Source organism: Trichomycterus rosablanca, chromosome 18, assembly GCF_030014385.1.
Source record: "Trichomycterus rosablanca isolate fTriRos1 chromosome 18, fTriRos1.hap1, whole genome shotgun sequence".
Classification (NCBI taxonomy): Eukaryota; Metazoa; Chordata; class Actinopteri; order Siluriformes; family Trichomycteridae; genus Trichomycterus; species Trichomycterus rosablanca.
Genome location: NC_086005.1, coordinates 23,297,201 through 23,515,235, shown reverse-complemented (window position 1 = coordinate 23,515,235; position 218,035 = coordinate 23,297,201). Strand labels below are relative to the sequence as shown.

General features: G+C 38.8%; 10 protein-coding genes across 16 annotated transcripts; 4 read left to right on the top strand and 6 right to left on the bottom strand.

Moving 5' to 3' along the window:
- Positions 1 to 21,006: 21,006 nt before the first annotated feature.
- On the bottom strand, positions 21,007 to 39,300 carry LOC134332425 (cortexin-3). Its single transcript, XM_063014070.1, has 2 exons — positions 39,060 to 39,300; positions 21,007 to 21,975 (listed from the first exon to the last, which is right to left on the bottom strand). Exons 1-2 carry the CDS (start codon positions 39,088 to 39,090, stop codon positions 21,641 to 21,643), a joined length of 366 nt encoding a protein of 121 aa, XP_062870140.1. The 5' UTR covers positions 39,091 to 39,300; the 3' UTR covers positions 21,007 to 21,640.
- An 11,552-nt stretch (positions 39,301 to 50,852) lies between these two features.
- Positions 50,853 to 62,604, bottom strand: prrc1 (proline-rich coiled-coil 1). The gene is made up of 9 exons (XM_063013570.1): positions 62,528 to 62,604; positions 61,320 to 61,432; positions 59,468 to 59,869; positions 59,126 to 59,271; positions 58,919 to 59,021; positions 58,649 to 58,812; positions 57,235 to 57,338; positions 55,573 to 55,675; positions 50,853 to 54,395 (listed from the first exon to the last, which is right to left on the bottom strand). Exons 2-9 carry the CDS (start codon positions 61,414 to 61,416, stop codon positions 54,186 to 54,188), a joined length of 1,329 nt encoding a protein of 442 aa, XP_062869640.1. The 5' UTR covers positions 61,417 to 61,432; positions 62,528 to 62,604; the 3' UTR covers positions 50,853 to 54,185.
- Positions 62,605 to 66,117: 3,513 nt separating this feature from the next.
- Positions 66,118 to 108,685, bottom strand: megf10 (multiple EGF-like-domains 10). The gene is made up of 25 exons (XM_063013569.1): positions 108,658 to 108,685; positions 97,252 to 97,379; positions 95,367 to 95,468; positions 94,405 to 94,505; positions 93,974 to 94,066; positions 85,195 to 85,441; positions 84,974 to 85,094; positions 84,586 to 84,722; positions 81,221 to 81,433; positions 79,344 to 79,518; positions 78,506 to 78,626; positions 77,963 to 78,126; positions 77,611 to 77,713; positions 75,916 to 76,062; positions 75,315 to 75,449; positions 74,721 to 74,849; positions 73,633 to 73,761; positions 72,249 to 72,377; positions 71,726 to 71,854; positions 71,380 to 71,607; positions 71,122 to 71,240; positions 70,378 to 70,501; positions 69,653 to 69,697; positions 67,555 to 67,764; positions 66,118 to 66,823 (listed from the first exon to the last, which is right to left on the bottom strand). The coding sequence occupies exons 2-25, from the start codon at positions 97,365 to 97,367 to the stop codon at positions 66,657 to 66,659; spliced, it is 3,384 nt and encodes a 1,127-aa protein (XP_062869639.1). The 5' UTR covers positions 97,368 to 97,379; positions 108,658 to 108,685; the 3' UTR covers positions 66,118 to 66,656.
- Positions 108,686 to 110,231: 1,546 nt separating this feature from the next.
- On the top strand, positions 110,232 to 112,445 carry c18h5orf63 (chromosome 18 C5orf63 homolog). 3 transcript variants are annotated; one of them, XM_063014285.1, is made up of 4 exons: positions 110,232 to 110,275; positions 110,996 to 111,105; positions 111,204 to 111,260; positions 111,981 to 112,445. In XM_063014285.1, the coding sequence occupies exons 2-4, from the start codon at positions 110,998 to 111,000 to the stop codon at positions 112,149 to 112,151; spliced, it is 336 nt and encodes a 111-aa protein (XP_062870355.1). In that variant the 5' UTR covers positions 110,232 to 110,275; positions 110,996 to 110,997; the 3' UTR covers positions 112,152 to 112,445. The 3 variants fall into 3 exon arrangements, with proteins under 3 accessions (XP_062870355.1, XP_062870354.1, XP_062870353.1); XM_063014284.1 differs by lacking the exon at positions 110,232 to 110,275 and adding an exon at positions 110,389 to 110,444; XM_063014283.1 differs by lacking the exon at positions 110,232 to 110,275 and having other exon boundaries at positions 110,586 to 111,105.
- Positions 112,446 to 114,583: 2,138 nt separating this feature from the next.
- LOC134332701 (E3 ubiquitin-protein ligase MARCHF3-like) lies at positions 114,584 to 138,912 on the top strand. 2 transcript variants are annotated; one of them, XM_063014451.1, is made up of 5 exons: positions 114,584 to 114,684; positions 131,058 to 131,344; positions 133,634 to 133,838; positions 135,849 to 136,058; positions 136,426 to 138,912. In XM_063014451.1, the coding sequence occupies exons 2-5, from the start codon at positions 131,100 to 131,102 to the stop codon at positions 136,582 to 136,584; spliced, it is 819 nt and encodes a 272-aa protein (XP_062870521.1). In that variant the 5' UTR covers positions 114,584 to 114,684; positions 131,058 to 131,099; the 3' UTR covers positions 136,585 to 138,912. The 2 variants fall into 2 exon arrangements, with proteins under 2 accessions (XP_062870521.1, XP_062870522.1); XM_063014452.1 differs by having other exon boundaries at positions 114,672 to 114,713.
- Positions 138,913 to 139,171: 259 nt separating this feature from the next.
- lmnb1 (lamin B1) lies at positions 139,172 to 162,554 on the bottom strand. 4 transcript variants are annotated; one of them, XM_063014105.1, is made up of 12 exons: positions 162,096 to 162,554; positions 147,366 to 147,522; positions 147,147 to 147,272; positions 145,795 to 145,965; positions 144,480 to 144,605; positions 143,823 to 143,936; positions 143,466 to 143,686; positions 142,798 to 143,023; positions 141,703 to 141,807; positions 141,497 to 141,616; positions 141,150 to 141,251; positions 139,172 to 140,225 (listed from the first exon to the last, which is right to left on the bottom strand). In XM_063014105.1, the coding sequence occupies exons 1-12, from the start codon at positions 162,464 to 162,466 to the stop codon at positions 140,181 to 140,183; spliced, it is 1,884 nt and encodes a 627-aa protein (XP_062870175.1). In that variant the 5' UTR covers positions 162,467 to 162,554; the 3' UTR covers positions 139,172 to 140,180. The 4 variants fall into 4 exon arrangements, with proteins under 4 accessions (XP_062870175.1, XP_062870176.1, XP_062870177.1 ...); XM_063014106.1 differs by having other exon boundaries at positions 139,172 to 140,222; XM_063014107.1 differs by lacking the exon at positions 143,823 to 143,936.
- A 3,553-nt stretch (positions 162,555 to 166,107) lies between these two features.
- On the top strand, positions 166,108 to 169,327 carry LOC134332936 (la-related protein 6-like). The gene is made up of 3 exons (XM_063014771.1): positions 166,108 to 166,148; positions 166,246 to 166,435; positions 168,028 to 169,327. The coding sequence occupies exons 1-3, from the start codon at positions 166,108 to 166,110 to the stop codon at positions 169,015 to 169,017; spliced, it is 1,221 nt and encodes a 406-aa protein (XP_062870841.1). The 3' UTR covers positions 169,018 to 169,327.
- A 1,667-nt stretch (positions 169,328 to 170,994) lies between these two features.
- phax (phosphorylated adaptor for RNA export) lies at positions 170,995 to 177,175 on the bottom strand. The gene is made up of 5 exons (XM_063013955.1): positions 177,080 to 177,175; positions 175,249 to 175,856; positions 174,465 to 174,585; positions 173,628 to 173,711; positions 170,995 to 173,347 (listed from the first exon to the last, which is right to left on the bottom strand). Exons 1-5 carry the CDS (start codon positions 177,173 to 177,175, stop codon positions 173,078 to 173,080), a joined length of 1,179 nt encoding a protein of 392 aa, XP_062870025.1. The 3' UTR covers positions 170,995 to 173,077.
- A 1,850-nt stretch (positions 177,176 to 179,025) lies between these two features.
- aldh7a1 (aldehyde dehydrogenase 7 family, member A1) lies at positions 179,026 to 188,625 on the top strand. The gene is made up of 18 exons (XM_063013769.1): positions 179,026 to 179,200; positions 181,865 to 181,918; positions 182,816 to 182,881; positions 183,377 to 183,457; positions 183,550 to 183,673; positions 183,766 to 183,898; positions 183,997 to 184,041; positions 184,671 to 184,748; positions 185,097 to 185,194; positions 185,286 to 185,327; positions 185,413 to 185,507; positions 185,896 to 185,980; positions 186,293 to 186,399; positions 186,756 to 186,872; positions 187,479 to 187,576; positions 187,689 to 187,762; positions 187,984 to 188,059; positions 188,234 to 188,625. The coding sequence occupies exons 1-18, from the start codon at positions 179,093 to 179,095 to the stop codon at positions 188,286 to 188,288; spliced, it is 1,536 nt and encodes a 511-aa protein (XP_062869839.1). The 5' UTR covers positions 179,026 to 179,092; the 3' UTR covers positions 188,289 to 188,625.
- An 874-nt stretch (positions 188,626 to 189,499) lies between these two features.
- Positions 189,500 to 206,236, bottom strand: LOC134332714 (GRAM domain-containing protein 2B-like). The gene is made up of 14 exons (XM_063014468.1): positions 206,034 to 206,236; positions 200,530 to 200,652; positions 198,508 to 198,595; positions 197,583 to 197,652; positions 197,293 to 197,396; positions 197,088 to 197,183; positions 195,753 to 195,824; positions 195,577 to 195,657; positions 195,213 to 195,324; positions 194,070 to 194,174; positions 193,055 to 193,142; positions 192,813 to 192,914; positions 191,337 to 191,421; positions 189,500 to 189,878 (listed from the first exon to the last, which is right to left on the bottom strand). The coding sequence occupies exons 1-14, from the start codon at positions 206,138 to 206,140 to the stop codon at positions 189,840 to 189,842; spliced, it is 1,272 nt and encodes a 423-aa protein (XP_062870538.1). The 5' UTR covers positions 206,141 to 206,236; the 3' UTR covers positions 189,500 to 189,839.
- Between the last annotated feature and the right edge of the window lie 11,799 nt (positions 206,237 to 218,035).

The window sequence follows — 218,035 nt, the reverse complement described above, 5'->3', positions numbered from 1 at the left end:
GCGTTCAGCTTAAGTTTGCGCCCTTGGCCTTCACGCACTGAAATTCCTCACGATTCATTGAATCATTTAATGATATTATGCACTGTAGAGGGAGAAATATGCAGATTCCTTCCAATCTTTCCTTGAGGTACATTGTTTTTAAACATTTCAATCATTTTCTCACACATCTGTTGACAATCTTTGCTTATTAAAGACTCAGCCTTTCCTGGATGCTGCTTTTGTACCAAACCATGATTACAATCACATGTTGACATCACCTGTTTGGAATCAGAATAATTAGAAAAATGTTGTTAATTTTTCTACACTTCACATTTAAAAACATTTCTACATTTATTGTATAATATATATTTTGACTATTTGTAGTTTTTGTAATTACTGTGGCTGAGCAGTCACAAAAGCATTTCACTGCCAGTTGTACTGTGTATGACTATGTGACAAATAAACCTTGATTTTGATTTTGATTCCAAACAGGTGATGTCAACATGTGATTGTAATCATGGTTTAGTACAAAAGCAGCATCCAGGAAAGGCTGAGTCTTTGATGAGCAAAGATGGCCAGAGGATCTCCAGTTTGTCAACAAATGTGTGAGAAAATTATTGAAATGTTAAAAAACAATGTACCTCAAGGAAAGATTGGAAGGAATCTGCATATTTCTCCCTCTACAGTGCATAATATCATTAAATGATTCAAGGAACTGGGAGGAATTTCAGTGCGTAAGGGCCAAGGGCGCAAGCTTAAGCTGAACGCCCGTGATCTTTGATCCCTCAGACGGCACTGCATCAATAACCGCCTGCAGTCCTGATCTGTCCCCAATAGAGAATGTGTGGAGAATTTTGAAACGAAAAATGCAACAACGACGACCCCGTACTGTTGCACATCTTAAGACGTGTTTGCAGGAAAAATGGGACAAAATAAAACCTGAAACACTAAATCGCTTGGTCTCTTCTGTGCCAACACGTCTTTTTAAGTGTGGTGAAAAGGAACGGCAACATTACAAAGTGGTGAATGCTTTACTGTCCCAACTTTTTTTGGAATGTGTTGCAGGCCTGAAATGCAGGAATGGATGTTTATTAGTACATTTAATGAATTTGGCCAGACAAAACATTAAATATATCAGGTTCATCCTGTCTGCAATTAAATAAAATAAATGTCTGTGTTTTCTTATTATTTGCGTTTTCCATGCTGTCCCAACTCTTTCTGATTTGGGGTTGTAATTGATCTTTTGTAGACTGAAAAGTGTGCACTGATTGCTGACTCACCTAATCATCTCTTTGTAACATAGTTGCCAAGTAAGAAAATATAAAAACACAGTCTAAATGTTTAGTTTATACTTCATTCTTGTATGATCACTGTGTGTTCTTCCAAAGATCTTTTTTAAGATTCGGTTCGAAAGGCTGATTCCAAGAGTCGACTCGTTCATGAACGAAACAACACTGACACGAATTAGGCACTCGAAGGGTGGAGACTACAGTCACGGAAATATGTGAATCAAGCGGCTGGTTATAAGAAATAGTTTGTATTTTTGAAAATTTTTCAGCCACATACCTCACCAGCTAACAATTCGCATCCTTTTTGGACTAGTTTTGTATTTATGTACTAAGCACTAGACCAGATAATCGCCTCTTCAAAGTAGGGACATAAGCATAATGTTTGCATGTCTCTCACGTCATTGTTAAAGTTAAACCCGGGTGTTCGAAGGTTTTACACGGGCTGTTCAAAACGTTTAGGAAGGAAGACACATCTTTCAGGGTATCATCTTACACATATTTCAGGGTATCTTACACATCTTTCAGGGTATCATCTTACACATCTTTCAGGGTATCATCTTACACATCTTTCAGGGTATCATCTTACACATATTTCAGGGTATCTTACACATCTTTCAGGGTATCATCTTACACATCTTTCAGGGTATCATCTTACACATATTTCAGGGTATCATCTTACACATATTTCAGGGTATCATCTTACACATATTTCAGGGTATCATCTTACACATCTTTCAGGGTATCATCTTACACATCTTTCAGGGTATCATCTTACACATCTTTCAGGGTATCATCTTACACATCTTTCAGGGTATCATCTTACACATATTTCAGGGTATCATCTTACACATATTTCAGGGTATCATCTTACACATATTTCAGGGTATCATCTTACACATCTTTCAGGGTATCATCTTACACATCTTTCAGGGTATCATCTTACACATCTTTCAGGGTATCATCTTACACATTTCAGGGTATTATCTTACACATATTTCAGGGTATCATCTTACACATATTTCAGGGTATCATCTTACACATATTTTAGGGTATCATCTTACACATATTTCAGGGTATCATCTTACACATATTTCAGGGTATCATCTTACACATATTTCAGGGTATCATCTTACACATATTTCAGGGTATCATCTTACACATATTTTAGGGTATCATCTTACACATATTTCAGGGTATCATCTTACACATATTTCAGGGTATCATGACTCTTTTGTCCATACCATGCAAATTTAAGATGCAGAGTCGATTCGTTTTCATCAGTTTCACGAATTGAGCAAACGACTCTTCTTGAAATCGTCTGCCAACGTGAGAACCGACCGAACTGAATGCAACCTGATTCTATTAAAATAAACAAATAGAATGGTTTTATTTCTTCGTATTAATATTTCATTATCATTTATCGAAATGTCGACTCCACATTTTAAAAAGAAATTCAACTTTTTCACCACAGCTTCTAACTACTGATGGGCATTTCGGCTCTTTTCGGTGAGTCATATTGATAAGCTCGGTTCAACTATAAGAGTCGGCTCCTAATTGTTAATTATTTATTTATTAGGATTTTAACGTCACGTTTTACACTTTTTGGTTACATTCATGACAGAAACGTAGTTACTCGTTACACAAGATTCATCAGTTCACAAGTTTAATGTCAAACACAGTCATGACAATCTCCAAGTCATTACTTGCATGTCTTTGGACTGTGGGAGGAAACCGGAGCTCCCGGAGGAAACCCACACAGACAGGGGGAGAACATGCAAACTCCACACAGAAAGGACCCGGACCACTACGCCCGGGGATCGAACCCAGGACCCTTTTGCTGTGAGGCAACAGTGCTACCCACCAAGCCACCATGGCTCTTTTGTCCATACTATGGACAAAATTGCTAAGTTTAGATGCAGAGTCGATTCATGTTTTTTCCAGTGTCGGGACTCGAGCAAACGACTCTTCTTGAAATCGACTGCCAACCTGAGATCCGACCGAACTGAACATCTTGGTTTTGTATGCGACCTGTTCCTATTAAATACAAATTTTTTTGTTTTTATTACTTCGTATACATATTTCATTATTATGTTTAGAAATGTCAACTCTGCATTTTAAAAAGAAATGTAACTTTCCATATATAAATGGCACTATGTCCATGGGATTAATGGGCAACCAAATCACCAACCTCTTTTTGAGCCTTATACTTGTAACTTGTTGTTGTGGCTACATGGAGCTTGATTTACATCATTTATGGCAATACTGTGCTGTACAGCAACAAAGCAGACAGTGTGGGTGCCAAACAACTTCATGGCACCGAAGACCTGGGTTCAAAACTCACCTTGGTCACAATCTTTGACGAGTTGATTAGCTTTCCTTGTGTTCATGTAAGTATTTTCCAGAATTTTGAGTATTTTTGAAAACTGCCAGGATTGTTCCAGCCAGTTAGTCATTCTGACCTGTAAGTCAGCTGTGCACTAAACACAGGAAAGAAGTTGCAATGTTATCGTTTAAAATCCAGGAAGTGTGTGCAATGGGGCAGACCTTTTCATGACCAGATTCTTTATTCTCACCTTACAGCATCTGGGATTCTTTACATTTTTGTACAATGAGAAATCCTTTGTTGAATTCCTTGTAAAACTTTCCATTTCAGTCCACTAAGACCATTTCCTGAAGTTCTTATCTGTTTGTTGTTTTTTTTACAATGTGACAAAAATATAATGGGTCATAGACAACGTCTTGCCATGATATAATGTCCAGTTGTCTTCTTTAGAAGGCCAGACAAGTTAAATGAGCTTGTAAAAATTTGACACCCTTAAATTAGTCATTTAAGTAATCACTCATTCACAGAACTAAAACTGCCATGACTACTATAACATACATGTCTCTTACAAGTAACGTTTTAACTTCAACTGTTCAACCGCTTCGGTGGTGCAGTGGTCTGATTGGATATGTCTAAGGAAGGGGGTTGGCCCAAGCTCTGCGACGGATTGGCACCCTATCCAGGGTTGCGCCCAAGCAGTTGATAAAGTGAAAATTAAAGTAAAAAATTTAGGATTACTAAACTTATTGTAATGCATTTAGAGTTAAAGAAACCAGACAGATTAACTCATTAACATCAAAAACAATCCAAATGCATGTTTACACCTTACATAATAATGGGTCTGTGTTTATAGTTAAACAGAAGACACATAGTACTTTGCTACATTTGTTTTAAGTGTTGTCATTCATGTTTATGGAGCAGCCGTATGCTGGTATTATTATATTTCACACTTCATTATGGCTTTCCCCAAAGAACCAAAGCATTATGCAGAGCTAGTATTATTGATAGTATTAGTGATTTTGAGGAAAGATAACTGTTTTAGTTAAAGCTAATTTAGACCCTTTTCCAAACCCAGAATCCAATCATATGTGTATTCATACAGTTAAACATGATTAATGGTCAAGTATAGAATTAAACCTCAATTTCTTAAAAGTCGAATTTGTAAGATTAAAATAGGTGTTTGGTATATGGAAACATTATTTATCACACCTACAGTGGATTTAGAAAGCTCATCTGGTCCTAAATTTACACTGCATTGTCAGGACAAAAGCCAAGTCATAAGGTATGAGAGGTTTTGTGGATCTCCAGGATCAAATTATGCCAAAGGCAATGATATAAAACAATATCAAAGGCTTTAAGTGTTTGCTGGACCACAGTGCTCTTAATAATATTGGAATGCAGGAAGCATGGCACAACCTTGAACCCTCCTAGAGCTGGATGTTTAGCCAAATTGGGCTTAACTGTTTGAATATGTATCGCTGCCCTGTTTGATCATTTATGTACTTATGCACTTATGTACCATTAACAATACTTACAAATATTTTAAACATTGTTAAGCATTTACTAACTGTCAAACTGTTCTGTTACAAGGAAACATTAAACCATGAAACTTTTACATTATTTTCCTACAACAGAATGTGATCAGCGGTTATCTCTTAATGCCATATTTATTTTTCTTTAGAAAATTAACAGAACCCAAGAATTTAATGTGACAGCCACTGAATAAAAGAAATAGCACATGAAGATCTAGAGAATCTAGAAATCACATTTTCAAACACAACTGACTGATAATTGCTTTGATGTTGTTGAGTTCCAAACAGTGGGTGTCTGAATGGCAGCTGCACCGCTAACAACACTCAAAACATAAAGTTATAATAAGAACAGCCATTGTCATTGTGAGTAATGTCAAACGTAGGTAGACAGCATCAGCAAAAAGAAGTAGTTTCAAGTCAAAGCTTACTCAATACAATAAGCAGCCCCATGAGCCAGTCTCAGCAAAAACTGTATTTTGTGAGCTTTTTAATGCTGAAATTCATGACAGGGCAAGGAGCAAAAAATCTGCACCTCTGAGCAATGGAAAAATTAATATCACCTGATGAATCAACATCCACTACATATTCATACATCTGGAAGGAGTTATGGTTGGAAGAACACCAGGGTGCCTTCCGACAGCGTTTCAGTACAGTTGGAGATCTATTAGGATATGAACACCATCTGGTGGAAATCGTTAGGTTCAACAACTGAATGGTCATACAGCAACAACAATTTAAGATGATTTTATGGGACCAGACATTCTTTGCCTAAGATGGTATATTCAGGAATGCTTTTGCCCCCATGCATACAGCCAAATTCAGGAATGGTTCGATAAACACCAGATAAGCAATCACCTTCCATGGATTTCCAATCACCGGGTTCAATCCATCCAATATAAATCTTACACCTGCCCACAAAAATACCAAAAAATTACAGAAAGGAGATGTATAAATAGCTACAGAGTGGACACACTTCTTGATTATTGACCTATAGATAAGGATGTACAGAGTTCCCTCAACGTGTCAGTCGTTCTGGTCAAAAGATTGCAACAACATTTTTAGTCCTGATAGGAAAAGGTTAAAGTGTATTGCAAAGTAGAAGAATGCTTTACTGTTTACAACAAAATGTTTGAGATTTTTATTGTAGCATTCTAAGAGGTTTTAGCAGTTTTAGGGGAAATGGTTCTACTCCTCTTTTACTTTTTATTAGTATCAAATCCCTGTAGGAATGACCATTCAGTACAGTCCGGGCACCTGGCTTAGCCTGTCTTTCTCACTTTCAACACATTTTCGGAAAGTCATTTTCACCTTCCAGTCAGTAATCACAGCTTGTTTCCACTAAGGCTGCAGCATCACACATACATGCCTGGACTTTAGTTTAGCCTTGTGTCACACTAAGAACTATTAACAACCAAACAAACCAAAACCCTAGTTTTTATATTACAGTCTATTATTGTCATGAACATTAGTGAAATAACTATATAAAACAAGGAACACAACCACAAAGTCAATAACCTCAAACATATGCGGATACTGTAAAATGGTTTGTATATTATTATTATTAGCTTTTTTAGAATGTTGGGCCAATTACTCCTTTGTAGAGAGCATATAAATCGTGCTTATGTCACAGGTTTAAGCAAGTGGACTGTCCCCTCCAGTTAAGAGTGTTTTTATTATGATTTGTTCATTTAACATTGAAATTTAATTTATTTCTAGTGACAATATAAGTCAGGGGTTCTCAACTTTTGACCAGTTACTCCATTTTAGGGGCTCATCATTTCCGTGACCCCGACCACAACCCTACCCTGTAGGCTTTGTTTTAAAATGCATTATTGTGGAAAAATAAATGCAGAATGTTAGCTAAAGAGTTTTAGCTACTTGCATTGCATGATGGTTGCTGACTGTGCCCAAAGAGGGCAGGGTAAAAGTTCAGCAGAGTTCAACTTTATGCAAATAAGTAAGGCTGCCACATTGAGTTTCCCCCTACCTATTCAGGTAAGGGCTTAACAAAATAGAAGACTTGATTTACCATAAGCAAACACAGACAAACGCACCACCAGCAGCAAGTACAGACAGAGGTGGTGCGGTGCCTTCTAGCAAAAGAGCCATTTTGTTAACCTGCAAGTGGGATGTGGTAAAAACTAACACATTATGTATGGGACAATGACTTTCTACCACTTTTCTCTTGGGTAGAAATGGCCAAAGTTACTTATTATTCATTCATGAAAGATGTTATTAGCTATTTAAAAAAACAGTCCTCTGTCGACCACTGGCATGTTTTTGCAACCGCTTTTCATCTTTGCTAATGACATGACTTTCATTACTTTTTTTCTAATAACATAATGACAATGTTCCAATGACATAATTTATCATATATAATAAATATATAAGAAATACTATGTAATATAAATATGTATATACTGTATAAGGATATTCTGTAATATCTGTAATATACTCTTTAATATAAAATATAAATACATACAAACCAGTCCTTCTTGATTCCTCCCATATATACAGTGTATCACAGAAGTGAGTACACCCCTCACATTTCTGCAGATATTTAAGTATATCTTTTCATGGGACAACACCGACAAAATGACACTTTGACACAATGAAAAGTAGTCTGTGTGCAGCTTATATAACAGTGTAAATTTATTCTTCCCTCAAAATAACTCAATATACAGCCATTAATGTCTAAACCACCGGCAACAAAAGTGAGTACACCCCTAAGAGACTACACCCCTAAATGTCCAAATTGAGCACTGCTTGTCATTTTCCCTCCAAAATGTCATGTGATTTGTTAGTGTTACTAGGTCTCAGGTGTGCATAGGGAGCAGGTGTGTTCAATTTAGTAGTTCAGCTCTCACACTCTCTCATACTGGTCACTGAAAGTTCCAACATGGCACCTCATGGCAAAGAACTCTCTGAGGATCTTAAAAGACGAATTGTTGCACTACATGAAGATGGCCAAGGCTTCAAGAAGATTGCCAACACCCTGAAACTGAGCTGCAGCACAGTGGCCAAGATCATCCAGCGTTTTAAAAGAGCAGGGTCCACTCAGAACAGACCTCGCGTTGGTCGTCCAAAGAAGCTGAGTGCACGTGCTCAGCGTCACATCCAACTGCTGTCTTTGAAAGATAGGCGCAGGAGTGCTGTCAGCATTGCTGCAGAGATTGAAAAGGTGGGGGGTCAGCCTGTCAGTGCTCAGACCATACGCCGCACACTACATCAAATTGGTCTGCATGGCTGTCACCCCAGAAGGAAGCCTCTTCTGAAGTCTCTACACAAGAAAGCCCTCAAACAGTTTGCTGAAGACATGTCAACAAAGGACATGGATTACTGGAACCATGTCCTATGGTCTGATGAGACCAAGATTAATTTGTTTGGTTCAGATGGTCTCAAGCATGTGTGGCGGCAATCAGGTGAGGAGTACAAAGATAAGTGTGTCATGCCTACAGTCAAGCATGGTGGTGGGAATGCCATGGTCTGGGGCTGCATGAGTGCAGCAGGTGTTGGGGAGTTACATTTCATTGAGGGACACATGAACTCCAATATGTACTGTGAAATACTGAAGCAGAGCATGATCCCCTCCCTCCGGAAACTGGGTCGCAGGGCAGTGTTCCAGCATGATAATGACCCCAAACACACCTCTAAGACGACCACTGCTTTATTGAAGAGGCTGAGGGTAAAGGTGATGGACTGGCCAAGCATGTCTCCAGACCTAAACCCAATAGAACATCTTTGGGGCATCCTCAAGCGGAAGGTGGAGGAGCGCAAAGTCTCGAATATCCGCCAGCTCCGTGATGCCATCATGGAGGAGTGGAAAAGCATTCCAGTGGCAACCTGTGAAGCTCTGGTAAACTCCATGCCCAGGAGAGTTAAGGCAGTTCTGGGAAATAATGGTGGCCACACAAAATATTGACACTTCAGGAACTTTCACTAAGGGGTGTACTCACTTTTGTTGCCGGTGGTTTAGACATTAATGGCTGTATATTGAGTTATTTTGAGGGAAGAATAAATTTACACTGTTATATAAGCTGCACACAGACTACTTTTCATTGTGTCAAAGTGTCATTTTGTCAGTGTTGTCCCATGAAAAGATATACTTAAATATCTGCAGAAATGTGAGGGGTGTACTCACTTTTGTGATACACTGTATATATATATATATATACAGTGTATCACGAAAGTAAGTACACCCCTCACATTTCTGCAAATATTTCATTATATCTTTTCATGGGACAACACTATAGACATGAAACTTGGATATAACTTAGAGTAGTCAGTGTACAGCTTGTATAGCAGTGTAGATTTACTGTCTTCTGAAAATAACTCAACACACAGCCATTAATGTCTAAATAGCTGGCAACATAAGTGAGTACACCCCACAGTGAACATGTCCAAATTGTGCCCAAATGTGTCGTTGTCCCTCCCTGGTGTCATGTGTCAAGGTCCCAGGTGTAAATGGGGAGCAGGGCTGTTAAATTTGGTGTTTTGGGTACAATTCTCTCATACTGGCCACTGGATATTCAACATGGCACCTCATGGCAAAGAACTCTCTGAGGATGTGAGAAATAGAATTGTTGCTCTCCACAAAGATGGCCTGGGCTATAAGAAGATTGCTAACACCCTGAAACTGAGCTACAGCATGGTGGCCAAGGTCATACAGCGGTTTTCCAGGACAGGTTCCACTCGGAACAGGCTTCGCCAGGGTCGACCAAAGAAGTTGAGTCCACGTGTTCGGCGTCATATCCAGAGGTTGGCTTTAAAAAATAGACACATGAGTGCTGCCAGCATTGCTGCAGAGGTTGAAGACGTGGGAGGTCAGCCTGTCAGTGCTCAGACCATACGCCGCACACTGCATCAACTCGGTCTGCATGGTCGTCATTTCAGAAGGAAGCTGACGCACAAGAAAGCCAGCAAACAGTTTGCTGAAGACAAGCAGTCCAAGAACATGGATTACTGGAATGCCCTGTGGTCTGACGAGACCAAGATAAACTTGTTTGGCTCAGATGGTGTCCAGCATGTGTGGCGGCGCCCTGGTGAGAAGTACCAAGACAACTGTATCTTGCCTACAGTCAAGCATGGTGGTGGTAGCATCATGGTCTTGGGCTGCATGAGTGTTGCTGGCACTGGGGAGCTGCGGTTCATTGAGGGAAACATGAATTCCAACATGTACTGTGACATTCTGAAACAGAGCATGATCCCCTCCCTTCGAAAACTGGGCCTCATGGCAGTTTTCCAACAGGATAACGACCCCAAACACAACCTCCAAGATGACAACTGCCTTGCTGAGGAAGCTGAAGGTAAAGGTGATGGACTAAACCCAATTGAGCACCTGTGGCGCATCCTCAAGTGGAAGGTGGAGGAGTTTAAGGTGTCTAACATCCACCAGCTCCGTGATGTCATCACGGAGGAGTGGAAGAGGATTCCAGTAGCAACCTGTGCAGCTCTGGTGAATTCCATGCCCAGGAGGGTTAAGGCAGTGATAATAATGGTGGTCACACAAAATATTGACACTTTAGGCACAATTTGGACATGTTCACTGTGGGGTGTACTCACTTATGTTGCCAGCTATTTAGACATTAATGGCTGTGTGTTGAGTTATTTTCAGAAGACAGTAAATCTACACTGCTATACAAGCTGTACACTGACTACTCTAAGTTATATCCAAGTTTCATGTCTATAGTGTTGTCCCATGAAAAGATATAATGAAATATTTGCAGAAATGTGAGGGGTGTACTCACTTTCGTGATACACTGTATATAGAGAGAGAGAGAGAGAGAGTGAGAGAGAGAGAGAGACCTTATACTGTATCCCATACACACTCACGCATACTCGCACACACACACCATCATACACACACACCATCATACACACACACACAAACACACACACACTTACAAATACTTTTTCCACACATACATATACACACTTTATATACTTGTTGTTCTAATTTGTTTCTGTTATTTTTTAAGGCTAATTACTAATGTTATTGAACATTCTTTAAATTAATATAAATGTTTATGTATGCAATTTTTTTTTTTTTCCCATTTATTATCTAGTTTGTAAATGCGCTTTGGCAATACAAATGTGAATATTTGTCATGCTAATAAAGCACTTTTGAATTGAATTGAAATTGAGAGAGAGAGAGAGAGAGAGAGAGAGAGAGAGAGAGAGAGAGAGCCACAATGTACTCCTCACGGACAATACATAGAGGGGAGGTTGCATACATATGACGCGTCCATGTGGCAATAACTTTACCAGATTAGCCACCATTCCATCTTAAAAGACGCATATCATTCTGGAGCTACATATCTACATACACACAGTCGGATGTGTGTTACTTGACGGATCATGTAACAAGAAGGACTGGCTTGTAATCAACTGTCCATTTTATCTCAAAGCTGTTTAATGGGCTTGAGGTCAGGGCTCTGTGCAGGCCACCAGATTTCCCGCAGACCTCTGACTCATCAAAGCATGTCTTAATGGTCTTTGGTTTGTGCAGGGTGGCGCAGTCATGCTAGGACGTCAAAGAAATCTACACACCCTGTTACAATGCCAGGTTTTGGGGATTTAAAAAACAAAAACAAAAAACTATAAATTTTAATCATATATTAATCAATTTATCAGCATGGCTCATCTTGACCCCGCAACCTTTGCTCACTCTTCCTTGCAAAAGCATCTACTATGCACAGTCCTCTTCAGGTCACCCCACAGATATTTACTTGGATTCAAGTCAGATTTAAAGCAGACAGTCCACCTTCTGCATGTTTTTGCAAGATAAGAGAAAACCAAAGTAAGGGTACCTAGGTTAGAGGAAATCCAAGCAGCTCCAAACATGCAAGAATACTCACAGCCAGTGACCCAATGCAAGGTTTGAACCCAGGTTCGCTGAGCCAGTTTGCTGTTCAGGATCCCTTCTACCAGCTGTGTCATCATGCCATCCTGTGGACATACAGCTAAAATGAAGAACCTAAATCATTGACTGTTGGATGATGCTTCCAGACAGACGAACTATGCTTTGTGTGATGTATAAAAGTATATTTTATTCTTGTCAGGTTCAGTGGGGAGTTTAGCGTGAAGGAACTTCAGTGGCCAGCACCTCAACCACATTAAATACATTTGTTTAATGTCAGGTTGCTCATGTAAAAACTCACCAGTACATGGGGCAATAAGAAAATGACTTCAAAATGGTCTAGCACAGAACAGTGGGCTAGGGTAATGGGCTAGCAGGTTATTTACGCTACAGGTTATTTACGTAGCACTGTCGCCTCACAGCAAGAAGGTCCTGGGTTCGATCCCTGGGTGGGGCGGTCCGGGTCCTTTCTGTGTGGAGTTTGCATGTTCTCCCCGTGTCTGCGTGGGTTTACTCTGGGAGCTCCAGTTTCCTCCCACAGTCCAAAAACATGCAAGTGAGGTAAATTGGAGACACTAAATTGTCCATGACTGTGTTCGATATATTCTTGTGAACTGATGAACCTTGTGTAAAGATAAACTACCATTTATTGTCATGAATGTAACCAAAAGTGTAAAACATGACGTTAAAATATTAATAAACAAACAAACAAATGCTACAGCATGGCAGACTGAAGAAGTTTACATAAAACAGAAACCATAACGTCACCTGCTCATGTTTCTCAGAAATGGCTTTGGTGGTAAACCATAACATTTTTAAAAGCCCTACCATTATACAACAAATTACCTATTAGAAACAATGACTCAAATGACAGTGGCCTAAGGTATTATCAAAATATGCTATATTTAATCTTTAACTAATTTATTGCACGGTAGCTAGCTAGGGGACTGGGTGCTGGACAGCGCACAGCAATCTGGGCCACGAGGAGCTTGGTTTCGATCTGTCTCTAAAAATATTGTCTTCCTATGGGTTTTCTCTGGGCACTCCAGTTTTCTTCCACCTCTCAAAAAAAAAAAAATACAAAAGGTGGATTGGCTTGACTAAAGTATCTATAGGTGTGAGAGGTTTGTAAATTTGTAAATCTGTGATGCCCTGAGATGGACTGGCACCCTGTCTAGGGTGCAACTAAGCCAGCATGACCCTGGGCAGGGTCAAACGGATAAAATGACCTAAATAATAGAAACAGCTTCTATGAAGTAATGGCTAATGCTTCAGTATTTGGTGGAATTACAAATGTATTTGGGTTTGAGTAATGTTAAGAGAATGCTACCTGACTGAATTACATAATACCAAATGTGGTTAAAGAGGAATAACAGCTTTGGGGTTGTTTGTGATTGTTACTGCTAGTACATTCTTAATATACCTTTATTATTATTGAATGAAGTTGGGAAATACTTATGCTGAGTTTTGCTGTATGGTTCAGTGAATGTTCTACTGCGGTCAGTCAATGGCCTGTTAAAGCTAACTGAGCATACAAGTTGTATTAATGTAGGAACTGCTGAAGAGTCATTTGTGCCACCTGAATGCCCTTTAACTACTCTTTAACTACATCTATGTTCTTCACTTCAGAGAGCACTGGCTCTTAGATGACTCTATGTTTAGAATATAGGCTATATATAAATGATCCAATTGGATTGGTCAACTAAATAATCAAGAGTGGTCATACTTGGATGCGTGTTATACAAAAGGTTGGAACAGCCTTGAAAGGAAGACGATGGAGCCACAAGTAGTAAAAATAAGAAGCTGTCTGGACAGCTATTAAAGCCAGTGAGGAACAAAACAATTAAAATAAGACAGAGGGTTTAATAATTTAAAACCTTTGTCCTACAGCTGCATGTTTGGATAACATTCCTGTAAATTTTCAGTTCTGTATAAAGTCAATGTAATTTCTGAAATTAGAACCGAATGCTTAATTAGTCATTACTTATCACATAAAAGGACATTAAAGGAAACCTCATCATACAACTATTTAAACAACATCTCTTTCCTTGACAACTTGTTTCTATTTTCTGGCAAAACAGCAGGACACAAGTAAACTTGTTACACTTTTTATCTCCTGCTATTTTTCTTCGCTCCAGATCAAAGTGTGTTCCTTTTTTCTGGGTCAGCTGGACATGCTAAATTACCAAAGACAGTGTAAACTGAGGGCTATGTGTCATATTTGTAGGTCTGGCTCTCAGATAAATTGACACACGGTGAAAAAACCAAGCATGCCCCGATGTCCTCTTTCTAAAAGTGAATCATAACTGTTAGCTGGCACTAGATTACTACAGACACTGAGGTAACATCAAATTACATAAGCTTTTGCAGTAGTAATTCTTTGATGTCACAAGTACATTTTAATTGAGAATTTCATTTACATAACACTTTAAAACCAAACATTTTAAATGTAAAAACTGATGTAAAAATTATGAATAAACATACTTAACTCACTAGCTTTGTGTAATGTCAGGATCTGTCTGTATTCCCATCAGTTGTTGGCAGGGAATCCCCCTGGTAGAGTTGGTCTCCCCTAATGTTCAATTTATGGCTACGTACTTGGAACTTATTACAATGGACATTGTCTCAAGGAACTTTACAGATTGCAGGATCAAAAACGTATAAAGAGCAAGCCCAGAGAGCCAGTGGCAAGGAGGGACTTTTTACAAGCAGGAAACCTTAAGAGGAACCAGACTCAAAATGAACCTTTTGAGATCTTGTTTGGGTGGCCTGGAGAATATTTGGTTAAATTGGTTATGTAAAATTTAATAATAATAAAGGTTATGACAAATAAAAACATTATTAAAGTAACTGACGTTCATCATCTGAGAGTGATAGTAAGTTTCTGGACAGGTCACATTCAGCAGTCCAGAAGGAGCAGCACTGTTGGCATGGAAGCCTCAAACGTATGCTCTTCAGCGTCAGGTGGTTTTAAAGTGTATACGTGTGAACGGCCTAGAAGGTGTAGTGAGGGTGCTGCATGACAGCAGGGTCATAGATACTTGGGTTCTGACCCACTGTGACCCTAAACAGGATGACGTTCTTGGTGAAGATGTATAGACATTTTAATAAATGTTTTACAAACTTTTCCTTTTTATGCTCTGTGGTAACATCGTGATGCACTCACAGTGCATGTTCCAGCACCTTTTAGAAGATTGTTTGTTAATTTTTAACCAACATGGCTCAAAAGCAATTGGTTTCACATGAAACAATGTTTTTTTTACTCATGACTTCAGTGACAGTGGCTGTAAGACAGATGTGTCTTCGATTTAAATATTATCCCATGACGTTAACTAGGGGCTCAGTGAAGGGGCTCATTGATAAATTCATTAAGGTTTTCACACACAGTGTAATTTTTTTGTTCAATCAGTGACTCCCCATCATGCTTCAGGTTTGCAAGTATCAACACAGGTGGTTCATCAGTGGTATGGGTGTTTAGTAAATGGGTTTTTTATTAACAGGATTTATGGCTGGGAGGTGGTGGTGATGCATCATTTGTCTAGTAAGAGTTACCTTGCTGGTCATAAGGCTAAACCCTGCATTACTGATGGTAGTGGAACAAAAAGACAATCAGAGACAATGTATATATTTTGCATATTTTATGAAAACCCACAACATTCCTAGAAACATCTCATTCATAAACCTTTTTTGGGGACAATCAAGTATGTGTTTTTTCTGTCCAAAATTACTCAATATTTGGGACCTCCCTGATACATTCTAATTTTTATTTGTCAAAAACTCTGTTTATATAACTCATTCAATTACTGTACTTTAATTTTGTATGGTTTTATCTAGTTTGCTTAATAGTTTTTATACTTTTTAATTCCAATTTACTGCTTGTATTTAATGAAGAGGGATTAATGTGGTTGGCTGAATATTTCACACACACGCACTTCTTTATGGCCACTTATTACTTAACGTCATGGCTGAGAAGACTTCAAGTGACAGGTTACAGTTCAAAATTGTTCACGTCAATATTTGTTTTTCAAACATGGATGGTATTTGGACACTAAATGTGACATTTGGTGCAAGCACAAGTCACAGCACTTCACCCCAGTGGGATGTTCTGGGACAAGCATTAAAACATTCAATTAGAGCCAGCAGGAGCATGGCACAGTCCCATGTTGAGGGGAAAAAAGCAGTCCAAGGAAAAACACTAGCAATAGTAAAAGCAGCTTAATATAAACAACTGAAACATAGTGAATCCTGTTATTTCAGTTAATTAATCAGATTTAAACTTGACCTTGCTTCCATTAGACCTTGATATTTGATTACTGGCATAACATCATTAATAATCCAAACTCCCTTTGACCGAAATTATACAAGCGTTTAGCTCATAAACTTACAATTTAGCAGGGAAGCAAGTTTCTAAATGATAAATTGCTGAAGGTGTTAATTTTGGTGTGCTTATATTCTCGGACTGAAAACAAGCCAGCTTTTTAAATGATCATATCATACTGACTTTGGTCCTTAAAATATTCATTACATATACTGCAATACAGCTTTTAACACTACAAGCAGAAACAGAGAACTAGTTAATTGTAAGTATAAACTATTTGATAACATATGGAGATTCAGTTTATTCATCCATCCACTTTAGAAGCTGCTTCATTCTGATTGGGATTGTTATTGGATAGATTCTTACCAGAAACTCTTGCTCAGGGGCCCAGCAGTAGCAACTTTCTAACAAGGAATCTAGAACCTTAGTCATTTAGCTAGCACTTCATTTTTCATTGGGGTATAAATACGATATAAATTAAGGCAGTGCTAGCTTAGTGGCTAAGGTTCTGGACTACTGATTTAAAGGTTGCTAGTTCAAGCTTACCACCGCTACTGTTGGGCCCCTGAGCAAAGCAGAGTTTCTGGCTAGAATCTATTTCACAACAATCCCAAACTGAACCAGCCACTGAACCAGTGATTGTTGTGGGATTGTCGTGAGACAGATTTTAACCAGATACTCAGGGACCCAACAGTAACGGTGGAAAGCTTGAAATAGCAACCTGCAAACCAGTAGTCCAGAATCTTAGCCACTAAGCTAGCACTATTTTATAATAACATATTAATACCCAGTTGAAACAGGAAGTTCTGGATGGCTGATTAGCATTTCTTAAACACCTTGGAAGACTTAATAAAGATATAAACGGGAACATAGAAATGAAGTGAAAATATAAATGGGAACGTGCATAAGTTACGTTTTGTTTATGTGCATTTTAGGGGTGCTAAATTGCTAACTGTGACACAAGGATTTATTTTTAAAAAAATAGTTGGAAAAATAAGTATTTATTTTCAATAAAGTTTAGATGTTTGAGGTTAAATTCCCATCTTAGAAGTCTTGACAGAATAAATTGCACCTCTCAGCCAAAATATACCGAAATTGTACCAGCCAGGTAAAGCAGATGAGGGCGCACTGAACCAGTATTAACACAGTGTGAGTTCTGTAAGAGGTAATGTTGTTTTCTACCGCCACCTAGTGGTGGGGATTTGGTGTTTTGCAAGGCGGTTAAAAGTATGCGGACAGCAAAACATTAGTTTATTGGACATTCAATTTTAAACCTATAACCATTAAGGTGAAGTTATTTTTCATATCACTGTTAGTGTTGTATAGAAAATGGTCAGCATTTTAAATAATATACAACACTGCTAATGTAAAGGCTCCATTCCACTGATGGTTTGATACAAGTGCAAATTTTCTATAGCATTAAATAGGCCACGTTTAGCCTAAACTAATCTGACAGCTTACTGAGGGAAGAAGCAATTGTGCCTCTGAATTCACATTTTTAACAGTTTGTCAGCAGATTTCATTGCTATACAGTGTGCAGAGAATGCTAATGAGTCCGAGTGAGAGTTTCTGCAGAGAATTTAAAGAGCACGCCAAATTTAGAACACACTCACACTCACACATACCTAGCATGTCAGATTTGGAGTGGCTGTCATTACACTGACCTGGGGGGATTATATATATATATTTATTTTGGTGCTATACTATTAATTATTTTCTACAAGATACCAGTTTCATGAATGACACATTAGCAGAATTTGCTTGCAATTGTTAACTTGGCTCAGTGAACTGCAAAACTGAGACATTTTTAAAGTTTGGATTATTAATTACAATCATGGTATGTTATGAGAAGGAGTTTAGGAAATTAGCACCCACTATATGGTCAAAAGTATATGGACACCTGACCAAGAGGTTGTTGGACATCCCAATTTAAAAACATAACAATTTTATGGGGCTAAAAAGTATCAGAACACAACAAATGATTAGCATTAGCATAATATAAGTGCTTTCTTGCAAAGCCTGAAAATAATATCATCTAAATGTCTACAAAAAGAAACAATTAGTAATAATAAGGTTTTTCTAAACAATACGAATGAATGATTCTTTCCTGGTTCAGTGGTTGCCCTTTCGTGGACAACTTTTGGTAGGTAGTAACCACTGCATGCCAGGAAGACCCCACAAGAGCTACTGTTTTGAAGATGTTCTGACCCAGACGTTTAGCCATCACAATTTAACCCTTGTTCAAAGATCTTTATGCTTGCTCATGTTTCCTGCTTCCAAAACATCACATTCAGGTGCCACTTTAAAAAAAATCATTTTGCAGAATGTTATTTTGAATAAATATAATTTTTTTTTACCATTGATCATTTCATCACTGTAGAGATACCTAAACATGGACGTTCACAGATGATTGCCATCCAATCAAAAAAGTCAAAGTAGAGCTTTAAAATATGCCCCCATGCACAAAGTGAATACCTTGGAAGAGTTCCAAAGAGCCCAGACATCAAGCAGATTCAACACTTTTTTGATAAAATTTGTGAATTACAACAACTAAAGGTTGGTGTCAGACCTCACATTAGCCACTGTTGTGAATCCAAGCAGTCATGTTTCCAACTCTAGTGACAAATCTTCTCAGATGAGTGGAGACTGTTGTTGCTAAAAAGAGGGGGAGGGGTCTAAACACCATATTTATCTGAATTTGTTTGGAATAAGATGTTTAACGTGCAAAGTTGAATGTAATCTTGGGTTGCCATGTAGGTTAATTTCACAACTGTAAGAAAAACAGGGCTCGTGATGTTTCTGAATTATTTTAATTTTTTTATTACTCTATTAGACAAATGAGACTGAACTACTGTGTCTGCGTCACCACTTTTCAGCTTTACCCAAATAAATCTGTAAGAATTCCTTACTTCTACCTCACTGACACAATGACTGTGTGTATTTAACAGTATCTAGGTCTTGTGGATTTGATTTCTGAATCAAATATGGTAGTTTTTCAATTTTCAATATTTGTGATACAACATACAGACATAATTTATGCACAAGCTTATTCACACAGAAGCAAAGCAAATCTTCACAGTGAATGCAGGTCAATCGACACCCAACAGCAGCAAACACATCTGCATTGAGCATTCCTGGCCAGTCCGTGTGCAACATTCGTGCTTTATTCTTAGTCTTAAACGTCCACATGTGGCTTTGTGCATGCAAACAGAGGAAGTCATCGGCGACTCTTCAACCCAACCACTGACATCCCAGCATTTCCTAAGTGCTCTCAGATTCTCATTTACGGTGGTGAGAACCCGACATTGAAGTGCAAAAGAAGAACATTTGGCAACCGCTTACCGTCTGGCTGACATGTGCAGTGATGCTGACGTGGACTGATTGGACCAAAAGGGCTAAAAATGAGAACTATTCTAGAATGGTTTAGCCCAACGATGGACACAAGACACATTTTGTTTTCACATTAAGCTCGGAGGAGGCACTGCTGATAAGTGGTCTTTCCTCATCATTTGCTTTTGGCAATTAACTTTCACAAAGCAAATCAGCTGTTATGGCTCCTCTGGCCGGTGCTTCGAATGGAAAGGCTGATAAAGCAAACCATGGCAGATTACATACTAAAATGGAACCAATAGATAATCAGTTTCTTGTGCTAATGTGGCAGTATATGCTGACTTTACGAGACATTCTCAGATCCCTGTTGTTTTCCCAAACACAAACAAGACGCATACCAAATGGCATTCAGCATACTACTCCTGTAGTATAAGAAATATTGGATCAATAAAAAAAACTCACTATTTTTGTGGCTTTGGTCCATCAAGCAAATTTTTATAATATCGTATTTGTAGTTATGACTTTGTTTTAGCTGAATTCACTTGCTAGACTGATGATAAGTGAACCTCTTAAATGTAAGGCAGTGAAAAAGAGTCCATACTCAACTCCACTCTGTAGAAACTTTCCATTAGGCAGGTGCTTAAAGTATAATCCCAAATCAGAAAAAGTTGGGACAGTATAGAAAATGCAGACAAAAGAAAAACGCACATTTTTCCTCACATTACCTGTAGACAGTATGAACCCAGGATAATTAGTGTTTTATCTGTCAACTTCTTTTAATTTGTTAATGTGCATCCATTCCTCCATTTCTGGCCTGCAACACATTTTAAAAAAGATGGGACAGGGGCAATTTAGGGCTAGAATTAAAGTTGAAAAAAAAAAAAAAAAACAGGTGATGTGAGCAGGTGATTGTAATCATGATTTGGGACAAAAGCAGTAGCCATAAAAGATTTTTCATCCAGCCTTCTCTCTCCTAGACACTTTAAATTCTTCAATTGTGTCTGTTAAATACCCGACCAGACTGGTGGGTATTGGTATTAGACAGCTGCGCAACCTGTGACCCCTCAAACTTTCGAAAATGTCACATATGTGGGAATCTTATCATATGCCAGAATTAAGTGGATTATAAGATCAAATCTTTTTAAAAAACTTAATCGGGAAAACTAAAAAACTTTCTCAGGAGGATTTGTATGAATATTTTAAGTAGTATACATTATATGTCATTTCCAACATTGCTGAAGTCTTGGACTTTGACATTGGGCTAGAAACAAGCCCTTGGTGGCATTCTCTAATTCTCAAATATTACAAATTAATTTTTACAAATAAATGATTATGTAATTATGTAAAACAACCTTTGTAACGTGTCAACATTTGCGTCATTAAGTAAACAGGCAGAATAAAGTCATAAGCACTGCACAAACACATCCTAATTAATGTGTATTTAAATAAGTTGTGGTTATAATAACAGTACATACCTTAAGGCTTGTTACTTTTACACCAAATACCAAAAGCGTTGACCAAAAGCATTAAGTATTCATGAAGTGCTTACAATGGCTTTTAAAATAAGATGCCATGATCTACTTGGCAGTTTACAACAGTGCAGGTATCATGGAATCAGTGGGAAGCGGTGAGAGAAGGGACATAGTTAAGGTTACCCTGTATGAGTGTTACCAGATTCGTAGCTAGAGGAGCACAAACCAGTCCATGCTGTTTTTGGAAGCACTCATAATCCCTGACTAAACACCCAATGTGTGGACACGTGTGTGATTCAACATTATCTAACACTACAAAATGAGTATTTGCTACCCCCCCAGTCCCAAGTTTGGCTTTTCTCTATTCATGCACCTAGTTTAACTTCTTTATTTCTGACTAGAGTGTTTCTAGTAATATGTGGAATATACATGTACCACACACAGATTGCCTGTACTCATCACTTACTGTAGGTTTGATGTGTTATTTATTTAGCTAGCTGTAATTTTCGGAAGCGTTTCTAGTGTCCTTGTGCCTCCTCTATGCCAGCGTGTAATCGAACTGGCCCTTCTCGAGGCCGTCGAGGCCGTCGGCCCAGGTGGAGGTGGGCATGCTGCGGTAGGGGTCCAGCAGGATGCGGAAGCAGCGCACGATCAGCATGCAGAGAAAGACGAAGAGGAAGATGACGAAGGCAAAGGTGGTCTTTTGCTCTAGCGTCATGGCGGCGACGGGCACGGGGCCGCCTGCCTGCACCGAGGATGTGAACGGCTCGGCCTCCATCAGCCACGAGAAGTGCAGAGGGTCGTCCCACAGCAGCCCCTCACCGCGCATCCTCACGGCACGCATACGGCCCGGCTCCTCCACATGGACCTCATCTACACGTACATACACAGACAGAGAGTAGTGAGAAAAGAAATAGTAATAAAATTATGTCTGCAACTAATAATTATATCGGCAATTGATTAACTTATTAATTATTTTCACATTGGCGCTCAGGTGGTGCAGCGGTAAAAACACTCTAGCACACCAGAGCTGACTTCTCAAACTTATCAATTCGAAACTCAGCTCTGCTACCAACAGTTATGAGGAATCCATCCGGCATCCAACCTGACAGACGAGCCAATAATTGTTTGTGTAGGTAGGCGCCCAGCCTGCCGGTAGCAGAGATGAGATTCGACCTTACGAGTTAGAGATTTCAGCTCTGGTATGCTAGCACCATTATAATCCCTTTGTAAGAAACACAAAGCTAATAACAGTGTCATATTTAAACAATATTTGGTTATATATATATATATTGTTTAGTTTTCATTAAAACAGCAACGACTCTACATCTGTAACATATGAGTAGGACCAGTGTGTAATATCGGTGCTACAGCAGTGCTGAGATAATCCATTAGCTAGCTCCGCTGGGCTTAGTGAAGTGCATCTGAAGGATGTGTCACAAATGCAGTGATAGAGAGAACGACACAGGAGAGAAAAACCTCATTGTGTCAAAACTGTCTAGAATTGCTAGTGCTAGATGTCAAGGTTTTGTTAGATATCTGAGTATCTTTGATTTGACTTGGTGGAGCGATGGTTACATGCAGTACCACGCCCTGCAGTCTGCTGTATGGAGTGTAAAAGCCCAAACAGTTCAGCTGTCATCTATAAACATGAAAGCATTTTAAAAGCATAAAGCCTGTGCAGTGTAGATGTTCAGTACTTGTTGCCAGGTGTCTATAAGAGCATAACTGAGCATCAAAACTGAACATATGGTATTCATTTGTCCTTTTGCAGAACTGCACTAGCTAATTGATAGCATTATTAACTCATATACAAGGAATGGGCAGTTTATAGCCAAGTGATTACGGGAGCATAGTATAATGTCAGATTATATTTGGCATTCAGGGTTGTACGGTGGCTCGGAGGGTAGCACTGTTCCCTCACAGCAAAAAGGACTTGGGTTTGGTTCCCAGGTGGAGGGTTCTGGGTCCTTTCTGTGTGAAGTTTGCATGTTCTCCCTGTGTCTGCGTGGGTTTCCTCCGGGAGCTCCGGTGTTCTCCCACAGTCCAGAGACGAGGTGAACTGGAGCCTATCCTAGCTTTTCAATGGGTGCAAGGCACACAGTAACACCCTGAACAGGGCACCAGTCCATCGCAGGGCAGACACACATACACACACACCTATTCACCTATAAGGCAAATCAGTGTCTCCAATTAACCGGACTGCATGTTTTTGGACTGTGGGAGGAAACCGGAGCTCCTGGAGGAAACCCATGCAGACACGGGGAGAACATGCAAACTCCGCACAGAAAGGACCCGGACCGCCACGTCTGGGAATCGAACCCAGGACCTTCTTGCTGTGAGGCGACAGTGCTACCCACTGAGCCACCGTGCCGCCCGCTGTGTGTTTTGTTTTGATGAATTTGATGTGTTGCCTGGGTCGTGGTAAAAATCATGGACAAAATGTGGGTCGCTTGAAAAAAAGTTTGAAAAACCCTGGGGTAGACGGCATCATTAATCCATCAGGTAGGTGAACTGTTTTGGCTCTCACGATGCCAAAGTTGGTAAAATACAAACAAAGTTACCAGAAACAATGGAGAAGTGAACCTGAACTAAAGCCCTGGATAGCACCTGCTACAGGGCAGGATTCTAAGGTGCACTGCACATTTTGTAACTCTGATATCAGGAAACTTTACCAGGAATTCAAAGATCGCTGGACATAGTTCTGCTGTTCGAAATTAGAATGACCAGTGATGCGTTGCTTATAAAGGTTAGCAAGTTTTTATGTGTTTGAGTAGTTACACTTCTTTCAATGCTTGCATAGAGTTGAGTATCCTATCATAAAAACTTCATACTTGCAAAAAACTGCAAATAAAAATAATTTAAATGTCCTTTATAATCTATAATTACTGATCAGCAGTTTATTATTAGGCCATGTTGGTTTAACCGGTTTAATATATTTGAAATGCTAAACCTTGGCTGTTTTTACACGTTTTGGCTGGAAACCACTGTGGCAATCTGGCAACCCTGATTACTAGGTGTGGCATGATAGCACAGCAGGTAGTGTTGGTGTCACAGCATCATTAACCCTGGTTCAACCCTTGTCTCTAGTTTTGTCTTTGTTTTGTCAGGAATGTTAAACAAGTGATTAATTTAAAAAGGTTTAAATTGCTAATCAGATTTTGATCATTAAGCAAAATAATCATAATTATCCTCTCAGTCATTAGCGTGCAGGCTTATATTTGCATAATGCAGAAGAGAACAAGAGCGGTTTGTGCAGTGAACTGCAGAGGCTTGTATAATAAATAGTAAAGAAACGCCCACAAAGACAGAATGTGTGAATAACTTCAAGTAAGATTTACTGTTGATCGTCAACATCTGAAGAAGATTTTGGATCAGCCGTTTTTTGGGTATTTGCCAAAGATAAACAGCAAATGTCTTTGTAAGGTCTACAGATAGAGAAGCACAGATCTGTGAGATAAAATTCAAGCACTAAACATCCCTCAAAGCTCAGTTCAGCTACCCGTAAGAAAAAAACACTACAAACTGACCTCTGAAAATACTACAGCCCAAGGTAGGTAAAAACCCAGTGTTCTTGGCCGCATATAGGACTGTACCTCTCAGCATAATGGTGCCCTTACAGATGTGCAAGTTACCCATGCTATTGGTACTAACACACCCCCATGCCATGACAGATGCTGGCTTTATCAAGATGGTCCTTTGAGTAACTTTGTTCCTTTTTGTAACAATTCGGTCTTTCAGCATAGAGCTTTCTCTGGATTTTATAAATCTTTTAATAATGTTGTAGATGTAGCTGTAGATGGTAAAAATTTTGAAATACTATAACCCAGCCATCTAGCTGTAAGCTCCCTTCTAAATCTTGGTATTTTCAGATTTTTGTTGACGTTCTGGTGAACCGGTGGTGAGAGCTTCCCCACATGGGTTTGTCTCAGTCGCACATCTGATGACCTTTGCACTTTTGAAGTGGGCGAATCAAATATTTGTCCATTTTCAAGGACCCAACGTAGGCTATGGATAGTTTGAAATTGATTTCTGTGATGTCACAAGAGATCTCCCGTCCCATCACATGAGAATATTTTTACTCTTGTAAATTAAATGCAACAAGACTTCCTCCAGACTCACTGAGGCCTCCTAGTGAGCCCCAACTCCCAATTGAGAACCACTGTAATAAGACACATTAAACAGGTAACACCAAACTAACAGTCAAATAAGGTGGATGTTCTATAATGTAATAAATATGCTTTTTAGCAGCTGGTCAGAACTGAATAGAAAATATTGAACCCTATTTAACCCTAACCCAACTCTAACCCTAGAAAGACATCTTGGTTAAAAATAGCTCTTCCCTGCAAAATCCTATTCTTTGGTGTCTGGATATTTTGTGTTTTGCCCTTCATAACCTGTCAGTCACTGCCAAGACACGACAAAAAAATCAACAACAACAAAAAAAACCTACAGAAGATATTTTAACAGGTTTTTTAGGGTCAAAGGAGACTCAGGAAACTAATAGTACCTTTGGCCTTCCACCTGATTGTTTATTCACAATCGGTATAATCAATCAAACCTAATTACTTTAGAATAAAGTAAATAAAGTGTGCAGCTTTTCAGCATGCAAACCTCGTCATCTAAAAGACTCTGCTTTCCAGAAGGTTCTTTCCCCTAAAATTGATTAGCACCACAGGTGTACCTACTCAATAATTAACCTCTTTACTACCCCCCCCCCCCCCCCCCCCCAAATCCCTCCCCTGCTACGAATGATGCTGAAAACACACCCCACCTGCTACAGATATAAAACACTTCTTCTACAAACCCAATTCCAAATAAGTTGGGACAGTGGGAAAATGTTAATAAGAACAGACAGCAATGATTTGCAAATCCTTCTTGACCTGTATTCAATTTTAAACAATATAAAGACATTTAAAGATATTTAATGTTTTGATTAACTAATTTTATCGTTTCTTGACATACATGTTTGCCCTTGTATTACAACCCCAAATCAGAAAAAGTTGGGACTTGAATCATTTAATGATATTATGCAATGTAGAGGGAGAAATATGCAAATCCATTCCAATCTCAGCCTTTCCTGGATGCTGCTTTTGTACCAAACCATGATTACAATCACCTGTTGACATCACCTGTTTGGAATCACATCATTCTTTAGTTTTTCCACCTCATTACTAGCCCTAAATTGCCCAGTCCCAACTTTTTTTGGAATGTGTTGCAGGCCTGAAATGCAGGAATGGATGTTTATTAATGAATGAAATGAAGTTGAGCAGACAAAACATGAAATATCTCAGGTTCAAACTGTCTGCAATTAATAAAAGTCAAAGTAAATGTAAGGAACACTGCATTTTTATTTTATTTGCATTTTCCATACTGTCCCAACTTTTTCTGATTTGGGGTTGTACATAAACCTAAAATATATGCAGTTCCACGGGACCATGGAACACATTAACAGTTTTCCCATACAATCCTTATGGGGAAAAATACCTTGAAACTCAATGCCTTTTAAACTCAACGCCACTCCCAGAACCAACTGACGTCGAGTTTCAAGGTACGACTGTATTTACCAATCTGATATTGATTCTTCAAGTTGTCATATATAAGAAGGCAGCTGGGAGTCTTATTACAAACTGCCAATACAAACTAATACAGTGCAACAAAAAGGACAAACAAAAGCAATCTATAAATATGATCTTAATTCATTCTGTTTTTAAAAACTCTTTCCTTTTTAAATTAGGAATTCTCATACAGGCAGCTTACACAGTATATACAGGCAGTTAATATACTGCAGCTCACTATTTAATATAAGTTTATCTTCAAAATGATGACATAAACACTATTTTTTCTCTCAAAATCACAGGCACATGTTGAGTCAGAGCAAAATCGGCTTAGTTCTCAGTTTGTAACAGCTTAGCTTTAAAAGACTGAACAGGGATTGGTAGGTACAACCTAAAATAGGGCACAATATTGATTCATATTTACAACTGTGCAGCACCAAAATGTTAAAATGATCTATATACAGTATAATCTTTATAGTACACAATGCCAAGGCAGGATTCATTCAAATATGCTGTGAATCTCATCAAACACTATTTAAAAGACCAAAATAAAACAGAAGGCACTGAACTGATACCTTTCAGTAAGATCAATACTTATTTAATGTGTCGGAGCCCCATAAAGAGCTCGCAGCTCAGTGGATTACGTTTTCTTTGCAGAAATGGTAGGCGGACGCAGAGCCTGCTGCATTGCTTGGGTGCTCGTATGGAATATGAGAGAAACAGAGAGATGAGCTAGTTGTCTAGCAGTTCGGTGCAATGACAGGCGTGCTTAATTCTGATGCTTCATTACTGTGGGGCATGGCACAGTACATGGCATGTGGCTCTGCCTGCCAAGGCTATGCAAATTAGACGGTGTTACAGTGAGTACATTTCCATGTGGCATTTATTTACCCAAATCCTACTCACAGTATACCATAAAGAATAACAGTAAACACATTTTCTATTGCTGCCTATCAAACACTATACGGGCAAATGTTTCTGGACACCTGATTGGACATCCCATTTCATAAACAAATGGTATTGAGTGACCTCTGTTTATTTATTTATTTGCATTTTTCCTCCAGTTTTCCATTCAATCTAGTCATATCCAATTACCCGATTGCATTACACTTCCCCTTTACTGATGTTGACCTCCACTCCTGACTGAGGTGAGCCATGACTAGCACCTGCGTCCTCCGACACGTGTGCAGTAGCCGACTGCATCTTTTCACCTGCGTAAGGTGAGTTCATATGTGGATCAGCTTTGTGTATGGAGAGTCACACCCTGTTCATGTCTTTATAGACCTTGCTTTGTGCACAGGGGCACAGTCATGCTGGGACAGGAAAGAGCCTTCCCTAAACTGTTGCTGCAAAGTTGGAAGCATATAATATACTTTTGTCAGGGGTTGCACTGGTGTGCCAGATGGTGGGAAGCTCACCAGTAGGGGGCTGGACCCATTTGCAGGGAAGGAACGTGCTTATGCAATAACAAAAGTGAACTTATTAAGCGGATGAGAGGTAAACTCCACCAACCTCTCACCGTGGTAGGCCACGAAGACAGAATAAGAGAAATCAGAGAGCGCTAGGTGGAACCATAACCATGGTCAGTACCCCAGCTACTCAATCCACCAGGATACCAACACACAGTCGTGGTCCCAGTGCTTCTCTTCTATTCTAATCAGAAAACAAAAGTAAAAAGCGCGAGGGAGTCGATTAGGGAATCGACTCCGAATCGATTCGTGCGAAACGACTCCGAACCAAGAGTCGATTCAGCAGCGGAATCGCTTGCGCAGAAAAGGACTTCCTAAATGCGGAAGTGAACGCTAAACGCGTTCGTATTTTAGAGCGTTAACAAAACCGCTGGCTTAAGAATAGAGTTAGGAAGTAAGGAGGAACGCACACCGGCCAACTACCTTACCGACTGAGTATGTCTCAGCACTGATCGCGTGGCTAAGGATCTCTTAAATAGAGCGCGATCAGGTGCTGCCAATTAGCGCAGATTGGCGCTGCCGCAGCTCCTGGGATTTGCAGTTCCTTTTGGACTACAACGAGTCGACCTGCGCTTCCGACTACGTGTGGAAATGGCCGCAGGTAATCGACCCGTTACAGAGCCCCCTCTTCTAGGGACGGCTCCTGACGTTCCAAGTCCTGCCGCTTGGTTGCGGCGAAACTCCCGAATAAGTTCTGGGTCCAGAATGTGGCGGGCTGGAACCCAGGACCGTTCTTCAGGGCCATATCCCTCCCAGTCAACCAAGTACTGGGTGCTATGTCTGACTAGACGCATGTTGAGGATACGCTTTACTGTGTAAGCTGGGGCACCCTCAACCATTCGTGGTGGGGGGGGATTGGAGGTGGGGGGGGCATTCCAGGGGCTGCATAGCACCGGCTTTAGACGTGAAACATGAAAAGTGGGGTTAATCTTCATTGTCCGGGGTAATTGGAGGGTGTAGGCCACTGGGTTGACCCTACGAACTACCTTGAAGGGCCCCACATATTTAGGGCCTAGCTTCTTTGACTCCAGGGAGAGAGGAAGGTCTTTGGAGGACAACCAGACTCTCTGCCCCGGGCGAAAAGAAGGACCCACGCGTCTTCTGCGGTTGGCTACGGCTGTTCTGGAAGCAGTGGTGGCCCGAAGAATGTTTTGGGCCTTTCGCCAGACTCTTTTGCAACGCTGCACAAAGCGTTGTGCCGATGGGACACCAACATCTGCCTCCTGCTCCGGAAACATGGGTGGACTAAACCCAAACTGGCACTCGAATGGCGACATGCCAATGGAGGAGTGCCACAGAGTGTTGTGGGCGTATTCCGCCCAGAATAATTGGTTTGCCCACGCTGTAGGGTTGGTGGAGATTAGGCATCGGAGGGTACGTGTTAGGTCTTGATTGACCCTCTCCGTCTGTCCATTGGACTGAGGATGGAAGCCTGAAGAAAGGCTAACGGAGGCCCCTAAGAGCCGGCAAAAGGCCTTCCAGAATTGGCTAGTAAACTGGGGTCCCCGGTCCGACACCAGATCACTAGGTAAGCCATGTACCCGAACCACCTCTTTCAGAACAATCTCGGCGGTACCCCTGGCCGAAGGGAGTTTGGGCAGGGCGATAAACTTGCATGCTTTAGAAAACCTGTCCACTATGACCAAGACTACCGTGTTGCCCTGTGAAGGGGGCAACCCGGTTACAAAGTCAAGTGACAGGTGAGACCAGGGACGTGATGGGATAGGGAGGGGATGCAAGAGGCCAGCTGGACGTGTTCTAGGCTCCTTATTGCGGGAGCAAGTTTCACATGCCCCCACATATTCCCGCACGTCCCTTTCCATGGAGGACCACCAAAATCGCCTACGCAAAAACTCTTGTGTTCGGTGGGCACCTGGGTGGCCTGCAAAAGGGGAGGAGTGCCCCCACTGCAGTACTCGTCCCCGGACCGACGCTGGGACATAGAGTTTCCCTGGGGGGGCATTACCAGGATCCGGCTCCTGCCGCTGAGCCTCTCGTATTGCCTCTTCCAGCCCCCATCGGAGAGGGGCGAGGATACGGGATCCTGGAATGATAGGCTCACTTGAAGGGGAAGAGTGTGGAGGTTCCCACTGTCTGGAAAGGGCGTCTGGTTTAGTGTTCTTCGACCCCGGGCGATATGAAAGGATAAAATTAAAGCGGCCGAAGAACAGAGCCCATCTGGCCTGGCGGGGGTTAAGCCGTTTGGCCTGCTGGATATAGGCTAGGTTCTTATGATCGGTCCAGACCAAAAAAGGGTGTTTGGAACCCTCCAGCCAGTGCCTCCATTCCTCTAACGCGAGCTTAATAGCTAACAATTCCTTATTCCCAACATCATAATTCCTCTCGGCTGGGGTGAGGCGACGAGAGAAATAAGCGCAGGGGTGCAAAACTTTCTTGAGACCTGCGCGTTGGGATAGGATCGCCCCAACACCTACATCAGAGGCATCAACCTCCACAATGAAAGGGGCCTCTGGGTCAGGTAGAGTTAGTACAGGGGCAGTTACGAGGCGGTTCTTTATTTCATTGAAGGCCTCCTGTGCCTCAGGCGTCCACCGAAACTTACCTGCCTCCTTCCTGGTAAGAGCAGTAAGGGGAGCGGCCATGCCGCTAAAGTTTCGGATAAACCGCCTAAAAAAGTTTGCAAACCCCAGGAAGCGCTGGACCAGCTTGACCGAAGTGGGCGAGGGCCATTCACTAATGGACTCGGTCTTTGCAGGATCTATCTGTAATTGGTCTTGGGACACCACAAACCCAAGAAAAGTCACTGAGGAGTTATGGAACTCTGACTTCTCAAGCTTGACATAGAGTTGGTTGTCCAGAAGCCACTGTAGGACCCGTCTTACATGAGTCACATGTTCCTCTAGGGTTCTACTATAAATTAAAATATCGTCCAAATAGACGAACACATATTGCCCCAATGCCTCCCGAAGTACTTCATTAATGAGTCTCTGGAAGACAGCCGGGGCGTTAACAAGCCCGAATGGCATCACTCGATACTCATAGTGCCCCGATGGTGTAATAAAGGCTGTCTTCCATTCATCCCCCGAGCGAATCCGAACAAGATTATAGGCATTGCGCAGATCCAACTTGGTGAAGATGGAGGCCTTTTGCAATGATTCAAATGCTGAATTCATGAGCGGCAGGGGGTGGCGATCTCTAATAGTTAAGCTGTTGAGACCCCGGTAGTCGATGCAGGGGCGCAGGGAACCATCCTTCTTTTCAACAAAGAAAAACCCAGCCCCGGCTGGAGAAGAGGAAGGACGAATGTGTCCTGAGACTAGGGAAGTCTGGATGTACTCATCCATCGCTTTCTGCTCGGGGGCTGATAGCGAGAACAACCTGCCTCGAGGAGGGGTCATACCAGGGAGCAGGTTAATCGTGCAGTCGAAAGGACGATGGGGTGGAAGAGATAATGCCCTGTGTTTGCTAAACACCAACCTAAGGTCATGGTACTCCGGGGGAACAGTCGTTAAGTCAACCATCTCTGAGGGCCCTTCGGGTGTGAGTGGAACTGTTGGGTTCCCCCTAAGACATGTCCTTTGACAAATGGGGGCCCAAATAGAGATCTCACAAGTTCCCCAATCGATCCTGGGGTTGTGTTGCTGAAGCCACGGGAAACCCAGGATCAAGGGTAAATCTGGAGCCTGAGTGAGGAGAAAGGAAATTTCCTCAACATGGTTCCCCAGACTCATGATTAAAGGTTGGGTCATGTGAGTGACTGCTCCAGACCCTAGCAGTCGGCCATCAATACTGGTTACAGGGCGTGGTGCAATGAGGGAGGTCTTGGGGATACCCAGGGTCTTAGCCAAAGATCTGTCCATGAAATTACCTGCTGAGCCGGAGTCAATAAACGCCTGCAGGCTTTTTTTTTGCTGGGCACCCCAATGAATGGTGACCTCATGAAACATCCCTGAGGAGTGGGGAGCTAATATTGGGTCCGTCACAGGTCCCCTTCCCTGGGGCGGACCTGACCTTTTAACGCTGGATCTTGGCTGGGGTTATGGACACCCGCTTTCTTATTGCCAAGCTTGCGTGACCTCCTCCAGGGGTCAGAGCGCCGACAGGGGTATGGAAGGCTTGTGCCACCAACCTGCATGGCTTCCTCTTGCTCCTCTAAGGGGTGAGGAGTTTGTGAAAATGCCAGAGGAGAGGGCCTGGGAGGGCTGTCAACCCACCTTCGTTGCCACTGGGCTTTGGCCCGACGGCCACGCTCACGCTCCTGGAGTCGGTTGTCCAGCCGCACCGTCAATTCATATAATTCCTCGAGGGAGGTGGGTGGGTCCCTGGTTACTAGCTCGTCCTTGAGCTGTTCAGAGAGTCCCTCCTGGTAGGCTGCTATTAAAGCCTCCGAATTCCACCCACTCTGGGCAGCGAGCGTGCGGAACTCAACCGCATAGTCTGCCACAGAACGCTGACCCTGTCTAATGCGGAGGAGTCGACTGGCCGAGTCTCGGCCAACCATGGGGCAGTCAAAAGTTTGCCGTAACTCCTCAGTAAAGCGATCAACCGAGGAGCATAGATCGGGTCGGTTCTCCCAAATAGCCGTAGCCCATATCAGGGCCCGTCCAGACAGGAGGGCAATTATGTGGGCGACCTTTGATCGTTCGGTGGGATAACGCGATGGTTGAAGCTCAAACGCCAGTGAACATTGCAGAAGAAAACCTCTACATCTACCCATTTCTCCACTGAAACGCTCAGGAGCGGGTAATTGAGGTTCCGGGAGGGAGTGCCGAATTTCAGGCCCCTGGGACTCACGGGTAGGAGAAGTCGTTGAGGGCTCTGGGGCCTCAGCTCCAGCCCGTTGCCCTGCAGTGAGTATTTGCAACTGTGCAAGGACTTCATGCAGTACCTGCTCATGCTGCCCGATGAGGGCTCCTTGCCTCTCAATGGCACATTTAATTCTTTCCAGATCCGCTGGGTCCATTTGTGGCTGAGACATTCTGTCAGGGGTTGCACTGGTGTGCCAGATGGTGGGAAGCTCACCAGTAGGGGGCTGGACCCATTTGCAGGGAAGGAACGTGCTTATGCAATAACAAAAGTGAACTTATTAAGCGGATGAGAGGTAAACTCCACCAACCTCTCACCGTGGTAGGCCACGAAGACAGAATAAGAGAAATCAGAGAGCGCTAGGTGGAACCATAACCATGGTCAGTACCCCAGCTACTCAATCCACCAGGATACCAACACACAGTCGTGGTCCCAGTGCTTCTCTTCTATTCTAATCAGAAAACAAAAGTAAAAAGCGCGAGGGAGTCGATTAGGGAATCGACTCCGAATCGATTCGTGCGAAACGACTCCGAACCAAGAGTCGATTCAGCAGCGGAATCGCTTGCGCAGAAAAGGACTTCCTAAATGCGGAAGTGAACGCTAAACGCGTTCGTATTTTAGAGCGTTAACAAAACCGCTGGCTTAAGAATAGAGTTAGGAAGTAAGGAGGAACGCACACCGGCCAACTACCTTACCGACTGAGTATGTCTCAGCACTGATCGCGTGGCTAAGGATCTCTTAAATAGAGCGCGATCAGGTGCTGCCAATTAGCGCAGATTGGCGCTGCCGCAGCTCCTGGGATTTGCAGTTCCTTTTGGACTACAACGAGTCGACCTGCGCTTCCGACTACGTGTGGAAATGGCCGCAGGTAATCGACCCGTTACAACTTTACAGTATATACTTGATTTATTACTTGATTAGCAATTGCTGTGGCTGAAAAGCATGAATTAAATAATTAGAAGTGGTGTCCCAATACTTCTGTCCATATGTGTATCTAATAAGAATAATGTAAAATGTATTTTCTAGACTTTAGTCAATTTTTCTTCTCTAAGTATGCGGGAGAAATAATTCCAGATTAAATTCTCATTTCAAATGTGCTTTGATAAGACAGAACGGTTATTAATTAGTAAACAGTGAGCAGCCAATTTAAGCTTTTACCCACTGATAAATGTTCAGTAATGCAGAAATGTGTCTCAGTAAATGAGAATTTTACTTATTCATGACTATTTAAAATGCACTGCTGTGGTACAAAGCCTCAGCTACTGGAGCGTGTCAAGGTCAAGATCAGTCAAATCAAAAGTCATCGCAAGTGATGTGATTCCTCTTTAGCCAGAAAAGAAAGACTGACATTTTGAAAGCGAAGCAACTTACGGACCTGGTTTGCAACACACTTACTTACTCATGGTTAACAGATAAAAGTGCAGATATTAAAATATAATGTAGCTAATTAAACAAAAAAAAATCTGCAAATGTTTGTTATTCTCGCCTTGTGCCCAGCGTTTGTGACTCCCATTCCAATCCAGACCAAGGTTAGGCAAATTGTAAAAATTAACAAATAAATTGTGATACTTTTATTTATGACTAGGATCGAATAAATTGAAGCCACAACACACAGAATCCGTTGGGAGTTTTCCAAACTCAGTTACCTGAGTCATCTTGGACATCTCGACTAACTGACTGCTAACTGAATTGCCATAGGATTGATAGTGTAACAGATCTTTCTGTGGTGTTGTGTGCTGACAATGTTTAATGTTAGTGTTATGTTTATGTATCGAGTACATTTTGTCTCTTTGGGGATCCCATAATCAAAGGAAAAGTGTGCTTCTCCACACACATGATCATCTCTGCGTAGTCTGCGCTGCGCCTCAAAAGAACAAACCAGTAAATGTACAGTTTATTTCTTACTTAATAAACTCAGCAAACTCTAAAGATGCTTGGTTACACTAGAAACACAAACCTTAAATTTTAAATTTCACAGCAAATTGCATATTACACGGGAAACGGTTCATTTCACGGTCTGTGAATTAGATAGGGCCTTAATTATAATGTGTGTTGTGCTTATTCTAGAATCCTGTTAATCAAAAAGCTAGCAATAAAAAAGATGTGTTTGATTCTTAGGATGACAAACACTAAATTACTCGTAAGAAAAAAGGAAGACATCATGCCAAATTTAAACAAATGTTGAAACTAATAATGCCCTCTGGGTAAATACAGAATGTTGCTACAGTGTTGCACTTGTGCCAACGTGCCATGTGGTTCTCCTATATTCAAACAAAACAAAGAAAACCTGGCTTTGTGTGAAAAAATTATTACCTAATCAATTAACCAAATGTAATTAATTACATTTAATTAATAATTGGGTCAAATAAGACGGATACACCCAAGCTTAAATTAAAACCAGCCCTTCAAATCATTACATCTGAGCATGAATTAAATAGACAACATCACAAAGGCTGGAAAAAGGCTATAAAAAAAAAAAAAAAGCTTTAAAAAGCAGTACAGATTGAAACAGAAAATATAAAAGAGAAGGTTAATAACATTTATCAGTCTACAAGGGTTACAAAGCTATTTATATATAAAGACTCTGACAGAACATTAAGAGCCATTATATCCTAACGTCAAAAAAAAAACCTTGAGCAGTGGTTAATCTTCCCAGAAGTGTCCGGCCTATCAAGATTCCTCCAAAAACCCATAAATAACATATTCAAAAAGTCATAAAAGAACTCGCCTCACTACCAGTACTGTTCTGTAGACACTATAAATCAATCAATCTGTGGTCATAACCAACAAAAAATTCTAACAATTTAAATTTTGTTTCAGTAAGGCGGATACACAAACCTTTATGGGCTGAAAGTGCAAAACAGTGTCAGTGCATTTGCCTAATGAAATATGCTCTAAAATTTAGATTATATAAACCTATAGATATTATCATATACATTAACTGAAAAGTACATCTATTTAGTACAAACATTTATTGATTATTTTATAAGCTTTGTGGGTATACAATTACTAAATGTAGCCTATTATGTCACCCTGTACCCACTAGCCGAAGGGGACCCTATAGGACCTATAGTGCAAACAGAATAAAGAGGCCAGTAAGTTGAAACAGTATTGCTGCACCTAATATACTTGTACCAGAACACCACACACTGGCATGTCACCACATTAGTGTCACCTCAGTGCTGGAATGGTCCACCACACAAACATCCTCTGGACAGTGGCAATCCCTTTCTAGTAATTAATGGGGTACAGGGGGTGCCAGAGTGTACAGAACAACAAGTGGGCTACAAACAGTAACTGTACACCAACAGAGTGAATCTGTATTATAGGTATAGCTTGTAAAATAATCATGAATGTATGTAGTAGATAGGTGTACCTAATAATGTGCTCCATGAGTGCATGAGCTCAGCAAAATTGCCTGTAATGAACACACACAGTGTTGCACCATCTTTAATGCCTTCTGTGTTGTAAAAGGTGATTATTATTGTTAATTACAGTCTAAATTCAAACTGCACAGATGTCCCTCCCTGCAGCATTATAGACAGATCAGAAAAGGAAGAATTCTGTAAATCCCATACAGGGAAAGCACACAGACAAGAGACAAGGTCGGACTTTTAAACGCCTTCGATTATTATGAGTGACACAAGAGCTTATACAGATACAGACCAATATAGCTATGGTAGGTTTAACATTTAGTAAAAGGAAGTAGGACAGAACAAGTTGTTAAAAACAGGGACAGAACCAGATTCGACCGGCATTGTAGTTAGCTAGAACTGCAAAGGGATGTATACACCGATCAGCCATAACATTAAAACCACCTCCTTGTTTCTACGCACATTGTCCATTTTATCAGCTCCACTTACCATATAGAAGCACTTTGTAGTTCTACAATAACTGACTGTAGTCCATCTGTTTTTCTACATACTTTTTTAGCCCCCTTTCATGCTGTTCTTCAATAGTCAGGACTCTCCCAGGACCACTACAGAGTAGGTATTATTTAGGTGGTGGATGATTCTCAGCACAGCAGTGACACTGACATGGTGGTGGTGTGTTAGTGTGTGTTGTGCTGGTATGAGTGGATCAGACACAGCAATGCTGATGGAGTTTTTAAACACCTCATTGTCACTGCAGTGCTGAGAATCATCCACCACCTAAATAATACCTGACCATTGAAAAACAAGGTGAAAGCAGGCCAAAAAGGTATGTAGAGAAATAGATGAACTACATTCATTAATTGTAGAACTACAAAGTGCTTCTATATGGTAAGTGGAGCTGATAAGATGGACAGTGAGTGTAGAAACAAGGAGGTGGTTTTAATGTTATGGCTGATCAGTGTATGTTGTATGGTTTGCACAGCGTAACGGGTCAAAAAGTCAGAGCACCATAAGTATATGGATACTTAAAATATCTAACAATTATGAAAGTAAAACAGACACACGTAAAGATTAGCAAATTATTAGCATAATCTGGAATAGCAGAAAATAATACAGGCAACAGGTATGAATTAAAGACAAGTATTTATATCAAAACATAATTAAAATGTACTCATCTTTCCAGATCACAAAATGCAACTTTGGTAAATAATAATGATGCATAATCTGCATGTGTGTCATGTCTTATAAGGTTGGCACATAATCTGCAGCTGGTGATGGATTACTCAAATTTGCATTGCTAGACTAGGTAATGTTAAAGCTATTAACAACATTTATAAGCTTTATAAGCTCAACACATGCACTGTCATATTGTTCAGTGCATACTGAGAAGTCAAGATATGGTAAAATAAACTAATTTTATGCACAAATTCCAGTTTATTAGACAGTCTGATGCAGTACAGAGTACTAATGCACACCATGCTGTCAACATAGTCTGTATAATTTGCAGAATTAGTGCACTGGGTATGTCAAAATAACATTTCTAACCAACTTTAGTCATTATAAGAGAAACACAGACAGTGATTTATTGTGAATGAATCTATGTATGTAAAACAAACAGCAACATATGCAGTGACTGTTAATGCTGTGAACTGACAAGGTAAAACGTCATATTAACTACTTGACTGATGTAGTACATGGTTGCTCCAGGCTGTGCATACATGACAATACTAGATATATGTGAGAAAATAAAGCATGAAGCATGAACCGAACTGCTGCACAAATGCATTGTTGCAAATCCCAGAATGCAACTTAAGATGACATAGATACAAGGACGGATTAAGGATGGTCTGGGCCCCTGGGCAAAGAGTTCAAGTCAAGAGAAGTCGTGATCAAGGGCCCTCTAATGGTATGCCCTGCTCTTCTCTAGGGCCCCCTGGTAGGGGCTCTCATAACCAGGGCCCTCTAAAAATATGCCCCCCTCTTTCCTAAGACCCCTAATAGCCAGAAGTCAAAGTCAGAGCAGTGCCACAACGCCTCATCCATTTTCATAAGGGGCCCAAAAGCATGGCTAGGGCCCAAAAGCATGGCTAGGGGCCCCAAAAGCATGGCTAGGGCCCCCAAGAGGCCCTGGGGTCAAAGTCCCTAATAGTCAGAGGATCCTTAAAATGGAGGGCCCTCGGAAATAAAAATATATTGTATCATAAATGTTGATAGGCATCGCAAAATGTTTTGGGCCAGGGCCCCCCCCCCCGGGGACCCCTGACCTCAAGGGCCCCTGGGCGCTGGCCCCACTGGCCCGGTCAGTAATCCAGCCATGCATAGATAATACTATTAGCTGGATTTGATTTGACTCCTGCATTGTGTGGAACTGGATAATTACGGCCTGAAAATAATCTGCAACTGGTGACGGGTTCATTTATAGTACTGCATTATTGCACTAGTCAAAGCGCGTGCTTAAACCAGGACCGAGCGCGTGCCCAAACCAGGACCGAGCGCGTGCCCAAACCAGGACTGAGCGCGTGCACTAATCCTGATACTTTGGTTTCTTCTGTGGCAATAACATGATAACATAATTACAATTATTATCTGTCATTATATCTATCCAGTTAGCATTCAGTACATTCATCCTCTGGCTGCACATACTGCAGTAACCTTGCGCTTCACTCAACAAGTGTAAATAACAGGTGAAAGTCAGGCAGTATTGACGAAGACACCATGACCCCAATATCAGTCTGTAACATTTAATAACATGGCTGTACAAGCTGTAAAGAGAACATTATTACTGGTACCTTTGTCTCCCCGCGGGAATGTGGGCTCCATTTCCAGAGTTACAGTGGAAACCAGAAGGTTTTGCCCATTCTACCGTCACCTCGCTCCTCCAGTTCCGCCGCACGGACACCAAACGAGGCGACAGACAAGCCGAAAAACACACCCACCCCACAATGACGGGGAAAAGAAACAAAACTGCCCTTCTGGAGGTCCACCGGCAGGACCGTGTGGTGTGCGAGTGAAGTGAGCGTGTAAACCGACTTTGAGTCGAGTTCGTGTGAGTCGAGTTAGCGTGAATCGAATGTTCGAGTCTGAATCGAGTGCGTGACTCGAGTGCGGATGTGAGTTGTGAGAGCGCGTGAGTCGATTACGCGTGACATGAGTCGAGTGAGCCAGAACTGCTGAATGAAAAGGGGGATTGCAAAGGGGCGAGAATGAACCCCAAAACAGGTTTTCTGGTCCTAAATCAACACTCAGAGCGGCACTGTGGCTCCAGTGGCGTAATTAGGAGCTCATGGGCCCCAGTGCAAAAAAAATTTGGGCCCCCTCAACAAATGTCATATATATATATATATACAGTATATACAGTGTATCACAAAAGTGAGTACACCCCTCACATTTCTGCAAATATTTCATTATATCTTTTCATGGGACAACACTATAGACATGAAACTTGGATATAACTTAGAGTAGTCAGTGTACAGCTTGTATAGCAGTGTAGATTTACTGTCTTCTGAAAATAACTCAACACACAGCCATTAATGTCTAAATAGCTGGCAACATAAGTGAGTACACCCCACAGTGAACATGTCCAAATTGTGCCCAAATGTGTCGTTGTCCCTCCCTGGTGTCATGTGTCAAGGTCCCAGGTGTAAATGGGGAGCAGGGCTGGTAAATTTGGTGTTTTGGGTACAATTCTCTCATACTGGCCACTGGATATTCAACATGGCACCTCATGGCAAATAACTCTCTGAGGATGTGAGAAATAGAATTGTTGCTCTCCACAAAGATGGCCTGGGCTATAAGAAGATTGCTAACACCCTGAAACTGAGCTACAGCGTGGTGGCCAAGGTCATACAGCGGTTTTCCAGGACAGGTTCCACTCGGAACAGGCTTCGCCAGGGTCGATCAAAGAAGTTGAGTCCACGTGTTCGGCGTCATATCCAGAGGTTGGCTTTAAAAAATAGACACATGAGTGCTGCCAGCATTGCTGCAGAGGTTGAAGACGTGGGAGGTCAGCCTGTCAGTGCTCAGACCATACGCCGCACACTGCATCAACTCGGTCTGCATGGTCGTCATCCCAGAAGGAAGCTGACGCACAAGAAAGCCCGCAAACAGTTTGCTGAAGACAAGCAGTCCAAGAACATGGATTACTGGAATGCCCTGTGGTCTGACGAGACCAAGATAAACTTGTTTGGCTCAGATGGTGTCCAGCATGTGTGGCGGCGCCCTGGTGAGAAGTACCAAGACAACTGTATCTTGCCTACAGTCAAGCATGGTGGTGGTAGCATCATGGTCTTGGGCTGCATGAGTGTTGCTGGCACTGGGGAGCTGCAGTTCATTGAGGGAAACATGAATTCCAACATGTACTGTGACATTCTGAAACAGAGCATGATACCCTCCCTTCGAAAACTGGGCCTCATGGCAGTTTTCCAACAGGATAACAACCCCAAACACAACCTCCAAGATGACAACTGCCTTGCTGAGGAAGCTGAAGGTAAAGGTGATGGACTAAACCCAATTTAGCACCTGTGGCGCATCCTCAAGTGGAAGGTGGAGGAGTTCAAGGTGTCTAACATCCACCAGCTCCGTGATGTCATCATGGAGGAGTGGAAGAGGATTCCAGTAGCAACCTGTGCAGCTCTGGTGAATTCCATGCCCAGGAGGGTTAAGGCAGTGCTGGATAATAATGGTGGTCACACAAAATATTGACACTTTGGGCACAATTTGGACATGTTCACTGTGGGGTGTACTCACTTATGTTGCCAGCCATTTAGACATTAATGGCTGTGTGTTGAGTTATTTTCAGAAGACAGTAAATCTACACTGCTATACAAGCTGTACACTGACTACTCTAAGTTATATCCAAGTTTCATGTCTATAGTGTTGTCCCATGAAAAGATATAATAAAATATTTGCAGAAATGTGAGGGGTGTACTCACTTCTGTGATACACTGTATATATGCATAATACGTGCAGCCGGGAAGGGGTGGCAGTGAGGTGGGTGGTTGAGTTCATGTTGTGGAGCCCCCCCCGTGCCATGGGCCCGAGTGCACCTGCCCCCCTGCACCCCCTGTAGTTACGCCACTGCGTAGCTCGGTGGGTAGCACTGTGGTCTCACAGCAAGAAGGTCCTGGGTTCAATTCCCAGGTCTGGGTATTTTCCTTTGTGGAGTTTGCATGTTCTCCCCGTATCTGCATGGGTTTCCTCCCACAGTCCAAAGATATGCAAAGGGGGATGGCCTGGTAATTTCATGGGCCTTAAATAACTACTTATACCAAGAGATGCCCCTGCCTATACTCGTTGAAACAGCTTCCAGAATTACTCTCTTTATTTGAACAATGAGGTTAGTACTCCAAGGAATATTGTCTTCCCTGTGCTGCTATTGAAGAAAACTAGGTCTTTGATGGTCTACCTGGTATTACTAATTTTGTAATACATGTTAGGAAATCAGAGTGCCGCAGCACAGCGTCATGGGCCTAGGGACCTGGGTTTGATCCTTGTTTTCAATTATAATTATGTTTATGTGGAGACAAGTCACCTCAAAAAACCTCACAATAATGGTAATGCTTTCTGAAAGTTACATTTTTAAAAGGTCCCATGGGTACCATGCAAGTGATCAGGATGGAGTGGTTACTGAAGATAATGACATGTAAATAGATGTTGGGACGTAGTAAATGTATAATAGGTACTGAAAAGGAGAAAATTTTTGGATGCATTTAAGGGCCCGGAGTAGACAGGATACCCTTAAAGACCACAGGCTCCCCCCTGCAGCCCCTGTTGGGCCCTTAAGCAAGGCACTTAAACTTTTCGTCTTCCAAAGAAGCTATAAGAAGCTGGGGTATTCAAATAAAGAATTTCATAATTCTGTAAATTTATATATGACAGACAAAGGCATTCCATCTGCCCTAGATTACCCTTATACTTTTATTTCTAAAAACTGTTATGTCCCAATCCTGACCATGTTCTTGATAAGCTGATAAAATATTTTACCCTGAAGCACCCTCCAAACCATTCTCTGAACGACTAGAGCACTGCTGGGAGCTCTTTGAAGCAAAGATGATGTGTTATCAGATAGAGTCTGTCAGACACGGGCTTCCTTACTTGTTCTCCTTCAGAGTTTCATCAGAAGCAGGTGGTTTTTAGTGTAAGGAAGCAGGTGGTATTCATCCATGCATACCGCCAATAATTATATCTCTGCCCCCTCTATGCAGGCATGGAGACCTGATAGATAATCAGCATGATGTAGCCAAAAATGTAAATAATTTTGTTGGAAGTTGATGGTGAACTGACTGTGCGACCTGTTAGAATACATTTAACTCCACACAGGCTCAAAACATTATTTACCATCTGTCTAAGATCAGGAAAAACGACCTTGATTTTTCAACCTAATTACTAAAAAATCTCATAATAATATTGAACAACTACATTCTGTTGCTATATAAACATGAATCCATGCAATAATGCTCTAAAAATCTAGTTGCCTCATCAGAAAAGTTAAGGCTGTTACTGCAGCAAAGGATCTGTTCTGTTTATAGTGTATTCCTGCACTGTTTCAGTATTCCTAAGATAGGCTTCTAATAGCAATAGTCAGTACTTAAAAGGCCTGCTTCTCAATTAATTGCTAAGGAGGTTTTTTTATGAGACCATGATTTAGTGGCAATTTCGTCTGGTTCGGTTTAGACTCTTTGGAACTCTTTTTGCCCTCTCCCATTTGTCTTCAAGATATCAGACATCTAAAATGCTGCTCGGTTTCTTAGTTTTATTTCAGCCTAACTTTTATCTCTCACTCCCACTTTAGAATAGAACACATGATGAAGTGCCCCAAATCAAGGAGTTCCTCCACAGTGTTGCCTACTGAGTAGCTGGTGTTCATGTTAAATTATTAAAACTACGGTATATCAGAGAATCCCGGAGGTATGCGATAAATGAATGGTGTCTATACCAGGTGTTCTAAACATCAGTCCTAAAGGCCCACTGCAGAGTTTTAATCTTTTTTACCCCAAACACACCTAATAGCTTGCAAGTCTAATCAAATCTGTTGGGAATGGGTAACTGGGAGTTAGGAAAGTTAAAATGCATAACCTGTTTGTTTTGCAGCATTTAGGAAGAACTATTTGCATTTTGGATTAATATTTCTGGGCACATTCTTTCTCCCTGTGCGGTGATTTGAACTATAATAATTAATTTATAATGAGTTTGCTGTGCTAGGGTAATCTGTGAGGAGATAAAGTGTCATATTTAATCTAATGAGCAAAAGTTGTTTGATTCACATGAGTGAGTTCTTATAAGCCCAACAATCAAATATGATATAATTAATATTTGTATGACAATTATTATATATAAATATATATATATATATATATATATATATATATATATTAGTCATTTAAAAAGGATTGTGTAATCTATTGATCACTAGCAATATTCATTAGTTAATAGTCAGCAGTCAATAATCATTACTTTAATCATTTAATTATTTTTACACAACACAACTACACCTTCCAGTTCTGCCCAATTCAGCAGCATATCTATATATTCTGTGCTGTGTTAGAAAACCAAGAACTCAAGGAATAGAATAATTTACAATCATGTTCTACACAGCAATCATCGAGTCCATCCTCACATCATCCATAACCATCTGGTTTGGTTCATCCACATCACAAGAACAAGACAAACTCTAGCATATAATCAGGACAGCAGAGAGGATCATTGGATGTAGTCTGCCAACACTTCAAGACAATTAACAACAACAGAGTGCTGAAGCATGCCGGCAAAATTACAGCAGACCCTTCTCATCCTGGACATCACCTTTTCTAAACACTTCCATCTGGCAGAAGATTCAGGGCAATCAAAACAAACACAACCAGACATGCTAACAGCTTTTCCCCCAGAGCTGTAGCACTTCTTAACTTCAGTTGTTCTCTTGGTTAAATACTTGTAGGTGAATAATATAGAATTTATTTTATACAGATGCTAGCTATGGGTGTGGCTGAAACACCTGAACTTTGTCTGGGAAAAGGCACTAAGGAATAGTAAAGAGTCATGTTTGTTTAAAGGTGTTACCGCCCTACAGGAGCTCAGTACATCAGGTCATGTAAGTACAGTATATCCGTTTCCCTCTGCTGCCAGTGGACAGATCGTATCTGCAGCAAATAGCTGTGACCCTCTGTCTCCTCTACAAGAGTTTAAAGCCTGAAGCGCAGCCCTGAGATCAGCATCAACATCAGCTTATCCTCCTCAGCCACTGACAAGAAAAAAGAAATGGGGGTGAAAGAGCGCAAGCAAGCATGAAAGAAAGTTATACCCCATTAATGGAAACACACAGGCGGACGCACCGAAGTGTAACTCCTGTCAGGCAATTCTTACAAAAGGGTTCATGCTTACCCCAGGATTTAGTCCTGATGAGATGTTCACACTGGCTGCATTTAATTACATGACCTTTTAATAATCACCCCACGGATGAGTCATGTTCCAGTGGGATAGGCTTAACAAAATATCAGTATATACTACCAAAAGTATATATTTTTCTTATGACTGTGACACAATCAGGCATTTTATTAACATGCTTATATTTTTCTTAAATAAAAAATAATTGAAGAGGAAAAGTGGAATCTATTTACTACCAATAAAAATTGCAATGCAAAAATAATGAAAACTCAAACGATTTTGAGCAAGGATGAGGGTGTTACAATTAGGGTGTTAAAAGCTGATAATTTCCTTGATATAACTGATTTTATATTTCTGCGGCTTAAACAGCCAAACTCAATAATTAGGAGGGGTGTCTACATACTTTTGGCTATAAAGTGCATGTCCTTGTACATTGCTTTATTTATGTGTTCTTTGATGATGTGTAATACCACAGATCCATTAGGGACTTCAAAACAAGTAAAATGACTTTGACTTGGATCCTTTTGGTAACTCCTGGAGCCAGTAGAGAGATGCCAGGACCGGGGTGAAGTGGTCCCTCTTTTTTGTGCCTGGGAACAGGTGTGCCACTGTGGTGGTTGGTTGCATGGATGAATGGTTGGTTGGTTGGATGGATCACTTTATTAATGTGTAATATCCTGTCACAAAGGTAGGACTTAAATCAGCTCAGCAGTGTCCTATATCCAATTATAGTCAGTATTGAAAGAAGCTGTGAGGTCCAGCAAGGCCAGAATCACACAATTTCTTTTTTAACAGCAAGCAGCAGGTTATTAGTCACCTTAGGGAAGCTGACATTGTACTGTACTGTGGAAAGGTTTGAATCCAGCTTAAAAATTTTCAGCACAATTTCTGTACTTTAGAGAGGAATGGTAGTTTTGGAATTGGTTATTAAGAGTAGCAGTGTTGAGATTATGCTTTTGCTTTTTGAGTAGGGGCTGCACAGCAGTAGACTTTAAATGAGGGAACAGTGCCAGAACATAGGCAGGCATTTATTATGAACGATAAATGAGATATGGGAACTGGGATTTATTATGTCAGGAAGATTTTACTGGCAGGGTTTGTGAGTTTCATGTGAAATATTTTGCAAAAAGAAAATAAAGATTGGTTCCAAAAGCTGCCCAAGCACCCCAAATGTAGCGGAGGTCATTGCCAGAGGGTGCAGAGGGTGTCATTCAATTAGATTTTCACAATTTTGCCAATTAAAACTGCAAAAAATCCTCAAAATCCACCCACTAAGGTAACAAACTGGACAAACTGAGCAGAATGAATAGTACTGAATTAAACTCTGAGTTTATTGCAGTGTCTGGATATAACATCTGCAAATTAGCTTTTAACGACAGGCAGGCAGCCCATTAAAATCTAATAGCATACCTGCAGACTTTATTTCCAACACTGTGGCCGGGAGCTAGCCCTAGAACACCTGGTTTTAAGAGGAGCAACGGAATTAAGGATGGATGAACAGGTGGAGTCAAATATGGTTGCTTCAAATTATGTTCATATAAAATATCAGAATGGGTACAAAATGTGATTTTTAAGCACAGAAGTCACTCGAACTTACTCAAAAATCTGTATAAAGTTTACACAGAATGAGTGATAGTTCTGTGGGCAGAAAAGCATTGTTGATAAAAGAGTTCAGAGAAGAATGGTGGGCTTACCACATTTCTACCACAGGAGTCTACCACATTTCTTTTTGGGGTATTAACAGGGCTTATTACGTGTTTTCTATTTATACAAGTGTACATTACATAAAAAATGGTCATTGTAAACAACATTTAAAAAAATAAGTCATGTAATAAATAGTAAATTATTTTTAAAAAGGCCTTCCTTGCCTCCTCTGAAGGATCACCATTGATAAGCTGTCCCTACTATAATATTATCTTCTTTAGCCTTGTTGCTAATCCAGTCCAAAACCAAAGAAGAAGCCTGGAACATCAAACATTGACTTATCTGAAGGAATATAACATCTCAACCTTTAGTTAAAATTCACCATAAGCAAGCTGCCCAAATGTGGAGGGGGTCATTCAATTATATATTTCAGTTTTGTCAATAAAAACTGCAACAAAAAAAAAGCCTCACAACCCACTAGGGTAACAAACACATTGACTTATCTGAAGGAATATAAAAAAACAATCTTTAGTTAAAATACACCATAAGTAAGTATTACATTTATAGTTGTACTTACAAGGTTATAAAAATCAATGTATGTACATCAAAAATCAGATGACCTTGAGGCTGGCATTTGTCCTTTAGGGTTCAATAATGGAAGTTAAGCTCTCTCTCTTACTGTGTTGTGTAAAAGACTAAAAGGAAAGGCAAGCTCTGCACTATGTTGGTGATAATTCCAACAGCCTCTCTACAGTCACCAGCAAGCAATTTTATACAGGCTGGGAATCGTGTGGGTTTAGCATTTCAGGAAAAAAAAAACTTATATTGGCAATATTTTCTGAAGCCAGAGAGAGAGATAAAATCTGATTTATATTTGATATTCTACAGATAAAAAAGCAATGTGTGCTGTTGTAACAGTGGGAGCAGGGAAAGTCTGTGAGCAGGGACCCACCCTCCTGCAACAATCTGTGCTCAGAATAAATACAAATGCTGCAACTTTCTGCTCTCAGACACTCAGGTTTAAATTCACGGCAAGGAACGCAAATGCAAAAAGGAACAAGTGACAAAGTTTCAATAAGGTCAAATAGTGAGTATCTGAATACCAGGTGAATCAATTCTAAAAACTACAAAATATTTAATGTTTTAAAGGTAATTGTCTCAAAAGTCATGGCATAGACAAATTGAATCAGCATCGAGGAACAATGGCTACAAAATAAAGCTCACTGACAGGGGTAGACTGGCCAAGAAAAGAGACATTTACCCTACAACACCTTAAGTCCCTGAATTTAAGAACCAGACAGGGAAAAACAGGCAGGGGCAAAAAAAAAAAACAACAACCACACAATTCTTGAACTATACACAAGACCAGGGAGCCAGGGGACAGGAGGTGCAGCAAGTAATGTTTGATAAGATGCAGAGAATGCACTTTTCCATCAATCTGCACCTCTACTGAAGTGGCGATTTCTCTAAGATTGCAAGGGAACCTCAGCTTGTCAAAAAAAAAATGTCAAAAATTAAATTGTCAAATATGTACAGTTGTGTTAACATTTCATTGACTACAAATGCGTTAGAACACGTTCATCTCAAAGACGAGTTCGTTCAGAATCAGCTACTTATCACAAATCGACTGACTCGATTTTGTTAACTCCTGTAGCGTCAATGCATTTGCCCGTAGAAGCTGAGCGTCTATTCACTTCAATAGGACTGCAGGGAAAGGTTTTTTTCATTGCTTTGAAACTCGCCGGTCATTGGATAAATGCCACGATTTTGTCCCGCCCCCTGACACTGAGCGTCTCTGGGGGTGAATGGAGCTGGGTCTGGACGCGGAGCTTCTACAAGATGATTAGAGGATCAGTCGAAAGGCTGAATCCCGTTTTGATTGACAGCTATTTTGAGATCTACACCTTCACTTAATCACTGGGAGCTTCAGTCCCATCGCGGATTTTGCGAGTGAAGTCGAAAGACAAACTGCAACCCATTTCAAGCCATTTTCTTGAAAAGGAACGGAGGGCAGAATTTATGTACTGTATAAATAAATTGACAAATTTTATGATGTAAGCCGACAATGAGCTTCCCCTCTTTGAAAGACCAGCAGCCACCACTGCTCTACAGCCACTGCCAGCCAGCATGGGCATGTTACTCTTACTTTATATTAGCAACAGTAAATATTGATTATGTGTGCACCCGCTGTAAATTCCTGTATATAACAGAATAATCTGTGATTTTAAAGGAATTTTAAAATTTAACATGCAGCATTTTTGGCCTTGTGGTAGAATCACACTGGTAGAGCAGATAACCCTTGTGGTGGTGTGTTGTTTCTTTTCTCATGTATAGCTGAGCTAGTAGGTTCTGAAAGTTCCTGTCTTATTTCTGAAGGCTGGAAATTCACAGACAGCCAGAGCAGACTGTCACTTCTGCGCTATCCCTGTTCTATCTACTTTTCCCGTTGTGGGTTGAGGATATTTTTGTCTTTCATTTGTTACTTTGTTTCTATTCATTTAACATTAAAATACCTTTTATTTTGTGATTATCATTTTTTTATATTAGTGGATTTGTAGCCACAGTATTATTCTACCTTGATTTAACCTTTTGAACTTTTTGCAGGTGGGTGGATTTACCTGGCTCTTCAATACCAAGGCTTGTCCAGCCAGTTACAATTCCAACAGAAAGGAAGAAGAAATTCTTCCCAGAAGAATGGAGCCTGTTATGTTTAATATTGACTGTAAGCTAATTTTAAAACCTATAAATTTGGGCCAACATTTATTTTCTGAGATAAGTGTTCACAATTAGTTTATTACTGATTCTCACATTAATATGCAATATGGTTCTTTATAGGTATTTTCTATTTGAGTGATGCAGAATTAATCTCCCTACAGGTGTAAAGTAAAATAGCAATATTATTAAATAATAATAATAATCATACAAAGACAATGCGCTTAATAGCCCTTAGTAAACTAAGCAGCCTTGTGTAATACCAGTAGTAGTAATAAACGAGTCGTAAATGAACATATGCATACATTTTGTTATTGATTTCAGTTCTTACTATTGCTATGGAGAAGAAAACTGTCTCACAATGTCGCAGTATAGTTGGAACATCAATTAGAATCTGCCGCATAAGTTTCATTCAGATACACAACAGAAGAACCATGCCATGGGCTGCATTCTTTCTTTTTGTCTAAGGGAAACACTGGCTGAAGAGACTGCAGTGTATTAGTGCGTATGTGTATGTGTGTGTACCACCTCCTGAGCCTGTTTCCATGGCAATGTTAAGCACAGGTCCACCATTCAGAACTCATGGTCACTAATCCTCCTCTAAAGTAATCCCTTAATATTTTATTCACATCTGCATAGGTTTGTCCACAGCCGTTCTAATGTACTCTGAGAATTGGTTGAAATAAATTGAAAAGATTTAAGGTGACACCACATTTACAGCCTCTGTAATGTACAGTCGATGAAGAAGTAGGTACATGCCACCTTCAGTTCTATCGAACAGCATGAGGTGGGCCCAAGCATCCCATGTGTTTGTGGTGATACCCTATGGTTGCCTATCACTAAACCTGATCCACCTTGGTCTCATCAGTCTGAAGGATATCGTTCCTGAACATTTGTGGTTTGTTCTGATGCAGTTTTGCAAACCGAGGTCATGCTACTAGATTTTTTGGAGAGAAAGCTAGCCAGCCTTCCATGAAAGTCAAACTCAGTCATTTTCTAACTGAGCTGTTGTGAACATGTTTAATCTGCTTACAGAGGCATGTACAGTAGGTCATATAATGTAGCTTTTGGATTTCTCTTTACATCTGAGCATTAAATTGTCGTTGGAATGACTAAACATTGGACTGAATTAGGTGGGACGCCCACTTCTAGAAAGACTGCCAACCGGAAATGGTTTCATTGTTAAAACAGCCTCAAATAGAGGCTATAATTGTCTGTTAATCAGCTGTGGACATACTACTTAGTAACTAAGATGTGCTTCAAAATCAAGTATATAACATTAAAGAATAAAGTATATGTTTTCAACTTTGTGGACACAATTTTGAGATAGCCCCTTTCCCAAAGCAAGGTCCAATAATTCACCATTTTCTGGAAAGCTTGAAAAGTTGTTATAGCTGAAAAGGGGAAGGGGAGACTTGGTATTAATGCCCAAGGTTTTAGAATGTCGTGTCTGAGAGACAGAGAGAGCTTATAGTCCGGATTTAGCGCCATCTGATGTCCACCTTTTTGGACGCTCAAAGAAGCTTTAAGGGGAAAAAGACTTTCATGTGATGATTTGAAAGCAGCAACGCAACCAAAAACATTTTTTGCTGATGGCATTAAAAAAATTGGGTACGACACTTGGAATAATGCATGGGAAGATGGCTATGTAATGTAGGTGATGTAATTTGTTTTTGAAATTCTTTATAAATAGTTAAAAAAATTCAGAAACTTTTTTGAAGAACCCTCGTATATAGTCATGGAAATGTCTTAAAAAATCTGGACATATTTGACACTGGCACTACAAGACACCAACCTCTAAATCTGCATGCAAAATAAATAAATAAATAAATAGACCACACAATACATGAATATCAAAAACGACTTTACTCCTCCTCTGGCAATAGGCACCTTAAGAAAGTACAGTTCATGTAGGTTTAAAGCGTAACATCCAAATGCGCTTCAGTAATACAAAAACATGATAAAGGCAGTGTATGATTTTTACTTTCAGATCTCATTTCTAACATCATGTATCTTATAGTTGATGCCTTTATCATTTTGACCTTGATGAACAAAACTACACATTTTACACTGTGTTTAGGTAAATCTCAGTGGTCATGCACAGCGTTTTCTGTATCGCTCTGAGACTTAGAACCTAGTTCAGTTGCCTTTTTTAATATTACTAGAAAACTTCAAAAACACCGATTTGCTTGACTGAATGGCTTAATAAAGTTTACAATGAGAATGTGTGGACTGTTTTTAAGCACTGTTAAGCAGTATGTTTAGAGATGATTTAGAAACTAATCTGGCTTTGTTACTACAGCAAAAACCGGGACAACAGATCTTTACAAAATGTGACATTGATCAATGTGTCGTTCTGTTAGTTTGAATATAGTTTGTGCACATTAATCTGTCCACATTTTAAGCAAAAGTTACAAAATAAAAAGATTCAGTGTTGTTTACAAAACATAATAAAATCCAATAAATGTTACAGCGCTGAGTAAGATCTCGAAAAGCTCTTAATCTTTGTTATAAAAGTGCAATGTATCATTTTTTAAAAACACAACTGAATCAGTACAGTGAATATAAAGTAAGTCTACACACCACTGTTATAATGCCAGGTTTTTGTGATGTAAAAAAATCAACTCAAGGTAAATCATTTCAAATTTAGTTCCAATATCATTTTAAATAATAGTTCCAAATATCAGTCAATTTTGGCACAAAACCTTCAGTCCTTTGCTAAAAAGCTGAGCAAAAAGAGGAATTTCACCTTTCTGCATGACAACAGCCCAAAGCATACCTCCACAACAACAAAAGAATGACTATACCAAAGGAGTATCAAAGTTTTGGAATGGCCTAGCCAGATCTTCGAATTTAATCCGAATTTAATCTGTAGGGTGACCTGAAGAGGGCTGTACTTAGTAGATGCCCTTGTAATATAATAGATTTGGAGCACTTTTGCTAGGAAGAGTGGGCAAAGATTGCCAAGTCAAAATGCCATACTAACAGACTTCTCCTCAAAAAGACTGAATGCTGGCATACAATCCAAAAGTGCTTCAACAAAGTATTAGTTTAAAAGTGTACATATTTATGCAACCACATTATTGTAGGTTTCTTATTCTTACCCCCCACCCCAAAGATTTGATTTTCAATTGAATTGTACAGATCATAGATCAATTGAAGGTGATCAATTTGAAATGATGCAGCTTGGTCTCATTTTTCACACATCACACAAACCTGGCATTGTCACAGCAGTGTATAGACTTTTTTCCAATGTACATGTCCTTTGGTATTAGAATACCACATATTCACTCTATTTACACTGCACAGATTTTGCTTTCAAAAGCCCAAGGCAATCATGAATCAAATCACAAATAACAACCACATTAAAGGTGGACAGACTGTATGACAATGCACACTTCAATACAAACAGTAAAGATCATTACTCAAATCTATGCATTGGAACCCCTCAAAAAGCAAAGATTGGCTTATACAATTCAAACAAAGTTTGTTCTGTTCCCACCAGTTATCATATTGTGTATGTATCTCAACATAATACAAGGCTCATTATTTCTGTAATACATTTACATTTGCATTTTTACTTTATCTTGTTGTTTGAGCCCATTTTACTATTAACAATACAGCTAAATAGGTCAATTATATCATTAAATATTGATGTATGAGCTTCTTTATGCTTAAGTAAAATAGTTTTTTTAAAGAATCGTTCCTTGTGCTAGCCCAAAATAAGTAATAACTAGCTGACCGGCTAACCACTTTTAACCAGAAAGTATGTTAGCCCTTGTCTGTTAGAGGTAGAATTGAGAGAGATTTCGATATAAAAGTAACATATTATTTTAGCATGTCATTTCAGTTTATCCTTTAATTGTGATTGATTTATGACTTTGTCAGATCAAGATCAACATATCAGAAATCTCTTTTCTGTCTTCTATTATTAGCCAATCTTCTAAAAAATATTTTTCAGAATACCAGTAATAATTAACAAGAACTGTGACGCATTTCTGCCATGTTTGATAGCATATAAGTACAGATACAGAATACAGCCAAATGTATGTGTGCAGCCCTAATTATAGTTTGTGTGTATAAAATCAGGTACAGAGGAACCTCGATTTAACAGACCTTCATTTAACAGACAAAATTTGGCTGGTCTGATTGTTTAAAATTCCCATGAGAAGCGCACCAAGACCAGTAATTCAGTAATTGTCCGCTAGCCATCGCACGTCTCTGTTTACATGAGTGATAGGCTTTATTTTGTCAGGAGTTTTGCTTTGTTTTCACCTTTTCTGTGTTTTATGCTTATTTTTTGCATTAAATCACACTGCTCCAGTAGCCACCAGCAGTGACTCGGAGTAATAGATACTTGAGTCCCCACTATACGACCACGTCAAAAAAAAAAAAAAAAACATCTCCACCACCACACAAGGTAAGTGACATTTCTCCCTAGTAGTTCAGTACATCAATTTTAATATGTATTTACAGGTTTTACATTATATATTTACATATCTATTTACGTTGTTCATTTTAATGTTTATTATATGTGCATGTTTAGCACTTTTGTGGACCTTAGTGCTGTGTTTTCATATATTTTCACACCCCCTGAAAAAAAAACCTAGACGTTATAGACAATCGCATTTACGGACCAGTGCTCCCTTCTTTTAGTCTGTTAAATCGAGGTTCCTCTGTAATGGTCGGTGGACAGTGTAATATTCACATACTTTTCGACATATGGTGTATCATATGGGTAACGTTACACATATATAGCAATTAAATAAATAATTACAGCTCATAATGCCTGTATTATTATAGGATATTTGCTCTATTGTTGGTTTGAGGTTGTATTTTGTTCCTTTTCCAAAACTGGTACATACTGTACATACTTAATATGGTTCACTAGCAGTAGCCTAAATGGCTGCAAATCAAACCTGTTAAGGTTTAAGGTCCAAACAATTCTAGTACAATAATTTATGCTTTTGTGCACTTTAAAGCAAGTTCTGGCCAAGTAACTGAACTCCAGGCTGTACGCACCTACCTTTCAGTCATCAATAAAACCAGACTTTTAAAACCCATGATATAAAACATGTAAAAACATTCTGCATTGATTTTTCCCTTGCAGGACGAACGGTTGCTACTGGCTGACTGGACTGGATTCATGCTCTAAGGGCTAAGCGGGCACTCAAGTTGTCCTATACTGTCCTGGGAGGCAGCTGCCGTTTGTACGTGCCAGCCAGAGCTTTGGCTGCGCTGTAAATCATCTGTCTGCGGGACATGCCGGTGAAGGCCAGGTGCCAGTCTGTTCGGCTGACGTTGGGCATGTTCCTCTCCAGTACCTCACCTACGGTCACCAGCAAGCCAGACCAGCGCAGGCTGTAATCCGGAGGAGTGAGAGACTGAGCCTGCAGAACAGAATCATATGGTTAGAGAGCTAAGTAGTATCCAATAATAAGTAGTATCCAATAAATTGTCAGATACAGATTTTTTCTTTTTATAGGCACAAATTTCCACACAGAGACTGGAGTCGGCTATAGCTAGGGCGGAAGTTACTCCATATTAATGCCACTGGTTTTGGAATGGGATTCCCAAAAAATGCATGGTCAGGTGTCCACATTTTGCAGTATTAAACCTGTTTTTTTTATCTTAATAAAGATTTCTTTATTAAGATTTACTTTTATCAAATTAACAACAACAGATTAACAATAAACTGAATTAACAATAGAGACTGTGAAAAACAAACCAACCCAATAAAATAAGGGGGGGGAAGGCTCTCTCTTCTACGCTGGAGTAATACAGCATTCCTTAACAATATTAGGGACAGACGACCAAGTTTTATAAAAGATATGTAGACCCCCCACCTTCCTGCCCCAACCTGTAAGCCGGTATCTTTTTGTTTCAAACTCTAATATGCTCTGTATAGTTTGTTCCTGTTCACCTTCACTGTCTACAGGATCTAAACGCTTGCAGTTACAAAGTGTTTTTTAATATTTGCTTCGCTGACAGTTTGGCAGGTATACTTTTAATCACAGGATATGAAGCAAGACTACAAGACATTTTAAATGAATGATACGATTCTAATTAATAAGGCAGGACTGAGGCTGTCAGGGACAGAGCTGCAGCCAACATCACAAGCCTGTTACATATACAGTGTGTGTGTGTGAGTGTGTGTGTGTGAGAGAACTACTTTTGTTATTTTGCTATTTTTAAAGAATATTACAAATGAATAAATCTAAAATGTTCCATAAGAAACTCCTAAGTGATTTATGAACAATAAAGGCTTGCAAGTCTTTTAGAGAGACCGTCATAATTTGCTAAGAGCAAAAGCTGTCAGTGAGCACTTTTGACTTTTATAACATATATCTGGCAACCCTGATTATAGAAAAAAAAGATTTTAAAATACAGTAATGCTTTTAACAAGATAAAATGAGTTACCCTGCATCAAATGGTTCATCAGCAATATTAAATCCCCCTCATACCAGTTTATGGTTTCAAAACCAGTATCTTTATTAAAATGTCTGAGCTTAATGTAATTATTTGTAGATTTTTTGTAGGTTTGGGTGTAAAAGTACTGCTGCTCACCTGCTGTACGTGTTCCAGAGCTATGGGTGTAGCCTGTGTAAACGTCTCGATATGGATCCCAAAGGCAGGGTCATCCAGAATCAAACAGCCGATGTCAAACCACCTAGTGGAAAGCATCAAGTTAGACCATGGGAGCCAGAGCATCAATACCGAAGGCAAACTGGGGGCTGAGGAGTAAAGTTATCTGGAACCACTGGAAACATTAGCTTTTATAAAATAAGACTAAAATTAACATTCCTCAACATATTAACAAATGTCTTTTAGTTGTCAGAATAGAGAAGTTTAAAAAGGAATTCAAAAATTCATCAACAGCCATATTTCCAATAAAAAGTCACATCAGTAAAGTGTTTACAAAGGCTGTGTTCCAAATCACAGACTCCTGTAATACATAGTACACAAAATTCCAATCGCTGCAACCACCTTCCTTACTATTCATTTCACACTGTGTAGTTTAGAACACAGCAATCACTGTGTTCGACTTTTACGTCAATAAAAGCACTCATGTGGTTTTGAACACAGCCTGTACTGATACTGATGCTGTATATTTTCCTACTCTTTTGTCTTTAATCTTCCCAAATATGCCCACGTCATCCCTAATCTTAACCAGCTGCACTGGCTAACAGTAACTTCCCATATTATGTACACAATATTGCTTATTTAGTTTGAAGCCATATCTCAACAAGAGTATATGTGTTACATGTGTGTTTTCTCAGTACTGTGATTAAACCAAAAGGCCAAACAAATGCCAGTAGGTGAATTGGTCTATCTAAAATAAGCCTTAATGTGAAAGTATGTGCTGGACTGACAGTCCTCTGTGCAGGTTGTATTCCTGTACTGTGCACCAAGGTCAGAAAACAAACCCGGGCTTATTTCCAGCTGTGCAATTCTACAAATTATGAACGCATCCTAAAACTAATACTTTATGTTCAATGTTATTTATTTGCTAGACGAATTTACTAATCTACCTTGCATTTAGGCCAAAAGAGAAATGGTGTAGCGTTTCTTTTTTAATGAACCCCAGTCTCTGGGAAAATTTAAATGTAATAAATGTGCCCATACTATACATTAACAATAAATGCAGGGGTGTCTAATTTAAGCAGCATAGCTTAGCAGAAACAAGCACATCCCAATCTGTACGGAGCCATTCCATCAGCATAAAGCTTCTGCTGTTTAGAGATAATAAAGGGCAAATTGGGTGCAATCAGAGTGGCCTTGCTTCCTGCATCTCATGAAAATACCACCCACGGATTCAAGACATGCGTTAGTATTCCCTCCTACAAAAGACAGCAACAGCAGACACTTCTACAACTTACTGCTGCATCCACCAGCATAATATGCTGTCAGATTATTAAAAAAAATCAGTTGTTTTTAAACTAAAGCTTTAAGAGAGACAGTTTGTCAAGTAATTATGAACATGACACCTGCAAAATCATAAACGTCATCACAAGCAATAATTCATTTTCCGTGAGGATGGCAGGTAATTTGGCTTAGGATCACCTTGAAAGATCACACCCCACATGGTAAATGAATTATTGTGCACACAGTAAAAGCAACAGGAGGTCCACCATCACAAGCTAGGATGAATGTACAGAACAAAACAAAAGACTAGACTGTAAGCATGCTCTCTCTGTAGGGGAGTGTGGAAGATTTGAGCATGCTTACTTATCTGGGAAGAGCTCGGCTATAAAGTTCTCCACAGAGACCACAGGCTGTTTCTCGTGGATTATGGCAGTACGACGCAGACTGTCGATGCGTTCCTGGGCGCCCTGCAGAAATGAAAAGATACATCAATACGACTACAGCACTTTTATTTTTTACAACCACTCAGTTATAGAGCGACACAAACAATGAACTCAGCACGGAGACACTGTTTTGCTCTTGTAAAATATTCTGCAAGTAATAATACAAGTTGGCCAACAATATAAGCTGATCTTAGGGTTCATTTTATTTTCAGATTAAGATTTTAATGTCATGTTATGATATTAAAGTTCAATTAAAACAAACAATGCATCACAAAATTAAAATAAATAATAAAGCAGCCGCTCAGGTGGCGCAGCGGTAAAAAGAAACGTGCTGCAACCAGGGCTGGATTCTGAGAAGCGTGGTATCGAATCCAGCCTTGCTTTACCGGTTCGAAGCCGAGTGGCTATATGAGCAACGATTGGCCGGTTGCTCATGTGGGGGGTGGGACAAAGAACCGGATGTGGGTCTCTCTCTGTCAGAATGCGATTGCGTTCTCTGCCGGGTGATTTGGAGGCGCTTACACAGAGATGGGAGAGGGTGCCCTTAGGGTGTGTCTCTCCGCATGCAACGCTAGGTGGCGCCAACTCATCAATGTGTGGGTGGCAAAGATGCATCTGGCTGCTGCTCGTGTTTCGGAGGGGATACGGGTTAGCTTCAATCACCTCCGTCAGGGCAGGGTTCGGCATAGACAGAGAGGAAGCACGATGCTAATTGAACAATTGGATGCGCTAAAAAGGGGAGAAAAAGGGGTAAAAAATTAAAACTAAATAAATAAATAAATAAATAATAAAAATGGTGGCAATTTGGTCCTGCTGTGGTTCACAAGATATAACGTAAAGCTTCCACAAAGGGGCGTTCGTGTACAAATACATTTTGTGTTTATGTGCCTGTTAAAATTAGTTTATTTATTTATTATTATTTTTCTCTGTGACCCATTTTTTTGGCTTGGTTTGAAAAACCCTGAATTAGTGTATTGGTGATTGGCTGAAATTAGGCAGATAAAGTTACTTATATATTTATAAACATATATATTTTGCTACACCAGGTTATAAAGTACTGGTAGACTGTTTGTAATTGTAAATAAAACCCCTGTGTATTGCTGTGCACACTTTTTTTCCTATTGTAAATATTGCACCCCTTCCACTGTATAGCACCTTTCTTAATTACTGTATAAAGATGTCACTGCACTCGTTAGGACTCGGTTTCATCTGTTTTCTTTTAATGTTACAGCCTGACCCTAGACGGGACATAACAGAGCACTTGTGTTTGTGTGGTCCTTATATTCAAGTTGCTGGTCTGGGTAGATTTTGCACATTATGTTAAAACAACCCACCTTAAGTCCAGCTGCATAGCCAACTGGCTGAGGAGCAATGTTGGATTGGCTTGCTTCACCAGTCACCATTGCCAGGCCAAACACCTCCTGAAAGGCATCACGCACTGCTCCTACTTTCACTTCCTTATCAGACGTCACCACAATGTCCACGTCACCTCCAGACTCTGTGACACCAAATCAATTTTATTGAACATATTACAGTGGCTTCCCATCAAACATCATTTCATTTTACTAAAAAAATCTTAATTTTATAAAATGAACAGTACTAACTGATGTATGGAGCCATTCCAGGATCTAACGTAGTGATCATGGACTCCACAGAGTGCTTTGTCTTGTCCAGGACTGTTTTCACCATGGGGTTGCCAGCAACACCCTAAATTAGACATAAGTTAGATGTCAGATATCCACCGAGACATTATAAACAAACTAATTGATTTTAAAATGTGTTTTAGATCCATTTTAGGTATCACATGTTACCTTGATGAAGCCCCATATTCCTCCTCCAGAGGCGGCAACCTGGACAGAACTGGGATCCTCATGTTCCTCTGGGAAAGTAATGGGGGAGCCCACAGCCAAACCACCTGACATCACTGGCTGCTGCATCATTGGGTTGGAAACTACACCTAAATATAATAAAACAATATGAGACAAACAGAGATAACTTATAACTTGTAATTTGTATTATCTTGGGGGTCTAAACATGAAACTCTTTACTAATAACTATTTAACGTAGCTAGACATCTACTGTCATTTCTTTGGTCAAGTACTTATATCAGGTATGACTTCTCATCTAGTACTGTACACAAGTAAACAACCTACCTGGCATGGGTGGAGGACTGGAGAAGCTGGGCATAAGTGGAGTCTGTGGGGTGCGTCCGGCATGCCCACGTGTGATGTCATACCCTGCACTAACATTAAAGCTAGTGGTGGGTGGTCCCATGGGTGGGGGAGCTAGCACCGGGCCTAGAGGAGGCTGACCAGCGGGGAAAGTGTAAGCTACGTGAGGGCTGCTGTAAGGTAAGCCTCCGGTCAAAGGAGCAGGGGCTGGCGAGGCTGTAGATAAAGGCTGCATGGGGCTCAGGGTGAACGGAGGAGGTGCGGAGGACTGGATGGGAGGTAGGGTGGAGGTCACTGCTGTGGGTGGTGCTGGTGTGGAAAAGCTCTCAGGGGCAAAGTTGGTGACGTTGGTACTGCTAGGAAGGTTCATTGGACGAGAGACACCTAAAAAGAGCATAAAATGTGTTTTTTTTTTATGTGGCTATTTATTTTAAAAATGTGTCTACAATCAAGACAGCTTGTAAAAAAATCCTTTCGTGGTACCATTTTTTATTATGATGTTTTTCTATGTGCAATTTTAAACTTGGCTAAATAACCAACAAACTGTTTTTATGCTCTCTTGCTAGAATTCTAATAAATGTCTTGCTTTTTAAAAAAAAAAAGCCACAATGCAGGACTACCCCGGCAAGGATGCCAATCCATCACAGGGCTTCGATCAACCCCACCCCATAGACATAGCCAATCAAGTCTGTGTGAACGGCCGGCCAGCCAGCAGCATCGCTGAAAGTGGTGGGCTGATATAATAGACCACTGTGCCACACAAACAATATAAAATAAGTTATTAGAAATAATGGCCTCTCTACTAAATGAAGTACATCATGTTAAAATAAATATCAGCAACATGTCTTGCTGCAAGAGTCAAAGGCCCATGAAGTTGCCTGGGAGTATCAAGATTTATGGGCACCCGGGATGACATTGTGGGTTTAAACAATGCTGTGACTTTGACTTTACACTTTATAACAAGCTGGGAAAACTGCCCAAAGCTACAATTATTCCTACGACAGTTCGCTGATACGAAGGTCTCCTGAAAGTCAGTCAAATTATTAAAGGGTGTATATTCACAAACAAGCCCCTGACCAAACACAGCCTTCTTTGCAGATCGGCTCAGATCTGCTCCCCTGCAGAGCTTCTATAGCTGCTGGACATCTATTACTCAGTGAGAGATAACATCATTGCTTAAGAAGGCATTAGAGAGTACAATCCAAGCAACTAGCTGTAACAAAGTTAGAGGCAATAAGAGTAATTCAGGGTGATTTGGGTTTCGTCGATTGACCAAAACAGTGCCAGATAGTCGAATTAAAAAGAATTGGTGGAGTTCAAACTTTTAAGAAATGCTTTTGTAACCCTTTCAAATCATGATACACCTTCACTTGTGAAGATCTGACTTGGATCCGATGTTCTTTAAATACAACAGGGTGCAGAAACACAACTGATCATCCCACTGACCACTGACTGAAAACACTTGACTCTAATTTTACTTACAGATTAACAGCTAATCCATGTGGTTTACATACATTTGCTATTCACAGATATGCAAGACTGGATCATTTCCTTTAATAAACAAAATGATCAAGTATAATAATCTTGTCTCATTGGTGTAATTGGGTTCTTTTGATCTACTTTAAGGAATTCTGTAAAACTCTGATGATGGTGTAGGGCAAATCTATGTATACATATAAAACACGTAAAGAGTTCACAAACTTTTACATTTATTGCTGTCAGAGCACAACGGATTACATTTAATTAAAGCAGACACGTAGTTGGATATTTACTGCAATCTTGCCCGCTATATCTCAGTTTATTTTGCTTGAGAAACGTTCTACCCAGGTCTTACCCATGGTGAGAGGAGGGGGACTGATGGCAGATGCAGCATTGGGGGGAGGTGGAGGAGTGCTGGGTGGAGTCGTCTCTATTCCACTCTCTTCCATCATTTTCCCTCACTTTTGCCTGTGGTGGTGGGGGAAACACAGTTCCTTTATTTTTTACTCGACATGACACAGAGACACTTGGCAGACACTGACTTATTGAAACATGCATGCTGACTGGTCCTCAACATAATCATCATCATGTAATTACATGCACCCACATCAAACTGTATTATGTAGTACAGTATATGTTATGTTTGGATGTTGGGTCAACATCCCAGTATCATTTCTGAGAAGGATGCCCAGTACATGTTGGCAGGATCACTGTTTATGAGAACTCCCTATCCAGTTACTAAATTCACAGAATATCTGATTAAAGAATATCTGATTCTTTAAATGATGATGCAAACTGGGTCAGCTTTTAAATAGACAACCAACCGTCGTTAGTTGATAGTTAACAAATAATAAACAAGCTTGAATTAAATGCCACTTTTGAAGATTGTTCTTTATCTCATTAACAATCAAGAGTCAACATCCAATCTCCTTACTCTTCAATGCCCAAATGTCAGTTTCTGTATTTCTTCACACTGCCTCCCTGCAGACAGGAGCTATCAGACAACTTTTTCAGCCACGTCTTCGGTTTTTCATCCGATTAAAAGACTAAGATAAGTTCTCTAGAACAGACAGACTGTTATACAGTCCAGAGTTTAATTATTGCTTCTCTAAAATGCCTATTTCATTGTGCATTTAAGAAACTGTAATATCAAGGCTATGTCTCCATAATCTCCACATTCCCTACACAGAGATGCTACACGTAGCGCGAGGTGATGGTTTTTTTTACCCTATATAGTGCACTACATGTTAACTTAAAAGCTGTTTGGGACTCGACCGCTCTTCCATTGAGCTAGCAGTTAACCTCACTATACAGCTTTCAGGCACATTCTAAAATACAAACCAGGTCAGAAAATAAAATATAACTGTATGACCGGGCATGGTTTAAAACATTAAGGTTTTGGCAATATTATGCCGAGCAAATCAGCAGCTGATACTGAACATAACTGATATACTTAGTTGAGTTACTCATTAACAGCGACCTAATTCCCAGTACTTGAGTAAAACAAACAGCAAAACAAGCAGTGTTTGACATGCAAAGCACTATAAATGATGCTTCTCTTACCTGACCGTCGTATTTTTGTGTTATACGTCGGAAAATGCTAAATTACATCCAGTGAAGTCCACACAACTCGATTATTACTGTCGAAAATGGCCGCGTCCGAATGACGTCAAAATCCTGCCACGTCTGTAGTAACTGTGGGCGGAGCGACCAGAGAGGGAGCGTGGATGGCCTCGTTTAAAATACAGCTGAGGCCCTACATAGTGCACTACTATTACTGTCTAAATCAGTACTACTTAATAAAGCAATAAGCCACGAGAAACCGTGCGTTAACTCCGCTTCGCGTCGTGCCAAAACAGCCTTCCCCGTGATAAAATCATAGCAGTAACGCACGGTCTCGAGTGGCTTACTGCTTTTATAAAACGGCGGTCAACATAAAATATAATAAAATACAACAATGTTTAATTTATAAATGTTTTCATTCACAAAAACACTTAGAAAAAGCATTCTTCCGCGAAATCAGGTAGTCCGTTAACAGTGTTGCTAGGCAACATGAGGGCGAACATAACATTCGCAATAAACATTCCTCCACAAATACTATTACACTATTTCTTGAACGAAACACCCGCTTAATGATTAGGATTACTGTTTATATTCATCTGGACATTTCCATGTATAGTACATGACTTAAAATAGTGTTCAACCATGTTTGTACTTTTCTTCTCAGCGGCGTATTAATATGGAAAGATGTGAGGTGGTCATAGGTGTGCAACCTTGTCATAGGGGATTTTACAACGGCTTCGAACGCGGCTCAGCCAATCAGATAAATCTGATTGGCTGAGCCGTGTTCGAAGCCGTTGTAAAATCCCCGATAAACGCACACCTAGGACCACCTCACATCATTCCATATTAATACGCCACTGAATGGAAAAAGTAAAAGTTATTTTCGCCCTCATGTTGCCTAGCAACACTGTTAATCGGACTACCTTGCGTCGCGGAAGAATGCTTTATTGCAAGTTTATACACAATAAATACATTTATGATTAAAAATGGTTGTATTTATTGTATTTTATGTTGACCGCCGTTTTATAAAAGCAATAAGCCACTCGAGACCGTACGTTACTGTTAAGATTTTAGCACGGGGAAAGAAGTTTTAGGCACTCCGCTTCGCGTCGTGCCGAAAACGTCATCCCCGTGCTAAAATCACAGTAACGCACGGCCTCTCGTGGCTTATTGCTTTATTCTTCCACGTACGAGCGCAACAGCCGTCTGCAGTGTTCTTGCCCGAATCGTTTTTGGTTTCTTTGTGCGTGGTTGCGCACTCATTTTCACAAACAGTGTAGTTTACAAAAGGGAAAATGCAAAAATGTCGCAAACTTCGCTGTGTTTTGTTGTGGTACCGTCACGTTGTTATGTTGTTAAAATCCTAACAGACATCAGTACGTTGGTAGGCATTGGAAGATTGTAAGTTTTTGAATACTTTGCTTTGCACAAACAGAAATAGGGGCAATATGGAAATAATAGTGTAAACTATATGTACGTAAAGGACGGACGCACCTTACGCACTTTGCGCACCCTACGGAGCATGCGTAGTGAGGCTCCTATTCTGTCTGCACATGCGTAGTGAGGCTCATATTCCGTGTTTGTGTTTTGGTGAATGAGAGCTCTTTTCTTTTGACTTTGTGCTTAAAAATGTTAACAGAAAAGCATCTATTTTTATTTTAAATTAACAAGGACACGTATTAAAAATATTTAATAATAATATTTAATAATAATTCGGTCACTATTAATTAATACAACTGTATGCAAACTTTTGACTGTAACAGTATGTGGTCACCACTGATGAGCTACCATGGTTGGGCCCTGTCTCATTTGTCACACTAAATGTACTTGTGCCATAATTGTTAAATCAACAATCATAACCCATAGCATGACAACATGTGGTTTAGTTGACACATTTTATTGCAAAACCAAATTCAACATACATTTCATAAAGGCTACTTAAAAAACAAGATAACGTGAGAAAAGTGGTAGTATAAGGCAAATATTGTAGAAGAAGTAGAAAAAAGAATGACAATTGTGCAATTTCTTTTTTTGGAAAATAAAGATATATACATTGAAACACTTATATTCATCCTGGTCAGTTAATACAAGTATGTACTGGCATTAAAACTGGTAATTACTGTGGAAAGTTCAAAAGTGTTCTGCAAAATGTAGTAGAGGCCATTTGAGCCCTACTGGGAAATGGGGTCACTGAAAGGAGAAATAAAGGAGAAAATAAAACATAGTTAACAGGAAGCATACTACAACTTTCTGCATGTTGCATTATCAATTACATTATCAAACTTTAGAACACAGAAATCAATGTACATGAATTAAGTGTATTTACAAAACAAAATGTTCTAGCAAATTCTTCTAAGAAATGTAACAGCTATATACAATTATACAAATGTACCATCTGGCTTGGAGTAGTTAAGACCGGAGGCTGCGGTTGTCTTCGCTGCGAACGCCTAATAATCTGAATACTACACATTTAAAGGTTATGTGTTATATGTATTAGACAACATTGAAATATTTAGGCTGATTACATTTCCACCTTAATGCAAAAGTCCAGCTTGAGCATTATTGCTCCAGAGCAGTGGTATTTAGATGTGTTTGATGTTTTTCCGAACTATTTTATTTTTGTATTGTTTTAACAGGTATAAAACCTTCTTTCTTCTTTTATTTTTCTTTATTTCTGAAGTTATTTTAATTATTTAAATACTGTATATTGCTGTAAAACACTCCAAGCTGCATTATTTGTATTATTATTATTATTATTATTATTAATAATAATTATTATTACAGTTAGTAGATAGCTGGAATTATTGTCAGTTAAAAGTCTGACCTAGAGCAAATATTAATTCTGTATTATTTTATTTTATTTCATTTTTAATTATTAGAAACTGCCTTTTATTTGCAGAAAGTATAAAACACTCTTCCAACAGTTTAAATACCGCTGCTCTGGTGTAGACTGAGTTAGCAAAATTACACTAAGCTACTAGGTTATCGACTAGGGTGGCACAGAAGTGCAGCAGGTATTGTGGATGCCACATATCAACCTGGGTCCTTTAAACTTGTGTTTAATCTTTGCCTCTAGTCACTGAATGTGAGGAACTGGATTACCCTGGTACTTTGGTCTCCCAACTCTCAAAAACATTGTAAAATGTGGATTGTCTATAGTAATTTTTTTCTAGGTGTAAGTGTGTGGTACTCAGTGATGGCTAAATGTACCCACACCCAATGTTCCTAGGTGACTCTGAAGCAACCAGGATCAGGATTAGGCAGATGGTAAAAAAGTAAAATATGAATAACTGTATGGATCCGTTATTATAAATAATAATACTGTACTATGTGTCTGTAAAATGTTTAAACTACACAAGTATAGTAATTGTAGCTGTAAATATGTTACTATGATTGGGATTGTACCTTATAGCATTAGTGTTAGTGAGTGTACACCCAAGACCTTTTAGAATATGACTGAAGAATGTTTGTCTAAATAAATATAGATACACTACTATAGTTAAAAACAGCACAATTATGGCACTTTGTCCTTTGGTTAAATTTAGTACTGATGAAACATTAAAACACTGAACGACAACTAAAATGTACGTAAAATATCAGTGGTGATGCATGGCAACGCAGATAACAACCTCTCAATACAGATCGTAGTAACTTTAACTATAAAAAAGGAAATTACACACATACACACACACACACGCGCGCGCGCAAAACAACTCAGACATTTCAGCCTCGTCTGCAATCTCTAATACTGAACAGGTCTCCGAACATTTTAATACAAAAATAAATTGAGGTTTGCTCTGTATTGCTCTGTATTTCTGAGTGATATGATTCACTGATGGAATGATTAAGTTGATCTGCTATATATAAAATGCCACCTTCTGTACACAAGTTCATCCATGTTTTATCTAAAGGTCTGTAAATTGTTTGCTTTTGTAAAAACAAATGATTAAAAATGGTTATCATGACATTAAAAACTATATGAAAGTAAAAATACAAAAACAACTCATTATAAAAATGGTTATCCTGATATGAAGATATGCAGATCCAAACAACCAGGGAACTTGGGAGGAACCACAGAAAGTATGTCCATGGCAGTGGGAATGGGTATTTAGTTCATTCCTTTAGGAGCTCATTCATTTTCAAGCTCTTTCTTGGGGGATGGGGTGATGTCCCGTGTGGGCAGCAGGTCATAATGACATGGGATGTGGCTGTTCTTTGGTAGATCGTACAGGTCCTGGCCGAACGGTCCTTTATTGTTGTTGTTGGTAGGTGTGTAGACTGAACTGACGGTCGGCTCTGGAGAAAAAGATCAACACGCATATTATTAGTGAATGACAAGTGACTCCATGTCTATTCAATAGAGAAAATTAATCTATTTTTTGACAGTTTGGTATATTAAAACCACATATACAACAGACTTCTAAAATTGTAAGCAGGGGCCTAAAATTTTGAACAAATCACATTTATTTTACAAATTATTAGAAGGTCACAGAAACAGATTTTCTACGCTTACTGTATATATTTATTCATACTTTTTGCTGTAATGTTTACATTTAGCTTGCACATTTTTATAATTAAGTCTCCCGCCCTGCCTTTAAGCTGGATACTCAACGTTAGCTGGCTAGCTTATTTTTTCTGCATTGTTTGTGTGACAGGCCAACCTGCTGTATAGTTCAACAGACGCTACCTATTACAGTATCATGCCCACCTGCCATGCCATTATTGACCCTGGGGGAAGGAGGGCATTGAGTTGCATAATAATTATAAATAAAACCCTGCAAATTATTGTCTATTTTGTGCTGTTTTTGTACAGAAAACAGAAAAAATCATTATAGTTGTTGTTTTTGTGTTATTAATTTTACTAAATTCATAATTTTATTTACCGGCAGTTGACAGTTAAATTAATGTTATCAGCAATAATAATATATAATATATAATAATATGTTAATGTTCTTTATGTTACATTACCTAGCTGTTTACATTAGCTAGTTAGCATGCTAATGTGTTTGCTTATCTGAGCCACTTACCGATTTCGTAAACGTTTTTGCTGGTTGGACTGGAATCAGACTGTATCTCCGCATACGGAGGTTCTCTCTGTGTAGGCGACTTCATCTCCACATAGCCACACTCAGTGTTTTTGGGCATCAGGAGAGGGGGGTCTTTAATTGTGGCATAGGGGTTCTCTGAGCTGGTCAGAGAGCAAGAGCTGGCATGGTAGGGCACACCTTTCACCAGGTCTGGACAAGTAAAAAGCAGTACAGCGGATAATGAGAAAGTTTCAGCGAAATAATAAAAATGACAAAAAATGAAACCAAGCCAATAACAATCTTGAGATTCAGAAGGGTGCCAGCACTGCAATAGCTTAAGAACAAAAAGTAGAACTGTGGGCCTCTCTTTATATTGCTCTAGTCACATCACAGTGGGTGTTGGACTTTGGTACCTCAATTCTGTGCTAACTGTACTGTGCCAAATGTATATACTGACACACATGTACAGTGTATCACAAAAGTGAGTACACCCCTCACATTTCTGCAAATATTTTATTATATCTTTTCATGGGACAACACTATAGAAATAAAACTTGGATATAACTTAGAGTAGTCAGTGTACAACTTGTATAGCAGTGTAGATTTACTGTCTTCTGAAAATAACTCAACACGCAGCCATTAATGTCTAAATGGCTGGCAACATAAGTGAGTACACCCCACAGTTAACATGTCCAAATTGTGCCCAAAGTGTCAATATTTTGTGTGACCACCATTATTATCCAGCACTGCCTTAACCCTCCTGGGCATGGAATTCACCAGAGCTGCACAGGTTGCTACTGGAATCCTCTTCCACTCCTCCATGATGACATCACGGAGCTGGTGGATGTTAGACACCTTGAACTCCTCCACCTTCCACTTGAGGATGCCCCACAGGTGCTCAATTGGGTTTAGTCCATCACCTTTACCTTCAGCTTCCTCAGCAAGGCAGTTGTCATCTTGGAGGTTGTGTTTGGGGTCGTTATCCTGTTGGAAAACTGCCATGAGTTGAGCCAGTTTTCGAAGGAAGGGGATCATGCTCTGTTTCAGAATGTCACAGCACATGTTGGAATTCATGTTTCCCTCAATGAACTGCAGCTCCCCAGTGCCAGCAACACTCATGCAGCCCAAGACCATGATGCTACCACCACCATGCTTGACTGTAGGCAAGATACAGTTGTCTTGGTACTTCTCACCAGGGCGCCGCCACACATGCTGGACACCATCTGAGCCAAACAAGTTTATCTTGGTCTCGTCAGACCACAGGGCATTCCAGTAATCCATGTTCTTGGACTGCTTGTCTTCAGCAAACTGTTTGCGGGCTTTCTTGTGCGTCAGCTTCCTTCTGGGATGACGACCATGCAGACCGAGTTGATGCAGTGTGCAGCGTATGGTCTGAGCACTGACAGGCTGACCTCCCACGTCTTCAACCTCTGCAGCAATGCTGGCAGCACTCATGTGTCTATTTTTTAAAGCCAACCTCTGGATATGACGCCGAACACGTGGACTCAACTTCTTTGGTCGACCCTGGCGAAGCCTGTTCCGAGTGGAACCTGTCCTGGAAAACCGCTGTATGACCTTGGCCACCATGCTGTAGCTCAGTTTCAGGGTGTTAGCAATCTTCTTATAGCCCAGGCCATGTTTGTGGAGAGCAACAATTCTATTTCTCACATCCTCAGAGAGTTCTTTGCCATGAGGTGCCATGTTGAATATCCAGTGGCCAGTATAAGAGAATTGTACCCAAAACACCAAATTTAACAGCCCTGCTCCCCATTTACACCTGGGACCTTGACACATGACACCAGGGAGGGACAACGACACATTTGGGCACAATTTGGACATGTTCACTGTGGGGTGTACTCACTTATGTTGCCAGCTATTTAGACATTAATGGCTGTGTGTTGAGTTATTTTCAGAAGACAGTAAATCTACACTGCTATACAAGTTGTACACTGACTACTCTAAGTTATATCCAAGTTTCATGTCTATAGTGTTGTCCCATGAAAAGATATAATCAAATATTTGCAAAAATCTGAGGGGTGTACTCACTTTTGTGATACACTGTATATATAAATTTTTTGCAAGTATTTGCATTGCTTACCTCTAAGAGATTTTCCCAAATAACGTCTGTCAATTCCATAAGCTCCTAAATAAATAAAAGACACATTTATTTACTTTTTTTATTTTTGGGTGCCCAAATCCCCAAACAAATTTTTGCATAACAGAACATTTAAATGAAAAAAGAGACTATCACTGCATGGATGTGAGAGGCTAAATTGTAACATTAAATACTTTCAAATCGTTAAACAAAACATGGATTTATACAAAGTGAGAATAAGTAAAAACATCCACATTCACAAACACTCATATCACCCTTGGATATTTAAGCTAATTTATCTCATGAAATACAGACAGGCTTGCACATGACGCATTTACCGCGTCATTTCAAACAGTTCATCTCATTGGAGGCGCTTTGAAAAGGTCAGCGGCCCAATAGCGAGCCCAAGGCAGCAAAAGTGCATGGATGCCACCACCTAGGGAAGCACAACTGCAAGCTAAGCAGCACCGCCACACTCCATAGGAAACAACAGCACAGCCAGCGCAAAAGTGATTGCGCCCTTAGTCTAGTGTTTGGCTCCCGCCTTTGTTCTGCCTCTTTTAGACATGACTTTCTCTCTTTGCAGTCTGTCTGTGTGACTTTTGGAAAATCTTGTAGAAGATGACTCAGCACTTTCCTTCAAATCTCTTTGATTCCTGAGCATTAGCTTTATTCATTATCTAAGGTAAAGAAAATCATTGTAGTCTTTGTCAAAGCTCACTACCCACCAAGCTCATTAAAGCAGTTGCCTTGTTTCCAGTCAGCCGGCAGGGTTCCAGTGTGATCCCTCAGTGACGGCCGCTTTCTCTGTTCCACATTCTTCAGGTTAACAAACAACTGGTTGTTCTTTGTCTAACATGAAAATTGATAGAAAGTGAATACATCTACAAACATGATAATAATGTTGTAGCAATTTAAACACAATTACACTTATATACCTAAATAATAGAACAGTTATTTGATATTGCACCTGTCTGGAAATAATATGAATTTCATACATACTTTTTTAATACATTTTACCCCCTTTCTCTCCCAATTTAGTGCAGCCATTATGCTGCTGGGGACCCTGATGGTGTCCAAGGAGGGTGTATATTCACCTCCCACTCCCTATGATGTGCAGTCCACCAATCCCTTCTGAGGTCGGCTTCGAATACAGACAGCCACGCCCCAATCCCTGCGCTTCTCCACTTTCCTTACTCAGCATCGATAACCCCACCCCTTAGTCTGGTCTTTCCCACCCAGCAGACTGGAGGCCAATTCTGCCTGCTAGAGGGCACCCAGCCGACCAATAACCTAGAATTTCAACAAACCTTTTACTATTCACAAGATTCATATTCTTAAATAAGCCTTATTTCTATTTATGATTTATCTTTTATGATGAAAAGTTGGCACCAAATTACACTAAATTAGGCAATATTTTATTTTTTCTTCAATATATATATTTTTTCTTCATTTAGAGTGAATGGACCTACCTTTCCGTAAGGCAGGTTGTTGACACGAGTTGGGCTAGTACACTGTGCCAAAGTGTGATAGCTGGGATTGGAGAAGTAGTTACTGTTAGGAGGACCCTCGTTTGTGTGGGGCATTGAATCTAAAAAAAGTGTTAAGTGGTAAAAGTTGAGATAAATGAGTCAAACAAGCAGCACACACACACCAACACCTACACTACACCAAGTTATGGCACACAGCATTATTCAGATGTCACCTGCAGCTTGAGTCAGAGTACTAACCTGTAATGGTGTAGTCTGCGTTAACCCGCATGGCAGGGGTGTATGTGACGGAGGGCATTGCGGGCTCCTTGCCCTTTAGCTTTTTTCGGTAGATGATGAAAAGGAGCAGGAGGAAGAGCACCATCAGAACCAGAACTATGATTCCTGCGATGGCACCAACCTGATAGGAATCGATTGGCACAGCTGCGCTGGTCAGACTATTAAGGTTGCCCACGATGATTACGCCAGCTGAACAGAGGATAAGAATAAACATCAGACATACTGGTAGACATTTCTCTGAACACTTTGGCTCAGTTACTCCCTTATAGTTAGATTTGGAGAAAAATGCTCACGCCACGGTTTCTACCTTGGTCACAGCGGGCACCTTTCCAGCCCGGGTTGCAGTAGCATGTCCCTGTCACGTGATCACAGGTGGAGTTATTAAGGCAGTCACACATCTGCCTGCAACCGAAGCCGTATGTCCCGGGCAAGCATTCTATAAGCACAAACAGAGACTTCTGGTTAATTTGTTATCCTCTTTCATCACTCCAGGATTATGAAGGAAAAAATTCAATCAAGTCAGACTAAGGGTGTCCAAACTTTTCTTATTAAGGGCCACACGATAAAGGTTATCTGACGGTTGAACTGACAGGCTAGCTGCCAGTTGTTTTACTATTTCTATTTATAACAGACATTATTCATTATTAGGGACCTTTTCATTTTGGGTGCACCTTTATTGTGACTACTAAGCTCTAATTAAGGGGTTAATTTCTGTAAATTAAAATGGCAAACTTGTGTTGCACGCTGTAGTTTGGACACCCCTATTTAAAACCAAACACTATTGGCTCTATTACTATATAATTCCAGGCCATTCCATGTAATTCACTCACTTTGTTCACAATGTCGTCCCATGAAGCCTCTGCGGCAGGTACACTGCCCGGAGATGTGGTCACAGTCGGCACCGTTCTGACACTGACAGGTCTCGGAACAGTCTTTACCATAGAAACCTAACGGACAGCCTGCAGTGCACACACATCCACTTCGGTTATAAGTATTGAGAATACAGATCACATACAGATGCCAACCAATTGGTTTGAAACAACAGAACCAAATACAAACAACAAGTAAAGCAACTTGGCGTAATAACTGCTCTTTACTGAATAACTGTGCTAAATTAATTAATAATTTCAAAAAATGACACAAGAAATGATAAATGTCTGAATGTAATACACTATAATAACTGTGAGGGATCTTCAAAAAGTTTCCGCACCTTTATATTTTGGTTGGAAACGGTGAGGGTGGGAGGAGTAGTAATCGGTCATGTCTGAGACACTGAGAGATTCTTATAGTCTGGATTTAGCGCCATATGATTTCCACCTTTTTGGATGCTCAAAGAAGCTTTAATAAAAAGATGATTTTCATGTGATGATGATGTGAAAGCAGCGGCGCATCAGTGGCTACGCTCTAAAGCACAAATATTTTTTGCTGATGACATTAAAAAGTTGAAAGTTGAAGTTTTTGAAATTCTTAATAAATAGAGTAAAAAAAGTGCGAAAACTTTTTGAAGAACACTCGTACTAATACATTCTATATGGCATGGACATTTTTTGTGTTTTTTTTCCAAGCTTAAATGCATTTTAGGAGTGGACAACATACCTGCAATACACAAAAATCATGCCTAAAGAGGTATTTCAGATAATTCTGAATGGGTTAAATTTCATTCCCAACCAATACAAAAGCTACCAAGTGATCTAAAGAGTCATGTTGAGCGTAGTGCTATCAATCTTGTTAGGTCGTTTGGAGCAGGCTGTCATGTTGATGGATATACTGCTGTAAATAAGGCTTCAAAAATAAGCTTTCACCCTCAAGACATGTCTGACCTGCTTGTGCTTTTTTTGCCACTTGAATTGGATTGTGGATGAAAATCCATAACCTACAGCTGTTCACATTCCTAAAAACCATTTTATATACATATATTATATTTCCACTCACTGGCCACTTTATTAGAAACACCATACTAATACTGGGTAAGACCTGCCTGAATTTTTGTGGCTCTGATTTTACAGGGTGTTGGAAACAAGTCACTCAAATCATATTATTAGTGTAAACTGTTTTACCTCTATCTGTCCTAAAATTGTGTTAGAGAATATTAGGAATGCAAGCTGCATTTTATAATATTAATAACCTGTTAATAATAATCATTTATAATTGTATGAAATCACATTTAGCGTAGTTATTTGGTAATAAGAAGCTATTTTGAGTTTGTGTACTCACGCTGTGTGCAGTAAAGGCCGGTCCATCCGGGTGTACATTTGCACTCTCCATCGTAAGCACTGCAGTAGGCTCCGTTATGACAGTTGCATGTGTGAATGCAGTTCGGACCCCAGTGACCAGGAGGGCATGCTACAAGACCAAACACATCACATACAGTTATAACAGTGAAAAGCTGGACACTGGACCACAGTCACCACATGTGTGCAGTAGCCGACCGCTTCTTTTCACCTCAACCAGGTGGGTTCATATGGAGATCCGTATCATGCACGGAGAGTCACGCACTGATCTCCATTATCCCCTGTTGTGCAGGCACCATAGACCAGTCAGCAGAGGTCATAATTGCAGCAGTTTTCAGGAATCCCCCCATCCCTCCCTCCTCCATACGAGTCAATTACTGTCTGTATAGGTGCCCGCCCAGTCGGCTGATAGCAGAACTGAGGTTTGAACATGCAATTTCGAAATGTCAGCACTGGTGGCCTACTGTGTTTTACCGCTGTGCCACCAAAGCACCCTCATGTCTTTATAGTTTTTAAAGAGAAATAAAATGGACAAAAATAAAACTAAGACAGGAGAAAAAAGTTCTGCATGCTTGTCTGCTGTGGCCTGGGGTGGTGGGGGCCCATGTTATATCATTTTATGGGGCCCACAATCCCTAACAATGCCCCTTAATACATTAATACATATGTTGAATACGTTTGGTTGATTTTTTTGGTTCCAGCCAGCAGGGGGCTCCAAAGATCTTCTAATTAACTCTTAACAAACCGCTGACCTGCTTCATTTGGTACTATAGTATTAACGTTGTAAATTTATTGATGTATAATTATTTAGGCTCATATTGACAGGCTCAGATCAATAAAATCATATAAGCAGGTTGTGAGCAGGCCCCAGGGGCCATTCCTGATCATGCCTGTCCGAAAATATTATGTTAAAATGATCATTTAATTTAGCTCTCCGTCACTGTGTCCCAATTCGAGTGTGCATGGGATGGGGGGTAGGGGGGCAGTCTGCCAGGTCAAGGCAGGCAAATTTTATACACGAAATACAAAAACAATAAATTCACATTTATTAAAATAATAATTAATACTCACGCTGTGAGCAGTCACTCCCAATCCAGCCTGGGTAACACTGGCACGAGCCATCAATAGGGTTACATGTGCCATTATTGGTGCAGGTGCATGTCGAGGCACAGTTCTTTCCAAACCTGCCGTTAGGACACACTGTGTGGACACAAAAAAAATTAACAATCACTATTTTGATATGGTGTGTTATGCAATAAAGAAATAAATTCTGTTGTCTGTTTTAAAAGTCCTACATTATATAGTGAGATTTTTTTAGTGAGAGGGCAATGGTAGCTCAGTGGTTAAAGTACTGGACTAGTAATCAGAATAGCTTGCATTGTATTTGGTCATAACTGTAAGTCGCTTTGGATAAAAACATATATGTAAATGTACTACACTTGCAGGTTTGAATCTCAGCGGTGCTACCGTCCAGTGAGGTGTCTACACAGACATGATTGGCTACGTCTAAGGACAAAGCCCTGTGATAGGTTTTCCTTTGTCATGAATTGTGTATTTATTTATTATTATGGCAGTAAAAGTAGTTTTATAGTTGTTATCATAGTTATAAGCCAGCCTGATATCACACAAATGGGTTTATTCTTATTTTCATAAGCTCATTCTCACCTTCATTGCAGAGCGCTCCTTTAAAACCAGAAAGACAGTCACACTGGCCTGTGACGTGATGACAGGGGCCGTTACTGTGGACGCACTGTGGGCACGCCTGACTGCAGCGGTGCCCAAAGTACCCAGGAGAGCAAACTGTAGGGATAACAAGACAACATGAGCACAGCAGTTAACACTAGTACAGTTGGACTCACTGAGTTTGGATCTCAGCTCCGCTACCCGTCGACTGGGCATCCTCTAGCAGGCACAATTGGCAGTGCCTAGAGCAGACAAAATTGGCCACTAGTTTGTTGGGTAGGAAAACACCAGACTAAAAATGGGGTGGAGTCTTTGATGCTGTGTAAGTAGTAGCCCAAGGCGCCTGTACAGAAGTGGAGAGACTGGCCTACATGCAAATCAACCGAAGTATGGGCGAATAGAAGGGCTCAGGTAAATATACCCTCCTCTGACGCGATTAAGAAGTCCCCAATAGCAGAAGACAATTTGGCTATGCTAAATTGGGGGAAAAAATAACAACACTAAAACAGTTGGGGTAAAAATGGGGTAAATATCTAAACATGGCACTCATCAGCAACTTTAGCAAACTAGCCAGAATACTTACTCCGTTGGCATGTGGTTCCTCTGAAGCCGGGGGCACACTCACAGGTTCCTTCATCAGGTGAACAGGATGCTCCGTTCTTGCAGTTACAGAGCACTGAGCAGTTTGGCCCCCAGAGACCCTCAGCACAAACGCTGTCACAGTGGATCCCTGACATGAACAAATACACCAACACAAAAACATTTTATGAGCTGTATTTCAAGTGGGCATAAGTGGACATAGTGGGGATGAAATACTAACTAACTTAGTTATGCAAAAGCTGTGAGTGGGCACTTAGGTGGCACATCTGTTAAAAAAGGGGGTCAAACATCAGTGGTGCTATTGGCCAATAAGGTGTCTGCATGGACATGATTGGCTAATGTCCAAGAAGGGCATGAATGGCCAAAAAAGCCTAGCCATTAGGAGGCACACTTGTTGCTTCAGGAAGGGTATCGGTATAATGGTGTAAAAACTGTGCCAAATCTGGTATGCAGACTACATCCGCTTTGGCAACCCATATAACAATGGAAAAGTTGTGAATATTTGTCAGGGTTTCCTCATAACCAAGTTTTATTTCCCTTATTCAATACTAATTGTTTAAACTCTTGGGTTTCCTGCCTTTCGCCCAATGAATCAAACCCATCATGACCCTGACCAGGATAAAGTAGTGGTAAAGTAGTAGTAAAGCAGACAATGAATGAATAAAAAACTGAGTTGCATGAGTTGGCATGTGGCCATTCCATAGTTATTTACCTGCAGTCAGTTGGACAAAACTGTGTTACTGATTAAATTTAGTACTAGCAATGAGTAAAAATCAAATTTTTGTCAACTTGACATCGAAATACTGAGATTTTTGACCCTCGGTGAATAAAATTCATCCTCATAATTACATGGAGGACAATCAAAACTCAAATTCGTAAAGAACTGACCAAGTGGAGATATGACATGACTAAATGATTATATCTTTGTTTTTGTGTTTCTCAGACTTTTTCCCATCAGGCTGTGTGGCAATAAGCAGTATTGTGATGGATCTCTGTGCCAAGACATGGGACAAAGACCTCTTTGAGGACCTGTGAGTGTTGCTAGGCAATGAGGAAAAGCTTGCTACAAACTCAAGATAAGTAGCTCTGAAGAAATGCGGCGAATTTAAAGGGCCGGCGCAACACACAACATGATCAATATGCTGCCTGCGTAGAGGACGTCCAGTAATGAAAGGTGGCACAATGGGAAAAAAGTAGGAGGGGTGAGGAGGAGGGAGTGGACTAAAGGAGATGGAAAGAAATTAGCACAGAGGGGAGCAGAAAAGGAGGAGCGAAGAGGAGAATGCTTGTATTTTTTAGACCAATCTAAAAATCCCTCTCTATTTATGGCAGCAATCAACAAGGAGATTAAAACTGACTTGCTTCTGCTGTATGAAGCAAGCCTCTTTATGAATCTGCAGCTCAATGCCTTAGGAGGAGGGCACTAACTGTGACATCCGTATGCATGACCTCGGACCAAGACCTAATGTTGCTGCCAATGATCCCTGCCATTAGATCTAATAGATATATAGACATAGATATATAGCCTATATTGTGTAAGTAAAAAGATGCTATCCCACTACCATTGAGATCCTGAGGGACAGATATGTGGACCAGAATGATCCAGTATGGCTACCCCTAAATATGCACAGGTAACAGCAGCTCAATAAGGTGTAACAATAGCACAGATAGAGCTCACCTGTCCAGCCTGCAAGACAGCGGCAGTGGCCAGTGGCATGGTCGCACCCATCAGCATGACTGCAGTCACATCGTTCCTGACACTCCACACCATACGTTCCATCCTGAAAACATCACACAACACCTCTTACATGTAAAGCTACATAATTTCTTTAACATGTAATACTAATTATTGAGTTCAGAAGTGAGCCTCACCCATTACTAAAACATATATAGAATCAATTCTATAAAACATATTATACGTATGCAATTAAAAGTGAGTCAACAAGATTACTATACATGCAAATGGCATCCATTAGGTGGAATGGCCCATAATCTATTAAATAATGTATGTAGTAGCTGTGTATACCCACCTGGCAGTGCTGGTCACATCGTTCTCCTCTCCAACCTGGAGCACACGTGCACTGGCCATTCAGGGCATTACATGCTCCACCGTTCCCACACAAGCAGGTGAGGTTACAGCCCAGTCCCCATGTACCACTCGGGCAGTTTATAGAGCAGTGTACTCCATGCCAGCCTGGGTTAAACGAAACATATGTTTTTAGAGTTTAATAACATTTACAGGGCACACAGGTGGCACAGCTGTAACTTTTACTAGCCCACTACCACTGGGATCCAAAGGCTTAAATTCCAAGCAGGTCAGATTTTTTGTACAGATATGTCTTGGGATATAACAGAAGCCTTAAGATGGATTTGTGTTGCAACACTGCACCCACTGCACTGCATTCTGGGAAAACCGTACCCATCACAATCCTGGTCAGGATACCCCCACCCACCACAAGCTGAGCCACAATATATAACACTTATCAAAACAATCTGCTATAATGTTTGTCTAATGACCATAAACCTCATTTCTGCAAAAGCAAATAACTGCCAAAAAAATCTGATGTATTTACCTGCTTTGCATGTGCAGGATCCATCCACAGGAGAACAAGTAGCGCCATTCTTACAGGTACAAACAGAAGAGCAGTTCACTCCATAAGTCCCTGCAGGACACTTTACAGCACAATCGACACCCTAAACAATAATTAGTTATTCAATTAGCAAACAAATACACACATTAAATACAGTAAGAGAAAAGAAGAATTTAACCACTATTGTTTTTTCTACTGAACATACAGCCAGTTCACACATGCACCTCAAATGTACACTTATAAAATTAAATATTAACTACAAAGTATGTATTTATAGGATTAAATATTGATGTTTAAAGAACATAATGGTAAAATATTTAGACACCACAAATTATTAACACAAATTAGCACCACCCGGGTGCTTAAAAAGAGCATTTTGAGGTCAGGCACTGATGATTGACGAGAAGGCCTGGCTCATGATCGACCTTTCAGTGCATGGCAAAGTTCAATAACGTTGAGGTCAGGGCTCTGTGCAGGCCACCAAGGTTTCTTTTCACAAAACAACTCTGTACAACAAATTTGGAGGCTTATTATTTATTTCCTATAATTAAATTGTATGCACCTCTTGGTAGATGGGCTGTGATACAACAATATTGTAACACAAAATGAAATAGTTTTTACCACTGAGGACAGAATTTTAATTAAGAACTTGTATTGTAATTAAGAACTTGAACTTGCTGGGCGCCTACATGAACAATGATTGGCTGTTGTTCATACAGAATTCATTAGTTAGTAGAGTAGAGTAGAATTCATTGGCCTTACAGAATACTTACAAAAAATATTTTACCAAACACTAAAGAAATAAAAAACGGTTGATTACCTTAAAACCTGGAGCGCAGATACACTCTCCTGTTACACTGTGGCAGTCTGCACCGTTCTGGCACCGGCAAACTTGCTGGCATTCCTCGCCATAGAAGCCAGGGGGACAGGTTTCATTACAGTAGATACCTGACCAACCAGGCTGGCATGAGCACTCACCTGATACAGGGTGGCAGCTAGAAAAAGAAAGAGATTAATTATCGTCTACCTTCTTGTTTTAATTTGTATAATATTGACGTTTGATCATCACAGATGGCTGAACCTAAAACTGAACTTGTTCTGCATATAAAAACACATTAATTAATGTTATGAAATGAGATCTTAAGCTTGCGTGTTAAAATCTCAGCGAGTTAAAATCTCAGCTGTGCTATTGACCTGACCAGGCGTCCAACAGACACAGCCTCCGCTGTTTGTTTGAGGTGCCTCAACACATGTCGGGATGATGGGGGTATGGGAAGGTCTACCGGCGGCAAGAATATTGCGATAGAAATATGGAAACTAGATTGAGGAGGAAATTGGTGGAATAACCCATAAAAAGGAACAGATTTTTAACAAAAAGCCCATTTTGTTTTTTAAATGTATGTCATTTTGTGAGGAATATTTATTTTTGATAATTTAAAAGGTTGTTTTTTAATCTTATTTTCCCAAAAGGACACTACACATCTCTTAATGTGTCATGAATGTTTTCTAGTAGGTGGAGCTGATGATTTTAAACTAAAAGGCGGGAAGGATTTATAGGGCATGCTGCTGTTGGTGAGCTTGTTGGTTTGGGCAGTAGTTCATCCACCCAGTACCTGTTGGTGGGCAGCTGGCTGCACCTCTATTGAAACAGCAGCTCTATTGACCGAGCGTGTGACAGCTGTCCTAACACACAACACATGGTAGCATTCAGCTGTGCTCGCCAGTCTCACACAACACCATAAACACAATAGCAAACTGTGAGTGTGTGTGTGTCCAGTAACTGTCGTTAAAACATTAACACTGACCCTTCAGAACATGTCTTAACAGCCCTTTTTGTTTAACTTTATCTTACTTCGACAAGCCCTAAGTATTTGTTCCATGATTAAATAATTGATTTATTTATAATTAGTTACTGCTTTAATTTAGTCAGACGCCATTCTGGAAACACCGAGTGCAAGACGGGAACACAAGACAGGGTGGCAGTCTGACTCGTGGTATTCTATGCACATCCATATCCTCACTCCTGGTAATAATTTAAAGTAACCAATCCACCTACAGGCATATTTCTGGAATATTCAATAGAGGCTCATGGAAACAGAAGGAATATTCCAAATTCATACAGTAACTAAAGTCAGGGATTTAACACTGTTCTCAGGATCTATATGATCCTGAAGCTGTGTTGCGCCCACACTACTGCCTGCACCACCATGCCACACCTTCAGTCTTAGATACATTTTGAAAATACAGAATACAGTTACATTTTGGGGGACATCATGTCCTTGTAGGTGCTCGGCCAGCCAATAGCAGAGCTAAGATTTGAACTTCTGAATTAAAAATGTTACCACTGGGGCGCTAGCATGTGTTTCTGCTGCACCACCCGGGAACTTGCACTTGTTTTAAAGTGTGCTGTCAAACTAACTTTAAGTATATGTGCACAGAAAAAACTCTTATCTAAATTTGTATCTAAATTTGACTTCAATTGTATGTTCTTTTTTCACTGAATTGTAAGAGAAAACAATAATAAATGATTTGATATAAATCATATTTTATATCATATTTGATATAAATCCATATATAAGCTAAATCTTCACCTACACAAATAGATTTCAGTACAGAAATCCTCATAACCCCCCTCTTTTCACCTTTCATTTTTTGTACAAGCAGATAAATGGAATAGTTGAGTCCTGTCTGTCTTACCTTCTGGTGTTTGAACCATGGCATGGGCATGTTTTGTCACACTTGGAGCCATAAATGCCCTCTGGGCAGATCCGGGTCTCGCACATCTCGCCCGTATAGCCTGGCTCGCACAGACACGCGCCGCTGATGTGGTAGCACTTGGCTCCGTTTTCACAGCGACACGTCTGCCGGCACTTTACACCGTACTTGCCAATAGGACACTGGTCCTGGCACCTGAAGAGACACAGACACACCCATCCGTCACAATGCTAGCATATTATATATGCTTGTTTAAGTAAATTATGGGATTATAGTCTATTTTCTTAGAGAGTATTAGACTGAGTATTAAAAGTTATGCACACTGTGAGTTAATAAGGGGCCTTCTGTAACTTTGCCCAAAACATTGCCAAATGTTGATCAACTTTTTTTTTTACTGCTAGATGCAACAATGACGTCAGTTTGAATTTCAGCTCAACAGCAGCAGACGACAATATTGTAACATAAAATAAAATAGTAGAGGACAGAATTTTAATTAAGAACTTAAACATTAGGCATTAAGCTGCTCTTCATAGACCGTATGGCACTTAGTTAGACTCCATTGTAGGCTGGCGTAAAGAAATGCATACTTATATCTCCTAAACATTGCTCTACCAGGCCCCTACATAGCTGAAGCTGTTAAAGACTCCTTCTCTTCTCCAAACATTCCCTATTCCACTAGGGAATTACACTGATATGGAAGGGCAGCCCAGCGATATAGGGCATGCTGGTCTTTTGAAAAATGAGTGTGTCAAGCTGGAGAAATTAATTTCATGTCATTTGGACATGCCTATCTTTCCATTATCTGTGCAGATGGGCTCAGGCTACACTGTTCCCAAAGCTGGTGTTTGGCAAAATGGATTGGAACACATGGCCACTGTCCAGGAGCGCAGTGATTCCCACTGATTTAAGTTCCATGCAGAATGCTGCATATTTTTATGACAGGCGTCTCCTACAGAGCAGAATATACTATTAAAATACCATAACAACATCCACCATAAAGAGGTCTCTTATATCAACACTCATTGTGTAACACTAGTTTAGTTCTGACACAGGTGCAGTCTGCAGCACACAGACGTCCATCTTTTTAAAAGTGAAAGTCTGTCTCTGTTGCTTTAACAACCACATGTCTCTCCTTAAAACAGCTTGTTGACTATTTTCCAGCCCGTAGGGTGTGGTGGTACGGGGCTTGGAGTTGGTCGGAAGCTCCGTATGACGTCTGTTTAAGCCAAAGCACTTATTAACTCATAAAAACGCATTTGTAGCGCTATTCCTGTCATTCCCTGGCATGCTTAAGTATATGGTGCGTACACTGATGCTGGTAATTATGGGTGCAGTGTTTGGTTCCCATTGGTCTTATTTCTACAACAGGCCCCAATTTCTGCTTCTACACAACTCAGTCTAGACTTATTAGCCACAAAATTGTAATGATGCCACCTACAGCATACTTCTGCCTTTTCACCAGCTTTTAAACTAGCTAATTATTTAGCATAAATCCAAATATTTATACAAAATTATTTCCAATACACAATTTGCTTACATTCACATAACGTTTGGTCAGTCAACACATTGGAAATCTTTTCTTCGTACTTTTGACAGTTAAATAAAGGTTTAAGAGAATGAACAAAGATTCTAGTTTTTACTGCATTTTATACAACTACAATTTCGCTGGGAAATTGAGATTGCATATTATTGTGGTCAGAAAATGTAGACAGTGTTAAAAAAAAACACCTATGCTGGAATGTTCACTGCTTTGCTGATAATGATCACAACCCAGTGTCTCGGAGCAAGATCCCTTACCCTTCGATTGCTTAAATAAAGACAGATCCTCAGAGGTTCCAGCAAATAAAAGTCTATCTATCTAGTAAGAACTTAAACTAAATCAAAAATAGATTAGACCTAAGCGGACAACTGTTTGCATCGAGTGTCTGCTTTGAATTAAAATGATGTACTGATACGGACAGCCGTGCTTCCACTGATCTCCAGTTAAGGAAAACAAATGGGTACCAATATGGTCACAAAATACAATGAAAATACATAGCAGAAAGTCTTTATGTAGCTTTAGCAACAGCAACAGAGCAACAAGCTCAGAGTTCCCACCAAATAAAAAGTCAGTTCTCTAGCTGCTGTCTCATATCTAACCATAAGGACTAACCTAAACCAAAATAAGTGCTCCTAACAATAGCAACACATGGGAAATCGTCAGTAATTACACCTCACGAGGACCAATATGGTTTCACTGTATACACTTGCCACTCAGAAATGGGAATAAGTATGTACATGTGACTGCTGAAGTCTTACCTACCTACTGCTGTGATTTTTCTAAACTACACCACATCAGTGGCAGATTCATTCAGAGACTGTGGCTACAATAGTGTTCCCTTTATGTCAGGAAAGTTTTTTAAAAAGAAACCACTGTCTGGTAAAAAATGGAACTGTCTTTGTTTTCCTCTAAGTGTCAAGACTGTGGTACAAACCCATACAGGACAGACTTGGTGGCTACAGAGCTAGATGATGCTTACTTGAAAGCATTTTTGTACTACAGTACAAAAGAGATTTGGACCTAAAATAAATAACTGTACAGAATTATATGAACATGTTGTGACATTAAAACACACATTACAATAAGAACTTTGCCTGTTCTTTCAAGCATTTTTTTTTCCTACAGCATGTATTAGGTACAGTTCAATTCACAGGTCAATTACCATATGACCTTGCTGCAAGGTTTGTCTGTATTTTATTATTGATCCTGCATCCATAAGAATCAATAAGATACTGTAACTGACCTGTTCATTCAGCTATACTAATGAGCAATCAGCTAATTCCACTAGATAATAAATTTACATCATGACTTTTATGGCAAGTTAAATCCAGCCAGTGCAGTAATAAAGGGTAATAAAGCTTAAAGAGAAATCCATCACACTATGATGAAATAAATGAACTGTAAGTTATTAAACTTAGAAATGAATGGTTTCTATATACAGTGGCACCTTGAAACTCGACATCCCCTAAACTTGAAATCTTTGAAACTTGACACCCTTAATCGAGAAATTTGTACCCTTAAACTCGACGTGTGCGAATGACTGAAACTGTATTTCAGTGTTTTTATATTATATTTGTGTTATTGTCAGTGTATAAGTGTCAAAAACAACCCCATTATTTTACATTAGCCAAAAATATATGCAGTTCCACTGGACCATGGACCGCATTAACAGGTTTCTCATACATTCTTATGGGAAATAAAACCTTGAAACTCAACGTCTTTTAAACTCGATGCCTCTTCCAGAACCAATTGACGTTGAGTTACAAGGTACCACTGTGATGGTATGAATATGATTTTTGAGTCTCACCTCTCCCCGGTGTAGCCTGGACTGCAGATACACTCGCCCAAGGTGGAGGAGCAGGTTCCTCCATTGTGACACTGGCACTCCTGGAGACAATTCCTGCCGAATCGACCTTCAGGACATGGCTGTCCACACACAGTCCCCTATGCAAACAAACAAGCATCACACACACACAATGTATTTATAATTTATATTAAAACAATTCATTTCCAGCAGTCAGAACTGAAATTCATCAAATTTAAATAAAATGAATAAATATGATCCAATTATTAATATTGTTATTAAAGTAAGGCAGGTTGTAAAAAATATCCCTAATTATAATCACATTAATTCTGAAATGTCTTCAAATGTCTGTCAAATGTCTTCATTAATTTAGCATAATATGTGTGAATACCATCCAGCCAGCAGGACAGGAGCACTCTCCAGTGATGTGGTGGCACACTCCACCATTCTGGCAGGGACATCGCTCCTCACACTGCTGCCCGTGTTTGCCCGGAGGACACAAATCCTCACAACTGCACGGCAAACAGCCACAAACAAATCATTTAAAAAAGCCCTACTGTATCTGATTATTAATATACAGCTGTTCTCTATTTGCTCATATATGTGACTCACAATGCTCCAGTGTAGCCCGGACTGCATGTGCACTCTCCCGTGATGTGGTGACAGATGGCATTATTCTGGCACTGGCACTTCTGCTGGCAGTCGTTGCCATAGGTTCCCGCCTCACACTTTTCCTCACAGCGCCATCCACGGTAGCCGGTCGTGCAGATGCAGGCGCCCGTGATGGGGTTGCACAGGGCGCCGTTTTTACATTGACACCGGTTACTGCAATGAGGACCCCAGTGGGTGCTGTCGCATGCTGTGTGGAGAGAAAACACACTCATTCAGTTTATTTTCCCACAGTGTGTTTTTACTTTGACTTTTATTTCATAGCAGACAGTATGAACACAAGATATTTTATGTTTTGTCTGCTCAACTTCATTTAATTTGTTAATATACCTCCATTCCTGCATTTCAGGCCTGCAACACATTCCAAAACAAGCTGAGATGGAGGCAATTTAGGGCTAGTAATGAAGTAAAAATTAAATAATTATGTGATTTCAAACAGGTAATGTTAACAGGTGATTGTAATCATGGTTTGGTACAGAAGCGGTATCCTTGAAGGGTCTCTGAGAAACAAAGATGGGTAGAGGATCCCTCTACAATGAATAATATCATTAAACGGTTCAAAGAATCTGGAGGAATTTCAGTGTGTAAAGGGCAAAGGAGCAAGCCAAGGCTGAACACCCATGATCTCTGATCCCTCAGATATCACTGCATCAAGATCTGTCATTCATCAATAGCTGATATAACCTCATGGGTGAGGGATTACTTTGGCAAACCTTGGTCAAGCACTACAATACAGAGTTACATTCACAAATGCCACTTAAAACTTTATTGTCCAGAAAAAAAGATTTATGTTAACCATGTCCAGAAGCGGCGTCCAGTTCTCTGGGCTCTGAGGCATCTGTGATGGATCATTACACGGTGGAAACATGTATGGTATTTCAGGTCGTTTGATAGGATGAATGTTTATCTGTTGTTGCACTGGGAAGCTACAAGCATAAAATCCCAAAATCCTAATCCACTCAACCTAATCAACAAAAAAACAATATCAGCGGACAAAGTACTATTTTAGTCATTTTGGTCTCACCACTAAATAACCAATATCACAGGACCACTGCGCCAAACTGATTTTATCAGCCCAGATTTAGATCTGTAATCCATGGCAGAGGTGAGGTTTCCCCTCATAAGTACACAGGACATACCCAAATACCCCAACCACATGTTTATCCTGGACCCACTTTCATCTGTCAAAATAAACTTGCTTCTCCATGAAAACCAGAAAATTAAAACAAGATAATAATGGATTGGTAGTGCTTCATTACGGTTCTGAGGTTTTAGGTTAAGAGGCTGCATGTTTGAGCTATTAAGAGCACTGTGGGGCCAATAAACAAATCTGATCATAGAGTTCACAAAGCAAGTTGACGTTAAAGCCAGCTTTGAGTGAAAGCGTTTCAAATGTTGAAGTGGAAAAGAGGTTGCCAAGCATTTTAAACTTAAGCTAGGTGGGCAGTGGATATAGTGTATAGGTTTGTATTTGGTAGTGTGTGATATTATGAATGTGTTATGTGTTCAAGTCTGCCCCACTAATAAAGCTTAAATAAAGAGCCATCCAGCCTGTAATAAGCACAGCGCATTTAGCAGTGTTAAAATGCTGATTACACACGTTCCAATTAAATAAGCCAAGATGATGATGAGAGGATGCTTATGTGCACCACAAAATACAAGCTGAAGAGGCAAACCCAGGCATTGACGTCTTGACGCGTAGTCATGGATTTAACACACGCAGTGATGTAACTAGCCACTCTGAGGTTAAATGACCTCAAAACCCTGCTTTTTTTTCTCCCGGTTCTCACAGTTGTTGTTTTCCATACCCTGATCCTCAGTTTTGTTTTATGGGCCGAGTTAAACTTGGAAGTGTTGCTGAGAAAAGTTAGCAGCTGTTCCGTTTCTGCGCTGTTAACAGAGCAATAAACTTTGTGAGCTGTTTAAGGATGATGATTTTTCACATTTTAAAGAATTTAAAATGTTTTATAAAAGACACTTGTAGGTGTTTGTAATTATTGCATTTGGACTGGAGAGCCACGTAAGAGCTGAAAATGGATATATAAAATAGTTTTAAATGAGAAGTGATTACTAATATTGTACATAGACATGGAAACAGTTTCCTGTTCCAGCATGACTGTGTACAAAGCAAAATCCTTTATCACAGTCATTATATGTCATTATATGTCATATAACAATAAAAAGTAGAATATAATACAGGCACTGAATGTTTTTGTCAACATATCAACCAGCTCTAGAATTGGCAAATGTTTCATCAGTACAAAACAATTAAACTGATCCGACAGTAAATATATCCAGTCTGTGTGAATCTTGGAAATATTAAAATCGATAGATACTGATGGGGAAAATGTCTAATGAAAACCATGAGGACAAATCCCATTAAGAAGTGATCAAAAGGTGCCCCGTTGGCCCCGCTACCGCACCAGCACTGATATTCGAAACTCCCCAAGTTCAAGTACCAGCTCTGCTAATGGTCAGCTGGGCGCCCCCTAGCAGGCACACTTGGCAGTGCCTTCAGCAGTCAAAAATGGGACAAATAAAGTCTGCTGGGTGGGAAAAGACCGGACTAAAAAATGGGTGCAAGGACCCTGGTTAGCAGTCCGAGGTGCCTGTACAGAAAGTGGAGCAGCGCGGAGATCAATGCGTGGCTCTCCGTGCATGAATATTGGTCTTATGCGCAAATTCACCAAAGTATGGGCAAATAAGCGCCAGGAGCGTGTGTCAGGCAAATATACCCTCCTCGTATTAACTGACATCAATTACTGCAGTGAGGTCACAAGCTATGAGATAAAAATTAAAATTAAATAAAAATACATAGAATAATTATTCAACTATTTCATTGCAGACAGTATGAGCCCAAGATATTTCATGTTTTTATTTCATTTGTTAATCTACATCTATTCCTGCATTTAATTTCTGACGTGCTTTCAAACAGGTGATGCCAAGGGAGAAAATCCATAAATAAAATAGCAAAAAAAGAAGTGATTAGAATAACATCAGCACTAATCATCTTCGATATCACCCTAATCATCTTCATATAAACAGAGCCATGGTGTGTCTTAAGCCTTGTCTAAAATACTGGGCGCCAAGCAGAAATCAACCCTGGACATGGCGATAATTATTCTTAGGGAAATTACACATACAGTAATCCCTCCTCGATCGCGGGGGTTGCGTTCCAGAACCCTCCGCGAAAGGTGAAAATCTGTGAAGTAAAAACATGTGTTTATATGGTTATTTTCATAACCCGATTCCATCGGCTTTAGCATTTAGCATCTTGTCATTAAAACCAATGGATTGAGGTAGCACAGCATGCTAACGTCAATATAACATCTCTCTTCATGTAACGTTTACGGTTACATTTCCTGACTCGAACTTAAATAAAAACACTCGGTACAAGTTTATACAAGTTAAAAATCTGTAATATTTTATTTACGTTTGAAAAGAACTCCATTCGTTTGTCCGTACCTTCAGCCATGTTTATTTTTCTGCGAGAGAGGAGCACCTGACCCGCAATGAATTCTGGGATTGTCTTGATCACTAAGGAAATGTCGGATGCACACTCATTTTTCAGTGAAAATAACGTTGAAACGTTAAGAAGTGAGGATATTAAGGCATCTAGGATTTGGAACAGCCTCCTAATCGGGAGCGCGCACAGGATGACGTAAAATGCGTCTATGTAGAGAGAGAGCTAGCTTTTCAAACACACCCCTTGTCTGCAGAAATCCGCGAACCAGTTGCACCATTGCAAATAAAATCCGCGATAGAGTGAAGCTGCAAAAGTCGAAGCGCGATATAGCGAGGGATTACTGTAATACATTCAATTTACAATAGCTTGTTCCCCTACTGGTGGATTTGAACCTACATCTAGAGAACCCCTATATCTCCTGCAACATATGCTGCCCCTAGTCAATATATGAAAATGACCATAGAACTAACATATTTCCTGAGAATACACAGGACCCATTTGCAGCACTGTTGCTGGGCAAAAACCGACATTAGTGCTTTTTGGTCCTGGTGAAAAGTCGAATGAGTTTCCGCAAGGCATAATCACAGCACCTCGGAAGGGTCTGCGCCGACAAGACCTTCTCTTATTGAGAAAGCTTTGTGTATAAAACCTGACCTAGTTAAAACAGTGGACCTGGAGGCCTCACCATGCTTTATTCTGCACATTACCGGCCCCCATTGTCCCGCTGAATAAGAGACTCAATGCCCTGTAGAGGAAAGGAACAGAGTAAACTGCAGGACTTCAAAATACATCTTTGCTTAGTGTGTGTTTCCACTAAAATGGTATAACACAAGCCAACATTCTATTTACTGAAGGATCTTGCATCTTGCACAAACAAACATTCACTCTAAAGGGCAATTTTTAGTATCTCCAATTAACCTGACTGCATGTCTTTGGACTGTGGGAGGAAGACGGAGTAGCCAAAGGAAACCCACACAGACACAGGGAGAAACTCCAAACTCCACACAAAAAGGACCCACTTTACCTGGGATTTAAACCCAGGACCATTTTCTCCCTTTTTCTCCCAATTTTCGCTGCTGGTGGTCCGGATTGCATTTGAAGAGGGTGTATTTACCTGTATTTTCCCGTGCTTCAGTAGATTCGCACATGAGGCTCATCCATTTCTTACACAGCGTTTGAAGACCCCATCCACTTAGTCCGGTCTTTTCTCACCCAGCAGACTCAGTGGTCAGTTGTGCCCGCTAGATGGCGCCCATCCGACCGGTAGCAGAGCCGAGATTCAAATCTCAGTGCTGGTGTGCTAGCAGAATACCCACTGTGTCAATTTTACCAGACCATGTGAACCCTATGGCGCAGACATTTCTTTTTCTAATGATGTTCCAATTATTCAGGATAATAATGACTCCATACATACTGTTTAGGAGTGGATCGAGAAGCAATAGAATGAAGTCAAGCATCTTTTTACCAGATTCAGACATCACTGAGGCCTTATGGGACATTACGGACCACAAATGTTGACCACAAAAGTCACACCTTAAAGAGCATGAGTAATTATCCCACTATGAATCATTCAGCAACAGTGAATAAATATAGTAGGTCTCCCAAACTTTACCTAGCGTACAAATCCAGCGAGTTTTACAGGTTTGGTATTACATTTATGTTCTTAAAAAATGCTTAATGCAGCCAACAGTACAGCTATCATAAACAGATTAGAAATGTAAAGTCAGCATTGATTTATACATTTTCAGCAGCCTCTTGAAGAACTTAACAAGGTTTTACTTCTAGCCAACACGTAATTGTTGACGCTGAAACACAAACCTGAACGACAGCTGCGCTGAGCATTAGTGTCAAGGCCTGCCTTTAATATTCTCCTCCTTTTTAGGATGTAATTGTAGAAGTGTTATTGCAGCTCCAGCCATTAATCCATCATCACAGCGTAAAACAACGTGGCTCGGATTTGTTCGACCTGAGAGCGGCACATTAATTCAAAGTGCCACTTTTATTTGAAGGGTAAAAGTGTTAAAGACAGCATGTGCTGGAGTCTTTTTCACTGTTGTTACCAGATGCCCCCAGATCAGATTATCACAAGCACTGATGCCTGAGGTGATTTCCTGCATTTCTTTACCATCGCTCTCCTCCTCTTTAACCCTTTGTTGTGAGGAAAGCTATTCATTTTTCATTTCTTGAATCTAATAAAACCCAGGGACACATTGTTAGGGTTCTTTGACCTGTAAAGTGAGAGGCTCAGAGCGTCATTTAGAGGAAATGAATGGCAGTATCTGCTTCACCAGACCTTCTTTCAAAGAGGGAACCAGAGGAGGCCATAAGGAATCGGTCAACAAGCTGCTAAAACTGCTAGCCTGACAAATAATGCATTCTAAAAAAAGATACAGAAACACAATAGTTTTGGGAGAGAAGTAACCTAATCCCATGTTATACTGAGAATACAATACAATTACAGGACAGTAAAAGACCAGCCTTGCCTTCAAGTTGCTTCACTGTTTTTGTATTTGCACAATTAGTGTCAGTGAGCTTTATGTATTTTTAAAAGCAGACTGGTGAAAGCGTTCCTCTAATTATTTCTCTTTCTTTCTAATTTACAGTATGTAAACACTGCTGGATTGCCAACTCAGTTGCAGAAAGAAACTAGCTAGTAGTTAACTCTGGTGCATCTTGCTTGATATGAATGTTTTTTGTAAACAGATGTTGGAAAATTAAGATAAAAACTAAGCTAAACTTTGCTTAGGTAACAATTACAGCCACTCAGGTTTGAGCTAATTGGTCTTGATTGATCTTTCAACCTATTTCATCTTTTGTGTATGTGCAGCTTCTATAAATGGCATGCGGCATATTTACATGTACATCATATGGCATTTAGCAGACGCTTTTATCCAAAGCGACTTACAGTACTGTGACTGTATATTGTCTAAGCAATTGAGGGTTAAGGGCCTTGCTCATGGGCCCAACAGTGGCAACCTAGGGCATTTCCCTTTACTAAAAATCTTCACTAATAATTGAAGTCTAATGGCAGTTCCCTTATTACAAGGATGATCTAGGGCAGGTGGAATGCCTTTATTTACACACCTTTATGTAGGAATCCCAACTGTTTAGAAATCTGTTGCTGGCCAGAAATGCAGAAATAGTTGTATATTAACAAATAAAATTAAGTTTTACTTTGTAAGTTGCACTTACAATTTTTAATTAACAATTAAGATTCCCAATTTCAAACATCATACTTCAATTACATTCCTACAGAGATTTCAGATCCTCTAAAGTAATCAGCCGTGCCTTTGAATCACGACTTACAATTTTTAATTAACAATTAAGATTCCCAATTTCAAACATCATACTTCAATTACATTCCTACAGATATTTCAGATCCTCTAAAGTAATCAGCCGTGCCTTTGAATCACGACTCCACTGTAAGCTCCGCACACAAACGTATCACAAAGTATCAAGTTAGCAACTCCTTTCATGTGGGCAACTACTCCATTACTCCATTACTTTCTAACAATGAAACCAGACTAGACAAGCCTGTTTAAATCCCGAGGGACTGAGCGAGAGTGCAGATATAACAATGACCTTTTTATTGGGATCATGAAACGTTAGACGAACAAAAGGCCGAGCAGCTAAAGAGCATCATGACTCTACAGTCAACACACCTGGTCGTGTGGTCACGAGATCAAGCCGGTGTTCACAGAGTGTATGACTGAATAAACACCGAAGCTGAAGATCAGATGAGTGTTTGCTCATTCCAGTAGGGTAAAAACATCAAAGCTTAGTTGTCTGTTCTTTCAATTAAAGTGAATTCCAACATCACTTCAGGTTATACAGACTTAGTTGTAAAAGTTACGTATCAAATCAAATCACTTTTACTGTCACATCACATTAACACAGGTGTGAAAGGTGAGTGAAAATCTTGTGCTAATAGTCCCTCACAGTTGTAATACGCATCAAATACAAAACACACATTTACTTACATACACAATATATACAGGTAAAGCTATACATGTACAGAATAATTTTATGTAGTGTTTTAACATGTCCAGGTAGAGCTACAGCGCCACTGCTAACTATGTCAGATCTTACAATTCCTAAATGTATAAAAAAGAGAAAAAATTTATCTAACATAGGAATCCTCATCTTTTCCCAAGCTAATCTCTATTTAATACCTACAGCATATGTGTAATCATTTGCTGTACGGGTACTAAGATGGTAATGTTAAGATGGTTATGTTTAAATGCACTTATAATGTCATATTATGGGACTATTTTTCTTTCAAGAACACTTAATAAATACTGTTTCGTTCCACTGTCTCAAAGTTGATTCAGTAAGATATCCTTTCTGTGGATGGCTGAAATGGTGAAATGGTTTGCACATTTTGTAACTGTTATTTATGAGCCTCAGATACCGTTATTAGGTTTCTATTATAAGTGCTTTAGATACAGTAATTTTGCTACTGTATTCTGAGTTTTATATTTATGGCCTAAAACATAAAACGATGCATGACAACAACACTATCAAATTAGAAATAATAATTATAATAATAATGAATGCATGTATGTATACTAATAGACAAAAAATTTTAAAAATAGGTGGGTTTACAAAGACTGTGGCAAAGTTCAAGCATCATTTGGCCAGTTGCAAACATTGGGTATTTGGCCATCCCTTTTTTCTATATGTGTTCTAAACATTAAAAAGTTTTAGGTCAAAATGTCTTTGTGACTAAATGGGAGAAATGGACACAATATGACACAGTGAATGATGCCTAAGGTTTGACTGATGTATTTGTATTTTGATAAGGGATACCTGTAACCATGACTGTTATGTTTTTGTTTTTCAATTTCTGTTTGCAACATATGTAACAAATTTTCTCTGTGACGGAATACATATCTCAAATATGTATCTTTTGCTCTATGTATGTATGTATGTAAAAATTTCAAGTTTCAAAAAAAAAAAAAAAAGTTTTAGGTCACCAAAGTTTATCCAAAAGTTGATATTAATCAGTAATAAGACAGTAATAAAGGTAAATGCTAAGGTAAATCTTAATATGTAACTAAAGTAACTAGATATCACATGATTCAGTCATACGTAAACAGAACAGAACAGTGTTTAAAGACCTCCCTTCATTTTATCAGGAACAGCCAAGACCTTTGGCGTCAGTCTGGTTTCTATCTTTTGTGTGCTGTTTTTTTGCCTGTGTGTGTGCGTGTGGGCGCGCAGAGATAAACGGACAGCTCCAGCTGTAGGACTTACCGCTGGAACAGTTGGCTCCTCCCCAGCCGGGTTCACACTGACAGGTGTTGGGGGCAACACAGCGGCCGTGCATGCATTTCTCAGCACAGTGCGCTGAAAAAGGGGTGGGTGGAAGAGGCAGAAAGAGAAAACAAGGGAAAGTTAGGTCAGATTTCATTCTTACAGACAGAGCCAAAGTGAAGATGAGCTAGTGGGAAAAACAAACATCAAACAAACGACAAAATACCACATGTTGATCTGCTGAACAGAGCAGCTACCAGGCTAATACAGAGCAGACTAGGCATCAAAACAAAGATGTTTGGAGTTGAAAAATAGTGACATCCTTGGTTTGGGCACAGAAGTGGCATTCATAGAGACACAAGTTTAAGGTCTTTAGGAATTTAAGCTGAAGAAAGATATGAACGACTGGAGTGAGAAACTTTTATACTTACGAACACACATTTCATTGCTCTCATAGAAACCAGGGCAGCACTGGGACTTGCGGCGATACATGGTCTTGTTTCCTCTCCTGTATGCCGTCTTGTAGCTGACCCTGAATGCAAAATTTGACAGAAAGATGAGAAAATGAGATGGTAATTGGAACACACAACAAGAAATTGGGCGAATTTCTTGTTGTTTGTGATTAACTGGCTAACTGATGTGCCTCACTAATCATTTACTTTTAAAAACTGCTATATGTGGAAGCCCCAGGATATTAGCTGTTTGTTTCTGATATACATAGATGACATTTTTTACAGATAGTAATGCTCACGCAAATATTAACTGAAGCTCTTGACCTATGCCCGTATGCACTGCACTGCTGCTACATGACCGTTTGATTGGATAATTACATGAATGAGCAGGTTTACTGGTGCTTCCAACTGCCAATGAGTGTGTTTTGTACTTCTGTACTTCATGTAAAATGATATAAACATACAGGTTTCCCAACAGTATCTAAAGTATCCAAAGAAAAATGGCATAAATAGAGACTTCAGTAATGAAATCCCAAATCTGTGCTAAAAGCAAGTATATTAGGAGTCAGCCAGCTAGCTTGCTATTTGGGATGGTCAGTTCACATAGGGTCATTTCAAAATTGGATAATCAGTAACTTAACATAGAAATCCATTCATTCATTCATTGTCTGTTTTACCATTGCTTTATCCTATTCAGGGTCGCGGTGGGTCTAATTCACTGAGCAAAAGTACAGGTAACCAGTCCATCACAGGGCAAACACACCCTCATATTTAGGGGGACTTTAAGTATCTCCAATTAGCTTGACTGCATGTCTTTGAACTGTAGGAGGAAACCGGCGCACCCAGAGGACACCCACCAAGCCACCGTGCCACCCTCGACAAAGAAATAATACAAACAAAATGCACTACTGTAAAATACTGGAAAGAATGGAGATTCTCACCTGTGGCGTGTACACTTGAACCATGTGAGAATATCAGTGCAGCTTGTATAGTAGACCTGATCGAATGGGTGTGCATACGACTCCTGGATGGTAACCGAATAACTGTAGTGGGTACACACAAAACACACATTCACATTACACATTACACATTAACAGTCTGTGACTTGTTTATACAGATCATGTGTGGTCCATTAACTCCAGCACAAGTGGCTGATGAGAGCACATGCACTTATAACCGTATTTTAATAAGAGGCCAGGGTTATGGTATTTATGTCAAATGAGAAAGGATTACCGTCAAGTTCTCGGTCACTGTGCATGGGTGGCCTCTAAAGAAAGCTACTGCTGATTCATGTGATTATCACACATGATAGTGATTTAATGCTGGCAAAACCTAGACCACTGAGGTAATATTTCTATTAGAATGCTTGGGCACTGCCCCACTAGCTGTCCCACCCAAAAAATAAATGAAATAAACTAAACTTCCTTGGGACTACATACAATATTTCTCCTCAAAACGTGAACAGCTGTAACACTTCTACAAATCTACAACCAATCTACAATTTCCTGAAAAGTTTGCATATTTTCCATAATACAAATTGATTGTACACATACTGACCATAAACTAACAAGATAAAAAAACAAGGAAAAAAAAGAAAAGTGAATAATGGAGACATGTTTGGGGGACAATCTTGCTCTGCACATTATCATTAAGGAACTGGACTACTGATCAAAAGATCAAGGGTTTTGGCAAGTAATTAATGCGTAAATGTAAACTCGTACACAATTGTCCAAACAGAATCAAATGCAGCAATACTGTATATCTACGATTCAAACACTGATGTGCTCTTTTTATATTCATTATTTGACATGGACATCCACTTGTCCTGCAAGTATTTGCTTATTTATACAACAGTGGTGACTATGTGGCAGTAAGGTAACCTAAACGGTCCAGGCTGAGCCAGGTCACACTTACACTTTGTCACTGCAAGCGCCGCTCCCAAGCCTCCCTTTTCACTGGTACTTAGAAAACTGCAGCTGTTCCGACACGTTACTTGGTGAAAGTAATCTAGCTGGGAAACCAGGCTTTATCTTAGTTCTTTCCAATCTGCTTTAATGGATCCCCCAGACATTTCTTAATTTGGCCAGGGAAATACTCTGCCTACTAAGACTTGGTTACATTGAGGACTGTGATGTGAGTGTATGTTTCTAAAGGTGTGACCAGGTACTCCACAGATGAGATGTTTGATATGAGGTCAGTTTAAAAGCTTATCTACTGTTCAATTTCAAGAAGAAGCATTTTAATAGAAATCACACAGTGTAAACTTAATTTCAACCCAATTAATAAAAGGTTAAGAACCACTGGTCTAGCTCATGGTGAGTCAGTGGTATTAAGTTTTATGTAACGTATAAAAATCTAAATTCTGATTTATTTTCACCTCTAAAAGATGACTGTGTATCTCTGTACTGCATCAGTAAAATGTACAATGATTTACCAACCAATAAGAACAGTAACGAATAGCCAACAGATTTTTTTGTCGTTGTTTATACTTATTTCCAGTGATAGCTCAGTGGTTAAGGTACTGGACTAGTAAACAGAAGGTTGCCGGTTCAAACCCCGCCACCACCAAGTTGCTACTGTTGGGTCCCTGAGCAGGGCCCTTAACCCTCAGTTGCTCATTGTGTGTAAGTTGCTTTGGATAAAAGCGTCTGCTAAATGCTGAAAATGTAAATGTAAATTTCCCACGATCACATTGGTTATATTAATTATTTTGACGAGCCAGCATCTGTGTACATACAGGTGAGATTTCTGAGAACACAGATTTCTAAGAAATATGGTAATACATCTGTAATTTACGACCAGAAAAACTGGGTCTCTATGGGTTACCTTTCCCAGTGGCTGCAGACGTTGGGGTCTTCAAGGTTCAATGATGACGTCACTTCCATGAGGCAGCATGACAGACCCAGTAGCACACAGACACCTCGCCACAGGAGGAGCATCATTATGGAAAATACCTAAAACAGTAAAATATGTAAAATTTTGGTTTTAGTTTTGTATTTGGTTGCAGTCTAAATCTGTACTTGTACTTCTTTAAGCAAACTATCAGCATTGTACATTAGACACTGGATTAGAAATTCAAGAGCTCAAGAGATGTCTTTAAAGTAAACAAAATTACCCACCAATTTGACTGTCAGCAGATAAGATGCCCTCAATCTTATTTCAACCTTTTCCTAGAGTGACATTTACTGGGGTCTTTATGTAAAATTGATTTTGGGGTTTAAAATTCAATTAAGCTGCCTTATTTTAGGGGTTAAGTGAAGGCAGGTCCTTTCAAACCCCTGGGTCATGGGGAGTATACAATATTTTAAGACTACACAACAGTTAAGACAATGAGCCAGACAGCCAATATTGGATAAACTTGGACATGAATATCTAAGGTCTACAGACAGGTGTTTTACTGTAGTCTCTGTCCCGTACAGATCAGTTATGGGAATGATCTGGAAAGTACAAGTAACAATGAGCAGGTCTGTTGTTGTTGTGCTGCTTTGTTGTTGTATTACATTGCAAACACATAAATGGAGAAAGATATTTACATGGAGAATATATGTTTTTCACATTGTCCTAGGCTGTTTAGGTAAAAAGAAAATAAGTAGTCAATCTGATTGTCTGGGCTTCTTAATGTACTTGTTTTGCTCTCAGTGAAGAATACAAGTCTTCAGTCCTTACTGAAAGACAAAAACATCTGATCTGTATCTATTTAATCTGGAGTTTGTACTTAAAAAAAATGCTCTCATAATATTCCCTCAAATTTGTCCATCAATCACATTTTGCTTAGTTATAAACAAGCTAAAGACATCTCATTGCTACTCCTGGAAAATTTTCAGGCCAACCATTTTGACAGATTTAGGGATGTTTCCTTCTGTTGGGGATAATGGCTCTCAATGTAGTTCAGTGGAGTCCTTGAGCCTTAAACATGGCTTTTGATTTCAAGAACTTTTTTCAGTGTTCCTGTAGAATGTTACTGCATTCATGAAAAGGTTGAAGATGGGCTAGGTTCAACATATTCTAGAATTTTAGTAGCTAAATTGTCATACAAATTAAATTTGGTAATATGGTTGATTTAGTAACCAAAGAGGCAATGTTTGCAAAAGTAATGGGTTGAATAATGTATTTCTGGAATAATATTCCTGTAATCATGCTTTACAAATTATGCTGTTTTGTGCAATGCCATGTTTTGTTTTATTATCTAAAATTATTCAGTGTGACATGTACAATAATAAAATGAATTGCTTTTTCACAGCTCTGATGCAAAAACACGCAGCTGCATGCAACATTGGGGCATGCAATCTATCTTCCTCATCTAGTGAATGACTGTATTAGTGCTATGCTAATTACAATATCGAAACCAGGTCGTTCTTTCCTGCTGAGCAGATCCCTGCTGTTGGACTGACAGAGCTTAAACAAAAACATCTACCATCAACAGTCACGTCACATCTCAGCCAGCAATGCTGGGTAAAAAAACAGCCTATGTGGGATAAAATGTTGGAAAGCTTGTAAAGCGAATATATTTCCATTATAACGTTAATCTCACCTCAGTATTTATATTACTAGCCAATATGTAATTCATTCATTATTATCCAACAGGTCAGGAGCATATCACTGAAACACTGAGAACAACCTGGACAGGGCACCAGTTCATCACAGAGAGCTAAATGATACCAACACCACCTGCTGTGCCAGCCATTTCTAATTAGCTTAGGAGATAGTACTGTAAGTGTCAAACATAATGAAACACATTCAAAATATTAAGTGCTTTTTAATGTATTTTATCTAGGGTTAGGTGTGGACATATTCCTTTTAAACTGATGCTCAACAGAAGCTCAGCCAAATACAAGTATATGTTACCATTAAAAAAAAAAATTATAATCATAAGACAGTAAAATAAATTAGTTAATTAACATGCAATAGTCACTGAACTGAATAAGAATCAACTGTTTCAATGCTGTTCGTTTCTACTTACTGTATTACAACCAAAACACAATACGAGTCTTTCTTTAAGTTTTCATTACGATAAACCCCTGCAGCAGTTGAGTTTCCCCAGGTCTGGAGCTTCTCGTTACAATAGAATCAGCACCATTTGACAGCGTACAGCTTTAAGTTAACCCGCACAGACTGGTAAAAGAGGGTAAAAGTGTGGGACCGGGCTGCTTTCATCAGTGTGAATAGGAGCAGCAGCGCTCGTCCCGCTCTGGTTTCACGTAACTGTCTGGACACAGCTGCAGCAGCAAAGCCCTGAACAACTGGGCAAAGGGGGGTCACAAAAACAAGGGTGCTGCTGTGGTGTCTGGAAAGGTTCGTACACGCTGGAGCCTGGAGAAGGGGGATTTGGGGACTTTGATACACAAAACTGAATCCCATAAGCAACCCAATGACCGGTTGTAAGCCCAGACTGAAGCACTTCAAGCTGAAGACGGTCGACAGATGGGGCAACCCTACACACAAGGGCTCCACTTTGGTGAACAGCAGTGTTGAATGTTAAATGTTCTCTGGATTTAGAGATTAAAAACACAAGCGTATTATATTTTAATTTCAGAAAATGGCCCTACTAAGTGAAACTAATTGTTAAAATTTTTATTATTAAGATGTAGCCAGATTAATCTCTCTGTCAGTATAAAGTATCGCAGTTAGGATCGATAAAATTTCTGAGCTCCTGTATGCACAACACGGGTTTCCAATGATGTTTCCAGTGAAGTAGGGGACTGTCAAGGCCATTCCAAAAGTTTTGGCTTGTGTGGCTTAGTGAATTCGACCACTTTCCAGCTTCAGTTTCTTGACCAACAGTTTCGCTGCTAAGTAAGTATTGTTAAGGAAAAACAAAATCACCTGAATATTAGTTTTATGCTGTTTAAGTACAGAGATAAGCAACATGTCTGTCATTAAGCTGTTGTAAAGCTGATGTAACTACACAAAAAACAACAGTTAGCACAGAATGGAGGTTCCAAACTCCAACACCCAATGTGATAATGGCTAGAGCAGTATAAACGGAGGGCCATAATATCTGTTACTTGATCTTCAGCTATTCCACTGCTGTAAGAACCCACATTCATGCAATAAATTCTTACAATCCAGTCAACTATAATCTTTATTTCCATTTATCATCTCGCCTTATTTTTCCCTGACAGTATCAATTAGCTTCACTTCATATGATCAATTAGATGTTTCAGGAAGCCAATGGTTATTGAGTGCTAGAACTATGTTAAGAAAGAAAGTCAGATTGTTTATTACACTGTTGAAATTCTTGACACAAAGAACTTGTCAAATAAGTTCTAATAAGTTAAATAAGGTTAACTTAGTTAAATAGGTTCTACGACTTATCGTCTATAGAGACAATAATGTCCAGGTTTTTGTATAAACTATAAAAACAAATATAATGTACTGTAACTGTGCATAAACAGAAACTATTCTTTCAAAAAGATATAGTTCATCTATTTTTACTTAAAAACAAGTTGCTCTAACTTTTGCATAACCGCTACTGCAGTAAGCAACACTGCAATACCCACTCACATCTGTTAAAAAGTTCAACACATGCAACTGGAATTACTGAAGAACTTTGATACGAAGCCCAGGGACAAGTTCAGTCCAACCAACACAACCTCTCAACCAGTGCTGTGTTATAATCAGGACCAAATAAGAGTCAGAATTAAAGAAAAAAGACAGAACCCAGGTCTATAATTCTGTCCTGTGGTGAGAGTGGTAGTAGCAGTAAAAGTAAGAGCAGTAGGTTGGGATAACAGTGCTTAAACAAACACAGCTGACAGACAGAGAAAGTCTTTAAATTCACCTGCTGCATTTATCTGTATTACACACAACACACAGGGTCAAGTATCTTGAACCCATATAATGCAAATTCTTCACTCTGTAGTCATCAGACGTGGTTCTAACAGTTCTGGTACACTTCTCTCCTTTCCCTCCTCTCCCTGCTCACTGCTGCTGGGCTGTAGTTTTTTTACATGGTGTGTTTGGGTTTGATTGTGACAAATTAAACGTCTTCACTTAATTAAAGCTTGTATCTGGTTAAACACAATTCAAATGACATACAGCAGTCATGTACATTGTGAATCCAGTAAAGCTGTCATCTAGGAAGGCAAAAGAGATCCCAGAAAACAACATACATAACAACAGATGTCTCTTCTCACATCAAGAGGACTTAGGGAAACCCTTTAGCCTGCAGTCTGCCTGTCTGACATTTCTTTTTTAAATCCTGGATGATGCCCAAATCTTTTGAGATAATTTTATGTGGACGGATGTATCAAATGTAAGAACTTTTTGGTTAAGGGTCTTACTAAACATGGATAAAGTGAGGTGAGGTGTAACTGGGTTAAGTAGCAAAACAGTGATTCAAAATACAAAAGCAAGTCTGCGTCCGACTTAAAAGTAACAGAATTGAAGTTTTGAAGTGTCCTAGACTTGTGGAAAGACCTAAAATGAGGCGTTTATGCCTGAAAACCTGAAAACCTGGAAAACGTATCTGCAATATGCAAATTCATGGGCTCAGTGGGTAAGATTCGCTGAGTAAAAGGCAGGAAACACACTGGACAGGTCGCCAGCCCATCACAGAGCAAACAAACACATTATTTGGTAGCACCAATTTTTCACACAGAAAGGTCCACGACCGCTCCACCTGGGAATCAAACCCAGAACGTTCTTGCTCTGAGGCGACAGGGCTACCCATCGAGCCACCGTGCCAACCCTTAAACATCAATGTGAAAGACTTATATCAAATTATAGAGTGATCACTTCCAGTCTGTGCTGCTAAAGCAATCAGATACTTAGCAAGGGTGTTATGTAAAGGCATGGGTCCAGCCCATCAGTTTTCGCCTAACCAAGAGAGCAGTTGAAAACACTTGTGTCTGTTCAATGCCCATTCAAAAATGAGCTCTGGGGCACAATCATGTCAGCGCAGTGCTCAGAGCGGCCAATGAAAATGCACATAGGCCTACGCCAAGATGTTTATTAAATTAGCTAGCCGTAGTCATCACAGTTCTGTTTGCCACCACTAATAGCAAGGCAATATGATGAATCAAGTCAACAATTTAATACAAGTTAAATTTTTAATTAAAAAATAAACTAAAAATAAATGTATTAATGTTTGGTGAACTTCAACAAAAAAGTTATCGACAAGGTTTCCCAGATGAAAGATCTTACATCTTCAATAATGATATTATTGATACTGCCCATATAAGGTTTATTGTGCCTTACCAGGCTTTCTGTGACAGAGATACCACTGTATCTCTCAGGTGGAAATTTCTAGAAATCAGATGTACTTAGTGAATTTGATACACAGTACACTGTAACAGCACTCCTCTAATGATCTGCAATATATAAATCTCTAAATTTCTATGGCCATATCTAGTCCAAACTGCTTATGGTAAAGAAGCAACTGCTTAATATTTGTTCTGCTTGGTGAGAACAGAAGCAGGTGCCCATGCCCGAAAAAAAATTCTGTCCTGACATAATTAGTTTTCAAGTCACAGGCTGCTTGCTGTCTGGTCTTTTCAGAACATGTAGGCAGTAATGGAGGGGCACTTTAGGGGCAAAGCCACTCAGGGGGCTAATTAAAAACTACAGCCTGCTGCATTAAACCACTCGTTCAGTGAAATATCCTCAGTTCTCTTTTTATATGGACAGGTGGTGCCTCAGGCGTGCATCTTAAGATTGGATTCTTTCCTGGTGCCATCAGATGCTTCTTTTTGACCTTTGGGTTTGCAACCAGCAGATAAATGAGGGATCTTCTGCACTTTTATATTTCTGTTGGAAAATCCAAACGGTGAGGGTGGGAGGAGTAGTAACTGATCGTGTCTGAGAGACTGAGAGACGCTTATAGTCCGGATTTAGCACCATCTAATTTACACCGTTTTGGATGCTCAAAGAAGCTTTAAGGGGAAGAAGATTTTCATGTGGTGATGATGTGAAAGCAGCGGTGCATCAGTGGCTACGAGCTCAACCAAAAACATTATTTGCTGATGGCATTAAAATGGTATGACGCTGGGAAAAATACATCGCAAAGGAAGGTGACTGTGTAGAAAAGTGATGTACAATATTTGACAACCTGACCATACTTCAAACACCTGACCTCAGCAACTCATTACAAATATGTTTTGTCAATGTAACACGCTGGGGGTTTCTGTTTTAGCACTAAAATAAATCTTGAATTTCATTCCCTTGTGTTTAATCAATTTACCAAATGTTAAGTCTTGCAGACGTCGTCTTAGCCCCAGACTGGAAGATTCCAGACGAGTGTAAGCTGGAGACAGCATTTGGCCTGACCTAAGTAGGTCTGAAAATAAGCGTTGTGTCTACTAGACTAATACGGCATGTTTCCTACCCTTAAGTGCACTAGGAGAGCGTGGAGAGGAAATATGGGATTACCCGATTCACTTAAGAATGGCTTGTGATTCAAACACAAGGACAGACGTGAGGGCTTGCATCATCTCAAGTGATGAGTGAACATAAGTGATGCTTATAATAAAATAAATGGTAGGGAGAGTGAGAAATCTTTCACTGTAAATATTTGACTGTCTAACACTTAATTAAAGTACATTTATTTTATTAAAATTACTAAAAAACCACACAGACACCAAAAGAATATGTCCACACAGAACTGAACCTGGTTGCTCACCCAGGGAATCAAACTCAGGCCCTTCTTGCTGCCCACTGTGACATCCAACAATATTCACACATAATTACAAATGTAACAGCTTAATTTTACATCTGTCAGTTGTAAGTGCTGATAATACTGATGTTGTCTGGGAGCAACAACTGCTCAGCCATGATCGTTAGACAGTAAAACTCTTAAAAGTCTGCCAGGGTCAATGAGTGCCTCTGAAAGCTGCATGGCATTGACCAATTCACCAAGCCATCTGGTAAATACTGCAATGTGTGCCTGTCAGTCAAAAAACATCTCTCTTTGGCTTTTCCTGCAAGTCTGCCCTCCTGAAGTAAAACAACTGCAAATTCAGTTTATTTTCAGATCCAAAACTGTGTGAATAAAGCAAAAGCTCTATGACTGGATATATATCACATTCCACACAACTCAACAGGGATCACAGCTGTTCCTAGTCAGTCAATACGGGCACACAACTGCCCCAAGTTTTTCTTTTTTGTCTGTTGGCCTGGGTGGTTTCCTAATAAAAAGAACTGTGTAAAATTATTCACGGAACCTGTTTACCTTCTCCGACGGAGCCTGTGTGTCCGTTAACTTGCATATCTTTACTGTAGAATACCAGTTTTAAATCAAGAAACAAACAAAACCAAACCGTTCGCCATGGCCTGGCGTATTTTTATCTTCCACAAAGCGGAAAACTGAAGCTCAATGATGACAAGCCCTTTAATTATACCAGGGAATAATGCTGTTTTTATTGCTACCAGCTGGAGCAGCCTGCCACTCCCATAAACAAAGAACACAGCAAAATAATATAAACAGGATAGATTTTTATCTTCCGCAAGTGTTTTATTCATTCGTTCACTTTTACAGAACTGCACAACATGGAAATGCCACCTTGAAACCACCTGGCCAAAATCAATCAATCACGAGGAATCATGAACTCATGCATTTCATGACTTACACACATATAGGTACCTCTGTTACACTAAGCATCTGCAAGGTAAGCTTAAGGAGTGTCAATAAACACTTGGTCAATAAACACCTCTTGTTCTACACAAGGGTGGCTTGGTGGGTAGCACCATCGCCCAACAGCAAGAAGGTCCTGGGTTTAATTCCCAGGTGAATTAGAAGTCAAGTTCACCTAGGTGTGAGTGTGTTTGCCCTGTGATGGACTGGCGACCTGTCCGGGGTGTTTCTTGCTTTTCGCCCAGTGGATCGGACCCACCACGACCCCAATAAGACAAAGTGGTGGTAATACAGACAATGAATTGTACACATAAGGCATATTGTTTGTTCTTATCTTTTAATCTACAGTGTGTGTTCAGGAATTCATTATTCTAAGCATCTATCCATTCAACATAACCATCCATTTATTTATCATTTATCTATCTACACAACCCTCATTTTATCCATTTATCATCATCAATCACAATCAATCCTTCCACTTTTCTGTCCATTCATTCATCCATTAATCCAGCCATTGATCATCCATTCAGCCATATAAATTTAGATATTAAACTAGAGATTTGCCAAACATTGTTTCCATCCATATCACCCACCCAATCTCAGACTTAGAAATCTACAAATCTCCATGCAAATATATTCATCTATTTATGCATCCCTCCAACCATCCATTCACACATCCATCCTGTTTATCTCAGACATAAACCTTAACATAACTGGACTCCAAATCTGCCAAGCTATTCCTCACAAAGAGCTCAACACATCCTTAACTGCAGCTGTTTCAGAGCAGACATACGTAAAATCCAAGATGACCTGAGAGGACAAAGCAAGCTGATTAAAGATCACAGTGATTGTTAATGTAAGGATGTGCTGCCAAACTGTGTAGTACACTCGTTTAAGAATGCTTGGTTAGAAAATTGGTAAGTGCATTTAATTAGTCAACACTTAGCATGCTTTAAATCATAAGTTACTTACGGATTTACTTTAATTTACCCTTAAGTGCACAAAATGTAAACAAAGCATTGCTACATTGCTGTTTTTTCTTTCTCTTACTCTTACTCTTAAAAGAGCATGATGTGTAATCAAACAGCATGAGCTTTGGCCTGTGCACAGACAGTATGCTGGTCCATTCAAAACAATTCACATGACTGTGAACTGCACACAGGGACAAAGCGTACCGCAGCAGTGTCTTCTATTCTAGTGCCAAGCCCTGAGGACACTGTCCTAAATGAAAATAGCTTTGCCATAGATGTCTGAATGCTTCGGTTCATTTCAGTGATGTGTAACGTGTTCTATCTGTTAAGCCATCACTAAAACTTCAGTGTTTTAGAACCCACAGCAAAGAGCAGAAGTGTAAATCAGCATCATGAAATATATCTACCTCTTATTAAAATACACTGCTTGCTAAGAAAATTTATTAATTAACCTTTTTCTATCTTACGGCCAGCCCCACTGGCCCGGACCAAAATGTTGGCTGGCCTGTGGGTGGAACTCTCTACATATTTATCCACAGGCCACTGCTGCTGGCCCATACCATTGACATCTACGAAAGTGATTATTCAATCACCTATATGTAATCCAAGATCTATTTTGACCATTGACATCTACGAAAGTGATTATTCAATCACCTATATGTAATCCAAGATCTATTTTGTGGAATTTACTGTTCACCAATGGTCAACTCTATTTTAATAACCATGAATGCAGTTTGTTCATAACATGTAAACAGTTTGGTGACGACCTTTTCTCTATGCACAAATCAATGTCGATTAATACATGATTGGTGTGGAAGAAATTTGGTATAAATGAACCAGAAGACCCAACCTCAACCCTACTGAACACCTATAGGATGAATTGGAACAACAGACACACTTTGAAATCTCATGAAGAGCCCTGCCATAAAGATTGAGTCTGTTGTAACTGCAAATAAGGAGGAGCAACTCCATATTAATGGCCATGGCTTCGAAAAGGGATGTTACGCTCATGGTCAGGTGTCAACATACTTTTGGCCATACAGTGTGTATATGAAAGCTTCAAAGTTCAGGACCTTCACAGAGGTTCATTGGGTCTATTAAATGACATTACATTTTACTCCTAGGTTATTATCAGCAACCCCCACCATCACCAAACAAAAACATTTGGAGGCTCACAATTATGACCATTTTTACCATGGTATTAACCATCATTGACAGCTCACTCGCGAACCTTCACAAATCAGCCCTGATTGTGCACAGTATTAATCTAACCAAAAGGTTGACAGATACACACTTTGCTGCCTTGTTTACAGAAGGTTTAGACTAAGAATTTAAAGCACTGTGATAAAAAAGGTGTTGTTACACCTACTGTAATGCCAGTGCACCAAAAACCATATAGCATTTCTTTTTGGAAGCTTCATCACAGCAGAAAGTCAAAATGCAGTAAATTCTGCAATACTCATAACTTATATGTAAACAGGAGAACATGCAAACTCACATTCTACCTTGGAACTGAAGCACTGTTGCTTCCCAGCACCTTCTTATCCTTCTAGCCCTGACTATGTTAATTAAACACACTTAATTACCTGTATTGGTGCTATAAGTATTAATAGTATGATTAATTTCATTTGCTTTTGATAGACCCTGTTACACAAGAATGAATTGCAGTGTTAATTTTCAGTTGTTTTTGCTAAGTCTGTAAAAGCTGCTTTTTATCTTCTTCTTCTTGTACCTCAGCTTTTGTCCCGTTTTTCGGTTACGGGGTCGGCATTTCCGACTTCTTCCTGTTAGGGGTCGCCGGCAGGACTTGGCACAGTTTTTTATGCCGGATGCCCTTCCTGACACAACCCTCCATATTTATCCGGGCTTGGGACAGGCACTACAATGCACTGGTCTGTGCATCCCAGCGGCTAGGTATCTATGGGACAATTCAGTGTCTTCAATTAGACTAGCGGCATGTATTTGGACTGTGGGAGGAAACCGGAGCACCCGGAGGAAACCCACACAGACACGGGGAGAACATGCAAACTCCGCACAGAAAGGACCCGGACCGTCCCACCTGGGGATCGAACCCAGGACCTTCTCGCTGTGAGGCGACAGTGCTACCCAGTTAGCCACCGTGCCGCCCGTAAAAGCTGCTTTTTATACTTAATTCTAAACTATTCTTAAGGAAAATCTTGTTTGTAAACATAAATAAACTGCTATTAAAGAGGTGTTGCAGTATTGGCTAGTCTGTCCAGAAGATTTTACTTTTCTTTGAGGTTGTCTTTACTAATTTTAATGTGTGAAGAGGGAACTGTGAAAAATATACAAATGTAAACAACTTTATCAGGACTGTATCAGGGGTTTAAAACATGGACACAACCATCCAAGGTCTTGCCTACATTCAATCCTTACAGTGTCTGTGTTTTATCATTCAGTTACTGGCTATTATATTTACAAATTGTCTTATTTATATGATTTATTAATTCAAACAGCTTCCATAAGGTGAAGAAACAACAAACTTTTTAAAATATGTGCTAAATATTTTTAACAACTGGGTTTAATTTTGTAAATAAGCATTATAATTATAAATGAACTCAAAATCTGGCTTTTGATATTTATGACTTAATACTGCTAAAATGACGAAAAATGAAGCATTTTACTTTGAAAAAATAAAAAATAAAAATAATAAGTTTAGACCCCACTTACCAGTTCTTCCAACCTATGAGACACTACTTGACAGCTCTAACTCATAGATCCAAACTGTCACAAAGCTCCCACGGATCAAAGTTTCCTCGAATAACGCTCAACAAACACGAAACTTTTTTTGTATATATATCCACAAATGTCCACCAATGTAATATCACCTTATAAAATCTGTAAAACAATAAAAGCTGAAAGTGTTTAGCAGAAGTGAAACAGATACAGTTCAGGCAGCATCCTCAGACTGAATGAACTAAGTGGGTGAGAGTGAGAGCAGGCAGTGAAAGTTCCTTCATTGTTCAGGTCTGCTCAGTTCATTAACATAGCATTACAGAGACACTTTACCCGGCCAAACAATGTAAACAAGAACATTTTAAATGCACATCAAGTCCATACTTTACATAAAACAAGTTCTGTATAACCTGCGACTTAAATACGATTTAAATTCTGTCGCACAAATAAATAAACAAAGCGAACGCTTGAGTAGACTATTTAGCATGATGTTGAATATAATCGAAAAATGGGGCTATATTACTTAACAAATGTATTTCCTATGAATAAACTTACACTCTGTATTAAAAATATAAACATGCAAAAAATTCACTTTTTAAAGTAACCGACTTTATATCGACATCTGCGCGTTTGTCATAATAGTGGTATAGTAAACAAAAGTAATGGCGCCGCCTAGTGTTCAACCAATCGAACAACCTCATTGGGTAGATAGATAGATAGATAGATAGATAGATAGATAGATAGATAGATAGATAGATAGATAGATAGATAGATAGATAGATAGATAGATAGATAGATAGATAGATAGATAGATAGATAGATAGATAGATAGATAGATAGATAGATAGATAGATAGATAGCTTTATTAATCCCAAAGGGAAAATCAGTTATTACAGCAGCTCCAGTTACATTAAAGCAAAAAGTATTAAAGTACAAAGAATTAAAGAACACAAGTAATGTTGTACACACTATGTAATTGAATAAATAGAAAATAGATGTGTTTATCTGAAAACTTGAACGAGTTTGCATGTTCTCCTTCTCATGGAGTTCCTCCAAATCCGGAGACATGGCTACAAGGCTTATGAATTGCCCTATAATGTGTGTGTGTGTGTGTGTGTGTGTGTGTGTGTGTGTGTGTGTGTGTGTGTGTGTTGAGAATAAATGTGCAGAGTTAAACAGATTCTCTCTTTGCCTGCAATCTCCTTCATCCAATATATCACAAAGACAGGGGGATTAACATTGTCTTGGATTAACATTATCTGTAGTTATGTTAAAAGTATGTTAAAGTAACATTTAAAACATTTAAAAATGTTTTTGGGTTTGTTCTTTAACTTGTATTAAATGTCTTGAGAATATTAAGAAAACTGACAAAATACTGACAAAATAACGTTGAAGGAACGTTCTAATAAAACATTCACACAACCAAAATGGAACGTTTGGGGAACGTTCTCAGAACGTAATTTTGTTAGCTGGGATGTCAGTTTGAACACAGCTGCTGTACTGCGCATGTGCAGAGTTATGACGGTAGATGGCGATATTTACCGAATAATTTAAGCAATGTTACCACGTGAGTCCCTGATCAAACCGGGAATAAAAATACACTAATATTTAGGTGATTTAAAACATTTCTGGCTTAGTCGAAAAAATCTAAGACAAATTACCGTTTATAAATACGGTTCAATTTATTTTACTGCATGAGCTTTTATTATGATTAACAAACGTTAGTTTCACAGGAAGTGCTCTCGTGTTCGCTTCCTGCTCGGATACCATAATCATAACAAGTACAGTTATTCCAAATGACTTGCATAATATGTTTGTAAATGTGTTCTGTATTTTTCTTTGTCTAATCGTACTAACTTATATTTACTGTACATTTTAATTCACTTTAAAGCATGCTATTAGTGTAGTATTTAATGTAGGATAACTTCACAGCATGTACAGTTGCATGCAAAGTGTAACTGTATATACTCTTTTATTTTTAGAAGTCTCAGAACTAGGTTAACTCTTCAGGCTTTATTTCAAGAATCAATCATTGTTATTAGGAACTGGCAGATGGTGACAGTTCCAGAGTATAAATGATGTGACTCTTTAAACCTTGTGCTAACACTTGGGCTTCTCTAAGCAACTAACTGAGAATCTGAAAATGATAAGTGATGCCTACAAAAGCACCTGTCTAGGGAAGGCTACAAGAGGATGAAGTGTCTCCAGCTCATACTGTCCACTGTCATTACAGTAAAATGACACTTAATAAAAATGTGGAGCTTCTTTTTGGTTGTTTATGTTTTGTCCAGCCCTGTTAATCAGCATAAAATTACTCTAATACACTTTACAGGCATGTTCACACAGCTTCCAAAGCTCCATCATCACATGAAGTATCACATTAGGTTCATTCGGAGCTTCTGTTCACAGAGACCCTTACCTGTTTTAACTCTCTTCACCAAGGTAAATATACCTGACTAAGAAACTTGTGATTTTATTGTGATATCTGTTTTACATGCCATAAAAAATAAGCTGATTTTTAATTTATTTGTTTTTGACAGGATCCATGTCCTTTATGTGACGAAGCCAAAGAAGTGCTTGAACCGTATAAACACAGAGTAAGACCATTTGAACAATTTGAATCAGTTGAATGTACCACATGTACAATCGTATGTGATTAACCAAGCATCACACCCATGTTATTAAACATAACATCCTCAAGTTTGGGCATTAATTTGAGTTAGTAGCCTTTCCTGCTACAGTGGCCTGTACTCCAATGGAAAAAAAAACATTCAGCAGATTTTGGTATAGAGTATTAGTGAGGTCAAGCACTAATTTCAAAGTTGACAATCCAGTTCATCCTAAATGTGTTTGATGGGATTATGGCCAGGGCTTCATGAAAGCCAGATAATTTTTTTCTACATTAAGTTATTCAAGGGCTTGATTGAGATTGCTTTCCTTTACTTAGTGAACTGTGATTTTTTTTCCAGTTTATTACTCTGTAGTGAGCAATGCACCTGAGGACAATAGTTTTTTCCAGCCCCGTGCTTCAGCACTTGGCAGTCCAATGCTGTAAGCTGGTATGGCCTAAGGTTTTACAGCTAGGCAGCCATTGCATTCCAGTGCAGTGCGTTTTGATTACCTTGCAATACCTGACATACTGACTAATCACTAAACTTAAGTTATGGAAATTATGTCTACACATGACATCATATGCCTGGTGGCAATGGGTGTGGCTAACAGAATACTTATCCACATACTACTGGTCATGATGAGTACATTTGCTGTTTATACTATTCATTATCCAATTTTTTAATAATGTGGTTGCACTTGTTTAGTTTGTGTTACAGGAGGTTGACATTACTCTTCCTGAAAACATTGTGTGGTATGACAGATACAAGTATGACATCCCGGTGTTTCATCTGAATGGACAGTTTTTGATGATGCATCGAGTGAACACAAAGATCTTGGAAAAGCAGCTGTCCAAATCAGAGAAAGAACCTGTATAATTATGCACACATTTAATGTTAACCTGTAACATAGCTCAGAGTTAAGTGCAGCTTCACGATTTTGGGTTTTATGCTCATTGTACAGATCTATTTAAAGTCTTTAGTTTACATTTGATTATATGGTATTAGGTATTATTATAAGGTGAAGTCAGTGCTAAACAGCAAACCTGTTTTCTCTGTATCTGCATGTCTATGTTTTTCCCACCTTCCAGAAACATGCAGTGCACAAATGTATTTGTCTAATACAACATATTGGAAACATAAACCATTAACTATTAAATGTGCCTAAAGTTCTGCGACTGCCACAGTTGTTTATTTTTACTCTGTTACATTGAACAAACGAGCAGTAGCCATATTTCTGTTCGCTGTAGATAATGGGTTACTTAAAAAATAAATTAAAAATAGATTCTAGGGCTGGGCGGTATGATGGTACAATCAGTATATCGTCTTTGATTTCTCATACGGTGTGAATTTTTCATATACCGCCATATCGTAACAGAGTTCATTTTAACAGCTGTAAACTTCAAAAGGCAGCAAATCATATAATATTGTTCGCCGCTGAAAGCACTATGGAGCGCCTTGCAGATTAAGTAGTTAGCCAGTTAGCATTAACATGACAGTGTTAACAGAGGAGAGAGGTTTCCTCAATATGGTGAAAAAAATAAACAAAAACAGATGGAGGATGAAGAGAGGAAGACGAAATATGCACCTGAAGAACCTGCCAAAGAAATGAGGCATGTCGGCAGTTTAGAACTAAAATAAAGCAATAAGCCACGAGAGGCCGTACGTTACTGTGATTTTAGCACGGGGATGACGTCTAAAACTTCTTTCCCCGTGCTAAAATCATATCAGTAATGTACGGTCTCGAGTGGCTTATTGCTTTTATAAAACGGCGGTCAACATAAAATATAATAAATACAACAATGTTTCATTCATAAATGTATTTATTGTGTATAAACTTACAATAAAGCATTCTTCCGCGACGCAAAATAGTTCGATTAACAGTGTTGCTAGGCAACATGGCGAAAATAACATAATTTTTTTCTATTCAGTGGCGTATTAATATGGAATGATGTGAGGTGGTCATAGGTGTGCGTTTATCGGGGATTTTACGACGGCTTCCAGAGTGGTAGAGAGAACAGAGTGGCGACACTCCCATAGGGAACCGTTGGAAAGGGGGCGGGACATATTTTCTGTGCAGCTTCCGGGTTGTGGAGCTCTGTATAGTTCCAAATGTCCCATAGAGCCTCATTCATTTCCACTACTTATCAAAAATTTTTAGCTGTTTGTTGCTTTGTTTTAAAAAAAATATGAATTTAATGTCATTAATATACTTAATACTGTTATTGTTTAGCATTTGCTCAGCACTAAATGTTACATGTTTATCTTAATTAATAGGTATAACTGAATTTAGCTTAGTCAGTTAAGCTTAATTAATGACACTAGAGTCTTTTCACCTAAAATTGATTAATTAAAAGTTGATTAATCAAGAGTCTTGTTACAGAAATGACAATAAAACATCAGAGCCATAATAAATCATGCTACTTTTACTTTCATACTTAAGTACATTTGAAGGTAAATTTAGTTTAGTACTTTAGTGGAGGTATTTTTACTTTTACTACTACTTTTACTGGAGTAATATGTTACCTTGGATATCTCTACTTCAACTCAGCTACATGGTTTGTGTACCTTGTCCACCACATACATTAGACAAAATGAACTAGTGCATATTAATTATGAATTAATTCATGTATTACATGTAGAAATACATTATTACTTACTCATGATATAGATGAATGAATGCTATGTCATGTACCTGCACTATAATGTTAAAGGTGCGGTAGTGTGTTTATGAATCTGTTCATTTAGTGCAGGTAAACCTTATGAATCAGCCACATGGCTTAGTGTTTAACCAAAATGATTATTATTATGAATCCTCAGGAAAGTGAAGGGAGATTAGTTTATGTACAAAACAAAACATAAAAAACTGTTTAAACTACTTAATGATATCGCATTATGTAATGTATGCTAATATAATGTACTGTGTGTTAACAAGAACGACCTATTAAGTCATTATAAACATCAATTCTCCACTTCATATACCAAATTGACATTAAAGCAGATGCAGTAAATGTAAAGGCAGGTGAAAATACCCAGAAATTGTACAAATGTTTATTATTTACTGTTTAATATTTCATTTACTGCTGCCTGTCCCATATGAGAACATGACAGCGCCGGGTTTGTTTGGAACTATTGGAGGGTTACATGAACCACGTGACCGCGTAGCGGCGAGATCAAGGAGTGTCGCAACTCTCTCTATCTACGGCTCTGACGGCTTCGAACGCGGCTCAGCCAATCAGATTTTAGGACCGGAACTATCCGTTTTATAACACTAAATATTGGACGGTTTGTCGATCCATGGCTGTTGCAAACAACGACATTATGAACGCAGTAACAATCCACATATGAAAGGACATAATTCCTCTTCAGAGAAAGAAGCTTTTAGAGCAATAATTGAAACACTGGATTCCAGGTATGTCTTACAGGGCGAAAATACTTCAGGTTAGTTGCTAAACCAACGTTATAAGCGAACTGGAAGCGGAGATATTTAAAGTTGTCCTGTTTGTTCGTTAAAGGGAGTGCTAAGGGTAATTGTACAATACTTAAATATTAAATAAACAACAAAAATTGTATTTATTGCAACTGTTTCATGCATGCTGATTCCATCATATACTGTGTCAATTTGTGGGGCCAAGCAAAGCTTATAATACTCAAAACCTTGATTATATACATGATGAAATTAAAACTTTTTATATTCTATGTACTTATTACAGTAGAATCAGCCACACACATATAAAAAGTCCCAGTCATACAAAAAAAAACACATACCGTGAAACCGTCAGAATCTTAAAAAATACCGTGATACAAATGTTTGGTTATACCGCCCAGCCCTAACAGAATCTATGGGTGTTTAAACCGTGCATTACCCGTATGGCGATCCACGGAATGTGTAGCACATAGACAGTGTGGGCGGGGTGTGAACTGTATCTCCTGCGAGCTGTCACTTTCCGAGCCACCCATTGGTGGACGCTATGTCTAGCACGCATCTGATTGGCTGTGTGAAGAGAACATACGAAATGTGGAAGTGGCAGCTTTATACAGGCATGTAGCGAACAGCTGAGCATGAACAGGATGCCAGTCTGCTCGGTGGTACGGTATACACACACACATCAATCTGCTGCTGTACGGTCTGTGTTTCTGGATAAAACAACACTGGCATCAATGAGGTTTTGAACCCTGATCACACAGTCATTGAGGTAGGTCATGGCGTTTGATATATGGTGCTGTTTGATATATGATTTTGTTTTTAACCACCTTTGTCTATGTCAGCTTGTGGCATTGATTGCTTTGTGAATAGGTATTTTGAAGGGTACCTTGCAGAAATGAATCTTATAGAAATCTTAATATTTGTATCAATGTTGCATTACCATATATTAATCTGATCATTCTAAATAAGATCTTTACATTGAATAAGCCACTTCACATGTTATCTAGTATTCTAGTATGAACCATGTTGGGTATGTGGGCATAACATAAATATATTTTAAAATGTCAATCAATGTTGCATTGAAAAACCATTAAGTATTCGAATAGCACATTTGCTGCTTTCAGCTGCTGAAACATTTCCTTATTTCCTCAATTACTTGTTACCACCAAGAGAACTAGAGGGTCCCCAAATGCCCAAACCATAAACCACACTTCAGAGAGAAGTGAAACTATAAGAGATCTTATTGCATAATGAATGTGCAGGCAGACATTCTTTACATACAACAGATGGACAAAATAAGGGAAACAAACCTATAACAATGTAAGATGCACCTGTGTGTGAGACCACTAGTTAACATGCTTCTATTTTGCAGTTTCCTCTAATTGAATACAATGGGTTTTTTTATTTCAAATCATATAATCAGCATAACAATTTGAGTTTAAAATACAAACAGACACACTTTACACACACAGATGGACAAAATAAGGAAAACCCATAACAATGTAATAGAAGTACACCAGTGAAAATATATAGTGGGAGCCAGAAGTCTGATCATTAGTGAATATGCTTCTATTCTGCAGTTTCCTCTAATTGAATACAATGTTTTTTTATTTTATATTGTATAATCAACATAACAATTTAGGTGTAAACTACAACCAGACACACTTTACACACACAGATGGACAAAATAAGGGAAACCTATGACAATATAATAGAGGTGCACCAGTCAAAATATATAATTGGAGCCAGATGTGTGAAACCACTAGGGAACATGCTTCTATTTTGCATTTTTCTCTAATGCATTAAATATAAATCTTTGAAAATACACACGTTTAAAATTTTCTTAGTATTTGGCAATACCCAAAAGCATGTAAGCAGACTTGTGAAATGTACCATGTCAGTCCTTTGTACAAAAAGTCAGATACATCTGCAGCCTTTGATAAAGATTTAACGTTTTACTTAAGTCATTGTGCTGAAATATTTCTTTTTTAAAAAACATTGCATTTAATTGGAGAAATATGCAAAATATACACATTTTAGTATTTTTTCCCTTGTTAGGTTTGATTATTGCAAGTAGGATGGAAATATCTGGTAATAACTGTTAAAACAATGTAATTACAGGAAATGTGTCACAAGATTGACAAAACATCATCTGAAATACTCAAAGCCAAGCTTGTCTATTTACATTCCTCCTGCTAATCACATTAAAGACATACACTCAACAGCATTTCACTCCACCATAATCATTACTGCTTACAATTGTACTGTGAACAATACAGGCTTTCTTGTCAAATGTTTAGCATCTTATAGAAAAACCCTGTTGTAATAGTTTACCTAGAACCACTACAGCCAAAAGTCTACCAGTGCATCTTTAGTATCAGGACATGGAATGCATTATCCTGAGAACAGCTTCAAACCCTGTGTAATGTTGTTGTAACATTGTAATGAATGGTTTGTGGTGTGATGTTGGATCATTTGAAGGCATGGTGTACCATTAGTCAAGCAGAGAGGCTTTCAGTTCTGATTGGCTATGCCTGAGACAAGGGGCTGTAGTTTAAGCCTTGTGATGGATTTTCCTGTGAAACCAGGCCTGCCACGACCCTGACCAGTATGGATTGGTTGATGAAAATGGAAATAAAATAATTGTGAATTAAATTAAAAGATTGATGGCAGTTTTACTATATATTTGGACAGGATATTTGGATGTTGGGTGTCTACAGTCTTTTAGGCATCTAGTCTAATTGGACTTGAATATGACATCATTGCCCTGAAAGTGAAGGGGGAGGTAATAGACTTTTAAATACACTTAAGAACACTGGGCAATATTTAATTCCAGTACTATCTTGGCTGTAATGATATATATGATATATATATCATATATCCTATATGATTCTGTGTAATGGAATATCTCATCAGCAAAATATAGTTAACATTGCACGGCTTGCATAGGCAGTCATTTGATTTGGACCAGGGTTATATAAAGAATGTCAGACGTATACAGAAACCTTAATAGATAAGTTATTTTGTCTTGGCAGACATTAAATCTTCAGTACTAGGTAATAAAAACTACTAAAACTTTTATATTACTTGGTGAAATTCTCTGTGTCCATGTGGGTTTCCTTTCTGGTGTTTCTGGGTACTTTCTTCCAATAAGTTCAAAGACATGCAGTCAGACCACTTAGAGCTATTAAAAATTGCATTTCAGCCAATAAATCTGTGGTAAAACAGACAATGAATGAAATAAAATAACTAACGAAATAAAATGACAAGCGTTGTACAAGCTTGTTCTTAGTCTGACTAAAATCCTGTTATGAAGTCTGATTGAGCAATTCCTTAACCAAGAGCAATTGTACAATAAACTGTACTCATCTTTCCAAACACCTCTTCCTGTTTTTATCTTCTCTATTTCACTAGCATGTGTTTTACAGTGGGGCCAAAAAGTATTTAGTCAGCCACTGATTGTGCAAGTTCTCCTACTTAGAAAGATGAGAGAGGTCTGTAATTTTCATCATAGGTACACTTCAACTATGAGAGACAAAATGAGAAAAAAAAAGTCCAGGAAATCACATTGTAGGATTTTTAAAGAATTTATTTGTAAATTATGGTGGAAAATAAGTATTTGGTCAATAACAAAAGTTCAACTCAATACTTTGTAACATAACCTTTGTTGGCAATGACGGAGGTCAAACGTTTCCTGTAAGTCTTCACCAGGTTTGCACACACTGTAGCTGGTATTTTGGCCCATTCCTCCATGCAGATCTCCTCTAGAACAGTGATGTTTTGGGGCTGTCGCTGGGCAACACGGACTTTCAACTCCCTCCACAAATTTTCTATGGGGTTGAGGTCTGGAGACTGGCTAGGCCACTCCAGGACCTTGAAATGCTTTTTACGGAGCCACTCCTTCGTTGCCCGAGCGGTGTGTTTGGGATCATTGTCATGCTGGAAGACCCAGCCACGTTCCATCTTCAATGCTCTCACTGATGGAAGGAGGTTTTGGCTTAAAATCTCACGATACATGGCCCCGTTCATTATTCCCTTAACACGGATCAGTCGTCCTGTCCCCTTTGCAGAAAAACAGCCCCAAAGCATGATGTTTCCACCCCCATGCTTCACAGTAGGTATGGTGTTCTTGGGATGCAACTCAGCATTCTTCTTCCTCCAAACACGACGAGTTGAGTTTTTACCAAAAAGTTCCATTTTGGTTTCATCTGACCACATGATATTCTCCCAATCCTCTTCTGGATCATCCATATGCTCTCTGGCAAACTTCAGACGGGCCTGGACATGTACTGGCTTAAGCAGGGGGACACGCCTGGCACTGCAGGATTTGAGTCCCTCTCGGTGTAATGTGTTACTGATGGTAGCCTTTGTTACTTTGGTCCCAGCTTTCTGCAGGTCATTCATCAGGTCCCTCCGTGTAGTTCTGGGATTTTTGCTCACCGTTCTCATGATCATTTTGACCCCACGGGATGAGATCTTGCATGGGGCCCCAGATCGAGGGAGATTATCAATGGTCTGGTATTTCTTCCATTTTCTTACAATTGCTCCCACAGTTGATTTATTCACACCAACCTGCTTGCCTATTGTACTGTAGATTCACTCTTCCCAGCCTGGTGCAGGTCTACAATTTTCTTCCTGGTGTCCTTCGACAGCTCTTTGGTCTTGGCCATGGTTGAGTTTGGAGTCTGACTGTTTGAGGCTGTGGACAGGTGTCTTTTATACAGATAACGAGGTCAAACAGGTGCCATTAATACAGGTAACGAGTGGAGGACAGAAGAGCTTCTTAAAGAAGAAGTTACAGGTCTGTGAGAGCAGAAATCTTGCTTGTTTGTGGGTGACCGAATACCTATTTTCCACCATAATTTACAAATAATTTCTTTAAAAATCCTACAATGTGATTTCCTGGATTTTTTTTTCTCATTTTGTCTCTCATAGTTGAAGTGAACCTATGATGAAAATTTCAGACCTCTCTCATCATTCTAAGTAGGAGAACCTGCACAATCAGTGGCTGACTAAATACTTTTTGGCCCCACTGTATGTACCTGAATTGGTGGAAAAACAACACACCCCAAGCGTAGCGCATCCCGAAGTAACACTGACACTGATTGAATAGGAAGACTGTACACGTTTTCTGTACAGACTGTTGTCATGGATTGAGAATGATTAGAGCAGAGCTTCGTGTGGAACAGCTCGTCATACATAATCATAGGCTTGCTGTGAGATTGATGTGTCAGTAGGCACTGCTGTTTCGGAAGGATTGAGCGCTGTGGCTACAAAGAGCTGAGCGCTACTCAATACTAAGGTTGTTCTGGGGTCCAGGAGTATTTGAAATTTTCAAGGTCATGGATCTAGAATAGGGAGATAGGACTAATTTTAAACTAATCAATTATAAGCTATTTATAACAAATATTTCAGAGTAAAGGCGCTTGGGTGGTGCAGAGGTAAATTACGTTAGCCCACTACCACTGGGATCCAGGACTTAAATCCACAGCAGTGCTATTGGCCAGTTGGGCGTCTACATACAGGCATGATTGGCTATATCTGACGGGGGTGGCCACCTTGGGGATGAATTGGAAAATGTTCATTGCAAATCTGACCTTTTCCTCCAATCAATATCAATTTGGGCTCGTTCCCTCCAAAGACACTCCTTCCCACACACACTCCAAATTTTTGTGGAAAGCTTTACTGAAAACTACAGGCTGTGTTCAGCTGAAAGAGAACTCCATATGGATGTTTGTTTTGGGTTGGGATGTCCAACAAGCTAACAGTCAAGTGCCCAAATACTTTTGGGTACTATTTTGGTTTACTATTAAGACTAGTATTTTGTGGTTTGGTTTGCTGTATGTGCTTTTCACACACTCATGCTCATATTTATCTGGTCAACCAGGCAACAGAGCTGAAACTCCACCCACATTCATTTAAAACTACAAAGAAAATGTAAAAACCAGTCACTAAGAAGCCCCACCCTAATCTGGAGGACTTTTTTGACCAACTGAGGTGAATTTATGAACAGTATACATGCTTCAAGCACTTAACTAAAGTGTAATTGCCGCAAAATAAAACAAAATAAAAATCAAGTCAGCATCATGTACAGTTATATACAGAATAAGGATCAGAATAAATTTTCATACACAAGGAATTTAACCTGGTGTGAAGTTGGTGGCTGTCAAAAATAACTCAAATAAAGAAAAACATTCTATATATAAAAAAAAAAATACAAAATATATACAAAACTGCAGTGTTAAAAATAAAAAATGTGTGATATTTTAATAATTGTGGTCCGTATAAGGTATTTAATCTGGGCGATGTTCGTATGACTGATTGCAGTTGGGAAACAACTAACGTTGTGGTAAGAGGTTTTGGTCCAAACAGACCTAAGCCTCTCACCAGAGGAAGGTGTTTTAAAAAGAATATGTCCAGGGTATAAGGAGTCAGGCTTGATCCCTCAACAGAGTGAATGATGCTTTTGCTGTGTTTTCTTGGCGATAGAGGTGATGTTGTGTCCCACTTGAGGTCTTGGGTAATGAATTGGTTTATACCTCAGTGGATCATAGGCCAGTATCAGTTGGCCAGAAGACCAGATAGGTTTAAGATTAGATTAAGATTTAAACTTTTTTGTTTGACGGTTAGCCGTTGAAGTTCCTTTTAATTGGTTAAGAAGTGTTTTTCAGAAATTTCAGAAATAAAACAAAGGCTACTACCACATTTTGACCTAGGCGTTTGACCTAGCCGAATATTATCTTACATTGGGTGTGGTTTTCAATTTGCAAGGTTTTATGTTAATTTTTTAATGACATTGTTTGCCTATGATCAATGCAAAATGAATTATTGTTAGGGTCAGTTTAAACATGCTTTTCCATTTGTTGTTGTGCCAGATCAGGATGATCTGCTATGGCGACCCTATAAACGGGTCAAATTAAGTTGTGTTAATGTGTTCTGCGTTGATTAAGCTGCGTTAGAATGTTTATCTGTTTATTCATTGTGTGTTTTACCACCGCTTTATTCTTGTCACGGTCACAATAGGTCTGATTCATTGAGTGAAAGGTAGGAAACACCCCAAACAGGTTGCCAGTCCATCACAGGGCACACACACACACACACACTTAGGGCAATGTAGTAGCTCCAATTGATTTGACTGCATGTCTTTGGGCCTGTTGGAGGAAACCGGGGCATCCGAAGGAATAATTTGAAAACTCCATACAGAAGGGTTGAACCCAGGACCTTTTTGCTACCCACTGCATCACTGTGCCCACGTATCTGGAACAGTTTTACTGAAACAAACAAAGCCAGTCAGTCAATCTAGTGTAAATCTAGTTTTAAATACATTAAAAACTTAATTAAAACAAATATTTATTTAGATATTTTTTCTTTTTCAATGCTTAAGTTTGACCTTTGCATTTACAATTGAGGGTTAAGGGCCTTGCCCAACAGTGGCAACTTGGCTATGGTGGGGCTTGAATCAGCAACCTTATGATTACTAGTCCAGTACCTTAACCGTTAAGCTACCACTGCCATCGTGAAAACCAATACTTGACAAGAACGTCTGCTATCCCTATGCATACACGACTTTTGCTGTTGACAGTCATGTGGTCAAATCCTGAATGCCCTTGAAGTGATGCCCTTGAGACTGTATGAAGAAATGAAATTAGCTGTAGAATAAATGATTGGCATTAGAATGTGAGCTTTTTAACAATGTAACAATGTATGAATACTGCATATGCAATCATGTCCTTCAAGCTGTACTGCTTGAATTTCCTGTTCGTTGGGGAAATTGCATCACTATGGAGGTGTATTACTAACTGTAAATTGCCTAAATAAGGATGCTTCCTTGTTTAAAGTTTAAAAAGGAAATTACCAGAATAACCTCAGGGATGTTAAAATATCGTAAATAAAAATAAAACATGACATTTTTTACTTTATGAGTGTTTATGTGGTTTTGGTGATGCATGCATATTGTTAGACAGCTGGTCTCAAGCCAGTTTAATCTACTGATGACAGCGTAAAGAGATTTATGAATAAATCAGCTTTCTGCTCTGGAAAGGGGATTACTAGTTATTTTGAAAGACGGCCCATTTTCTAATTCTCAAGACAAAATTCACAGTTGTATGTGTGTTTGATCAAATGCTCTTAAGTTTGACTTTATTTATTCAAATTTTTTTTTTTTGCTTTGTCCGTTTTTTTTTCCACTTTGTGCAGTGTATTGCTCCTTTATGTACACTCATGTACGCTCACCTAGCACTTTTTAAGTATCTTATTTAATACTTAATACAGTGGCACCTTAAAACTCAACGTCAATTGGTTCTGGGACTGGCGTTGAGTTTTAAAGGTGTTGAGTTTCAAGGTATTTTTTTCCCATAAGGATGTATGGAATTGCATATATTTTAGGCTAATGTAAAATAATGGGGTTGTTTTGACACTTATACACTGACAATAACACAAATATAATATAAACACACATCGAGTTTAAGAGTACAAATTTCTCTTTGCTGTATGCTTTGGGTTGTTGTTGTGTTGAAAGTTAAACTGTTGCTCTAGTCCAAATTTATGTGAAGTTTAGACTATGTTTTAGACTAAGTGTCTGAATACTTTCTGACTCGATTATTCCTGTGCTGCATTTACAATAAATAAAGTGTTTAACGTGGAACTAAATTAGGAAGTAGGCTTTAATTGGCTCCTTAGGGCGACATGTACCATATTTAGTAAGGTCTGGCTTACAGACACTTCACATTTGGTGTAAGAACTATGTCCTCTGGAATGTTTTTGTTTTCACTTGACATGATGATTGAACTCATAGGAAGGGCCTCAATGGTACCACTGGCTTGGTTCCCAGTCTACTGTCCACTCCCAGTTCCTCTTTATTCAGGAAATCTGCCTAACCTGTAGAGATTGAGGACAACCTAACAGCTGCTATATGTTAGCTCATATCAACAAGCTTTAGCAGCAGCTTTGAGGCTATAAATGGCCAACGTTTACCACATCATAAGCGTCTTGGTAGCTGGCTGTACTTATGATGCCATTTTTAAAATAAATATTGAACAAAAGTTGAGTTTTATCTGTAAAATTCATGCTCAGTTATCATCAGGCAGGATACGACCTGGCATATCATGTGTCGACCTGCATTCATCTACACAGTTATACGCAGAGCGAGCATTTAATTCTAGTTTACCTGAAGGTCAGAGACATAATAAGATCATAAAAAGAAATGAAAGTAGACAGATGCTCCTGGGCTTTGGTGCTTAGCTGTCTGCTGTCTTTAAATCCGGCCCCGATTTGGGAAGCCATTAGGGCTAATTTGTTAAAGGGAAGGGTACTGAAAGCAGCAATGAGAGCTGGGCTGAGGTTATTAAACTTGGTTAGTGAGGTTGTGGAAATGGACTGTCTCGGGGTGGGGGTGCGGCTATTTTTAAGCCCCTCTGCTCCCTTTCCCACACTGCTCAGGGGCCAGGAATGTGAGAGGGAGATTTTAGACTAAAGGCTAAAGACAATTGGGTGTAATTCTTCAGCTCAGAATATTTGGGCGTATTTTTAGAACCAAGAGGAAACCCACAATCAAGGAAAGAGAACAATGCTAATGTGAAGCTCCTCACATACAGTAAGCAGTACCATGGCACCTAAGTTTTCCTTTATGTATCTATTCCTGCCATCTGTCTGTTAGTTCCAGGTGGCACCAAACTCATGGGTCAATAAGAAAATAAAAATAAAAGGATCTTGCTGTAAAACGAAATTTATCCTCGTACTTTGGCATTTCCTATAGACACAAATGCTTGTGTGCTGCTTAGATTATTTAGATTTAAATTATATTATATTTAGATTTATTTATTTGTATTTTTTTTAATCTCCTGTTCACAGGGCCTGGGACGGCCACAAAGATGTTTTTTCTGATCATAAATTTCAATATCGGCTGTGGAATGTAAAGAAAACATTTGCAAATATTTCTAAACTGAAAATCCCATGGCACAAATCATATGGCAGCGAAATCTTGTTGGCATTTCGTTGGCAAATCATATTCTGTATCATGAATTTTGATTTAGCTGTGCACACAATGACACCTACATTTTCAACAGTTATTTGTACTTAAAAAGCTATTTTTTATCGACTGATCAGTTATGAGTTGCGAGAACAACAACCAATTTAAAAAAGCTCAGACAACTAACAAGAAGTAATGAGTTATTAGGACTGTAATATACTTTTCACACTGAAATAAACTGAAATGTGTGGTATATTATGTCTTAAATAAAGGTTTGTAGAAGATTAATTAATTAAATAATTAATTTTTACTTGTTTTTAGTATCCATTTCTTTTTAGATCTACTTAAAATATTCAAACAGTATTTTTTACAGACTTCAAGCTCATGATATATAAAAAATATTGGGATACATGATAAATATTTTTAAAGTTTCTCTCCTTATTTCAAATTTCCTACTGCATTTGCTCTGTTGCTTACTCCACCCCCACATTGACTGAGAAGAGTTGTCGGCTGTTTTTTTTTTTACTTTATTTTACATTATGTAAAAATAAACCCTTGAAGTTAGTACTTTAAGAAAACCCAGTCCCTCCAGTCATGTTGCTTTATCTTATGAGACAGTGTATTAGGGTGTATGATCTTAGCCTCAGCCACAATTACACTAATTGGCCACTTAGAAACAGGCCTGCTTTTATTTTCTTATCTGAATATCAAAATAATGGCACTTTTTGTTGGTTGTTTTTGACTGACTAGCTCTTACATACTTGCTGAGTGGTCACAGGAAATGAATTTGTGATATTAATCAAAGGATGCTATCTAGTTCCATTGATTTATGCCTAACACTGTTTTCAGAAAAGTTGGGTAAAAGTTTTGTATTTTGCAGTAATAACAAAATTCTGGTATTTATTAATTCTAGTGAACCTTTAATCAAGTGGAAAAGTATGAAATAATGACTTAATGTTTTGGCTGACCAGTCAGATTGAATTTTGTAAATATTTAAATATAATAATTAATATAATATATTTAATTCTGGCAACAAATTTTCTCAACATTCGAGACAGGAGTACAACTTATAGAATATTTAAGATAAATAAGTGATAAATATAGCCGAATGAGCTTTAGCGTATTTCGGAAAACCAGTGTCACTTAACACAGTCCGTCGCTGCATCTAATATTGCAACCTGAAGCTCTGTTACACAAAATAAAAGCCATAAATCTACCAACTTTTGTGATTGTGCTACCAATTTTTCTGATTTTTAATCATAATGTCCTCGAAACATGCATCATCTGCATTCAGAATGCCAAAGTATTCCCTTGCTTGTCCGATTTTAAGAGATAAACCCAGAGAGCTAGCAGATGAAAGCGTGAAGCTTGGTGTGTATCAGTTCTGTGCGATGAGCTGCTCTCAGTTGTTTAACAGCTGTGACAGGCATGCAGTTCTGGCATCACAACAAGTTCCTGACAGTGGGTGCAATTCATGCTGACAGCACCTCTCACACCCACTCACACTCACACACTCGCGAACGCATTCAACCTTGCCGTTTGTAACTGTCGTGACACCACAACTAAAGTAAAAAGTGCTGTTCAGTCCTTTCAGGAATCATTTGAACGTTTAAAACACTATAAAGAAGCATGTCAATTTTTTGGCTTTTTTGTCATCTGAATATATTGAACCTGAATTATCTAGCCTAAATACTATTTGAAATTATATGCTTGCAAACATTTAAGTAAAACTTTTTGATTAAAACTTTTTTTCAGAAGAACAGGTACATCATGGTACACTGTCAGAAACAGGGATAGCCTAAATATCTGTAATGGGTTTCTTTAATACATATTTTCAGATGGGAAAATGTGTGTATTATGTACATATAAAAAGTCTAAGGTACAATAATAAAAACACTCCTGGGCAAAAAAATGGCCCAAACTCAAAGAGTCCAGTTTTGAACCATATAGAAATATTTGGTCTCACATATTTGGTCTCACAAACACAAATTATCCAGCCATAAAAATTGAGTGGAACAACATCAACTCTTTTTTCTGTAAGAAGCTATTTGCCAGTGTGCTCATTTAAACATTTAAGGAAATAAAAATGAAAGCCTATCCCATCCTAAATGACTTTATTTGTTTAATTGCTCGTTTTACTCGCTAATTTCCTGACAAATTTTTTGCTGTTGTGGTTGTTAAAAGCTTAAGATCTTCCATTTTTGTGTTTGGCTCTAAGAGTGCAAAATATAATAAAATATTAGAGGTACAAAATCTGAACCCTTGGGCGTATCAACCCAGCAGTGAGCATGGCTACATTTTAGTACTTCCGTTTCTAAAAGTGTAGAGCGGGTGCCGAGGCATCATATTGCCACTACATGGAGACAATCCAAAGACCTTTCAACTACTTTCACTTCCACTACAACTACTACTAGTACAACTACTACTACTACTACTATTACTATTACTACTAATACTACTAATACAATAAAACTACTACTAGTACTACTACTATTACTACTAATACTACTAATACAATAAAACTACTACTAATAAAACCTGAAACACTAAATCGCTTGGTATCTTCGGTGGCAAAACGTCTTTTAAGTGTGGTGAAAAGGAATGCCGACCTTACAAAGTGGTAAATGCTTTACTGTCCCAACTGTTTTTGGAATGTGTTTCAGGTCTGAAATGCAGGAATAAATGTTTATTAACAAATGAAATGAAGTTGAGCAGACAAAACATGAAATATCTCAGGTTCATCCTGTCTGCAATCAAATAAAAGTCAAAGTCAATGTAAGAAACTCTGTGTTTTTGTTTTATTTGAATTTTCCATACTGTCCCAACTTTTTTCTGATTTGGGGTTGTATTAATAATAATAATTTAGGCTTGCCTTGCATTCAACGCCAAATCATGTCTATGTGGACCTTGCAAAATCTTGCTAAAACAGGAAATAGATTTTCCCAAATTGTTGCCATAGATGTGTTAAATAACAGTAGCTCCTCTGGCATTGATGAGTACTGGCTGCCCAACAAACTTTCTGTAGTTTGTGGTTTGTCCCTTATTCGGCCACTGTTGGTCAGTACTGGCCAAACTATATCATTTACTAGCAATTGAGGGTTAAGGGCCTTGCTCAGGAGCCCAGCAGTGGCATCTTCTTGATGGTGGGGCTTGAACTGACTACCTTCTAATTACTAGTCCAGCATCTTAACCACTGCCCGAATTGTATCAAAGTCACTTAAGTCTGTATGCTGCCCATATCAACACGTGTACTATGAATGACCACCATCAGCCCAACATTTAATATAAATCTGACCATGACTTGCACAGTTGTTATGAAATTGTAAAACTGCAAAATTTTTTAAGAGGATTGTGGTTCCTAATATCTTGACCCATCAGTGTATGTAGTCTTGAGTAGATTTTTATTTTAAAAGGAGAGACATTAAGAGAAAATCCATTTGGCGGTCTGCCCATTTCTCTGGAAACAATAGTGAATGAACCTAACAATTAACAGAGCCTGGGTTGTACAATAAGTGGGTCTGATTGGAGAAGGTCACTGCTCTTCACAATGCCCGAGTGGTTCATGTTGCACTGTCAGCGTTTCTGTGTGTGTGGGTGTGAGAGTATTGCGATAGACCAAGTGGGTGTATGAGTGTAAGTGTGAATGCATGGTGGAGCGGTTCAAGGGCATGAAGCTTCAACTGAACTCTCCCAGCTTATCATCAGCTGAGCATCTTATCAGAGTCGGACAGTCTGTGAAACTCGTTTATCGTTTGTAAATCATCTGTCAGCTTTTCATTAATTGTAGCTTTACATTCTCTTACAGCCAGTCCTCCTGGTTATCTAACTATTATTACACCATTATTATTATAATGGTATTAATAACTACCTCCTAGTCATCTTACTATTATTACAACTTTATTATTATAATGTTATTAATAACTGTTATTATTATTATTATTAACAGTAGTAGTAGTATGTATGCCTAGCTATTCCTATTCTTCTTCTTATTATTATTATTATTACACATTGTACCTAGCTATGTCTATTCTTCTTCTTATTATTATTATTGTTATTAATATTACTACAAATAACTAGCTATTTCCATTCTTATACTTCTTATTGTTATTATTATTATTATACATACGTAGCTATGTCTATTCTTATGCTTTTTATTATTATTATTGTTATTAATATTAATATAAATAACTAGCTGTTTCCATTCTTATACTTCTTATTGTTATTATTATTATTATACATACGTAGCTATGTCTATTCTTATGCTTTTTATTATTATTATTGTTATTAATATTAATATAAATAACTAGCTGTTTCCATTCTTATACTTATTATTGTTATTATTATTATTATACATACCTAGCCATTCCCATTCTTCTTCTTTTTTTTCCTTCGTATTATTATTAATATTACTATAAAAAGAATGCCGTTATTTGTCATATATACATATACAGACATACAGTACAATGAAGTCCTTACTTCGCATATCCCAGCTTGTTTTGGAAGCTGTGGTCAGAGCGCAGGGTCAGCCATTGTACGGCGTCCTGGAGCAGAGAGGGTTAAGAGAGAGGCCCAACAGTGGCTGCATGGCAGAGCTGGGATTTGAACTCTCAACCCTTCAGTTGATAGCCCAAAGCTCTACCCACTAGAGCTTCTTCTTATTATTATTATTATTATTATTATTATTATACATACCTAGCTATTCCCATTCTTATTTTTATTCTTATTAATATTATTATTTTATTATTATCAATATTATTACTATTATTATTACAGGTGTATTACTATGTATATAGACCTATGTATATTACTATGTACTGTATATAGACCATATATGTAAGTAGTTATAGTTATAATATTATCTATCTATTCTATCTATCTTACCTGTGAGTTCTGGTGTTAAACACTAAACTGTTTTCATGGTAGTTTTATTGAAATAACTGGATAATCAAACCCATTCACTTCATTTGGTATTTTATTATTTAATTTAATTGATTTTGCTGTTCGATTAAGGAGCTTTTTACTGCCTGTGCTGTTAGTGCCTAATAACCTTTATTAGGCTTAATAAAAAAAAACATCTCCTCCACCACACAAGGTAAATAAAAGTCCCCCCCCCAGTAGTACAGTACATTAATTTTAATATTTATTTACAGGTTTTACATTACATATGTACATATCTATTTCTGTTGTTTATTTAACTTTTGTGGACCTTAGTGCTGTATTTTCGGATATTTTCACACTCGCTGGAAAAAACCTCGCTGTTCCAGACAATCGCATTTTACACACCAGTGCTCCCCCCTTTTAGTCCGTTAAATCACTGTATTTATATCCACGCCTGACACATACAGAGCATCGTGCAGGCCGTAAATCAACATAAACTAATGCAAGCGCCTGGTTTGTCACATGATCATGTCATTATCAAATAAGAACTGTGACTTTTTCAGTGGGATGAAAGATTGCTCTGTATGGATTATTGACTTTTGTTTGTATGGTGTGTACGTGGTGGGGGAAGCAAGTGAAGCATGGGGTTTGTGTTAGGATTGCTCTGTATGGTATATTCACGTCTGTTTGTATGGTGTGGGAAGAACTGTGGTGAAGCATGGGGTCTGTGTTGACCCTCTGTAGTCTGATGTGATCATGTAACAATGCTGCTTACTGACTGAGTGTTGAGCTCATTCTCTCGCACTGATTCGGGAATTAAAAGAGACGCCTTTTGCCTTCTATATTTGTCTGCGGCCACAATAGAGACTCTGTTATTGCACTGGCTATAAGTAAAATGTGGTGATCCTGTTTAATTTGTGTAACTGAGTGAATTTTTACTTTAATTAATAAGACCATTATCTAATTTCCGCAGCTACAAGACGTTCATGGTTCGTATAGATGGCGTTCTACAATGTCTAACATATAGAAACAAGGACAAAGGGGTGTTATGGTGTAATGGACGTCTTTATTCTACTCATGCCCTGGAAACATTCTAACAATTACTTTAAAGTTAAAAATATATTATGTGTAACTTTTATGATACAAAATAGTCCCACCTGTGACTATTTACATTTGATAACAATGCATATCTGCACTTTACAATGTTTAGAATTGATATAGACACACACCAATATATTTATATATATATATAAGCTTGTTTATTTTATTTTTATTACCCACCCCCCCACACACACATTTTATCCTCTCTATTCTCTCCTTTTGTCTTATGTTTGTGGATGCTGAAAAATTATTCAGTGGATGCTTTTCTTACAGCACTGTACAGAGACCTAACCAGTCATACAGTTATCACCAATAAATAAAATCTTAATTTAATCTATTAACCATAAACATTTAATAACAAACAGCTGTGTTTCTCCTGTTAATGATCTGTATAACTGTCTCCTTTATGTAGATGACAAATCTATAAGCACGCTGGCATCGTTCTCGTGCTGCCATGACGACCAGCTGTTGCAGCCAATTTCCTGAGGTGTTAATGGAGCATTCTGACACTGCGCTTCTGAGAAACTCTAATGGTCATGAGTCTGCACCCATTGGAAACCTGGACTTTTCTGAACCCTCCCTTCCAGGAAAAGCTATGGACATTGAAGCTAATCAAGGCATCGAGGAGACACAGTACTACAAGCAATTGTCAACTAAGGATGGGTCACTCATAAGCAATATAGCATTCTCCAAACAGAGGTACGGAGCCACATTGGGAGAACCCAAGTATAGACACGTATACATACACTAAATGGCCAAAAGTATGTGGGCAACCCTGCTAATTTTGTGTCCAGATGTTTTAGCCACACCCATTGCTAACAGGTCTGCAATGATCAATTATACAATACATACAATATATAGTTTTATTTCTTCGCCTCTTTGTGTCAACAGTTTCATCCTGTGAACAGAGCAGTATTCATAAAAATGTGGTTTGTTGAGTTTTTGAAGGAACGCCACTGGCCTGCTCAGAACCCTGACGTCAACCCAACATTAAACACCTTTGGGATGAATTCAGATGGCTGTTGTGAGCCAAGTCCAACAGCACTGCCTGGATGATAAAATCCTGTAAAAGGAATATGAATGACCATGGTTTTGGAATAGGATGTCCAGCAAGCCCATGGTCTGGTGTTTACATACTTTTGTCTATATACACACAGTAAAATGATTATAGTTTGTAGAATATATAGTTAAACACTAGGCAAACATTGTTTTAATATACTGTTTTATATGCGTTCTTATAGACCAGGGGTGCCCAATACGTTGATCGCGATCTATCAGTCGATCGCACAGCGCACGCTGGTAGATCGTGCCTCATTCAAAAAGATCAACATGATTGACATAAAATGTGGCCACTGTTTCTTTCATTTGCGGCTCAGCCATCCTAAAGCACCACTAATCTAGAAAGTTTTCATTCATCAGTAGCCAGTTTGTGCCATTTTTGCATTTTTCCTTTTGTAACCTACACTGTGAAGATGAGTGCGCAACCAAGCACAAAGAAACCAAAAACCGTTTGATTTGGGCAAGAACACTGAAAAGATGGCTGTTTTGTTCATGCGTGGAAGAAGCTGATGGAGAATGTTCAGATCTCATGTTACACACAGACATTTTAAACCCTACAATCTGACATTCATTGGAAAAATATCTAAACATAAAATGTGCCACATATTTGTCACATTACCGTAAGTCGCTTTGGATAAAAGCGTCTGCTAAATGCCAAAAATTTAAATGTAGGAAAGACTACATCTTTAACAAATGGGTCAAATATTAATCAATGATTATCCTACAGTTTTATGAAAGCCCGTTCCCCTGAGGCATACTGGTTATTAAAGTGGCTGTAAGCATTACTAACATGCTTACAGCAAAGTTTCAAAAAGCATGTCTGAAAAAAGCAATTATGTTCACTATTTTTAAACAGAATAGTCATTTAGTATCTCTAGCTCCAGGGAGCTCACACCCTCAAAGCCCCGAGGTATCTGACAGCAGAAACCCAACAAATGTCCTCTCAGTGTCTATTTTTGGTTCTTTGATTAACATGTGCTCTTTCTGGTGCACGATGCTACTCTGTATGTCAGAGTGCAGGCTCGGACGTCTGGACCCTTACCAGGCTCAATTAAAGTGCTTTACAGGGGCGTCAGCTGCCACAGCTGAGAGGGGCTAGTGGTAGCGTCCGGACAGCACTGACCCCTAATGCACCGAGTCTGGACTGGCATGGGGCTGTGAAGAAGTCACACTGCCTTGCCGGGGGACACACCCTGGTGTCTGTGCAGCTGTGAAAATGCCTAAGAAGTTTGTCAGTCTGCAAGTTCTTTATTCACATGTTATTATTACACTGCTATGCATAATACCAGTGTATTAAACATAGATTTGGGCTGTTTATAACATTTTTCATGGCAGATTCCCTCAAGCTGTGTTGAATTGAATGGAGAGCATCTGTGAACTGTGAATCTTTAGGTCTCTCTACAGATATTCAATGTGGTTCCAGCCCTAGCTTTGCCTGGGCTACTTAAGAACATTTAGAGATGTTCCATGAGGCCCCTCCAATGTTGTTTTGGCTGTATGCTTTGGGTCAGATTCCCAGGCAGATTCCCTCAAGCTGTGTTGAATTGGATGAAGAGCATCTGTGAACTGCTATATTCAGGTCTCTACACAGATAGTCAATGTGGCTCCAGTCTTCGCTTTGCCTGGACTACTTAAGGACATTTAGAGACATTCCATGAGGCCACTCCAATGTTGTTTTGGCTGTATGCTTCGGGTTAAATTGGATGGAGAGCATCTGTGAACTGCTATCTTCAGGTCTCTCCACAGATATTCAGTGTGGTTCCAGTCTGGGCTTTGCCTGGGCTACTTGAGGACATTTAGAGACGTTTCATTAGGCCACTCAACTTCTCTTTGAACTGATTGCAGGATGGATCAAGTCTTTATTTTTTACAAAACTTAAGGTATTAATCTGTGTATATTAACGTATTTATGTATCCTGTTTTCCTTCAGCACTCTGGCAGATCGGCCCATGTGTAGAATCTGTCATGACGGAGGGGGGCAGGAGGAGCTACTCTCTCCTTGCGAGTGTGCAGGGACTCTGGGTACCATCCACCGCAGCTGTTTGGAACACTGGCTCTCAGCCTCCAGCACCAGCTTCTGCGAACTCTGCCACTTCCAGTTCAGTGTTCAGCGTAAAGCACGACCACTCCTGGAGGTATGCTAACCATAGTAACACCTTAGCAGGGGTTATGTCTTGTGGTTATTGTGAGGACGTAACATCTGTTAGTGATGGATAAAGTGTAGCTGTTCAAGTGAGCTTGGAGAGAACAGGATTCATCAATTCCATCACTTCCATTGCTCTGATCAAATCAAATGTTTTCCATTCTCAAAGGCCAAACGTAGGCTACAGGTAGTTTAAAATAGACTTATTTGACTTCACGTGAAATCTCCCATATGCTGATAGCCTATTGATTTTCCCATCCCATCATTAAATGTAACAGGACCCTCTTTAGGCCCCCTGGTTGAGAACCAATGTACCAGGACACAAGTGAGAGCTGCACTGGCCCATCCAAAAGGAAAATTCTATTAAAAAATATTATATTTATTAAGGTCAAGTAGTAGATTCTTGCTTTTGTTTGTTTTATTCTATTCCAATGACACATTAGCAGCCCACATAAAAAGTTTCCTTTCAAAAATCTGTAAATGATAAAACCACCCACAAGCACATTTCCAGAGTAATGAATCGCCCAACGTCTTCATTAACATCCTTGCACTAAAGATTTCAGAGGTAAGATGAAGCTTTTCCGGTCTGAACATTTAATGGGCTCATTAAGTTTCCATTTTCATTTTTGTTTGGTAGAAGGAATTTTCTAGTGGGCAGAAATTAAATAAAAAGGCCAACTATAATACCTCCCTACTGTAAGTCTGTGTCGGGTTACCGGATTGTATAATTGCAATGCAGCAGGGTTTTGCTCAGCCCATTTGATAAGCATCCGCTATCTAATCTGCCCATTTTACATGGTGCTAATTACACCCCAGTATCAATAAGCAACATGATTTTTTTCCCATTAATATTGCAGAGGGATTAAGAATCCTCTCCCTTTCACGGCCGCTCAGGTGGCGCAGCGGTAAAGTACGCTAGCTCACCAGAGTTGGGGTTTCGAATACATCGTATCGAACCTCAGCTCTGCCTTTCCGACTAGGACGGCAGTATGAACAACGATCGGCTGTTGTCCAGGGTTAGAGGGTAAGAAAGTCGGATCATAGGTCCTCATAACTGGTGCGACTGCGGCCCCTGCTGGCTGACTGATGGCGTCTGCACAGGGCTGAGGAATAATGCTGATGGGGGTGTGGCCCTCCATGCACAGTGCCTGTCAAGTGTATGAACTCGACTCGTGCAGGTGAAAAATGCACTATCTGTACTGACTGTGCGTACCGGAGGGGGCGTATGTCAGTTGAGAGGCGTCCTCAGTCAGCGGTGAAGGGTCGAATCAGTATAGAGGACGTGTTCAGGGTAATTGGACACGACTAGACTGGGCAATAAAAATTGAAAATTGAAAAAAAAACAAAAAAAAAACAGATTCCTCTCCCTTTATTATTTGTGCCGTGTACCAGTTCTGTATGTAAAGTTCTATGCAGGTGTATTTATGTATATTTTTTACCTAACATACACCTACTGCCATCACAATAGCTATCATATTTTGGCCCTTGTCGAACTCGCTCAAATCCTTATGCTTGCCCATTTTTCCTGCTTCTAACATCAACTTTGAGGATAAAATGTTCACTTGCTGCCTAATATATCCCACCCACTAACAGGTGCCATGATGAAGAGATAATCAGTGTTATTCGCTTCACCTGTCAGTGGTCATAATGTTATGCCTGGTCGATGTATATTCTCCTACATGATTGTTTCTTGTGTCAGTCTTTTATCTACCAGGGTTTCTGACTCAAAAATTGGGACAGGTATTTAATCAGTCATTTATTGGAAATTAGTCATAAAATAATAATACTGATATTTTAAGGGTAAATTTACTCTCTTTTCTATTGATTGTTACGCAATATAACATAACTGTAAAATAAGTAAATTGTTTTGATCAAATCCAATCATGTATTACTCAAGTAGATCATCCTGTTTCGACACAAGTCGATTAATTGGGAACATTATATTCTTTTGTTTCATCAACAAATATACTTACATTGTTTATACCGTCTCACCTTCTTGTAGTGGCTGCGTAACCCTGGGCTGCGTCAGGAAAAGAGAACACTTTTTGGAGACATGGTGTGTTTCCTGTTGATCACACCACTGGCCACCATCTCGGGCTGGCTGTGTCTGCGGGGCGCTGTGGATCACCTGCAATTTTCTAGCAGACTGGAAGCTGTGGGTTTGATCGCTCTCACTGTGGCTCTCTTTACCATTTACCTCTTCTGGACCCTGGTTAGTATATATAAAGTATTAAATAAAATAATATTTGTTAAAGGATTTTAGTCAATCATGTGACATTTATTTGTAATTTAACTGGTGTTTATCTGACCAATGGTGCAGACTGTAAAATGGACTAGTTCATTTATTAACTAATTAAGTTAAAAAACAGTTTTAGTGCCACACTTTTATCAACATTCAGTAAAATTGTATTTCTTCTTCAGCTGTATAGTCCCTTTAATTGTGGGCACTTCTAGAATTTGGTTTGTGCCTTTCCAGACTACATCCTATCAAGTCATTTCATATTTTAACGCCAGAGTTTTCCAAAGCAATCTGTGAATCTGTACAGTCCTAACCTCGTTTTCATTTCTGTCCATTACAGGTGTCGCTCAGGTACCACTGCCGTCTCTACAACGAGTGGCGACAGACCAATCAGAGGGTGGTGCTCCTGCTTCCCAAGTCCCACAGCGAATCCATAGGAAATCAGTCAGTGGCAGGCTTGCTGAGTGCCAAACGGCCGTCTAAAGAGACCATAGTCTGACTTGATGACTTTTGATGCCATGTGGATTCTTTTAAAAAGGATTGCCCTGAGAAGACTTGCTGCCTGAAAGGAACGTCCAAGGACGACGAGGAGCAAGCTGGAAATGCATGGTGACTTTTGAGTGACTGGTGGAACACCAGTGACACCCTAATGAGGAAAAGAGCTGCTGTTTTGACGTTTGAAGAAAAACAGCTGGCTGTAATCTTGCTTTTCCATGTTAGCAAGTTGCTAACAGTTCAGTATGCTAATACATTGTGCTAATGAGGGAAATATGAGAATCAGTATAAACTAGGACTACATATTTTCCAGCCATTGACATGTTATTAGTAAAATGTGTTTTTTGTAGTTGGACTTCTATTTCTTTTGTTTTTTTCATCTTTGGAGATATGATGGATCGTTTGTATTATAATTTATTCATTCATCTTTATTTCGGTCAGGATTGCAGGAGCAATGAGGAACAGAGCTGCTGTTTTCACGTTTAAAGAAAAGCAGCTGGCTGTAATCTTGCTTTTACATGTTAGCAAGTTGCTAACAGTTCAGTAAGCTAATACATCGTGCTAATGAGGGAAAATGAGGATCAGTAAAACATTTACTTTTACGGCATTTAGCAGATGCTTTTATCCAAAGCGACTTACAACGTGCAGTCTTAGCAATTGAGGATTAGGGGCCTTGCTCAAGGGCCCAACAGTGGCAACCTGGTGGTGGTCGGGCTTGAACCAGCAAGATTTTTGATTACTAGTCCAGTATCTTAACCACTAGACTACAAGTGAAAACTAGGACTAAATATTTTCCAGAGATATGATGGATTATTTGTATTATAATTTATTTATTCATCTTTATTTCGGGCAGGGTTGCAAGAGCGTCCTGGCAGGTAAAGTTGAAAATTTACCCCGTGTAGGGTATCACACTCACAGTTCACACTCACTCACTCAAACCTAGAGTAGCAAATTTTGGACAACTGGGTTATCTCTGGGTACTCATGTTACTCCCACACATAATAAGGATTAAACTCAAGTCCTTGAAGACCCACACTTGCTTCTCCACTGTGCCTCCCTGGATATGGAATATCTAAGAACATTTTTTGCTGTTCGATTCATTCTGCATTTTCCTCAAATGCCATCAATGCCAGTTGTACCACATCTGGTGTAACTTCTGTGGCCAAACCAGAGAGCCTGAAGAGTGCTAGCGTTTTCTTTTTGTACACATATGCTTACAGATAAGCAAGATCGGCTTAGTATTACTCTGATCTGTAGCAGAGCTACAACGATGTCTGTATTTCACATGAAAGCAGTGCTGATTATCTTCTCTTGGAATAATAGCCATGCCTAATTATGACATCACTGAGAACAGCCATGCATAATTATGACATCACTAAGAATAGCCATGCATAATTATGACATCACAGAGACTCAAAACTCACTAGACAATGAGGTGAATGATTTGTTGTGCCACTCAGGACTTTAAAATTATTATTTTTTTATCGTGTTTGATTAAGTGCTACCAAGAGAAAAATAGGTTTTTTTTAAATAATTGATGCTTCTGGCCTGCTATGCATCAGACTGCATTCTCATACTAAGCTTCATGATGTCTGATTCTGCTTTTTCTCCTCACTGTGCTCTTACTGGATTTTAAATATGCTACCAGTTGAAGTATTCTGGTTTTACTCACTTGACCTCTGTACATATTTCAATTCAGCTTGGGAAGATAAAGGTCATAATGGTAAAGGTCCAGTTTTCCACCAGACTATAAGAGGACGTTGACTGCTGTTTTGTACTCGTCATAAAAATGCAACTGTTTCTACATGACAAATTTGACGAGGACTCAATCATTGTTCATATCATGGGGGATTTTTACATATGTGCTGTAATATTGCCAATAAAATATTAAGGTCATAAGGTTTTCAAGGTCATATGAGGTATTTAGGTCACATTAAAATAACACAAACATTGAGGCAATTATTCTGGCTTTAATATCTTAAATGGTAAGTTCACTGGTGCAAAAACCATCAGCACTGGTCTACAGAGATGTGAGGAAAGTGTGATGTCAAATAAGTCACCAAATTTTTTTACAAGTGCATGAACACGATTGGCAAACAACACCAAGAGAATGATGCAAGCCTGAATACTTGACCCATAATGTTTGTGTGTTATTTTAATACGACCTGATCTATATGATAAAACATTTCTATCCTGATAGAAGTGATTTAAAGATGACAGTGCATGAGGTGTCACTGAATGTTTGACAAATATGACAATTATGTAAATCCAATGTTACGGCATTTGCAGTCACCATTTGTACCAATTTGTACCTTTATCAATCCCAAATGAAGTAGTAGTATCTTTAAACAAATGACATGTTCCAGTTTTCTAGGACAGTTCATCTATACTTACACTTTCACTGACTACAATTTCGATGCATTTTGTTAAGCAGGTTTGAATGAATCAGTTGGTACAGTGGTTGGTTTACACTCACTGACCTGCTGCTACTAAATTAACAAGTAGAACAAAGCAAATAATCAGAGACTTGATCGTAAGCAAAAACAAAAACCAAAGAAAAAAAAACCTGCACAAGCAGACTGAAAGAATACATCAAAATTTATTTAGCTTTTCAAACTGTAAAGATTACAGCAAAATAAGCATGCAAGTCATGTGACAAACAACCCACAATTCTAATAAAGGTTAAAATGAAATGACAACATAGGTATAAGACTATTAGAGTTAGATGAGATGGACGACATGGCGTAAAACTATAAATGCTCCATCCAAGGCAGGTTCTCACGAGAGGTAATTAGTTATGTGACACTATTGCACGCGGTCGCATTAGTGTCTCGTCACAATGTGTCAGACAGGCTGTAACCTATCCGTAGACTGCTTACATAGAACTGCTGGTGAAGTACAGAAGTGAAGTGCAGAGCTTTATATCGGCTTCCACACCACGATGGCTCAAACTGGTCAGACGTTTGCGAGGAGATGCCCAGTGTATATAAAAGTGAAGAAACTGGCACTGAATAGAGTGAATCATCAAGTGTGTAAAGAAAACAGTGAAAAGCTTACAATCCTAACAGCCTAAGAAAAGTTTCTTCCCTCACTGTTAAAACAACAGCGTCGGAAGTGAATTCTAAAACGCTCGATACGCTTGCTTGCGTGAGTCTACATTCCTTTATATGCAACAATCACTTCAGCTAAAAACTAGAAACTTATTATAAAAGTATAACTTTCCTATCAAAGAGGCTTTTAAAATAGTATATTAAAAATAAAATACACAAAAAGGTAAAATCACAGCACCTGGAGGACTGGATGATTTTGCTAAAGAAAAAGCTGCCTGCTAGTCACCGAGCACTCACTCTCACAACAGAATCCTCCACTCATCACGAGATTTTGGTTTGTAGAAAGCAAAATGTTACGAAATAAAAATGTACCAAAAAAAAAAAAGGGTTTACAATCCTTTAAAACTAAACACGGGGTGGTGGGGGAGGAAACACTTCACTCGGTTTATAATACAGAAGGGATACAAAAATAGTTCTGAGGTGGTTGTAGAGTTGGCAGCGGAAACTGGTTGTAGTGGAAGAGCAAAAGTAAGATTCAGTGTCGTCGTGCTCACATGATCGAGCAGCCTCGCTTCTCAGCTCGTGGTTCTCCCTGCTGAAACATGAGCTTAAAGTCAGCACGATACATGGGTATAAATTCCCACAGACACAAAATATAAGCAAACACATATTTAATATTAAAATATAAATCACAAATAATACATGCAACTGACAACATTTACAGAGCCACTAATAAGAAAAAAATATAAATGAATCATCAAATATTAGGGTATTATAGATAAGTATGTGGCCACAGACGCACTGAAATCTTAGAAGAAGCAGCTGTTTATGAAGGTCACAGATTTTAAATTTGTGGGTAGTTTACAAATCTGTGGGTACAGTTTTGCTAAATTGAGGGTACAGTTTACAAATCCATGGGTAAGAGAACAGATTACTAAACCGTGGGTACAGATTTTGCTCTTAACATATTTTTTTCACGTTAATGACCCCTAAGGGGCTCCGTAACATTTTAATAAATGGCTAATCAGACTCCTTTGCTGCTCTGAATACAGAAATAAATATACAGTATGAATCAATGAATCCTGTCAGTTGCTCCCAGTAGGGGCGCCACATTGGACCATTCGTCAGATTATTTAATTTGGCACACTGTTTATCCCGGACACAGCCGTCCTATTTATTCGGGTTTGAAACTGGTAATAAGTGTACTGTGCCTTGTGTATTTGTGAGTCTAGCCTAGGATACAAACTCACAAAACCATCTGAAATTGTTTGATACCTTGGTGTCATCCTGGATTCCTCAGTTTATTTAAGAACTAGAAATACAAACTAATCTCGCATAGAAGTGTCCGTTTTGAAAACTAAATAAAAATATAAATAAAATTACATTTTTAGGACATATTTTTGTTCAAGGACACTCGTTCTTACTGTTGTTCACTTGCCCTAGAGTAAGGAAATGTGTAATTAGAAAGAACTTCTGCAAGTTTCTGAGAATAAGAGTGCCTCCTAGGTCATGAGCTCACCTGCCGAAGGAAGTGTGCCTCCTCAACAACCTCCACTCCCTCATCATCCTCTTCCTCCATCACTGTGGCAGTCTTGAACACTGTAGTCCTCACAGCCACCTCCTGCAAACGAGAGTAGTACAGTTAAGCAAATAAATTGGGAATGCTGCCACCTGCTGACCACTGATGGAACAGCAGTTTACAAACCATGCCGTTTTACTGATGCGACGACCTTATATCAGTGGTTCTCAACCTTGTCATTTGAGCCATAATACTGGCTGCAAACAGGTATTAATACACTGGGGAAAATAGGCCAATACCATAGACACCATAGTAAAATTGGCCCATAGCACAGAACAAGTCCTCACCTCTCCTTCTGCGTTGGTCAACACAACTTTTACATTCTCCCCAGTTCCCCAAGAGCTCTGGTTCTTCCAGATAAGGTCAGATGGAGGGCTGGCGCTTACGCCTGCATTGGATGCCCAGATCTGAAAATCACATCAATTAAATCCATTAAAATTTAATTTTTTTGTAACGATTTATTTCACATGGTGAACTTACCACCAGTACTTACAGTGACTTTCTGTCCAGCCTTCAGGACATATTTGGGGGTGAACTTGTAGGTAGCCGATGTGTCTCCGATCATTCTGGTCATCTCAAAGCCGACCATTGGCTGGTCCTAAAAACAGATTATTATTTATTTATTAACATCATTAAACATAAGTTCGGAGCAATTCCTAAAAGAACATTAAACCCACAAACCCTGCAAAGAATAACTTAGTCTGTATCATGGTCAGGATGCCACTTACTAAAATGTAAACAAAGCACAGCTGCTACTGTAGTCGTTTTCTCTGCATAATAGTTTCACTTCTTCAACTGGATAGAAAAAACCACCACCACGCCCATTTATCACCCGCTGTTGCTAGTTTCAGTGAACTTGCTTCCTATGGGGGGGGGTATTTTTGGCTGTAGTGGTTTTTTTGGCCACATTATGTACTCTTTAGACCGTCTTCATTATCTGAATGAAGTGCAATTTCATTTTAAATAAAGAAAGTAAACACCCTGTCCCGAATAAAAGCGTCTGGGTTTGCAATTCTTTCACACCTTTGCACTTTTAAACTTAGATCACTACATTTGTTACCAAATTGTGTAGTTAAAAAAGGACTTAAGGGGCTAACTACGCAATTTGGTGACCAAAATGTAGTGATCTAAGTTTAAAAGTGCAAAGGTGTGAAAGAACTGCAAACCCAGACGCTTTTACTCACCGAGCCACCGTGCCACCCATTGTTATAATACTCATTATCCTTACTTTTAACAATAATAATTATAATTTACTACTTATTATTATTTTTGACATTTATTATTTACTCATGTTTATTATAATAATTTACTCAGTTATAATAAACTCATCCTTACTGTTAACAGTAATTATAATAATTTACTTATTATTATAATTGAAATTTTTACTCATTTTATTACAATAATTCAAAACAATAGAAATATCTGAAGATTAAATTTAACTATAGGATTCAGAACAATTTTTCCATCAACTCCTTAAAATAGGGGTGTGTGTGTGTGTGTCGTAGGCCACTCCACGTAAAGGTGGCACTACAATGCCAACACGAACCAAACGCCAAAAAAACCCTCATGTCCCTTGAACACCACTGACCTGATCTGAGGTGTTGTGCAGCCGGATAAACTTTCCATCCACGTCCAGCTCGTCGATGCAGACGTTGCCGGTGGCGGAGGCCGAGTGGGCGATGCTGACACTGCTGCTGGCCTCAGATTCTTCTACGTCCACACGCTTCCTCTTGCCACGTGTGGTCCGGACGCTGCGACTGGACGAGGCCCGGGACACGGTCACGCGGGACGACGGGCTGGGGGACAGCTTCAGCCTGAATAAAAGAGCACAATGGGAAGACAACAGAGATTAAGGGTTGTGCACGTGATGAGTATTACTCCAATTTCTATTGTATTCCTGATCATATTAAAGTTGGGTAAAATTAAGCTCGTCAGGGAGGGCATCCAGGGGAAAAAAAATTTGCCAAAATCAAATATACAGACGAATGAGCCACTGTGGCGCCCCCTAATGGGAGCAGCTGAAAAGATTTCATTCATTCATTTATTCAATCACGTGTTCTTTTGGAACACAGTTGAAGTAGCAGACAAGTAATAAGAAGGTTGTTGGTTCAAGCCCCACCACCACTACTGTTGGGCCCCTAAACAAGGCCCTGAACTGCTTGCACTGTACACCGTCACAACACTAAGTGGATAAAAGCATCTGCTAAATACTGTAAATGTAAACACAAATTCCTACAACAGTTCTAAAGGTCTTACCTCTCCTCCTCGCCCTCCAGCAGCTTCCTGTAGGCACTGATCTCCATATCCAGGGCCAGTTTGACATCCAGAAGTTGTTCGTACTCGTCCAGCTGCTGCTGCATCTTGGCTCGGATCTCAGCAATCTCGCGCTCTTTATCGGCCAGCATCTTGCGGCTGAGGTCTTTCTCCTGAGCGAGAGCGGCCTCTAGGTCACTGATCCGATCCTGCCAGCCTCGAGCCTGTTTGACCAGATACGCCAACCATAAAAATTTATCATTTATTAAAAACCATTTGCTACAAATAACATACAGCCTAAGTTTAAACACATATCCTGATTTCTTTTTTTATTTTGTTTTTTTCCTATCTGCCAGCTACCTCATGTGTCCATCTGCACTGTTCCTGTCCTGTCTGCTCTTCCATTTCTGACCTCTTGTTTACCTGCTCCCATTTGTTCCATCCTACAGTCTCAGCAGTATCTGGCTCTGCTTCCTGTTTAGTACAGTAAACTACACTGCTGAAGCACGTTACACCATTGTGTCAATTGTCAAGGAGCAAGTTTACAAATATAAAACATAATTGATGGAACTATTGCCCAAGTTCGAGACTCACCCCTACCCACCCTCAGAGCACATGCACCAGCTATGTGTAAAAATTGAGAGAGAGCTGCCATTCTAAACCAGGGGAAAAAGGTGTTATATATTTATATTATTTAAAATGTAAGCTGAGCTATTTCATGTGTTCCGGAAACACAGATGCTTCTAAGGTTTTTTTTTTCTGTTTATTTATGTGTTTTTCTCCCATTTTCTTCCGATTTTAGCGTAGTCAATTTGTCTTCCACTGCTGGGAATCCCCGATTGCATTCGTACGTTGCTTTCACCACATTACACAATCCTAACTATTTAAACTGATTTACTTTATTAGCCATCGATTCCTCTGAACAGACTTTTTTCATGCAAGTTAGACACGTTAAACACAAAGAACAATCATCCAATCAAAAAGTAGGACCGCAATGGTAACGGTAGACACACGTACCTCCTTCTGCAAACTGGCCAGCTGAGCTGCCAGACTCTCGACTCTCATAGAAGACTCCTTCAGCTCCTCACGCGCCATGCTGGCTGAACTGCTGTTCATCTCTGAGGACAGGCGAATGTTCTCCACCTGAAACGGACGCACGAATGAATGTGACCAGCTTGTGGGTGAAAAGGAGAGTGAACACAGAAACACCAAAGAGGAACTAAAAAAGCACAAGGAAGTGTAACCCCGGCACTGCAGATGCTTAGAACGAGGTGTCAAAACGACAGAAAGTCCTTATTTAGAAATGTATAGCTGCAAGCTTGCATAACTCAGACTTGTTAAATAAATTCTAACCAGTATGTGCACTGTTCTTTATGGATGTGTATCTAAATTACAAAACTGTATATCAGTTTTATAAAAAAAAGTAGCTTCATTGTATGACACACATGGTAAACATGAATGTTCAAATAAATTACTGCAATCAAACTTCTTTTTTACAGTCATTTCCCATAAACAATATTTACTGGTTAATAGTCAGATTAAAAATCATTTAGGGGCATTTACAGTCTAACAAACTGTGGGGCAATCGTGACTTAGGACAAGATTTGTTGACACTTGGCCCTTAAATTGTTCCTCAAGATTCAGTAACACACTGGCTTCATATTTAATTTAATAAACAAGGTCCCATTGCTGCTCCAAAACTGCTGACACACACATCTGGACAATTAGAGGAAAACTTTAAAACTTTAAAGTTTAGACTAAACAGCCAAACCTCCCCATCACATGACTCCTGAAGTCATGAGATAGATTGGCGCCCTGCTTTGCGCCTGGTGTTTTGGTCAGTAGGTGAAAGGTGTAATATTTTTTTGCTTATTTGATTTTTTTTACACCACTTTATACACTTGTGTTATTTATGGCATGATCGGTGTTATGTTCGAGTAATATTTTTTTCTTGTTTCCATTTGTCCATTTATATGGTCAATAGGTAAAATAAAATAAAAACAGAGTTTTGTTAATTTAAAACTGTTTTAAACAGTCACTGTAACAGCTGCATAAATCATTGTTGAATCTTCTGTGTTTAAGATAAATTCTTTATATGAACTATTTTTGCATTCAAATATTCAAATTTTACAAATTCCTATACAAGGAGCCCAGAATGCAGTTCCATCAAAAAAAAGATTTTCGATCTCATGAAGTGGCTTTTTTTTACTGTAAGGAAGAACTGACGTCAATAATGACATTCAATAATGGGGCCAAAAAATAACAATAAGCTAAGCTACTGGGTCACTTCTAATACCTCCATTAGTTTGCATGAAAGTAAATGGCTCTGTACCTTAGCTATGTAGGTCTGCTCCATCTCTTCCTTGTAGAGTTTAATCTGGTCGTCGTGCTGCTGTCTCATATCAGTCAGGGCCTGAGCCAGTTTGAATTCGTACTCCTGCTGATGACCAGAGTCCACCTGCACCATCCGGGTCTCGTGTCTACGCCGAGTATCCTTGATCTCCTGGCAAGAAAGCAGAGTGGGAAAGGTTTAACAAAGTGTTAGTACATTTATTGATGGACATTAATATAGCATATTGTTGCATATCTATGTATAATATCAGTGTTGCATATCTATGTATAATATCAGTTAATGATAACAGAAACACTGATTAAGTAAAGTGGGTAGACAGGGATTTATGTTCATAGGATTGACCAAAGAGCCAAAAAAACATGGGAGCAAATATACTGTAGTCATATTCCCCAAGACCATCACTCACCATCAGTTTTTTGTTATACTTTTCAGTAGGGAGCTGTTAGAATAAATAATTAATTTTTCTAATCAAGTACCTTATGATTAGATATTTATTAATGCTAAAGAGCACATTTAAAGGCAGTGATTAATTTATTTAAAGTGTTAAAGACTGCTTAATGCTGCGCTTAGGGATACATAATGGAACCCAATGTCAACTGCATGTGTGCCATAATCATCAAAAACCATAAGTAATTACTTCATTTTAGAACCAGCTGGGTGTGGATGTTAGAATTCACACTAGGTGAGGTGCAAATTACAGAGTAACACCTCAGTGATTTTTACATTGATCCACCTTTAGCATGTGTGATTACCACAAACCAGAATATCATTACGTTTCACTAAACATGCGATGCTGGCCAAGAATGAACACCCCCACCCGACACCTGTGATGCCACTGGTTTCCTCTTTCAGTCAGTCCTCTTTCCCACATGCAGCCGTGACGGGCACAAGTGAGGCGTTCCTTCAAGCACTTGTGCAGGCACCTTGACCAGACAGTAGATGCCACTGCTGCATAGGCACTACATCCTTTGTCTGTAGAGTGCTTGAGAAGGTACTCACACTAGTTGACAGCTTTGAACACTTAAATAATTAATTAATTAAAGATCATTCACAACTTAAATCTCCAAATCTGCACCAAAATTTATGTTTATAGTATATAGAGAGCTGTTTATATACGTAGACCAAGCAGGAATCTACACAGCATTTGGCTTTGTCTTTGGGATGATGGATTGGTGTTATGGCCAGGGTAGTCCTGCCTTACCTATAAAGTAGTTAAAAAGTAATGTCACTCAGCTCACACAGCTGTTACTCTTGGTTATGTTTACATTTGCTGCAAGACCACACTGACATCAACAACTCAAATCTCAGAACCTAGACCAACTGTCACTTACCTCTTCAAACATGTTCTTTCTGAACTCGAGGTCCTCCATCAGGCTCTGGCAGCGGTTCTCTAGATCCACTCTCAGCAGAGTCTCGTCACCCAGTTGCTTCTTTGCTGAGGCCAAACCTGCCTCGAACTGCAACATGGGCAGACATTATGATCTGTTTGGGGTAATACTTTGTATAACTTTAAACAGCCAGATTAAAGCATTAATGAACAAGGTGTATACCTCCTTGAGCTGGGCCTGCATGTCGGCCAGTGTCACTTCTAGGGTTTTCTTCTCAGAAAGAGCAGTAGCGAGACTGGCCTCCTTATTGTTCAGAAGCGCCTCCACGTCCTTCAGTCTGGCCTGGCAACTAGCCAGGTCAGAATCTTTCCTAGCATAGCTACAAACACAAACGGAGGTCATCATTAGATTTTTAATATGAGTCGACAGTGGGGTAATGTTTACAGCTGAAATGTTTTTAACAGTTTACTACAATTTAACATGTAGTGCTTTGGTAATGCACATCACTGTGTTGGTGTTTAAGAGAGCTAAGAATGATGGGGCATAGATGACCTGAGGCCTTAAACAAAACATCTGATGAAAAGGAATGAGGCGTGACCCACCAAAAACCCTTTCATCAGGGGGACACACCAGGCCTATCAGTCTAGTTTCTTTTTGTAGACTTAAAAGGGAGGAGCGCTCAATCACACATGTAATCACCCAATCCTTATAACATAATTACATTCAGTCAAGAGCTTCTGATTACTACCAACAAAAGAAAACTAAGGAGCAAGTTAAGGAACTGTCAAAAGTACAATAATCAATTTAGAATGTCAAGAACAGATAAACAAACAGCAGCGCTGTCCTATTCATGCCTTTTCCCTCTCTAAATATTATACATCAAACTATTAAACTTCCGAGTTGGAGTAATGGGATTGGATATCGTTTGTATAAATTCCTCGTTTTGATTTCAAAATTTAAAAAAGGTTAAATGTTTAAATACCAATAATATCCTTATTTTTTTAAGTGTTAACTAAGCATTCACAAAGTCAACAGGCTAAAATGACCTCATGTTTATTATAGTTCTTCAAATTTATTAAAAGTATGAAAAATGCCTGCAACCAAATAAACTAAGTAATTACATAAAACATCATAAAACAGGGTGAGTTAAATATATATAAAAAAAATCTGCACATCAGTCTTTTCTGGCCATTTTGTTGTTGCGTTTTATAAAGTGAAGCCACACTTTTGACCATTTATGTCTTAAGGTTAGCCATGCAAGCCAGCTCTGGCCTGCTATTATAGATAGATAGATACTTTAATTTCCTTTGGGATCGATAAAGATGCCATGTTGATGGGTGACATGGTAATGTAGACAGGTCCTGGCAGAAATGTATGTACATCATTGAAGGTAGATATCCTTCTTAACAATAATAAAGCATTATAGCATTTAGGAACTACTAGCAGAACAGAAATTTTATTTGTACCCAGTACTTACTGTCTCGTATTCGGTTCTAAACTGAAACTGAGGTTCGGTTCCCAACACTGGTGAGGTGCATGAAGACTTGCAAGTTAGTTCGGTACATCAGTGAAGAAGTGAACAACGTTACAGGAGTGAAGGAATGCAAAGCCTGGCCAACTTGCTAATCTACCAAAGTATGGGTGAATAAGGGGTCATGGACTGTGCAGCGGAGACTAACTGGCTATGCTAAATTAGAAGGAGAGGGAGAAAATGCACAAATAAAACATAAAAAATATTCAATACTAGCGCAGCGTCACATTTCAGCTATGAGAATGCGTCTTCTCCCAACGGCTGAGTTAAGGCTAGTACAATTCAACTAGTTTAGTATACCATAAAGCTGTTTTGGTTCTGTAAATAATCCCACTTCACTCACAGTGCAGCTCTAAAGGGCTTGTCCAGAAAAACAGCCAGCAATCCAGCTAGCTTTTCTCTCTGGGACCACTGCTTGTGATTAGAACACAGGACCCGACTGCTATGGCGTGTGCGCTTTTCTACTGAAGATTTAGTTCTGCACTTCATTTCCTGGTGTTTATTTAAAAAAAAAAAAGCTTCACTATCAAGACTTCATGCTTTAGACGGGCTGCACCAACATTCCTTATGTACTAGATACGTTATAGCTCTTCGGGGACGCAGGCTTATGAACTTTGGTGTGGTGACATTGCCATTAAGGGGATTGTGGTAAGTAACACCACATTGTGTGGATGCACGCAGCTCAGGGGATTCTGATGAGTTATTAGACATTATTCGGAAATATTATTATAAACACTGATATTCTACTGCAACAAGCTGCAATTTCATTCACTGCCATGTGAACACAACCCAAGTATCTCTGAAGTAAGGGGCCAACCACAAATACCAGGACATCCACGAGGCTGTACTTGTTGAAGACAAGATGTGAATGAAAAGAATTCCAGCAATGCGGTACCTTAATGTTGACAGGAAGTGAGATAGTAAGCCATCTTCAAAAGGCCCAATAAAAAGAAATATTTCTCTTTGGCCAAAAAACACGAATGGAGACATGTTTAACATAAACAAAGGGGTATGTGTGCACCAAGAAACAGCTGTGCACCTGCTTGATTGTCCAGCTAGTCAAGTAGCAGAATCACAATGCTTATGCCAAGTTCACACTACATGACTTTCAAAGTGTTCAGATCACTACAGCTCACACTATGCAACTTGAGCTCTTGTAATCAGGAGTGCTTGTGGTCTTCACACTACACGATTACTTGGCGATAGGGGATCACACACTACACGATATTTCACCAGGAGGCATCTGTCTGGTCTCCCAAACTATATTTTGTCACGAAAACACACGCAATAAGTGTCGAGGGGTTTAATGATGCCACGTCCAAAAATGCACGTCAACAAGAAGTGAGCGATCAAAGTCGGTTGTGCACCGATATGCAACGTAAAAGCAAGGAAGAAAAATAAAAGAAACTGGGCGACGCAGTGGATTTGGTTACACGGCCTGCAGCGATTCCCTGTTCTGCAGAGTTGGAGGTAAATACATATTTTTTTGCAATGCAACATTGGGACTATGGTTTGGCATGGATGATAAGTCACAAATCTTGTAAAGCTTGTTTGCGCTGATGTATTCTGATAGAAACTATATTGTGCCCCTCCCCCACACATTTACAACTTCTGCTCCGGGTTTCTCCTCACCCCGTATCTTGCATTCTCATTGACTGGAGTTCGACACCTGATCAAAAGACTTTAAACACTACAGGACTCTGGGTCAGCAACAGGTCCAGATATTTGGCATGCTAGATATTTTTGGAGTCTGCTTTGGATCAAGTTGTTGAACAGTTCACACATGAGTTGGCGCATCTAGCATCTAGTGTAGTGTGAACTAGGCACTAGCATTCACACACTAACTTACAATTTAACGAAAAACAAAACTAAGCAGAAACACCACCTCAATGTATTTTATTTTATTTAAGCATTCTCTCCCAATTTAGTGGAGCCAATCAGTCTTCCACTGTTGGGAAGCCCGACCCTGATGACTGGACAACTAACTGAATCAGCAGTGTTTATGCAATTGTACAACACGTCCTTACGTTACGAAAGGCAGAAAAGACAGAAAGGCAGGCAACACAAACACAAACATTAAAGTCTACATTTTAATGATGCTGTAAGTATCCAGATTCTTGTGCCCACTCCTACCATAAATTCAAATAATATCCAAAATCAAACATAATTTATTTATACAAAGCTTGAAAACACATTTGAAATGGCTTAACAGACAAGAAGTGCAAATTCCATAAATGTTTTTACTAAGTCACATGTTGCATAACATCGTCATATGTTCGAGATAATCTGTTTTGGTATGAAGAGACCCAGCCGAGTGTAATTTGCACATGGAATGTACTGAAATCATGAGCTGACCAGTTTCTCCCAACAGCATTTTGGCTTAACACGAGTTACAAAACATGTGAACAGTGCAGTTATAAAAGTACTTTATAAATACAGTACAGTCGCTACGTGGTAGAGCGATTTGAGTGGTCTCACCAACATTTGACCACGAACATTAACTCAGCAAATCTTTCCATGGCAAATGCATACTGGCTTTATAACCTGGACAAAGGGACACTTCTCAGGAGTAGGGCAACCAGCTGTTCCTATACAAACGTCCTGCAGCTGCCATGTCATTCAAACATCTACAGGCTGTTATAACTTGACTTAAGGAGCAAAAAGGCCTTTACCAGTAATGTATAAAAAACCTATCATGTAAACCAATGGCTCACATTAACTTAATCTGTTGTTTAGTTATCTGGTCAGGAACTTCCTGCAACAACCTTTTTTCCCCAAACAAACTCCAGATGAATGAGATTTTCAGAGCTCATCCAGTCCCAGGCACATACACACGCCTTCTGCTAAGAAAACAGCTACCCACGCACAAAGCCACATGTTAGAAATAAAGAGAGTCTGTTCCACTAACTTAGGAACAGGTGGTTAAAAGTGTGCTTTCTGCTGTAGTCAATCAACTGACTTTCCATCGTACAGCATTTCGTATAATAGCAGTATAAAAACCACCACAGGCAGAAAGGGTATGAATTGAAGGAAAATACAATTAAGAAAGCTAAAATGCATAGCCATCATTTTTAGAATTCTTTTAGGAACGGTGGAATTTCCTGCACTGGGTCCAACAGTAATACTTCGATTACAAATGTGGACGTTACTCATATACTTGAGCCAGGTTAAATGTTTTATATAATATAAAAACTTACACCAATTGTGTGATGAATAGTGCAAAGCAAGCTCGAGAAACAGACACTTAAACCAAGAGGTATTTTTATTATCTCAAACTAACCAGACAGTATGTCTTTGGACTGTAGAAGGAAACTGCAGCACCTGTAGGAAACCCACAGACATGGGAAGAACATGCAAACTCCACACAGAAAGGATCCAGATCGCTCCACCTGGGAATCAAACCCAGGACCTTCTTGCTGTGAGTGCTACCTACTTAGCCACCACAGTTAATGGTATTAATAATTAATTCCATAGAGCATCAGTAAATTACTACAACCAAAATAACTCTGGATCTGGAACTCATTCCTCTCAGGCTTCTTAGAACCTTGATGCTACTAAGAACTGGCCAGCATGCACCAGTTTTTATTGGAACCAAGGGTGCATCATTAAGAGAGGGCGTTTCACATGCATCATGGAAGTAAACAGTAGTAACTTCATATCCAGTGCTACTTTCCAGTTTCTTTTCACGAAATAAAAGCCACATAATTGCTGCATTTCCTCCACAGACCACTATATGCTCTTCGACCATGTCGCCATTGATGCTTTCTCTTTTCTCTTTCACCCGACATGCCCACAGAGATGCTGAAAATTCTACTATTATTTGGTTCCAGCTGAAAACAAACATTCCAGGTTCTGAACCCTTTTACTTTTGGTAAAAACGTGCCAAAAGATTCACATTATGTGCACGGCGGCTACCAGAGGATGCATGGTTCCTGCATGTTGCCCCTTTGATAAACTATATACTACCCTACTAAACAGCATGCCAGTATACCAATTACTAATTAGACATACTATTCATAGGGCTCTTTTGATGTTTGCAATCTTTATTTCTTCTTCTGTAAAGTCTTCTGTACTGTTTCTCTGTAACAGTAATAAGTACACTACACAGCCTCCACAATCACATACCCTTATATTTTATCTCTCTGCCCAAATAAAAAATAAAAAATAATAAAAAATAAATAAAAATAAATAAATAAATAAAATAAAAAAAAAAGCCCACAACTATAGGAAACACCACTTTGTTCAAGACTTTATGGTGACGGAATGGAATTTGTTGCATCAGCAGATTAGACAAGACCCTCAGCTGTCCAAATATGGGACTTACAAAAGCTTACAAAAATCTAAATAAGTCTAAAATAAACATGATGTAATATCACCCAGTGCAACCTAACCCTACCCAAACAACCAACAAACTGGTGACAAACTGGGCAGCATGAGGCTTCTATTAAACTATTAACATGAAAAGTCAGGAGACTTAGACACTGCACAAGACCTCTCTATCAGGTTACCATATCTGTTAAACAAATTACTAGTAAGGTACTGGACTTGTGACTGTAGACTGAAAATGGGTGGAGAAAGCAGCATGTGTCTTTAATGACTGACTGAAGTGCCTTTTTTATGACTAATGGTCGGTCACTGAACTTAGACTACACATTACCAAACAACTTGATTGTATCCCACAAATTAAGCCATATATAGTTGATATATTGATTTACATTGAAATTGCTGTACTGCTTGAGCAAAAGAAGGGAACTGATATTGAGAACGTACAACAATACAATGCTAGTTGGGTTGGATCAAAACGGAACCATGTTCTTGCCACAAATAATGCCAGAGTTCAATTGGGACCAGAGCAAGACCACCTCTTTTCAAGGGTCTTGATGTGGTCGTTTTGGGTCCGTATCCATGATTACTGTTTTCACACCCAACCAAAAGAATCGCACCAAACGAGACAAACAAATTCAGGTGTAAAAAAAAAATAAGAAAATAAAAAAATTAGAAAACTATTGTTCAGTATTGCCATCTCATAAACATAAGTACAAGATTAGTCTTTAAGAGACAGAGGCTGAGAAAGTCTGAATATTGTGGTTCATTAATGGGGCATCAATGCTGGATTGTGTACACACAAAAAGCTCATCTAAACCTTGGCTTCTGTATGTACTTGACATTTATTGTGCAGGTATGTTGCCATATAGGGGACATAGAGGACAATTCCATTATTCCTATTACTTTCATTAATCAAAGTATAAAAACTAATAATTAATAGCAAAACTATTAAACTATCTACAAAAATATATAAACTGGTAAGTACTTTTTCGCACACCAGTCTAGTACAAGTCTTCGCTGAGGGAAGCTAATTTACACTGGTGCTCTGTCTGTATAGCCTAGACAGGAAGTTGGAAAAGGAAGAGAGACCAAACCCTAAGAAAAAAAATACTACACTCCTATGTAATGAGAAATAGCATTCAACACATTCCAGCCTTCTCCAGCCATGTGATCTTGGAAATGACCTTGACAAATTACATGGTTGCAACACAGTCTTGGTAAAAACTACAAACTAAAAACTACATCCACAGATTTACACTTTAAGTGGCAACAAGGGCAAAAATCGTGTGGCAAGTCTACAAGCCACATATATTTAAATGTTGTCTACATCATGCTTGACCTGGGCCTTCATTTAAACTGCCACAAGGTTAAAGGTACCTCCCCTTCCTCGCTGGAGGCAAAGGTGTGGTGCTTGGAAAAAGGTCCAGTCTTTAGCGTGTATGACACCCAAGTGCTAAACATCACACTAATTTAACACAGAATAATAACCGAGGTTTAACTGACCTGCACGTTCATACAATATGATTAGACAATCCATGCTTCAGGATGCCTTTTTTTCCATGAGCTTAGGACACGTGCTAAGAAGCAAGATGTACACTTTGTTTCATTGAACACCTTTACAGTCCAAGACGTCGAACACATTTTAGTGAGTCGCAACTTCATAATGATAATGAACGCAAGCCGAGGTGCAAAAGAAGTTTGGGGACCGCTGATGTACACACAAATCTGAATCTGTGCTAACAAAGCATGCTGTTTTCAACTAAGCTCACTTAGATTTTGACTTCTTACTAGGGATGTTAACGAATAGCCATCAAAAAGTTGTTCAATTAACGTTGTCGGGTTGTGCATACGGCAGTGGACTCACAATCAAGAATTAGAAATGACTTGATAAATCATAAAGGAGGGAATTTAGGATATGATTTATTTTAAACAGAAGGTTGCCGGTTCAAGCCCCACCACCACCAAGTTGCCACTGTTGGGTCCCTGAGCAGGGCCCTTAACCCTCAATTGCTCATTGTGTAAGTCGCTTTGGATAAAAGCGTCTGCTAAATGCTGAAAATGTAAAATGTAAATGTAAATTTAAAGTAAAGGAGGGAACCATTGAAATACATGTTGAGAAAAAATTTGAAGTCACTTTATTCCCAAAGGTGCATGCATGTGTACGTGCATGGATTGATGAATAGATAACAGAGTTATAACGTTCGAAAATTCTATTTTAGTATACAATTTTTAGCTGCTGATATTTAATAAAATATTTTTGTATTAATAGGTAATGGTGGTATTTTTTTCATGTTATCATATTGCTTAATGTGGAACATGCTGACTGGAGATGATTAATTCAAACCAACACTTAATTCAATGAATTAAGACAAAAGTAAAAAGTGTTTTGAAATCTGCCACAACAGAACTTGAGGCCAACTAACAAACTCCTTATAGCTTCTTACCTAAGGATTCCTTTTTAAAATGAGACCAAATCATGTTCTTCCTCTAATAACAAACCATCAGTTTACTTGGAAGTGTTGATGTTTTAAGTAAATGTATTAAAATGTAAATAAATAAACCACACCATTATATGCTCATTATTTGTGATAAAATCAAACGTCTCTATAAGAATGAAAATGAAACCCACATTAAATGGCAAAAAAGAATGTTATCAAACAAGTTGCTCAAGATGTTAAAGGAACCAAGTTATTTTGTAGTTAAATTTATGTTTTACATGAGTAAACAAAGGCTAACTGATAAGACGAAGAACAATGACGCTGGAAAGCAATATCTCACCACATAGTAATGTAAGTAAACAGTGTAGATCATGCTCATAGGTTATGTTTTTGATAAAGCAGAAATCTCCAAGCTGCTGAATATCCTTATTTTACTTGTACTTTATATTAACTTATAAAAGTTTTTTCTTTCACAAGGTTACCAGTTCAAGCCCCACCGCCACCAAGTTGCCACTGTTGGGTCCCTGAGCAAGGCCCTTAACCCTCAATTGCTTGGATTGTATTTGGTCATAATTCTATGTCACTTTGAATAAAAGCATCTGCCAAATACCACAAATTTAAATGTAAATTGCTAAACAAACACAACCCCTTGTTTTAATGTTGCGGGGGCACCTATTAATGCAGTTGATTTATTTGAATATAATAACAGGTACTGCATTACTGTTAGAGTTTTTATTGACCCCATCAATACTAAAATAATAAAGCTCTGTATTTATAGCATGCAGATATGGCTTTAAATTGCATTTAAATGGGGGCAATATGTTAGTGATATTTATACTAAAAAGTGCAGTAGCTTGGTAACATATGGTATAAAAATTTAATTTAAATGTAGCTTCTGGCGAATATACTGATGAGAAAACAAGACGGGACAGAAAGTCCCATTCTGCCCCCACCCCTGCCTCAGGGAAACCAGTATCCCCCAAGGGCGTTTGGGGGACTTACTGTTAGGCTAAACGGACTGCTTGAAGCTTTTAGAAAGGATTTAAATGTCATATATATTTAAATAACTAACTTAACTGCAACCATTCACTGTATTCCATACAGTCCTCTGAGCACCTCAGTTTTCTTTCCACAAAGCTCAACTTTAATAACTGTGTATAGCATTATAGAGAGGAGAGAGAGAACGCCTTTGTGTGTCATTTATACATATACAGATGTACAGTACAACAAAATTCTCTTTTTGCATATCCCAGCTTGTTTGGAAGCTGGGGTCAGAGTGCAGGGTCAGCCATCGTATGGCACCCTGGAGCAGAGAGGGTTATGGGCATAACAGTGGCCGCATGGCCGAGCTGGGATTTGAACTATACTAAACTAAAGTGCACTATACTATACTGTATTATAATATATTAAACTAATCTACACTACTGTGCACTATAATATATTATACTAATCTACACTACACTAATGTGAACCATACTATATTGTACTAATCTACACTACTGTGCACTACACTATATTATACTAATCTACACTACACTAAAGTGAACCATACTATATTATACTAATCTACACTACACTAATGTGCACTATACTAATCTACACTACACTAATGTGCACTATACTATATTTTACTAATCTACACTACACTAATGTGCACTATACTATATTATTCTACACTATATTATACTAATCTACACTATATTATACTAATCTATACCACACTATATTATACTAATCTACACTACACTAATGTGCACTATACTATATTATACTAATCTACACTACACTAATGTGCACTATACTATATTATACTAATCTACACTACACTAATGTGCACTATACTATATTATTCTACACTATATTATACTAATCTACACTATATTATACTAATCTATACCACACTATATTATACTAATCTACACTACACTAATGTGCACTATACTATATTATACTAATCTACACTACACTAATGTGCACTATACTATATTATTCTACACTATATTATACTAATCTACACTATATTATACTAATCTATACCACACTATATTATACTAATCTACACTACACTAATGTGCACTATACTATATTATACTAATCTACACTACACTAATGTGCACTATACTATATTATTCTACACTATATTATACTAATCTACACTATATTATACTAATCTATACCACACTATATTATACTAATCTACACTACACTAATGTGCACTATACTATATTATACTAATCTACACTAATGTGCACTATACTATATTATTCTATACTATATTATACTAATCTACACTATATTATACTAATCTATACCACACTATATTATACTAATCTACACTACACTAATGTGCACTATACTAATCTACACTACACTAATGTGCACTATACTATATTTTACTAATCTACACTACACTAATGTGCACTATACTATATTATTCTACACTATATTATACTAATCTATACCACACTATATTATACTAATCTATACCACACTATATTATACTAATCTACACAACACTATTATATTATACTAATCTACACTACACTAATGTGCACTATGCTATATTATATTATACTAATCTACACTACACTGTATTATATTATACTAATCTACACTACACTAATGTGCACTATACTATATTATACTAATCTACACAACACTATTATATTATACTAATCTACACTACACTAATGTGCACTATGCTATATTATATTATACTAATCTACACTACACTGTATTATATTATACTAATCTACACTACACTAATGTGCACTATACTATATTATACTAATCTACACAACACTATTATATTATACTAATCTACACTACACTAATGTGCACTATGCTATATTATACTAATCTACACTACACTGTATTATATTATACTAATCTACACTACACTATTGTGCACTACACTATATTATACTAATCTACACTACAGCAATGTGCACTACACTATATTATACTAATCTACACTATATTATATTATACTAATCTACACTACATTAATGTGCACTATACCATATTATACTAATCTACACTATTATACTAATCTACACTACACTATATTATATTATACTAATCTACACTACACTATACCATATTATACTAATCTACACTATATTATACTAATCTACACTACACTAATGTGCACTACACTATTATATTATACTAATCTACACTACATTATATTATACTAATCTACACTACACTATATTATATTATACTAATCTACACTACACTATACTATATTATACTAATCTACACTATATTATACTAATCTATACCACACTATATTATACTAATCTACACTACACTAATGTGCACTATACTAATCTACACTACACTAATGTGCACTATACTATATTTTACTAATCTACACTACACTAATGTGCACTATACTATATTATTCTACACTATATTATACTAATCTATACCACACTATATTATACTAATCTATACCACACTATATTATACTAATCTACACAACACTATTATATTATACTAATCTACACTACACTAATGTGCACTATGCTATATTATATTATACTAATCTACACTACACTGTATTATATTATACTAATCTACACTACACTAATGTGCACTATACTATATTATACTAATCTACACAACACTATTATATTATACTAATCTACACTACACTAATGTGCACTATGCTATATTATATTATACTAATCTACACTACACTGTATTATATTATACTAATCTACACTACACTAATGTGCACTATACTATATTATACTAATCTACACAACACTATTATATTATACTAATCTACACTACACTAATGTGCACTATGCTATATTATACTAATCTACACTACACTGTATTATATTATACTAATCTACACTACACTATTGTGCACTACACTATATTATACTAATCTACACTACAGCAATGTGCACTACACTATATTATACTAATCTACACTATATTATATTATACTAATCTACACTACATTAATGTGCACTATACCATATTATACTAATCTACACTATTATACTAATCTACACTACACTATATTATATTATACTAATCTACACTACACTATACCATATTATACTAATCTACACTATATTATACTAATCTACACTACACTAATGTGCACTACACTATTATATTATACTAATCTACACTACATTATATTATACTAATCTACACTACACTATATTATATTATACTAATCTACACTACACTATACTATATTATACTAATCTACACTATATTATACTAATCTATACCACACTATATTATACTAATCTACACTACACTAATGTGCACTATACTAATCTACACTACACTAATGTGCACTATACTATATTTTACTAATCTACACTACACTAATGTGCACTATACTATATTATTCTACACTATATTATACTAATCTATACCACACTATATTATACTAATCTATACCACACTATATTATACTAATCTACACAACACTATTATATTATACTAATCTACACTACACTAATGTGCACTATGCTATATTATATTATACTAATCTACACTACACTGTATTATATTATACTAATCTACACTACACTAATGTGCACTATACTATATTATACTAATCTACACAACACTATTATATTATACTAATCTACACTACACTAATGTGCACTATGCTATATTATATTATACTAATCTACACTACACTGTATTATATTATACTAATCTACACTACACTAATGTGCACTATACTATATTATACTAATCTACACAACACTATTATATTATACTAATCTACACTACACTAATGTGCACTATGCTATATTATACTAATCTACACTACACTGTATTATATTATACTAATCTACACTACACTATTGTGCACTACACTATATTATACTAATCTACACTACAGCAATGTGCACTACACTATATTATACTAATCTACACTATATTATATTATACTAATCTACACTACATTAATGTGCACTATACCATATTATACTAATCTACACTATTATACTAATCTACACTACACTATATTATATTATACTAATCTACACTACACTATACCATATTATACTAATCTACACTATATTATACTAATCTACACTACACTAATGTGCACTACACTATTATATTATACTAATCTACACTACATTATATTATACTAATCTACACTACACTATATTATATTATACTAATCTACACTACACTATACTATATTATACTAATCTACACTATATTATACTAATCTATACCACACTATATTATACTAATCTACACTACACTAATGTGCACTATACTAATCTACACTACACTAATGTGCACTATACTATATTTTACTAATCTACACTACACTAATGTGCACTATACTATATTATTCTACACTATATTATACTAATCTATACCACACTATATTATACTAATCTATACCACACTATATTATACTAATCTACACAACACTATTATATTATACTAATCTACACTACACTAATGTGCACTATGCTATATTATATTATACTAATCTACACTACACTGTATTATATTATACTAATCTACACTACACTAATGTGCACTATACTATATTATACTAATCTACACAACACTATTATATTATACTAATCTACACTACACTAATGTGCACTATGCTATATTATATTATACTAATCTACACTACACTGTATTATATTATACTAATCTACACTACACTAATGTGCACTATACTATATTATACTAATCTACACAACACTATTATATTATACTAATCTACACTACACTAATGTGCACTATGCTATATTATACTAATCTACACTACACTATTATATTATACTAATCTACACTACACTATTGTGCACTACACTATATTATACTAATCTACACTACAGCAATGTGCACTACACTATATTATACTAATCTACACTATATTATATTATACTAATCTACACTACATTAATGTGCACTATACCATATTATACTAATCTACACTATTATACTAATCTACACTACACTATATTATATTATACTAATCTACACTACACTATACCATATTATACTAATCTACACTATATTATACTAATCTACACTACACTAATGTGCACTACACTATTATATTATACTAATCTACACTACATTATATTATACTAATCTACACTACACTATATTATATTATACTAATCTACACTACACTATATTATATTATACTAATCTACACTACACTATATTATATTATACTAATCTACACTACACTATATTATATTATACTAATCTACACTACACTAATGTGTATGAGAGAAAGAAAGTCACTATATAAACCAAGTGTCTATAAATTACAAATACAGCTGCAGGGGAGAGATTTTAATATAATACGCTTAAGTTAGGTTTAGAACAAATGCAACTGTATGGATTACTGTTGCTAATAATAACAGTGTTCCGCACAACGCTTCAGTTTTGTTTTGTTTATTTGGCTGATCAAACTGAATTAATTAGAGCTTAAATACATGTAAGACAATACTCTGGAGATACTGTGTAGTTGTGAAAAGTGCGGTGAATCAGAACCCCGTTAGACACAATTGGCGGGCCATTTTAAAACCTGCTGGCAACAAACATGAAGATAAATGAATCCACTGAAGCAAACTAACTATATACAGACACGCGGATATACAGACAGGTGACACTCACTTCTGCAGCAGCTGTTCGTGCTCAGTCTGAAGTTTTCCCAGCTCGATCTGCAGCCTGGCCCGCTCTTTAGCGGTATCATCCAGAGAGCGCCGCGCGTCCGCCAGCTCGGTCTCATACAGCGACCTGAGGCCGGTCAGCTCCCGGCTCCTCACCTCCTCTCTATCGGACAGCTGCAGGTGCAGCACGCTGTTCTCCGACTCCAAACTGCGCACTTTATCGATATAAACAGCGAGCCGGTCGTTGAGGTGCTTCAGCTCCTCTTTCTCCTGCAGCCGGCTGATTCTGGTGGGGCTTAACGGTGTGCCGCTACCGCCGGTGCTGGCGCGGCTGCTCATTCTCTGACCCGCCGGTGTGGAAGTCGCTGTCGCCATTGTTAAAGTGGAACTGAAATGTAAACGAGTCCTTGAGTTTGAGCAGATAAAACGCTGAGAGTCTCACAATGTAAATATGCTGAACAGGCTTTGTAGTAGCAACACGCTGTAAAACGACCTGGTTAAATATAGTAGTCCTTAAATAAGGCCTTAAATAAATTATCTTTCATTAAAAAATACGCGGTTACTTTAAAATCCGTCCCGCATTAAAAAATAACTCCCGGAACAGAACAAATCCAAACAATGAATAAAACACAACACAAAAGCCTCTAATCTCACACTAACCGCTCACTTCGTGCTCCAACCGAATGAAAGAATGGGCTTGACTAATATGGCCGTTTATCGGGATGAGACCCTCACGTGACCCTCAGGGACCAATCACTAGTGGCGACGCAGCCGGGCGTTTTCAACTGAGCGTCCGAAACAAAATTCAAATAAAGTCGAATGCGGGCAGTAATGCGCAAATAATGCGCAACCACGCACACGTGCTGCTGAAAGCACAGGGTTTATTGTCATACATTTGCATTTTTCTTTCTAAAACAGACCCACCCTCTTTTACATTCATACGTTACTACAGTCTACACTACACTCATGTGCACTATACCGTACTATACTACACTCATGTGCACTATACCGTACTATACTACATTCATGTGCACTATACCGTACTATACTACACTCATGTGCACTATACCGTACTATACTACACTCATGTGCACTATACGATATTATATTATACTAATCTACACTACACTAATATGCACCATACTGTACTACACTACACTCATGTGCACTATACCGTACTATACTACACTCATGTGCACTATACCGTACTATATCACACTCATGTGCACTATACCGTACTATACTACACTCATGTGCACTATACCGTACTATACTACATTCATGTGCACTATACCGTACTATACTACACTCATGTGCACTATACCGTACTATACTACACTCATGTGCACTATACGATATTATATTATACTAATCTACACTACACTAATATGCACCATACTGTACTACACTACACTCATGTGCACTATACCGTACTATACTACACTCATGTGCACTATACCGTACTATATCACACTCATGTGCACTATACCGTACTATACTACACTCATGTGCACTATACCGTACTATACTACATTCATGTGCACTATACCGTACTATACTACACTCATGTGCACTATACCGTACTATACTACATTCATGTGCACTATACTATACTACACTCATGTGCACTATACGATATTATATTATACTAATCTACACTACACTAATATGCACCATACTGTACTACACTACACTCATGTGCACTATACCGTACTATACTACACTCATGTGCACTATACCGTACTATACTACACTCATGTGCACTATACTATACCACACTCATGTGCACCATACCGTACTATACTACACTCATGTGCACTATACCGTACTATACTACACTCATGTGCACTGTACTATACTACACTCATGTGCACTATACCGACTGTTCCTGCCTTGCACCCATTGTTTTCAGGTGGTGTCAGAGCAGCTGCGACTGCATCTGTCAGGATGAAGCGGTCAGTGAAAATGAATGAATGAACAAATTCTTGGGTTTCTTTGTTGAATATAGTAGTCATACAACCTGTTTGTAATGCAACATGTTTGCATTGCGATGTGGTCACACGAAACGCCACACCAATGTAAATGTACTAATTATCACTGCCAAACTATCAAATTCAACCGCTTTTGTTAAATACTTACTTTGTAAAATACAACCATGTGTATGTGTGGCTCAACAAATCAGTCAATCATTTACAGAAACACAGTGTCCTCTCCATAAATATTTTAACAATGCATGTGACTATCATGTCTGCTTATCTAAAGCATTGTAAAAATTTGAATTCTTTATGGATTTTTGAATATAAAATACATATACTGTATAACAAAACAACAACAAAACAAAACATTTTTTCATGTATTCATTAGGAAAGAATAAACCCTAGAAATGGTATTGGTCCATCATAGGGCAGCAAACACCAACCAACTACTTAAAAAACACATTTCTTGGTTTGTTTGAATCTTGGTCTAGACTTTTGCACTTAACTGTAGATACCACAGTGGGCGAATCTTTACAGCACTGCTTCACTGATTCAGGGCCACATTCCTAACATTCCAGTTTCACATGTGGACCAAATCTGAACCCAATCCACTGAGTCTATTCTGCTGAGTTCAGTTTAAGAGAAACACACATGCATTTGGCAATAAATACCACTGACACCGGCACTGAATGGAAGACTTGATTACTCAGAACACATCAATAAGGGAAGTTTAAAACTAATGATTAAATAAACTAAGTAAATAAACATGTGTTTAAGAAATTATACTCTAAAACAATGGTGACATCAGATTTTCTTCATTTTAATCAGAAAGGTGACAATTTGCTAGCATAATCATTCATTTATCTTTAGTAACCACTTCATTCTAATCAGGGTTTGGCTCCACCCAAACACTGAGTGCTAGGCAGAAATACACCACTCACAGGGTGCAAATCTATTTACTCTATATGGTGAAAAGTTTGTGGACACCTGACCAATCCCAAAGATATTTAATGGGAATGAGGTCAGAGTTTTATTCAGGCTACTGGAGTTCATTCATACCAAATTATAAACCTTATAAAATCCTAGTAGGAGTGTCCAGATATTTTGGGCCATATTGTGTTTTTCTTAGTGGATATAAACACCCTTCATTAAAAGCCCCTTTGGGTCTGTTTTTTTTGTCTGGAACTGGGGCTTTAGTGAAGGTAGAGGTAATTATGAACAGTTCTAGATATCAGTCATTTTGGCACAAAACCTTCAGACCTCTGCTAAAAAGCTGAAGATGAGGAGAAATCTCACTTTTTATCATGACAATGACCCAAAGCATACCTCAATATCAACAAAAGAATTGCTTCATCAGAAGAAAATCAACGTTTTGAAATGGCCCAGCCAGAGCTTAGACCTGAATCCAATTGAAAATGGAACTGTCAGCCTTCCGATCACTAGCCCAAAGTCCTTAACACTGAGCCACCACTGCTCTACAGATGAAAATGCTAATGTACCATTTAGAATTAGAATTTTTTTAGACTTCTAGCATCTGGCTATAAAAATGGATTTTGGCACATGGTCCGAGTGGCTTTGATCCAGGTGCTTTAGTTACCATCAGCCATCCCAAAACAGGACCAAAAATGGACTGACTAGTCTAAGTGGACTGAATAGTCTAAAGGAGTGAGTAGGTAGAGGTTCTTGTGTTGTTGGTAAGCGTAGGTGTGTAGTACAGTTTAAAAATATACCTATAATACCTGAAAGTGTATTCCAGTGGTCACGAACTATTGCTATTTTTGTCTCAAAAGGTGTTCAGAAGTTTTTAAGAGGCTCTTGTGATGCCGGTGAGTGGGGGCATCCTCAAATGAAAAACAGCAGTATTACCATAAACGTTATTGATTGGTTAGAGCTTTATGACATTTAGGCTGTGTGGGTGTATTCAGTGGATTTATAATGCCGAAGAGGAACAATCCAGGCAGTTCAAGCTACTCGAGCTCTGACGAATATAATCACACATCGACTGTCATTTACAGGCACTGAACACTGAACTACCCGGCAATGAGAGCTGAAGACACAATGAAGAGCATTACCACTGAATAGTAAGATTGATTATGTGTGATTTGTTATTATTATTAATTGTTATTATTATTTTCACTGTTACTTATTGTACAATCTGCTTTTTGTTGCCCTTCTCAGCAAGTACGGCGAAGACCTAGACCTTGACAGCTGGACGCCTCCGGATGCTGATCTCATAAAGAAGATGGTCTCTCAGATTGAATACTACTTGTCTGATGAGAATTTGGCTAAGGATGCTTTTCTTTTGAAGCATGTGAGGAGAAATAAGATGGGTTACATCAATATCAAGTTGCTGACATCTTTTAAAAAGGTAATGAAATCTTCTTATTGTTCCGGAATTGAAATTAATGTTGGTCCTTGAGACAATATGATATTGAATTTGGGATAAATCATGTACATATTTTTTTTGCAAAAAAATTATGCCCAATAACAATAGTGAAACACGATCAAAAAATGGTATAGTACCAGTATGGCACTGAAATGAACCATGTTTTATTTATTTACATTTTTAATGTATCTTTTTTGGGAGGGGGTGTTCAAATAATGGATTCTGATATTCATTTATGTATTCATTTTCACTAACTGCTCCATCCCGGTCAAGGTCAGGGGGGGTTCAGCATAAATCTAGTAGATAATGAATTAAGTCAACAGCTATAATCGGAAATACCCCTAACCCCCCCCCAAAGAAATTAGAGTTTAAAACTATAATCTGTTCTGCAGAGCTACATTTGCTTTAAATTATGTCGATGTTCCACTAAGTACTGAGGCTGGGGGTTGAATACCAGTGTAAATCCTATTCATTTAAATTAGTCTGGTTCCTCTCAAGGTTTCTTCCTGTAATTCTAAGGGTGTTTCTTGCCACTGTCGCCCGTGGCTTGTTCAACGGAGGTTTTTGGTCTGTCGGTCCTGGATTCTGTGAAGTTGCTTTGAGACAATGTCTATTGTAAAAAGCACTATACAAATAAATTTGACTTTACTTGACTTATTATGAAATAATACCTTATAACGAAAGGGGGGTTAAATATTTCCAATTTCAACTATAATATATGTGGACACAACGTTTGTGTGATACAGCCACACCTGTTGTAAATAACCTGGCATGTTTGCACCCAAAATACTCACTAAGGAATTTATTACAAACTGGACTGATTATTGAAGAACTTCAATTGCTTGTTTATTGTTTGCTAGTTATAACTTTTAGTTTAATTTAATTTTGTGTATGTATGATTGTGTAAATCCTAATAATTTAAATTATTCTCCAGGCCACTCAAAGAGGATGGAGGTCCTAACTGAATCTGGCTCCTCTCAAGGTTTTTTTCTGTAGTTTTAATGGAGTTTTTCCCCTGCCACTGTCGCCCTTGGCTTGCTCAACAGAGATTTTTGGACTGTCGGTCCTGGATTTTGTGAAGCTGCTTGTAAAAAGCACTATGTTCCAGTATGACTCACAAGTGGGTTCCAAAAAGACATGGTTAGACAAGTTTGGTGTAAAGGAATTTCAGTGACTGGCCTTCCTTGCAAGTCAGGGCTTCTCCTGCTCTTCTGACCAAATTCCTTTCAAGGACATTTATGAAATGTTGTGGAATGCCTTCCGAAAAGAGTGGAGGCTGATATTGCTGCAACTGAGGGGTGGGGCGTGTCAACTTCATTTTAATGGCCGTAATTTTGATATAGGATCTGCAGCAGTTTACGATCACGTGTCCACATAATTTTGACAACGTAGTGTAAATGCGATTTAGCTTCTTTAAAGGTGTTTCGTGCTAAATTATAAAGGTAAAGTAATATCTGGCTCCATCTATCAGTGGAGAAGTAAGATTGCAAATCCTATCAAATCTTTACATCTATTTTATTACTTTATTTACTCTGTGGTATGTGCCATAACATCTTGTTCATACCTGTTTCTAGATTAAACACATGACCAAAGACTGGCGGGTAACAGCCTACGCCTTGCGCTACTCTTTAAAACTGGAGGTTAATGAAGAAGGAACCAAAGTGCGCAGACTGAACCCAGTACCTGAGTCAGTCCTCTTTCATGTAGCAAGCAAACTGCTACTGGTCTGGAACGTGCCAGATACAAATCAGACAGAGGACATGTCACCTCGCAAGAGCACCATGGAGGCTGCTTTAGCAATTCTGGAGCCATTTGGGACCATCGCTATGGCTCGGGTCAACCGTCCAGGCAGAGAGCTTCCGCCAGAGCTTCAGAAATACAGCTACAGATACCCTGAACTGTTCACTGAGGAAAGTGTGTTGGTCGAATATGAGGATCTGGAAGGAGCTGGACGTGCTTACCACCAACTCTCCCAATCTGATGGTAACATGAGGGTGCTTCTGGTGGGAAAGCCTTCAAAGAAGAAGCCTACCAAGGTGGGGTCAGAGGACAGAAGTAATGAAAAATCGATCTCCATCTTAAACCGGCGCATGTCACAGTTGCAGGCTTGTGGTGACGACTCTTCAGCATGCAGCTCCTCCGAGTCTGAATTTACCTCCTCGTTGCCGCTCGTCAACGTTCGTCAATTTTCCTCCGCTCAGGTATGCAGCCCTTCGAGTAGCCCACGTTCCTGCCCCAGATTGGCCTGTTCACCCTTACCAGGCCGTCGGATGTCACCGCTCTTAGCCTCAGAAATCTGGGGGAGCCCAGACACCAGTCCTGAGCTGCGACGGCGCAACCTCGACCGTTCATCAGACCGGCCGCAAAGGCGCAAATTGGCTTCCAAGCCCAAACTAAAGTCAGCTTTAGAGGAGACTAAGCTTAATAAGATCGTTCCAAAAGGGACCCTGAATGGAGAGACGCTGCCGCAGGGAGTGCTGCGTCTACCGTATGGTCCGGATGGGAGTAAAGGTTTTCAGGTCATCATAGCTAGAAGGCGACTTTGTTGTTCTTTACACAAATAAATGACTTAAATTAGCAGTTTGATAAATGTGCTATGGATCATTTTGTCATGCTGATTTGCCAGCATTGTTGTCATGTGTAGAAGATGTTAAATGAAGGTTATTTATTTAATGTATTTATTTACTGTATTTCTCCCAATTTTCCCAGTCTTCCACTGTGTGTTGTAGATTATTGGTGACATTTCTATGCCTACATAAAAAGGGCTAATTTAAAAATACATGTCATTTTTTTGTTTTATAGTTATTAGTCTGTGGTTTCTTTATCTTGGCTCATTAGTTCTTGTAATTATTTTATTTATATTCACTGCTTTGACATGATGATTGTGCTATTTAAATAAAGTTGACTTCATTCATTCGTGTCTGTTTTACCACCACTTTATCCTGGTCAGGGTCACAGTGGGTCTGAGTCATTGGGCAAAAGGTAGGACACACCCCAGATTGGTCGCCAGTCGATCACATGGCACACACACCTTCACCCGCAGAGTAATTTTTCGTAGCTCCAGTGGCCTGATTGCACATCTTTGGACTTGTGGAAGGAAACCAGAGCATCTGAAAGAAAACCCACACAGACTTAAGAAAACCATGTAAATTTCACACAGAAAGGACCCTGGCCACCCAACTGGGGAACCAAACCCAGTACCTTCTTGCTGTGAGGTGACAGCGTTACCCACTGCATCATTTGTTTTAAATGTAGGCTGTCCACCCACCAATACCAAACAATATTCAATGCTCTGCTACTAATCATAGCCTATTAAAAAGCCATGATGGGTGAATTTAACTCACCTCTAATCACAGTCTGTAAGGAGTTTACAGGTTTTATGTTAGGTTTCCTCAAGTGTATGGTGCCCTGAAATGGACCGTCACCATGTCTAGGGTTTGTTCCTGCCTTGGCTGCAGTGTATGCAGGAGGTGATAAACCCACTAAAATTACCCATTAACCCATAAACCTTTAAAAATTATTAAACTGATGGTTTTAAAGGTGTGATGTGTTTGTTTAACGTTTAATAAAACATGGTAAGAAATGTCCTAAAAGTGTAAGCTCTGCATATTTTTCTGGTATCTTTGATCTTTGCACTTTTGTGGTGGGCAAACCAAATATGTGTCCGTTCTCAAAAATACAGTGTAGGCTATAGGCAATTTAAAATAGATCTAGACATTACAAGAAATCGCCCGTATGTCAATAGCCTATTGATTTTCCTGTCCCATCACGTGTGGTTCTTTTGTACTCTTCTTACTGAATGCAACAGGACCCCTTCTAGGCCTCCCCCTTTAGGCTCATGGCCCCAAGGTTGAGAACCACTGGTGTAGAAAGTAATGTTGGTGGTGTTTTACTGTGGATGTTTCTTAAGAACTATGGTCAGTTTGAGTTTTAGATGGTCAATAGGAGCTTTCCTAACAGCTTCATTTTATTAATACTTGGCACAACCCTCAGTGCTTCAAAAGCCTTGACATTTTCTAACTGTGGATTATAGATGATGGAGAAGCTGGCATAATAATTTGTCGGGAAAAAAACTCATTGTTCATTCGAGAGGTTCTCTCATTCTACAGGCTGAAAAGCTTCGAGAGCCTGTCATAACACTCAAATGTTTAACACTTATTTTTATACTGCGTTAAAAATCCACAATTAAACATTTTTCTCTTCATTCTAAATAAAGCGAGAGAACTAAACATCCCTGAGCTAAACTTGGATGAATCGTGATTTAGAGAGGACAGTGAGTCAGTTTTAGCACAAAAGACAGGAAACTATCAATTATATCACTAAGGCGCATGACATTTTGTGACATCAGCAGGCAGGCATGTGGTCGTGACAATACATAAAGAGACCAGACGATGTACAGACAGAGCTTTTAAACTTAAATATACATTATATGACCAAATGTTTACCCAAACCCAATGCTAACAGCTGAAAAGATAAATGAAATTATATAAAATTGAGAGACAATTAATGTCACACTTAAAAAAAAACAAACAAACAAAAGCTTAAGATGTATTTTAAATGGTTATATCTTTATTTAACAATTGGTGATTAAAACCATTTTACAACCCCAAATCAGAAAAGTGAAAAAGTTGGGACCCTATTACTACCTCAATACTAGCCTTAAATTGCCCCAGTCCCAATTTTTTTGGGGATGTGTTGATCAGACAAAACATGAAATATCTTGGGTTCACACCATCTGCAATGAAATAAAAGTCACCACATTTTTTGTTTGCAACTGCCATACTGTCCCAACTTTTCTGATTTGAGGTTGTACATTTATCAACACACTCCTTAATACAAATTGACTGCTAAGGTAATCTGAATGTGATTCAGAAATGAACAATGTCGTAGTAGAGAATAAGTGCATGAACAAGTATCAATATTAGCTTGTATGATTTTAAGACACTTATAAGATTCCTGTTATGTAATACAAACTCTTCATCAAAGCTCATTTCTTGGTAACAAACCAACTCATCATTCTGTCCTGTAAGAGCGAGCTGTTTTTACAACACAGCATTTAAGCATTTATTGAAATCTGTAGATCATAAACGGTGACACTGATTCAACCTATTACTAACCTCACATGTACAGCGTTTTAACAAGAACAGATATATGAACTTAGTGGCCAAACAAGTGAATCCTTGAAATTGGCTTCTCAAAATAATATAAAGCATAGAGCAATCATCACTTCTGTGTTAGGTACATAGACTTAAACTCCTGTGCAAATGCACTTTGACTTAGCAATTTACATTTTATTTAGCAGGTTTGAATTAAAAGGAAATAACATCTGACTGCTTTTAATAATTAAAAATGATAAAACAGCAGCTTTAAAAATAATTTACCCTTAAATACATTTCTTTTTTGAGAAACAGACAAAACCAGACAAATTAGGTCAATGTTTCATGAACTGAGGTGCAGAACTCAACTTGCACAACTGGATGCAATGGTTTATTTAAGTAAACAATGCATCACAGGGTTAGGTTGCCTGCCTCACCTATACCTATCTCACAGTCATTCACAGTCCCTAACACTAGGGCAGACTGAAAAAAAAAAAAAACTAAGTTAAAATCTAGTACAATTCCCAGGCAAACTTTTGTAAATGGAACCATTGTTTAAGATGCCCTGGCCATTTAAGGTCAATGAATTAATACTAATGGACAAAGGAAACAGCTTTAGCCATTCAAGAGAAACAAGAACAAAGCCCACAAGAGAGGGACTCTAAAATAAATAAACTGCTGGATGCTTGTGCAGAGAACAATATTCTTTAATATACAAATAAACTCATTTATGAACCAAATGCTGTTTAGTAGTGAGACAATGTTCAGTCAAATAAACAAAACCATTTAACTGACCCTCTATTTAACCAGGAATTGTACTCGATTAAAATCCAATGAATTACAGTCAGTCTACACTACATATCAAATGTTTCTGGGCAATGATGTTGGTCAAGAAAGCCTCAATTGATGCAATTGATGTTCCAGTTCATTCCAAAGCTGTTCAGTAGGGCTACGGTCAGGGCTCTGTGTAGGCCACTGGAACGTTTTTAAACTAAGCTTTTCTTCATGTCTTTCTATATAGACCTAGCATTGTTCACAGGCTCACAGTCATGCTGACTGTCGGGGCAATGTTGGAAGCGTATCATTTTCTTTATAGAACTGAGTTATTACACTTGTTAGCAATTGTTGTGGCTGAAACAATGATTAGAAGGAGTGTCCCAATACTTCTGTCCATAGGGTGTACAAGATTTAATGTACTTTGTATTAGACCAGTTTTAAAATGATCTACAATTTGAGCCACAGTAGCTTTTCTGTTGATCCATGCCTTCATGTCCTCTGGAAACAATAATTATTTATCCAGGAATTGTACTAAATTGAAACCCAGTATATGACCAGCCTGTCTGTCTGTCTAGCCCACCTGGTATATTGCTGTATAAGTGCCAATTAGACGATTAAAGAGCAACTAATACATACTTACATTATTAAAAAATTATTCAGTGTCACCCAAGTCCAAAAAACATCCCTAAACAAAACAGTAGATTCATTCTCGCTGTCCTTACAGTCACTCAAACACACAAAGCAGCATGAATCAAAAGACCTCGAGGTCATTCGAATTGTAAACTACGGCAGTGTCCTCTGTACCCAGAGCGGGTTCCGGCTGGTCCTCACCGGCCTCCTCGAGCAACTCCAGAGCGTTATTGGTGTCGCTGGCAAAGGTTTCTCGTGAGTTCTCGTCATGCTCCTGCAGGTTCAAAGTGGTGATCGCTTGTTTCATCTTCTTAGCCACTATGTGCCTCCGTCGCTTATTGGCGGCCTTTTTGCTGTTACACTCTTTCTGGTTCTCTTCAAGGAATATTTCCTAAGAAACAGAAAAATCCAACAGAAGTTACTTAAACAATTCTATTTACGTTTATTATTATTATTAAGTGCCATCAAGTGGATTCAGGTATGCACAAGGTAGATGTGTATCTATGTAATATCTTATTTAACGTATTTATATTAGTGTTGTTTAATGAGCTATAATAACCTCTTTATGAAGCTTCCTTTGCAAATATCCAAAGACACGTGTAATTAATGTTAAAAAACTAACAATTATTACACACATGGTCTTTATTATGTGATCAGTGTTGCTTATGTACCTTGACCTGCTTACGAGAAATACTAGGAGTGTTCTTCAGCAAATTTAAATAAACACCACCAGGGGTCCTCCTTCTACTACCATCCTGCAAAACAAACTCATTTAACCAAACTTTTAAAGATAAAGCAAACTTAAACAATACTTTTATACATTTAAAAAACTAAAATGAAGTTAAAAAAATTAAGACCGTTTATTGAACTTCATTTTATATCCTTAATTTTGCTATATTAATACTTTACAATGAGCATTCATTTGTATTAGTGGCAACGTTCAGTGGATTTGCAGTTTGCAACTTAAATCTGTTCTACCAACTCGTGATACACCAAATACTTTTTAAAATAATCTGTACTTTGCAAAAGGGCTGCACGGCGGCATGGTGGGTAGCACTGTCGCCTCACAGCAAGAAGGTCCTGGGTTCTATTCCCAGGTGGAGCGGTCTGGTTCCTTTCTGTTCAGAGTTTGAATGTCCTCCCCGTGTTTGTGTGGGTTTCCTCCGGGAGCTCCGGTTTCCTCCCACAGTCCAAAGACATGCAAATGAGAAATGAGAAAATAAAAACTGCCCTTATATATGTGTGTGTGTGTGTGTGTGTGTAAAGGTGTAAATGTGTTGTTGTGTCTGCCCTACGATAGACAGGCGTCCTGTCCAGGGTGTTTTGGTGTGCCTCGCACCCATAGAGAGCTGGGATAGGCTGCAGCACCCACCCCCACAACCCTGATTAAAACCTTACTACAACCTTACTACATATATCTGCACTTGTCAGTTGTTTAACTTTCAACAAATAGCTTGAGAAACCAACACCAAGTAAAACTTGAATTTATTCCAACATTTACTCCTTACCACAGTGTAAAGACCTCCATTCTGTTCAATAGCTGCAGTCTCTGACAGAAGCTCTAGTGCTTTCTTTGAGCCAATCACCTTCACAACTCGCTCTATTAAGTCCTTTTTTGGCTCCATTAACCTTTCAAGTAGAACAAGAAACATGTTTATTACATATTGCAACAGAGAAGAGTAAAATATACTATAACACTATACAGAAGTACTGGACATACGGTTCCAGTGTTGCAGAACAACAACAAATTGCACTGCAAATAAAATTCTAATTTGTTTAGTGAAGTCTATGAGCAAGAAGTTAGTTAACTGTTTTGCTATGGTGGCCTAAAAGTTGGTCCTCACAATAATACACAGCTAATCAAAAAATGCAAAAAAACAAAACACATTTTCTACATTATTGCAGTCTATCAACTTAAATAAATAAATAGAACACAACCATACTAGAAATGATTTAATGAAAATATAACAATGATTAGTTTGTTGTGTTGTGTTTCATCGCCATTATAAGCTCTATATTTAGAGCCACCTCTATGGCGTGCCATTTGTATGTTTTTTCAGAACACTTTAACTACACGAGAGATTAGTTTGTATACAGGCAATTAGCTTACCTTGCTACCTAAAACTCGGACATGCAAGAAAGCTAACAAAAGACCTTTAAATGTACAAAGGTGTGTGAAATAAATCACAGTTAAAATGCTAAGTGACCAACACAGAATCATCCCACCTTGACTGGGCCTGGACACTATTGATAAATCTATCAATTTCAGAATTTATCAGCCACTTTTCTTACCTGTGAGCTATTTCATCGATCACTTTGTCTTCGGGGTCATCCGGAGTAACCTCAAACCGCCCCTGGTAGTCCATTTCAGCTCTTGGACCCAGCCGTTCCTTAACCGACCTCTTTCTCTTCAGGTGCCCGTCGCCGTTTTCTTCCTCTGACTTTTGCTGCATACACTCGTCTAGCTGCCCATCCAGAATGGCCTCCATGCCCTGCTCTTGCTTCTCCTTTTCTATCAGTTTTCTTGCAAGAACGTAGTTGTAGGTCTCACTCTGGCGGCTGTCCATGCTCACGCTTCCCTCCATTCCCAGGATGCCGAGCTCAGCTGCGACGGCTTCTTGGCTCTGTTCCTGCACCACGGCACCCCAGACGTTGTTCACTTTACGGCACGGAGGCCCCGCCGCAGTAGCAGAGCCTCTGAAAGCTGTGGGAGGCACGGGTACTGGAGCGTTGGAGCACTTCTGACGCTTTCTCCTCCATGTTGCAGCCTCTTCCTCCGAGTCCGAGTCGCTTTCACTGGAGTCTCTAGTAATGGAGCTACGGTAACTGGTGACAGCTGGGGTGGTCTGTGGATGCCTGCTCTGGAAAGACTGAGTTGAAAAGGCTGCTGCAGGGGCCGTCTAAAGAGAAGTGCAAACAAATATAAAAATGTTAAATATTTTTCTTAATACCTGGGAATGCTAGTGTCAGTGTTACATCCAATGTATGGAAGCACCAATTGTAAATTCTCCTACTGATTTAGATAACGATAGTAACTCATCACTTACTGATGTTTAAATAAAAATCTTTATTTATTTATTTTTGCCTCATTTTAACTTTATAATTATTATATTTTGATACAGCAAAACCTGCAAATCATGCATGAATCACTTTTACTGGTCTACATTAAAGCTGAATCGTTTCTAAACTTAAATAAAAACACAACAAAAAACCCACCAAACTTAATACGGCTTAATAAACCAAAACCACATCAATAAAAGCCTTGATCACAACTACTGTGAAAGTGCAAAGCCGTCCTAAAATTATTGAGTTGCTTCCTTGTTTGATTGACAGCGAAGAACCATCATCATGGGCTGCTCTTAGACACACTGTTGAGAAAAGGATCCACGGTCAGAGCATCTCAGAAAACACAACACATCGTACATAGAAATGGATGGGCTAAAGAAGAAGACCCCTGATCCAAAAAAGGCATATGACCCTAAAGTGGGCACAGGTTAACTGATCTTTTTGCTGTGTCATGTAGATGGTAAAGTCATGATGCCATGTACCGCTCTTGTGTCAACAGTTCAGGCTGCTGATGGTGTAAGTATGTGGGAACAGTCATGTCACAGAGCCATCTTAAGCTGGCTGGGTGAAGATGAGCTTTAATTGCCTCTCCAGTCACTAGATGTAAATCGAATATACAGCATACAAGGGATGTAACAGAACTGGAGATAAGCATCATGAATGTGCAACAATTACGTACTGCAATCATGAGAACAAGGAATGATGCTCGCAAGGCCTTGCTACAAAGAAATGTGTAGTGTTCCTAATAAAGTGGCCACTGAGTGAACATAAAGTTAAAGGTTAATTCAACGTAAAGGTAAAATGGGAGGCTGTGCCTGTGCGGAATACAGTTATTAGAATACATGAATTAGTTATTAGTTATACAGCTATTATTTATCAAATGCTGGCTGTAATTCACACGCATGCAGCTTATAAATACTAATGTAAATAAATTATAGAGCTATTAGCAGTTAGCAAACCACAAAGCCAAGCTAACGCACTGTTGTGCTAACATGCTAACGAGCTCAACAATAAACCCCAGTCTTGTAAAACACTAAACGAATGTTAATGTTCTTACTTGCTGTCGGTTATCCGAAGCCATGACAGCTTCTGAATCTGAGCCGCTTATCTCTCCATCCTCCAAATCCTCCATAGCGTTATTGTGACCCGCCATTTCTCTCAACACAAAAAGTTCTACGTAAAAGAGAAACTCACGCCGGGAGCGTCGCGTCTGATTGGTTACATTTTCACAGCGACTCTTCTGATTGGACAGAAAACCGACTGGAACAAAACTTCACCTGCTGGGCGGATCTTACCACACGTGATCAGGGACGCTGCGGCGCAGAAGCAGGCTGGTCAAGTGCAGCCTATTTTATTTTTATTTTTTATTGTTATTACTACTTACATTTAGTATTATTACCGTCATAGTTAATTGCTGTTACTATTTGCACTGTTATTGTTCGTTTTAATATATCTGTAACTATTTTTAATTAAGCGGTGTAAAATCCGCTGTGGCACCGCAAAAATGTATGCGATATTCCACAACTACTGTCATGTAATACCAATTTAACTCACTTGAAGGCGCTGTTTTCCCTTAAGGTTTCTGTTTGGTTACAGCAAGAACAATTCAATAACGTGACAGATGTTTGTCGTTGTTTTAGAATGTATTAATTATTACGTTGCATGAATTAGAATTTTATCATTTAAAAAAAATCGTATGTAAACACTAATCTTCGGAGTTTTATTTCTGTACTGACGAATTCACATTCACCATTTAACACACCTACATTCAAGCATAAGGCAAATAAAATGGTGTTATAAATAATTATAATAATATTAATAATAATAATCGTAAAGTTAACCACTAAAGATTACTGACTGACTCGTTAAACTAAAATAGTTCACGATTATGTATATTAAGAAAATAAAATTAGCAGAGGATGGTTTCGATCCATCGACCTCTGGGTTATGGGCCCAGCACGCTTCCGCTGCGCCACTCTGCTCTTCGGTTTACTTTAATGTTCTACCAATCTAAAACCTTATAAATATTCTTTTTATCCCGCAACACTAGGCTACCAATAGCCTAAGAAGCCTAAATATTGTGTTTAATTACAACAAATAGATTTGTAAGCCACAAATATATATATTTATTCAATCTACATGGTTTACATGAGTTCTATACGGCTTTTACTAAGTAATAATAAGTAAAATCAGCTGGACAAAGAGGAAGCCTAATTAACTTTGTGTCCCCTAAAAAGGTGGCTGTTTTTTTTTGTGTGATATTTCTTACGCAGCCTTGTAGAGCTTCTTCGGGTAAATAAATAACGTGTTGTTGGTGAACAGGTCGGTTTTTACATTCGACTCTTTAATTCGGCTCTTTAATTCCACTCTTTTAAGTAAAGTTGGGAGCCGACTCCCGAATCTGTTTTTTTTTTTTCTTTATTATAAATGAACTAGTTGAATAAGAAATAGTTTGCGTCAAGAATATAATTTAAATTAATAAACATATATTAGTATACATAGTATATGTTTTTCATACTGCATGTATGAATTAGGATTAGATTGTGCAGGTTGCATTTAGGTAGAAATCTTTGTATTTATTTATTTATTTATTTATAACTATTTGAAATAATTACAAATTACTGTAGTTTGTATCATAGTTTGCTCATGTCAATCTACGATAATGTAATACTCTTGGCTACAATACACTTTCAGGATTGTATACATTTTATTTTTCTTTTTTTTTCTATTTTTTTAACTAAACATATGTTATTTTTACATTGCAGTTATATTATGTTTTATTATGTACAATCTTAATACGAACATTTTATAACAGGCATAATTTAATAAATGATATTTTGTTAATTAGGAAATATAAATTGAATCAGCTTCACAAAAAGAGTCGACTCCTCGCTTTTCAAACGGCTCTTGGGGGAGAGTCCTTTTAGGCCAATGATGAGTACTAGAGTCACGCATGCGCACTATCAATCAGATATCTCCAATCATGCAGCGTACGCTAGCCTGTGGTGTCCTCCGGTACTTTACTCATAAGAATAAGCTGTGCTCTCTGACTATTCGTTCAGCTGCAGCCATGTCTACTCTTCTCATTAACCAACCGAAGTACGCCTGGCTCAAAGAATTAGGTCTGAGTGAGGAAAACGACGGTGTTTACAACGGAACCTGGGGAGGAAAAGGAGAGGTAAGACGGGAGGATTAACGTTAGCACATGTGACAACTGCTAAATATAAAAGCATCCAGGCTGAAGGGCTACAGACTGTAGAGGCCCAACCGGCCCTGTCATCCTGCAAATCAGTTCGTTTTCGCTCATTGATGTGGAAGATTTGATCTGGAGCAATGCAATGCAAACATGCCAGGTCGATCATTGATTCTTGGTACAGTGTATCACAAAAGTGAGTACACCCCTCACATTTCTGCAAATATTTCATTATATCTTTTCATGGGACAACACTATAGACATGAAACTTGGATATAACTTAGAGTAGTCAGTGTACAACTTGTATAGCAGTGTAGATTTACTGTCTTCTGAAAATAACTCAACACACAGCCATTAATGTCTAAATGGCTGGCAACATAAGTGAGTACACCCCACAGTGAACATGTCCAAATTGTGCCCAAAGTGTCAATATTTTGTGTGACCACCATTATTATCCAGCACTGCCTTAACCCTCCTGGGCATGGAATTCACCAGAGCTGCACAGGTTGCTACTGGAATCCTCTTCCACTCCTCCATGATGACATCACGGAGCTGGTGGATGTTAGACACCTTGAACTCCTCCACCTTCCACTTGAGGATGCGCCACAGGTGCTCAATTGGGTTTAGTCCATCACCTTTACCTTCAGCTTCCTCAGCAAGGCAGTTGTCATCTTGGAGGTTGTGTTTGGGGTCGTTATGCTGTTGGAAAACTGCCATGAGGCCCAGTTTTCTAAGGGAGGGGATCATGCTCTGTTTCAGAATGTCACAGTACATGTTGGAATTCATGTTTCCCTCAATGAACCGCAGCTCCCCAGTGCCAGCAACACTCATGCAGCCCAAGACCATGATGCTACCACCACCATGCTTGACTGTAGGCAAGATACAGTTGTCTTGGTACTTCTCACCAGGGCGCCGCCACACATGCTGGACACCATCTGAGCCAAACAAGTTTATCTTGGTCTCGTCAGACCACAGGGCATTCCAGTAATCCATGTTCTTGGACTGCTTGTTTGCAGCAAACTGTTTGCGGGCTTTCTTGTGCGTCAGCTTCCTTCTGGGATGACGACCATGCAGACCGAGTTGATGCAGTGTGCGGCGTATGGTCTGAGCACTGACAGGCTGACCTCCCACGTCTTCAACCTCTGCAGCAATGCTGGCAGCACTCATGTGTCTATTTTTTAAAGCCAACCTCTGGATATGACGCCGAACACGTGGACTCGACTTCTTTGGTCGACCCTGGCGAAGCCTGTTCCGAGTGGAACCTGTCCTGGAAAACCGCTGTATGACCTTGGCCACCATGCTGTAGCTCAGTTTCAGGGTGTTAGCAATCTTCTTATAGCCCAGGCCATCTTGGTGGAGAGCAACAATTCTATTTCTCACATCCTCAGAGAGTTCTTTGCCATGAGGTGCCATGTTGAATATCCAGTGGCCAGTATGAGAGAATTGTACCCAAAACACCAAATTTAACAGCCCTGCTCCCCATTTACACCTGGGACCTTGACACATGACACCAGGGAGGGACAACGACACATTTGGGCACAATTTGGACATGTTCACTGTGGGGTGTACTCACTTATGTTGCCAGCTATTTAGACATTAATGGCTGTGTGTTGAGTTATTTTCAGAGTACAGTAAATCTACACTGCTATACAAGCTGTACACTGACTACTCTAAGTTATATCCAAGTTTCATGTCTATAGTGTTGTCCCATGAAAAGATATAATGAAATATTTGCAGAAATGTGAGGGGTGTACTCACTTTTGTGATACACTGTAACTGTTCCAACATTTTGCAAACTTGACAGAACTGCAGCTTAACCAGTTTGACCCCGTTGCTCAGCCCAGTGACTGAATAACTGTAAAATCGTGTTTGATTCAGTGTATACTAATACAAGTTAGAAAATACATTTTAAACCATTATGAATGTATTATAACACATTTCATATGTCTAATATAACTGGTCTTATGAACAATGTCATTCTCTTTAAGTATGCTCACTATATGACCACATGTAGTAAGTGGACACTTGACCATAAGCTCACTGGACATTCCATTTTATTGGCGATTATGGGTTTTATTATGATGTTGACCCTCCTTTGCAACTCTTAAAGTCTCCACCATGTATTCAAGAAGATTTTGGAGTACATCTGTGGAAATTTGTGGCCATTTGGTCAAAAGAGTATGTGTAGGAGTGCTTTGGCTCACCACCATGAAGAATTTAAGCCCTCCAGTTCAAGGCAGACCCTTTCCTAAACTGTTAATACAATGTTAAAAGCTTCTAATTTATTTGAAATAATTGTTTTATAAACATGTGATCAACAAAAAAGAGGGGTGTCTGTAGTGTATTAAAAGTGCTGTTAAAACCTAAAAACGTTATTGTATTGCAGCTTTATGTCAATGTAGTTCAAACACTGGCTATAATTTTCATTTATTTAATTATTTTTACTAACTCATTTATTTAATTATTTTTACTAACTATTCTGGCCAGGATTGTAATGGATCTGAACTGGGCAGTATTGACAAACTTCATTGTCACTTAAGCAATAGAACAGACTCAGTGACAATGAAGTGTGTCCGTATTGTACTGGAAATAAATATTTTGTACAATATAACATCCTTTTCATGTCTAATTATTACTTTTTGTTTGTAGGTGGTCACGTCATACTGCCCTGCCAACAATGAACCTATTGCCAAAGTTCGACAGGTAACTTCTGATCTGATTACAAACATCACTTTGTAGAATTTGAGTTCCTGGGTAATTTAGAATCAGTGAATGTGCAACTACAGAATAGACAGAGTAGTTCCTAGTGACATTCATGCACTTAAAAATTTACCACCATCATAGTGACAATTCCTTATCCAAAAAATAGATTTGGAAATATTTTGCAATTTTGGCGTTCCATTGTCCCAGCTGGGATATATCCAATTTTTCTTATGCACTCTGGCAACCCCTGGCTAACACACTGCTAAGTTACTGATTTTGAACAGGTATGGAGGAGGATCATTCTGTCCTCTGAATCGTTTTGCTTATCATGCTGGTGCCTCAACCAGACAATAGGAGTCGCTGTTGCAGTAGCAGGGATGTGAATCCCTGTCCAGTTTGTAGCCTATAGTTCATTACAAACATCCAAATCACAAATTGGGATGCAGTTAATAAATCAAAGCTTTCCTGGTAACATTAGTGTAGTTATTATAAGACGATAAACAGACTTCTACCTTTATAATGAAGTATGATATCCAAAATATTCACATCGGTTTTGTTTAAAAAAGTTTATTCTATTAAGGTTGAATCTCTGAAAGCGGTTGGGAGCTGAACTAGATGGTGTGGACTGTGGGCTGTTTCAAATCGATATTCCTTTTCTGTACAGACTATATCTGTGCTCTTTATTGAAAATCAAGCATAAGCTGTTTACAAATATACCTACAAATACTTTGTGTGTACACCTTTTTGCTGTCATTCCATCCTAGTTGACAGGTCATCTTCAAGTGGGGTCATTTTCTGCTTGGAATACATAAACTGATGGGTAAATGTGTACAGAACTCTGACGAGACAAATGCTAATCTTAGTACAATATTAATATATTCATTCTTTTTACTGTAGGCTACCATGGCTGAATATGAAGAAACTGTACAAAAAGCACGGGAAGCATGGAAAGTGTGGGCAGATGTAAGTACTGAAGTTATTAAAAGAATGAAACCACACTACAAAGAAAGCTGATTTGTTAATATTTAATAACATATAATTGACATTTACTGAAAATAAAAATGAGTTTTATTATGAATAGGAGGTTGGTAAGAGGAAGGCTATGTGGTAAGCATCTCAAAATGCATCAGACCACTCAAATGTTCAGACAGACAGGCTACGCAAGTCAAAGAACACATGAGTTTTTACACCTGTCATCCAACAACAGAAACATGAGGCTACAGTGTGCACAGGTTTACTGAATCTTTTATCTGTGGCAGATGTGTTTTTGTTTTTTTAGATTATGTCTTAGCATTCAGACAATAACAAGGGCCCCTAACTTTCACTTAGTTGAATTGTATTCAGTCACAATTGTAAGTCAATTTAGATAAAAGCGTTTGCTAATGCCATAAATGTTTATAGCTTTTTCTTGGCACCATTGTTGAAAGTCCTGCACAAAAAACGTACCGTTTTCTCCAGATCCCGGCTCCAAAGAGAGGGGAGATTGTCAGACAGATTGGAGATGCTCTGAGGAAGAAGATCAAAGTTCTTGGCAGCTTGGTATACTTTGTTTCAAAACTATTTAATAATAATGAAATATTAAATATTTGTTCTGTTTTGCATGACGCACTGTATGTGTGCATTTTAATCAGGTGTCTCTGGAGATGGGGAAGATCTATGTGGAGGGTGTCGGTGAGGTGCAGGAGTATGTTGACGTGTGCGACTACGCCGTTGGACTTTCCCGCATGATCGGTGGTCCAGTTCTGCCATCTGAAAGTATGTGTTTTTTTCAGATGAATCTACGGATCTACGAATGATAAAAGGCGACTAAAAAGTACAGTTGTAGCAGAGTTGTATTTTGGTTTCAGGACCAGGCCATGCCCTGATCGAGCAGTGGAACCCGGTGGGTCTGGTGGGCATCATCACCGCCTTTAACTTCCCCGTAGCAGTGTATGGCTGGAACAATGCTATTGCTCTGATCTGTGGCAACGTCTGCCTCTGGTGAGACTACAATTCAAAGCTCGTCTTAATATTTACATATCAATAAGTAGGTCTAAAATAAGGCGGTAAAACACCACTTTATTTTATTTTTTTTACAGGAAAGGAGCTCCGACTACACCTCTTACCAGTGTAGCAGTAACAAAGTAAGTGTGTCTGAAAATATTATTCATCAGTCTGGGTGAGAATTGAAGCTTTTTTTTTAAGTTAACATTTAAATGATTCTGCACCCATTAGGGTCTGCAAAGACAATGCCACGGTAATGACACGGTAGTGCGTGTTGCACTGCTGCACCTGATATATGATATATGACTATATCAGGTGCAGCAGTGTTGTTGGGACCTCACTGTCAGTTTTAGAAGCTTTATAATTTTGGAATATAGGAGCCTTATTAGAAGTGGGTTTGCACCATAGGGTGCACCCAATATTGTAAATGTGCTGTTTGTTATGAGACCATGCAAAGTCTTATTAATGTAAAGGAAAAGGGTGCTGAGGATAGAGCTGCTAGGCAGGAGGAGTGGAGGACGGCCAAAAAGCAGCCAACAGAAGACGTAGATGTCCACTCATACCATTGCAGATCTCAGCCCATGTCATTATACATCCCATTAAAGTATTCTGTTAGCTTCTGATACGTCCATTATTTGATGTCTATGAAACTCTGCAACTATTGGCCATAAGTACTGTTACTGGCATATAGCAAAATAGAACTCATGTATCCAGCTGTACTTGTAATTAAATTTTACAACAAACTTGAGCTTCTTTCTCATACATGCAGGATCGTCGCTGAGGTACTGGAGCAGAACAACCTTCCTGGTGCCATCTGCTCTATGACATGTGGCGGAGCCGACATTGGGTAAGTGAAGTGTGTAGCATGTATGTAGCTTAAGATGTACACTATATGGTCAAAATTATTGGGACACCCCTAGTGGGTAGAGCTTTGGGCTATCAATCAGAAAATTGTCAGTTTAAATCCAGGCCTTGTTATGCAGCCTCTGTTGGGCTCTTGAGCAAGGTCCCTAACCCTGTATGCTCCAGGGGCACTGTACAATGCCTGACCCTGCGCTCTGACCCCAGCTTCCAAATAAGAATGGGAAATGTGGAAAAAGAATTTTATTGTACTGTACACGTGTGCACATATATTTTGTTAATTATTTGAGGTTCAGGCTTTGGGTTTAGGTCTTGTTTTGTGGTCTGTCTGTAGGACGGCGCTTGCTAAAGACGAGCATGTCGAACTTGTGTCCTTCACTGGAAGCACTCATGTGGGCAAGCAGGTGGCTATGATGGTGCAGGAAAGATTTGGTAAGATTTGGTTCTGCTCTGCTTCCATATCTGCTTAAGCTTGTGTGGCAGTATGTATGAAGGTATTAACTGTATCTGCTTTATTAAAAAGGTCGCCAGTTGCTGGAGCTGGGCGGGAACAACGCAATCATTGGTGAGTTGCTGTTTGGAAGTGTTACACACCGCCCTGCTATATGCATATTAATGGTAGTTACATTTTTTTTTTTTTTTTCATTTAGTGTTTGAGGATGCAGACTTAAACCTGGTAGTACCCTCGGCTCTCTTTGCCTCAGTGGGAACGGCAGGCCAGCGGTGTACCACGACCAGGAGACTTGTAAGTAAAGCAATTAATACTATCCATTTAATTTATTATTATTATTTATTATTACTATTATTATAGGCACTTTTTTCTTACAAGATTAGGAAGCCTCTTACATTAAAATGATTGATTGCCACTGTGGTTTTGGGAACACTCAAAGCTCTAGATATTGTTTTATATTCTTACCCTGATCTATGCCTTTCCACAACTGGAGCGCCACAGCAAAGGGTCTGATTACTTTTATGAATAAGATGGCTACATTTTATTTTGTAATTAACTTTTAATAAAGTATTCAAGAGAATTAAGGGGGGCGAGTACTTTCTGAATCCACTGTACATTAAAGTATGAGTATATACTGTAGATTCCTGTTAACCTATACTGCTTTTTCCTCTGTGATTAATAGATGCTGCATGAGAGTGTTCATGATGAGGTAGTGAAAAGGCTGGCCAAGGCCTACAAGCAAGTTCGCATTGGTGACCCCTGGGATCGTAAGTTTATTTTAGTACAAGCAGCTGTTTATACTAGATGCACATTTTATGACAAAATATATGTTGACATGTGATAATGAGCTTTTTGGACATTTCATTCAAAAATTATGGCCACATGTGGATAATGTAATTCCTCAAAATTGCCTTACCAGTTATGACACTCTCCAATGTGGGAATTAGTGCCCTTTAGTCAAAAAGCAATTCCTAAGCAGTGTGTGTTTATATATATGTATAGTATAGATTTAATGTACTTATCGTAAACTAATGAATCAAATTCATATTCACAATATTTGGTTTGTTTGTTATTAACAGCTAGCACCCTGTACGGTCCTCTTCACACCAAGCAAGCTGTTGAACAATACCTGGCAGCTGTAGAGAAGGCTAAGCAGCAGGGCGGCACACTTGTTTGTGGTGGGAAGGTACGATGCAATACCTTTAACAGTATGGGGCTTATCATTCAACTTATCGATTTAATTTTTGAACAAAGCATGAAAAACTTAAATGGAGATTTTTTTATAATTATGCTATTAATCACCTACTGTTAGAAAGGCAGATTTTTTGAGAAAAAAATACACACGAGGATGGACAGGATTAGGACTTAGTTAATTAGAGGGCAAGTGCAGTTTGAGAGGCTAGATTGGGATGGTTTGGGCATGTGCAGATGAGGGATGAGCATTCTGTCAGGAGAAGGTGAGGGATGTCGGGGTTGTTTTGAAAAAGAAAAATAACAATAATATGACAGATGCTTAATTTTTATTTCTTAATATGTCCACAGGTGATGGATCGCCCGGGTAACTATGTCGAGCCTACCATCTTTACCGGCCTGCCACACGATGCCCCCATTGTTCACACAGAAACCTTTGTACCCATTCTATATGTGATCAAATTTAAGGTAAACCCCTTTCCTCTATTTTTTTCCTTTTCTACCTACAATGTTTTAAATTTCCATAGGATTTAGGTGCCCATTCATTTAAAAAAGCATTAGTAAGATATGCTGGAGGAGGACAGGCTTCTAAGCAATATTTCAATTCATCCCAAGAGGTCAGGACTCTGTACAGGCCGTCTTGAGTTCGTCCACACCAAACTCTACAGACCAGCAGGCCACAGTCATGCTGAAAGCATATATATTTTATGTCATTGATGTTATTCTATTCTGTTAGCAATGGGTGTGGCTAAAACACCTAAAGTCAATACAATGTTGTATATTATATATTTAAATAAACACATTTCGGCCCATAATAACGAAAGGACCAAATACTTTTATTAGCTCGGTTGTATCCATCGGGATTAAAAAAATAGCATTTGGAGCTACTGAGCTAACATAACCCATCTAGCTCACCCCACTCCCTCAAGTCACTACAGAGAATAAAAGAACCTGAACCCTGTACTAACAGCATGCAGAAATAAGATCAGAAAATTACCGTTCCTCTGTTTTCGCAGCCAAACACTAGCTGATGAGTGTGCTCTTGTGTCTGATTTACCCATGTTTTACCCTTAGACGGAGGAGGAGGCCTTCGCCTGGAACAATGAAGTCAAGCAGGGTCTTTCCAGCAGCATCTTCACTAAGGACATGGGCAGGGTGTTCCGCTGGCTGGGGTCAGTAAAAATCTAAGAAAAGAAAGTCGCTGGTGATGTGGAAAGTTGCATGTTGTCACGTTCTTGTTGAAATGGTTGTTACAGTCTAAGAAAAGGTTTGTTTTCTCCACAGACCTAAAGGCTCGGACTGTGGCATTGTTAATGTCAACATTCCAACCAGTGGAGCAGAGATCGGAGGAGCTTTTGGTGGGTACAGCTTGCTTTTTTGCATTTATTTTAACCATGTCTTTAAATAAACCATGTATTTGTTAACTGTGATATTAATGGTAAAGTCAAGTAACAGCCCCCTCATCTACACAGTTATAATCCTGCATATGAGCAATTAAAAATACTGAATACATCTGAAATGCATGTTACTATATTGGTTTCTAGCAAATCCAAATGCTCATGTACATATTTGTGTGTAGGTGGTGAGAAGCACACTGGAGGTGGACGTGAGTCCGGCAGTGACTCGTGGAAGCAGTACATGAGGAGGTCCACATGGTACATACAAACACACACTTCACACTTAAAATGTTCATTTTAATACTTCATACTCAGTTTCACCTCTATAAAAACGATGTCTACCATTAAAATCTAATGTAATTGAGTGAGAATGGTTGTTTACACATGGAAAGCATTTTATTATTATTTAATGTCTTTTTCCCTCTCATTTAGCACCATCAATTACAGCAAGGATCTTCCCTTGGCACAAGGAATCAAGTTTGAGTGAACTGAAGCTTAACACTACATTTGTCATCCTTCATCAGCTAGCCCAGCGTAAACTCCCCCAGATGAAAGCAAATACGTACTGCAATCATTCTAACTCTGTGTTTAGTTAGATTTGTTTTCTGCTTAGTTTGATTTTTTTGTACATTTGATATTGTTGGTTTTGGTATTAAAACGGTTCTTAGATTTGATCTAGAAATATCCAGTGTTACATGTAAGGTTAAAAAAACAAAAGCACTTACAGAATAATAGTGTGTACTGATTTTCTATGCACTTTATCAATGTCACCTTGAAGTGCTTTGTACAAATAAATCATGCCTTTATTTTTGAAGGAAATTCTAAAATGCAAGTTGTGTGGTTATTTGTGTATAATTTTTATGTGTAATTAGAGATTATAATATACACAGACTAGGCATAACATTATGACCACTGACAGGTGAAGTGAATAACACTGATTATCTCTTCATCATGGCACCTGTTAATTGCAGCTCTTGTGGGGTGTTCCCAGTCTGCAGTGGTCAGTATCTATCGTGGGGAGTGAAACCTGGCCTGTGTGGTCCGATCCAACAGACGAGCTACTGTAGCTCAAATTGCTGAAGATGTTAATGCTGGTTCTGATAGAAAGGGACCAACACAATATTAGGAATAATGTTATGCCTGATCAGTGTATTTTAGTCATTATATGGATTTGCTGACAACTATTTTTTTGCCAGAACATGTGAGAGGCAAAATAAAACCTTGCTTGCGTTCAGAGTGCACTTAACATCCTTCCTGTCACAAGAGGTCCACTCGGCACTTAAAAGATTCATCTCTTATCCCTTGTACTAGAGCTGAGCTACATGATATTATCTACACAATATACACATACAAAGATTTTTATCATATTCTCTATGAACTTAATGTGTGTTCTTTATTTTATCTGATTCATTTTACAAAACGTCCTAACTTTTCTGGACATAGGGTAAGTTGCTGAAGACCCAACATTTTTCCAGTACACAATTTACATTCTAAATATTAGCACACCCAACAACTACGTGCTTGCACACACACAATCACCAAGTTTTTTTTGGATATAAAAGAACTAGCAACTGAAATCCAGGACCAGGTTTTAAGATGAGTTACTACTGAAAAGTAGTGGTACACAGATACAGAAGAGATTCACATTTAAACAACTTACCTGTTTAATTACTCTCACAAAACACTCCACACACTTGATCACACTATAAATATTTTATTGACAATTCTAAGATATAACAATTATTTTTTTTCAGAGCAGAATTTACTCATTTCTTTTCTTTCCCTGAAATGTTAGAAACGTACAAGAAGCCGAGTCCTTGGGACTCATTTAAACATTCTCTCACTAGCCTGAAGCTTATTAATTCTTCTACAGTACTAAAACATAAAGCTTGTTCTCTTTCTCCCTCAGATGAAATGCCTTTGATTCAGGTAAAAACGTTGTACGGCCCTGAGTAGAGAGAAAGAGCGTGTTGCTATTGCACAGTTAAGAATCCGCTTGTTCTGGATGGATGCTACTTTAACGAAGGCGTAGCTTCCGTCATCTCCCTTCCAGCAACTTTCGGAGGTTTTTCTGAATCTGTAAAGAAGCGGTGCAGAAGATGCTTAGAAACCACTGTGCAACCACTATTGAATTAATTTATTTACATTATCAAATTAAACTTTATTCTGAAATTACGTTTTTGAACGCTTTAAAAACTCTATTATGCCAAAAAAAAGTCAATACATGATAAAACCACATTAAACGTTTTTTTTTGTGGCCCAGTTTGGTGATAGCCAATTTCCCCTTTGCACTCTAGCAACCCCTGCTCCTTGCACCACCACCGTGTCGGATTCTTACAGAGATTCTTGCACATATAAACTATCATGCTAGCGTTTGTGCATCAGTGTGGCCTCCCCATGTAGCCCCCTTACTCCCTCAGGTGCCACCAACTGTCTGTTGAGCTCTAGACCAGATCAATGGTGCCACTGAGACTTTGACTTGCACTGCTGTGCCAATACGGTATAACAATTTAATATAAGCAAGTTTATTTCCCATTTTTAAGTGCTATCTTGACTGGATGTTTTGGTAGTTGGGTTGCCATGTGTGTTTGTTTTTGCACATCAAAAGTGTGTGTCTGGCCGCTCAGGTGGCGCAGCGGTAAAAAGAAACGCGCTGCAACCAGGGCTGGATTCTGAGAAGCGTGGTATCGAATCCAGCCTTGCTTTACCGGTTCGAAGCCGAGTGGCTATATGAGCAACGATTGGCCGGTTGCTCATGTGGGGGGTGGGACAAAGAACCGGATGTGGGTCTCTCTCTGTCAGAATGCGATTGCGTTCTCTGCCGGCTGATTGGAGGCGCTTACACAGAGATGGGAGAGGGTGCCCTTAGGGTGTGTCTCTCCGCATGCAACGCTAGGTGGCGCCAAACTCGTCAATGTGTGGGTGGCAAAGATGCATCTGGCTGCTGCTCGTGTTTCGGAGGGGATACGGGTTAGCTTCAATCACCTCCGTCAGGGCAGGGTTCGGCATAGACAGAGAGGAAGCACGATGCTAATTGAACAATTGGATGCGCTAAAAGGGGAGAAAAAGGGGTAAAAAAAAAAAAAAAAAAAAGTGTCTGTAATTTTATGATGTACCTCGTACCTCCCTTTTACAGCCGAATTACAGAACACAGAAGGAAAAGCTGGTTCATCTTACAGTCATTCAAGCAAGAGATCAGTTTGTGAATTATTTACTAGGAACTCTAGAACTCGTTTGTAATTCGTAACACAAATGTGCAGAAGCTAAGTAAGCTGACTCCTAAGAAGTAAACTGCTTACAGAGCATTATCTAGCTGCCGGTATGTATTCGACAGTAAATAAAGCAAGGAAAAAAAACCCCCAAAAAAAACATTTCCTCTCCTACACTATACCATTTAAAAAAAAGAATGACAACTACATTGTGACATAATACCTTCCTGTTACAGCAGAATTACAGAAAACAAAAGGAAAACTGGTTCATCTTGGTTTGTGAATTATTTCCTACTCTCGAGCCATCATCTGAACAGTGCACTTACTTTTTCTAATTTGAACAGGTTTGAGGACAGCTCTCCGTAGATCTCGGCATTGGCTGCTGCTTGGGATCGATGAAAAATTGCATTTCTGAGAAGAGAAAGCAATGCTATTAGCCAGATCTATTAAGTCTAGAGAAGGTTGTTAAACATTATAGGTCTAAGAGCGGGTGGGAATGAAGACTGGGTTCGGTTCCCAGGTTAAGCGGTTTGGGTCCTTTCTGTGTGGAGTTTGCATGTTCTCCCTGTGTCTGTATGGGTTTCCTACAGGAGCTCCGGTTTCCTCCCACAGTCCAAATACATGTAAGTGAGGTCAATTAGAGATTTGGAAAATTGTCTATTATGGTGTTAAGAAAAATGACTTTAAAATCCTAATAAACAAATGAACACCTCCAATATTTCAAGTTTTAGATTAGATAGGTTACTAAATTTAGTTACTATCGACGTTGTTGTCTTTGTGTTACAGATTAAAACTCTTTGTGAGCCAAACAATGTGGAAGAGCTGAGGGATTTAGAACGTGTTTGGGCTTGGCCGTTCCTGATTTAGGTGTAGCTGAAAGCTTGCTTTGCAACAGCATTCCCCAAACATGATCTCGTTACTAAAGCTCTACCTAATTCACAGTCGTGAAAATCACGTCATGGACCGTGAAATGAGCCTTTTGCACTATGAGGCGGTCCTAGTGTAACCGAGTGTCTTTAGAGTTTGCTGAGTTTAATAAGCAAGAAATAAACTGAAGCATAATACTTTACTGGCTTGTTCTTTTAAGGCGCAGCACAGACTACACAGAGATGATCACGTGTGTAGAGAAGCACACTTTTCCTTTGATTATGAAATCCACAAAGGGACAAAATGCACTCAATGCAATGTATGTAAACACATACATCAAACATTGTCAGCACACTACAGCACAGAAAAGTCTGTTACACTAAAAATCCTATGGCAATTCAGTCAGCAATCGATTAGTGTCCAAAATGTCCAAGATGTCGAAGTCTAAAGCAGCTAAAAATACAACTCGAGTAACTGAGTTTGGGAAAACTCCCAACCAATTCTGTGGACGCAAGGGGGGTGGGGGGTTTGTCAAAACACGGATGAGTATTTTCGTCTTTAAGACCGTCGCTGGATGTTCTAGGTTTATTAAGGTAAGCTGTGCTTGTAGCTTCCATTTATTCTATCATTCAATTTATGAGTGTAATTTAATGACTGCCTTGAAATGTGGCACTTTTCCACTCATCACAGTTCACAACTGTACCCATCTGAATAGGGAAAATCTGACAGTTTAAATACGTATTTTGACGATAAATTGAACAATAGAAGGAAATCTGTCCTCCTCTCAGTCTTAAACAGTGCTACATAAAACAAAACCTAGCAGATAAAGATCAGACCAAGCAAAAACACAGAATCAGCAACGTTTAAAAGCAACATGCTGTGCTTTTTTCCGGTCATTGTCCCCCTATTTTAAGTCGAACCCGTCCGAAACTTACTCGAGCGAATTTTCTCCCATGGAGCCGAAAGAGTTCAGGCGCTGCTCGAGGGCCAGGATCTTAAAAGCCATGTAGCACGAGGACAAGACGAGGACACACACCCTGCCGAGACACAAGGGAGTGAAACCAAGAGTGAAAACTTGTAGCTATACTACAATAACGCAGAACTTGTCATGACTAGTAGGAGCAGATGAGCAAGTCGGTCAGATTCAATTATGCAAAATGTCACAGCAGTTACTTACAAGAACAGATAGATGAGGAGAAGAGTGTTGAGAGACGGATGGAGCGATCGCTCCTGCTGACTGGCATCTGATACTGCTTTAGCCGAACCTAAAGAGGAAAACATACGACAGTGAGAAGTTGTTTGCTACAGGATTGCCATGTCCAGTCTTCTGAACAGGTTATGCTATTCTCATCAGGGTCATGGTGGGTTCAATTCATTGGGTGAAAGGCAGTTAACACCCTGGACATGTCGCCAGTCCATTACAGTACCTCCAATTAACCTGACTGCATGTTTTTGGACTTGTGGGAGGAAACCAGGACACAGGGAGAACAGGCAAACTTCAGACAGAAAGGACTCTAAACATCCTTTGGGGGAAATCAAACCCAGGCCGTTCCTGCTGTGAGGCAACAGTGCTACCCTTATCCTAAATTAATAAATCCTTAAGAACTTAATCATTTACATGTGCGGCATTTAGTAGACACTTTTATCCAAAGCGACTTACAGTTATGACTGAATATAATTTAGGTTTAAGGGCCCTGCTCAGGGGCCCACCAGTGGTACTGTGGCTTGAACCAGCAACCTTCTGATTACTAGTCCAGAACTTTAAATGCTAAGCTACCACTGTCCCAAGAAATTACAGCACTCAATATTTTCAAGGCGTCTCCCATCTAGGTACTGACTGAGCCCAACCCTGCTTAGTTTCTGACATCGGATGAGATTTGACTGAACCCCCCCCCAATTAAATGTTGCAAGCATTTAATTTAGTTTAACTCATTTTAACACACGTTCGCAACATGTGGTTAAAATAAAACACCCAAATACCGTAATCAGGGGTGCAATATGGTATAGTTTCTGTCTTCCATGAGATCCAAACTGTAACTGTCACGGTTAAAAAACAGAGCTAAGATGTTTTGGTAACACACTCTGACTTCTGCTTGGCTGGAAAATAGCCTGCAGCTATAAGCCTACTGGGAATTTGCAGGTAACACAACGACATATAAAGAGCTTGTTTGGAATGTAATTTTCTCTCATACCGTTGTGATGTTTTGTGCCGGCGGTCTGCATGTGAATATCGGCGTGGACGGCCATCTCTCCGCTCTTCATCGCATCCATGAAGTTCTCTGTGAGCGGAGGGAACTCTGAGAAGAACATGAGGAAAAAATGGTTACATAACATTGATGTACTTTATGTAATAGTGATTAGGGACGCTGCTTTCAAAATAGGCTCCTAAGGGTATTGGGACCTTTATTCCATTGACTACCAGTCCAGTAACAAACACAGTTTTAGTACTTGCGCAGGGGGAAAAGGTCCAAATGTTTGTACTTTTATTGTATAAATATTAAATTGATATTTGCTTGATAAGGATAATCCACTATTTGAACCTTATTCAAATACCACAAGAGTTAAAATGAACACACAGCATAAATCAGCAGCCTGTTAACAAATAAAAAAGCCAAAACCAAAGCTTGCCAACAAAAGACAGCTCTTAAAGTATGTTCATACCCTCAGTTTTTGGCAACGGGAGGGGCGACACAAAAGTTGAACAAAGTTTATCTTTGTGCAAATTAGGATTGAAGCAATGTGGCGACCTGAAGGAATTGAGCATTAAGCAGAGATCCATCTAGGAATCAAACCCAGGACCTTCTCGATGTGAGGTGACAGTGCTACCCACCGATAGGAAGTATTTTATCATAATTGATTTTAATGAATTATTTACATCAGCCTAAAATATATGCAGTTCCACTGGACCATGGAACACATTAACAGGTTTCCCATACAATCCTTTTTGGAAAAATTACCTTAAAACTCGATGTCTTTATCTCGATGTCACAGAACTAAGTGGCATCGAGTTTCAGGGTACCACTGTTTATGTTCTACACAGATGTGCTTTTAAAGTTAGACAGTGGTAGCCTAGTGGGTAGAGCTTTGGGCTATCAATCTGAAGATTGTCAGTTCTACTCCAGGCTCTGCTATTCAGCCACTGTTGGGCTCTTGCCCAAGGTCCTTAACCTAGTCTGCTCCAGGGGTGGTGTACAATGGCTGACCCTGTGCTCTGACCCCAGCTTCCAAAACAAGGGATATGCAGAAAAAGAATTACATTGTACTGAACTCGTGTATATGTATATAGGACAAATAAAGGCATTCATTCATTCATCAAAGGACATGAGGATACACACCGGTCATCTTTTCATAGTCTGGAGTTTGGGAGCCTGAGCTGCTGCTTTCCAGCATGTCCTGCCTTCTCTGACGCACAACCCTGTCCAGATCTGAGAAATCAGCTGAAAAGTCCTACACACACACACATACATACACACACACACACACACACACCTGCTTATACATGTTCAATGTCATCACGGGTCAAACAGACAATGAGCTAGTCTTTTACGTGGTAGAAAGCATACAAACACTGACATCATCAGAACCTGCACATGCGCTGTTATTGTACCGTGTGGCTTTGTTCTTGAATTCACATGGAAAATGTACTAGAGGGACGGAAATGAGGCAGTGTATGCACGGCACAGGCAAATCAGCACTAACCAGAGGAAGCGATGAAGGGCAGTCCCCTCGAAAGCTGTTCTCTGCTGATGATGTGATAGGTGTGCTGCCTGCATTCTCTCTCTGTAACAGGGAAAAAATACAAACTAATAATCATGTCACAAGCACATATAAAAGAGAAACACTATAACATAAATAAAGAAATACCTTATACTTACATGTAAATGAGCACAGACTGAAAGTAGAAACTTGTATGTGGTGTCCCGGGACAGGAATGACACAAATACATGCTGTACAAACAAGCAAGGAAGAGAAAAAATATAATTATAGTCACAGATAAATAAATAATAGATGGATAAATACTTTATTTATCCAGAGGGAAATTATTGGCCTCCAGTATTTGAACAAGGAAAAGAAAAGAAACTAAAACAAATACAAATAAAGTAAGTAAGGTGTAGTGAATGTACAACCGGCATAGATACAATACACTGTATGCAAAAAAGTATGTGCAAATTGTGCATCTGGTACAATAATAATAATAGGAGGTATAAATATATACAATGTTTTGGTTATGGGTACAAGTATATACAATAGGACCAATAATATACATGTATATACTGTATGTAGGCATATATAGGGATAAATACTAAATATAAAACATATCAGATATAGGTATGAATGAGTATAACAGTGCAGACAATAATAATATATGTAGATAATAATAATATACATTATAACCGATATATACTTATAGGTATGAATATAAAAATGTAGGGCATTCGGCCAGTTTATGTTTTATAGTGATGGGTGTCTGACAATCTTCACATAGTGTGGGGTCTTTCCTTCATATTACATGGAGGTGTGCCAGTCTGGAATGGCCTATTTTACATCTAGTGTAGGGTTACTTGATCTATGAGTTTTCCACAGTGTATTTTTGGTTTGTTCCTGACGTTGGGGTGTATCATGTATGGTTTGTTTATTTGTGTGTTCCATTGAAGTTGCCATTTATTTCTGAAGTAGTTGTTTATGAGGGGTTTGGTGTCCATTGGTGGTATTTTAACAGTAATTTAATAATAATTAAGAGAACCCTATACCCACAACTAGATTTTAGCCCAGATATGAGTCTCTTTCTTTAAATCAAAAATTTTTTACACTTCTAAATCTGTGCCTGTTTGGAAACCGTGCAGAAGAAAAAAAGTGTCTCTATAAATGTGTAAGGTTTTGGAAATCTTTTGGACTTTGCCCTGTTGGTGTAATAAAATGATCTCCCACGGGTTTAATCATGTTGTAACCCAACTTTAGGTTAACCAGACTATCAGTAGATTTTAAAACCAGCAATACTATTTAGGGGTTGAATAACTTAACAAAATATCCTATTACTGTAAAATACTACATTATTCATTTGCATAAAAAATCCAGTGTTGATATTTCAGATTGGAACTGTAAGTCACACTGGATGAAAGCACCTGCTAAATTATGTTCACGTAAACACACTTACGTAAACTCAGAGGTTTACAGGAGGTAACTGGGTGGCACACATAAGGGACACTCACCCTCTCAGTTGCAGTTGTGATAACGAGCGCATTTGGCACCAATAGGGCAGTTTTTGTCTTCTTTATAAATGTAACAGACAAAACAGGGATGACGATCTGTAATGGGAAAGATTATTCATGTGTTAAATAAGTTTTCTTTAATTTCAGATTAATCTGGAATTTACACTTCTGCATAAGATAGAGATTAAAAAAACATTGGTAGTACCTTGGTATCTCTGCCAAACACTTTGGAATGGAAACAAATCCAGTTATCAGAGACAAAAAGCCTCCCCTGATAAAGAATGTCCTTCTGTAGGGCGCAAGTGTAACCTGAAGAACAAAAGGAGCGATCGTTAGATAAGACAGAACAAAGTAGAGAAAGCCCTCACGCTACTGTGAGATCATTCAAGTGCAATAATCCTTCACACAATAGTGTAGATTTACAGATTGTTTAAAAAAATCTGAGTAATTGGGTTAAACTTCATTATTCAGGTAAATACGAGAATGTTAACATACTTTGTTGAAGGATTTCATCTTGGCTTATTTCTTTGAAAAGCTTATGATACTGTGCGTTCCCTTTGGAGAACTAAAAAAGAAAAAAAATCAAACAATGAGATGATTTACATGCTCAATATCTACACATTAAATAATAGAATAATAGAACAGCTCACATAATACGGTGAAATTACATAATGCTTAGTCATGTATTATAATAATAATAACTATATAAAAATACTACCTATTATTATTATTAAATAAGCATACAACAAAAAAAAAAATTCAATAAAAAAACAGCAAAGAATAGAATAGCTCACATAATATGGTAAAACTACATAATGCTTAGTCATGTATAACTATAACAAAAAAAATTTATAATAACTATAATACTTCGTATTATTTTATTATTATTATTATTATTATTATTATAATATAAGGAACATACAACCAAAAATATTTTAAAATAAAAAACAGCAAAGAATAATAGCTCACATAATATAGTGTAATTACATAAAGCTTATTTATTTGTATTTATAATAAAATAATATTAAACAAAATAAGTCATGTAAAATAATAAAAATAATAATTATTATTATTAGTAATCAATTATATTTATTAAATAAACATACAACCAGAAATAATTTTTTAAAATAAACATAGAATAACTCCCATTATATGGTGAATTTACATGATTATGTATACCTTGTATAATAATAATAAAATTATACATTATTATTATTATACTTAATAATAATAATACAAGTATAATAATACATTAATGATATAATAATATAATATAATAATATAATATAATAATATAATAATTATAATTCGCTACTGTTGTTGTTATTATTATTTGACAATAAACATACAACCAACACACTCCACCTTCAGCGTTAAATGTTATTTTTTTTTCTTTTTCATACCCTATTTTACTTTATACCTGGCTGTATTGTGATTTCTTCCTCTCGATCTTTGACTCGCTGTCCGTCGGACTTTGTAAAGGTGAGAGTTGGTCAGGAGGTTTAGATCTATAAACAACAGAAATCAAGCTTTTGATGAGCACATTTTTCTCCTTGAGATTCTTTACATTTCAATTAAGACCTAACAAATGCTCTTTGACTGGGTTGTCACAAATTCCCACATAAACAATTCAGCATTTTGTGCAAAGCTTATTCAAAAAATTATTTCACTATAGTAAAGCATCTATTTAAAAAAAAAAATAAAAATAAAATAACAAAGCACACATTAACTGACCCATTAAATCAAAACCACTAAAAGGCATGGACAAATTAAACTTAAATACATTTTATTAGCTATTATTTCCTATTGCCAATTTGTAACACTGACTTTTCTTGAACTAATGTGAAAAAACCTTGTTACAGGGACAGACTGTTTTTTACCCTCAGGAAAGAAATAAAACGTCAACACAAGGTTTAGAAAGTAAACTCCATGCTCCACTCTCTGGTGCACGTTGCATAAGTGTGTTTACATAGTCACATGGTCTGTAAACACTGCACTGGCACGTACAGGTAGCAATCCCGGTTGGTCATGCGTTTAGGGCAGCTGCAGTCACTCCGGTAGTGCGAAAGCGATCAAATAACAACTCGAATTTCCACTTGAACCAATTATAGTCTGCCAACCTAGACATTTGCATCTTTGGTTTTGAACTGGAACTGAGGGTAATGTAGTACTGGAAATGTACCTCTGGTATTCCAGGGTTTTTTTTATATAGATTTTATGTAATCCAGGTTTTTTAAAAACATACTTTGCTTTTCTCATGGTTGTGCTTTCCATTCAATAACAACTTGTGCATTGTGGATAGGGTCAGTGTCATCCTGGAAAAGAGCACTTCACCTATCAGATTAGAAATAAGCAATCATATTGATGAGATCAGTCAGTACTTTGTACTCAGTACTTAATTTGAAGTCCACTTTTTTCTCCAAAGAGAAGAGATGGACCAATCGCAACCAGTTGCTCTTGATATGCATCACAATGGGGTTCATGGTGGTTGAAGTCAAGGATCTGTGCAGGCTGCTGGAATTCCTCTACACCAGACAGATCAAGTCATGAATTTCGGGACCTCTACTTGTGGATGGGGCACAGCCATGGGGTAACGGTAATGTTTTGGGGCTGCTTTGCTTCCTCTGGACACTGGAAACATATGCACTACAGAATATGGAGATCCTAGAAATCCTAGAAAAAAAACGTCATGCCTTTTGGGAAGGAGCTGAAGCTTGGGCGACACTGGACCTTCCAACAGGACAACGATCCCAAGCATACCTCAAAGTCCACCAAGGATAGGGTTTAGAAGAAGTCCTGGAAGATTCTGGATTCTGGAACCTTATTGAAAATCTTTGGTTGGATTTGAAGAAGGTGGTTGCAGCATGCAAATCCAAAAATATGAGCAAACTGGAGTTCATTGCTCATGAGGAATGGAATAAGATTGGTCAGAAACGCTGCCAGTTGGTGTATGAATTTCAGAAGCTCTATTACTATAGATACTACAGACGCTTGTCATGAATAACTCTGAGACTGCAGTAGTCACATATAAATGTATATTAGTTGTCAAGCTATTTCAATTGTTCTTGTTTGATTGGTTTACTGCAAACAGCTGAAAGTTTGAACATTTCACTAATAAACCTACATTGCAGTGAGGGTTTAAATCATTTGATTTATTTTATATAATCAATTTTACACATATACTTGGAAAAAGCTGATTTTATATGTCATTTTTGCCAGTGGATGTGGTCTATCTTGGTTCATTTCTCTTCAGAGTGATATTATTAGTATTTATGAAAACTACTAAAGGGCTAAAATACCACTCCCACTACTTCTAGGTTATAATAATAATAATAATAATACATTTTATTTATATAGCGCTTTTCAAGATACTCAAAGACGGTTATGATTATTATCATAACCACATCCTGAGTGTGTATGGAAAAGCATGACCAGGTCTCACCTCGTGACGGGGGATTTTATTCTACTCTCTGACAGATATGACTCCATTTCGATAGGCAGCTGAGAATCGTTCCCCGACTTTCCTCCTTTCTTCTGCTTCTCCTCCACATTTTCGGTCTCCAAGCTGTGAATGTGCAACAATCGAGAAAATTATTATCATAACATACATCTAGAATCTACCCAACTAGTACTAATTAAATAAAACAAAGCCAAGTAATATTATTTCAAAAATACAGTTGCAATATCAAACAACACAAAGCTAAACACCAACTTCTGTCAGCGTTCCTGACCAATCACAGCCCATTCCTAATGACCAATAGCCTCCAGTTCACTAACATTCTTGGGTTTGTGTACCTCAAACGCCTTCTTTAAATCCAGCCAAAGATTTTCAATCGAATTCAAATCATGTGACTGTGGAGACCAAGACTTGGTGTACTTGAGGTATGCTTGGGATTATTGTCCTGTTGCAAGGTCCAATGTTGCCCAAGCTTCAGCTTTCTCACAGAAGGCATGACGTTTTCACCTAGGATTTCCTGATACTTGGTTGAATCTACAGTATCTCGCCCTCCATATGCTGCAGGTTTCCAGTGACGGAGAAAGCAAAGCAGCCCCAAAACATCATCGAGCCACCACCATTCTACATACTTTTTCCAACACTTCACAGAACAGAATCCCAAAACTTCTGTGTTTTATTTATATGGTTTTGAGCATACTGGACCCAACTTGTCTTGTGTTTTTGAGTCAGTAGAGGTGTACGTCTTGGAGTTAGAGCATGGAGACCTTCAGGGTTTATTTTGCACCTTGCTGTGATGACAGAAACCTCTTTCTGCAGGTCCTTTGCAGTCACTCAAGGGGTTTTGACCACATGCCTCCTAAGGAATCTGGTGGCAGCCAGTAATAGCTTTCGTTTTTGCCACGTCCAGGTAGTATGACCCGTGTTCCTTTAATTTTAACCTTTATTGTTTGTGCAAGAAAATTATCTTTTCTTTTTGGACTTTTGGACAGTTCTCCTGACTGGCTATATTTCTAACAGTCAACAAACCGCTAGCCAGTCCAGTGTGTATGTGTGGAAAGTGAGCTCTTATGAGGGATCCTATTCAGGGGGTTGAATGTCTGAGACCGTAGTGGCATTTTGTGTTAAATATGGAGAAACCACTCGTTATATTACTGTGGTGAGCGATTTATATTGTTGTGGTTTGACTGGTTTATTAGAAATTGATGACAGTTTGTACATTTGCAATAGGATAGAATATTTTTTTAATACAATCAAATTACTGTCATCATTTTTTAATATAGTCACCATTCTTCATAAAGCATATATACTATTTATATACAGTAAAAGTATCTGAACACTAATTGTATTTATTTATTTATGGTGATTCAGTCACACCCATTGCTAACGTGCAAACTCAAGCATGCAAAATAAAATATTTGCTTTCAACTTTGTGTCTGTTCAAGCATGATCGTGCACACAGTGAGGTCCACAAAGACACAGATTGTGTTTAGTTTTGAGGACTCCAGTGTCCTGCTCAAAGCCCTGACCTTAAGCGCATTGATTACCTCAAATTGGAAAACTGATTGAACGCCTGGCCTTCTTATCTAATCAGTTCCTGAATTCACAATCGCTCTTTTGACTGAAAAGACACAATTCGCCACAGATGAACTCTGAATTTGATTAAAAGGCTCATTCCAGAAGAGTGAAGGCTGTTACAGCAACAAAGCAACAATGTATGAAAACGAAACACAAAGTGAAATCTACTTAATTAATAAAATCTTGGCAAACTGGTCCCACTGTGGTTTACAAGAAACATGGACAAGTTCATTTTGTGGTTATGTGCCTGTTAAAATTAGTTTAATTATTATTACTTTAGTCAGCAACCCATTTTTTGCTCCGAGACCCACCCAGGGTTGAAGAACCCTGATAGCGTATGTATTTTTTTACAGTACCTTTAATGTAAAATCAAAAACATCTAAACAACTAGCATGATGGGACAGCTGGTAAAGTGGATGCTGGACAGCTGAGCTTTGAAGTTTTTTTGCAATCCTCTCTATTGTCTGCACGATTTCATCAAAGCACCACCAGGTTTACAGTGTAGATAAGAATGTATGCTGATTATATTGGAACCACTGTTTTATTACTGTTGACCGACTTGGTAATTTGTATGTCCTGCACTTTCTACAGCTTTTAAACCGGAGCTGAATGACTGGAATTGGTTGGTTTTTACTCCAGAAATGCAATTAGCAGAGTTATATTATTGGAAAAGCCAGTTTGAGGTGGTTAAAGAACAACCCTACCTGCAACCCTAGTGGGATGAAGCAATTTTTAAAAGTAAATTGTCAAAAAACTTAAAATACATGGCTTTATGATGCTAAACAAGCTATAAACCTGATATTAAGTTCAAATCGGACAGAGACGTTTTTGAAAGGTTAAATATTTCAGATTGCATATGTAACATTTATATAAAAAGGTTATATAACATTTTATTTTAGCCTTGAATTAAACTAAGCAGTTCCCATTTGTAGTGTTAGCCCAGGTGAATTTGTTTAGAAAAGCAGCTGGAAACTTGTCGAGGTTAAACAAAGTACGCCAAGAAGGCACATTTGCAAGTGAAACTGAATGGCACACATGAAGAGGTAAGTACGACCGAGCTTTAGCAGCATATAGTGTTTGACTGGGATTGGGAGGCGGTCACAGACGTACAAACCCCATTTATTTTTAAAGACATGTTTTCAAAGACAAATATAATTCTAGTTGTTAAACTGATGCCTGCAACACACTGAAAAAGCTGGGACGGAGGCATGTTTACAACTGTTTATATCACCTTTTACTTCAATTTAACTTTTGAATCATTTGAAAATTGAAGAGCAATTGTCACAGTTCTACAAGTGGAATTTTTGCCCATTCTTGCTATACACAACACCTTAACAGTCTGTGGTCACTGTTGTCTGATTCTCCTCTTCATGATGTGCCATACATTTTGAATAGGAGACAGATCTCAACTGCAGGCAGGCCAGTCTAGCATATGCACTCTATGTCTACATAGTCACGCTGTTGTAACCCATATAGAATAGTGTTTAACACTTGTGTCATTTTATGACGAGATAGGTATTATGTTTTTGTCTGCTTATTTTATCCTGTCTTTAGAATTTGGGCTATTATATATTTTTATTTGTATGGCTGCAAGGTAGGTTAATCCAGGACATTGTCTTAATAAAGCAGACATAAAGTTCCTGGAAAAAAAGATGCCTCTAAAATGCCCATATAAACCTCCACATCAGTGGTACCTCCTGGTACCAGGATCACCTTCATGCTGATGCACCTCCATGCCAGCACAGACGCTAGTTTTGCATGTTTTTTTTTTTTGCATTTATCTTTGGCACATAGAATCCAACATCTGTTTTTTCCCCCGATTCGTATACCTGCTGTCTTTCAGTGGATCTCTGGAACTTGCCCACGTTTCTGTGCAAAATGACTGTGTTAAGTGACAATGATTTCTGAAGTACTCCTGAGCCCATGTGACCATGTCCATCACAGTAGGATGACAGTTTCTCAAACAATACTGGCTGAGGGCTTGTTGATCACACACATTCAGCAGCGGTTTCCCCCGACTCCCTGAATCTTTTCATGATATTATGAACAGTATATGGTGAAAGACCTACATTTTTTGCAATCTTGAACTGAAAAGCATTAAACTGACTGACAATTCTCTCTCAATCCTTGCTTGCAGAGACTAGGTAGACACTTCATTAATACTTAATCTTGATAACCTCACCTGTTACCAGTTAAATTGCTAATTGTGGAACCGTCCAGAAAAGTGTTACTCTTATTTTGCCTTTGTCCCAACTTATTTGAGTGTTGCAGGTGTCACGTTTTTTTTTTTTTTTTTTTTATTATTATTATTTTTTCATCAAGACAATAAGCATTCACATCATGGTAAAAATATATATATTTTAACTGATGTCACAATTTTATGATGTAAATCGCATGATCCAGGTAAATCCACTCTGAAATCACACTGAATTTAAATGCTGCTTTTACGTATTAAACAAACCATCAGCTGTTTGACTAGGTGTGTAAAGAGGACGTCAAGAATGCAGCCTGTGTAGTCTGGAATGAAAATGGTGTGAAAAGTATTCACTTTCAGTTTAGCACTTTGTTATTTTAAGGGATTTTTCATCTCGCAGTGTGAGAATAAAGAACTACAATTGGAAATGTAGTTCTGTGCCAAGTAAATCAAATATTTTGATGTGACCAATTTTGCTGTCACTATAAAAGTTATTCAAGTTGATGCCTGTATTGTATTATAAATAAAACATTAGGAATAATATTAGAAACAATATGTATTTAAGTCATCATCAAATTATAATCATTTATTTGGTTTTATGATTAAAATATTTTAGAATAACGATAACGAACACATCATCTCTCACTTTGCCTCGGCTATATTGGGGTTTGGTAAACAGAATTTACAAAGTCTATATTGTTTGTTTGTTTATTAGGATTTTAACGTCATGTTTGACACTTTGGTTACATTCATGACAAGAACGGTACTCACTCATTACACTACAAGACTCATCAGTTCACAAGGTTATATCAAACACAGTTCTGGACAATTTAGTGTCTCCAATTCATCTCACTTGCATGTTTTTGGACTGTGGGAGGAAACCGGAGCTCCCGGAGGAAACCCACGCTGACACGGGTGATGTCTATATTGTATTAAAATAATACATTAGGAAGAATATTATACACGAGTCATCCTGCATATTATACGTGGCAGGGAAATATGAAAAAAAAAAAGTTATTAAGTACTGTTATTAAAATATTTGAGAATAATGAACAGAACATCTCTCACTTTGTCTTGGCTAGATTGGGGTTTGGGAAACAGAATTTACAAAGCTTAGCTTATTTTGTATTTATTTATGTTGAATAGTGTACTGGAGACGAATTTGATAAATTAACTAAGATTTTAGCTAAGATTTTATAAAATGGAAACATAGTAATAATTAATTCCTGATAGTATTTTGTCATCTTTCTCTTTGCTGATTATTTAATATAAATAAATGTAACAAACCTTTAAAACATAATTATTGCAGAATTAAAACGTAACACGAAAAAGAAATGTAACCTTATTCACAATGAAGTGAAAATTTGGATGCAGACATAAAGGATGCAGAGTTGTGCGAATCAAGAACTCAATTTCACCATAATTTCGACAGCACTGAAATGCAGCATTTTTTCATATCACGAGCAGACCACTGAATGAAGTCAAAACTAACAAAACAAACGTCTATAAATCAGCGCTTTCGACAATAACACGTAATTTCTAGTTTGTTTTCCTTTTCTAAAACAATTCTTGTGTTTAACATGTTCGAAAAAACCCACACAATGCGAAGTTAAACCGGTCTTTTTAAGTTTAAACAACTTTTTGAATGAAGTTAGCTTAGCGAGCTAAAGGCCTTTACTGCAGCTGCCTGATGCAGATGAGAAAATGAACCCGAACTCACTGGGTTTGTAATCGCTGATCTTTCCTCTCGGTTCGGACGGATTTTCCTCCTTCAGGCGATGATATCGGAGTCTGAACTCCGACTGTCTGCTCGATCATCAGCACCATGTTACTTCACAAACACTCACACACACAGTCACAGATCAGCGATCAGCGCTTTACTTTGAGCCGTATACATTGATACACGCTCACATTCACACACATACAAACACACACACACACACTGCTCCACACAAGCACCCTGGAGGAGTGTTATTAATTTTGGGAAGGAGGTCCTAGCTAGGAAAAGGAACCGGTGTGTGGGAAAAAGGAGAAATGTCGCCCTCTTTCTTCTCCACTGAGAAATACATCCGAAGAAACCGAGTGATCACATTCGATACAATGGGATTTAAAGCACTAGTCCAGTGATAGTCAACACTACATGCAGAGCTCTGCTGTGTGCTTATTTAATACAAAGCACAGACCCATTAAGATCAATCACGTTTGAAAACAAATAGCTCATCCATTGTAATTCATAACCCAATGTGTGATATTCAAGAACAGTACAATAACAAAAGATTACAGGCAGTTGGCACATCCATGCATAGACTAAATATGTCTTGACATGTTTCTGCACATCCTTGAGGTGGGGGTAAATCTGCTGGGATTGGAGGGTGGATTCTAAAGCATTCCTTCCATATTAACAACTGGCAGATTCTAACATTACACAAAGCTAGTGAGGATATGTTTATTTATCATTTTACATTTTTTTCTGAATATTTAGAGGAACATGCCAACACCCCTCCCCCCATATATATTGTGATTACAACCTTGATTTGCATTACTGATAAGTTTAAGGGTTTACAAAATATTCCTACATTCAATTGTTTGGTATCATTGTATGTAGGGTGGCACATGTGGTAGAATGGGTGCGGTGTAGCAACATGAGTCCTATGGACCTCAACAGGGACCTGGGTTTGATCCTCACCCTTGATCACTGTTTGGATAGTTAGAAGGAGTTTGTAATGTTTTTCCTATGTTTTTCCCATATCTTCCTGACTTTCCATGTCTAATCATGTCTGTGCAGATGCCCTCTGGCTATTCCGTTTTTTTTTCCCACCTCTCAAAACATTCAGAATATGTGAGAAAGTAAGTAAACGTGTAAATGAGTGTGATGGATTGGCATCTTCTACTCTTCGTTTGGGTGGTCGGTATGCAATGTCTGGTAAAAATGAATAAATGTAAGAGCAGGTTTAACAATATTTTAAATCATGAAAAACTCAGGTGTAGTGCATAACAAAAAAAAGACATGAGGTGCAGCACCAAAGTCAGTAGTCCTCCTACAAAAATGAGAACATGCTCCTTCTTTTGAGTCATGGTTAGGTTGGTTTGGTTTACTATGTTGTGTCATGTCAACCTTTGGAAATCCATGTATGAAATATCCTTAAGTAGTTTTAAACATAACTCTGGCCATACAGTCACTACAAATGACTGTGTTAAAATGTTTATGAATCTGTGTTTTAACTGCCTTTCCCAATAAAGATGATGGGTTCAAACACATTTAACATAAACGTTACTTTGTTATTGTTGTCGGTTACAAAGCTTTAGTGTCACTTTGTAAGTCACATAGACTACATTTAATTACCAATTTAAAAATTATCATAATTAATTTACTAATTTGAAAGCAGTCCTAAGACTGGCTTCACAAATGACTGATAAATAGATGCTGGGTTCTTTAGAAAAAAAGGCTATTTAAATGCTTTTTCATTAAGTGCATTAACATCACATCCTCAGGTGTGAATCTCTGTTAATGAACCTGTTAACTGAGTCGACTGGGGTTCTGTCTGGACCTGTTCCCTTTGTCATGCTTCACAGAAAGCTGCACAGCTGTCCAACTGAGTTTTTTTTTTAAACTCATAATTAGAAAACTCAACCAGTTTTATTTGATATAACACCCAATGTTTGAAAGCAAAAGATCAAAGATGGAGAAGCAAGTGTTGTGTGTTTTTCGGGGGAGCTACAGCTCTTTTTGTGCATGTCTTGATTGTCCTGTATCTTTTGCCCAATGGGAGGGGGATAAACAGTCTGTGACCTGGGCCGGTGGAGTCCTTGATAAATGATAATTTTGCTAGCCTGAGTTTTTCAGGACAAATGTAACTAACTGAGGTTCATTTAGCTGATATCACGTGATCAGTATGTACACATAACCATGGCTTAGGGACCTAGGCAACACGTTGGCATTGTGGGTAGAACTGTGGCAACACCAAAAAGGTCCTGGGTTTAATGATCAGGTGGAGCGGTCTGGATTCTTTCTTTGTTGAGTTTTGTTGGGATTTTGAAAAAGCTGCTAATTATACGTGGTCTTTCTGATTATGTAGAAGCTGCGAATTCGCATGTTTTTTTCAGAGTGTCACAGAGCATATTAATCTTTATAATTGTGGGGCCTTGAACAGTTGCTATCAAAGGTGGCAGTTCAACTCTTCACATGGGTGATTATTGTACGTGTTTACTTTATCAACTTTATCAAAATTGATATGATACCTTGTCAAAATAACATGTTAAAGTATTCTCAGCTGAGGGTACATTTTGTACCAGACTATGTTATTGGAGTCAGATGTTGTAAAAATGATGTATTGACGATAGATGGTGTAAACAACTGGAACGAGGCCATGAGAAAAAATGGACTGAAACAAAGAAATGGACTATGGGTGGTGGTGTGGATATTTAAGCCCTCACCTGGAGACATTCGAGGCTGCTATCTATCTATCTATCTATCTATCTATCTATCTATCTATCTATCTATCTATCTATCTATCTATCTATCCATCCATCCATCCATCCATCCATCCATCCATCCATCCATCCATCCATCCATCCATCCATCCATCCATCCATCCATCTAAAATACTCATTGTGATAGTATTAGGCTAACAGCAGATGGCGCCAGAGACCAACCTGTGCTTCTGAAGACATTGTTCGTCCATAGAGACGAACAAGTTCATGAATTTAGATTTTAACTTTAAATATATTATATTAAAAGTACATCACTATGCAAATTGATAACTGATAGATGGAAATCTAAGTGAAGTGTGTAAAATACTAAACCTAAAACAATATTTCTGCACTAAATTATCCCACATGAGCTGTAGCATGTTCAGGTCTCGTGCCTGAGCGTACGAACATCTGAGGATGTTTTTTTTGGTCATCCCATACAAGGTTCACTTTTCAATCCTAATTACGGTTTCATCTCACAGAGCCTCTGGCAGAGGTGTTGCTGTTGCCAGCATGCATTGTGAAACTAGCCTGTGAAAGTGTGAAAGAAAAAACTAGTAAAGGGAGAAGAAAAGTCCTGTCAGAGTTCATTATGTGTCCGGGAACAATGCTGAAAGCGGCAACGCAAGCTGCACCACCGCCGAGCTGCCATTAATCATGGCTGACAAGGAACTAGGGTTAAAGGTGGGAGAGTTGCCAGTGCTTCTGATAGTGATTATAGCCAGAGAAGGAAAACAGTCGTAGCAGCCCAGAACACTTTTGCATAGCATATGGACCGATGTTTCTATAATAAGGTCATATCCCTAACCTTAGAATCAAAACAATCCACCAAATCCAGATGGACAGCAGTGAGTTTTTCTTGCTGATTAAAAGTACATTTTCTGCATTAACTTTATGTGGAAATAACACGAGTAACCTTGAGTTGTACAACGACAAGAAAAATGACGGGCAACAAACCACAGACCTCCAAACTCACTGCAAATGCATTCTTAAAATGAGGTCAGAGCCGAAATTCGCCATTTAGTTTTGGCCTGCGAAATGGGCGTAGTTCCACTGGGAATAGAGAAATGAATCACCATTGTAGTCAAGTTAGCTATATACCCTTAATTTAGCAAGTTAGCTATATACCCTTAATTTAGCAAGTTAGCTATGGCTATTGCAGTTGAAGAATTTTTTCTGTCTTTGCTGGCTTGACTGAATCCCCCTATTGGGACATTAAATATGACATTTAGACCGACCTAACCATTATTTTGACTTATTGTATACCACAACTACTTAAAAATAATTGATTGTGATGGGTTGGCACAGTGGCACCGCAGGTAGTTTGGCTGTACCACAGCAACGAGTTCCAGTAACCTGGGTTTGAACCTTGCTTCCTGACACTGCCTGGGAGAATATTTGGATTTGTCCTTTGGGAACTTTGGTTTTCTTCCATCTTTAAACATTATAGAGAAAGTGCAGTGGAACAAATGATGTCTCCAAATTGCTTCTAGGTTCGAAAGAGAAAGCTATCGTGACCCTGATCAGAATAAAGCATTTATTGTAGATGGGCGAATGCATTTACAGTTGGTTTAGCCACACAGCTAAAATTTTAAATAGCTTACTAACCTGTGTGCCAGCAAAAATTTTGTATATTTACCCTACCAGATCACAAAAAATGTATCATCATGGTTTGCACTTAATCAGGAGGCTGATTAGATGGTGTAAATATCCTTATTGTTGCTGCTTTTTACTATTTATTTGTTGCTACTTTATAGGGACAGTGGTAGCCTAGTGGGTGGAGCTTTGGGCTATTAATCGGAAGATTGTCGATTCAAATCCAGGCTCTGCTATGCAACCACTATTGGGCCCTTGAGCAAGGCCCTTAACCCTGTCTGCTCTTTCTTTCTTTTTATTTCTGGGTGCAGGTTTAGCTCAACTTGGTCTACATGTAGGATGCTATCCAGTGTGGCCTTGTCCATTCTGCAAGTACAAATTCAGATCAGGGATATTTGTATTCTAGCTTTGGGCTATCAATTGGAAGGTTGTGGAATCAAATCCCAGGCTCTGCCATGCAGCCACTGTTGGGACCTTAACCCTCTTGGCTCCAGAGGAGCCATATGATGACTGACCCTGCACTCTGACCCCAGTTTACAAACATGCTGGGATATGTGGCCAAATAATTTAAGTGTACTGTACACATACTGTATATATGTATATATGACAAATAAAGGCGTTGTATTTTATTCTGCTGTCAGCATAACATTACTAATGTCAGAATCTATTTAGACTTGCTACACCAGAGATCAATCCTACTCGTTCCTATCAGAGTGATGAAGCGAATGCCCCGAGTATGACACTTTAAGTTTTATACCCTCGTCGGTTCTCGCTATCTGCCCGCACTGAATCATCTCCTTCGCAGTGCAGAGCCGCTCCTTGCTTCAGCATTTACCGACTTCTCCTCCTTTGAGGATAACCGAGAGCAGACCGAGAGGAACACAGAGAGAGAGAGAGTGCATAATGGACCCGTGACTGGAGGAGATTGAGGCGCTGTTAAGTGCTCGGCTTGAAAGCATGTCTGGCCTCATTAGCTGTCAGTTGTAACAATACTGAACTGGCAGTGAAGACAGGTTGGAGTCTCGTGGCCATAAATCACGGGCCGACAGCCCTCTGACAGGCTGGGAACTAGCACACATGCAGGCGCCTTTCTCGTTCTTCTCGTTCAGCACATTTGAAGAAAGAACTAACACACACCCACACACACATACACACACACACACACACACACACACATACGTTCACGATCTTTTGCGAGCACAGGCTTACTTAAAATAAGTTGTCAAAGATCTAGCTGTCGTACCTAAGCACCAGTTTTTAGATTAAAAATTGTTATGATGCGTTTAATTGTTTGCTTTAGTAGCTACACTTTTGTAAAAGCAAGTAAACCTAGGAACTAGAAACCTACCGGCTAGCATTGGCGGGTCACTGGGTCAAGCCCCACCACTGCCCAGCTGCCAGTTATGGTTCCTTGAGCAATGCCTTTATGCCTTAGTTGCTTAATTAGTGTGATTCCCATTTTTTTTCCCATTTACTGCCATTCATTTTTCAAATTTTCGAGATATCAACGCTGTTCCAACTCTTAATCGTCCATCCCATTGATTACACCGCGGCTTGTATACAATTATTTGGATATGCGCACCCGTTCAACCGCCACACCCATTTTTATACCCATTTTTGCCCCATTCACTTCCATTCATTTTTCAAAATTTTGAGATATCAACACCATTCCAACTCTAAACCGTCTGTCCCGTTGACGACACTGCGGCTTGTATACAGCTTTTGGATACACGCACCCGTTCACCTGCCACACCCGTTTTTATACCCAATTTTGCCCGATTTACTCCCATTCATTTTTCAAATGTTTGAGATATCAACACCATTCAAACTCTATATCATCCATCCCGTTGATGACACTTGTAAACAGATTTAAGGGAATCTGGAAGATCTCATTCCATGTAGGACAAGACCAAAAACACTGTTAAACTTAAGAGACCTTTGAGAGTTAAATATAGCCACACAGGATTGGGAGTCGTTTGGAAAACTGTTGCCACTTAACAGAATGGCAGCTGCATTCACTGTAGAAATCGAGGATATGTAAACATTGCATTTACAAACCCTGTTTCTGAAAAATCTGGGACATTTTCATAAGTGAAAACATTTCTTTGTAAAATCTTATTTTTTTTATTGCATTTTACAAAACGGCTTGGCTTCTAAAAAATGGGTTTGTACAACTGATAAGAAAGCCTAAAAAAGGTACAGATTTGTAGAAGAAACATCATGAGCTACGAGATCATGTGACTGTTTTTGGCTACGAGCGTACGAGTACCTTCGCTGTGGGTTTGAATTGCTGGAAGCACTAAGAGCTTTCATGTCATGTCAGTCTGCCTGTGCGCATTAGGTTGACAGACAGTAGCGCAGTGGGACTGGTGAGAAGGGTGCATGTCGAGGGGTGTTTTCAGGGAGGTTAAGGGGGAAAAGTGCAAGGCCTCCGGGTCATTAATCACGGCCTCTGACACTTCGAGGCAGGGGCCTTGGCCCCCCTGTGCATACAGCTGGGCCACACTGCTGGCACGGGAGATGCAAATCCTACGAACTTCTGTGCCTCTCGCGTTCTCTTTTTTGCTCATTCTTTGGATTTATTCATTCATTTAATCCATCTTTGACACCTTATATCCACTGATCACCTTCTTTGGTCCCCCTTGAGCACTCAAATTCATATCTAAACACCTAGAATTTTTATTTCCAGAGTACTACAGAGAAACCACTTCCATTGTCTTACTTTCTTCTTCTGTTTATCTTACTTTATTTCCTCGCTTGTGTTCCATCTATAAGTTCACCCAGATGAGTTCTACCTGATTCTGTCTTGATTTCCAGATTTACAACCCCAGGGACTGGATTTAAACTAAAAGCTTTAATAAAGAGTCCTTTATGTTCTGAGCAAGTCCTCTGGAGTCTGAGCAAGAAATAAAAAATAGGCTACAAGTCCCGGGAGAAGCAGCAGGACCCCAGTTGTCACGTGAAACATGAAATAAATCATATCATTCGGTGGCCCTGCCTAGCTTGGAGGTTTTTTATTTCTCAGATTTGTCATTCTTTATTTTTTTTAATAAAAAAAAAAATCCATCCAGCTTTCATTAGTTGGATATGATTACTACACTAAGGGAACCGTTTAACATCAGACAAACAACAGTGTGTTTGTTTAAAACGGTTTTCCATTCGGCATCAGACGAACTGGATGTCTGAACCAATCCAGCTCAGTTCGAGTGGAATAAGGATTGCTAGCAGGAATGCAAGGGTTTCAAAATACAAACTGTACCATTGAAAAGCGAGCGTAATTCCTATTTCTGCTCTTGTCCTCTTTTTTCCTTTTTTACAACAGGCTTCCCACTGTGAGCGTTTCCATAGCCTGATTGAATCAGACACATTCATTTGTACAGAGTACGAGGTCAAAAGGCTTGAGCAACCTGAGAAAGAGAAAAGATCGTAGTGATGTAAGGTTTCTCTGTGAGTTTAAGTGTTGTACTAGTGTTCTGAAGCTAACGTATATACAAAATAATTCATAGCCTGGAGACAGGATTGACAACAATGCATACAGTACGTATCCATGACTAAATACTGACTACACTATCCTTAGTGTACAAACCCCATTTCCAGCACATTTCTAGTTTTTATTCTCTTGAACCCCTATTTAACTGAATCCATCCACAAAATGGAAAAATAACCCAAATGGCAAATGTTTAATTAAGGTACAATAATACTGTGGCTAAAAATCCATTAACATAAAGAGGTGGCAAAATTAATTAATAACAGCCTTTCTATATATACAGTATATGGCAGTTGTAGCCTAGCGGTTACTAGGTACTGGTCTTGTAATCAAAAGGTCACTGGTTCAAGCCCCACCACTGCCAGGTTGTCACTGTTTGGCCCTTGAGCAAGGCCCTTAACCCTCAATTGCTTAGACAGTATACTGTCATGGTTCTGTAAGTTGCTTTGGATAAAAGTGTCTGCTAAAAGCCTAAAATGTAAATATATATAAATTAAGAGTTTAGCTCTGCTGTTGGGCCCTTAAGCAGGCTCTTAACCCTTTTGGTTCTGGGGTGCCGTACAATAGATGACTTTGCGTTTATACCCCAGCTTCCAAACAAGCTGTATATGTATATATGACAGGAAAAAATAGGACGTGTATATATAGATCTTCAAAAAGTTTCCGCACTTTTATATTTTGGTTGGAAACGGTGAGGGTGGGAGGAGTAGTAATTGGTCGTGTCTGAGAGACTGAGAGAGAGCTTATAGTCCAGATTTAGCGCCATCTGATTTTCACCTTTTTTGAACGCTCAAAGAAGCTTTAAGGGGAAGAAGATTTTCGAAAAGCAGCGGTGTGTCAGTGGCTACACGCTCAACCAAAAAAAAACTTTTGCTGATGGCATTAAAAAGTTGGTACAACGCTGGGAAATATCCATCAGAAGTTGATGGATAGAAGACTGTAGAAAAGCGAGAAGTCATTTGTTTTTGAAATTCTTAATAAATAAAGTTAAAAAAGTGTGGAAACTTTTGATGAACCCTCGTATATATACAGTATATACAAATCTAAATAGATCTAAAAATAAGATTTGCTAAGACCAGGTTTGTAGATGTGTGTTTCGACTGAACTGATTACTTGTGACACCACACACAAATGTTTAATAACATAATGGAAACGTTCACAGGTCCAGCAAGAACATCTAGCAAAATGGACAGTAACTAAATGACTTTAGCACTTTTGAAACATATGGACTGACTGAACACATTCATATTTCTTCACTCATAATGACCTGTAATTTCACCGTGGTTGAAAACACACATCGCAGTTTGTTCCACCTCTCTTTCACTCGTGCTCTCTGGCTGGGTTCTATTCTGTTATTTTACCGCAGTACGCTCAGACCCCACCTTCCTGCTGTTCAAACCACAGCAGTGCCACACACACAGGGCCTGCCATAAATCAATGGACAGGATCGTGTCTGCCAGTCAGACTAAACAAGAGCATTTGTGCTGCTTTGCACTCAGTCATTAATCATCTTGACAGTTTGAAAAACACATTTCCACTTTAATGACTGTATTTGGAGAATCACGTCTGCTTCCTCTCTTTGGATCGCTCCTGCCCTCTTTTTTCTCTCTGAAAGGAGCTATTTTCTTACCAAAAGGCTACAGGGGAAGGAGAGAAAGTGGGTGAAAGAAAAAACACAAGAGAGAAAGAGCCAGGCTTTTCTACTTTTAATAATTGCTGACAGCAAAGTAAATGATCGTGTACACAAACCACTGATTACTCACTTTACTTGCAGCGTATTTGTGTTATGTAAGAATTCTTACAGCAGGTTGTCATTGAAAATTTGCAGTTTGTGGTGAGTGTTTTGCATGGAAACATCTGGTGTTCATAAAATATGTTTACAAAATTTTGCTTAGGAAATGCTACCTTTGTTAACAGGTAATATTTCAGACCTAGTACAAATTATTATAATGAAATGTCGAGACATGCTTTACATTAGTTTAGAAGACTATTATTATTAATAGTATTAGTATTACTAATTATTATTAATTTATTAGTATTAATAAATTTAATTGTTGTTTACTTTTGTGATTTTTACTAATTATTGACAAACAGGTGGAAAAGGCAAGGGAGGCAAATGGGCAACACATTTCCAAAGCTTTTTCTTCCAAAGTGTATGTGCAGGACTTGAGCTGGTGTTTCAACCAATGCTCATATTTTGACAATACTATCTACATGTTGCAACAGAAATCTAGATAAGTTTTAGTAAGCCTGTGCCCACCATAGTCTCAGAATTCAATTCCCCATTTCCCCCTCAGTTTTCCTCCCAATCTAGTCAAATCCAATTACCGAATTGCATTATGCTTCCTCTCTACTGATGTTGACCTCCATTCTGACTGAGGAGAGCTGTGACCAACACATGCCCCCCCGACACGTGTGCAGTAGCCGACTGCATCTTTTCACCTGCACAAGATGAGTTTATATAAGTGTCACACCCTAATCCCATTATCCCTCGTCTCTGTGCAGGCGCCATCAATCAGCCAGCAGAGGTCATAATTGCATCAGTTATGAGGATTCCCCTTCCTACAAACGAGCCAATAATTGTTTGTGTAGGCGCCCAGCCTACCAGTAGCAGAGCTGAGATTAGAACCGAGGAGTTTGAGATGTCAACTCGATGTGTCAACTGTGTGCTAGCGTGTTTTACCGCTGTGCCACCTGAGCGCCTTTAATTTTTTTGGGAGGGTGAGAGTAGTATTCATTACTAAAGGACAGAAGAGAACGATTAGTATATATATAAGCAATCAGTTAGGATGTGGGAGGAGTTTCAGCCATGTCTCTACCAAGTGTACTCTATTTCATAACTCCATCTGTTAATAATGATTTTGTGATTTGTTAGTCATCTCCAATTGGGAGATCGTGTTGACATCCACTCACGATTTTGAAATCCACATGGTGCTTGTATAACTCACTGCGCTGGCACTCGTGCACTCACTCATCTGAGCTGAAAAACAATGAAATCATCGCCTCTGTTTTCTCCAAAATAACACAAACATATGTGCTGTGAGGCAGTTGACTGAAGACCAACTCTCAAACCATAGGGGAACGAGCATCTGGGCTCGCTCGCGTCCGTGAAAATGGGCCGAATAAAGTGTGAGGAATGTTAGAACGAGGCCACGAGATGAACAGAGCCCCTTTCGGTCAGCCACGACGCTGCCAAAGCACGTTTCTTCTCGAGCATCTTGCGCGTGACGCATACGAGCTGACAAGTCAGCAGCATTCCCTCCAAGCGCAGGCAGATCTAAACCAGCTGGGGCCATGCATATTAGCGGTCTGCCATAATTGCCATTGCCCTTTCGTAGACCGCCGAGGCCTGGCCTGTCTACATTGTTGCATGTCACAAGACAGCCAGAGGGGAACCGCGGACGGAGCGGGCTTTTATGCAAACATGTACAGGACAGGTTAATTTACTGTGGCGTTGGGGCAGTTCAATAAAAAAATACAGTAATAGACCGGGATGGTCTGAATACGGTTGTTTGATCAGGGGTCTCTTGCTTGGTGTACTTTTTTATATCCCTGGCTTGCGGCAAGCTGAACTTTCTGTTTTTTCCTCAGCCTCTGGGTATGAGTGGGTGAACTGGACCGCTTGATGGATTTACAACTTTGTTCCAATGTGGACAATGTCTGTAGGCATCTCCTCATTCAGACCACTTTAAAGAGACACATTTAAAGAGAGGGGGAGGCAAAACCCCATGTCTTCTAAGGGAATGTCTGAATATTTTAACCCACTAAGAAGAAAACACAGCCTCTTGCAACAGTAGTTCTGCACAGTTATATATCTTTTCTTTTTCTTTTTGTTCATTAGTAGAGCTATTTCGACAGAATGTGGCGCTATCCCAGCGTTGACAATAACCTCTGTCTTAGTACGTGCATTTGGAAATGTTTACGCTGTTTTAGAATCAGGGAAAGACTTTTTAGCAAGGCAGATGTGCTGCAGTCCCTTCATTTTACGCTGTTGTGATTCTTCGTGGTGTGAAGTGCAAAAACTTCCTCTGCAGCAGTACCAGCATCTTCTGTTTTACCCGGTCTTTACCTGACAAACTCTTTCCTTCCTTCCTTTCCTTCCTTTTTTTTTTTTGGTGATTTAGAAATGTTTTAGGTCTGAAAAACAGGACGTACGGTCACCCTATGAA

Bases quoted from the DNA above. Each gene is read 5' to 3' on its own strand.
- LOC134332425 (XM_063014070.1), bottom strand. From the start codon at position 39,090: ATGGAGCCCACATTCCCGCGGGGAGACAAAG. The intron at 21,976-39,059 runs GTACCAGTAATA...ATGTACGTGTAG, and splicing joins ATTCCCGCGGGGAGACAAAG to ATGAGGTCCATGTGGAGGAG.
- prrc1 (XM_063013570.1), bottom strand. From the start codon at position 61,416: ATGATGGAAGAGAGTGGAATAGAGACGACTCCACCCAGCACTCCTCCA. The intron at 59,870-61,319 runs GTAAGACCTGGG...TGCTCTTTTTAG, and splicing joins TCCCCCTCCTCTCACCATGG to GTGTCTCTCGTCCAATGAAC. The intron at 59,022-59,125 runs GTAACATGTGAT...TGTCTAATTTAG, and splicing joins GAATATGGGGCTTCATCAAG to GGTGTTGCTGGCAACCCCAT.
- megf10 (XM_063013569.1), bottom strand. From the start codon at position 97,367: ATGATGCTCCTCCTGTGGCGAGGTGTCTGTGTGCTACTGGGTCTGTCA. The intron at 74,850-75,314 runs GTGAGAATGAGC...GTGTCCACACAG, and splicing joins AGGAGCGCTCTGCAATGAAG to TGTGTCCTAACGGCAGGTTT. The intron at 72,378-73,632 runs GTGAGTACACAA...TGTGCACTGCAG, and splicing joins CGGCCTTTACTGCACACAGC to GCTGTCCGTTAGGTTTCTAT.
- c18h5orf63 (XM_063014283.1), top strand. From the start codon at position 110,917: ATGTGGAGCTTCTTTTTGGTTGTTTATGTTTTGTCCAGCCCTGTTAAT. The intron at 111,106-111,203 runs GTAAATATACCT...TGTTTTTGACAG, and splicing joins TTTTAACTCTCTTCACCAAG to GATCCATGTCCTTTATGTGA. The intron at 111,261-111,980 runs GTAAGACCATTT...GCACTTGTTTAG, and splicing joins TTGAACCGTATAAACACAGA to TTTGTGTTACAGGAGGTTGA.
- LOC134332701 (XM_063014451.1), top strand. From the start codon at position 131,100: ATGACGACCAGCTGTTGCAGCCAATTTCCTGAGGTGTTAATGGAGCAT. The intron at 133,839-135,848 runs GTATGCTAACCA...ACCTTCTTGTAG, and splicing joins AAGCACGACCACTCCTGGAG to TGGCTGCGTAACCCTGGGCT. The intron at 136,059-136,425 runs GTTAGTATATAT...TGTCCATTACAG, and splicing joins TTTACCTCTTCTGGACCCTG to GTGTCGCTCAGGTACCACTG.
- lmnb1 (XM_063014105.1), bottom strand. From the start codon at position 162,466: ATGGCGACAGCGACTTCCACACCGGCGGGTCAGAGAATGAGCAGCCGC. The intron at 144,606-145,794 runs GTACAGAGCCAT...CGTCCGTTTCAG, and splicing joins AGCAGACCTACATAGCTAAG to GTGGAGAACATTCGCCTGTC. The intron at 141,808-142,797 runs GTCAGTGGTGTT...ATCTGTTTTTAG, and splicing joins TGCACAACACCTCAGATCAG to GACCAGCCAATGGTCGGCTT.
- LOC134332936 (XM_063014771.1), top strand. From the start codon at position 166,108: ATGAGAGCTGAAGACACAATGAAGAGCATTACCACTGAATA. The intron at 166,149-166,245 runs GTAAGATTGATT...TGCCCTTCTCAG, and splicing joins AAGAGCATTACCACTGAATA to CAAGTACGGCGAAGACCTAG. The intron at 166,436-168,027 runs GTAATGAAATCT...ACCTGTTTCTAG, and splicing joins TGCTGACATCTTTTAAAAAG to ATTAAACACATGACCAAAGA.
- phax (XM_063013955.1), bottom strand. From the start codon at position 177,175: ATGGCGGGTCACAATAACGCTATGGAGGATTTGGAGGATGGAGAGATA. The intron at 175,857-177,079 runs GTAAGAACATTA...ACTTCTCTTTAG, and splicing joins CTTCGGATAACCGACAGCAA to ACGGCCCCTGCAGCAGCCTT. The intron at 174,586-175,248 runs GTAAGAAAAGTG...TCTACTTGAAAG, and splicing joins ATCGATGAAATAGCTCACAG to GTTAATGGAGCCAAAAAAGG.
- aldh7a1 (XM_063013769.1), top strand. From the start codon at position 179,093: ATGTCTACTCTTCTCATTAACCAACCGAAGTACGCCTGGCTCAAAGAA. The intron at 185,981-186,292 runs GTAAGTTTATTT...TGTTATTAACAG, and splicing joins CATTGGTGACCCCTGGGATC to CTAGCACCCTGTACGGTCCT. The intron at 186,873-187,478 runs GTAAACCCCTTT...TTTTACCCTTAG, and splicing joins TATATGTGATCAAATTTAAG to ACGGAGGAGGAGGCCTTCGC.
- LOC134332714 (XM_063014468.1), bottom strand. From the start codon at position 206,140: ATGGTGCTGATGATCGAGCAGACAGTCGGAGTTCAGACTCCGATATCA. The intron at 197,653-198,507 runs GTATAAAGTAAA...TTTCTTTTTTAG, and splicing joins AGAAATCACAATACAGCCAG to TTCTCCAAAGGGAACGCACA. The intron at 197,184-197,292 runs GTACTACCAATG...TTCCCATTACAG, and splicing joins TGTTTGGCAGAGATACCAAG to ATCGTCATCCCTGTTTTGTC.